Raw genomic sequence first — 252017 nt, forward strand, 5'->3', positions numbered from 1 at the left:
AAGAGGTTGGGGGGGAAAGCATTTTCTTGAAAAACAATGGGACTCTTCCTGAGGAAACAGGTGTTCAGTTAAAAATTAGCCATGGAGTGTTTGACTGGCTAAATTAGGATAAAGCTATGCCAGGAATGTTGAGATTTAGTAATCAATAATGTCAAAACATGTACAATACCAAGTATTTTTAAATAATATTTTATCGTTCCGAGTGAGGTTTTCAGCTTTTTCTCCTAGCCTAGGGAAAAAAGGTGTTGATACACTGGACGTTCCTATGACAGAAGAAATTCAGCCAGCTCTAGGTTTTTAGACAGCGCTACTGGGAACGAATAGAAACAAATAGATCCCGTCCAGCTCATTTTACTTTCTTGATTCATTCTCGTTATCCTGTACTATCCATTGGCCCTCATGATATATTCCCATGCTGTGAGGATCAACCAGTTAAAGATGTTAAGCAGAAACAGTCCCACCACCCATAGCCACACCATGTCACATGCTAGAAGTTATTCAGAGACGTGCTTAAGTACTTAGTTAGAAGAAGCTTCAGAAAATATTTGAAAGCCCGCAAATAGCTCCCTTAAGACCCCGTCAATTCCTCCAATTTATTTAAGAATGGACAGACAGCTTTTTCAAAGATTTTCTCCATATAGCTTTTATTTTTGTTTGCTGTTAGTTTCTTTTACAGTTTTTTTTAAATAATGCTTATCAGTATAGTACGTCTCAAGACAGAAATACTCTATTTAAACCTAGATTGATAAAAAGAATCAAAACAATAACACATTTTGAAGTCTTTGTTACTCTAAATATTCTTAAAACTTTACATAAACTTCTTAGGATTTTCTATTGCTTCAGATATTCAGCCAGAGTCTAATACAGCTGGATAATAAACCTGTACCCATTTGTGTTTGCATGGAAAAAAGAGCTGTTAATCATAAACTGAAAATCCCAAATCAGAAATAAAAATAGTAACTGGATAACCTGTGCATAAGGCATTGTAATATCCCAAGGCACTTAGTTCTGAATCACTTGGTTTGGTTTGAGAACAGGCTCTTCTTGTTAAGAAGGTTTAGAAACATAGAAGAGAAATAATCCAAATTTGTCATTTCCTTTAAATGAGGATGCCCAGTTTCTGATTGAGACACCATTTATCCTCTGTGCTGCCAAGACAACTTGGCTGCTGCACTTCAACGGGCTCCACGCCATAGCGATCTTCTCTTTCAGAAACATCAGGTTTTCCTGAACACGGTGCATGTGCCTCACCCTAGAATAAGCTGTGCTGCCTACTTTGCTGGAAGGACGGCCCGAGACCTTCAGATCTGCAAAGATATTCGGTCTCTTCATAAATATTTATCTTTCACTTGCTTTACAACAGATGGTGAAAGAAAAGATGTATTTTTACTTAGCTTTTTTACTTTTTAATAATTAATTCTGCATGCCAGAAGTTGAGCAGGACTGCAGGTGTGATCCTAAAAGATTATAAAATGTTTCTGATCTTTGGTTAGCAATCACAGTGCTATATTAAAGAATAAAACCATTATAATAGATATGTATCAGCCAAGCACAGAAAACTGCTGTACTACATCTCATCACTTGGATCCCTACCTGAATGAACAGTTACATGGCCAATGCTGTTCTAAAGAACTGGTATCACATTCAACTAAATTACTAATTATAGGATTTGTAACTTGTTTAACAAACATATATACTTGATCCAAGACAGAGGACTTAAGTTTGATGACTGATTTGGTTTCAGGCTGTGGATGTCTGACCTGATTTATGTGTTGGTCATATGCTGCATGGAACAGAAAGCTCAGAGTTACCATACTAGAGGCATAGTCTGTCTTGTCTGGGTGATCTTAGCATGAATCAAGCCTATATAGTGATTTTGGTCTACTCTATACTGCAGCCTCTGCCACCTATTCTACAGAGCAGATATGAATTCAGAATTACTCCAGGCCATGACAAAACATATGGTCATCAAACACCTGCTTGTTGGACTTTTCAAAGGTCTCACTGCAGAGCGGGCACTCCAGAAGATGGCTCTGCACATGGGCCTCAAACTGACTTGTTTCAATATCTTCCGGAAAGACATCATCACACATGGGGCATTTCCTTATAGAAGCCTGAAGTACAAAGCAAATGCAAATAAAGTCAGTTTAAAAATTAGATTCAAAGAGAAGAAACAGGAAAATTTAGTAGTCAGATGTTATCACTTTTGGACAAGTCTTTCTGACTTTTAACACTCTCAAGTTTTCAGATGTCTCCAAGCTTCTCTAAATACCACTTAAAAGACAAGAGCTTCTGAGAGGTACTCTGCCTTTCCATCCTACATTGCACATGTCCATGTCTCCAATATGAAATAAGGTATTTAGCAGCTGCATGCTGCTCATTCTGACATTAAATGCTGCCAAGAGCTGGTCCTCAAAGATTAAGGTCAACAGAGTTTCCTTTCTCTTCCTTAAGACAACTCTCATTAATTCCACACATTAAGCACACGTGGCTCCCTTTTGTTGTCCACTAAACCAGCATGTAGACAATTGGTTACAGAGCTGAACTTGGAGCTCTTTATTTCAAACCAGTAATTCGTGTCCATAAACCACTAATTCACGTCCAGTCGTGTTCACTTTACTTACATCTGCAGCTCCTGCCTCCAGGTTTGCTTCTGCAACTGGAAAAAGAAGTCATCGATTTAGCCACAACAAAATGATTAACAACGTAATGTGCTGATAACTAGTAATTCTTGAAACACGAAGATGTGACTCTGGATCTAAACCTCTATATTTAGGACTATGGAAACTGGACATACGCCACAGAACTAGCTGTCTCACAGCTGAATAAACCAGCTAATAGTTGTCTCTCTTGGCAGAAAACGAACAGACAGCTGATCACTTAAGTCAACTCTTAACACCCGGCAGCATTTTGCAGCTGCCAAGTCATTTGCACACATGCAAAGCTGCACAGAGGTCCTGCTAGTATTGTCTCTTCTACAGGATTCGAGAGGGAGGATAATTTGCCGAGACTCTAACTGCCATGTATTTGCGGTTTCAGACAGAATGCCAAGTAATCTCACCACAATATGGATTTCCAAACAGAAGGCCTCCTACTTTAGGAGCTGGAATCGGAGCATGAGCTTGTGAAGCAACCGAGAAGGAAGAAACCTCTCCAGCCTGCGAGAGATGCCTCAGGAGACCGTCATTCTCTTCCCGTAGTTTCTGCAGAGGGACAGAACGGCAGAATGAATTTCCAGAAGCTCAGGAGACCATTCCAGAGAAAAGTCATACTCTGCACTAACACAGATCCTCTTATATCAGAATGAAAATTACTATGAAGTTCTTTTAGGTTGCTCAGTGTTTGTCCTGCTTGACCTAATGGAAAAGTGAGGTAAGAAAGCACCAGGATCTATTCTGTGGCCTGCCCGGAAAGGCAGACAAGACGATTGGAATAGAGTAATACACTTTAAAAGACAGAAGACTATCCTGAAGTCATGCAGAGTAAGGAACAAAACTGAGCAGTCATTGCTTAGACTGGACAAAAAGGCTATGTCCATTTAAATGAGTAAGTCCACTCAGTTCAGTGGTGTCAGAATTAAGCTAACATTGGGAGTTTTTGGAAATCCCCACGCTACGATGGGTAAACCAGTCTTTTCTGTGGTGGAGGAAAAGGTGCGAGTTTTTGGACCCTTACTCTGTACAGTACAAACATGGCAGCAACATACTGCGAGGGTGCGCACACGGCCATGTGTACGTGCCCGCAGACAGCACGGCAGCCTGGCTTTAGGCGATGGTCCACGTGCAGGCACAATTAGTGATCCGGTTGGTAGAAGGGTTAATGGAACTGAGCACCAGACCGAGAGATTGGCGTTGTATTCAACACAGGAGAAAGGCAAGGGAATTGTGCCAAGTTCTCACCTGATTTTCCTCATCAGCTTCATTCTTTTTTGCCTGCAGAATCTGATACAAGCGCTTCTGCTCCTCAAGTTCTTTCATTAAGTCATGGTTTTGTTGCTATGAAGGAAGAGTGTTATTTGGTAAATCATAGGAAATCGGCAGACAAACGGATGCCAGCTCCAAGCACTGGAGCTGTCATACACTAGCTGCCTCATGCTCCATTTATTGCCAACTAATAACCCTCCACTTTCAATGGGGGTCTTACCATTTCATGGCTTGTCATCTAGGGTATCTGCATGTCACCACTCACGCTCTGTATTTTCATTACAGCATGCGAGATGACACATGACCTCTGAAGGGGACATATGACAGGTCAAACCAAGAGGGAGGCTGAAGAAAAGGAACTCTTACAGCTGAAAAATCCACCCTGGCAGGTGAGAGCTATCCAAGTATGCCAGGTTCCCTGGTACTGTGAGACTTGTGTGCATGGTGGACAGCCAGTGCATCCTTAGGGAATAATCTTTTAGCTGCCTCTTGAATTAAATCAGTAAATTAGTTAAGCTAGAGTACTTGGGGATTCTGCAGTCATTCTCAAAGTATTCCTTTAAGAATCCTGAACATTTGGCATCACAGCGGAGGTAATCACATCATCTATTTTAGGCATCTAATTTTCAATGCCAAAGTCAGAGTAGAGCCTTCAGAAGCTTCCTGAGTAGCACATACGGAGAGAGAAGCACCTTTAGAAGGTCACTCAGGGAAAGAGACTAAAGATGATGTGATGGCCTCGGTCATTGCCAATGATGGTTTCGTCAGTAGAAGGAAATGCCACAGCATGCTGCCCTTTTCTTTTATATCCTTCACATTCCTTCAAGGAGTGATTTCCAGTGCTGAGGTTTGTGGATTACTTCTAAACGGTCTGCAGAAGTTACCTAAGTAAAGCAAGCCTTTTGTCCATAAACTTAAAATTGTCGTACATATAGTCATCTGCAACATCACAGGGAAATTGTGATGGTTCTGCAAATCGGATGAAGGTGGAAAACAGTGCGGTCAGAGAATCCCGGCTCCCCTGCACAGGTGCCAGCAGGTCCCAGACAATACAGCAGAGCTCCGTGCTCAGCGCTTCTGGGACCATCTCCCCAGCTGCACCCCCAGAAACGCTGGGCTCATTCTGCAGACAGTGGGGCAGACAAAGCGATAGTTTGGCCTTTGACCCCTTCATGTATTTCATGCAAGGTTCAAGCTCCTTATTTTGCTCTTTCTGCACAGAAATCCCAGATTTTCACGAGCAGAGTTGCAAAGAGGTGTCAGAGGAGGATGTGGGGAGGATGTAGAGCAGAAACTTTGTATTGTTTATAGCTTGTTTTGGTGCATTCTAACCATACCGCATCTATTTCATTGATTATTAAATGCTAAATCTAACATATTAAAGATGAGAAAGGGACAAAAATATAAACAGAGAGGAGAGAAGACCAGCATGGTTGCTGCCTCACTCCAATTACTAATCAGCTTCCTGTTGGAGGTAAAATTAACAGGATATAGTCTGGGCAGATTTAGGGTAACTTGGTTTGTTTACCCGTAAGTCTCAGTCCTGAAACAATTTTGCTTAGATGCAGCAATTTGCAATCAGCCCAATATCAATCCTGAATTCCCACTGATTTACTTTACCCTTTGAGCTGACTCAGAAGAGATCAAGACAGAGACTGAATTTCCTGCTACAGGAATCAGAATGTCAATGTTTAGTTATAAAGGCATTTCATCCAAAACTAAAACATATGTGTATGCCATAAGAATATATGTATGCTATATGAATCTGTCAGATGGTGTGTTCACAGAACCACCTATGTGGACACTCATGCCACCAGGGATGTTTCTCTTTCTGTCACGGAATCCCCTGGAATCCCGTAAGATTGAGCAATATTTGTACCTGCTCACTGCCTGGGATGCCTCAGCCTCTCCTCCCTGGCTCCCCCAAGCACCATGATACTCAGGGAAGGTTTTACCTGTTGAGTTATAGCCATGTGTAACTGGCGATTCTCTTCCTTTAAACTTTCAATCTGCTCTGTCTTGTCGTGGTCCATATGAGATAGGTTTTCCACTTCTTTCTCATAATTCAACACTTGAGACTGGGCAGAAAGAAGGGTGGGCAGAAATTGAAAATCAAACAGCTCTCAGTGAGAAGCTCAGGCACCTTTTGCTGCAGAAAGCAAAGCTCCAGAACTCGGGGCCACTTTTTTTTTTTTTTTTTTTTCTGCAAACATTTTTCCATGAAAACCTTTGCAGAAACTGAGACCAGTTACATGGGGATATACTGGAGCTGATGTATTTATCAGAACACAGTATTCACTCAGATGTTCTCTGAGGAGCTTTTTAAGTTTCAACATGCTGCTTCTAGTCTGGGGAGTCAGAGAACAAAGAGAAAAACAGAGAGTCTACAGCCAGCCTGTTAGCCCATCCTTCTGGGTCTCCCATGCCCCAGCCCTAACAACCAAGCTATTTCCAGTCTACCTTCTCCCGTCACATACCTCCCAGCCAGAAGTCTTGTTTTCACCCAATAATTGAACATAATTTTAGCATGTTTTTCAAAACAAGTGTTTTCTGCCTGGATCCTTAGCTAGCAGGAGGTAAATAACAGTCTGATTTTGGTCAATGTAATGCAAAGGTCAATGTAATGCTGTATTCTTCCTTCCAGAATACAGCTTTCCTGAGGTTGACATTTTCCTAAAGAACCCACGTAATCAAAAAAAGAAACTCATACACTACATCTCTGCTCAAGATTGCTCAGTTCTCTGTCAGAGGGAAACTGATTTCATCAGAGACAGTTCATAAAAGCAAAGGAAGGCAGCTATATGTTTGCTACCTGCAGCTGGTCCATCTGATCCAGCGCTGTTTTCAGTCTGGTTTCCAGGCATTCCTTGTCAGATGTCACATTCTGAATTTGCTCCTTGAGTCTACTCAGAACAAATCAAACACACCGTACTTTCACCAATGGAAATTTAATCCATTAAGGCGAGGTGCTTACATGAAATCCTGTTCTGAGATATGCTGTAAATACACTTACTGGTGCAGTTCTGCCTCTCTGCAGTCATACAGGTCCTTTAGATGTTTATTTTCCTTTTTCAGGGAACGCAGCTCCAGCTCCAGTTTCTCTGTGTTGCTCCTTAGAGACTCTAAACTATTCTGCAGCTCCTGAAAATCACAGTGAGGTCGACAGGAGGTAAACGGGACCCAAGCAATAGTCCTGCTCTGCACTAGAACTGCAAAAACCATCAAATGCAACGTTTCCAGGCAGCCCCTCTGAAGGAGGGAAGTATCTCCTTTGCATCCTGACTACTCTTTCAGACCCCATTTACTTTATATTAAGCCTTGAGCAAAACTGAAGGAGGAAAAGATAATGATAATGTGATTTTGGGACAGCCTACACAATATTTCTGAACACTCCCCTTCCCATATGTTGCTGACTGCTGTGTCTGCTGAAGTCTCTTGTTCATCATTACTGTTCTTATTGCAGTAGAGGTGGTGTATGATTTGGCAAAGGATTAAACAGATAACATGGGGAGAAACCTCTTTAATTTTCTCCTGGAAGCATACAGTGGAACAAGACCTGACTCAGTCCCTCTTCATCTTTCAGACTTAAAGTTTCTGACTTAATATATTATTTTTTTTTGTTTACCTGTGTCTTGTTGAGCTCTTCCTGCAGATTGATGTTTTGTTTCTGGAGACTTGCACAGCTTGCTTTCAGCTCCTCATTTTCTTTACGCAAATTTTTGTTTTCTAGTTCAATTTCTTCCACTTCTTCCTGGCAAGCAACAAAGTTGTTCGGTCATAACAGAAGCACTGAAAAGCTGCATTCCAAATAGCACAGTGTGAAGAGCAAAGCTCTGCAAAAGGGAGAGTGCAGCGTAGTCATTAACGACAGGGCTGCACACAAGACACTGCGAAGTAAGAGCGCTTGGCTTCACAATTATTGCCCATGTGCATGCTCTTACTCCCATCTAATGAGAGGCTGTTGCCATGAAAATGACATTTTTATTTAAAAATATTCAAAATGCCCTAAACCGCTATGTATTAAGTGTCTCCCCATGACAAAGAGCTCACAATCTAAGCGATAAATGGCAGGTAGAGAAACAAAGGCTGCCCAAATCTGTGTGACTGATCAGTAGCAAAGCCAAGAACAGAACCCAAGTCTGCTGAGTTCTAGCCTGGCATCCGATTTACCGGATCGCTCCATGTTAGCAATGAGCAGATGCCAATAAAAGCAAAGGCAGGAAAAAGCAGAGGAAGAGAGGACACCTACCTGTGTGGAAACCACCAGGATATCATCCTCAGTCTTTGCTCTGAACTGGAAAGGCACGCTGGCTCCCCGGACCGCACCATCCTGGTCGACATAGCAGAACTGGTAGTAGTCATCATTTTTTGGTAGGTAGTAAGCTTGAGACAAACACAACAACCCCGTCATATGCAGCTTCTAATTATTTAACTCTCTTAAGTGTACAGCACAGAAAGCGAGACCCTCTGAAAATTGAGACAGCCTAGTTCAGTATGGTTCCTGCACCGTTAGCAATTCCTTGTGCCAGGGATAAGAAAACAAACAATACCGCTCAGTCTAGGTGACAGAATTTAGCAGATTCAAAATTTTGTGATTTGCTATGGGATTCGAAATGTCTCCCAAAACACGGTCCTACAGATACTCTGTAATTCCGAACGCAGTGCTTATTAGTGGCAGCAAAGTGGGAGTCTGGGGGTGCACGTGCACATACATTTCCTGAGTGACCCCAGCTCCCACCTCACCTTTGAACTGGATCTGTTGCTGCACAGCGCCGTCACTGCAGACGTCAGTGGGCAGAGGAGCCCACATGAAGGTGTAATATTCCCTGGTTGTTTTCCATCCCACCTGCAACAGCAAAATTGTTACATGGCATCACGCAGTTCATGTTTATCCTATGGCAATGGGATTATATTTCCACATAGATCAGTTACTGGGAGGACTTTTGCAGTGATATCCTGACTTCTGAGAGCTGTGGTCTATGCATGAAAAGATAATCAGAGTGTCTGATTAGCTTTGAAGCTGTTCAGGTCACAACAGGTCCAGCACTTTGTCCCTAAGCAGGATTAAGATGTTCCATTATGCAAGTTATTATTGGGAAAAAACCAAACCCAACCCCCCAACCCTGTTCTATGAAAGCCCAAGCTATTTGTTTCTGTTTTCACAGTACTCACTTACCCGGAAGATGCCCACCCAGTCCTTCCCGCGAGGAACGATGTTCTCCGTGAGGGTATAATAACAGGTTATGTCTCCTCCGGGAATGTAAGACTTCTCAACGTTGTTAAAGACGACCTGGGAGAAGTGGCAGTTGTCTAAGAGGACGGCAGAGGTGGGAGGTTCGTCTGAGGTCTCATCCATCGTGGAAGTCTACAAGGGGAAAGAATAAGGGGATTATCTCATCTTCTGATGGACACAGTTGCATCTGTGAAGGGTATGAAGGCTTGTGAATGAGAGCTGTGAGGTCCAAAACCCCTGACGCACACACCGAGGAGTCTCAGCAAGGCACACAAGCTCACTGGTGTCCCTGCCGCCCCCAACACGCACGGCAGCTTGCAGACTCTCTTTAGCAGACGCGTGTGAGACTCTTTGATCTGACTGCTGCTTCCCAGCCACGGTGCTGGTGCTCCGAGGCTGCCAGCGTGGCACAGCAGCCTCTTTCCTGCATGGGACCCCACGAACCCGCTGACTCCTACGGATCTGCTACACGGGAGAGGCGGTGGTGGCTGGCAGCAGGAGGAGCACACGTGCCTGCTGGTGGGATCCCATGCGTGAAGACCCTGCTGGAACGCTGGCCGTCCCCACGTGCAGCCTCACATCATGTTTTTAATGTGATTTGACGTGCCAGGCGCATCCCCACCATAATGTGGGGGCCCAATGTTAATGTGGGGGCGCGTCAGCTCTTCTGAAATCTGGAGACTAGCACATTGCTTGAGAAGAACAGAGGTTTTGCTGCATCAGTGAAATGCTCCAACACAAGACAGAACCAGCAGCTTACAATCTATCATGCTAGGAGCTCCAGGACTCTTGCAGTCCCAGCCCTAATACACTCCACCTTCACCGGCTGACCGTGGCGAGACAAACAAGACACACTCATGCGAACTCCACAGCCTCCTCGCTTTCCACATTCAAATCCAACGCGATGACTTGACCTCCAAATACAGCATCCTTCATCTTCAGCTTCCCGGTGCCAAGGGAAGGGAGGTACCTTGCTAAGCTCAGCTCCCATGGAAGAGCACGAACAGAGCAGATCCTGGCTAGGCAGGTCGTTGTAGCTCTCTCTCGCAAGCCTGTGACAAGAGGCTATTATAGCCTTGGTACTCGTGACTGCTATGCTGAAACTGCGAGGTAATTCTCAGTATCGACATTAATATGTTGCGTGACGGCAGGGTCAACAAATAGCATTAAAGCTTTTGCATGAGTTATCTACACAGAAAACTTTGCAGTGCGTTGTGACACTACAAATCACACAACATAAATCTGTAGTGGGTGCACCGATCAAAACAGTATCCAAACTGCCAGGACCTGGGCAGGACTGGAAACAGAACACTACATCACCCTCTTGGCCACTGCGGCTTGCAGGCAGCCAGGCTTCAGCCCTGGCAATCTGTCAAGGGACAGATCGCTGCTGAGAAGACCCTGCTGCCAATCCCGGACAATTCAATGCCAAGAATCCAAAGCAGAACCTTCTCAGCTGATCCTAGTGACAAGTATTGACCTCATAACGGAGGGAAAGTTCATCATGAAAAACCATCCCACTGGAGCATTTCGGGTCATCTCCAACCCAGAAGTTTCACATGGAAATGAACTCTCTGGGGTGTGTTTTTTTGGTTTTTTTTTGCATCACCCAGGAGATTGTCTGTATTCTGTGCCGTAGAACACCCCGAAAATCAGGCAGGAGTTCAGATGGGGATTGTGGGGCTGTGCTTGGACAGGAAAGGGTATGCACAGCTGGGAAGAGCAGCGACAACTGCGCTGACACAGCCTGCCTCGGGAGGACTGAGAATTCCTCCTGCTGGGAGTGGAAAGCAGGACAGCCGCTAGCAATGGACGTGGTGCAATCCTCCCAGATCTCTGGGGCTGCAGTTTCACTTTTAGCGATCTCAGTAAAGCGCAGAAAACAATGTGCGTTTCATCTAAGCCTCAGTCTTTATCTGGCTGATGCCAATGTTTCCTACCCTGATGTGCCTTTATGATCTACGGTTCCCAAATGGCAGGGATTCCTTGACAGCCACCAGACAGGAAAAAAAAAAAGAAAATAAATCTAAGGGCAGCACCTCAATGATGTTACTGCATCGCTTCTGGACAGGACATGAGCCCTTGCTGCCACAAAGGTTAGAAGTAACTTGTGAAGAAAATGAAGAGTCAGTGTCTGAATGCAGCAAAACAACGCATTCTGCTGCAGAAAAAAAGAAGGATGTAGGTTTTGGTAAAAATAATTGCGATCTTGAAGACAGACAAGGCGTGCAGCATGTGCTGATGGCAGCGTCTGAGTTCACTTCCAGGAAAAGACGACAGGAAGTAGAGCGGGGAGGACACTTGATGAACGTTCAGGTTTTTGTTACCGAACAGTCACCAGCCAAGGCCCCGAGGGGCCGGGGCCAGCCTCACCTCCGGGCCGTTAGTGACTGACGAGGGCAGAATACAAAACGCTTCCTCCTCTCCGGGGACTTTCTGGGGTTTTTCCCTTTTCTTTCGCCGTTGCTGTTTCCTTCTTTCATTACCCTGCAGCGGCCCGAAGATGGAGGAAACGGCGGATTCCCCCCCTCGAGTGAGACCAACCTCCAGCCGCGGTCGGACACCGGGACACCGCGGGCCGGATGCACCGGGCAGCCCCCAGCCGCCGGGTGCCACGGGGGGGGGGGGTGGGGGGTGGGGGGTGCCCCGGCTCCGGTCCCCGGTAGCATCCCCGTGCGTGGGGTTCCCCCCGTCCCCCGGGCCGGGCACCCCCGGCTCCGCCACCAAGAAACGAAAGTGAAAGTGTCGCCGCCGCCGCCGCCGCTTCGCAGCGGGGCAGCCCCGCTCCCCCACCCCCTCCCTCCCGTAACGGCCCCCGGGGGGGGGGGCATCAGACTCCGGGAGGGGTACACGGGACCCCGCCGCCCTCCCCCCGTCTCACTTACCGAGGAGAACGGCTGGAAACTTCCGCGACGAGGAGGCGGAGGAGCAGGAAAAGGCGGAGCCTCCCCCCGTGCCGCCCCGCCCGGGATACCCCCTCCCTGGGCGGCCCCGGCCGCGGTGCTGGGACTTGTAGTTCAGCCCCGGAGCGTGCCGTGTGTCCGGGGCGGGGGGCAGACCGGGGACACCGGTGCCGGTTGTCCTGGGCTCGGGAGGGAGATGGGTAAGAGCTCAGGGAGTTTCAGAGCGGGAGTTTAAAGCCCCGGTAACGAGTTACGGGCCTGGGGAGGTCCCTCCTGCCCCGGGGCACCCCGCTGGGCGGGACACCGGCCGCCCTCCCGACCCACCCCAACGGCGGTGCCCGGTGGTTCAGGCTGCCGGTAACGGGGCACGGAGCCGGGCCTTGCCCCTGCACCACGGCCTGGCGGCGATCCCCCCTCCCCGCGGCCCCGAGCTCCTCCCCGGTGACGACGACACTAAACCTCGGCTCCGGCGACGTTCGGCCACGGTTGAACCGGGCACTTTAATAAACCACGGGAAGAAGTTTAAATGTTCAAACCCGAGCTTTTAGAAGAGACTCAGGAGGGAGGGGCCGGGGCGGGCGCAGCAGCCGCCGGCGAACGGCAGAGGGCGGCCGGGCCGGGCCCACCCCGCCGCCATCACCGCCCGGCCTCTATGGTAACCTCTATGGTGCAAGGAGCAGCCCAGCGCGCCTCACGGTCCTCTGGAAGACCTCCAGGTCACCAGCCAATCAGCAAGCAAGCAGATAAAATAACCAACCAATGACGATACGCGTAACGACATCACCTTTCCCGCCCCTTTTTGAGCTGTCCCGGATGCTGATGAGGAGGTACTCGTTCGTTTTTAACCAATGGGAAGCGCGGATGTTATCCCAGGATGCCGCGCGCCGTGCGCAGCGACAACCAATGAACGCGGAGGACGCGGGGGGGACACGGCAAGGTGAGCGGGGCCGGGGTTCCGCTCTCCCCTCACAACCGCCGCCGCCTCAGCCCCGAGCGGACCCAGCGCAGGTGGGCCCCGCTCCCGGTCACCCCCTCCCCTCTCCGGGTGACTCGGGGCCTCCCCGTGCCGCTTCCAGCGGCACGGGGAGGCCCCGAATCGCCCGGAGCGGGGGGGGGGGGTGGCCGGTGGGAACGGCGCCCAGCCGTGCCCTTCGGTGAGAGGGCTCTGCGTCTGCCCTGGAAAGGGCCCGAACGAGCGTTACCGGAGGGAAGGCGGCGGGGGTGTGTGTGTGTATATATGTGTGTGTGTGTGGGGGCGGTGGGGAAAAGACACGGCTGAAGATAAACGTGTTGTGTGTCAGCCCCGAGAGGGGGGTGTTGGCTGGTGGCGATAGCGCTGGGATTCCCATTTCCTCTTTTTTTTTTTTTTTTTTTTTTTAAATTTGTAATAGGTTAAGCAAAATGCAGGCTCCCGTGGCTCTCCTCGGCTCCCCAGCTCTGGTAAGTTGCTTTTCTTCAGAGGAGTACAGGAATATTTAGTGGGGATAAATGGTTGTGAAGCCTTTCTCTGTGGTGCTTGGTTCAAAACGCTGTCCTGGATGTCCCTCAGCTGGGGTGGGATCGAGGGGGTTGGTTTTATCGTGGATTTAACAAGGAGAGGAAACAAGGTGACCTCTGGTGACCGGAGGGCGATACCTACCATCTTCAGAGACGTGGGTTGAACTGCAGGCCCAAAGATGAGCTGCTTGTCATGGAGATACTTGATCACCCCTTTCTTTCGCGGTATGAATTAGGAAGTAAATGTATGGGACCGTAGTAACGGCCAAACTGCTGCAGCGGGTACGACAGGGTGCTGCTGTGTGTGGCCTGTGGGGCTGCTGCTCGTGGACTTACTCCAACTGGCTGAAATAGAAATATCCTACACTTGCCGATGCCTTTGATTTCTAGTCTTGTTTCATTCTTGAGATGTTTTCAGAAACTTCTAAGACTGTTCTTCATAAAATAACTGCTCTTTTCTGAGGATTACCACAGATGCATCCGATTAGAGGTGTTAATTGTCTGTGTTTCCCTCCAGTTCCGGTGCTGTTCCAGGGCTCTGGCCAGACCAGTTTCGGTGTCTGTTTTCAGCCGGCCTGAGGTGCAGACTGTACAGGTGAGACTCCTTTGTGGTGAATCGGCTCCTATATTTCTGTGCTCGCTGCCTCTCATACTTGATTATTTCTCCTGAGATGGAGGAGTAAGTTTGTGTATCAGGAGGATGGATAGTATGGAGACGTAGCTTCTAGTGCGGATCGGTGATGGTTTAGCAAGCTTGGCTGATCCTGCTTCGCCTTGAGTAGTGGATAAACGGCGATGGTGTTTTATTTAGATATATTTATGATTAAAAGTGTGTCATTAGCATGTTTCTTCTCCTATATTCCACAGTTTGCTGCCGTTTCCCATCCACAGCTGACCCGCCGTGAGTTCCAAACCAGTGCTGTTTCCAGAGATATTGACACTGCTGCGAAGTTCATCGGGGCCGGTGCTGCCACGGTCGGGGTGGCTGGTTCAGGAGCCGGTATTGGAACGGTGTTTGGCAGCTTGATCATTGGCTATGCCAGGTGAGTAAGATGCCAGGCTGGCTTGAATTTATTCCCTTCTTCCAGCACTAAATTTAGTAGATTGGTAGAGCTTTCTCTGGAATATATGTCCAGCTCTACATGTGTTGCGTATGTAAGCAGATATTGCATTTAACCTGGAATATAAAATGGTTGTTATAGTCCATTATTCTATTAAAATGAATAAAAAAAAGTGCCTGGATTGTTTGAGTCCACCCTATACTTCTGAACAGTGCGGCTGCTCTGTGCAGCTCTGCCTGCCTCTGGAAGAAATGAAGCAGTAGTTGTTAGCAGGAACTGTTGTTTGACACCACCAGGGCAGGTGAAATGAGCCTTCAGGGCTCAACATGTCTGCATCACTAAACCCAGAGAAAAATCATGGTTTTCTCATTCCAGCCAGTGGCTGCCCGCTGTAAAACTGCTTTGTGCCCCAAAATCTGTTGCCTATGTGACATAATCTTGGCTTTCTGATGTGGGCTCTGGTTTGGGGTGGTTTGTTTTTTTTGCTCACTGTGGATCTTTTTTTTTTTTTTGTGGGTTTTTTTTTTCCCCACCCTCCCCCTTCTCTCCCTGTTCTCCCCCTTGTACAACATCCAGGAATCCATCTCTCAAGCAGCAGCTTTTCTCCTATGCCATCCTGGGCTTCGCCCTGTCTGAGGCCATGGGTCTCTTCTGTTTGATGGTGGCATTCCTTATCCTCTTTGCTATGTGACAACTTCTGGCCCTGGCTGCGGATTCCATCACTCTGTCCTCTGCGGTTTGAGTCTGCTTCCATCAGAGCGTTCCAGACTGACAATTAAAGAAAAGATTTCTCTAAATAAACTGATGGCTTTATTTTCTTTATTTCTTTTTTCTTATGTTCTGGTGGGGAAGTACTTGGGGGAAATTGGTTTATTGGTTGGAGAGGGTGATGTCCCAGCTATGGGGGCACCCGCTGATAAAGAAGGGGAATGTGAAATGGTGGTGGGAGGGGAGGGAGACTAATGTGGAGCTGGTTAGATAAGAGAGGATGTCCTTGAACAGCTCAAATTATGCAAAAACCCCAATAAGCATTGCCCTTGTAAAGCAAACACTTTTAGATGGGCTGACAAAGTGGGGTTTTTTTCCATGTGCTGTTGTTGAACATGCTGCACTTCTTTTTTTTTTTTTTTTTTTTTAATCTGGAAGACAGTATGTAGAAAAGGTGATGGGTACGGGTGAGCGTGCTTGGAAATGTGTCAGTAGCGTTTGCATAACTAACTTGCCAGTAAGCACGCGATTTTTCTTGCGAATTTTCTTTCACAAAGAAGAGCTGGGTTCAAGGTCACGCTGTTCCTGTGCCTCCCCAAAGCATGGGTTTACACAACGCTCCACCGCTGAGTTACTTTTCTTCCCCTTCCCCCTCCAACAGTTCTGTGCTGCAGCTGGTTTAGAGTCTGGAGGATAGTAGGGAGGAGAAATTGTACAATCTAACCAGGATCTTGGCCTTTGTGGGGAGACAGCTGTGCCTTTAAGGAAGGTGAGCATGGGGGGAGCTTGTCTCATTATCTGCTTTAGGTAATTGAATTAACGCCGCCACTCTGCCCAGAGCCCCTCGGGTCTGGTGGTGGTGAGGGACTGCCGTCCCCTCGTTTGTAACGCCTGGGGAAGGACTTGACTCTCCAAGCTCCCGTCCCTGGGCTTTCTTGGAGAAACGTGGCTCTGAAATAAAAAATAACATCTAAAACCTCCTCGAAGGAGGCCTGCTGGCAGAGCCGGAGAGGGGAGATGCCGGGCTGGGGCCCAGCGTGTCCCCCCGCTGCGGGGGCGCTCGGCCCTTACGCGCGTCTGGGCTGCTTACGGCTATTCTCGCTCGCACCTACGGAGCAGTGCGTGCGTAGCTCCCGTTGCTGTGACCGGGTAAAAGCGCCTTCGGCACCGGGCTCTGCCGCCTCCCAGCCTGGGAACACCCCCGCGCGGCAGGGGGCGCGCTGCTCCCAGCGGTACACTCTAGCCTACGAGGAGGCGTCTCTGTGGAAGGGGCGCTCTGGCGCCGGGCGGCTGCGAAGAGTTTGCGCCGGTAGTGGGAGGGGGGAGCGGGGGAGGCGCCGCTCTGGCCGGCGATCGCTGGTGGAGGCGCGGGGCGGGAGCCGCTCTGGCCGGCGGACTCGTTGGTGCGGAGTCCCGGAAGCGGCGTTCCCCGAGGCCGGGCGCGGAATGGCGGAGAGTCCGGCCGCTGAGGAGGCGGCCCCGGCCGCGGTGCTGGCGGCGGCGGGTAGCGGGGGCGCCTCGGCCGGCCCGGGCGGTGGCGCGGGGAGCCCCGGAGTCTTCATCCCCGCCGAGCTGTGGGCGGCGGCGGGCTTCAGCGCTGCGACGCCGGGCGCCGGCGTCGCCCCGGGGAGCGGCGGGGCCCCCATCGCGGCGGCGGCGGCGGCCGCGGGGGCCGCGCTCCTCACGCATTCGGCCTTCTGGGACCCCACGGTCAGCGGCGACTGGGACAGCGAGCGGCCCAGCCCGGCCTGCCTCCTGCGGATCAAACGGTGAGAGAGCCCCGGGCGCTGAGGGCGCTTGCCCGGGGCCGGCTCCCGTAGCGACCCGGGGGTGGCCCCGGTCCTCGCCGGGCCCCCCCGCCCCCGGGCCTGGCCAGCTGTGAGCCGGGGAACCCCCGTCGCCCTGCCCGGTGTTTTGGGGGGGGGGGGGCCTGCCTGGGCGGGGAGCGGGTTCGCGGCAGAGACGCTTGGCTCGTCCCCGGTACCCTCGGGGCGGTAACCGTCCCCTGGGCCTCACCACCCCCTCACCAGCGGCCCTGGAGACCGGGGCTCGGGCCTGGGGACAGACCCGGTCCCCACCGTGCCCCGAGACTCTCCTTGCCCCGGTGCTTGGGCGAGGATGGAGCCTCGCACCTCGCCTGCCCTGGAGCCGTGGACCCCCGAACCACCACCCGGGGTCTCTTTCTCCGTCTGCAATCCTCCTTCCTGCCGGTGCCCACCCGTTTGGCTGCTCCGACTCTTTAAAGGATCATCTGGTGAAACTCGGCGCGTCGATAGCCTTTGATATAACGAGCAATATGCTCTTGTATTGTTAGACGTGCTGGCGCTGTTTCAACAAGTTCTTCCTCTTCCTTCAGAGCAAGTATCGCTGCCTGCCAGGCTCTTGCTCATCCTTGTTCTAGATCTTGTATAATGTCTTCCAAAGATGGCACCAGATATTTGGGCAGTTTCCAATCCAAATGCCAAAAGCACCAACCTCGTAAGGGTAGGCGGGAAGGCGAGGCTCTCCTGTCGCTCTCGCACTTCTCACCCTGAAACCTCTCAGAGCTCTGGTCACTTCCCAAGCGGGAGCTTGTCCTGGAGCTCAGCGCAGCTCCAAGTATGGGAGGGAGGTTTTTTGGCGATGGAAGGTAACGGGTGCTATTTGGTTTACCTGCAATCTGCACAGAGTTGTAGGTGATTTGTGACTTTGGTTCATTTAGTCCCCATTCCTAAGGAGAGGAGGGTGTTTTGATCAAGTTGTGTGTGTATTTGCATCCTAACAACTCTTGAACCCGCTGTCTGATTAACCCCAAATTTGTCTCTAAGGCAGTTGAGTCACGGTATGTTTGGGGAACTCAAATGACTGGGTATGCGACAGGGTTCCTGTAAATAGTCTGAGCGCGAAGAGGGAAAACACGGGGCAGGAAAGTCATCCTTTAAACAGCAAACTTCACCTAAGAGAACTTCTAAATGCCTACCTTAGGGGAAGTTTGTAGTTGAAGTTTTACCTGCTGGAGGCGATCTGCGGCAGAATACAAGGTGGCAGGTAGTCAAGGTGTGCTTGGGGTGATGCCTCGCGTATGTATTAATTGAATGCTGCTTGTGCTCTTGAAATGCCTCAGCTTTTTTTTGGGTTAGTTGAAAGACCTCAGCCAGAAAAGAGTCAGAGGCAAAAGCAAAATGTCCAGCTCTTTACGAGTTGCAAGTTTCAATCTTAAAAGTCTGTCCCTTTGTGTCCGTGCACAGAGTTGTCGTCTAGAACGTTGCATGGGCTGATGAACGCCAGGGGAGATCTTGACTAATTCCTGTTTCCATTGTTCAGGGATATCATGTCCATTTACAAGGAGCCGCCCCCGGGAATGTTTGTTGTGCCTGATCCCCATGACATGACCAAGGTAAGAGAAGATTTGGAGCTGGTTCAACTTTCTGCTTTTCTGTATGTTGCTGTTGATGGCTGCTTTAAGGGTTTGCCCAAATGGCATATTCCCTTAATGTTTTGAGAGAACTCGTGGTGAGTCTCACAAGAGCGTAATGAGGCTCCAGTTTTCTTGTTGACGTTGAGATGGGCTGCATTTAAAATGGGAGGAGGCTCTCAAGGAAACTGGCTCTGTGGAGAGATACTGTCACAGGGATCTGAAGAACTTCCACAGGTAAAGCCAGCACTGCTTTAGTGGCCCTGTGAACCAGTGGGGTTCTGATTCAGCTCGTTTCATCCTTCCAGTGCTTAAAAACAATCAGTAGAACAGCTCAGAAGAGAGAGCTCCATGGAAAGCTGTTGGTCATGGGGGGCTTCTCAAGGAAGCTGGAAATAAGAAACCTCCATTGCCACAAGCAGTGCTGGAGTGTCTATAATCTGCCTGTGGAAACTGGAGATGTTTAATTGTTGTGAGCTGGCAGCGAGACCCTGTGCCCTGGGGAGCTGCCCGTCTGGTCCTCACAAGTGCCAGGGTCTGACCCATGCAGCAGCTCCAGCAGACCTGCTCCCTCGGGACACAGGCATGGCTACGGCCTCTCCTGACCCGTATCTTCCCCTCCTGCCTTTCGGGGGGGGTGTGTGTGTGGGGGGGTGTTTTCCAGGACTGGGAGTTTCAGATTACGTCAGAGAGGATGCAGTGAGCGGGAGGCAGAGGTTGCTCAAATGGTGTTCTTCATCCAGTGTGTTTCTTGGCTGGTGCTGCCCTTTCTCCAGCCAGTGTCACCTGGTTTGGCTGTGCCAGTTTCTGAGAGGTGTGTGTGTCTGTGGGGTCGCTTTGATTTTTTTTTTCCTCTGCTGCGCACTTCTCCCACCCCTCTGACAAACGTGGCGTTCCCTCAGATTCCCCTAAATTCCCCACGTAAGCGCCTGGCTCAGGGCCCCCTGGGATTTTGGAGGCAGCAGGCAGGGAGTGTCTCCGCAGGCAGCTCCCACCTGGGGCACTTACCCGGCCACCCTCGGCGTTGGAAGCTGAAAGTGCCAAAATGCCCTTGAAGGGAAATGCAAGTTTGTAGAACACCAGCCTTGGGTGAAATCCTAGGGAGGATCATTAAAGGAGATGGCTGGGATCACCTGGGGAGTAAGCTTCCTTGCTAGCCCCAAGGGAGTAGATTTTCTGGTATACAGTTGGGATCTTTGAGGGTAATTAGCATGGAGAGAATAGGGTCTTAATTTTGGATCCTGGCAGAGGAAATTGAGCGATTGGTTTCAATAAGACGAAACAAATCAGCACGAGACCATAAAATGGAGGAATGCTCTAGTTTTGGCAGAAATTCTGAATTTTTTTTCTTTCTAAAATTAGATTTTTTTTCATATTTGATTTTTTTTTTTTTTAAAGCAGCGCTTACCAGCTGAACTGTGATTCAGTCTGGTTTGGGCTGTATAGAGATGTATGAGAGGCAGCTGTTGTGGACTCTGGCCAAACCTCGCGCTGGAAACCTGCTTTGCACATTGAGCGTGGCAGAGGGGAAGAGAAGTGCGCAGCAGTGGCTCTGGCTAACGGGGGAAGGAGGGAGGGTTAAGGATGGCCCGCACATGGCGTGTGCTTGTGGAAGATGCTGCCTCCGTGCTGCTGCCTGGGTGGAGGTTTCTTGCCTTCGGTTGGCTTTGTTGAGGATTTGACGGTGCTGCACAATTTTGAAGTGGTGCGCAAGACGGGCTTTTGTTTTCCAGATTCATGCATTGATCACAGGCCCATTTGACACGCCTTATGAAGGGGGTTTCTTCTTGTTCCTGTTTCGCTGTCCTCCAGATTATCCCATCCACCCACCAAGGGTCAAACTGATGACAACGGGAAATAACACAGTGAGGTTTAACCCCAACTTCTACCGCAATGGGAAAGTCTGCCTGAGTATTCTAGGGTAAGAGGAGACTTTGGCTGTTTTGATGGGAAATCAGGAGGTGGCTGCAGGCTGTATTCTGCCTCGCGCATCCTTCTCGGCGCGTCGTGCCCTGATTTTGCCCCAGACGCGTGCTTGGATGCACCTTTATGCTTCTGTGAAGTCGTGTGCAGAATCAGAGTCATAACGCAGCACAAATTCCTCTACTGGAATAAGAGTCTAACCTGTCTTTAAAAGCACCCGAGAACAGAGCAGGGGAAGCATGAAGTTCTGTGGACGCCGTCGCTTTTCTCCTGCTTCCGCTTGCAAAGCCTCAGCCCGAGCACTGCGTTTCTTCTGCTTTTTTTGCTTTGCAGCCTGATCCTTAATGTTCTTTGAATGTAGGTTTTTGTGGTTTTAATTTCCTCTCTCTGTGTGGGTTTAAAAATAAATAAATAAAATTAAAGGCCGCTAAGAACTTCCTTGAGAGCCATTTGACTGCTCTGGGCTTCCACCTACACGCAGCGTGTGGGGCTGAGCGGTGGGTGTAATGATTTACAAGCGCTGCTCCTGTGCTGCCTGTTCCAACAGGCTGCACTGCTGCAAATTCTTGTTATTCACCTGCTTGATTTTTAAACACGTGAAAGTCCAGGTCGATTGAATGGCTCTGAGGGCTCTGCCAGAGGAACCCTGGCCGTGGTGTGATATTCCCAACCCCAGCTGTGACACTTTCAGTTGCTGGTAAAGAAAGGCTTTTGCTGAGACTCTGGACTGATGCCTGCCGTACCTGGTGCCTTCTGCCACAGAGAGGTAGTAACGGCAGCCAGGTGAGGAAGGGGCAGCGATGGTTTGGATTGCTGTAGGGATTTGATCAACCAGCGAGAGTCTGAGCGCCATTGCGGTTAGAAGACTGCCTTTGCCGGGGTGGTTTCAGCAGTGCCACTTACACCAAAGTTGGTCCGAGTAGCTGATACCCGCCAGCCGATAGATACTGTCCCAAGGCTGGGCGAGAGCTGCACTGTGCTGGGAAGCACCTTCCTCAGCGTAGGAGTCTTCCTTCATCCAGTGAGCTGGATGCTAATGCCTGCAAAACACCGAGATGTGTAGGGCATGGTGGTATCTTGGGGGTCTGAATGCCCAGCAGCTCCCGCGCAAGCTGCCTTGCTGCTCTTGCGATTGTAACCCTGGCATGGAAGCTAAATTATTGAAGAGTGAACAAAGAGCCTCGGCCTTTGCAGAAATGGGAAGCACAGAGGGAGCTGCGAATGAAAGGATTTAGGAAGAGCATATGTGGGTCAGCGCATCCTTGTTCAGCTCACAGGGAGACAGGGCTGTATCTGGAACTAGGATATTAAGGGCAAGCAGCAGAACAGCTTTTTCTGCTTATGCTGTTCTGTGCAAAGGTTTTTTGCTACCCTGTGCGTATGGGTAGAGCAGAGCATCCGGTAGTGCTTTTGATGGCAGTCGTTGACCTGAGTGTCTGCATTACAGACTGCACAATGGTGGTCTTGTTTGAGTCTTGAAAATCAGATTTCAGTTCTTAAAGAGTTGTTGGTTTTGACATATGGTAGTGCTGGTAGCTTGTGTTGCTCCGGGCTGCTGTGCGAGATGATAGCCATAGCTTTAAGGTGCCCTGTAAAATGCTTGGAAATGTTATTTTTCCGCAACTCGTGTGATGCCCTGTGTGTCTTAGCAGTGGAGTGAAGTTTACCAGCCTCTCTTGTCTTGCTCAAGCTAAAGTACTCATTTGGTTGAGAGAATAAACAACTTTGACCCTGAAAACTTTCTCAGCGTCCAGTGCTTTCTGTATCTGTAGCATCTGTTTCTTTTCCTGTCACGTTTCTGTAAGGTGTAGATGTGGTTTCCCAAGCTTTCTGACCTTTGGTAGTTGCAGGGATAGCGCTCACTGGGCCAGTCCTGCGTTGTTAATTGATGCTTTTCTGTTTTAATGCCTCAGCACTTGGACCGGGCCTGCGTGGAGCCCAGCACAGAGTATCTCTTCAGTCCTCATCTCCATCCAGTCTCTGATGACTGAGAACCCGTATCACAACGAACCCGGCTTTGAGCAGGTGAGAGTTTGAGGTGCATTGTCTCTGGTTCTGCAGCTATTTGTCTCTCTTCCTCTACACCTTGCTCCTGGTGGCAAATCCCGTTCTGGAAATGGGAACAAAAGTGGGTTATGTCGCTTGGCTCTTTTCCAGCTTGCTCTGCCTCTAGTCAGAGCTTGAGGGGGAGTTACAAGCCAGCTCTGAACCGGAGGCTGTCTCGCTCACGTACGTGTAAGGTAACAGAAGAACAAGAGGCATTTGAGAAGTTGCCGGGGAGATGGGATGGCTCTTCATTTCTCTGCTACATGACTCCTGAAATGGCTTTCTTGGGACCTGTTGTCATGCAGGAACCAAACTGCTCAGGTTTTCATGGTCTCCAGCATCTCGGAGAGAGGCAGGTTTCTGTGCTGACTTTATCAGTTGACCTGTCTCCACAGCTGTGTGAGTCCAAGGCTCTGGAGACATGTAAAATGTGGCCATCTTTTCGTTTGCAGTATAAATTAGCTCAGCATACACAGAACAGACAAAGCTGTAGTAGGTTCATGCACCAGTGAAATTCATTGGGCCCAGGAGGGAGAGACGAAGAGCCATTCCCGTCGCATGGACTCACTGGCCCAAATTCTGTTTCCAGGAGAGGCACCCCGGGGACAGCAAGAACTATAACGAGTGCATTCGGCATGAGACCATCCGGGTAGCAGTGTGTGACATGCTGGAAGGAAAGTGTCCCTGTCCTGAGCCGCTACGGTATGGAAGGGAGGCATGGGAGGGAGCTTAAGAAAGTGGGTGTGGGGAAGCAGACTCAACTTCTCTGGCTGCCCTTCCTGAAATCCTGAGAGTTGCTTCAGGGAAGAGCAAGACTTTCACTCTCCTTGGTCCAGCAAAGAGTTGTTTTATTTGCCTTGAAGTGGATGGCTGCATCGATGTGGTGCCGAGGAGCTGAGCAGTGACAGAGGCTGTGTTAGTGTGCACAATGGCTGCATCCTCTGACTTGTGTTTGAGAATAAATGTGCCTTGTCTTAGGGGGGGAAAAACCCAAACCTCGGAGGGAGGGGAGCACAGCTGTTGCGGAAGCACGTGCAGAATCTCTTCAGCTGCAGCGACGCTGCAGTTTGTTTCACTCTGTCCTGCCCCGCCGTACCCTGTTAGTTGTCTGGAACACCCTGTATGGGTGCCCACGATGGTGACATGGACTCGAGTTCGGTGGGATGGGGTGACCCTGAATGATGTGACCGTTGTAACGCTGTCATTTTGTGTTGACAAAACGCTCTCTTGTTGCGTTCAGGGGAGTAATGGAGAAATCCTTCATGGAATACTATGACTTCTACGAAGGGGTGTGTAAAGAGAGACTTTATCTCCAAGGACAGACAATGCAGGTGGGTGGCAGACAATTTGCTTGTTGATAACACACTACCTTAGATAAGGGTGTGTGGTTAGTGACAAACAACAATGTGCCACCACCTAGAGGTACGTGGCATGGATCTGGATCTTTTCTATGAAATGTATATTCCAACTTTGAATCAGCCGTGAAACTGAGACCTGAGACGTTCCTGTGGACAAACCACTACCTTCCCCAAGTTCAGAGTGCGCGCACAGTGTTTTCAAGGCCGTTAGACTTCTTGGAGTGCTGGACCTGAGCCACTCTCCAGGCAAGCGGGTACTTCTGTCAGCAGTGGAACCAGAACTGTTTGCTTTCAGGTGGATTTGGGGTTAAGCAGGAAGGGCACATGCAGGTTATCCAATGCTGGTGGCAACTGAACTCCATAGCAGCACTTTCCTGTTGGGGCGCTGGCAGCGTTTCTCTTTTTCTGAGGTTCCCTTGCTCATACAGCAGATAGGAACTTTGCTCTGATGCTCCTTGTTCTGTCAGATGAGGTTGAAAGTGGCTGAGTCAAAAGTTACTGGAGGAGGAAGGGATGGGGGAAGAGCGACAATACACAGACACATCTAGACAGGTTGAATACAGGAGCTTGTTTCTGCAGGAAAGTAGACTTTAAAAGAATAGATTGCTGAGCTATTTGCATGTGAACAGATGTGTCTTCCTCATCAGCCACCTCGTCTGACTCATTGAGAAATACCACTGCTAAGAAAAGATGGAGGTGGTTGATTTAATGATCTTGTGTCTCTGAGCCCTTTTTTCCTGTCAATGCCTTCACTGGCTCTGTAATTCATAAACTGAAAGTGCTCCTAAAGCAGAGGAGTTGATGCTGGGAGTGAGAAATTCCCATAAGGAAGGTCTGTGTCTGCAGACTACTGAACTGAAGGCTGTGTAGTGAAGTTCAGCGACATTAGAGGATTGTCAGGGGTGGCCTGCTCTTGTTTCTTCTCCAAGGAGCCAGGGCTCAGCTGCTGTCCCCACGGGTTTATGGACTGTGGCTTGGGACTCTGTTGTGTTCAGTTCCCAGAGGCAGTGACTGCCGTGGTCTGTTTTCTGCTCACTTGTAAAGAGCAGTGCAGGAAGCATGAACGCAGCATGCACGCAGCATGCTGGAGAGATGGCGCTGTCATCGTCTTCACCTTTTATTTAAAATGAAGTCACTCCAGGCTCAGTATCAGTTGAGTGCTTGCCAGATGTGCTGTCTTGTTAGCTCTGGGGCTTGTACCAAAGATTCCCATCAGACGGGACATATAGCCCTGGCAATCCATCTTTGACCTGGGACGGGGATAAAAGCAGCAAATGCTACGTAATCTCCAAAGACTTTCTGCCTCTGACTTGGCTGCACCTCAGCTGGGGCCTTGATTTAAACTGAGAATAGTGATGCTTTCATTTGGAAAGGGTCTGTAGCTCTAATATAAAGTGTGGTCAAGTCTTTGGCCTCTGGATTTTAGGGGTTTTCATTTGTAATACTTTCCCTGCCTCCTTGGAGCAGGCCTGAGACCAAATCTTTGAAATAGTTTACTTCTTCAAAGCTGCTGGTAGAAATCCAACCCATGTCTGCCCAGCCTTTCATCTGTTTCTGAAGTTTGCTTGGGTTTGTAAGGTTTCCCAAAAGAGACTCCAAACAGAAATTACCATCAGTTTTCACCCTCTGCCGCCACAGGGGAAAGTTTAGGGGCCTCTCTCCGACATAAGATGGGATTTAACCCTTAAGTCTGTGACCATTTGTTGCCCAATTGCTTTTTTCTTTCTGCCTTTTGCCGGAAGGATAACGGTCTGTATTAATAGGCTTATCTATGGTTTTCTTCCAGGATCCTTTTGGTGAAAAACGAGGCCACTTTGACTATCAGTCCCTATTAGTGCGTTTGCAAGGAATTCGGCAGAAGGTGCAAGAGAAACACCAGCAGGAGAGTACAGAAATAGACTCTGAGAGCAGCTCCTCCGAGACAGAGACAGACACTCAAGGTTGCTCTAAAGCTTAGAGCTGTGTTAACAGTGGAGAGGCCAAGCCGTGGGGATGTTCTGTCTTCACACTCTAGAGTACCCCTGACAGACTCGACAACCAAACCAACGCCAGAGCGGAGAAAACTGCAGGATATCTTCTGTCTCCTTTTACTGCTCTGGTGGATAACGCTGAACGAGACGACTTCATGCTAGACAAAGCCAAGCTTGTGACAGGCTACTCTTAAAAGGTACTTACTATGCTAGAAAGCCGGAGCATGTGGCATCAGGTTATTTTTTTTGGAAACACCTACACTGGTTGGGTTTTTTCTTTTTTTTTTTTTTTTCTCCATTTGATTAAAGAATGAGATCTAGACTGCGACTCCTCTTTACAGCTTTTCTGTTCCTAGACAGTGAGCCCTTCCCTGGGGCCATGCTGAACGTGGAGCTGTAGCTGTGGGAGCGTTTTGGGTCCAGGGTATGACAGGGCCCACGGACCGTGTGCCCAGGAGAAACCTTTTTGTGCAGGTTGGGAGAGATGGAGCCTCCCTGCTCTGTGGAAGCCCATCTACCTGATGTCTTTCTTCTAGACACTGTTCTAGACAGACCAAAGATAAAGAGCAGTGGTGGAATCTGGGCTCCTTTCTGAAAGCTTTACTCAAGCCCTGGGTGACTTTGTCCACTGAGACTTCAGGCACAAAGGGGCAGATGAAAAGTGGAAACTGCAAGAATCCAGTGCAGGTGTGTTCATTCTGGCATTTTGGGGAAGGGAAGGTGAGGAAATCATTGCTCAGAGATGGAGGGAGCACTTAAAAATAAGTCCAGTTTGTGTATTATTTTTCAAGGCATTGATTTGAATTTAGCATTTGAGAAATATTTTATTCTGGCTGCTCTGAACGGAGCTGTTTTGTGTCCTTAACTGAAATACTCTTTGCTTTCCACCTCTCTACTCAGTGTAGCATTTTATTTTCCTCCTGCCACCTCACTCCCCGCTGCTACCTTGATCCATCACATTGCAACGCTAGAATAAGGGGCAATTCTAGCTAACGAAGCCACCGTTTCTGGGTGGAGTTCTTCAGAGGTTACTGACAAATTCCTTTGCCAAACTTGGCCGAGCGCAAGCTAGCCGAGTATTGTAGAGTTTAACACTTCAGTGCTTTGAATGTTTTAAACAGCAGCTTTTTACTGTGAGCGAAGGCTGGCCACTCGGAGAGGTGTCCGCTGGCTGCGAGTGCCATTACATCAAAGATGTAACTTGGGTGGAGGTGAAATACCCGGTTTCTCCAGGTAAATGAGCCTGGCCATGATTGATTGGAGCAGTATAATGTTTCGTTGATAAAGAGCTTAATCTACTTGGGTTTTTTTAATTATTTTTCTGGGAGCTTTGATAGAAAGCTAAGCACAAAGTTGCACGTTGTCCTGGGCCCTCTCCCAGTTTCCTTAAACACCTTCCCACCAGCTTGACCCTGCTTCAGACTCCTGACAGTGGTGGGAGAACTTCCACTGCAGTCATCCTTGTTCTCAAAAAAGTGCAGGAAGAGGGGCCAGGAGACCCCTGCCGCGCGCTGGTCAGAAAGGCAATGCCCCATGCGTCAGTGAATTATTTTCAGTCTCTGTGGTTGATATCCACTCTTGCAGAACTCGGAAGCCTGCACACTGCTGCTTAAGCAGCTCTGAAAAGCTGAAAGGTGGAAACATTTCTGAATTGTTAAGGTGCCGTTTAACAACTTGGGACCTTTTTTTTTTTTCTTTTTTCTTCTCTTTAGCAAGCAAACTCCCCTGGGTCTGTCATTAGCTTGATTTAGACTTAAACCCTGTCTTCCCTTGAGGGAAAGCTGAACTTACGTAGGACTCGCTCAACACATACAGCAGCTGAGAGTAAATAAAGTGGTGTTCACCTCAAAATGGGGTCTCGGGGAGGCAGAGGGGTCTCCTGAGAAGTCATGAGCTGTGTGCTGCTTTACTGCCTCTTTAATCCCATTGTAAATGTCACGTTGTTTTTCACCACTCAGTAGCATTGTGGGTAGAGCTGTGACTCTGCTGCCTTCCCAGGGCAGAGCTGGTTCTGAAATCTGTTTGTGATGCATGTGGCGTTACCATCCACCGATACAACGAAACAAGAAAATGCCTTATTGTGGACACTATTCACATAACTAGCATGTGGCTGTAAAAGAGAAGTATTAGTTTTCTAGCTCTAATGTTGTCTGTCCTACCATTTCTGAATGTTTCCATTTCAAAGTGACAATCCTCAAATGACTGCTCTAGGCAGAGATGTTTTAGCAACAGATTTTTAGACCTAATTGAGTTGAAAATATATGCACAAGAGTCACTCTAAGATACCTTGTTTATATACTATTGTACATAAGATTTTTTTTTGTGCAATAAAGTTTGTTTTGGCAGAATCTAGACTGTGGTACTCCTTAGTGGAACAACAACCCATTCACAGAGCAGAGAGGACTACAGAACAGTTTCTCAGTGTCACTCTGAGATTGTTAGCTGGAGTCACGTTTGCATCCTCTGAGACTGCAGTTGCAATAGCAGCTTAGATAGTTTTCCGCTTGCTGTGACAGGGTAATTAGTTGTCTGTAATGGTAAGTGGCATTTCCACCCACAAGAGAGGAGAAAGTTTGGAGGTAAGCAAGTATGAATTTGTCCTATTAAACTTTTCAAGCTAGACACTTTTTACAAAACTTTTATTTCAAGTGCGCTGTCCCTGTGTTTCAGGTGATATGCAAATAACCTCACAAGAAGAATTGTACACAGGCACAGAACACGTAGCGGTCAAGGTATTGCCTCCTTGGCTTCCTCCGGAGTGATTTCCTGAGAGTACAGCTCTGTAAAGAGAGCAGGCAGCCAGTACTGAGGTTCTCCTGCTGCCTGCGTATCCAGCCAGGCCATTCCTTCCTTCAGCAAGTGTTCCTATACAAACAGAATGGAAACTGTGAGTGAAACTTTAACTAAATGGCTGAGAAGCCATTCACAATAGCGGCCTGACCCCACACCTTATTCTAGGGTAAAAGAGAGGGAGTAGAACTTGGCCTACAATAGTTTTTACTCAACTTGACCAGGAGAAATACAGTTCAGACATCCAGCCATGCCTGCCATACACATTTATGTAGGATTCAGTGGGGATTAGTGAAGCCACACGAATATCTGCAGCTTCTGGGATTCTGCTTTCCTCAGTCTGTGCTCTGCCTTTGGTCTACCAGCGAGCTCAGGATCCCCCATTTATGCTGCGATAACACATCCCCAGCGAAGTGTTGGCTCTGGGAGCAGTCACTCCACACTGTCACTGAACTCCACTGTGCACAAGAGACCTTCATACGTACCAGCACTTGCTTTGCACGTTCCGTCTCCCACTTCAGACTGGACCTGATCTCACTGACCGTTACGTAGCCCTTTTTCTGAAATGAGAGGAAAAATACTGCGTGCTTATAGTCAAGTCTGAAGTTTGTAGTTAAGAAGAGTGTGGGAAGTTTTGCCTACAGGCCTGGTCTAATCAGAGTTCCCTGTCATGGAGGCAATAAGGTTCTTTAAAGGTGGTTGTATTTTAAAATCTCCTGGCTCAGTACCTCTGCCAGCTGCAGGATGACCGTGTGATCCATGTTCAGTTCAGCCGGTACCGACTGGATCAGATATGTTCCACCAACAGGGATAATCCCAAAGCCGTTCCCCAAGACCTTCAGTTTCTTGATTGCACGAAGGAGATCATCCCTGAGAAGCAGAGGTCAATGCAAGGCTTTAAAGCGAGAGCCCCTCTCAAACTGCACACTAGGTTCTGTACATGAGGAAGACTTGGCATGCAGAAGCTGTGAGCAATAATAGCTCCTTGGAGCTTGCTGCAGTTTCAGGTACTCAACAGCTGGAAAAAAAAATTATAAAGCAATTTAGAATGTGTTTGCCTATCTGTGCCCCCTTCAGAAGGGCAGATGCGTCACAGAGACACACTTGTAGCACCTGAGCTGTAAGCGCTAAATAAGATTCAGCCCCAATTAGCGATCATGGCGAGTTGTGTCCTAAAATCTGCTTCTGTAATGTCATTAACTGTGGATCACATCTAAGTGAATGTGGATCACATGGCTACAAGTGAAATCTGGAGTCCAGTTAACAGCAGCACCTTCACGTGCTGCTGAGATCAGTCACCCCCTTTTCTTCCCCGAGCTCTACTTGATTCCCCCTTCCTGTAACACAGGCACTCACTGGCTGACGTCCTGAGCGAACTTTCCCCTTCCCTTCAGCACTTGCTGATGAAGTTCTTCCAGCGTTATCAGACCTAGGAGTCACCAAACGGGGACAGGAAAACATTACTGCAAAGCAACAAAACTCCTCCAGCCAGACCAGTCAAGGGTCCTTTGTGCATTTGCCACGGGCTCACCCCTGCCTTCCATTTTACAAGCGGCTGTTCATTGTTCCCAGTATCAAGCCTTGGGTGAGATAAGTAATGAGTCACTTCTGTTCCCAGAGCTAACACGCAGCAGGCAGCTGCTGCCTTCTCCCACAAATGTATTGGGCTCAAATTTCAGCTGGCTTTGCTGTAGCCTGTTCCTGGTCTCAGGTTGCCCTTCTGGAGTGAAGAACATCTACTGCCTTTTCATTAGGCACTTAGCGCTGGCATTCCAACTCTTTGGGATACTGCCGTGATCCTTCAGAGACAATCTTACTGCCAGGCTCAAAGCAGTAACTTTGCAGTTTCATACTCCTTTAAGATTGTCGTTGATCCCTGCTCCTTCCCCACGATGCTGCCAAGTTACTGGTTTGTTACCTAAACAGGGCAGAGTTGGTTGATTTCTGTACAAATCAATAAAGCTGGGTGATTACCAGCGGGGAGTAGCTGTAACATGCTGTAGAAACAAAAGAAGGTTTTGGGGGGCAATGAATGCAAAACTGCCATCTCAGTATTTTGTGAAATCTACTGAAGAACATCACACTGAGCGATGGCGACTCCTTTTCCACAGGGAAAGGGTATCCTCCTATTAGCCTTATTTCCTAGAAGCCAGGGACAGTGGGATCCTCACCTCCATTCCTGTGTTTCAGAGCCAGGCAAACCTCAATGATCTGCACACCCAGTTCGTAGTAAAAGTCTCCAACTCCCAGCATCTCCGACCAGAATCCTTTACCGGCTGTGAAGCGAGAAAGGGGAAAGAGATCGGACCACTGGCAAAAATACCTTTCCGTAACAGTTACTGGTGCCAAGCAGGCTGCTCGCAAACCTTGCTGTGAGGACTCTCTGATCTGTTAGTGGAGAGTTTGTGTTCTGGTTGCTGTTTTCCCCCACCTTTTGAAGTAAGTAACACCCAACAGTACATTACATCAATTCACAAACCCCAAGAATCAAACCAGCATCAGCTCTCCTCAAGGAAGGACAGCTTCACAGCGAGATGAATCTTTAGTCATGAACCCCAGTGCCTGTTCCTCACATGCCAAAGGATCCACTCCGATTGTGGCACACATATCCTGGAACTGGACCCGGAACTCGGGGTTTTTACGGATCTCTTGCTTGTGTTTGCTGGCAAACTCTTCTAAGTTGGTCTTAAACATGTCCAGCTGCTTAGACATCTGAAAGAGAATTACAGAGGAGTGTTTCTGTCTTAACACTTATTTAATGCATTTTTTCCGTGAACACAGCGCCCAGCAGGCACTAAGTGAGCGGAGTCCTCAGGAAACACTCAGGTGTCTGATGTGCTGCCTGTGCAGGCAGCCCCCGTGGTCTTAAAGGAAGGAAACAACATAAAAATTGCTCGATGGAATCAGAACTCTCCACACGTACACTTTTAACACCGAATACAAACCAGTATCAGCCGAGACAAGGCAAAGGGCTGTTCCGAACCAAGAGACAGGCTCAGAAGGGGGGCAGCAGGTATTCTGTGACCTCGTGGCTCTCTGATGGAAAGGCAGCCTAACGGGTGCCATCGTTATCCACGCTGCTTGCGGGTAACGCTCTGGACACCGAAGCAGAGTGGGAAACCAAAACTGGGGTTTGTGGCTGGGCTCACAACTACGGTTATTCCTGCCGCCGGGCTGGGGCGGATCTCCCACCTGGGCCAGCTGGTCTTCGGCCAGGACCGTCCCTCGCTCCTTGTACTTCGCCTGCAGGAGGAAAAGGGGATGATGGAGACAGCACTGAAGGACAGGTGAACCAGAAACCAAAACTGGACGAGGGAGATGCTCCTTACACACGGAGGGACCAGGAGGAGCCGCGGCCCTGGGCAAGCAGGGAGGCTGCCAGGGAGCTCGGGGCACGCTGGGCTCGGAGCGGAGCTGGCGCCGGCTGGGACGGCCGGTGCAAGGACGGGGATGGCCCCGCACCGAGCCCGGCACCCCCCGCCACAGGCCCGAAGGGGCCCGGCCCCCCCTCACACGGTACTGACGGAGCTTGGCAGCTCCCCGGCCCGAGACCGGCGGGGTCTGAGCACCCCTGCGGGGCCTGGCACACACACACACACACCCCCCCGGGCCCAGAGGGACCCGGCACCCCCCGCCCGCCCCCGCCCCATGGGGGTCCCGCCGCCCCTCACCTCCGCGAGCTTCTTCTTGGCGATGGCGCCCGCGCCCACCCCCCGCCGGTGCATCCCGGCCCCGGCCCCGCCGCGCTCCCTCTGACGTCATCTTTCCGCGACCGCCGGCGCTGACGTACGGCAGGGGGCGGGGTGGGGCCCTGTCCCGGGCACCCACGGCTGCCCCCCCCCCCCCCCCCCCGCGTGGCGGGGACCCCTCAGAGCGCGCGGGGGGGCCGTGGGGGTGGGGGTGGGGTGTGTGTGTGTGAGTGTGAGAGTGTGTGGGGGGGTGTGTGTAGTGTGTGTGGTGTGTGTGTGGTGTGTGTATGGGGGGGGTGTGAGTGTGTGTGTAGTGTGTGTGTGTGTGGTGTGTGTGGTGTGTGTGTGTGTATGGGGGGTGTGTGAGTGTGTGTGTGTGTAGTGTGTGTGGTGTGTGGTGTGTGTGGTGTGTGTGTGTGTATGGGGGTGTGTGTGTGTGTGAGTGTGTGTGGGGGGGTGTGTAGTGTGTGTGTGTGTGTGGGGTGGGGTGTGTGTGAGTGTGTGTATGGGGGGTGGGTGCGTGTGTGTGAGTGTGTGTGTGGTGTGTGTGTATGGGGGGGTGTGTGAGTGTGTGTGTGTGGGGGATGTGTGTGAGTGTGTGTGTGGGGTGGGGTGTGTGTGAGTGTGTGTATGGGGGGGTGTGTGTGAGTGTGTGTGAGTGTGTGGGGTGGGGTGTATGTGAGTGTGTGTGTGGGGGGTGGGTGCGTGTGTGTGAGAGTGTGTGTGTGTGGTGTGGGGTGTGTGTGTGAGAGTGTGTGTGTGTGGGGGGGTGTATGGGGGGGGTGTGTGGGGGGGTGGGGTGTGTGTGGTGTGTGTGTGGGGGGGTGGGGGATGTGTGTATGGGGGGTGTGTATGTGTGGTGTGTGTGTATGGGGGGTGTGTGTGTATGTGTGGTGTGTGTGTATGGGGGGTGTGTGTGTATGGGGGGTGTGTGTGTGGGGGGTGTGTGTGTATGGGGGAGTGTATGGGGGGGTGAGGCCCTGCTGGGGGTTGGGCCCAGTTTGGGCGGTTGGGTCCCCTCTGGGGGATGGGTCCCCCCCCCGGGGTGGGGGGGTCTCCCTCACTGGGGGGGGGTGTCAGTCTCTGCTGGGGTGGGGTGACCCCCAGACGGAGGGAAGTCCCCCTGCGTGGGTGTTGTGATGCATGAGCCTTGTTTGGAGGGACGCTTTTTTAGCAGTTTAGTAATATTTTATCGTCCATCCCCAAATCAAGTCTTATCCGAGTCTTCCTTCAGCTTCAGACTAAACTCTTTATTGCTTTAGCAAAATAGACAGTACGGACAGAACAGAGCGAGTGTAAGACATCGTCCTCCTCCTCACGCGTCTTCATAGGATGAAGAGGGAGCTCCTCGGGAAGGTCCTGGGGTTACACAGCCCTAGCAACGCAGAAGGGGGAGAGAAAACCGTAAATTCCTCTGGTATTGCGCTTAACCCGTTTTCACCTGGTTCCTATAGGAAACAAGACCTAAGTTATTGTGTTCTCGACCCTCCAGCTCTCTCTGATAACCTGCAAATCCATTCTGATGGCAAGATGTGTATCAAAATTAGTACCTAATAGTAAGTACCTACAGGATTTGAGAAAAATCAGCAACTGGGTAGAGGAGAGAGATGCAGATAAGTGTTTCTCTGCAGGATGAGCTCAGCAGTGATTTGTTTTCTCTGGCCTGCTGGCCAGCCACTCATTTCACATTGTCTGACCAAGCTGCGTGGAATTGTCTGTAGCACAGAGCTGCCTCTTCTTTCCAACCTACATTTATTCATGGCCAGTTCATCCCTTTTTGTTCTTGTGCCAACTTTTGCCATTAGCATAAACAGCTCTTTTTTTTTTTTTTTTTTGTAGATGGTGACTTTGTTTCTCTCAGCCTTCATTTTACTCAACTGATGGGCTCACTCTTCCCTTGAGCCTCCTCAGGGGCCTCCCCTGCACCTTTGCATCCCAATTTCTTGTATTTTTTTCTGAATGCCTTTCATAGCAGCATATGATGGACAGAAAAAGTATTTCTTATACATGGTTTGATGAACACCTCCTTTTCTTATTAAAAAGAGGGGGAAAGGATTTACTAACCTCCCTTCTCTAGATAGTAATTTTTTGAAATTTGTCTTCCCCCTGTATCTTTGTCGTATCAATGATCTGAAGATACTTCTGCAGAACCAAACTCTGGCCAGAGCTCTTAACTCTCCACTCAAATCCAGCTGAGCTGTGCCCTGTAAGCACTCGATGGGTAAAGAAATCCTAAACTCATTGACTGAGCACTGCAGCGCGTGCCTTTGGGGACAGGGGCTGGGAAAGACTCTGGAGGGATGCTTGGAATGACAGGACTAGGTACAACAACCACTCACATTGGTTTGCAGAGATCAGTCGACATCAGCCATGTCAGAAACTCCTGGTTCAAAACATCCTTCAAACCTTCTGAACCTTCCGGAGAAGTAAAACTGCAAGAAACGTGCCACGCCGTAAAGACAGAGGAGAAGTGACAACCCAGACGCGGTGTGTGACAGCCTCGTGTCCCGCTCCCCCATAGCTCACAGCGATATTTTATTTTCCTTGTCTTCTAATAACTTTAAGTCGGATAAACCCACAAAAAGCTTTAAGCTCGTTTTGTTTGTGTGCTCCTTGCACACAGCAGTGCCTTGATCTTGGGGGACAAGAAGGAGCAGTCTGGTGACCCCCCCCTTGCACCCCACCGCCTCCGAGACCCAGCAGGCATCAAAACGGCGGCAGAGCGTGGGTGAAGCAGCACCTACGCTCCAAACTCACAAAGGAAAGTCTTTGTTTCCAAGGACTTTCCCCTGCAAGTTGCGTTTTTTATTTGCAATTAAGGAGATTAAGGGAGACACTAGAAAACATTTTTTTTTTTTTTTTTTAAATGAAGTTAATCAAGCTGATTAATCTCTAGCATCAAAGGGTTCCCTTCCCCCTCCGCCCCCCGAACAGGTTAGACAAACATCTGTCAGGAACAGTTTAGGGTGCGTTGATCCTGCCTTGGAGCAGAGGTCAGACTAAACGACCTCCCGAGATCCCTCAAAGCCCTCGCTGCTTTGATTTTGTATTTTCCCTGTGACTAGCAATTCTCGGTGTCTGATTTTCTGAGTGCTTGGCCTGAGACACCTCTGTGAACCAGAACTCTGCTCATTTCCCCCACCCCGGGTCATCCCCTGCTCCCTGCTTTCTGAAGCAGTTTTCACGCAAAGGCTGTAAAAGACAACAAATTCCCCCAGATTCTTGTTCTGGGTGACTGTCCCATGACTCCCTGTCGTTAGAAATTCCATTTTTTTTGCCGGAAGACTCTAGGATTGTGCCTGAAGGATGTGGGCTGTGTGCGGTAAGAGCTTTTTTTCCTCCGTGCCACCATTTTAGGACTAAGCAGCAGCAACCTGTTAGGTTTTATAAAATCCCCTTCGTGTTAAAGAAAGGAAATACATCCCTCAGTCATTTGTCGGTGTTATTTTTGTAAATATAGAAAGTGCTTGAGAACAGATTTTTCTTCGGACTCGTGTGTCTAATTTGCTTTTTGAACATTTGTGACATAAGCTGAGACTGGGGGAGGTGAAACAGGCTATTGACAGGCTGTGGATATGCTGACACAGCACAAAGCCGCGCGGCGCCGAGATGCACCAGTGTGTTCTCCGCCAGATGGTTTGGGAAACGAAGGCACGAGCTGCGGCAGCAGAGCCTTCCATATGGACTCGGTTACCTTGCCCAGAGGTACCTGTTCTGAGCGAGCTCGTATTGCCATCGTTTACCCTCATCATGATGATTTTAAGATGATTACGTCTTAAAAAACCCCCATATCTGTCTGTCTGAGTGTCCCTGGTAAAGGGCAGAGATGAGAAACAAATGGAAATTCCTGGGTCAGGCGGGCATCTCCTGCAAGGTTTTACGTTTAGGTGGCTTTCAGGCTTTTCATAATTTGAGGAAAGAACTGTTTTGTTTCTTCTTTTTAAAAAATGAACTGGTCAACATGCTGAGAGTGCGAATGAGTGGGATTTTTCCCCCCCCTTGGGTGGGCTGATTGGATTAAATCAAACCGTTTTGCAGAAATGGGTCAATTTAGTGTCATTTTCGCTGGCGAGCTTTCTTTTGAGAGGGTTTTGATTAGGTCAAAGCACTTCATTTTGACTTCTTCGTTGCGGTGATGTTGGGGTGTTAGAGGAGCGGATGCGCTTCAGCCCTGTCAAAAGTCCGTGCTTTGACCTTATCGAAGCGCTGGGTTTTCATGAGGCTGTGCTGACATTTGCAAAACCAAAAGAAGACCCCAAATTTTTGAAATTTGTGTTTTGTGAGAAATTTCAAAGTTAGAGAGGCTTTTTTTGTCTTTGTTCTTTTCCTGACTTGTGAGTCAGAATTGCAAAATGTGAAATTTCCCTTTGAAATTAAAATCCCCTCGTTTTCCTAGCTGAAGCCGTTACCATAGATTCCTGCCCAAAAATACTCCTTCAAAAATTAAACGCTCGGGGACCTCATCGCTCCCTGCGACCGGACTTTCTATTCCCCAGCTCACCTCTGGTTTTTCTTGGCTTTCAGAAGCCAGGCGAAGAAGTCTTTGGCTTCCTGGGTGTCCAGGTCCGATCTTTGGCCATTGGCAACTGATACTTGGGACTCAGCTTCCCTCTTGTACGGCTCGATGATGTTGCTGGGAAGGGAAAACGGGAAGATATCAGCGCGAGGTGCCACAAGAGGGTGCCAAAATGCTGCTTTTCCACAAAATCCAGCTCCCACCCCATCTACCAGCAGCCGGAGAAGGCGGCGGTCCTGGGACAGGGGGAGGGCTGGTTGTGTTCTGTGCCGACAGACCAGAAACATTTCTAGGATGTAGAAAAAGAAAAGAAGAAAAAAAAAAACGAAAAAAAAAAGAAAAGAAGAAAAAAAAAGAAAAAAAAAGAAAAGAAGAAAAAAAAAAAGAAAACGAACTCCCTAGAGAATCACTGCTGCAGTCCAAGGAAAATATCCTCGGCTCGACGTTCTTCTGTAGCCATCAGTGGGCTGATGACAGCTGTAAGTTTGGATCGTAGCAGCATTGAAAGTCTACACACTTACTCGCTTTTCTTCTCCCGTCTGGCTAGCAACCATTCCACAAAGTTCTTCTTCAGCATGTGATCCATCGCGCGGCTGTAATCGCTCGCCAGGGTGGCCTCGGAGTAGCGTCTTTGCACTGGTCTGGCACTGGGAGTCCTTATACTTACGCTGGGGTAAGAGCACAGAGACAGAGTGAGTCCTGCCCCGACCGGGAGCACACGCTACGTGGAGTTTTGCTTGGGTTGCACGCGGTGGCCCGCGCGGTCCCTACAAGTCGGCGAGGTTTTGGGATCCCTTTTAATCTCCCTTAGTCCATCCCTGCACTGTAACCCCAGGAGATGGCCGGAGAAGGGGCTGCCACCCTCCTCACCCTTTCTGCTGGCTGCTGGGACGGCTGCGGCTCAGGTCGGAGAGCTTGGGAGGAGATGAGCTCCGGATAGTTGCTGGTAGCCTGCAGTCAGTGTGGTTTTCCCAGCCGTAGCCTGATTCACACGGGCTTTGGCTCTGAGCTAAGGCACCAAGTGTGCTCGGGCTCCCTCCTCCAGCGAGCTGCACACCTAGGGCCAAGGAAACCTGGTCCTCTGTCCTCGAGAGGTTCAGGGGTGGATGGCAGGAGACAAGGGCTGACCTCGAGACCAGTGCTGATCTGACAGTGTCGACATAGCCGGTGGCTACCTAAGTTAGCAAAGGATTTCAAGGCTGATCCTTTCTTAGTACTATTGTCTGGGACTGCAGCAGCTCCTGCTGCTCTAATGAGGATTCTTCTGGATCTTCTCGGGTGGTAGTTGGAAATTTTGTAGCAGGATTTGGAGAAAGAGAGGGGAAGTCTTTATTATATACCTGCTTTACGTAACTGCTCATATCTTCAGAAGCTTCCAACTACTGGATGCCCCCTAGCCTCATTCATGTGAGGTGATTACACCTTGTTTCTAGTTCTCAGCCAACCTTCTCTTCCTGGTTGACTTCCAGCTTGTTCCTCCTAACCCAGAGCCATGAAGTTTGTAGGGAAAACTTGGGAGTTCCTGGCTCTGGCTCAAAGGCTCAGGTTTTTAGTTTGCTATCTCCCTTATCATTTGCTCATCTTTGTACGCTTGGCTGTCTCTATTATCTGAGATCTACCGCAGGACTCGTGTTCTCACCTACTTACCAGGATGCCAATGGAAAGAGTCCATTTGCCTCGAGTGGGAGGCTGGAAAAGGCTCAAAGCACACTGCGAGCTTTCCGAAACACTTACCCCGAGACGTTCTCTTCCATCAAAACAAAGCCCAGAGAAGCGAGGAGCAGAGAGAGAACTTTGAAAGACATCATTTTCTTGGCTGGTTTCTCTGTTCAAAAGCAGAGGACAATCCAGATGTCCGGCCCCTGTAACACACGGGACACGTAAGCAACGGGACAGCGAACCCGGAGGGATGTGCGGTGGTTGGGCACGTGCCTGTGCTCGTAAATGTGCTTCTTCAGTCCTGGTGCTCGGAGCAGCCTTCGTCCCACAAAGCCCTCCTCTGCCCTTCCCAGTTAAATTACTTTTTCAATGCCGATGCTCTTTCCCACCGTGGTGTCTTTTAATGTTGGTTCCCTATACTTTTATTGTAACCGTCAAATTCATTGTGGGTTGCGCATTCCGGGAGGCGAGGGCTTTGTCTTCCTCCATGTTTACAAGCTGACCCTGTGGGTACCTCATTGTGCTTTAAGGGTCGATTCAATCTCGAGTATGTGAACGGGAACGTACGTTGGATCAGGCGATTCAGTAGCGATGGCGTCCTGCTTATCCCGCACCGCGGTTCTGCAGGGTTTAGGAGCCTGATCTAATTTCGGGGGGATTTTCTGTTGGGATGGATGATGCCTTACATAGGGACTGGAGCCAGAGTCAGGGAATATCAATTATGAAAAATATCCCACGGACAGTGACAGGATCGGATTCCAAGATTTATTACTTCCAAGCTGTTCCTAGTCCTCACATCCACAGTTCGGCTCGATAGCCCTTGGACATTTGAGCTCTTTTAATTACTATTCCAGCTCTGCAAACTCCGTACAAGAATGGTTTTGATCATGGCTCACAGATATATTTTGTTGTCCCTCACCTCACTCTTTGTTATAGCAGTTTCTGGAAACCTCATTGCAATGGAGAGCTGCTGCTACCAGGAATAATACAGTAACAAAAAGGTCTAGATCAGGACTCAAGTATCCCATCCCTCAAAAATGTATTCATACATTGATTGGACTTTACTCCTCTAAGTAGTTATTTGTACTCTTACAACAGCCCAAGTATTGTTGTGGAGAGTTGTTTGTAGTTGAGGCATTTTTTTGTTTCTGGAAAATTGTGACATCTTTTACAAATGTTTTCAGCCCTTCCTATTAAGTGAGAAAACTACTAAATGTGTTACATCATTATCTCAGATACATCAAGTCCTGAGGAATGCTCTTAAAAGCAAAGGTGTGATACTCTGAACACTGGCAAAATCCCTAAACCACTTTGAGCTAAAGCAATAAAAGACAAATGGATACAGAGTTAAGTTCCATTATAGAAAAAGCTGAGGAATATTTTAAATGAGAACAGGAAAAAGCGATTAAATAACTGAGGTTTTCCTTCTTTTTTGTTTTTCATTTCATATATTGGTGATATAACTGTGGGTACGATGGTGGATCTGAAAATAAGTTGTGCAAGAATATTGTTCAGCTTCAGGTAATTAGTTATGACGCTAGGAGAGGAAGTGCATTGTAGCCTTAATTTTAAGGAAGAGCAGTACTCCTCCTCTGCAGAATTTACCCAAACAGGGAGGAAAAGCAGCCCACATTTTCAGAGACTCTTGCAAAAACCATTTTGGAGTTAATAGAAGCCCCCTTTGCCTGTGCGACACTGAACTGGAGCAGCCAAGCTCTGCCAGCCCTGGCTGGCACGGAGTTTGCTGCGATTCCTGCGCTGGTTTGATCCAACGATTTGACTCCTTCAGAAAAGGAGGAGCAGCTGGTGGGATCTCTGTCTTCCAGTCCCCTGGGCAATACTGTCTGCTTTGGGAGAAGCGTTATTCCCGTTTTATCCATAGCTGGGAGGTCCCAGAAAGCAACTAAGAGCCGATTTCTCCTCCTTTCCCTGTGCAGCACGTGTTCAAAGGCGCAGATCCCAACCTGACACTTGCCGTGTGCGGAACCCTCCTCCGAGATAACGGCCGTCCCCGTTCCCGCCCCACACGTACGCTGCCGCAGGTCTTCCTGCCAAAGCTGCCGAGCAAACGGCCGGTTTGTACCACTTTGGGGAAAACTCAGCCAAAACTAGGGGCTGTTCCTGCTCTGCCACGGCTGCTGCCTGACGCTCGCAATCACCGGTTGCTCCCACTGTTATCGTAGGAAAAAAAAAAGTATATCTATATTTAAAAAAAGGTTAAAAAGAAAGACCAGTAGAGAAATTCTTACCTTCTCTGAAGCTGCCCAGAGGATTTCAGCCCGTTCTGGTGCTCCGAGGAGACCCTGCAGAGCTTTTATAGACGTTAGCTGGGCAGGACCAAACCCACTTCCATGAGGTAAACAGGAAATCACGCACCTAATCAAAGCAATTCAAACCCACTTAGAGCTGCTTCATTAGGTCCATTGACCTGCAGAGCAGGAAAATAACCTTTTAAAATATGTTTACATTAATGGCAATTAAACATTACTGTATCACAAAATGAAGAATGAACGTGGATTACGGACATAATACATATGGCATTGGTCTAAACCTTAATTCCATGTAGTACCTCCTTCCATGGTAAAAATTTCTTTAATTTCCATCTTTTCTTTTACCAAGTGTAAGTGCTATCTTAGAGAGATCCAACCTGCTCCTTCTCTTTCTTACAGGAGGAATAACTTTGCTAAAATCGATAGCTCCCATCATTGTTATTTTTGTCACCATCAAGCCAGGGCATCCCAACTGTGGTCTGCAACCCCCAAATACTGAAAACAGTATCTGTCCCCAAAACTGTGCGCTCTAAGAGGAAAAAAACCCCCGGGATAGAGAGCGGCAGACAGGAAATTAGTGGGAAACGGCGAGGCAGCACTGGCTAACGAGGTGGAGGGTGGTGGCACAGCAGCAGCCTGCGTGGGGTGAGGGAGAGCGGCTGGGTCAGCCTGGAGCTGAGCACCCATTTGGGCTGCTCCTGCCCGGGGGAGTGATGGAGCGTTTCCCTGTGGCTCTGTGGCTGCTGGGGACGTGGGTCAGTGAGGCCACCGCCTCACCCTGCCCCTGCACAGCTGGATCTAGGAGAGCAGATGTTCTGCAGATGTTCATGGTGCCATCAGAATACACGGGGTAAATCTACTTCCCATCGGCTCTGCTGTGACGACGTGCCCGGTAAGATACGCTGCCCGGTGTCTGCCCTGCCCCGCTTCCCCTCTGGGAGAACATTTTAACGTGCAAATCCTCTTTAGGGACCGCTACCAGGTGCGTACCTGCTGCTCTAGGATCCCCGTCACACCCAGCTTCAATCTGGTGAAGGAGCAGAGCAGGGTTATGTTTGCACCAGCCTAACCCGCAAGCTGAGCTCTGCTCGCAGCATTACCGAAGTGGAGCGGCGCCCGTGGCTGCGCTGGCTTGCAGAGCTCGGTTCCTCCGAGCAGCCTGAACTTTTGCAGGAGGTTATCCAAGTTACAACCTTCCCCTCAGGTCTGCCGGCATTGATTTTGTTGTTGTTGTTGTTATTTTCATGGAGTTCAGCAGAGCTGCTCGGAGCAGTTACCCCGCACACCTGGATGTAGGAGGGATGTGTGTGTAAGTGTGCATCCTCCCAGGTTTGTGCTGGCTCAGCCACATCAGGGATTTGTGTGGGAAAGAAGTAGGATTTCTGGTTGGCAGGGCTGAGCAAGAAGCAGCCCTTAGTGGGAGTGCAGTAATAATGGCAAGATTGAATTGTCGGTGGTTTTGGCGTGGGAGAGGGTTTCGCTGCGCTGGTACGGTGCCCGCAGCGTATCTTGTCCCAAGCATGTGCAGAAACGCAGCGTGATGCGGTATGTGTCTCCGTGTAAAAGCTATCCCTTTCGCAGTTCCTTTCTAAAAAGTGCTTTTCCTGCTCTCGTGAGAAGTGCTGCTGGGACAGAGTGTCCGATACAGGCTGGTTTCAACCGCTCTCCGTATTCCTGCACCAGGAGACCGCGGAGCGCAGGATGGATCGCATCCAGCCTGCCCCGGCGCGGGCAGACGCGCACTCTCGCTGCTCTGTAGTTATACAACTCCCCGGCGCAACCAGCCTCTCCAGCAAAAAGCGTTGCCTCTATATTGCGTTAAGATAAAGGCTCAGAAGGACGTTTGTTAGGGTAGATTATGAGTTGGGTGCTTTTAGGGAGTAATTACTACTTTCACAGCAACTACTTATCACGTGGCTCAGTTCTTTAACTAGCAGCGCACAAGCGTGCCAGGGTCTCCAAAAGCTTTTCACCCACGCAGGAGCGTCGTGCCTGCTGTAATCAATGATGCACTATAATAGTTACAAGGAACCAATTTACACTCCTAGCGCAGTTGCTTATCAATAAAATGGAATAGTTTATCCCGGTGTCTTTATTATATGTATTCTGGGTACTTCACTCCCAGCCAACTCCGATATCTTGTTTCTCCAAAGTGTAACCTATTTGTTTTCCTCTCATTAAGTGCCTCTGTAGGATATAAAGTTAATAGAGTGAAATAAATATCCAGCAACATTAAATGTTGACCCAGGGTTCACAGTTACGGTTATTTCAGGGCATCTGCTCGTGGTGCAGTTCAGACAGCACCTCTCTAAAACTTCTCACAGTCTTTCAGCCAAAAAAAAACCCATTTATGGAGAAGTTATTTCCAGGGACAGGTGGGCACTGTCTGCATTTCATTCTGTCTGTGCGATATCCACCGATCCATGCTTAAAACGCTGAACCTCTGCATGCCGGCTCAGGTCTGGGAAGTGCAGAGCGAAGGGCCACGTACCCACATCCGCTTTCTCCAGTGTAACGGAGGGGCTGATCCACGACGCAAACCTCGCTCTTCTTCAGCTTCAGCCCATCGCAGCCAGAGCAGCGCTACCCTTGTAGCGTTATCTGTCCTCTGCTGCCTTCTCTGATAACGCAAGTCATTTCACAAGCTTTGGTTGGGTCCCAGCTTGGGACAAGAGGACGCTTTAGCTTAAGTTTCACCCAGCCGCGACGTTTGTCTCGCTGCAAATTAAATAGGAGAGCTGGGGCTGCCCTGCTTCGTCCTGCCCTGCCAGGCAGCGCTTAGCGAGCGAGCTCTGCTCTTCTCTGCAGCAGACCTGACTCGAGGAGTTGGTGTTTCAGGAATTCGGGAATGTGTTGGGAAGATCACAGCTGCGTTACTGAAACGGTCCTTCTGCTCTGCTTTGAGACACCGAAACATCTCAAGGGCAACTTTGATTACAAAGAGTTTCAAGTATTAGATGTCCCTGTAATCATGGAAAATAGGGCTTGAAGTGACCTTAAGAGGTCATCCATTCCTTCCCCTGCTCCCTGAGAGCCTCAGCTCCGCTTAAATCACTCCGAATGGACAAAATACGTTCCCAAAAGTTTTCAGAAATGAAAATGCTGCAAACTTCCCAAGAAATTTCTTAGTGTTTAGCTCTAGCATCTCACCTTCAATGGCACAGTTCACACCTCCCTCCTGTTCCCAGGGGATGTGGTGAGTAAGATTTTCCCTTTCTCTCAGGAGCAGCGCTCCTCGGTTGCTGTTTTGTTTCTCAGGGCACCTCAGCTCTGCCAGACACAGATTTCAGGTGTTGCACGTCCCAGGTGGAAATAACGCTTTCTGCTCCGTTTGTGTGTGCGATATTATGCTGATCTGAGATTCCTAATTGTATCTGGCTACAATCGATCAGTATTAGCACTTGCTCTGCTCCTCAAATCCCAGGGACAGAGGAAGGAGGGATTTTTAAGTTTTTCATCCCATCCTCTCCCTGAAATCGCAGGCACTGGAGTATCATTCAAACTCCGGTCCTGATTCAGGACCAATTCTGCTCTTAACTCAGCTTTGCTGCTGTCAGAGGCACAGAGGCTCAAAGCTTTTCTTGGGAGCTCGTCTCTCCCTAAAACACCAGCAACGTCTCGCGGAGCAGGTAACTCCTACACGCTTTATTCTCACTCATCCTGGTACACCTTTGCAGAGCACAAGTCCTAAATATGAGCTGCTTTCCCCCAAGCCCTGACCCCACAGCCCGTGGCCGGCTCTCCCCTCCCTTCCCAGGGCTGCCTGGAGTCCCGCTGCCCGCTCACAGCCTCGGCTACGGCATCTCCCGTATCTCCTATGGCATCTCCTCCCGTATCTCCTACGGCATCTCCTGTATCTGGCACAGCATCTCCTGTATCTCCTACGGCATCTCCCGTATCTGGCACAGCATCTCCCGTATCTCCTATGGCATCTCCTCCTGTATCTCCTACGGCATCTCCCGTATCTGGCACAGCATCTCCCGTATCTCCTATGGCATCTCCCGTATCTCCTACGGCATCTCCCGTATCTGGCACAGCATCTCCCGTATCTCCTACGGCATCTCCCGTATCTGGCAGAGCAAAGGCTGGTGCTGTCAGGAGGGGAAGCCGCACACCGATCCCGGGTGCCAGGACTCTGCCAGGAGGCTCAGCCTTACCGAACCACGGAGAGAGCGGCTTTGGCTCCAGCTGACGGCAGCGAGGGTTTGCCCGGCTCCTCACCCCAGCCCTCGTGCTCACGCTGAGCTGCGCTGGGCACACGAGTGACGGGCTGGGTGGATTTCCAGGGCATCTCTGGAGTGAGGAACACCGCTTCGTCCTCTCCTCTGGGTTCAGACCTGTCTCCCCGTCCAGTGCTTGCGGGAATGGAACAGGTTTTTTCACAATGGCAAAATACCAGATATGTTTTTAAATGCCAATACTCCCTTTTAACTGCAAACAAACCCTAGGGCCTTTTAAGGCTCCAGCGGTTGCTCTTGATGAGTTCAGCTCACTGGGGTGGCTGTCTCAGAACCTTCCCGATTGCCAGTTTTTTTTTTTTTTTTGGGAAAAAAACCCACAACACCTAAAAAATGGGAACCACAAAACATGGAGACTATGGACTTCTCCTTGTTGCATGCTCTGCTCATTTCTTTTTTCTTAAATTCTTGTTGTACCCCCCAGGAGCAGGGACCTACAGGACAGTAACTGCCGTAACAAAAAGCCTGCGGCGGCACCTGTACCGTCTGCGCGGGGCAGATTTATTTGGACCACCGAGCTGCATATAAAAATCTCACAACTGCAACTTTTACCTCTGCGCAGTGAGCACTGTCACGGCTTCCGGGGGCTGGCGAGATGATCCGGACTCGCTTTAGCGTTAGAACTACCTGCACTTTACCTTGTTAGCGCTTTACCTTGGGGCAGTGATCGTAATGCGAGAGCCATCCTTTATTCCCCCTCCGAGCAAAGAGAGAGCCAGAACTAACCAGCTGGGGAGATTAGAGTGGTGGAGCTGCAGGAAAGGAGGGGAAATAATCAGTCCCGCTAAATCCCAAGTATGTACCAGCAGGACGAGAAACTAGACAACCCGGTCCACGGCAAGGCGCCTGCCCAAGTGGCCGGTTCAGTAACGTGAAATTATTTCCATCTCGTGCCCTTGCTGCTCTCCTAACATCACCTTTCCGGCAGCCCAGCGGTGCTGGTGCCCCGGCACAGGCGGTGGGGTACGGGTCAAGGTTTCGATTGTGAAATGACCTATATTTTTTAAAGTGACCCGCAACAGAAAGTGTTGCTGCGCAGCTTCCCGCCTCCCGGCTTGCACTTGTTTTGGGTATGAAGAATTGGGTATAAACGCGCCGGTGTTAGTGGCTGAGCCTCTCCTTGCCTCCCGCTTCACGGAGTTTAAAAAGTGGAGGGATGAAAAGCAGCGAGCGCTGGAGAGCCCGCTGTTCTTCGGGGGATTTAAACGGTGACGCGAAATTATAGGGCCCCCAAATTTGTACTCGCGGAGCATAAATCTGATATAAATGCGTTTATCTCTGACTGGAGGAAATCTGATACAAATACCTACGGTTACTGAAAGGAAAACATCTAATCTGTGCTTTATAAGTGCTGCAAATGTTTGGAGGGGGGTTCAAAAGAGCAGCTCCTACTTGAAATAAGGTCAGGGGGAGTTCAGCAACGGCAGGATTCATCCCCCACGATGCTTTCTCAGCTACGTTAGTTTAGTTTATCATTGTACCAAGACCAACACTTCCCCCCACCGCTCCAGCCATCCGTAGGAGAAATGGCTGCTCCGGCTCTCTGTCCAGCTGCTCGCGGTGATTTTTTGAGGAAGAAAAACTAAATCGACAGGTTAGAAAGGTCTGCTAGAAAGAAGTGGTGGCATATTCATTTGGGGGAAAAACTTGGAAGTTAAAGGGACTGTCCGAACAACAACATTTCAGGGCTCGTTCTGATAAGTGTTTTCCTTTCCTCGGATTTAGAGTTTACCACTTACCCAAAGAAAATGACTGGAAACCCCAAAATTAACCATTTCCATTGCAGAGGGGGCAAACAAATCTGCGCGAAGCAGCTTTGGTCAGTTGCAATTTGAACAATTCTCTGTGCGTTTGCGAATCCCAACGGAGAATTCGGGTTTTCTTGCTCCAGAAGAACCTGGGAAGCGCGAGCAGCCCCAGCGCCGAGCGGAGCTGAGCACCCTGCCTTGGTGGGAGCCCAGAAACTGCAAAGCAGCAGATGTAGACGAGAAGCAAATAGTTGTTTGGTTGTGGTTTTCTGTTGGGTTTGTTTTAAAGGGACTCCAGCTTTTTAGTACCAGAACTAAAGGATTTTTCAGGATGTGAGTTGATTTTGAAGGCAGAGTTTATTACAGCATTTGCTTTGTTTTTAACCGAAGCACTACAACGTTCAGGGAACAGCCAGCTCTTTGAGCAAGTTGCAGGTTTACCCATCTGGCCCTTCAGCGCTGCTGCTCCGGCCCCCCCAGCCTGCAGAGGGGCATTTCCCAGCGCTCAGCCCCTTCCTCGGGGCTGGGGATGCTCCTCTGCTCCTCAGCGTGAACAAAACATCAGTTCAATGCCAAGAGGGTGTTTCAAACGCAGAGAGAACCAGGGGGTTCTTCATAATCTGCTCTGAACCTTAATTTGGTTTTAAAGCTAACTATTCATTTCATAGCAAGTTTGATTCTTAACAAATTTATTAACACGAGCTTTAATCAACTGGATCTTCTTAGATATGAGCTGCTTTTTCCAGTCATGAATATTTTCCACATAATAAAAACTGAACAAAAGGTGGTTTAAACTGGGATTCCACTTAAGTAAAAGGAAATATTTCCCAACTGTAACCCTCACTCTTCTTATTCTGTTGAATTCTCACCTATATTTTAAGGACAGGCTTGCTCCATATTCAGATTATTTCTGCTAGTTGAGACTTGATTGAAACAGATTCCATGCAAACAAAATTATTATTTTTTTTTTCTTTGACCTGTATATTTTACTGAAAACTTTCAGCCCATATTTATTAGATAGTTATTAATGCATGTTTTCAAACTTTCAAAAGTGAAGATTTTTTTCAAAGCTTCTGAGGTTTCTAAGTGCATCTTTAATGTTGTCCAAATTAAATACTAGTGATAGCACCAGAGATTAAAAAAAAAAAAATAATCAAAAAACAAATTAAAGAAAGATTCAAATGATAACTGGCAGAAAAATAACAGAATATAATCTGTTCTTGTTTACTGCTAATCTGTCATAAAAAATATTTCTATTTTAAATATTTTCTGCCTCAGATCAACACCACTTGAGCAGACTGCAGTAATTACACCCTTTCGCATCAAACCCCCATTTCAGTGAAATTTTAGCCGCATTATTTAGCACCAAGCTTCAACCTTCTCCCTTAAGAAATTTCCCCAAACTCCTAAGTGGCAACAATTATTATCTGAATATGTAGATAAATTGTAAAAACTCATTAAGACCATTTCTGCCTGACTCAAGGATTTAAATCTGTAAAAAAACCAAACCAAAACAAACCAACCCAACTTTTGCCCAAATCAGGGTTTATGTATGAAATCAGGAGCAGCTTTACGTTGATGGGAGAGTGGGGCAGTAAAATTTGAAAATGTTTGTAAAGCCACATGAAGAAAAAATAAAATCAACTCCTCAGAGTGATTTTTAAAACTAAATCCCAATTTAAGGAACTCCTGGGGGAGGCAAAAGGCCAGAGAGGCTTTGAGCAGTGGCGGTGCCTGGGTGCAGGCTGGGGCTCAGCCCTTCCCTGGCTCCAGGAATCCCCCTGCGCCTCTGGGCTGGGACCGCTTGGATCAGCCGGGGGGGGCTGGTTCCCCGGGGGGGCATTTTGCGGAGCTGGTTTTGCCCTGGCTCAGCCTGGGCAGGGGCAGGCTGGGTTTGGGGGGGCAGCTCCTGCACGGGGGGGGTGCAGCTCTGTTGCCCCCCAGCAGATCAATGATTCAGCCTCTGCTGTTTGCATTCTCTAAATACCTTGCATCTGGAATGCTCCAGCGAGAGGAAGGAGGTTGACTGATAGCCTTTCTTGTTTCAGATCTAAATTGAAGACTTCCCTCTTTGTTTGGATTTTTTCTTTTTTTTTTTTTTTTTTTTTCCCCCCCCCCAGGTCGGTTTCCTTCGTTTCAGCAGAGGATTATGTTATGTGGGGAAGGTACTGGCTAAACCAATAAAAGCAACAACAAAGGTTTTCTGGTTCAGATTAGAAATAGATCCGAAGCAGATAGTGGATCATTTATTTTAGCTGTGTTTGTGTGGGACACGAATCAGTGGAGGAAGGTGTATGCTCCAAGTTTTCAGCCAGGGAAGGCTTGAAGTGCGCTTTCTGAGCTGCAGGAAACTTATTTCCCAATTTCATTGCTCTCTTCTTTTCACCTGTGAATTTTGAGCTTGGATTGCACCCTGGAAACCTCGGAAACACGCACACGGACGCAGCAGTGCTCCTACAAAGACTCCTCCGGCTGATTTGGTTTGGTACTTCCAGGAGAGCCAAGTAATGCAGCTGGAAGGATGGGAACCAAACTTTCCCTGGTGAGCAGCATCTACGTGTTTTTAAGGCAAAGATCCCGCGGTAACAGGATGGATCGGATACAGGAGGGAAAGCTGAAGGCTTTTGGCTTTAAATGACCATTTCCCAGGATTTTTATCATTCATTCTAATGAGTTTCCTAGGAGGCTGCAGCACAGAGCCCATATAAATCTCCTCGGGCATGTGCATCTATTTCTCCAGGTTTACACAACTTGTGATTCCTGTGTGCTATCAGATTTATTTACCAACAAATTCTCCGCGTGGCTCTTCCTCCGCGGGGAGGAAAACAATAATAAAAAAATATTTAGCTGATAACAACAACAACAACAACTCTTTAGGAGCAGCAGCACAGCACATCTGCGCAGCACCGAGGGAACGGCCCCATCTCCCAGCCGTGCTGGGGGGCCCGGGCACCCCCCCCCTCCCCCGGCCCCGCAGCGCGGCCACCCCGAAAGGCGGGGGGGGGGGGGTGCGGATCCGGCTGCGCGTCCGCGCAGGGAGCGCGGAGCTACCCGGGAGAGCCGCGCCCGGAAAGCCTCAGCCGAGCTTTTCCCTCGATGGGCAAAAATCGTCTGTTCGGGAATTTTTTTAATTTTTTTTTTTTTTTAAATTTTTTTCCCGGGGCGGCGGGGGGGGGGCACAGAACGGAGCCCCCGGCGGGCGGGGCAGGCGGGAGCGAGTTTTCCCGGGGAGCGCTACAGTTAATTGCAGGCGCGGAGGGGCCGGACCGTGCCTCTACTTGCAGCACGGCGGGAGGGAGGGGAGGGGACGGGAGAGGAGATGGAGGGGGGGGGGGAAACCCGCGGCCGCCCCCGCCCCTCCCCGCCCGGCAGCATCCCGGGCCGAGCCCCCGGCGCACCGGGGCTCCCCCGCCCGCCCCGTCGGGGAGGCAGGAAGGCGGGGGGGGGGTGGGGGTGGGTGGGTGACTGGGGCCGGGGGGGGGGGGGGGCTCGTTGCTATTTTCAACCCATCTTGAGCCTAAAAATAAAAGTCTCCAGAAAAGGCAGGCGGGGAGGGGAAGGGGGGGGCTGCTCCGCACACGCCGCTGTGCCGACGGGGCGCCCCCCCTGCCCAGCCCAGCCCCGGCCCCGTCGGGGAACGGCCCTCCTCCACCGTGGGGCCCTTTTGTGCCGGGAGGAGCCCACCCCCCCGCCCCGCCACCTTCCCCGAAGGCTTCCGCGGGGCTGCACATGAAGGGCGTAAAACAATGCCGTGGACAATAACCCCCCCGGGGGGCTCCCCCAGCCGCCCCGCCGGGCCGGGCCAGCCCCGGGGGGGCGGGAGGGCTCTTCCCCCCCCCCCCATCCCCAATCCCCTGGCGCCAGGGGACTTCCCGGCCCCTTTGATGCCGAAGTTTTTTACACCCAGAAAAATCCCATTGAGGCACCGGGGGAAAGGGGTGGGGGAGGGGCGCGGTGGGGGGAGGGGCGCGGTGGGGGCGGGGGGCTGCAGCAGATGGGAAAGTGCCTCCGACGGGACGGGGCTGGGCGGAGGGGAGCGGGGGGGGGGGGGGGAAACACGGACACCCACACGGGACAGGGGGTGGATGCGGCCCCCCCCCCCCCCCACCTCCCGGCTCGGAAAGGGGGGGGGGTGGTGTTGCGTGGAGGTAAATAACGTAGTATTTAAATTAAAATAAATAAATAAGTGGCGGCCGCCCCCTCCCCCCCGGCCCCTCCCCCCGGGGGCCGGGCCCTCCCGCATCACCACGTGGCTTCCTCCGGCAAACATTTTCACTCATTTTCCAGGTCGGTTTTATTTAGAGGCGGTGCCCGGCTGCCGAGAGGCGTCCGGTGACACTCCAGTGCCACTCCGCCGACTTGGGGGCCCCCGCAGCCGGCGCCACCGCCCTGCCCGCCGCCGCCACCCGCCGGAGCCGCCCCCTCCCCTAGGAACCCCCCCACCCCACCCCCCCCTTTCTCCTCCAGCAGCCGCCGCCCCCCTCCCCAAAAGGGGAAAAAAAAAAATCCATTAAAAAAAAGGAAAAAAAACCCCAACCCCCAAAAAAAGAGAGGGGGGGAGGTAAAGGAGAAGCCCCCCCCTCTCCCCCCCCCCCAGCCCAGCTCCCGGCCCGGCTGTGAGGCGGCAGAGCGCGGCCGGAGCCCGACGGCGCGGGCGCACGGTGGAGCCCCCCCGGGAGCCGCGCTCCGAGCCCCGGCGTGCCGCCCCCGCTGCCGCCCGCCCGCCGCCCCCCGCCGCCACCATGAACAAGCTGTACATCGGGAACCTAAACGAGAACGTGACTCCGGCCGACTTGGAGAAAGTCTTCAACGACCACAAGATCTCCTTCAGCGGGCAGTTCCTGGTCAAGTCCGGCTATGCCTTTGTGGACTGCCCCGACGAGCAGTGGGCCATGAAAGCCATCGAAACTTTTTCGGGTAAGCGGCGTTATCTCGCCTTCCCTCCCCGCCCGCTTCCTTTTCTCCCCCTCCCCGGAGAGCTTCGGACCCCCCCCGGGGCTCAGCACCCCCCTCGCCCCCCCCTAAAACGTCCCCCCCCCCCCCGGCCGCCTCCCCCGGGGTTCCGTTGCGCCCCGTCGGGGCTTGCATCAGCGGGCGGCGGGGTGGGACCCCGCTTTCCCTCCCCAGCGCTGCCCCCCCCCCCAAAAAAAAAGCAGCGTGAGGGGGGGGAAAAGAGCGGGACACCCCCCCCCCGGCCCACGCAGTCCCCCGCCCCGCGTGGGCCGCCCCCCCTTTCCCCCGCAGGCTGCGGGGCGGCCGCCCCGGCGGGGCTCGGCGCGGGGGTCCCGTCGCGGCACGGGCGGGTGGGCTGGGACTTTGGCCATTTTGATTTGAAACTGGGTTTCCTGGGGCATGTGATGTGTGGAGTAGCGCGAAGGTCGCCATGCTGCTCGCAGGGAGAGAAAAAGCTCCCCGGGAAGCAGATAATTTCTAAAATATTTGAATTTTTATTTTTTTTTTTCTGCCCCCTCTCTCGGTACGGGCTCCCCCCGCCTCCCGCCGGGCTCTTCCCCTCTTCTCCCCCCTCCAAAAAAAAATATAATAATAACCCAGCAGCAAAGAAAACCCACTCCATTTTCAAAGAGAAATCCATTTCTGCCATGGAGTTACAATTTTTGAGCCTTTTAATGGGGGGGGGGGGAAGAAATCTGCCGAAGGACTTCTTGCAGGGATTAAACAAGGCGGAATTAACTAAAGGCGAAGAATTGGTCTCAAAATATTATTCCTCATTTTCTTTTGCTCAAAGCAGGGTGAACTAAGGAATTAAATATTCCTAAGGAACATTGTCCAGACAGCTAACTCGCCACTCCCTCCCACCGCTTCCCATTTGAAGCCAGTCTTATATTTAATAAAATGCACTTGTAAAGGAATTGGAAAATGTATTTGTGCGTAGTTCGTCGTAATTTGAATTAAATTGCGAGGTTTCACGTGATAGTATGTTATCCAAAGCTTTCTGACCACTCCACCCAGATTTTAAAAAACAGACACATTTTGTTTTTAGGGAAAGTGGAGCTTCATGGAAAACAGCTAGAGATTGAACATTCAGTACCTAAAAAGCAAAGGTAATACAGTGTTTTAATTTCTTTTTCTTTTTTAAAATTTTTAAAATTTCTGTTGGGGAAAAAAAAATAATGTAAGATAAAGGAGGCAAAAAAAATTATACTCAAATACGTGCATGTGAAATTAGAGATGTTGGTGATTTGGCTTTAGATACGTCCCTAGCGAGGTGAGAGGCAGTTTTGAGGATCAATGTTTAATTTCTTTTTTTATTTTTTTTTTAAAGAAAACTTCCTCTGCGAGCAAGTTTGGTGTTTGGTTTTTTTTTTTTAAAGAAATGATTAAACAATTATCCAGCAGCTTGCCCAAGGTGATGGGTGGCTGAGGCGTTTCGGGTTGGGATTTTCAAACTTGTGGCACTGGAAGAATTTCCCAGCCTTGCTCGGCTCCTCCACTGCAAAATGGGTGAAATCTTTTGTTTTCCAACAGAACTGTAAAATTAAGAAAAAAATAATATAAAAAATTATTTTTAAAAGTGAAATTTGCTGGCATTTAGTGGTGAAGACTTAAAGAAAAGGGGGGAAAAAAAAACAACAACCGAACATGGGGCCGGTCTCACCGTGCCATGCCAGGGAGGGATTTAAAACCCGGCGAGTGCGGGGCGCTGGCCTAGCTCCTGCCCACCAGCAACTTTTATTTTGGGGCGAGAACTGCGTTTCCTGGTGGTTTCCATCTACCTGCCGAAGGGCTTCGCCCGCCGCCGGCCTTGCCCAGCCCGGCCCTCTCCATCTTCTTGGCCCTTTGTTGTTGCGCGCCGGGCTGGCGTGCAGGACGCCGGAGCAGCCCCGGGCACCGCTCTCCCAGCCCTGCTGGGGGTTATATATGAAATATAAAGAGTATTTTATTTTTTTTTCTTGCAGAGATTTTCCCCCCTCTCCCCCTTACCCCCCCAGCTCAAGGAGAGGCCGCCCGGGCTGAGGGCGAGTTAGTTCCCAACCCCAAATAGTCCACGTTGGATCGCGCAGCCCGAAACCCGCGTCGGCCACGTGACGAGGCGGTTACTTCAACGCCCGGGCGCGGAGGGAGGAGGCGAAGCCAACTCTTCCTCCCCAAACTCTCCCAGTTCCTTCGTCTCTTGAGCGAAACCCCCCTTTGGCTGGGCGGTGGGAGCTTATTTTTGGGGTCCCCGCTTTGGGGGGTGGGGGTGGGGGTGCTGCCGAACATCGCAGCCCTGGCTGCGGCAGAGCGTGCTGATCCCAAAGGCCAAAAAAAAATATTAAAAAATTTAAAAAAAATCTATTTAATTTCCTAGCCAATATTTTATTATTATTTTTATTATTATTATTACATGTATTTATTTTTTAGCCCCTCGTGGCGGGGTGATGGATACTTCTCGTTGCAGCGCGCAGGGGTCTATTGGGAAAAGGCAGTTACCCTCGGAGGGGCAACGTAGTAACACTCCCAAACCCCTCTATTTATGATATTTTAATTTTTTTTTCCTTAGTGCTGCTGGATAATCAATATTGGGGGGGAGCAGATCTCATCCCCCAGCAGTGCGTGGACGCGGGACTGTTCGGTGTCGTGTAAAGAAACGGGGGGGCACCCGCACGCACACTCACACTCACACTCACACTTTACAATAGGTGGAAGGGAGGTCGGTTCGCATTTCTCCCGGATCTCCTTCAACCGTGCTGTGCCTTGCGTTTAGCTGCTAAACCCCTTTTTGGGGGGCTGGGGGGGTTAAAATCAGCCCCCCCCCCCCCCCCCCCCGTGCTGCTGTTAAAGGGGCAGGAGCGGCCGGGGGGGCCCGGGGGGGGCGGGGGGTCCCTCCCAGCGCCCGCGGTTACTTTGTCTCACTTCGGGGAAGTAATTTGTGTTTCTGGGTCGGAAAAAGGCAACTTTTTGGCAGCTGCTTGTAAACTTGGCAGGTTGGTTGCCCCAGACCGAGCTTTTGGGGCAATTTGGTGGATTTTGTGTCCCCCCCCCTCTCCCCGCCCAGGACAAGGGCTGAGATGATGGGGGGGGACACACGACACTGCCTCAAAGGCGACTTTTTTTTTGTTTTCCCCTTCTTCTGTCCTTTCTGCTTGTTTTTAAGACTGGATTTTCCAGTTTAAAGGCACATAGAGCAGGAAACGGTTAATTAAGTGTGAGCAGTGAGGACAAAATCAGATGGGTTTGGTGGGACCAAACCAAACAACCTCCCCCTCCCCCCCAAAGCTGATATTAATTTTTTTTTTCCCCCCCTTTTAGAACTGTGGGAAAACAAGTCATGAGCATTGGTGTGCTTCCCAGCTAATTTCTAAAATAATAACAACAACAACAACAACAAAAGTTGGCTTTTTGGTTGTGGTTTCTTCTGGTTGCAAGTGCAAATAGGAGTGCTCAGGAAAAGTGATTGGGGTGGTTTTAGAGAGGAATGTGTCGGTGAAATTGCATGTTGTAAATAAATCTTTCCCGCTGGTCTGCTTCCTGCTTGAAAATCTCTCCTGTCCCTAAACCCATCATAGAAATGAATTAAAAATTACCGAATGTGCTAATATGGCCCAAGAAGGGTGAGTGGTGTGTGTGGCTGCTGCGCCAAAGTGCCCGAGAAGGACAAACTGATTTAGAGTTGTTTAATTACAGCGATTCCTCAAATAACACTTAAAGCTGCAAATTATGTTAATGATCACGGGGAACCATTTTAATGAAATACTTTCCAAGTATTGGGCTGTGAAGAGAAGTCAGTGCTGATAAATATGTCGTTACATTAAAAACCCCCTGACTTTTAAAATTAGTTTAGATTTGCTTAAAGTATCTCATTGTTGTTTGGGAGTTATTTTTTCTTTAACTTTGCTGATAGAAAAACTTGGAGAAACTTAAGAGGATTCAAAAAAAAAAATCTTAAAAATTATTGCATGCTTTATTCTTCAGAAGGTTCAAAAAGAAAAGATTCTTTAAAGAAGAAGAAAAATAATTCAGTTTTCCTACTTAAGATGAAGGATTGGGTTTTTGGGCGGGGGGGGTGTGTGGAACTGGGAAGCTGAAAAGCCCGAAGTCGATGGGGTCGAAAGAATGAATGAATGAAGAGAGGAGGAGGGGTGAGGGGGAAAAAAGTGAATCCATCAAGCAGACATTCCAAATATGAGGAATGTGGAAGTGAGTCGACCAGAGAGAATGAAACCAAGGAATTGGGGGGGGGAGAGGCAGTTGGGTTGATAACAGCCCGTAGGCTTAAAACTAAAAGGGTGTTTTTAAGTAGAGGTCATTCACAAGCAAGTTGTAGGTTTAGAGGGTCCGTGCGCTCCCGAGCAGAGGTGGGAATTATTAAATGTTGTTAATGACGTGAGGATCTAGTGTAGTGCATGGAAATGGAGGGAGAAAACTTAAAACTGGCTTTAAAAAAAAATAAAAAAAAATCTTTGTTTCAAATTAATGTTTTCACACCAGAGAAACGTTCTCTTTGCGTGTGCGTAATCGTGCAATTAATTGTTCGTAACGAAATATTTTAAAATTTTTGATAATGGCGAGTGTGATTTCTTTGTTTGTCAGTATTAATCAAAAAATGTGCTTTTCTGCCTCCTGATGTTTGGATTCTCTGCAAATTGAACTGATAAAAGTTTGCTAGTTCTTTTCCATTAAAATAAAGACACTGTCTTGAATGCTGAGACAAAATATGCTTTTAATCCAGTCTGAAGAGCATTTTCTTCCTCTTAAAACAGGTCTGGTTTACAAGTTATAGTATCATTAAAAGAATTAGCAACACCCTTGTTTACAGCAGTGCTTGGAAATGGGGAGGCAGGACGAGCGCTCCTTTCTGGGGCTCTTGGGTTGCATGGGATTTGGTTCCTTGCTACTTTTTTTGATTACCAAAAAGGGCAATAAACTGGAGGTTTTTTTCTTTGCTTGATTTTGGTGAGCCCCCAGCTCCGAGCTGAGAGTTCTCCGCTACTGATTTTACACCTCTGAGAACTGTAGTCATTTGGAAATTAATACGTTTTGATGATTTCCAGCTAGAAAAACTTGAAATAGTTTGTCCTTAAATTAGTCGTTAATAATTTGTCAGTAAACTTCATCCACGAGGTTTAAAACTGAGATAACTCAATCAATTTTAACACACCTGGGAGAAAGAATATATTTACCAATATACAGCCTGAAGTGGGAGAAACGCCTTTATTTCCCCCTTTCCACGGAGGAGCCATAACTGGCAGATACATCCAAGAAATTGCAATTTAACCGTAAACTTTGTAGCCCCAAGTTTTGAACCCATAGAAGATGGAGCCTGTCCCGTGTAGCTGCCCTTTGTTAAGAGTTTGATGATTTTTAAATTCCAAAGAAAAGAAGGAATTGAATTCCTTAGAGAACCTCGGTGGCAGTTGCTAGGACGGAACCCGTTTCGCCAGCTGAATTTGTCTCTGTCTTTGCCTTTTGGGTTAAAACCCAAGCAAACAGAGATATGGCTAAAGGGAAGTTGGGGTTAAAGTACTTGCTTTGAAAACTGAGACCTTTCAGAATTTAAAAAAAAAAAAAAAAAAAAGGAGATTTCTCTCCCCCTTCCAGCTCAAGCCCCCAGCGATGTTAATGTTTTCCAGAGTTACCGGAGGGTTTGGGGAGAGTTCAGGCTGCTCGGGATGGCCCGAGGTTGGCGCAGGGGTTTGCAGCTCCAGGTTGGAGCAGGAGGAAACATCTCCAGCCCCTCTGCCCTGCCGGGGTCACCGGCTCCAGCCTCTGCCTTCCCGATCTGCTGGGTTCAGGGCTGGAAGGTGCCTCCGTCGATGGAGGTGGAAGGTGTGGGTTGGGTTGGGTTTTTTTTCTTTTTCTTTGTTTACTGCTTCTTTTAATGGTTTTGTAAAAGTTTTGGTGGGGAGAAGTGGGGAGCCTGCAGCAAACGCATAGGAGAGCCCCCGGGGGATGCTGGTGGCTCCCCCTTCCCAAAAATTAAGGAGGGGAGTAGGAGAAAACTGGGAAATTGGGGAGCCTGAAACCTGAGGGTTGCAGGTTTCTTCTGACAAAAAGCCTGTGAAAGAGATGGCAGAGACCTTCCTGGCGTGGGGTGGTTTGTTGGGGTTTTTTGGCACCAGAGAGGAGCTTTTCAGAAGTTTTAGGTGAAAACTCTCATTTTTACTACGACTGGAGGCGTTTAAAAGCTGAAGGGAGGATGTGCGCCCCTACATCACACACTGCCCAGCGGCACCGCCAGCCGCCTCTCTGGGTTGGGGGTGAGAGGGGTTCCCCGCTGCCAGAGGGACCCCGAGGCACCAGGGCATAGTGGGGGGGACCTGGCAGAAGATGTAACTTGCAGGGTCTCCCCGTCGTCCTCGCCGACCGATGGGGTTGAGCCTTTCTGCACCTTTCCATTCTTACTCTGCCCAGTTGGAAGCGCAGAAATGATCGGGGGTGGTGGTGGTGTGTGTGTGTCTGCACTGAGTACCTGAGGGGTAAAAAAAATTTAAGAAAACAAGTGGCACAGGAGAAAAATGCGTCGGCAGCAGGGCTGATGTCCTACAGCGTCCTGCATCTGCGTGGGATGGCTTTTAGCTGCTGCAGGAGAGGCAGGAGCAGTGTTGCAGAGACAGTTATGGGACAGTCTGCTCACAAGGAGAGTTTTTCTTAGCCTGTATTTTATAAAACGAGGAGCCCAGACCCACAGGGGTGTTTGCCCACTCCAGAGATGTGTTGTGTTTTATCCCAGCTGCCTTCCCAGGTCGTCTGCTCGGTACCAGTGAACGTGTGGACCCTGCGGGGAATTCAGCTCAGAAATCTTTGCTGGGGTTTACCTGAAAATTGCAAGTTTATCCTGGAGGTTGTGGAGCTGGGGGGGGATTGCAGGGGGCTCGGCTGGAGGGTTTTCCTTGTTTCTGCCAGAGGTGCTGGGGGGTGTACGTGTGCCTGTCCGTCTGTCCTCATCCTCGCTTGTCTGCTGGTGACCCCTGAGATGTTCTGCCCAGGCAGCGTTGAGAGCCGTGTCCCTGCAGAGGGGACGGGCTGGCGGAAGGTTGGGGGTGGCCAAGGTGACCTCGGGAGGTCCCTCCTCACCCAAGTCCTGCCCTGAGCTGAGGGCAGATGCCTGGGACCAAAGCAGGCTGGAGGTTTTACACCACTCGTGCGTCGGTAGTGCCCCTGGGAAGCTGTGGGAAGGTTAAACTAAGGTGTTGTTTTAAGCTGGTTTTCTTAAAACCAGTCTGCGTTTTCTGCTTCTGATGGAATAACCCGCTGAAGTTCCCCACCGGTTTGTGTCCAGTGTCCATAGCCTGCTCTTGAAGGTGCTGGCGTGGTCTTTGTGGTTTTAAGTATATAGATTTAAAAGAAAAAAAAAATCACGCTTTAATTGAAACCTGCTCGGTTTTCTCCTCTGGACGGAGTTGGCAATGGAGGGGGCTTTCTGGACGGGGTCCTGCGAGGGTTGGGGTCCCGCAGCCCCTTTCTGGTTCCAGCCCTTCCCGGGGGGATGCTGCCCGACCCTTGTTCCCTTCCCCAGGGTTTGGCTTCGTTTTAGGAGCATCTGGAGCAAAGCCGGCTGCTTTTCGGTATCGCTGCGGCTTTGGGGTGCCGGTGCCTGTTTGGAGGAGAGGCTTTGGGGTACCCGGGTGGTCTGCGTGCGCTGGGAAGTGCTTTTGGGAAATGCTTCATCCTCCCTGTGCCGTTGCCTCGAGTCAAACCCGCTCCGTCTGCCTTTACAGCCCCTGCATGGGAGCTTCCCCAAGGAGGCTAATAAACCCCGAAGAGCGGGGGGGACAGTTTATTGAGATGCTGGCGGAGCTCGACGGGAGGGAGCGGGGACATCGGTGGGGATGGTGCCAGGGATGGGAGCAGCCGGGAAGGCACTGCCAGGGCAGCGGCACAGGGGCAAGAGCATCCCTGCTCTGCTCCCACCTCCTGATGCGAAAGAGCAGGGGAGCATCAGGGGAAAAAAAAAAACAAAACCCAAAAAGAAAACAAACAAACATAAAAAATCTGTCCGTCCGTCTCAGAGGAGCCCTTGCGATCCGTCAGGAAATGGGTCATTTATTTTATTGTAACTGACACTTGGGAGCCCTGACATGGTCAGAGCTGAAATTTCACACTTTGCTGGCTACCGTAATTGTCTGGTCCGTGTGGAGCAAACCCGCGTAAGAAAATAAAACCCTAATCCACGGGCATCCCCGGCAGAACTAGCTCCGTGCTTTATTTTTAAGAGTAATCCACCAGGTCGAGTTTAAGATGCTACGAACACGGTGCGCTTATAATAAAAGCGGCAGCAGCCCCGTACACCAGGAACCGCTCGGAGCTGGCAGGGCTCCACGCGGCGCGCGACGAGATGCAAATCCTGCACGGTCCGGGGGTATTGCGATGTGTAAACAGCACTTGAGATTACAGGGAAATTCATTTGCACAAAAAGGAGAAAGTTTTGACTCCAGTGAGGGTCCTGCTTGTAGTTTCTTTTTTTTTTTTTTTATTTTTTTAATTTTTTAATTTACAAAGTTAAAAGTGGAGATCCTGGGGGAGCAGCCTCCCGGACCCGAGTGTGAAAGAGACAGGAGAATTGTGATCTAGAGCCAAATAAAAGAGAAGAGAATAAAAAAAAAAAAAAAAAAAGACTCTCAGGGCCAGATTTTCACCCACAATTGGAGCCAGATTTTTCCAAGTCGCATTTAAGCGTCTAAATAAAAGCTCCGTTTTCAGAAGTGATTAGCGCCTGATGTGCTGAGCACTCTTGAAAAATCTGACTGTCGAGATTCCGTCTTATTCCTTGAGGTTTGGATCCGCCAGCTGACACCCGCGAGGTTTCAGCAGTTCCTGACACCCCCCCCCCCCCGGGTCCTGCCCCTTCGCCCCCCCCCCGATGCTGCGGAGGTGGATGCTGGGGGTACGAGCCGGCAGGTCCACAGCAGTTACTTGTCCCCCTGTTTTTTTAGCTCTAGGCTACGTGGAGAGCCGTTGGGTTTAGCGCTTGCGGCGAAAGGCTTGTCAAACCGTTCGGGAATTCGGGAGCGCGCACGCGCAGACGAGGGATGGGGAGCTGCGGCTGAGGTGCAGAATGAGGTGCGCAGGGGTGCTGCACGGCGAGGCGGGACGCGGCGATGCCCCAGCTCCTCCCTTCTAGCCCCGCGTTTTCTCCGGCGTTGCGAAGCTGCGGGTCCGATGCTGCTGAGCGCGTGGCGTGCAGGGAGCTACCTGCAGCCGAACGCCGCCTGGATTGAGGTATCGCAAGCGATAGCAGCGAGGTGTCGGGGACACTCTGCGCCCTCAACAGCAACGCTACCGGGGTGGGCTGAGCTCTGCAGGTCTGCCTCATAGCCGGGGTTCTCAACGTTAGCCAAATTATTCCGACGTATGTAGGCACACACACGCGTATACGTGTGAATGGGTGTGTTTTCTTTGCTATGAAGACATTCACGTGTGTTTTGTCATCTCCTGCGGTTCAAGCCTCTGGCATAAAAGTGTTTACAAATCAATTGATTTAAAAAAAAAATAATGAACAAAGTCTAAAGAAAATCGTGATCTTTCTGAGGAAGAAGAGCTCGTGGCTGCCGCAGGCTTTACGGGGCGGTTTGTTGGGGGGTAACTTCATGAGAAGCCAAGAACCTCGTAGAGACGCTGTGCTTTTAGGCTTGGATTCACGAGGCTCCCAGGGACGTGCTTGTACAGAGGGAGGCCGTCCTTTTGAAGTTAATGGGGCTGCTTCGACGGTAGAACAAAGCACGTGCTGAATTTGAGCCCAAATATACAGGTTTATATGAACTTTCTATAGTCATTGTTTAGCATTCAGTTGCAGCTGAACTAACAACCCAACGAATTTCTCTGAGCATCCGTAGGCTCTTCTTGCTTACGGCAGAGACGCAAAGTGGCTGTGACTTTTATACGTGATACGTATTGGGGAGAGAGAATATTTGTGACTTTTTAAAGGCTATGACTCCAATGAGGAGCTTCCCCCGGTGAGCCTTTATCCGCCTCGTGATATTGTTCCTGTGCCTTACTGGCTGCGCACCCCCGCGTGCCTGGCATGAATATTTGCACAGCGCAAATTTTATATTTAGTTTCCCCAAATACTTGTCCGTGCGACTTTGAAAGCTACTTTCTGCCGCTGTTTGTGCCAGTAAAACTTGGCGATGTGAATGTTTACGGAAGGCAGACGGGAGAGAGGGCACGAACGCGTCTGAGGGGAATTTGCTTAGGAGACAATCCAGATCAGATATTCAGACAGCTTTGTGCTGGATTTCCCTAACGGTGCGTTGAATTTATTTGGTGTGTGTTGGTTGGGTTGGCTCGTCGTGTCGCCTGTGCCAAAGTAGCGGTGGGCTTGAAATGGTTTTGCTTCGGCACGGCCGTTTGCTCTGTAAGGAGGAGCAGTGGAGTAGAAAAGCCCCATCTTTGCTGTTTTCCAGCTCCCACCTTGTCCCACCCAAGCCTCAACCTTTTCCTTTTCTTCTCTTATTCGTGATCCCCTTGCTAAAAAACCCCAACCAAATACAGGACGTCTTCCCCCGTCTGGATCTTTACACCTGCTCTGCTGCTGGTCCGGCTCCGGTGGGGTGAAGGAGCCAGCTGGGGGGTCTAACCCTCTCCCAAACCCGAGCAGATGCCTAAGGAGGAGCACGGCCGCGTCCGTGGGTGCCGCTGGCTTCCCCAGTCGGGCTGCCCGAGGTGGGTTCGTTGGCGTCTTTCCTCCTGCCCCCGAAGGGTGAGTTTTATCGGCTCTGTGTGAGAAACCTTAATTTCTCATTTTTCAATGAAAACGTTGGATTGCGTTTTCTTAGAAGAGTTTTGCTTTGCCCTCACCTCCTTTCTGAAGAGGAAATGCGAGAGAAAGCGAGCCTGGCTTCAACCAGATTGGGCGAAGACCTCTGCTCTTCTGTTTAAAATTTATGCTGGAAATGAAGAAGAAGAAGAAGAAGAAAAGAAAGCCTCACTTGTACTTTTTCATCTCAGTTAGTTTCTTCTCTTCACCTTCTCTTAGAAGAATGGAAGCGTTTTGACTTTGCTTGCAGTTTTCAGTGGAAAAAACATCGCAGCTTTGCCCAGCCCCGGCTGCGATACCGATCCTGCCGCGGATCTTTGTGTCGTCCTTGCCCAGACCCGCCAAAGCTGGTACCGGGGCTGGAAGGGGCTTTGGCAGCTCCCGGCTGGGATCTGGCCTGGGATATGTGCCGCACGCGGTGGGGACAAGCGTGCTGCTCACAGCCGGGGCTGCTGGAGGTCTGAACCACCCCCCGCCCGCCCCACCACTTCCCCACCCAAACTGGGAGGACTGGCAGGTCTGAGTACGGCATCACGGGTTTTAACTTGAGTTTTGGTAAAAGGGTCTCCACCCTTGAATTAAGTTTGTAAGATAGTGTAATCCATGTTGTAACTTCTGGATTCTCCCTTCATGAGTCCGCTTTGATCTCGGAGGGCTTGTCTGCGTGCAATCGCTGCACTGGTTCAACCTGATTTGGCTGAAAGCAGACTGGGTGCCACTGGCACAGAGCCCCGCACAGAGACTCTTATATCGATTTTTGATCCGGTCTTATCTGTACCTGCCAGGCACGAGGGTTCATGGCACCGTGCCGCTCTCCGGCACTGCAGCATCGTGGCGGAGCAGCCCTCAAAGCTGCTGGTCCCTGTGCAGCTTCATCCACCGCTTCCTCCTCCTCCTCCTCCTCCTCCTCCCGACACAGACCTCGATCAGAAAAGCCCTCAGCAGTCTCGAGCAGTTTTGTTTCCTCTTCCTTTCTCGTGCTCATCTGAAGTTGTCGGGGCCCTGAATCCTTGCGGTTCCCCTCGGAACTAATCCCCCCTGATTTCCCGGGCTCGAAGTGCTCCGAGCCCGCAGGGTCTGTAAGATCTCCGGTAAGAGGCCAGTACCCCGCTGTCCCAGGGGACTGGAAATGCCGAATAAAAAGATGGCCCTGGCCACTTTCTGTAGGCAAAACTATATGAAACGTGTCTGAGTGACAGCTGTCAATCACCCTGGTAATGATCCTTAACTATTGAGAAATTAGAGTAGCGTAAGATCCTCCCGAGAGTTTGTGCTGATGGGGTTTGGGGTTCCTGCTGACACCGACTGCGTGGGAGCTGCTCGAAGCTGGACTTGGCCGTTTTGCGAAGCCTGAACTCATCTCAAAGCGTCCCCGAGGCCGCAGTGCCATCAGAGCCGCTGGAAACCAGTTAGCACCACATCCCGGGCACGGGAGGAGGGCGGAGGTGCCCTCTCGTGGCGAGGAGAAGTGGGCGAGAGGTTCATGGGTGGCACCCCAGCTCCTTAACGAAGGCAGTAATGAAGGGTGGGAGGTCGGCACGGCCGTGCTGTGGGTTTCACGTCACCTGAGCTTTTATTTTATGCGTTGTTGGATTTGGGGGAGGATGGCGGGAGAGCTGGCGGACCGAGACGTCTCCTGTATCGGTGGCTGATGTTGTCACTCCTGGGGGCAGGTGGCTGAGTGAGAATCCACGCTTAGGACCTTTTCTATTCAAAGTCAGCCCCGGTGGGTTGAGATGCTGCGAAAGGTGCAGAATGCACCGGACTGCAGAGTATGCTTTATCTCGTGTGTGCTCTTACTCAGGTTTTTCTGTTGGCACCGGGGACGGAGGGACGCTGGCGGCCGCGCGGGGTTGGCAGCGCTCCCCTCGATGCTTTGAGGACACGCAGGTGGCACTGGGTGCTCTCTTACCTGGCTCCCTTAGAGTCTGTTACGCTGTGCTGTGCTCTGAAGTGATGCTCTCGGAAGTGCTTCGAGGTCCGCGGGTAAAAGGTGGGGTGAGGAACAAGCGGAGGGGTGGCAGAAGTGGCACGTGTCAGGGTCTGCGAGAAAATTTGCCTTTGAGCAGCACATTTGTTGGCGTGTTCATAGTCCAGCCAGTGCCAGCTCGGGGGTCACGTTTGATGAAGGTCACTCTGAGAACTGAAATTTTAGATTTTTCTTAAGGAAGTGAAATCTCTCCCTGGTTGCTGCGTCGTGGTGGGACCGAGCTGCCCGCGGTGGGAGATGGCTGGGAGGGAACTGGTGCGTTATCTGCCGCCCCTTTGTCAGGGCAACGTGTCCCGCTGAGCTTTGGGGTTGGGCTGCTGATTGTGGGAACCCTCCGGGCTTAGCTGGGCTTGGGTTTGGGGCATGTTCAGAGCCTCAGAAAGAACCTTTCAATACGTGGCAACCCGCCAGCAAATTAGAATGGAAAGATAATGCAAAATGGATGCATTGTGTAAAAACTCATCCATCTTTCCTCTCTATTACTTACTGTTCAACTTGTCCTGTCTGCAGATACTTGATGTATTGACTTTGGCAAGGACTAACTGCAGAAGTCTGGGGGATGATTAGAGTCTTCCTCTGGGCAAGTCGAGGATAAGGGTTTTTAGGATTTCTTTGAGATCTCTTGCATCTTTTGAAGCATCGAAGTATTGACTCCTCTCAGAGGTTGGCACTTAGCTGGGTGGATGTGACGTGTGCTCCGTGCCAGCATCGTCTACCTGGGATCAGCGGGGGAAGATGGGGAGTGGAAAGGTAGCGCAGCGGTTTCGTAGAGGAGGCAAGACGAGACAGAGCATTTTTCCCAGCTCTGGGCATCAACCAGTCCCTTCCTTCTGCACCCGAAATGCAGCAGCTCTTCTAAAAATGGGAATGAGTTCTCTGAGGCTTTCAAAGGGATGCTCATGGACAACTTCTCATTCTTGGCAGCTCCCTGAAAAAATCTCATCAATTATTAGGCGTGATTCTCCATGTACAAAGTGGTTCCAAAAAAGAGCTAACGGGGAGAAACCAATTAGGCAATTTATTAGCCCGAGATCAAATTCTGGTTGCTGAGATGATTGATGGAAAGGATTAATCGTGTCGTGCTTGTGTGCCAGAGATAACTACTAGCCAAGGTGAGTGGGTCTGTGTGAGGCTCTCGCGTGGAGGATGCATCCGCGTTTCTCCAGAACCCCGTGTCTGGTTCACTTCTGCGTCCATCCAACTGCAAGAAGCCAAAAGTCTTTGTTGGCTTGGCCTGATCCCCTCAGGAGGGGCCTCTTGGATCGTTTCTCTTCAAAGAATGAGCCCGGTTTTCTCTCTGCTTTTCTTTCTGCTAGTGCTGCTTTAATCTTGTCATTATACATATTTGCATATTTCTTTCTCAACCTCCTCTTCCTTTTATTCCACCCCCAAATCTCTTTCCCGGCAGCCACCCTGCAGCTCTGGCTTTGCTGTTGCACAGGCGCAGCTGGGACTCTCCTCCCTTCCCCTGGCCGGATCCCCCAGTGAACACCAAGCGTTGTGGCCGCGGGGGCTGTTTGCTGGTGTGTGGTTTATGGAGAAGTTGTTTCTTCAGGAAAATTTAGGATTTGAGGGCAAGCAGGTCACTGGGGTTGGAAGGAAGGAAGATAACATCTCCCAAATAGCACAAGGTGCTTTTAGAAGAAAGGGTGCTGGCGTTTAAGAGTTTGTGGCACTGAGGACATTGAGGTCTGGTGGGAGAAGGTGTTTTGGAGGCAGGCAGATGGTGCTCCGGGAGAGCTTTGCTTTTTCTTTATGGGAGATAGGGGGGGGGTGAAAATCATCGTTTAAATCAGCGTTTCCTGAGCAGGCTGCAAGCTGGGTCCTTTTTCAGGACAAGAAAATGGATGCTCTTCTTTCCCATTCCATCCCGCCTGGATCCCACTCAATTGTATCACATCTGGGGGCTTTTTGATGGGATTCTACCACTCTTTCTTGCTCTGCGGGACCTTACCCGACCTGCCCAGGTCATAGTCCAAAGCCACCTCCTTCAGCGGTGAACCCAGGCTTTGAAGCAAGGGGCCAAGTGGGGGCTCCGGGGGGCCTGGGCAATGCTGCAGTGGGGGGAACCGGTGATGGGGAGCGGCGTGGCCAGGAGAGGGCAGTGCTGACCTTAACCGTGGCAGAAAAATTCAATCAAAGCTATAAAAAATGCCATTAATTAAGGGCTCCCCACCCCCAGCCTTTAGGAAACGCGAGCCCAGAGCTGCGTTTTTTTACTTAGGTGCTCAAACTGAATATTCTTGATGTTTGAGATCTTGGTGTTAATGCTCAATGTGATGTCTCCAAATCTCAGAGCTCTGGTTTGAGGCTCTTTGCAAACTCAGGAGAAGACTTCCCCACAGTTCATCCCCGTTCCCATGTTGAGGTTTTTCTTCCAAACCACAGAAGCTCCAAAAGTTCAACCCGGACCTGCTGTACGTCCGTGAGGAGCTGGTCAGGAGGTCTGGATGCCGAAAAAACCCTTCAAATATCTGTCTCTGCTTAAGTATGACTCAAACCTTAGTAACGCTGCATTTGAGGAGGGAATTAGGATCGCTGGCCTTGCTCGAGCATCATCTGGTGAATTTGGTACGTGGGGGTTTTTCCCTGCCTTGCCAGTGTGTGAGCGCTTCCAGCGAGGACCTCGCCTGCCTGGTCCTGCTGGGAAGTCCACGTGTCGGTGGGTTTAACGGTACAACAGCCAACCGGCACGTGGGGAACCCGAGAGATGTGTTGGCTTGGAGGGTAACGTGAAAGATGGGAAGGCACAGGCGAAGCGGCCAAAGCCTGGAGGCACGTCCCGTCTGAGGGGGTGGTGGCGCTGGGTTGTGGTAGGGACCTGCCGTGGGCTTCCAGCAGGTACCTCCTGGCTTGTGCTTTTGTCCCCTCGTCAATGAAGGGAGTACAGGGATAATATTCCTGTATCGCGGAGATGCCGGCAGATTGAAAGCCTATCAATTTATAAGGGAAAGGCAAGTAATTTCAGCTACAACTTTTCTCTGAGTCCCCCTGGCAACGTTTGTGTCTTAGCAACCACATTTTCCTATTTAAAAATGTTTAAAACATTAAAAAACAACAACAACACATTAAGCACAGGATTAAGTGCTTTCCTGAATCAAAGCCTAACTAGATAAATGAAATGCTGTTAATTGAATCAGGGATGCACTGTGTTTTCAGCCCCCAAATTTGCATAACATTTGCATTTGATTGAAAAGCCATCATTAATGTTGTTCAGTTCTAGTAGGTCTCCCCATGTCTCTGGCTTTGGCCGTCCTCTTCCTGCCCTGAGGAGCCGCATAAATGGTTTCGGTAGGAGATGGCCAGGACGGGGTGGGTGCTTGGGGTCGGGGAGAGCCCAGAGCTTGGCCGTACTCCGCCATCAGCGCCTGGTCCTTCAGCGTCTCGGTGCCGTTGGTCACCTCTGCTTTGAGAAGTACATGGTGGGGGACGGAGAAGGTCCAGGAGGTGTTGGATATCAGAGGGATGCTGTAGCCAACGTCCCACGGAAAGCGTGCCCGGTGTACGTGTGGCTCCGGTGTGACTGCAGAGCCTGACCCGCTGCTGCTGGCACCCTAACGCGGAGAGGTGGGGGGCAGAGGACCAGCAGCTCCTGCCGGGGTGCTCGGGGTTGGCCCTTTCTCTAGCAGACCTTCACTAAATCAGCCCCTTGCTTTGGGGCTAAAGAGAGATCAAGTTGTCAGGACAAAACCTGGACCAGTGGGGGAAGAGGAAGGAAATCCGTGGGGCTGGCTGCGCTGGAAATGGCCACGCCGTGGGGCTGTTTCACTCGGGGGGGTAGCCCCTCTGCGGGGGGGTTGCTGCAGCCCCTAAAGATGAGCCTGGTGGAGCATCGTGCTCTGGTAACGCAGGCAGCCGTGAGTGTCCGCTCCCTGCGGATCACAGGGAATGTTGTTTGGGGCTGAACACTCGGAAGGCGATAGTTGGGGTGACCTGAGCATCCTGCGCCCTCCGTCCTCTTCTCCTCCCTGCACCCACCGCGCCGATCCCTCCAGCTGCCTCCGTGCTGTCGCCGCTGGTGATGCTCGGGGTCAAATCTCGTTGGCAAAATAACCCCAGTCCTTTGGCGAGCCCCCGCCTGTGCCGCGGGGCTCCGTGTGCCGCGGGGAAGGGAAGGAGGCACGTCCGCGAGGTGCCGCGGGGAGATGCGGGTTTTATCCCAAGCTCCGCTGCCGACCCGCCCGGCGGCTGTGGGTGCAGCGATGCTTCTTTCCGAACGTCTCTCCGGCTATTCCGCGCTGGGTGAGAGCAGCTCTTGTCTCAGGCGGGACCTGCGGCCAAAACTTGATCAGGAGGAGGTGGCGGCAGGTCTCGCTGGGGCTCCTCGCCGGAGGCAGGGATGCGCCCGTGCCGACGACGCAGCGAGGAGCGGCTCTGCTGCCTTCAGAGCATCGCCTCGAAAACACCCCGGGGGGCTGGTGCAGCAGGGAGGGGAGCCCTTGAGCAAGGACTTGCTGCGCTGGTGCTGCTTTGCCGTTGCCTCTGGCTCGTGGCGGCCGGCCCCAGCCTCTGGCTGGCCCCCGGCCAGGCTGCCTGCTCCCAACTAGCTAGTGCCCCTTTCTTGGGTCCCTGCCACCGCCACCACCGTGCCAGTCCGCTCCGGGGAATTACCAACAGATTCTTAATTAAGTGGGAGGCTCTGGCCTCCCTCTCGAAGGCGATCTCTGGGGACGCGTCCAGCGGTGAGAGAAGAGGGATCCCGATGGCCGCATCTGCGCTCGGATGTTTCCCAGTGAGATTTAAAAATTAAAAACCAAACCAAAACCCCAAAACCTAATTTGGGATTCTTAATGATGATTCTGCCTCCCTGGGTGATCAGGGTTTTCTGCAAAGGTTGCTGTGGGCATCTGAAGCTGCACGGCTCCGGGGATGCGGCTGCCGATGTGGCACCGGGAGCCGGCGACGCCGTCGGGGCTGGGAGGGCCCTGGGTGCGTTAGGGACGCAGAGCGGTTTCCAGCTGGCTCCGGGGCTGTCGGAGTCCGGCAGCCGGCATTTTCTGAACGAAGAGGCTTTCCTTTGCTGCCGCTTTTCCCCGTTTCACCTCTGTTTCTCCCTTCTGGAGGAGAGGTTCCTCCTGGTGCGCTTTGGGTTTGACCCGTGCGATGAGAGGGCGAGAAATCTCCGCGGAACCTGGATATCGCAGGATCCTCCGCGGCACTTTGCTTTTCCCCCCAGTGAGGTTTAAGCTGTTGGTGTATTGGGCTCTTGAAAGAGCTGGCTGAAGGAAAACCCGAGGAAAGCCTTTGCTGGAGCAGATCTTGGTGCTTCTACTGCTCGGGGTAAGGAGGGACTGACCCAAGATGCTCGTCTGTGCCGTGGCTCCGTGATGTGGGTCCCATCGCAGCCGCCTCTTACAGTCCGGGTGCATCAGGGCGGGTGGGTTTTGCCCCAGTGAGCCCACCCCACGGCTGGGGAGGGTTTACCGAGAGCGTCAGGAGATTTCACAGGTCTCGCTTTCCCTCCCGGTTCTGCAGGAGACCCAGCAGATCTGCACAGGGCCGCCGGGTGCGTTGGCAGGTTTTTGAGGGCTGAAGGACGGATGCAGCGGGATGCTAAAATCCCGTTATCACAAGTAGCACCATTGGTGCAGAGCAGGAGGAGGGTGATGCCAGGATCCGTCCCGGGGACCCGTGGTTCCTCTCCCCTTACAGCCCTGCAGCCGTTCACCCTCCTCTCGCCACCCCCTTTTACCTTTTTAAATGCAAAAGCACCGCCATCCGTGGCAGAAACCATCCAGGTTTGCAAACAGACATTTTTTTACCAGGTCGATCAGTCCACTCCGGCTCGCTCCAAGGATCCGGGAGGCTCCTGCTTTCCGCGTAAGATGAGCAGCATCCGTGCGAGCTGTTGCCTTCTCCCGCAGGCTGGAGATGCCGGGGCTGGTCCGTGGCTCCTGGCCGCCCCGGGGGTACGAGCACCGGTCCTGGGGTCGGACGAGCGGAGGTTGCGAGAGCCCTGCGGCGACGCGGGAGGGAGGAGCTCCTGCCTTTGGCACATCGGGAATAAAAAGCCGGAGAATCGCCGTCTCGCGGAGTTATTTATTTGGAGTAAAGCTCTGCTCGGCACGGAGGTGGGAGAGGGCAGAGCCGGGCTGTCGCGTTCGGTAGTGCAAAGAGTGACGTTTCGCCACAAGGATTTAAATACAGCGGGACCTGCTTCTAGCAAAGCAAATAGTGGGGTTTATTTATTCACGACTTCCTCTGTAATTCTAACCACAGCCGCTGCCGAGCGCTGGGACGGAGCCGGGTTGGAGCGGGGGTTGCTCGTCGGACGGGGAGGTTTCGCCCACCGTGGGGCCGCTCTCTGTCGAGCCAGACCTCACCGAAGGGGTGATGGATGCGGCCCCGGTTCCGCTCTCCCCGAGGCAGGCTGGCCACTGATGGAGCTGGGCCAGGAGTCAAGTGTTGGGAGTGCCGGAGCATCCCGGGGTTTCCTGGCATCCCGCTCTGCTTTGTGCAGCTCGCCCGGCTGGGCTGATGAAACACCCATCTCTGCCGCCGAGCGTGGCCTCGCAGGGATTTAATATCTGTCAGCGATGGAGGCCGTTAGGAGCAGCAAATAATCCGGCTGGTGTGGTCGCGATGGGAGGAATTACTGTTTAATTAACATATTAATGAAAGCGGAGCGGCCCCAGTGAGGCGCAGAGCAGCGCCCTCGCCTCGTCCGGCTGGCACGGATGGGGACGATGCTCTGCCTGGGCAGGCGCTCCGGTAAGCTCGGCAAAGGAGATCCGACTCTTTTTTTTTTTTTTTTTTTTTTTTTTTAAGGGGGAGAAAATTAGATGCCACCAGTAGAATTACGCCGTGAGGACATAAATGGCTCTTTTCTCTCCATAGCACGTTTGATTCTGGTCACGTAGGTGCAGAACACATGCTCTGCCCGTGCAGATGCTTGTAGCTATCTGGAGAAGTTTCCGTGGCAGGGGTGGGCAGTGGGAGACCCACGGGCTTTCCTCTGTCACTTCCAATCCTTTTGACCCTCCCTGGACTCTGACATTCTTTGCATTCTGAATTTCTTAATCTCTCCCCCATTCATTTTGGGATGCGGATTAGCATGTAAACGAGAGGTCTGGTCTTCCCCCCGCCTTCGCTTCCTGCAGCCCCCCGCAACACGTTGCAATTTTAAGGGTTGGGTTCGTTTCTTTTCCCCCCATCCACTCGGTTTGCATCTGTAGTAGTGACAAAATTCGGTGTTTCGGAGCTTTTCCAGTGGCTGAGCTGGCAGGAACACTGAAAATCATGTTGGTTTTGGGTTTTTTTTTGTGCTTCATTCTGACTTTTAGAGGGGAGAGCAGCCCCAAATCTGGCCATCCCATCCTCCGGGCTGAAGGTTTGGGAAATCTTTGGTGTCTTTGGGAAACATCAGTTCTGGTTCTGTTTGAAACCGCCCGGCCCAGCCAGCCCTTTCGGGGATTTTGATGGGGTGGGGGGTTGCACCAGCAGCACGGAGCAGAGGGGATGCTCGAGGCGGCCGCTTTTCCCTCGCAGGATGTAGGGGCTGAGGAGGAATCCTTCCCGGTGTGGCTACATCCTGCCCGTTGCTTTGGGTCTAAGGGTGTCGTTGCCTTTAGGCGGGGGCTCTCGGGGTGTCCAGCGGCACGTTGGGGTGCCAGCACCCGCGGTGATGTGGCTGCACGCCGGTGCCGCTGGATGAGGCCGCGGCTGCTCTCAGCTGTCTGCGGCAGCTGCAGGGTGAGGGGCAGGCGCGGGGAAGAGCACCCCGGGGTAAATTTGGCATTGGAATTAGGAAAAAAAAAAAAAAAAAAAAAGAGTTTCTATTTTGGGAAAAGTGAGGTTAGGAAGAGCCAAAAAAGTGAGTGGAGAAACAGCCTGAGATCATCTCGGGTGGTGGAGCTGGGATGCCCGCGCCTTGATCTCCCCGGGTAGAATTCAGCCGGGTTTTCGGATGCTCCGGCAGCTCCCGCCGGTGGTTGGGGGCATCCTGAGGGTCGTCCCTCGGTGCGGGAGGGAAGGTTACAGGAACGCACGGCTCCCTTTTTGCTTTCTAATCCTTTTACTTCATCTGGCAAAAATCTCTGCCCGTCCAGCCGTGCCCACGTGAGGGCTCCAGCCGGTGCCGAAGGGTCGGGGGGCGGATTTTGGCATCTTGTTCTCGGTGAAGCTCCTGGCGTAAACCCAGCACCGACCGGGCTGGGTGTAATTAGCCAAAAGCCATCAGAAACCCCGGTAGGGTATGGAAATGCAAAGCTTGATTAGATACATCAACGTGCAACAGTTCAACGCAAGACATCCACATTTCGGACATAAAATCTGCTTTTTAATCACTCTTCATTTATTTCAGGAGCCGGAAAATTCAAATCCGAAACATCCCACCCCAGCTGCGATGGGAGGTAAGAGGAGCAAGCCGAGAGGTGGAGATCAGATTTAAGGACTAATTCTGCCCCCAGGTTTCTGTACTTGGGATTAAAGTTGATTTATCCTTTTCTTTGTTATTAATTAGGTCTAATTATACTAGACCCTTGTGTCCATGTAGCTTATTCCTCTTCCGTTACAGGAGTAAATTCAACTGGTAGAAGCGACGTAAGCTACACCAACAAAAACCCCCATTAATAACAAGGTTATATGATTTATCTATTGTATAAAGAACAAAATGGATCCCTTCTTCCCTCCGGCTGCCGGGGCTTCCCCCGACTCGTCCCCCGCTCCCCCAGCTGGCTCCGAGGCCCCTTGGTCCACGGTCCTGGGGCAGGCAGGAGCTTCCTTCATCTAATTGCTTGTCAGATCTTAATGACTAGAAAGCTGCCTCCGTTGATTGATTGTATTTCCCTGGTCTGTCCTGACAGTCCCAGCGTAAAGTGGGTTTTTCCTCCCTCCTCCAGGTTCTGGATGGTTTGCTAGCCCAGTATGGCACTGTAGAAAACTGCGAGCAAGGTAGGACTGAAAAAAGCAGCTGTATTTAAGGTATTTTCTACCCCAGCTATTTTGGGGGGGGGGCAGGAAGGAGGGGGAGGACAGACACGTGGTTTTTCTTTGTCAGCAGAAGCTGCAGCTAAAGATGTCAAGAGGTCTCAGCCTGGTCGCTGGGGCTTTTTTTTTCTTCTTTTTTTTCTTTTTTTTTTTCCTTCTGTTCCCTGTTGCTAAAAGCCGAGTCCCGTACGATGGCTTTGGGCAGCGCACGTGGGTATCCCCGCATCGGATGCCGGGTCGGCATCGTTCCCACCGCACCCGTGGGTACCCACCGGCAGCCGCCTCGGGGGAAGGTGCAGGATGCTCTCCCAAGGCTGGCCGGGGACTATCTGTCTCCGCTCAGCAGATTTTATCTCAGCCTCTAATGGCAATCAGTCGAGGCAGGAGGTTTAATATTGCCCCCGGGATGTTTAATGAGAGCAGAGTTACCATAACCCTCCTGGAAATGGGAAGGAGGGGCTGTGCTGCCCAGGATGAGTCCCCCCGTGGCCTCAGCCCTCGGACGCTTCTCCCTTGCAGGAGAAAAATGTTTCCGAATCCCCGGGGAGCCCCGGCGAGGACTCGCCCGAGCGGGGACCCTTTGCTTTTTTTTTTGGCGGGGGGGGGGGGCCTCTCTAATTTCTGCCCCTTTTGCTCGCAGTGAACACGGACAGCGAGACCGCCGTTGTCAACGTCACCTACGCCAACCGGGAGCAGACCAGGCAGTAAGTGCCCCGCATCCCCCCGAGCTCCGGCTGCCCTCCCGCTGCGGCTCCGTCCCCTTCCCCGCTTGCAGAAAACGGGATTTCCAGTGCTGGGAGTCAGATTACCCCAGAATTCCTAAATTCTGGCTAAAAAGGCAGCAAATCTGTGAGGAAACCCCCTGGAACTCTGATTTCCTTCACCTTCAGATGAAAGCCCTTCAGAGGACATCCATGTTTTTAGGCTTTTCTCTGCAGCTCAGTGAGTAAAAACATAACTTTTTGCTCAAGGAATAGTAGAGATTTTCTTGTACCTACATGATTTCAGGAGTTACGTGTCCAGAAAAAGTAATAATGAGACCAAATATCGTCGGAGCTGGTAGGCGTCAGGCTGCACGTGTCCTCTCTGGCCGATGGCCGTGCCATCGGGGGACTGGCAGCTCCGTTCCCCGTCCTGCCTGGGGAAGATCAGCCTTCGCACTAAACGCAAACGGAAAATTAATTGGGTTTTTCACCGCTGTTGATTGCGCTTTCCTCTGGAAAAGGGACGGGATCAGCGCTTTCCTCGGAGGAGTGTGGGGGTGGGTTGATAGGTTTTTATCCGGGAGGGGGTGGTTTCCATCACCGAGGCGGGCACGTCTCAAATGTGGCCACCCCGGCTGCGCCCGCCGTCCCTGGGGACGTCGCCTGCGGTCGCTCTGCCGAAGCACCGGCTCCCAAACGGCCGCCTGGCTGCTGGTACTTCAGCTGCGGAACCCGTGGCCGCCGTGGGTTTGGGTTTGCTGTGGTCGTGTGCGCGGCCGCAGCAAAACCTTTGTGGGGGAACTGCGGTCTTGTTTTACTTTCTGTAATAACACAGGGCAGGGTCCGGCCGTGGAGCGCGACAAGGGCATCGCTCCCGGTTTGTCCTCCTCTCCCTTTGTCCATCCACACCAGCCCTGCGCTTTGCGCCCCGTAAGGTGAAATATTTTGTGTTTCTCTCACCGGGAAGCACCCAGCAAAAGAGTTTCGTGCAAGTGGTTTTGCTCTCAGATCTGCAGCCCTTCTCCCCTGCTTTTTCTTCTGTTGGGGATGCACGTGTTTCATCGAGCATCTTTCTCTGGTCCCTTTGCATCCTGCAGGGATGGGGCTGCTAGCAGGGAAAGTCTCTGTTCAGCCAGTTTTAGGGGTTTTGAGTGGTTTGTTAGGTTTTTTGGTTTGTTTGTTTTTTTTTTTCCCCCCAAGAGTTGAGTCACTGACCTCTTTCTGGAGAGCTGCAGTTTTGGTTTTCTCTGTAGAAAGCAAGCCAGGGAGGTGTGAAGGAGCTGCGGAGAGCGGTAGCCGAAGCCATCGCTTTGCTCTTGCTACCAGCCCCATCTGTCGGCAGCTTTCAGCTCGGCAGCGCCTGCAGTCCCGCCGGGACGGGGCTTAGAAACACCAGCCAAAAGTCCTAAGGCAGAGGAGACGTGGGACTCGCTCCCTGCTCCATCCTGTCCTGCACCCATCGCTCCCATCCCCTCCCCAGCGTGCCCGGAGGGGTTCCCCTTAAAATACTTTGGCTCATCCAGGCTGGGTGGAAAGTCCTGCCAGGTCCCCGGCTCCTTTCCCCCGTCCTGGTGTTTTCTCGCCAGGCACCGCGCTGCCGCTCGGCGTGAGAGTCTGCCGGGAGGGACCCCCCCAACCCCGGGAGGGACCCCCCCAACCCCGGGAGGGACCCCCCAACCCCCTCTCCCCTTCCAGAGCCATCATGAAGCTGAACGGGCACCAGCTGGAGAACCACGCGCTGAAGGTCTCCTACATCCCTGACGAGCAGTCCATGCAAGGGCCGGAGAACGGACGGCGGGGCGGCTTCGGGGCGCGCGGTGCTCCCAGGCAAGGCTCCCCTGTCACCGCGGGGGCACCGGTCAAGCAGCAGCCGGTGGATATCCCCCTCCGCCTCCTGGTGCCCACCCAGTACGTGGGTGCCATCATCGGCAAGGAAGGGGCCACCATCAGGAACATCACCAAGCAGACGCAGTCCAAGTGAGTCCGTTCTCCCGCGAGCTGGTTTGCACCTTGCTGAGCAGAGTGGCTCGCAGTGATATACAAGGCTGGAGGTTTTTGAGTTGGGGTTTTGGTTTTTTTTTTTTTTTGGAGAATGGGCGATTTGAGGCCCCTCTGGCTCTCCCGCCGTGCAGGGTGGTGTGTCCAAGAGCCACCTTCCCATGCCCTGCCCCAGCCAGGCTTTCTTGGCTGCGTTTCCCCTCACGTCTCGTGTGCCGGGGCTGCCCTGGCTGGGACGGGACCTGAGCAGGCGTATGGGGAGGTCGCTGCTCCGGCCGGTCTCGTTTAGCACGAGTCTGTTGAGCTTCACCCACCTGCTCTTGCGTTTGGCCCCGGAGCTCGTGTTGGCTACGGCTCTTGTCCCCCAGGGAAGGCTTTATCTAAGATGTGAAGTGATGGACAGCCCATCCTGTCCCCCAGGCACATGCTCGTTCCACCACTTAATCATTCCTGTCGCTTAAAATAAATAGATGCGGATGCCTTATTTGGATTTCTGTGATTTGAGCTTCTAGCCGCTGCGTCCATGTCGAGTATCGAGCCCAGAATTAACTCCTGTCTCCTTCCCTGGGTCCGTGTAACCTCACGCTCGGGTGTGAGCTCCGGGTGGTCCACGGGGACGTGAAGGGGAGCGGAGCAGCCAGGAAGCCGCAGAGCTGCTCCCCCACCCCAGCGCCCATCCCGTGCTTGCAGGATCGATGTGCACCGGAAAGAAAACGCGGGAGCTGCAGAAAAAGCCATCAGCGTCCACTCCACCCCCGAGGGCTGCTCCGCTGCCTGCAAGATGATTTTGGAGATCATGCAGAAGGAGGCGAAGGACACCAAGACGTAAGGTTTCCCCTTGCCTTCCTGTGCACGTGTGGCCCACCCGCGGCTCTTCGCTGGGCTCTGGTACCGTCCCAGTGCTCGGGGCTGGGTGATGCTCCCGCGCGTGCAGGAGCTTTGGCTTGGAGGACCAGGGGACTTGAGCTTCCACCGTCCCTCTGAACCAAATCCCTCCTGGCTGCAGTAATCCTCCATGTTGGTTTTTCACCCATTCCTCTCTCAAGAGCTGATGAAGTGCCTCTGAAAATCTTGGCCCATAACAACTTTGTGGGGCGCCTGATCGGCAAAGAAGGGCGAAACTTGAAGAAAGTGGAGCAGGACACAGAGACAAAAATCACCATCTCATCGTAAGGCTCCTCGCTCCCTTTGGGGAAACCAGGGCAGACCTTCGGCGGGTGGGGAGGATGAGGAGGAGACGGGTGACGTGAGGAGAGCGGGCAGAGGTGCCTGCCCGTCCGCTGGGAAGCCAGCCTGCGCTGTGGGTGCTCCCTTGAAAAATCCCGGCTTTATGTTTTCTGTATTCCCCTCCCCGTCCCGTCGGTGTCCCCTCCCCGTCCCTTCAGGGCTGCAGAGCTCAGGACTGGCCGGTTTGATGGCTGGGACTGGGGTTCTACTCTGAAGCTGTGGGTTTGGGTGACGGCAGAGTGGACTTCCCAGTGCAAACCGTGATGCTGGTCCCTGCTCTGACTGGGACCGGGCAGTCCCAGTGCATGGTGGCAGTGGCACCCTGTGTCCCCAGCACCCCAACAGCACCCACGAGAAGGACCGGAGGACCCGGCGTAGCGCTGGTCGGGCAGGGGCTCGGCGCTGACGCTGCCTTTCCCATCAGCTTGCAGGACTTGACTCTGTACAACCCCGAAAGGACCATCACGGTGAAGGGCTCCATCGAGAACTGCTGCAAAGCGGAGCAGGAGATCATGAAGAAAGTGAGGGAAGCCTACGAGAACGACGTGGCCGCCATGAGCGTGAGTGGGGTTCGGTCCTGCCCTGCGTCTCGGCTGACGGGAGCTCTCCGGGAGGATGCCCCAACGAAAGCAATGAGCATTTCTCTCCTCTCGCCCTCAGTTGCAATCTCACCTCATCCCTGGCCTTAACCTGGCTGCGGTTGGCCTCTTCCCTGCCTCCTCCAACGCAGTACCTCCTCCGCCCAGCAGCGTCTCCGGGGCCGCGCCGTACAGCTCCTTCATGGTAGGTGAACGCTCGGGAGCTGAAACCGCTCCTGCTTCCAGCTCGGGGATCTGCCCTGCGTGGAGAAGACCCTCGCGGTGGTCAGGGTCCTGCCGTCGGCATCCCGCGCTGTCAGGTCCAGCATGGGTGCAGGATCTGGTCTTTTAAACTCTCGCCAAGGCGGTGGAGGAGGTGCTCAGACCCCCCGGGGGCTGGTGGTGGCTCAGCCCTGCACCCTCGGAGAGGTGTGGGCATCATTTTGGGGGGAGCTTGGCGCCCCGATCCTCGTGCTTGTGCTGAGCCCTGAGCAGTGGCGCTGAGCGATGACACTACCCCCGCAGCCCCCGGAGCAGGAGACGGTGCACGTCTTCATCCCCGCGCAGGCGGTCGGTGCCATCATCGGCAAGAAGGGCCAGCACATCAAGCAGCTCTCCCGGTTCGCGAGTGCCTCTATCAAGGTAGGGACCCCCCTCTGCCAGCACACACACCCCCCCCCCGAGTTGGGGACCTCGCTGGCCAGGAAACCCACCTGAAAAGCCTGGGCGGTCGGGCTGGGGGCCCGATCCTGCGGCGCAGGGGAGGGAGGGTACGGCCAGCACCCTGCCCGTGGTGCTCCCCGCCGCAGCCGCCGTCTCTCTCCCCCCTCCAGATTGCCCCTCCGGAGACGCCGGACTCCAAAGTGCGCATGGTCGTCATCACGGGCCCTCCGGAAGCTCAGTTCAAGGTTCCCCCTGCGCTGCCGTCACCACGGGGGATTTGGGGTGCCCCTCTCCAGAGCCGGGAAGGGAGGAGCAGGGTGGTGACCCCAATTTCGTGAGCCTGGTCTGCAGCTGGGTAAACTCAGCATCAGCTCTCCCAGGGGCCGAGCTGGTTGGAAACCCCAAGGAACTGGGATTTCATGGGATGCCGTCCCGTCCCGGGGATGGAGACCCACTGTGCCCGTGGGGACGTGTCGGGTAGAACATCTTGGACGACGCCTGACTCCGTGCTCCCTCCCCTCTGCAGGCGCAAGGGAGGATTTACGGGAAGCTGAAGGAGGAGAACTTCTTTGGACCGAAGGAGGAAGTGAAGCTGGAGACGCACATCCGCGTCCCCGCCTCGGCCGCGGGCAGGGTCATCGGCAAAGGGGGCAAAACTGTAAGCAGAAGCGATGCTCGGATGGGGCTGGGAGCACCCTGGGATGGGGGGGGACATCCCTGGGAGGGTGGCTGCTTCATCCCAGTGCCTGGGGACATCCCGGGGACGGATTCCCCGGTGGCCCGGCTGGGATGCCCCGGAGGAACCGGTCCTTCCGGCGCGGCGTGACGGGGTGGTCTCTGCCCCTTCCCCACAGGTCAACGAGCTGCAGAACCTGACGGCAGCGGAGGTGGTGGTGCCGCGGGACCAGACCCCCGACGAGAACGAGCAGGTCATCGTGAAGATCATCGGGCACTTCTACGCCAGCCAGGTACGGCCCTGGCAGCTCCCACAGCGGCACTACTGGTGGATTCTTTGATGGCTCGTATGGGGTTGCGTCCACGCGTATCGTCCTGTGGAAGTTTTCTCCACGCCTGGCTGGCGGTGTTTGCAGAAGGGGGCGACGGACGGTGTGGGACAGCGGGGGAAGGAGGGAGAGCTGTGGGAGTGTGCGCACACACAGAGCGTGACCTCCCAGACCCAGGTTCTGGAGGAAACCACGCTAAACCTGGGGCAGGAAGGGATCTCCGGGAGCAGCTTCACCCAGCCCTGCTAACGCCGTAGCATCTTTCGCGACGTGCAAAACCGTTTCCCTCGCCCCAGGGTCTCGCCGGTCCCGGGGTCCGTCCCCCCCCCAGCTCCCCCCTTTGCTCCTCTCATCCGCAGATGGCTCAGCGCAAGATCCGAGACATCCTGGCGCAGGTGAAGCAGCAGCACCAGAAGGGACAGAGCGGCCAGACGCAAGCGCGGAGGAAATAAGAGCAGCACCGACACCAACGTGAAAAGCGGAACAAGCCAATGCCGGGCTTAAGAGTGGCTGGGAATCAGTTACCGTAGACAGATGCTAATTTTTTCATTAACCGATCGAGATTAAAAGGCAGTTTGATTGGCTTCCAAGGTAGATGGCTAGGGTAAAAAAAAAAAAAAAGAAAAAAAAAAAGAAAATAATAATAATAATTGGATCCGTTTTTAGCTCCACGTGCCAGGACAGCTACTTAAATGAAGCGAGAGGTGCTGCAACGCGCCGGGCCAACCGGCCGCTCTGCCGAAGCCGGCGCAGCGCCGGGTGCCCGGGGACGATGGTGTGGCGAAGCTGCGGCCACCGCGGTGCTGGGTCCCCTCTCGCGGGTGCAGCATTTGCCCCCTCATTTAAGTAGCCTTTGGAGGTCCCGTCCCAGCCGGGGCACCCGGCGGCTGCGTCTCCCCGACCCCTCGCTCCCTCCCTCCCTCCCCGCGGCTGGTGAATATTCCCAGAGCGATGTTAAGCCTTTTGGAGCATTTAATTCTGATTTTTTTTTTTTTTCTATTTGGATATTTTTATTTTTTTTTTAAGAGAAATTCCAGTGGATTTTTACCAACCCCAGTTGGTAACGAGATCCATTGTGGGCAAAAAAAAAAAAAAAAAAAAAAAAGATAAAAAAAAGATATGGCCCCCCCCCCCATCTTAGCACCGAATGGATTTGGGTCCCTTGGGAGCTCTGCACCGCTCCAGTCTCAGAGCCACCGGCGGGCGGGTGGGAGGGCAGGATTCCTCCTGCCTGCGCTGCCTGCAGTGCAGTGCCTTGTAAAGCCTTAGAAGCCAGGAGAGCACCTCTATTTTCCAGGATGATTTTTTTTTTTCTTTCAGTTGTTTGAATGTTTCTTTTCATTTTAGGTTAGTTTAAAGAAAGATTTTTTAAAAAAATTTTTTTTTTTTTTTTTTTTTTTTTAAGCCTATGAATTAATGGCGGAAGCGGGACACGTGACCATTTTTCTCAGTGATCTCCGTTGCGGAGGTGACAACCCGTCCTAGAGACGAGGCAAACTGTCCGGGGAAGGGAAGGGGCGAGGGAAGGGCTTTTGCTTTTCCCTCCTCCCTTCAAGCAACAGCAATAAATCACCACCAAAAAAAAAAAAAAAAAAAAAAGGCAAAGAAACCCCTGCTTGGTAGGAAATATTGAATTAATCTTCATCTCTTTAGTAATCAGATGATGGGAACTACTAAATGCATGCGGAACGGTTTGGGGGGTCGGAAGGGAGCCGGAGGGGTTGAGGGGTGCAGCGGAGCGATGCCCGGCTGCGGGGGACTCGGCTTTGCTGATCTGGAGCCGGTTTTATGCCCGGCTCTTTGCCCCGTCCTCTGCCAGCTGCCCTCTGCCTCAGTTTCCCCACCCGGAGTAGAAGGTTTGTGCCCCCAAATCCCGTCGGAGCCTCCGAGGGCTCAGCTGTGGGGGGAATACAGGGTTTTTTTCAGAAAACACCCAAATATCTGCTAAATATTTTTATTAGCAAACCAGGGAGGTGCCAGCTCACATGAACTCCCCTGGGGCTATTTGGGTCTTATTCCCCCCCCCCCAAATCTCTCCCGGTGGGGAAAAAAATACTCTTGAAATTTGGCACATTTTTATTAGTTTATAAAGATTTTTTTTTTTTTTTCATTATTTAAAAAAAAAAAAAGCAACCAACCACCACCCTCCTTTCTGCGGTAAGAATAACTGTTCTCATGAGACGATACCAAATATATACGTCAAACGAATGTAATATGGTTACTGATTCCCGTCACTCTTATGTGGATTTTATATTTTAGATATATTTTAATGATTTGTTTTTAATATTGAGTATTTGGAAGGGACAGTAACTGCTGCCATCGCCTCTTCCAGGCAGGGGAAGGTCTTGTCTCCACGGCGGGGCTGGGGCAGCCCCCGGCCGAGCCCCCGCGTCGCGTTTTTCTGCTGCAAATCCAGCCGAAATACGGATTTACGGTGATTTCCCCCCCCCTCCCGCCAATCGGAGCAGGAGGGTGAAAAAGCAAAATCGGGATTAATTTTGGGGGAGAGGGACGATGCCGGATCCCGCGCCCACCGGGCGGGAGGAGACCCAGGAGCAGCCGCCTGGGCGAGCCAGTTTGGGGTTAAAAGGAGGGAATTTGGAACAAACCTCGCACTGATGCTTTTACCTGGTTATTTGCCAAAGTGGAGACCAGCCCTCCCGCTCGAGCGGGCGTTTTCCTGGGCGCAGCCTCTAAAGCCAAACCCGGCTCCAAATTCAGCTCGTGCAGCATCAGGAAAGCGAGTGGTTCATGGATAAGGGGACACGGCAGCAGTTATTGTCCTTTAAACCATTGCGACAACAGGGAGATGTGGGGGAAGGCCAGGTATTGCTGTGTGTTTGAGCAACGAGAGAAAAAAAAAAAAAAAAAAAAAAAAACAAAAAAAAAAAAGAAGAGAAAAGGAAAAAAAAAAGCTACCTCAAGGTATGAAGTTACCTCAGCAATTGATTTTTTTTTTTTTTTTTTTTTGGGCTTGCTGATATTTTATATAAAAGCTGATAGTCTTGAATATTTTATTTTTTTAATGAAAAGAGAAGTTAAGTTTCATAATTTCTTATGAGCCAGGAGTTATGTGCAGGTAACCAAGTGTTATGAGCTCTCTATGGAGAACGACAGGAATTTCAGACATAGTGGAAAAGATGGCAGCAGCAGCAGCAGCAGCTTTTTCTTTTTTTTTTTTTTTTTTTTGGCCTTTTCAGGCAGTTAATGAATTTCACCACAACACAAGAGCTGTCAGATGTCACGACTCTTCAAGACCTTGGACAAATTGGAGCCCACCAACTTTTTCAATTGGAAAAACTTCATTTCTTTCCTTTTTTTTTTTTTTTTTTTTTTTTTTGTAATGAAATTTTAAAAAACCCACCACTGGCTGAAAGGCCTTTCTCAATCCAACTCCATCGAGAAATCAACTTATTACAGAGCTTTGGGATCAGAAATCTTCCACTCCCGGGGATGCGAGGACGGACTCCTAGGCAGCGTTGACTATGCAAAGTGGGGTACGCGGGGTTTGCTGGTATCCAAACCACACCAGCTCAGGCGATTTTGTATTTTTTTTAAAATTTTTTTTTTCCAAACACTTGGAAGCCATATATATATAAATATATATATTTTTTATATATGTGTATCTATATATATATATATATCCCAGAACCCAAACGAATCGGCCTCCCGTGTTGCCACGGAGGCAGCGTCGAACCATCTTCTCCACTATGATGCTGTTAAATATTTTACAGAGATTTGCCTCCGTTTTACCGAGGATAAGCAATTTAAAAAAAAAAAAAAAAAAAGTTAGGAGGAGAGAAATTAATGGGAGCCAATTTTTTTTATATAAACGCACATCGAGGAGAGAGAGGATGAATCCAGCCCCGAGGACCGATGGGCCTGAACCTCTCTGCCTGCTCTAAAAGGTTCACGGGGGGGTTTTTTAAGTCCCATCTTGCTATTTTTCACCGTACCTGCAGGAAAAAGACCCTTTTTTTGAATGTTAGTTAAAAAATATGAACAATTCAGTGGTGGTAAAAGGAATTTGGGAGCGGCGGGCGCTGCCCTCCCCATCCCGCTGCCCCGTGCTTCTCTCTCACAAAAAAAAAATTCGGGGCGGGTGAGAAGTGCAGGATCCAGCCCCTCACTGGCGGGAGGGAAGCGCTGACCCATTTTTTTTTTTTTCCCTATAAATTTGGGGTCAAAGGAGCAAAATTAGGGCTGGCAGCGCCTGGCTGGCAGCTCCTGCCCCTCGGTGGGGTGGTGGGAGAGGGGCTTCCGCAGGGTTTTCCTCTTTTTTTTAAATTTTTTTTTTTTTTTTTTTTTTTAAGGAAGACTGGCATTTGTCCTAGGGAAAAACGGTTTCTTATTACTTGAAATCTCTGGCTCTCTACTTTTTTTTTTTTTTTTTTTTTGGTTTTGTTTTCCAGCCTTGCACAGAACAGTGTATTCAGACATCGGTGATTATAATTGTCTTTTCCAACGGCAAGCGTTTTTGATAACTGGTTCAAACTGTATCATTGAGGGATAAAAAAAAACCCCAACAAACAAAAAAACCACCAACAACCTCCCCCCCCAAACCCCCCCCAAGCACCCCCAGTCCTGTTGATCTGGTTGTTGCAGTGAGATCTTGACCTAAAATCTGATGATTCAGGGAAACCTTTGATGTCCCCCCCGCACCGGTCCCGCTGCCATAATGTAGGAGCGATCGGTACTTTTTTTTTTGGGGGGGGGGGGGGGAAATCTCTTTGTTTTCCCAAGGGAAATTATTTATATAAAGTGATTTGCAGTAAGGAAGACGCCTCTGAGCATCTCCTGTACTTCTCCGGAGTCAAGCTTGAGCTAGAAAGAGCGAAAACGGGAAAGCCCGGGACGCCCGGCGTGGCGGCCGGTGAGATGGGTGGCAGGAGACGCGAGCGAGCCCCGGATCTGGCCTGGAACGAATAAACAGGGGGAAAAAAAAGCTCTAGTGAACCCCGAAAGCAGGAAGGATCCCCGGCCCCGCGGTAACTCCTCTAGCTGCTCTTTGCACCAGAATAAAAGGTAATTTAGGGGAAACCTCCGCACGGGGAGGTGAGCGGCGCCGTCGGCTCCTCTCTGCCTTGTTTTTATCCTAGCAGAAATAATTCGGGTTTATTTTTATTTTTTTCATTTTATTTTTTTTATTTCCCCCCCCTTCCACGAGCAAGGAGCCCGGCCGGGGGCGTGCGGCGGGTCGGCTGCTGCGCGGAAACGTCCTTGTGCGTGGGGTGAGGAGGGGTGCGGAGTTTTTAAGCTGGGATGGGGGGGATGACAGATTGGGGAAGGGGGCGAAGTGGGTTTCTGCTCGCTGGGTCGTGCTGGGGAGGAGTTGCAGGCAGGCAGGCAGCCAGCAGGCAGAAAGGAAAGCAAGCAAAGCATTTCTCCGTGCCTCAGTTTCCCCTCCTCCCCGGCGGGACGATGCTGGTCTCCTGCCTCCCAGGGCTGGCGTGAGGATGAAGGGATTCACGCTCCTCGATGCCGGATCCCGTGCAGAGCATCACCGGAACGAGCCGCCGCCGCCGCGCTATGGAGAGACGGGGATTTGGGGGTTCGCCTCATTTTAACGCTATCGGAGTCTTCTTTTGCCATTCAGCTGGAGAAAAAGAGAGAAAAAAGGAAAAAAAAAAAAAAAAAATCCCCAAATCCCAGCTAAGATTTCTTCTCTTCCAAGCTGTGAACGCTTGAATGCTGAGAGCATCCCTGGGCGCCGCAGGGCCGCGCTCCCTCCCTGCAGCCCGACCCGGCTGTGAGCGTGGAAGGGTTTTACGGAGCCAGGCTAGAGGGAAACCCCTTGTAAATACTGAAAAGAAACTGCCTCTGAACTACGTTTTATGTTTCCTGGGCATTAGGTTTGGGGTTTGTTTTTATTTTTTAGCGCATTTAAAAAAAAAAAAGAAAAGAAAAAGAAAAAAGCAGTAAAAATTAGTCAAATAGTTAATCCATGTCAGAAAAAAAAATATCTTTTTTGATTTCTAGCTCCAACTATTTTGAGTGTTTTCTAGACTCAAGATCAGAAACGCAGACTTGCTATAAGACAGTTGCAGACATTTCTTTAATTTAATTTCTTTTTATTGATGTAGGTCTTCCCTTGCTGTCCCCTGCTGGTCCACACAACATAGGCTTTTGATATTTTTGGAACTTTCTTGTTTTTGGAGAATTTAGTAACCGAGGTGGTTTGGGTTTTTTTTTTTTGGTTGATTTTTTTTTTTGGGGGGGGGTGTGGGGTGTGTTCTGAGGGTTTTTTTCGGTCATTTTTAATTTCTTTTTTCCGTTGTAGCTTTTGTTTTGTTTGGATGAAATCGGTGTGATCCTGTGAAACGCGTATTCTCCTGAGAGGGCACGGAAATATTTAAGCATCCTCATAACGCTCCGGCCCCCGGCGGCCGCTCGGGTTGTGCCGTGCCGCGTACGGCCGCGGGCTTTCCTGGCCGGAGGGTGAAGGATTTGGCTGCGGATTTGCTCTGGGAGCCGGGAGCAGCCACGGGGCAGCGGGGACGAGCGGTGCTTGAGCTCGGGAGGCTTCGTCGGCTGGTCGGAGGTGGGTGGCCGCGGGCCGGGTACCCGGCGCTGGGGATGCGGCCTCGGAGCGGGTGCTTGGCGATAACTGTTCAAGGCTAGAATTAATTCGGGATGCCCGACGGCAGCTCCGCTTCGGCAGTGCGTGGGGAGGAGAGAGATGCGTCCCCATTCGGTCGAATCAGCCTTTGTTCTTATTTTTGGTGTTTTTTGGTTTTGGTTTTTTTTTTTTTTTCTTTTTTTTTTTAAAAATTATTTCTTTTTTAACTCGTGATTGTGGATGAGATCCAGAGCAGAGCAAAACCAGCCAGAGGCTCTTAAATCATGAACTTTTTTGGAGACCACGCAGGTGCTGCGAGCTGGAAACGTACACGTGCAAACTACCTCAGAGCTGACAGGGAGCCCCGAGGGACGGACCGGGGTCCCTCACTGCCCCCCCCGATCCAGCCTCTGGCACCCCCGAGCTCCGCAGAGCCCCTCCCGGCTGGTGGGGGGACAGTTTGGGCATCCCGGCTTTCCGCCCCGCAGCTAGGGAGAGCGGTGTGGAGGAAGAGGAGAGCCGATGAGGAAGGCTCCCGAGGATGCCGGAGGGTGGTGGGATGGGATAGTGGCCGAGTCGGCCCCCTGGAAAAGTCGGCCCAGGCTGACTCGGCTGTGCGTTTGTTCCCTGCTGCTTTACTGTACGTTACAGAATTATTTAGGTTTTATTGAAGATGAATACCTCTCTGAGCGGCAGCGGAACGCGGTGGCAGTGGGATGCTCTGCCAGGGCACGGCGGGATGCTCTGCCGGACCACGGCAGGATGCTCTGCCGGACCACGGCAGCAGCCCGTCCCTGCTGGCGCGGCAGAGCGGTGTGATATGAACTGTGGAAAGTATTTGGGTGCTGCGGCTCAGCACGAGCTAACACCGAAAGGGATATTTTTTGCTTGAAGAAAAATTTTAATTAATAATTTAAGCCCTGGGAGTTGGGATGCACGACAGAACTGAAGCCGGTTGGGTTTTTTTTGGACCAGTTTGGGAAACGGTCTCTGCAAAGCAACGCTAAGCGCAGCAGGAAGGAGTTTGCCGATGTTTCGTGGCGGAGAAGGGCTGACCCGGAGCGCGGCACCGGCAGAGCTGCCCGCGGCGGGGACAGGAGGCAGGGAACGGCGCTGGGCTTGCCGGGCGCTCCCGTCGCTGTTGGCGGATCATCCTGGGAAATCAATGGGATTGACCGGAATCGGGGCAGAAAGTAATCCCTAACATGGCCGTAACTGGTGTGAGCGGTCGTTACCCAGCCGTTAATTGTGTCGGTTCGTTCGAAGCGCGTCCGCATTCATCTCGGGATCAAATTCCTTGCCTTCAGGAGGAAATCTGGCCCTAAGCCGCGACACCCCCCCGTGCCACTGCCGCCTCCGTCGCGTCCTGCGGCCGAATTGAAACCCAGCAAATTTTCGGGTGGCTCCAGAGGAGACAAAATTCCCTGTGAAGCCCCAGGTTGTCCCGAGAGCCCCGAGCGGCCGGTGCCCGTAGAGTCCCTCAGCTTCGCCGCACGTCAGACCCGGGGGCACGACCTTATATATAACCAATTCATTTTTGTTTATCTACCTCTTAGCGACAATAGATTGAAAACTAGGTAGTGGCAACTCCACATGCTGTAGTTTAGGGGAAAAAAAAAAAATTACTCTCTTTTTCCAAAGAAAAATGTTCTTTAAAAATAGAATTTATGGGCTTTCTTTTCACTTTAAAGTGGTCATTAGTTGTAAAAGCTCCAGACCTCAGCAGTCCCAAATGTTTGGTTGTGACTTTTTTTTTTTTTTTAATGCTCAATCTTCCATTTCTTTATTATTTTTTTTTCCTTTGGAACTCAGATATTTACTCCTTCCATCAGCAGTACACCTCCATCCTCCTCGCTTCCCCAGCCCGGCGGGGCTGAACCCCGTTTTTTGCTGGGGGAATCACAGTCGATGGGTTCTTTTTTTGTTTTTTTTTTTCCCCCCCCAGCGGCTTTTTTGGGGCAGGACAGCGGCAGCGGGTTGATGGCAGCACGAGGGGGGTGATCGAGCTGAATTTGGGGCGCTGCATCGCTCTGCACTCGACGCCAGGAGCACCCAGCACCTCCTTGTCCACGGGACGGGTGCACCCAAGGGTGCTGCTCCTCCCGGCAGCTGCCTCAATACAATTTCAGGCTGTTCAGAAAAAAAAAATAAAAAAAAATTGTACTTTCCTATGATGACATTGTTTTTACTCTTTTCAGCTGATTTGTTTCTTTTCGCCTTTTCCCTCTCCCTCTCCTCCTTGCCTTTTCTAATCCGTGTTCTTCCCTTGTCCCCTCGTGTGAGGCAGTTTGTTGGCTTGGATGCGGAGTTGGGATTACGGATGGACGTGGGCTCCATTTCTCTTCCAGTGAGGTTGTTTTGTTTTGGTTTGGTTTTAATTTTTTTTTTTTTTTTTTTTTTGCCACAAGCCGCTTTACTCCACTGTTTCGTTTTTAAAAATAAAGAGAAAACAAACAAACAAACAATAAAAAAAATATAGTGTTTGTGTGTATTTATGGAGTTGGGGGGGAGGAAAAAATAGAGAAGGGGGAAATAGAGGAAAAATAGAGGGAGAAAGGGGGAATAGAGGAAAAAATAGAAAGGGGGGAAATAGAGAAATAAAGGGAGGGGGAATAGAGGGGGAAATGGAGAAATAGAGGGGGAATAGAGGGGAAATAGAGAAATAAAGGGAAGGGGAATAGAGGGGGAAATGGAGAAATAGAGGGGGAATAGAGGGGAAATAGAGAAATAAAGGGAGGGGGAATAGAGGGGGAAATGGAGAAATAAAGAGAGGGGGAATAGAGGGGAAATACAGAGAAAGAAAGGGGAAAATAGAGGGAAAAAGAGAAATAAAGGGGGAAATAAGAAGAAAAATATAGAAATAAAGGGGGAAATAGAGGAAAACAGGAGAAAGGGGGAAAATAAGGAGAAAAAAAAAAGAGAACTAAAGGGGGGAAGTGTGTGTTGAGGGTTTGGGGACAAGGAGTAGGTGGCAGCAGCGAAGCTCGGAGCCATCCCGGAGGATGCTACGGGCCTGTCCTCGATGCCGGTAGCACCCAAACGGGGTGGGTACCGTCATTTAATAGGGTTTGGAGGAATAATTAATATAATTTTCTTGCCCGAGGGTGCTGGGAGCGGGGGATGGAGCCGCTCAAAATCACACACACACACACCCCCCCCCCCTTCCCCGGGGATGCAACGGTATCCCGGCTGCTCCCCAACCGCTCAGCAGCCTCCGGATCCTCCCGGGCGGCTCAAGGGCACCGAGAGCGACCGTTCGGTCGCTCTCGGTGCCCTTGAGCCGCCCGGGAGGATCCGGAGGCTGCCCACGGGGGAAGGACACGGGATGGTTCTCCCACGCCCCCCCCCCCCCCACACAGCGGGGATGGAGCTGGATTATCCCCGCCATACACGGACGGGGGGAGTGGGTGGGAAGCAGAATCCCGCTATCAAAAGCGGCGGGGTGTGTGTGTGTGTGGGGGTGTATATCGGTGCGGGGGGGGGGGGGGGGGGGAATGTTCACCCGTGGGCGGCGGTGGGACAGTCTGAGGGCGCAGCGGTGGGGTGTGAACGCAGCGGTCCCATGGTGTAATGGTTAGCACTCTGGACTTTGAATCCAGCGATCCGAGTTCAAATCTCGGTGGGACCTCGTGTTCTTTTTTTTGTGCCCTTCTTTCCCCTACCGTTCCGGTAATACGGTGGGACGCGGTCGGGAACCGGGGGGGGGGGAAAGGCGGGAACAACACCGAGTGCTGTGTCGTGTTTCCACACCCCCCCCCCCCCCCCAGCTCGCAGTCACCGAGCCCCCGCCGGGCTCCATTTTGTGCGGGGGCGTCAGCTCTTTACTGCGCACGCGTGAGGACGGCAGGGAAGAGGACGGCGGGCACTCTAGAAGATGTCAGCGCTGATTGGACGAGTGGGCTGTCATTCTCAGCTCACCGCGCTGCTATTGGCTGAGAGCGCGCTCCGCCCCGCCTCCCACCGCGTTATAGTGTAGCGGCGCTGCCTCATCGCGGCTCGGCGGAGCTGGCGGCTTCGTCGCGGAGGTTCGTGGACGCGAGTGGGCGGTGTGAGAGGCCCCGGCTTAAGCCGCCGTTGGGCCAGAAGCGTCCCGAATCCCTTGAACAGCAGCTTAGCGGGCTCTGACGCAGTTCCCAGCCGTTTAACGTCGATTAACGGGTCAATCCCCTCCGGGCGCATCCGGGTTACCGGATTAGGGGCAGCCCGGGCTCGGTGCTCTGCCGTAGGCCGGGAGCTGGGCCCTGCCGGAGCCGCTCTGCCCAGGCCCCGCGGTGCCGCAGGAAAGACACAGGCCGCGGTCGAGCTGGCGGGTTTATTTAGCGTCTGCGAGGGAGAACAAAACCACCTTTATTTTTGGCTTTTTTTTTTGGCTAAGGAGGTACGCGGAGCGGAGGTGCGGGGTGGCGGGGACCCCCCCGCCTGAGGAAAAGCCTCTGCCGTGTGTCTGGGCTCTGCCGGGTTCCCCCATCCCGGGGTGTCTCTGGGGCTGAGGACCCCGGTGCTGAGCAGGGCCCGCTCGTGGATGAGCCCAAGCGGCGGCCCAGCCGGCAGGAAAACGCTGCTCCAGGTGGGGTCAAGGCCCATTTCCCTACAAGCACAACATTTGAACTGCTCCCAGGCCTGTCTCCACGTGCTCCCGGAGCCCCAGCAGCAGCCACCGGCATCGGGGTACACCCACGCCCTTCCCAAACTCCCTGTCCCACGGGTGGAAGAGGTTTGTTCCTGCCCTGAGTTTGCAGCCGTCGTCTTCGCTGTGTCTAAATCTGCCGCAGGACGTGCACACTCCGAGCAGGGGGTGTCGGAGCCTCGGGGGTGTTTCACTGTCGGCCCGAGGGATGCTGCGATGGTGGCGGTGGGCTGGCACGGAGCAGAAGCGGGATGGGGAGAGGCTGCGGCAGAGACAGGACCTGAGGGACTCGGAGAAATAGGAAGAGCTGCTGCTTCTTTTCGGGGCTGAGCATCTGGGGATGTTTTTGAGAGTTCCCCCTCCCTTACAAAAAAGTAATGGATTTAAAAAACAAACATGAACAAAAAAACCCCTAAACACCCCCCAAAAAACTCCCAAACAACAAACCCCACAAATCTTCCCCAAAGTATGATCCTACTGGACTCAGAAGCTGGCTGTGCCCCAGCTGATGTGATTTCTTCCATCAAGCAGGAGGTGAAGTGGGTCCTAGAAAAAAGCTGCCCGTGGGAGCAGGAGGATCACGGCCTGGCGTCGCTAGCTTAGGGCTTGGTAAGTCCAGTCTTGCTCTAAGGAGCTGCTGCCCCCCAAGCTGCCTGCTTCAAGTCACCCCTGTCACCGATGGGACGTGGTGGGACGAGACTTTGCAGCCCCTCTGCCCGTACGGGGCCTGGCTGCCCTCCCCTGCCTGCAGCAGCAGCAGAAGGGTGCTGACGGTGAGGCGGAGGCAGCGTTCGCAGCCACCACAGTTGCCCCGCTCAGAGCTACCACGGTGGCCGGCAGGACCCGGCAGCCCCAGGCTTGCTTTCCCACGGCTACCAGGGGAGGAAGCGAGACCGAGAGGCAGAGTAAGGGTTTGAACAAGCTGCCCAGGGTCTCGCTGCTTCCCGTGCCCTACCCTGTGGTGGGTGAAGCCCACCCAGCCCCATCTGGCCATCCCCTGGCTCTCGATTCAAGGCGCACGGTGGCTGTGAGCTGTGTAGGTGGGCAGCTGGGAGGATGTGTAGGAATAAAGAGAATAAAGCTTCAGACCCCTGGAAGCCTCAAAGCAGCGGGGTGGATATTGCCCTCCTGTGCCAGATGGGGAAACTGAGGCACTGAGAGGAATTGACTTGAGCAAGGTCTTGCTGGGAGGCTCTTCTGCAGCGAGTGGGGGGCTCAGCTCCAGGGTTGGGCTGCTTGGAGAAGCCTGAGACCAGACACAGCTCCGTGGTTTCATTAAAGCCCAGTTTGCTGCTGGCTGCTAAAAATGCAGAAGTTGGGCTTGCAGGAAACCGAATGTAAATCGGCTGTGAGAGCACAAAAGCACACGCTGCGCTGGCTGCTGAACCTCACCTCCGGTGGCAGTCGGGTAATTTTTTTTCTTCTTTTTTTTTTTTCCCCCCTTTTTTTTTTTGTTTGTTTTTCTTTTGCTGTCCTTTAGATGCGCTACGCTTTGGTTCTGGACTCCCCAGTGCTGAGGTCAGACTACAGGGAAAGCAGATTTCTGACAGTCTTGGCTTGCACACGGGAACATCCCCGTGCCCAGCGGTGACAGCAGCGGGGGGTCAGCTTATTGTACAGCCGCCCTTCTCCTTAAAGGGGTTCTTGTCCTCGGGGACTCCTTTCAGCAGCGGGTCGTCGCCCGCCATGGACTCGATGTACTCCTTGATCTCTTTGCCGGTCTTGGAGACCTGCCAAGGAAGGAGACGCTCGGCGTGGGTTACGGGAATGAACCCTCGCTGCAGAGCTGCGCTCCCGCTCGTCGGCTGCCTACGAACCCGTTCGTGCAGCCGGGAGAGGGGAACCGTGGCCGTGAACATCCCACCCCGCGTGGGGCGTCCCCAGAGCATCCCGGGGGTGCTACGGGCACCTCGCTGCCTGCGGGGCTGCAGCCCCCAGGCTCTGGGACGTGGGGCTAAGCCTGAGGGGCATGTTTGCCTCGAGGGGAGAGGTGTGAATGCACATGCTTCTGCCTCCGTTTGAGGTTTTTATTTCAGGGGTTGTGTTGGGTTTTTTTTTTTCCCCTTTGCAAGACGATCAGATCAGGAAGTTACCCCAGAGAATGGCCCCTTTGTATTTTGGGTTAAAAACTCACCATTTGCCTCTCGTTCTTCACCTCCTTCTTCAGCTGATCCAGCTCCATCTTCAGCAGCTCCTTCTCTGTCATGTCCTGGGCCATTTTGCCCTGTAACCGCAGGGAAACAGCTTGTTATTACCGTATAGCTGGGCTTCTCCTCAGGCACATTGCTTCGGCCCTAAGAGCATTTATTGCAAACACCGCTAACGTCTCAGCTACCCCCATGGGCAGAGATGGGCTGATGCTAAAAAAAAAAAAAAAAAAACCCCTGAGGCAGGAGGCACCTTTCAAAACCCTTCTTGTAACATCTGCTGTAACCAGATTTTGGTTTGCTTGTAAGCGTTAACGTGGATTGAGGCCCCTTGCTCTGAACTCGGCTATTTGCACGCAGAGGCGCTGCTGCGACAGAAGGGTTTTGGGGCCGCGAGGGTTGGAAAAGCCCGGCTCTTTTTTCACAAAAGCCTGTCCCAGAGTTATGTGATTCCCACACAGCTGGCCCGTGCTGCTGAGATCTGTTCCCACGTTTGGGTTTGAAAGCCTGGCCACAACCTTTTAAATAAAAAAAAAGTCAATGTGATTAAGCTGAAACGTGCCTCGGCCCTGCTTTGGAAGGCGTGAAGATTGTGTGCCCTGGACCCTGCTGGTTTTCTGCAGCTGCTCTGATGGCATCTGTGCCCAGCGCTCCTCTCCCCATCGATGCCCTCGACACGTCGCCGGCCCCGGGAGATGCTCACGGCAGAGCACACGGAGCCGAAAGCCACAGCCCAGCCGTGCTACCGACCCACGGAGGAGCTGGCCCCCAAACCCTTCGTACCTGGAGGGAGCAAAGCCACTTACCTCCGGGGACAAGGGGCTGCCCCTCTCAGCAGCGGAGATGTTCAGAGATCCATCCGAGAGGAGATGCCGTCGACTGAGCCCTGGCTTTCTTGCTCCAGGCTTGAAGACTCCTTCAGCTCCCCGGGTGGGTAGCAGGGACCAGATGTCTTTGGTCCTTAAGCTGATAATAGACTCAGGAGAATAAGCTGGTCAGGTGTTGGGCATTAGCCTCAAAGCCCAGGGTAATCGGTGGTGGGGCTGCGGGGAGGGGGAGGATGGGGGAGGAAGGAGAGGGGGTGGCTGGGGCAGCTGGGAAGCGCTTGAGCCCCTGCCATGGGTGTCTGAGCCTGGGGGGTGTCCGGGTCCTGCCCTGGCTGAACCTCGAGATCAGAGCAGCTTTCACCGAGTTTAGGAGGGGACGGAGAGGGGGGAGCTGGGCCGAGGGGATCCCTGGGGCTGGCGCAGCCTCCTCGGGGCCGGGAGCAGCTCTGGGTCCTTCAGGGTGGAGGAGCTGGGCCGGTGCTGGAGGAAACTCATCATTTCCCTCGTCCTTGTGCTGGTGGGGCCGCGGGCTCAGGAAGGGCCAAGCCCTAACGTGGGTTCTGCTCCTGTCCGGCCGGCGCAAAGTTGCTGGGGCTGAGGGCAGAGCTGGAGGAGGAGGAGGAGGAGAGGGTGGAGGGGGATTTCCAAGCACCGGGGAAGTGGGAATTTCCTGCCCTCCACGCAGCCTCACCCGTGGGGATGTGAAACGTTGTCAGCAAAGCGCGGAGAAGCACACGCTGTCCTGGGCGAGGGGAGGATGGGTGCCTCCACGGGGACACTTGTCACATCCCGCTGCGCCCTGAGCTGAGCGAGGTCCAGGGCGATGCCATGTGGGGCGCGCGGGGTGTTTCCAGGGAGGAGGACCTGGCAGTCAACGCGCTGCCCTTGCCTGGCTGCTAAAGGCGAAGGGAAGGGAATCGCCCTCCCTGGAGCCGCCAAGCCAGGCTCAGCCCCACGCACGCTGGGAGGGCGGCAGCGGCTCGTGGAGGGTGGGTGTGGGAGGCAGAGGTGGGGGTCGGGATCTTTTTCAGTCGCTAACCCTGCACCGCCGGTTCCTCCGTGACTCACATCCTTCCCCGCAGCGGCCGCTCTCATCCCCTGCCCCAGTGGGGCGACCACCAGCCTGGCCCCCCAACACGTCCCTCGTGGGGCTGGGGCCACGCCGGCTTCCTCCCCGCTGGCCCCCCACCTTTCCTCGCTGCCCCCGGCTCTCCCGAGGGCCACGACGTGAAAGTGGCCGGGGCGGGCTCCACGCCTGTGGGGCGTCCCTCGAGGGGACGGGGACACCGCGGCGCCCACGGGCCCTGCGTCAGCACCGCCGCGAGCTTCAAAACCCGGCGCTGAGGCGGCCGGGGAGGAAGTGGGAGCCCAGCCCGGCACCATGTCGGAGCTGGAGCAGCTGCAGCAGCGCGACATCCCGGCGGGCCGGCAGGTCCTGCGTGACAACCACTGCAACCTCCACAGGGTCGCCGACTACTGCGAGAGCAACTACCTGCAGGTGAGGGGGACGGGGACGGCTGGGGACGTCGCGGGACGAGCTGTGGCTTTGGGGCTGGGCACGATGCTGGAGAGAGCCGGGAGCCCTGGTCCCCGAGGGGCGGCTGGTGGGTGACGGCGAAGGCTCTGCCCTTGGAGACGGGAGCCTGAGCATCCCTGTGAGCTTCCCACCGAGCATCGCATGCCGCTGTTTGGTTTTGGTTTTGGTTTTTTTTCCCCTCGTGCCTCAGTTTCCCCTCTTGCTCCACAGCAGCTTTTTTGCTCAGCTCTCAGGGTGAGGTTTGGGATGAAGGGAAAGTCCTCCGGGAGTTTGGTGCCTCTGGAGAAGCTCCGGGAAGGGACCAGGGACACCAGCCCCGCCTGGGCTGTGCCGGGCTGTCCCCAGGGCTCCCGAGGGGGCTCCTGGCAGGGCAGAGGCGAGCTGGCTGCCTGCACACACACGGCAAGCGTGAAGCTCTGCTGCTGTCAGCTTCCCTCCTCCTCCTCCTCCCTGCCTGGTTCCCCGAGGGGAATGGGGGGCAGGAGCTTTGGGGATGAAATAGGAGGGAAAAGGCTTGTTCAGGCCCTGTGTGCTGGGGGGGATGTCTTGCCTGGAGCCAGACTCCGATGCTGCTCCCGAGGGGCTGGCGGTGGCCAAGCCGCCGGAGCGGAGCTGGAGGGGAAACGTGCTGAACTGTTCAGAGAACTGAGATGCCGTCCCCGGCACGGCTGGCGGCACGGCTGGCTGCCTGTCCCCACGCGTGGCTGCCTGTCCCCACGCGTGGCTGCCTGTCCCCACGCGTGGCTGCCTGTCCCCATGCGTGGCTGCCTGTCCCCACGCGTGGCTGCCTGTCCCCACGTGCAGCTGGCTGGCGGCACGGCCGGCTGTCCCCAGGGTGGCGGGAGGCTGAGCTGGGCACTCCACTCTGGCACCTCCTGAGACTGCAGCATCCCGGGGAGGCATCCCGGTGAATCCCCCGTGCCGGAAAAGCCGAACACCGCAGCCTGACGGGCGTCCGTGTGTCCCGCCGGTGCAGCCGGAGGAAGTTTGATGCATTTGGAAAGCAGAAGGAAGCATCTTTGCTACCGTGTGACTCCAGCGTGAGGACAGAGCACAGCGGTGGCCGCAGGGGGTGGGCTCGTCCCACCGGCTGGGTTTCCCCCTCCAGGCGAGCGACAAGCGGAAGGCGCTGGAGGAGACGATGGCGCTGAGCACACAGTCCCTGGCCAGCGTGACGTACCAGGTCAGCAGTCTGGCCACCGCTTTCCTCCGGCTGCTGGACCTGCAGGCGGCCGAGCTGCGGAAGGTGGAGGCTGACGTCGACTGCGTGGCCCAGGTGGGACCGTCCCCTGACCGGTGCTGGGGTTTGGGTCCTGGGAAGGGGGGTGGGCTCTGGGAAAGGGGGTTTGGGCACCTCGAAGGGACAGAACACCCTCCTTCCTTCAAGAGCTCCCCCCCAGAGCATCACCTTGCAGTGGAAATACAAGAGCATCATCTCCTTCGGTGGTGGTGGGGGTCACCCAGTGTGTCATGGGGGGACAAGTCCACCTGGGACTGGGACACCGGTCTCCGGGATGTTCTCCCAGTCTGGGCACTTGCAAATCCCAGTGAAGGGGACCACAGGAACTGCCCGGGAAACCGCAGAGGGGCCGAAGCGGAGTGATGGGGCTCGGAGTGTTGGCTTGGCAGCAACGCTCTCCCCTTGCTGGGGCCTGGCCTCGTCCTCCCAGAGCTCAGGGACACCGGTGCAGAGTCCTGTGGCCACCCGCCCTCTTCCTGGTACTCGGAAGCCGCCTGGAGCCTTTCCAGCCATGGGAGGAGACGGGACCCCGTGCTCGCGCTGGAAGCAGCAGGAAAACAGCTCATGGGTGGCCGAGGCTCCCCCTGCCCCGTCCCCCCGCTCCCTGCTTTAGGAAGGGCCAGATCCGCTGTGGTGGCATCAAGGGCATCACTCGCCCTGCTGCGATGGAGCGGAGCAGGACCTGCCCTGTGCCTTCAGCCGGGCCGGGGGCCTCAGGCTCAATCCCGATCCTCCCCTGTGACACACCCCCCCTTCCCTTACAGGGAGGGAGACGGGGCTGGGAAGGGTGGTGGGACTTGGAGGGGGCAGCAGGAGATGGGGAGAACCTGGGCTGGGCTGGTGGGGACAATGTCATCTCCGCAGAGGGTTGACATGCACAAGGAGAAGGTGTCTCGCCGGGAGATCGGCGTGTTGACCGTCAGCAAGAGGTTCCCGTCCCACCAGAAGATCGTGTCCCCTGCCAGCCCGCCCTGCCTGGAGCCCTACTACAGGAAACCCCTCAACTTCAGCGTCCTGGATGACATCGGCCATGGCATAAAGGTCAGCCCCGGGCGAGGGGGGTGTCCCACAGGGGCGAGGGGGTTTGGGTGGGCTTGCTCAGTCCCGATGTCCCCAGCGTTGCACTGCTGGGTGCGCAGGTGGGCTTGAGCCCCTCCTCGATGGAGAAGCAGGGTCTGTCCGTGCCCTGCAGCCCACACCGGGACTCATCCTGCTGGGGCTCCGTGGTCCCAGGCTGGGGACACACACACACACACGTGGCCCAATACAGCAAAGGGAAACTGAGGCACACAACGCTCAGCAAAGGCCGCAGCGCCGCTGGGGCCGGTGATGAGCCACAACGTTCTCACCCCCTCGGCGCCTTTCCCAGCACCAAAACCACCCGCGCAGGAAGGCGCCCACGGGGGGAGGGAGGGGGTTCGGCAGCCTCGCAGGCACCAGCCCCCAGCGAAGCCGCCGCGGGGCCGGAGGGGAAGTGGCGGCGCTGGGGCTGCGATTCCCACGGTGGCGGGTGCCTCTCGGCCGCCTCCGCATCTCAGCGCCGGCGGCTCTTTCCGCTCAGCTGCTCCCATCGAGGGGGGGGCCCAGCAGAGACCTCGGGGTGCTGCTTCCCGCGGGGGGGGGGAGTCACAGCCCTCAGGGGTGCAATGAGTTTGTGGGTCAGCTGGGCTGCCCTCACCCATCGTGTCTCCGTGTCTCCCTGTGCCCGCAGGACCACAGCACCCAGCTGTCCCGCACGGGCACCCTGGCTCGGAAGGGGACCAAGTCGACGGCGCAGGCTGCAGGCACCCTGGGGTGAGGCTGCGGAGGGGGGTGTGGTGTGGGTGCAGCATCGGGGGCTTTGCCTTTGCACTGCGGGGTCACCGGTGCTGCTGCCGTTGGGGTCCCATCCCCATCCCCGTGCTGGGGCGTCAGCGGCCGCTCTGCCCGCAGGAGAAGCACCCGCGTCCCCGAGCCCGTCCAGCCGCCCGTGGTTCCCGAGGGCAAGCTCTCCGCGGCCTCCTCCACCTCCTCGCTGATATCCAGCAGGTACCGGCGCTGCCTGGGGGGCGGGGGGGGGGGGGGGGCCGGGGCAGCCACCGTCACCCCGCTGCACAGTGGGGGTTCTGCTGCAAAGGGGTTTTGATGAAAAATATGGGATTTGGGAGTGGGAGTTTTGCTGGATCTCCTGGCCACGGTGACCACAGCGAGTGGCACCCTGTCCTGCCATCGGGCAAGTGTCTGTATTCAAAGAGTGGGGGCAGAGCCAGCCCCAGAGCCTGGCCCCCCACCCCGACACCGCTGCTCCTCCACCCCCAGCTCCACCGGAGCCCCGGCAGCCCCCGGTGAAGGCATCCCCGCACCGCCCCCGCCGCCCTCCCTGCCAGCACCATCCCCATCACCTGCAGCTGCCGTCCTGCCGCCCCCGCCACTGCCGGGGGACCTGGCCATGCCCCCACCCCCACCAGGGGACCTGGCTGTACCCCCACCCCCGCCGGAGGACCTGGCCGTGCCCCCGCTGGACCTCATGCCTCCAGGTGAGTGCTTGGTGGGCCGGGGATGCTCGTCGTGGGGGGTACCAGGGACATGGGGGGTACCGGGGACGTAGGGAGCTGCGTTGGCCTCTGCTCCCCATGGAGCCCTTCATCCCCATTGATTTTTGTGGGGGTTTTGCAGTCCCCGATGACTTTGAGCCGCCGCCAGCTTTGCCTGACTTTGAGGATATGGCCCCGCCGCCACCACCTGCCACAGAGGACCCCCCCTGGGCCCCGCAGGGCTACCTGGAGAAAGGTACAGTGGATCCCCAGATCCCCCCCCCGATCCCTCTGCCCCTGTGTTGGCCGGGGCTGGGATGGCGAGCGATGCTCTGGTCTGCTCATGTCCCCCCTTCCCGGCGGTGGCCTGTCCCCGGCTCCACGGTCCCTGTCTCCCTCCTCTCACAGTGGTGGCCCTTTACCCCTACACGCAGCAGAAGGACAACGAGCTCTCCTTCCAGCCCGGCGCCCTCCTCTTCGTCACGCGGCGGTACTCGGACGGCTGGTGCGAGGGCGTCATGGGCGAGGAAGCCGGTTTCTTCCCCGGCAATTACGTGGAACCCTTCTGAGCACGGAGGGCGGGCAGCCCCCTGCGTCCCCCGCCCCGGATCACCCACCTGGCTCGGCCGCATCCTGCTCCTGCTCAGACAGGGCTGCGCTTCGCCTTTGAATTTTGGCTTTGCACAGCTGGGGTTTTGCACAGCACAGCCCTTGCGTTGGCAGACAGACTGGGTGCCGCTACCGGCACCGCTGCACCCTGGCAGCACCCAGAGCACCCCCCTGCCCAGCCCCTCTCCCATCTGCCTTTTCCTTGTTTTTAACGACAGCAGCGCTGGCTGCTGCTGGTGCTGGGCAGGTTTAGCACCGGGACACCGCAGCTCTCCCAGCTGATGGAAACGCAGCGGGCGACACGTTGGCCCGATCCTGGCGATGCTCCCGGCCCCGCGGGAGGAGCGAGGGCAGCGCAGGACCGACGCGCAGGTACAGGAGACGGAGCTGAACGCCTGCAGGGACAAGGCGACGAGCAGCACCCGGCCCCGGCCGCCCCAGGGAACCTGGGGGCTGTCCCCAGCAGTGTCAGAGGCAGAGGGGGATGAACCAGAGCCCAATCCTGCACCAAAGGGGTCCCAGAAGGGTCAGCCCCAACCTGCAGAGCATCACTTGGAGCCTGGTCCCGCTCTGCTGCTCCTCCTCCGATGCCGACCCCCCCCTTCACCAGCCCAAGGAAGAGAAACAACACGTACGTGCATCTGAGAGCGCCGTTTCACACCCAGGTTTATGTCCTGGATACAAACAACTTGTGTATCTGCAATATATAGGTATATATCTATATACATATATATGACTTTTTTTTTAATTCCATGGCTTTAAGTTCCACACAGTTGAACAGGGTCCGGAGGAGGAAGAACAAAGAGGGGGGAAATGAAACAGAGGAGGAACAACTCGGGCTGCTTTGGTTATTTCCTTACTGCTCAGGTTTGCCGGCAGGGTTTCTACACTTTGGAGGAGTTACGAGCCACCCTCCGGGGCCGGTAAGGCTGCGGATAAATCCAGGAGAAGCCAACGCCAGAGAGCAGCGAATACTGTAGGTCCCCCCTGCAGAGTGCAATTAACGGGGTAATTAATACTGCAGCGGGGCAAGGGGGCAACTGGGTGGTGGGGGTGTTTGGCCTCCGGGGACCCGATGCCAGAAGTGCTACAGCACCACACCTCCGTGGGGAGGTTCGGCACCTCTCGACCAGGTCAGGAGGGAAAATCATCCCCTGGGTAAGGGGGAGGCGATAGGATCCAGCAAACACAAGGACACGACTGGGGATGGCTGGGGGAGAGGAGGGACCTGTCCGCCCCAGGGACGTGGGGATTGCTTTGCCCTGGAAGCAGCAGCAGAGGCTGGGGGTGGAAGGCAAGGGCAGGTCCTCCTCCCTGCAGAGAGATGCGCTCGCTGTGCCCGTGCCCTGGGCAAGCGGGGTAGGGATGGACACTAAAGGTTTCTTCCAAAGTACCACCTTTCCAAAAGGTTTCCTGTCCTTAACGTCATGTTTTTTCAGAGATAATGGCTCCAGGGACAATTAACTCCATCGCAAGGCTCAGCAGCTGAGCCAAGAGCTGCCCTGCCCAGGCGGGGTGCGGAAGGTGAGCCGGGGAGTCCGGGCAGCACCAAATTCCCAGATTAAACTTCCAGTGGCCTGGAAAAGGGGCAAGGAGCCCTCGAGCATCAGGTTCAAGGCAACAACAGCACACGGCTCCTGGCGTGGCCGGCGGAGGTCGGGCAGGCGAGGGGGATGAAGGCAGGAGGAAGCATGTGCAGGGAGCCAGCTTCTGGTCTTTTAGGAATTGCTCTTGTGAAGTCAAAAGGGAAAGAAAAAAAAACCCCCCCAAAAAAATCACCATTAGTGTTGGCAAACACCCATGCCGGAGTAGATGTCCGAGCTGCATAGAGAAGGCTTCGTCTCAACACGGCAGAGGAAGGAGAAGGGGGGACCTAGAGAAAGTGCTTTAATCACCAGGGAGAAAGGAGCGCCGAGAGGAAAGGCAGGAAAGCAACCCAGGAGGGGGGCTGAGCGAGCAGTGCCAACGAGCGTGGGGTACAGGATGTCAGCCCCCAAGCTTCTCCCTTCCCAGCTGCTTAGAGTAAGCAAGTCTCTTCTGCGCCCATCCTCAACACTTCTTCTTGAGGACCTCCTGGAGATAGCGGGCGACTTCTGCAGCTGACTCCCAGGGGACGACAGCGGCCTGGAAGGCTCCAGGCTGCTTCTTCTCCATCTCTTGGGTCATCCGGTGCATGGGGTAGCCTTTCCGTGGGAAAGCCACATCAGCTGCAGTCAAAGTCATGGAAGGGCAGAAGTCATTGGCACCATCTCCCACGTAGAAGACCCTCTCGAACTCCACCTCCTCCCGGGCTCTCTCAGCCAGGTACTCCGTTAGGATTTTGCGTTTGCACATGTTGGCCGGGCAATCAAGGCACTTGTGGCTATGGTAGGGCCCCAAGGTGAGGTACCCCTTCTTGTCAAAGCCAGATGGGTTGCTGAAGATCTTGCGGAAGAGGGAGTAGAAACCGGCTGCCCTCAGATTGCATTCGATGCCAAACATGTTGGCATCGGAAATGAGGATGATCTCAAAGAGCTCGTGGTTCTTGGAGAGGAACTGGAAGAGGTCCGGCATGCCAGGGGACAGGGGGATGTTCTCATAGACTGTCTTGAAGTCCCCCATCTTGACCCCCTGGTCCCCCATGTACGCCAGGACGCGCTGCATGTACTCGTTGTAGAAGCCCTCACGGAAGGTCTGTCGGATGTGCTCCGGAAGCACCTGCCCTGGCGCTGCCCGGATGATGGAGTCATCGCTGTTCTCATTGATGATGGTCTCGTCGAAATCAAAGACAAGGAGATATTTGGGAGGCCGGGGGCTGGCCATACCAACACCCTGTGAGGTGGAAGGATAATGCCCAGCCGTTAGTTCGAGGCACTTTGCTTCGGCCCTGGCACAGCGATGGTGGCAACCACAGCAGCAAGAGGCTGCCAGCCCCGCAGAGCGATGCTCCTTGGCTACCTCACGCCCAGGCAGCTTGTTAGCCCCGCTGGGCTTGGGGGGGGGCTAATCCCCTGCTGACACACCTCAGCCCCGGCCCTAAGGCATTTATCCTGCCTATAAAGAGATCGTTTTGTCACCGCTAATCCCATTCCCGCAGTCAAGGCGGTCACCGTGCCAAGCAACCGCCGCATACGTCCTCCCGAGGGACAGGGGGACAGCACGCGCCTCGGGGTGTTTCGTGAAAGGAGGGTCCTTGTGGGAGGGTTAGCTCCCCAGCCTGCTCCTGTCCCACCTCTGTGAAGGGGTTTGTGTCCCTGTAGACCCCCTCTTGCTGCCAGGACAGAGGAAAACAGTTTGCCGTTGATTTTCGCTCCATCACCCAGGTGCAGTTTCCCCTTGGGTTGGACTCTGCAGGCACCGCAGGCTCCCAAGAAGCCCAGAATAACTGGGAGCCGCCTCCTGCCCTGCTCTAAACCTAAAGTACCCCCACTTTGCCAACACGGTGCAAACCGGTGAGCCCCAGCCCGGCCTCCTGGTGCCCACCCACTCTCCTCAGCTAAAGCCACAACGGCCCCAGCAGCACCCGCTCACCTCCCGGCTGCTCCCGTGCCCACCTGCGGCCAGAGCTCTGCAGGACGGGGACCCGATTCCTGAGAAGAGAGGGGACAGCCCCGTTCAGGGAGGGTAAGACGGGTGAGAACGGCACTGACCTTAAACAGGCATGGCAGCCCAATGCCCTCGCAGCACCTTTTCATTTTAAGACCATCACTCTGCAGGCAACGCGTTGCTGAAGGCAGTGCTTAGGGCTCGCCGGGCTGCTCTCCTGGCTGCAAACCACAGAGAAGGGGGAGTTTGGTTAATGGCTTGGGTTTTCCCGGTGCCACCTTTGGGCACGGCACCAACCGTCACGGTGCGGCCAGGCTCAGTGTCCTGCAGCGAACTCCCAAGCCTGGGACCTTTCGTACCAGGAACGGAGGAATTAAAGGAGTCTCCGGAGAACGGGGTGAGCGGGCAGAGCCCGGTTAATGCTTCTGATCCCTCTTAATTCCCCCGAGCGCCCGGGCTTTGCCGCACGTGAAAGCAAGCCAGCAGAATGGCTTGGCAATAAACCCTGGCACCACATGCCCTGTTCCAAAATTGCCCTGATTTTCTTCCAGCATAATTAGTTTGGGGTTGGTTTTTTTTTTTTTTTTTAATGGAGTAATTATCCTGGAATGAAACAGAGTGCCCAGGCAGCTCTGGTGAGGATGTGCCAGTCTGCTGCCCCGGAGTGAAGGCAGAACCCAGGTTACATCTCCTGAATTTTGCCGACCTCTTGTGGTCCCCAGCAATCAAAGCAGAACGATGGGAAACCTCAAAAAACTAACCTGGCAGCCAAAGCTGGCTGGAAACTCAGGCAGATGGTTAGCAGGAGGAATAACATACTGGGACACTGGAAATTTTAACTGGGCACCAGTAGCTCAGCTTAGCTGGGGCTAGGAGGATTTCAATGATTTTTTTTTTGTCATCAGCATGACAACAGGAAGAGTCTTTCAGCTGAAGGTGATTTGTGTGGGATTTGCCTGGTTTGAAGCCCAGCATCAAACTATTTTGGGCACAACCGCGATTCATGACTCTGCTAAAATAATAAACCACAACTGCAGCTCAAAGGTGGCACACTGCAAAAGGAAGAGGGCATTCAAAATTAAACCCCGGGTTGAAATTTTGTGAAAGCGACTTTTTGTGAAACCTTCAAACAAAACACTAGTTATTTCTCTGTAGAAGCATCCATCAAAAGATGATGTTTATTTACAGACATCACTTGAAGCCAAATAATGCTACAGCCAGCCTGGGGGTGGCTTCAGCCACTGCGATTTTCAGGTCCAAACCAAGAGAAACAGAAAAAAAAAAGGTTAAAAATGAAAGATTAATTGTAAATTTTATCATTGTATTCTAAAGACCTGCCAGTGGTGAGAAAAATAATTTGGGTCTAAGCCTTAAGGAGACGTTGTGGTACCAACACAGCGGCGCAGGGACAAGCCCCGGCACGGCTGGTTATCCCCGTGGCCACCGTTATGGGTAGCTGTAAGGGACAATGTGGACACGGGGAGGTAACCCGCCCCAAAAAAGCTCTTCTGGGCCCAAGACGTTTTGCATTTTGCAAAACAGGAAAGGCTAACAGCACACATCTCAGATTTTGGGCAGATGAGGTCAAGCACAGACCCAAACAGCAACCTCAAGGCAATCTAGAATCCCTTTAGCGCTTTTCAGCTGAGGTTCCCCAACCACCTTCCATCTAGCCACCTCTCCTGAATTAACGTTTTGTTATGTACAGAAAAAAACAGACCTACAAGCTGGGAAGAAGCCAGTTTGGTCTCTTTTGGCTTATTTTTAGCTCTGCCTCCTTCAAGAGCTGACCAGCACAAGGTTGGATGCAGCATCGACCACCCTGATCTGACGTTCATTTATCCTCAGCGGAGCTCCCTGTGAGCTCTTCCCTCCTGTCCCCACCTCCCAGGCTTGGCTTTGCTCTCCCTGAAGCACCGTGGGCACCAACAGACCCGGCGGGGTTAAATCCAGCCACTCCCAAGAGCTGGAAAACAAAATCAGCCCCGGTGTCCGTGGCACTGCCACCGCTGCCGCACAGAGCCTCCCCCCCGCAGCCGGCAGCTTCCCCTTTGTGGGTCACGGGGGAGGACAGAGGCCACTGGATCTTTTTCTGTGGGATTTCTAAGGAAAATGATAATCCATGAAGTCAGTTGGGACAATTGCTGCTCCCATCTACCGGCAGGAGATCGGAGCATCCCTGCCACGCTTCTGCAAGAGCTGCCTTCTGCTCTCAGCCATCCCCAACACTGCAATTAATTGTATCAAAATGTGCATTGCTTTTATGCAAAGGAGAAATTAAAATCTAAGCCAGCGTTATTTAGTGGATAAAGGTCTGGGATGGGATTTCTCACCGCTGGCCTCTGGGGGCTGTTGGGGAAAATTATATCCTTCCCCCATGCGCTGTTTTCCTTATGATACAGAAAAGGGAGATACTGTTAAGAGTGACTTAATAATCCAGCGCTCATCCTCTCCAGCCTAAGACAAGCAGGCTGAGCTGTAGGGTCTGGCAGCAGCCACCTCAAACCCTGGCTCTGCCCCGCGCAGGAGGGGACCGGAGATGAGAAAAAAATACTTAGCAGATCTCCCAGCCCTAAATTACCCCGTTAAATCCAACCAGGAGCTGGTGGAGTCTGTGGGCACACCGCCAGCAGTGTGGGGAGATGTGAAATCCCTGCAGGACCGTGTCACCGCTCCCAGCAGAGCTATTTCTGCACAGAGATGACTCACCCGGTGCCTGCTTCCCGGGAGCGCGTCCGTCCACCTTCTGCAAAAAAGGGACTCCCTCCAAAATAAAAGAAAAGCAGCCGCGCTTCCTAACATTATGCAAAGCCTGAATGTTGAAACAGAAAATAAAAACAGGTATTTGCTCATTAATCATGCCATACAGAATGGCTTGAACAAACTGAATTCAGGATGAGGGTCAAAACATGCCTGATAATAGCGGTGAGCTGCTGGGCTCCCACAAGAATCATTTCCCAGGGTAGTTTATCCCCCAAATCTCCGCGTTTTCTTCCCCTCTGGCAATCCCTCCAGCCATCCCCAGGATCCCTCTGCCCGGAAAAGGCCCAGGGAGGAAGGGCTGGAGCCCAGCAAGACTCGACGCCCTCGTTATCTCCGCAGATCAGCTCTTGCTGCATGTCCCAGGGAACCTCTGCACCGCCGTGGGCTTCATCCCATCACGGGTTCAGCGCAGGACGAGCTGCACGGAGAGGAGCGGCACCGCGCTCTGCACCCGCCCTCCACCGCAGGATCAGGCCCTAGATGAGTCCCTGGTGCATCCAAGTGAGCCTGGACGGGGATCAGCACCTGATTTTGGAGCCGGGAACTGCTGAGCCTCACCAGCAAGGGGGCATGGGGGCATTTCCCAACCGCACGCGCAGTCCCTGCGCTGGTTTTAATCACCTGGCATACTCTGCCCTTGCTTATTGTTAACATTTTTAACCTTAAAAAAACCCATTTGATGTTTCTGGTGCGTACAACACATTTTTTTTAAAACTCAAAACCCAACCACCGATCTTTGGCAAACACATTTGCCCACCCCTTCAGATGGTATTAAGGGCAAAAATCAGAGGACAGAGCCCTGCTGCCCCAAAAGGAGGGGAAAACCTCCCTCTCCAGCACAGACATCGGCACCATCACACACGTCATTGGGATCATGAGACAATTTCACTGCTCCTGGAATAAAACCCCGACCCGCTCCCATCCCCGGCCAGCTACACACCTCCTGAAGCAGAACCAAATGAGAAAATTGATAAATCACCAGGCAGCAGAGCTCGGAGGGGGTCTCAGCCAGCCCCGACCCTCCACCGAGGTCCCACCTCACCCCTTCTTCCGCCCCACGGCTCCTGGTCACCCTGAATCCCCCAGGGAGGGGGGAACGGGAACACCCTCCCCGCCCGGTCACCTCAGGTTATGGGGATGGTCCTTTTTTATTTAATGGTGTTTATTTTTCCTGCCGCCTGCCAGGAAGCCACGGCGTTACCGCAGCCAAGGGCTCCCGCTGCGGCCGGAGCTCTCTGCTCTTCAACAAAAAAAACCCCTGAAACAGGTGGGTTTGGCCCCAAAACGCTGCGGATGGCAGGTGGTGGGTGCCGGATTGGCGGCTGGGTTGTGGGAGTCCAAAAGCGGATCCCGGATCTCCCCCCGCCCCGTGGTGCCGGACCCGCCGCTGAGCACACGCATCCCGCAGCCCCTCGTCCTCCGGGGCACCGGTGCCGGCCCGGTGTCAGCTCCCTGCGGTCGGTGGTGCCGGGACCGACAGCGGCTGCTGCTCCGGCTCCGGTACCGGCACGCCTCAGCCCGCAGCCCGGGGAGCGGGACCGGTGCCGACTCACGCACGGCCGCTCCTCGGGTCCCCCCCGGTACCGGCGACAGCTGCAACGGGGCTGACTCATGCACGATCGGTGCTTGAAGGTTCCTGCCCGGTCTGCACCTCCCGGTACCGGCACCAGCCGCACCGGTCCTCCAAGACCCCCACCGGGTGGGGACCCTCCGGCACCGGCACCAGCCGCGCCGGTCCCCGCAGCGTCCTACCGGCCAGCGAAGACCCCCACCGGGTGGGCACCTCCCGGTACCGCCGCCAGCACTATCAGATCGGCTTGTCCCGGTGCCGACACCCGGTGCACCGGTCCTCAGAGCCTGCTGCCGGGTTCGGCACCTCTCGGTACCGGCCGCCCCGGTGCAGACTCACGCCTGATCAGCCCCCGGAGCCTCCTTACCGGGTCGGAACCTCCCGGGAGCGCCCCGTTCGCCCCGGTGCCGGTAGGTGTGCAGGCAGCTCGGCGTCTCGGCCGCGAATGGGGCCGGGCACCGGCGGCTCGGGAGCGCGGTGCGTTACGGTGGGACCGGCGCCGCTGCCGGGGCTGCCGCCAGCGCGGCCCCTTTAAAGCGACGCAAACGAAGCCGCGGGGCCGCTCCGCGGAACAACCGCAGTCTCCGCACGTCACCGCCCGCACAGCCAATGGCAGCCGCGCCGGCACGCACCAAAGGGGCGGGCCCTGCCAGAGCCACGCCCTCCCCGCCGCGGGGCGGGGGGAGCCGCTGAAGGCGCCGTGCCCCCCCCCGCCCGGTAACACCGCGTTAGCGCAGCCCGCTCCGCGCCCGAAAAGTTGCAAAATCGGCAACAAGCACCAAAACCTCCTCCTAGAAATAGCCAATTTAGCAATTTTGTAATTGAGCCATTTCGGGGGGGGGTGTGTGTGCCCCAAGGAGCGAGCGCAGCGAACACAAACGTGCCCGAACGCTCCCCAAACCTCAGCCCCGGGCAAGGAGCCCGACCGGGCACCCCCCGGTCCCGGGGCGGGGGGGGGAGCCGAGGCTAATCTTAGGCAGGGGCTCAGCCCCGGGACACAGAATTGCAGGGTGCCCAGCCAGGGCAGCCCCAGCCAGCGTGCCCACACCCCAAAATAGGCTCCTGGGGGGGGGTTAAGTGGTATCTTTGGTTTTCCAGGACGTCTAATTTGTGCTGGAGTCGCCTGTGATAAAAAAAGAAAAAAAAAAAAAAAAAAAAAGAAAAGAGGCCAGCTTGTTCAAAGGCTGGAGGCAGAGGGTGTGGGCAGGGAGGGGAGGCAGCAGCACGGCCTTAAAAACACATAGTTAAGAGACCCACCAGAGGTTGGGTTTTGTCTTGCTTTTTAATTAAAAATGCCTAAGAATGGAAGGACATGAACAAAATTTAAAAGGTCTGGAAAAAGCCACAGTTTTCTGCTCCCCACACGGGCTGGACAAGGGCCGGCTGCCCCTGCGCAGGCTGCTCCGGGGAACGCCACGTTGCCTGGTGCTCAAGCCGTTGCCCCCAAAGCTCTAATGTTTCCCCTGTTTCTGCAAAATTCAGTTCCAGCCGCAGCCAAGAGCGGAGCTCAGAGCATTTCTGCCGCCAACTGTTGCTATTCTGAGACCTTTCCTAACAGCCCTTGCTCCCGACTGCTAAAGGACACCGACCTTTACATACTGATAGCTGCCTGCGGTCACTGGCCTTTCCTGAGAAACAACCCCGGTTATCAAGGAAATATTTTATCATCTATTTAGTCTGAGGCATTCTGGCTTTTTGATGCAGAGCACACCCTGATTCCTCTGCACAGCGTGGGTTTCGCTGCTTCTCCTTTTGCATTCCCCCCCTTTGGGGTTGTGAAGCTAGGAGACCGCGGTTCAAGCCATTTGTCAGAGGGTATAAGGCGAGTGGGAAACTCAAAAGGGCAAATTCTCCGCTGCCTTCTGTTTCCTTCCCACTGCAAGGCGGTGGGGCAAAGATCATTCCAGAAACATCACAGACGGAGGAGTTTGGCAAGGGTGATCCTGTATCCCAGTGATTTTCCACTGTTGAGAACCCCTGAGAGCAAGTGAGGACAGCGCTTTCTGCATTGGGCTGACCTGGCTCCTGGCAGCCCCTGAATAGACAGGCAACCCTCTTATGAACACACGGATTCCCCACAATGGGCGTAACATCCCTGTGCTACAAGAAATACGCCGAGGCAACTTCTCTCCAAGTTTGTCCTCCTGTTTTTTTTTCCCCAACAAGTGGACTGCATCAGCACACGAGCAACCCAAAGCCCACAACGTCCACGCAGCCATCTGTCTGTCCTGTCCCCCCGTTGCTTTATTTCCATCCTGCAGCACACAAAAGCAGCTGGGTTAAGACTAGTTCAGTAGCCCCCACAAAATCAATCTGGCCGCCTGTGTCAGAGCTCCCTACGCTGGCGCCCAGCGGTCTGTAATACACGTTTTGGGGAAGCTCAGAGTAAAACTGAAGCTTTCCTTTACTCGCAACAGGAACAAATCCCTTTAGCTCAGTCTTCAAGGCACACGGATAAGGAAACTTCAATTACAGCTACTCACCTCCTGCCATCTCCTCAACACAGTATTCTCTAACACACAGGATATCTTTTATAGCAATGAATTTTTCGTTGGCTGAATATTTATGTGGTCAATACAAAAAAACCCAAACAAACAACTCCAGAACTAATAAGCAAGATGACAGCAAACTCCATTCATTTCACTTCACCATGGGGGGGTACCTTCCCATGCATCTATTTCTGTGAGTCCCCCTCAGCACTCGGGCCACTTGACCAAGAAAAGTGGCCACCTTTGCTCACTGCAGGCTACACCAGTTCAAGCTGAGGTCTCCCGAAGTTCCTCCTGTTGACACGGGCTTCAGTTTTGTATTTAACGCTAAAAGTCACTAAGGAAGAAACAAGGACTTGCTAGAGGAGCGGTACCCATCAGGAGTCAAAGTATTTTATAGGTTCTGATCTAACACATAAAAGATCAGGAAACACAGGCAACAAGAGTGGGCTTTTATCAGGTAGGATAAGCTTCTGCTGAAGTGGCACGCGAGATGCACAGATAACGCCAACTATCTCTGCACACTGCAGGTCAGCAGTATCGGCTGCTCACACCACCACACTGGTGAGCGGAGCAAGACAATGCTCTCGGTAACTGCAGCCCACTTTGTAAAACACATGGCGCTCTTTCAGCTGGAAATCCTACTCTTTCACATGGAAATAAGTTTAATCTCTATCTGCTCCATCATAAGCCAAGCCTAAAAATCCTCCTACTCCTTGCCAGTCATCCAAGATAACAACTGACTCCAATCATCACAACGATTTCTAAAGAGACTGACAGAGGTGACAAATCTTTCACTGCAGCCTCAAGTTACCGAGCGTATTTAGCAAATCCTTGAGAACAAAACTCTCCGAACTCTGTCTCAGTGCAGTTCATAAAAGAGCTTGGACAATTCTGCAGGTGAGAGGCACAATGAAGAGTCACTGAAACATGGACTTACAGTGTTCAGCGGCTCTAATGAGGGAAATAAACTTAAGCAATGTGAAAATTTGAGGGATCAGAGGACATTAGCCATTAAGTAGAAACAAGGTGCAAATGGGAGATGTTTTCTAATTCAGTAGGTTACTTCACGCACAGATTCCAACATTGATACCGTCAGAGGAGCGAGCTGCCTTCCTTCATCCACTTCGCTTGCTTCTTCAGAAGCAGGCAGCGATCCGCTCCACTGCCATCTCCTGGCTAATCCTCCACAAACTGCTCCTCCTGCAGATCTGTCTCCTCAACAGAAAGGACACAGATTAAATAAATTAAATTTCTCTGTGGGATGGGAAAAGCCAAGAGCTATGACAGCAACATAATGTATCACAACTTACATTAGCTTAAATCAATTTAAACCACTGAATTTATCTGTGACAATCTAAAGTTATTTCTGTAATTTTTTTTTTTTAAACAGTATGCAGAGTGGAGGGATTACTGTAGTCAATGAAAATATATGCCTAAAATGAGCAAATTAAAATCCATGAGACACTGTATAATACAATCCAGTTGTTTTCTGGTAGTAAAACAAGCTTACATTTTCACAGAACATGAGACAACATTTCAGGCCAAGTAGGAATTTTCCCATGAATTAACATTCCTAAATTACTAAATACATGATTTCTAAGAGAAAGGGGCACAAACTTTAACTCTAGATAAGGTAGTATATTCTGACACACTCCCTGGTTTCCTTGGTGATGGCTGATGAATCATTTTCCATTACAAACTTGCAACTAGGATGGGCAGTTAAATAACATGCTTCCTTGACGCTCTCATTTCTCAATGCACTGGTCCTCCTCCGAGCCCCTGGGAACTAGGTCATTGTGCAGCTAATACAAATTCAACCCCTCTGTTGACATACGATGCATTTGCTTTTAGCACCCTCCAGAAACTGTTCTGTGAAAGGGAGGTGCAGGATACCTGCTGAAATCACAGGGGTTACACAAGAATCGGAGTGGAGTTACCAAATCAGTTTGAACAGGACACAGGCATTAATTTTAAGCATCATAAGACCTTTGGACTATTAATGATACCTAAGGCTTAACAGAAAGGCAATACCTTCATGCTTGGGCTGTCTGGGAAGGAATCATTCTTCAGTCTGAACTAATTTTATGTATCATTATTCTGAGACATCTCCACTTGAAACACTGGCTACATTCTGTTCCCTGCTCAAGCGATCAGAAACACATCGTGAGATGAGCAAGATTTCCCAGTTGCTATTTTTTGCATTCATGCTTTTTGCCTGCATGTCGTAGCTTCAATATAACCACAAAGTAAGAGGTGACTGATTCTCATCTCCTTTATTATAATATGCGCTATCCACTGCCTGGAAAAAAAACAACCTTAAAGAGGAAATTATGTAGAAAAATCTAAAAACAACTGAAAAGGGAAATGGTGATCCCATGGTTAGGGCAGTAGTCTCGATCAGAAACAACACAGAGCTCTGACCCCAGCCATCACTCAGACACGTAATGTCAGGCCAATCTCTCAGTTCCACATCTGCAGAACAGGGATATTTACTCATCTGACAGTAATACTCTAAATTTAATCACATGGGCTGCTCAAGTAGACACACAAGTAACCACCACTGGAAACCCTTAAATAGTAAGTTCTCTTTTACAACAGTTCTTTTCTAATAAACATCCTAGTTTTATCAAAGCTTATCGAGAAAGTTGTCTTCCTGGTAAAAGGTATTAAGTAATTCTCATAGGGTGCACGAGGGAGGCTGAGAGCTTTAAGCATGGAGATGAAAGCATGCCAATATTTTATAGTGAAAGTGTGCAAACAACACTTCAATTCATTGCCCTGCATCAAGTTACTCAGGGAAGAAGGAAGGTTGGATTCCTGTTTGAAAAGCAAAACTGGAAACTATTTTGTAATATGCTGTCTCAGTCTTTAATTTTGCAAGCTCTCAGGCGTGCCAATGCATGGTTGCAGAATTATTTTGCAGGTCACAACTCACAGACATGAACACAACATCCCATATTTTTTAACTCACATATCCCCCTCGAACGTGCAGCACATGGTAGCAGCACACGTGAAGGACTGAGAAGGACAAAGTTACGTTCCACTATCAGTTGCCCCTTGATTATTATTCTCAGGCTGCAGGCAAAACAGAGTTGAGGCAATCGGAAGATGAAATTGCAAAATTAAGACTGTAAACAGAAACAGCGCTTAGCCATAACACACTTGCTTATGTTCAGGTCAAATAGGAAGGAAGTCTGGTAGAAGCAACCATTACAGGTCCTTGCGGCTTTTTTCGGGTCAGTGACACTGGTGGCAGGGGGGGTCTCAGCAGTTTGGCTACTTGAGGTCTACACTGCAGCGTTCTCCTGACTTCACTTTGGTGACTCCTTTTACTTCTTGCTAGTATCAGCTCTCATTAGAAATCTAAATGCATTTACTCCAGCAGGGGTTCAGGAGACAGTGGCAAGTCTGAGAATTTTAGCTCCCTACACTCCCATCCTTCCCTTTCTTTTAATATGTTATGCAACTTTTCACGTAGGGAAAAATCATTACTATGCTAAGAAACATGCTAAGTTATGACTTTTTAATGGAGCAACAACTCATTTTCGTAACCTTCCCATGCTACTCAAGAAATTTTACTGATTAGTTATATTGCTGCATTAAAAAACCAAACACCCCCCCCCAAACCACGCACACTCCAAATCTCCAAAATCTTTCCACAGCTGATTTTGAAATTGCAGGTTGAAGAATGAAAGGTGCAACATCACCAAATCCGAGTAGCCTCAGCATTAGCAGTGAGTCAGCCGGAGTGATGCAGCACTCCTTAAAACTTTTATTTTAAGAAATTAAGTTTGTTTTTCAAACTGCAGTTGTGTTAGGAGAAAAAACCCCGAGAGAGCCTGCATTTGTCTGGAAATGTCCAAGTGGCTTTCTGAGCACTTCCTGCCAGCCATTTTTTCCAGCTGGACCATGGTAAACAGCAAGGAGACACAAAATCTTTGCTCTTAGGACAGTTTCATTCCTATACCTTCCACCCTAAACCAGGAAGAAAATGTAATTCTGTTGCAGCTCACTGAAGATCCTCCTGCTTTCCTACAGACAAGAATTCCCATCAAATCTGTTTCTTCTGTCTGTAAGCGATACATGAACGAAAACATCCCCAGAAAGCAGCGGCCTTCTGTATTACTCCATGACATACCATGATTTATTCCTATACTCAAATGAACTTGGTATACCTGTCCAGCAGGATCAATAACTGGCTTCTCTTCAGGGGTAATCATTTTAACAGCATTAACTCTGAACAGACTATGCGCGTGCATATCTCTAAACCGCTCATTAGATTTTCATTTTTGCCCTCAATGCCTCTTCTTATCCTAGGAAAGTGTGTTGGTTCAGCGGCGTATCAGAAAAATTAATCAATCCTACTGTCCCTGAAAGAGTTAGGGATATTTCCCTACCAACCATTAAGCCAAGACTCGGGAACTGGTCAGTTCAGCTTAAAGAGCTTCAATGAGCCTTTAGGAAATCAGACACCTAGTTCAGGAAAAGTTAAGACCTGTAGTTTCTTGGAAAAACATCCTCAACTGATCAGCATCAGTGTTATTACAAATTTCACCTTTGTGCAGAAACAAGATTAAAAATATCTAAGGGAACTATGCTACTGTTGTATAGGTTGATTAAAATAAACAGTAATGACCCCCTGTTCAGGGTTCTCCAAGTGAAAGATAATAATTAATAGATCACTTCAACAAGGGACTTTTTGTCTGCTTCCGCACTCTGCCCAGGAGTTCGGCAGGTTTTTCAGGAAAGGGAATTCAAACACAGAAGGAACAAAAGTTGCATTTCCTTTTTGGTGGAAAATTTTATATAATTTCTCAGTTTCAAATTTGTCTAAACTGTGCATTATAAGGCTCTTATGCTGCAGTACCTGGTGAAGAGCCTTAGACCATGAGAAACAGCTGCACAATTATAAATTCAAGCACATATGACACAAACCCATTTTCAAGCTAAATTAGAGGGATCGGTAAGACATGGGTGAAAAATATTTAGCAATATGATGACTTAAGAGGACAGACTGCAAACATCTAGACCAACTGCTGTTCTCAGGGAGCCTCCTTTGACTACAGTGCTTGTGTACATAAGTTCTCAGTACACAAAGACATGGCCTACATTGCAAAATATATCCACTCTGTACATATATGTAGGCCACGACTCAGTACAAAGGCAGCTATTCCCGATATTCAAAGAAATTTCATCAGAAGATATTTGCTAATTCCAATCTGTAAAAGCAGCAACAGATCAAGAGAGCAGGAGAACTGATTTCAAAAAACAATCCAGGGAAAGGCCAATTTTAAACATGGAGAATAAGAAAAACCCCAAACCACTAAATCCCTCTCAAATCTTTATCCTCATTTAAAAAGGCACAGCTAGTGAGGCAGAAGAATGCGGCATTGTCCAAAAAAAGCACTGATTACTTCTGAGAGCGGAGGGTGCCCTCTGCAATCTACAACAAACTTTTCTTAGACATCAGAATAAATTCGAACGGGTCAACTCAGGCAGAAATTATCCTGGTGGGTCGGAAAGGAGTAATAAAACTAATGTAATTCTCATTTCTTATTCAGAATTATATTAGAGGCTTAAAACCTGCACAATTATCTTGTTGCTGCCAGGATAAAAATCTTTATTAAGGACATCTGTGAACCCAAAGGTAGACTGTTTTTCTAGTGTCTATAGGAAATGCAAATGCTTGCCTTTCTTTTGAACTTCTCTCTCCTTAAGGGTGGATTTTAGTTCTTCTGCCATGTCTCCAATATATTTACAATATATTATGCAATTTATTTTTAGCACAATCAATGTGCTAAGATCAAAATATAAGAATTTATACCTTTCGAGACCAGCAAGACAATACCACTTACTAGTGCTGAATTACTTTCAAAGCTGCCTTCTGTCTGCTAAAATGGTGAAAGTTACTAATTTGAGTTTAATTCTAGTTTGAAACATCCTTAAATCTCCACAAAAAATTACCAAGTTTCATTCACGTGCACACGAGCTCTGGGAATATAAGTGTTCCTTCTCCCCCCGCCCCGTACCCTTTGAAGAGAACTCTGTGAATTGATAGGAAAGAGCATTCTGCAAAATAAATGAAATGGTGAAATAGTACAAAAATGTTTTCAAGAAACAAGATAACTATTATGGTACAAGTCAAAATCATTTGATAGAAGCTGGCAAGTGATGTGTTATGAAAGACTGTTTAAATCTTAATGCCCCTGTCAAAACATGCATAGTGACATTTCTGCTTTCAAATTTAAACTGTGAAAGACTGAAACAAACTTGTAGTCATTAATTTTAGATGTACCTTTCTTCCACTTTTGAAATACTTCAAGATTTACTATACAGTCTAGAGAGGTATGGTATTTATTAGTTCCCATCTGATGAGGTTGTAACTAACGTTAATTTCTGAAAAGTCAAATGGCAATTCCAAATTGTTAAAAGTAATGCATGATAAGGTTATCTAGAATTACTCAGGAGAATACATAGTGCCAGATTCACTGTCTTTAACATAAAAATATCATCCTTCAAAGCTGTGTGGCTATTGTTTCTAACAAGCACACATACCTCCATTCTGTTTTTCTAAGCAGGATGCAGAAGATCACATCCAGGCTTGAACTCTATGTGAGTTTTCTGCTCAGCAGTACATACTATGCCTAATAAAAAATTATACATCCATTAAAAAAAGAGCATAATCAGACTGTAAGGACAGAGATCTGAAGAACTTTTATAGTCACTCCTGAAAAACAGCAGAGCTCAAAGTTCAGAAGCAGATAAGATACAAGAATAAAGTCACGTTTTCCATTAAGAATCACTCATATCTTAATCATAGTGTAGTACATAATAGGCTGGGAAAAAAGGTCATTTTGTCATGAAAACGGACAAGTGTTTATTTAATTAACCTCCATCATTTCTCAGGCAGCCATGTCTCCCAGGTTTAAAGACTAAAACCAACACTAAAACCAGAAACTTGATCCATCTTCTATTTACAAGTGAGATGTTCCTCATTAGTGGGTAAAAAAGTCTTGTTGAGCCACACATTATATTTGTTTTTTAAAAATACTGCTAGTCAATAGAAATATGAAACCATAACATAATAATTTAAACATTTTGCGACCCTGAGGTCAAGTCCCAAGAGTGAAAGAAATCTGACATTATTAGTGTTCTTGAGTACCTCACTGCCAAGTTGCATATTGTTTTATCATTTTCTCAAAGGCACGTTACCTGCAGACTCTGCAAATAATAAACCAAACAAAAAACTGTCAACACAAGACTATCTTTGCATGAACAGAAACAGCCCTGCACAACAGTGTATCTCTGAAACTCCTAAAAAAACCCGTACTCGACTCCACTGACAGTCACACCATTGGTCGTTATAATGCAAAGAAATAGGCAACAAATTAAATATATTACAAAAATACTAATCTTTTCAGCTCAGAGGTAAACTTGCTCTGTCACTGACTTGGCTAAAACTGACTGAAACTGTCAAAGGGAAGCACTAGCTTTAAAGCTGCATACCCTGAGCTATACCTCCTCAACTCTTCAATAAATTGAAAATAGCTGTTACATGCTCAAGAGACAAAAACCATCCCAACAGACTGCCTTGTTGAGATATGAACTAATTTCCCAGTGATAAAAGCCTATATTCAGCTTAAAAGACTCTTTCAGAAGTCCATAATTTAAGATTTGGTTGGGACTACAAGGGGGGTGACAATAACTTTTGATGTGCGCAGCCACCTAAGAAGTATCTGAGCTATGTAAATAGGAGAGTCAATAATTCAGACAGGCATGACAATACAAAAACAAATAATCACCACACCTTTATCCAGAAAGATAAGTTCGTCCGAGATAATACAGTGAACAAACAAGCTCACACAGCTAATGCCTTTAGCAAGGATAAGGCACTGTCTGTAGGACTAGCAGTTTTAACTTCTCCAGAAATGATGCTCATCATAGAATGCTGACCTCCGAACTGTGTGTTCATTCTGTCGAATTTCCGCCCTTCAAAAGGCAATGTTAAAAATTCAGTAAATCTTTGCCTTAGGCTGTAGGAAGTTTGGGGTGGGGGGAAGGAGAATTTAGTCCCATTTTCCAGAAACATTCAAACCTAACCCAAAGCTGGTATAATTTGTCTTTGCTCTTCTTGAAGGAAGCATTTTAGCAACATAAACCAATCCCGTAACATACTGAATACAGCAAAGCTAATAGAAAACATCACTAGTTTGTCAACATAAGCAAAACGTAGCAAACGCATCTGACTACATTCCTTAGTGTTGCCCAAACTCCGTAGAAGGTGTGCATAGCAACGCCAGTTTGTTAAGCAGAAACAAGAAGCCACAGCAAATCTCAACTTTCAATTTCCTGCCTTTTTTAACACCCGTTTTCCTTTTTTTTCTGAAATACGTACTTTATAAGATATCACATTGTGACACTTTTACACCAGTATGTCAGCTTTCAATAGGTTTGTCCCAGAGAATGAGGAGGATCTGTTGACATCATGTCACATTATAACAGACTGTTAAGTGGGTTAGATAGTTTAATCTTCTTCCACAAGAAGGAAGTTCATAAGTCTCAGAAGGAAAAGAAAATACAAGGTGTATCATTGCTATGAACTAATAGAAAAAAACTGTCCCAGATTTTAGAATTCTGAATAGCAGCCTAATACTGTAAATTTATTGAGAAGAAAATCATTTTGCAAAAATGGAATACAATTGATATACCAAGAATTTTTTAGCATTTAAAAATCATTTAATAACAGGCCTGACCATAAAATAGTGGCACAACAGAAACGTAGGTTGCAAATGTGACGTGGAATGCATAGAACCTCCGGGGCGGACCAGCCACAGTAAATACAACAGTCATAATCATGAGTGTAAATTCACTTTTATAACTGGCTTTTTCTTCTAGAAGGTAAAAGGGTGTATATAAATATTATAGATAAAACATTTTAAAAACATTGTTTTATTTTTTCAGAAATGCTGGAAGGGGTTTCAGGTCAGTCAAAAATGAGTAGGTTTGTTGGGCCAAAATTGCCCTTTCTGGTTCCTAAAGCTTCCTATGCTTATTATGAAAAAAACCCATGAATGATTAGGTGGTAGAAAATGGTGAAAACCATCAACTAAGGAGCTAATTCTCAACAAAGGACATGGTGTTTCAAAACACAGTGCTTAACAGCATTAACTTTGAGGAAGTAACGCTAGGAAGAATTTTCACCATCTTGAAAAAAAAATTAATATCCCATTAGCCACAAAACCAGTTCATTACCGAGCAGAATGGTAAGTTAGATATCTGCCTGTGAGGATCTCTGGATATATAGTTTGGTGGGATTAAATTTAAAAAGCAGCACAGAAGAATAGGAATTTTAAGGAAAAGAGGACTTACAGTACATTGCCTTGGGCCTCTGTCTTCATTGAAGGTGGTAACAATTTCCTAGCTTGCATAATGCTGCTATACTTAGTTTTAGTTGAAGAGAAATACAAACCTGAAAAAATAACAGCTACTCACTGGTTAAAACAGATACATTTGGCATTCCAGCCCACCAACCCTGCACTAACTTGTCATTTCCCCCTCATTGCCTCCCAGGATTATGAAACAGTGACATGCCTACAATTCAAAGTTTCCTATCCTACAACTGTAAAACTTAGATTTGCCAAAATATGACTACGACCCCTAGAAATCATCCCATAATTTTATGCACATTACATTTATGGGATAGAGCTTCACATGGTACATACAGTGCTATCAGCATTTTCTTAACAATGCAACTGAAACACCATTGTCTCATTCAAGCTTCTCTTCTCACTCTTACAATCAACCAGTCAGAAACACCACATTTATGATCTCACTTAATTCTCCTCTCCTAACAACTCCAGGAATTCCAAAAAGCAATCTGAAGAGCAGCATTTGATATGATCCCCAACTTAAAATCATACCATGAAAAGCCATTAAAACCGGCTGTCCTACGTAAAGAGAAAAGATGCTTGGCTAACTAGAGATACTTGATTTCCTCTCTCTGCTGTCAGATCTCTCCTTCTCTCGTGACTCTGTTCCCAAACTAGCAGGTCCCTACGTGTCGGGGGCTCCCTTTCGAATCCATCTCATACCTCACTCCAACTGAGCTAAGCAAAACCTGTGGAGCAGGAGTAACGTATCCCAACGTCCTTGTCCAAAAACCTTAAGAGAAACCGTGAAAAGGGAAATGTAAGGTTAAAAAAAAAAAAAAAAAGCCCAACTAAAATAAATTACGTAAAGTTCTGAAATCAACATCACTTTTGAGGCAACCTTTCCAGAGACCTCTTGGGTTCCTTTTTTCTCTGAAGCACCTTTTAAGTTGTATGGTTGTAAGAATAACTTTAACTATAGAAGCTATATGCATCTTTTAAGAATCACATTTTGATGATTATAAAAATTTATCTATTATACAACATAGGTCCAGCTACACTGAAAAAATTACACCGCTTATTGAAATACATTTCATTTTAGAAACAGACTACTAAATAGGTCTATACAAAAAACTCTAAAATAATTTCTGTAGTAAAATAAAGAGTGTGTTAGGAGAGCTACACAAACAAGAAATTTTTTTGTCTTTCTTTATAATGCTCAAATATACTGTGATACGTGGCTGGCTCACTCCATAGCCGGCACCAAAAGCTGAAAAGAATCCATTACGATACACAGTGATACAATTAATGCTCTGTATTAATCTCACAGCCTTTCCGATTAGTACAAAGAAAACCAGGCCTATCTCCTCTTTGAGGAGAAGTCCAGGATATAAAAGCAAGCATACCTCATCAGCTGATATGAAATTATAAAATTCCACAAGTCTCAGTATCTGAAATTTATAAAAGTCACCAGTAAAACACAAGCAAATTGGGTTTAAGTCCTGTTGGTTCCCAGGTTCAAATGAGCACTCCTGATCCAAAACAGGATTTCCTTGTTTCTTAACTGATTCGAGGGAAAAATCAGGACCATCTGCTGGGGCTAAGAGAAAGACAAAGATCCTCACCACCAACTAACCCTCTGTACTTCCATGAGGGCATGTTTCCATGTGCATAAAACGGGAAAATAGCTGGCAGGAAGCGAAGATGTTAGTGGTGCTGTGCTGAACTGTTTTTTTCTGCCAGGTGTCGCAGAAAGTTGTCCTCACTCTGGCCTCTGTGATTTAAAGGCTCGCTCTTAAAAAGAGCTGGAGGAGGGGGTAAATGAGGAACCGGGGGGACTGGGAGATGATGCGGATGGTGAGGATGAGGATGTAGGTGAAGGTGTGAATATGGGTGGTGAAGGGGGCGTGGAGGAAGTGTGCTCACTGGGTTCAGGTTGATAGGTGGAGTTGGGGTGGTGGGTGTGTTCACTACAGCAGGGATTGTGGCAGCAGGAGAAGTCGTGGACAGCGGGATCTGGACAGCAGTTGACACGTTGGCAGGGCTGGTAACACGGAAGCACTTCTCCTTGTGTGCCTTGAGCATGTTGGAGAAGCGAAATCGCTGGCCACACACATCACATGGGTAGGGCTTCTCCCCTGTGTGAGTTCTGCGATGTCTCTTCATGTTTGGGCGGCTGGTGAAGCTTTTCCCACAGATTTCACAGATAAACGGCTTCTCTCCTGCCGAACACAGATACGGCAATCAGGCACAGAACATCTGCTAATACTTACTTCAGCATACTTGTGCAAACAAACTGCATCCTGCAAAAGCTACTGTGGCTGCTACCTTCAGCAAATAAAGAGTCAGCTGTTCCACAGAAGTCCTCAGTCTTTATGAAATCCTCTCTCACCTTTGGATTTTGATGCACGAGACAATCTTTTATAAGGCTTTGGCAAGGGATTCCTTCAGATCAAAATAACAAGGAGTAAGTCTAACCTCTCATTTTCCTACACAGCGAATCACAGGACTACACTTAGTTAGATTTAACAGTAAAGTGATGCATTAAAGTCTCCTTTCTTATTTTCTAGGTTGGATAACAGTTTTGATTCCCAATTCCAAGGAATTGAATACAGCTAGAAGTATAGGAAAGTTTTTATCCTGAAGGTACTTGTGCTTTTCTTTGATAAGTCCTTACCAGTGTGTGTTTTCATGTGCTCATCAAAGTACTGTTTCATGTTGAAGTCTTTGCCACACCACTGGCACATGAACTGTTTGTGCCCGATGTGGATGCTCATGTGGGAACGCAGCTGATATTTGTACTGAAACCTCTCATCACAGTTCTGCAACAGAAGAACGGCAACCCATGATATTCGGACATTACACATCAGGAAGCAAGGCAGTCACGGGACAGCACTCAAATGTACCACGTGAAGGAGTAAGAATACCTCAACTAGTATACACACAGACCCTCACACAAACGCAGAATTTAAATTATTTAGCAAGAGTAGAATTTGGTCTGTACTAAAAGGTCTGCTAGCACAAGAGCCTTGGCAAGGAGCGTGGAACAGTCACAACCTTTAGTTGACACAGCTGTTGGCAAAAGCTCGGCAGAGACACGGTTATGCCAACAGAAAAGTGCTTCTGTCGGCTTAAGGTGTCATCTGGAGGTTTTGCAGCTCTGCCAGCGATCTCTGCTGGACTACAGCATACCTCCACTAGAGGACTCTGCTCACACAGCAAAACCAACAGCAGCTCTACCACGGGCTTGTTTTTCAACAAGCCAGTCTGTTTTCCAGCTATTATTTATTGGTATGAGGTAATTTCTCTCCCTACGAGTCTCATCCCCAAGACTACTCTGGTTGCATTACAACCACTACTATTATGCATCTGGCTGGAGTTGTGCCCCACTTTGTGGACAGGGTGAGCCACTAGACCTGCCCTGGACACAGGAAAGGCTCTGCACCCCCTCTGCCTCCATCATGTGATACCCACAAGCGTCCCCATCAGATGACTGAGACATTATCTGCCCCAGACATATGACCAGGTAAGTCTGTCCCATATGGTCTCCTTCCTGAGGGCAGTCATAAAATTACAATTGCAAATGCACGTGAATGCACTGGCGAAATACTCTTCCCCCATCCCAACACACACACACACAGTCGGTTTAAGAAATGCAAATTCAGAGCACTGTCTTAGATCTCGAGGAGGTAATAGTTTGCAGTGAGGACAATCATTTTTCCCACAAGTGAAAATCAAGCAGTAGTTTGTTTATTTTCACTGTCGCCACTTCAATCTGTTTCAAGTTACTGGGCAGGACAGGGAGGATTAACGTAATTTGCATCAGGCTTTGCTATGAACACCGAGGGATTCAAATCCTGCTGTAGCGTGTACTCATTGAGAAAAACACGAGAGCCTGCAGTAAAGGCAAACCAAATACATCTCTGTTTGAACTGCTGCTTGATGCACTCCTGCTGTGCTCTCCACATGGAAAAGAACTTTCCCCAAATTTTTATGAAACGGCACCTCATTTACAAGTCAGGCAATTCAGTTTCCACCTACATGCCCTACTGACAGTGTTACTAATTTTATGCCTTATGCTACCGTATCTGAATATATTAACAGTTGCTGCCTCACCTCACATCTGAAAGGTTTCTCTCCAGAATGCTGTAGGGAATGGACTTTGAGAGACATACTTCGTTTGAATGATTTTCCACAGGTTTCACATGTAAATGGCATGTCCTTTGTGTGTGCTGCAACACAACAGAACATTAGAGAGGGTCATTCAAACGCAAACAGCTCTCGAACCAATTTTTTTCTCCATTGCTGAGCAGGAAAATGATTAGTACTATACAGCTTGTAAGTATACGTACACACATACACACATATTTTTGCTTGCTGTCGGTACTACAGACTTGAACTTTTTGCTAAGGATAAAGCTCAGACAACTGGATTTGCCTTATTTTCTCCTCGAAACAGCAATTATGAGGTAAGAACCACAAATACACATTATGAGGCAGAACCAACAGAAGCACCGATCAATAACTCACCAACCATATGTTTCCGCACGTGGGCCATGGTGTAGAACTTTTTTTCACAAATCTCACAAGAGAATTTCTTTTCTGCATATCCGTGGACAATCTTGATATGTTCATGGAGGGACCAGAGCTTCTTGAATGATTTATTACAGGAAACACACTGAATGAATGGGATAAATAGAAGGAAGTTGAAATTAGAAAGATTCAGTGATTCAAGCTTGTGGAGTTAAGCCACGCATCTTCCTCTTGCATGACAAAAAGAAGACCAAAACAAGTCAAAATGCTGTACACTGTCTCAGACTGCACTTCAGCTTACATTTACTGTTTCACGCTTGAAACAATTACACTAAGAAAAGCCAGATCAAGCAGGATTAGAGAGGATGTTAACACGCTGCATTTTGGTGCCACCTGAAGAGCACCACAGCCACTGCACTGACTTATAAAGCTGGCTGCAGCCCTCAAGGAGCTAACACACAGAAGACAACTTCACAGGCACTGATGCTGCTGGTGTGGGAAGAAGCCAACAGAGGTGGAGGAGGCCAACACCACCGAAGTTGCCTTAAACCCATCCGCACATCCAGCCCCGTCTGCCACAGGAGCACCATGAGGCCTCAAACTCCAGATCTAACAGCCCGTGAACTAGTCAAAGCTCTCTCATCCCTTTAGCTTTACACGGAAGACAGCTTCCATCTTGCAGCTCTTGACCATGCGGAGCGTCTGATACACAGCTCATACAGCAAAGCTACTTGTCACCTCCGTCTTTCATGTTCTGCTCTTCATTTATACATATCAGTAGCACTGTAGGTCTAAAACGACCATACACAAACAATATTTTAATCTCTTCCCACAACTACCGTGAAACATCCAGAAAGTCAACGATGAGCTGGATCCACAGGCTTTCATGCATGTCTTTTTTTCCCCCCCAACAGAGTTAGTTCTTGCTAAAGACTTGATAAAAAAAAAATCCTTGTACAATTTTGAAAATTCCAGAATAATCTGAGTTGTGAAACTTGATAGTAGACACATACGTGAGGATACCAAGTCGTTTTCATCTTTGAAGTGAAGAGGAAGGAATTGTGGCTTGTTATTCTTTGTTAGTTGTTGGTACATCTCCATTTTTCTGCCCATCAATTACCCTCCTTCCCTCAAAGTGAGAAGGGGTGCATGCTATTCCCTGCAGAACTAGCAAATACTGTGCCTTCTGTCAACCTGAGTTGTTTCTCCTCTGCACAGACAAGTTATGCTGCTTCCACAGTGCTTGAATCTCTGCAGGCCTGGAAATGCTGGTACACTGTTCACCGTGCTGACTCCGAGGAGAGCCTCTGCCTCTAACAGTACCTACTTGGAGGCATGTCAGGAACAAACTGTAGTCTTTGGTGGGGGGGGAAACCCCTAGAGAATAAAGCAAGGCTAAGAAATGATCAAGAATCCTTTGATTTAAGGTTAAGCAAGCCCTTGAAGCAGTCAGTCTACAATTTGATGATCAGCAGCAGGTAATTTAGATCACTAATACTGAGAGCTACTACACACAGAGTCTAAGGTGACAGCACAAATTCTATCAAAGTGCTCATTTTGAAAGGATGAAAACCAGAAATTACCTGGAAAAACAGATATATTCCATCACTTAGATGAAAAATATAGAGGAGCCAGCCATGTTTATCAGTTCAATCACAACTTACATAATGAAACCAATTTTTTTTCCTAGACAAAGCTCCATATTCCTCTTGACATATTAAACTCTACATTAATGTAAAACTTTCATATCCCCTTACTCCTTTTGCCAAGTGTAATAAAAACAAATTAGCAGGCAGCTGTGAAACACATTCCGAATGTCAGGACAGACAAAAATAATTGTTGAATATATGCTTATACTGAGAATTTTAAAGATGACTAGCGATGCTTCTGGCACTAGAGATATCTGGGAAAGTTTCTGGACGTTATTCTTTTGGTACTGGATAAAACCCACAATTTCTACAATTTCTTCTCTTCCTATAATTTTTGGACATAGGAATATAAACCCCCAGAAGCATATGGGTGCATGGATTACAGGTTGCTTCTTCTTTCCATACAACACACAAACTATTCATGAATTCCTGTTTAACGTCAAAAGATTTTATGCTGTGAATGAGCCACCTGGTGATAGGGCATTCCTTAAATTTACATTTAAATGTTCTCTGCTACACTAAACTTTTGAAGTATTTATTTCAAAAACTGCGAGGACATACTGAAATTATGTATTTTACTAACTATGCTCAAGACTCATTATCTTATATTATACTCCTTCCTTCAGTCTTCCTCCTATGAGCTGAAACATAAGGAAAAAATAGCATAGCGTTATATAGAGCTGCATTTGAGTCTTACAGCAAAGAGAAATTGCAATAAATATTTCAACTGTCTCCCACGCAGAGGGAACTGAATACCAATTCAGTTTAGCATTTAAACAAATAAAACTTTCTGGTAAAACTCATCAGACAGACAAAAACCTTGTTGCCCTACAAACTCTCTCAACATTTCAGCTGCACAAAAATCGAACTCAAGCTGCTTCATGCTGGCAGTGGGATTATTTCAGAAGTAGGTGGCAACACTATGCCTAGTTTTAACAAGGCACAAAAATTGTCAGATAAAACAACAGTGCCCCCAGTTACATGAGAACATAGATGCCTATGAGCAAAGTACAAACCACCGATGAATCAAACTCTGAAACTCTTTCCACAACTTAAAGTTTAAAATGGTTCTATTACAACACAGGCTTCCATTGTTGTGTAAAATGAAAAGCTACAAATTTTCTGGTGAGAAAAACCAGAGATCTTTATATTATCAGTGAGATTTATTAAGCTTTGTACACTGGGAAAAGGGCAGGTTCGTCAAGAGGTTTAGTCACTGAATTCATACACTTCCATATGCATACATGAACACTACTGTAAGTTTCCTGTATATAATTATTTCAGTAGGATTAAAAAAAAAAGTTACATTTTAATGCAAGTTCAAATCCTGACTTCACTAGTTTCTTTCTCACCTGCTTGCCTCTCTGGTATTTTACAAATTTCTGATTCCAATACCAGCAACGTGCCGTAATTCCGTTCTCCTTTGAAACCTTACCTGGACATACTATGTGACTGAATTTCGGGACACTGAAACACTTTGAACTTTAAAGCTAGCGACAGCTGCAGGTGCTCAGCACCTGAGGAAGGAAGGTTTATCCTGTCAAAGTACTTCACTGCAAATGCACTTGTTTTCAGGCCAGTTACTCTTGAGTCTGACATTTGGTAAAGTAGCTTTGCGTTTTCCCCAACTCGTAGTTAAATACTAGAGTAACTCTGCTAAAGCAGATGTCAGTTGTACACTGTTCCCTGCAATTTACTTCTTTTGGAAGACACCAAAGTGTTGATACGTAGAGACAAGGTCTCGGTCAGAACCTGGTCTGTGCAAAAGATTTCCCCCTCTGAAGTGTCCACTAGCTGTATCCAGGGCACGACAGAAGGTATGGAAATCTGGCAAGCAGGTGAGCAAACCTACCTGGATATTTTTTTCACAGTCTGTTTGCTGGTGAAGGGACAGCTCACTTTCTAGAACAAATTTCTTCCCACATTTGTCGCAGATCTGCATGCGCCTGTGAGTGATGTTCATGTGCTTCTCCAGGTACCAGCGTGTGTTAAACACCCTGGGGCACTTCTCACAGGTTAAAGTCTCCTTCTCTTCACACTTTGATTTCTGCACAGGTGCCTTGGGCTCCTTTGCAGCTTTCTTCTTACGCTTGGGGGGCTCCACACTCTTTCTACGACCCCTTGTAGTTCTGGGTGATGGGGAAGTTGTGGCTGCTGCAGCAGATGCAGCTCTCCTTGTTCTCCTTTGTGCAACACTAACTTTTTCCACTCTTTTCTCTTTTTTCTTCTGCCTCTCATTTTCCTCATCATCATTACTGTCTTCAGTGGCCTCTTCCCCACTGTCACCCTCCTCTTCCTCACTGCTGGTCTTAAGAACAGCAGTCTCTTTGGACTGGGAGGGGACACCCTTCTCCCCTTTTGATACATTTAATGTTTGGTTGTTAAGGTTTACCTCTACTATAATCTGCTCCCTTTTGTAAGTCACTTCATCTTCCTCCTCTTCTTCCTCCTCAGAGTCGTCAGAGTTTTCTCTATCTTCTTTCACAGCCCGGACCTCTCCTACCGATCTGTTCTCCCTGAAATATGGCTGCTCCTCTCTTTCATGGAGATGTGGTTTACTCATTTTGCTGTCCACCAACACAGAGTAAGGACTTCCTGACTCTCTCTTGTATACTTTGGTGGACAGATCAAGCTCCTGGCTGGCACCATGATAAAACGTGGGTGGCACTTGACCACGGCGACTGTCCTCTTGCGCCATCCCTGCTACATGTGTGGCACAGTTTTCAACCAACTGTTGGCAAGAATTGGCTGTTTGACTCATTTGGGGGGCCCTGATTCATTGAGCACCTTTAATCCCAGAAAACCAAGTAAGCAGCTTTAAATCTGGATGGACTCTCAAGACCGATGCCTGTTCCATCTACACAGAATGAACAGAATATGATTCTCTGCTGGTGTTTAGCACTGATGTGTAGGTCACAGAATCCTGGTATTATGGCAAGAGCAGAGCAGTAGTAATTATTCTTCTGAAGAAAGTTGCCAATGAACCGTTGAACATTTCATCTATAAAAGACAACAGAGAAAAAGTCAATTAAAAAAAAAATCACTAAAATGTCCAGCAAATTCTTTTGTTTCGAGTTGGTACTACTGGGTAAAGCACAGAGTACACTATCCATGAGCTGTATTTCCTGGGGGTGGACTGTTCTATAGCACTGTCTCAAGCAAACTGGCAGTTAGGTATAAATACGTGCAACCTTTTGTGGGGACCAGAACTGGTACTATGACTCCCCAGATATAGAAATCAAGGCATGCTATTAATTTCAAAATGAATATTCTCCACCTGCCAAAGATCACTGCCACCCGCCTCAATGCTGGGCCAAGATGCTGATCCATGTTTCTCCTGCACCCTTGGGAGCACTGATAGCCCCAAGACTCTACTCTCCATCACACAAGGTACACACCTACACAGAAATCCCTCTTCTTCTGCACCTCCCGAAAGGAGCCCATCCTTACCCAGAAAGAGGACATATTACACTGAACAACATTCCAGTGATGTAGATATGCATGAAGAATTTCAATGGAGACATTTTCAACTTGCAGCACTAAATCAGATTAAGAACACCGTGTCCCCTGCCTGTTTCCACCTCAGAGATCCCTCATACGGCCTCTTGATTTAAGGCACTTATTCTTTTGTCTCATTCTCCCTTCCCCCAGCTAGTTACTCCTCCGTGCAATAGGCAAACAATATTACATTTACCCATCTAAATTTCACTTGCAGTTATCCAAGTTGGAATTTGACCAGGACACTTACTTCCTCTAGCAAAAAATGTCACGTGATCCCTAATGAATACAAGTAATCAAGCGCTCACATCTATTTTTCACCAGGACAATTACATTTTGGTAGCACAGTACTGCAACACCAAGCCAAGATTTTTGGCTGTGCAGATCAAGTCAGAAATACATTTGAACTCCTGACCAAACTGCATACTTGGAACTAAACCTGCAACAGAGGGTGCAGAAGAGGAGAATTAAGGATAGAGCCCGAGACACATCGCATGACTAGATGACAGAGAAGGGCCCTAACAGAAAATGGATGGATCGAGCAGCCAAGTATGAAGAAAACCGGATCCCCACTACCAGAGTCTGAAAATTTCCTTACAGCTATAAGCTTGGGCTAAGTCCAGCAGACAGGTATAAACCACTTGGATTTTGCAGAATCATATGGTCATTTTTATTAGTAGCATTATTGGAGCAACAATAAAAAGCAGCCAACCTAAAGCAGTATTACAGACATGAATTTTTATGATAAATTTCCTTCCACCTCGCACTGAGTTAAAATACTCTCCACACCACAAATGCAGTAACTTCCATCTAAACATGTTATAGTTTCGATTTTACTCTTCCACCAGAAATTTTCTGCTTTGAAGTGATTTTAAGTGGAGAGGAGCTGAACCTACCAAACCACCTGGTCTCAGTAGTATGAATAATAATAATAATTAAAAAAAAAAAAAAAAAAAAGACTGAACTGTTTCCTGCAATCTTTGTGAAGTGACACGCTGGGGAAAGTGACAGTCCAATAGCGAGTCATCTGATTACCTGCTTAAAGTTAATTAAACAAATTTTCAAACAGTGCTCCAGTATTTCCAAATGCACTCAAAAGGCACCCTGAAGATGCCTGCTGGAGTGAGTGACCTGCAGACAGACTCACAGCACCGCAACAGCGGGCTCTATTCCAGCGGCTGCGTATTTGCTCCATCCTCAGCAGGGTCTCAGGTCCCAGCTTCCCAGCTCCAGAGGCGAGGCAGGAAGGCGAGCGCCAAGACCCAGCTGGGCCAGGAAATACGTGGAGATGGGCTGTTAACATTGGCTTGTGATCACAAGTAATATTCAGATGGAAAAGCTAGTAAATAATAAAATAAACTGGTTCTGATTGCAAGCCAAAATTAACAACCTGATACCCAGGAAGGCCCTTAGAAAGCAGTGGGCATGATGAAATCCAGTTTAGTTTTTCCTTTAACAAATTTAATGAATTATTCAGAAGCTTAGAAAAAACACTATGTCATATAGAAAATGATACCCGATTATTTCCTCAGCATATTAAGCATCTCTCGCTAGTTGCATAAGTAAATCAGGAAGGCTATCAGAATGCTGCTGCTAGATAGCCAGAAAAAGCACAAAACTTGTCATGAAAAGCAAGCTTTACCTCCACCCCCCACCTACTGAATGTTGAAATATTCTCTTTACGTATCCTGTCATCATTTCACCCCTGCTCATTTAAGGAATATTCTGTATAATAAACCACTTTGTATGAACGCAGTACCACTTCAAATAAAAAAAAACACAACAGGGTTTATTCTGAGTTATCAAAGCTATTTGGTCTTAAAACCACTTCAGTCTGCAGAATCAGTAACCTACTTTCACTTTGAACACACCGCCTGCTACCCTCAAGGGACCCACAACTTTCGAACAACATTATTTAACAGTCAAACAGCTGGTAAAGCAAAGCCCTCCTTATACATTTAATACCATCAACACACTACTAGACTTCTGACAGCCCTGAGAGAGAGTAGTTTAAATACTGTCCCAAATATTTTAATAGATTTTTTTTCCCCTTAAGTTTCTAATCCCAAATGTAAGAAAGCAGCATTTGGGTGTTTTTATCCCCCCTGCCCTCCTGGTGGGGTTTTTTTGTTGTTGTTTTGGGTTTTTTGTTGTTTTTTTTGTTTTGATTTTTTTGTTTTTAAAATAAGTGAATCCACTTTTTTCAAAGCTGCTAAACAGCTTGGGCTCACACAATGAGTTTCAGCCATACCATGAAAGGAAGTAATTTAGGTTCTGATAAAAATGTAAAAAGAATACACAGTTTCAAAGCAATTTTTGAAGAAGCTTATCAAGATATAAACCTGAGGAATAACTGTATTATGAGCATAGAATGAAGCTGTGAGGTACATACAACACTTAGTAATCAAAGAACATACAAGAAAGGTTTGCAAGCCTACAAATATTCAAGGCTCAAACCCAGAAAAAAGTACAAACAACTTGCAGACGAATGTGTAGGTGGAGGAAGCACGTGTATGTGGGAGCAACACTTCATACAATGCTTTCGCTACTTCTAAAGAAAAACCACATTTCTTCACATTATCTGTACTAAAAATAGACCAATTTATAGCAGAGCCCGCTATCACAATTACCTGCCCCAGCTTTGGCTCGCTAGATGCTTTGAAATCAGCACAGACCAAGTGCAATATACTCAGAGGTTAATGACTTTAAATTACATGTCCTTAGTTTGCCCTCAGAGAGGGACCAGCTTGACAGTCTGGCCACCTTATATTTTCATCTAACCTGTGCCAAGGACGTACGATTTGACTTCTGGCAAGCATCCACCAGAAACAGACACCAATGTGAAGAAAAACACTGCTTCTTCCAGCTGTTGTAATAAGCGAAGTGGTTGCAGAGTCATTTCTGGCTATGAAGGCTCCCTGTGAGCTACCGACCCCTGCATGGCCTGCAGCTGTTTGCCTGCTATCACAACCAGGCTGCCAGCTCCACAGATGTACACTTAACTGCTCGCTCTGCCTGCCTGATCCTTCTGGTGGCTCCTATAAAAGGATGCAAGAGGCACTTCGGGGCACTCCACAACCAGCGATGACCCTGCCACTCCTGGTCAATGTGACAGTGACCTAATTTTATTTATTTATAACCAGTTTAATTGCTGCCCATAGAAAAGTTATTGATATTAGCTCTGAAAGTTGACAGATGCTGGTCTAATTCACTTTGCTGTAGGTTGGCAAGTCTAGAAGCATTGCAGGCACAAGGGTGATTTGTCTACAGACACAAAGACAGCATTGTATCGATTTATTACTTAGTTAACATCTGGAAGGTTCCCCTGCTCTTCCCAGATAGCCATAAGGACCAGAAAATTCCTTTAAAAAACCAGCCATACCTCAATTCACAAATCAGCGGCATTTGCCACAGAAGTTTTGCACACACCATAAGGAAAAAGAGGAAGGACGGTAAGAGCTTGGGGCTTTCCTGCAGCTCACCTACTTCTTGTATGCAAAGGAAATGCTATGAAAAATGAGATTGCAGTAGTCGATGCCCAACATTAAAAATGCACTAATTTATTAGTCATCCATTACTTCCTTTGTTATAATATAGCCTTTCAAGATAGGAACAGAGTATTATATTTTTGTTTCTGTTTACTAGAAACATGTACTAGATTTCACTTCCAGCTTGGTACAGTTAAGAAGTGCTCCCAAGACAAAATTATTCCTCCAGAAGTATACAGCACCAAACACGCGGGGAACTTGAGCCACAGCCAACACTGCAGCACTGAAATACCACACACCTTATACGAGCATTACAAATTATTTGCATGGTCCCTTTACCACACGAGACAAGCCCCCAGTTGAGGCAAGTGTCCAAGGCCAGGTTGGATGGGGCTTTGGCCAACCTGGTCTCGTAGAGGGTGTCCCTGCCCATGGCAGGGGGTTGGAACTTGATCTTTAAGGTCCCTTCCAAGCCAAATCGTTCTGTAATTCTGTGACTGGAGGGCATGAATAGGTTTTCCATTTAGGTATATAGACCACTATATAGAAAACCAAGGTAAATGAGAAAGTTTTAGTATATCGAAATTTTCCATAAAACAAAGCTTCTCTCAAACTACAGTTAGAGAAAGTAAAAGTTAAGAAAAAATTATAGCTGTGTTACAATTAATGTCAATACCATTTTGTATATGCATTAACAATCTGAAGTTTTCAAGGATCCTGGACATCTTTTGGTTGGATGCTAATATCCAGCAGCTCCATTAAGTCCTGCGGCAACTGGATTTGCACGTAGTTTACAAGCGGTGAAGCAACCATCTGCATAAATAAATAATTTACATTATTTAAGATAATGCACCAATTTGAAGCTAGTCAAGTAGTTGTTGAAGAAACTACACTCAGGAGTAAGGCAGTGGTTGCAGGTTGGGGGGATTAATTAAATACAGCTCCAACATTATGCCAAACCTGGGACACGTTACAGTCTGGCTACCACCCAAATTTCTAACCAAAACTGGAGCACCAGCTTCCCTGCTTCCTTTCTACTCATCAGGTAGAAATTTCTAGTACAGCTAAAACCTATGTGAATTCAGAACGTGAGTCTAGCTCAACCCTTTCAAAAGGACAGTATCATTTTAAGTTAAATGCTTTCACACTTACTAGTCATATTATTTGGATGCAAAAGAAGTATTAGAACTATGATAAACTGGCACGTGTTTATTCTGAAAAGCTGATAAGCGAATGCATCACTCTGGTACATAAAAATGTAGAGGTAAATAAGAGCGTGACTTTTCACTTAGCTTCTGTTAGTAATAATCAGTGTTACCCATTAATCAATTTCAAGTCAGCAGACAGGACAAAAATACAAGAAAATGCATCAGAAAAATATAATTTTCATTGTACAGATACAACTTTGCTTTGAGTATACTGCCAAGCACAAAGTTCTGCAGTATATTGCCTAAAAATAACAAAACAGTAATGCTTTCTCACTGCAGCTCTGCTCTATGAAATCCTTAGCTCATGTGAATTCCAAATAGCATATTAACAAGAAATGCCTGGAGATAGCAATGTGAAAACGCAAAGTGCTTGACTAAAATGGTCCAGTCACCTACAGGTTCAACACATTAGCAATATTTCAGAGCACACAAAAAAAAAGTTTCAATATACTTGCACAGTTTGAAGAACAGGTGCATGAAACAGAATAGTGCGCAGGCACAGCAATTCCCAGTTAGTGGGAAAACACATCTGGTACAAGTTACATCATGTCAGCGGATAGTAATCAGGACTATCACACAAGAGAGAATTATTTATATCATCGTACAATCACTCCTTTCTTGTGCATCTCAGCTGCTTTATATGCAAAAAAACTGAAAATATGTTAAGTGGTGAGTTTTATCTCAAGAAAGACCCACAGTCAGCACATCCTCACAGTTTTTGCATTTCTATGGGCAAGTACTCAAGCTTGCCTTTGCCCATGTAAATTTAAAATAAAAAGACTGACTGCTGCTAAGAACTATTCTGTCATCTGTTAAGACACGAAGGGACAGCTTGTAACACCCACCTAAGAGAAGGTACTGCGATAGGTTCAGCTTAGTAGAGCTCCAAAGGAAAGGAGGGAAGAGTAATTCTATCTACTGTATCAGAAGGACAATTTTGTGCAGCTGACACAGACTTGGGAATATGGTGTAATATGGCAAGAGGGTATTTGGAAACAGCGTTCACAATTCCTGGGACTGTTCTGTGAAAAACAGAAAAAATCATAACTTTATTTTCACTGCAAGCTCAAAATTCACTTGAAACAGATTTTCCCATCAACTCATATAAAAGATCAGACATGAAATGGTGTGTGGCACTATGGCTTGTATTTTGGTGAAATTAAAGCTATGTCACATATTTGGGCATCTGCCTCAAATGGATTAGTCTTGGTACAACTAAGCAAACCGACACGCACATCATAAAAAACCAACAACGCTGGCAGCAACTGAAAGTATTGCAGGGAGTCTTGGCAGGGAAACAAAAGACTGGAGAGTGAATAAATACTGTCCAATTCTCAAAGTAAAGGTCTGCAGAAGTATGTTTGACAGGGTGGTATATGAAAGCCTGAAGACGCAGCAGAGCATCTAGACTGTCCCATCTTCCAGTTATTTTTTGCGACCATTCCAAAAATACTCTATGATAGGTATCTTGCTAACTCAGCAGGCAACATATTTTCACTGTATGGAGCTGGCTATTTGCCTGTAAGTATTAAACAGTCTAATGGAAAACGAAGCAGACCATATTTCCAATTCCAGAAAAATGCCTTATATAATATCCTGTGGCTAAAACATAAAAACTATGATAAAAAAAAACCTTCAGGCTTTTTCCATTTCTTAAGACAAATTATTTGGCTGTATCTAGACACATGGTTTGAGGACAAAGGCTTTCAAACCAGTGATTTCCAGAACTGTGAATCTGGAATTTTTTCAAGCATTATCTCCACAGAAAATAGTTTAAGAGGTTGCCATTTCAGAAGTCAGCAGCATTATAATCCCTCAGCTTTTGCAATAAGCTGAAGGGTTTCTATTGGCTATGAACTAGTTTTAGATGCGACAGCCATAAACCTCAACATTTTTCTTTTACTCGGCAAAACCATCTTGAAAGAACTTCTAGAACACCACGATATACACTCAAATTAAAAGTCTAAGCCCTTTCTACTATCTTAAATATATAAAAATTAAACACCTGTGACTGAATTAGGAACTTCCTTCTATTCAAACCTATTGTTGTGTCTCATCTATATCTTAAACCAAAACCAGGTAGTTACCACTCAACAGCGGCCATTCACATGTATATATCTTTCACATTTATTATTTTTCTATAATTGCTTGATAACTTGAAGACACATAAATGAAGCCCAAAAGCTTTACATGACCACATTAACAGATTATCTGTCCCTTCGAATTTGTATACTCATCAAAATATGTGCCAGAAGTTCAAAACTACCCACTGCTACAATACTGAGGGGCCATTGTTTCTCCCATTAGCCTACTCTTTGTTCCAAATCACTTTTTATTGCCTAGTATTCCTCTTGTTCAGTGGCAAGATTCCTTTTTGCTTTAAAAACTCTTGCTTTCATCATTATCTGCTCACATATCTTGAAGACTAGTAAAAACTGCACTAAGGTTTTAAACTGTCCATTTATATTCTTAGATGTCAGTGATGACACTTCCTATTAAACATGACTAACATATTCTAACATTGCAAATGATTGCACTAACAATAGAGGCTACACACAAAAAGAAAATCTTCATCCTTCAAAAAGGAAATCTATCATCAAGGTCTCCCAAAGTTAGCATTGTTCTTCACAAAGAGGAGTGGAGAAGGAGGCACTAGATGTGTATCTGTGTCTTTGAGTATGTAGATGGAGATCAGTTGAGGAAGCTCAAGAAAATGTAAATGGTCTGTCCGCAAAGTAATTCTACCCGGACATTTATTCTGGAGGAAAGGTGTTCTTCCTTGCTTTAAGCTGAGAGCACTAACTTGGCAAAAAATAATAAACTTTTATATCCAGAATATCCTTACCTCCTCTCCTAGCAAGCCCTAAAGGAGACTTTTACAACAGTTTTGTATATTTTACAGAAGGGTTCAGTTTAAGAAAACTCAGACAGGTTATTTGCTTACACCTTTCTGCTGATCAGCCTGTACTACGCATCACAGCATGTAATGCGCCCCTATGTCATTTATCTTTTACACTGCAATAATGGAATGTTTAAAATAATCTCATCTGAGGTGAGAGTGTGATGTTATACACACACACACTTTACAGAGTCCCTCAGTCACAGCTTAATGTAGTTTTTTACAAACATTTTGATTCATTTCCAGTCTACCAGTTTATCTTAAAAAAACCTGCTAAATATTTTGGAACTCTGCTGAGTGGTATGTAGTAGGAAAAACGGTTTAAATAGCAAAATCTTCTTTGGCTTCATGGAAGTGTGAATTTGATCTCTCTAAAATAAAGTTTGTTCTTCTCACATCATTGGAATGTGCTTACAGATAGGTTTAAAATCCTCTCCATTTTTCACTTAGAGCTCACACACTAGAAAATTTTGACTTTGAAACCAGCAACAAGTTTGTAAAAACCTCCATAGCAACAAAAAAGCTTGTAGCAGCTGCACAACTGTCCCCTGCACAGCAGCAGATGCACTAGCTGGGAGGAGCATGACTCACCACTCCCGCACTGGCAAATGCTGTGCTGATGGAGCTTTCCCTTCTTTCCCTCTCTTGGGCTTCTCTTCCTTTCAGACTGCCCACAAACACACACCTGCATTCGCCTGCAGAGTTTCAGTTTTATAATTTCTAGCATTTTAACTACTGAATCGCCAGACACTACTCGGATCAAGGCCAGCTAACCTTGTGGCTAATACAAAGATGATATGCGTGTTCATGCAAGCACAAATCACCAGCAGAAGTTTAAGTAATCTGGTGTTGACAAAGTCTAAATGTGCCAATACCAAAACTATACTATTGTAAGTGTTTCTTCTTGCACAATGTCACAACGCTCCCGTAAACCCCAAATAACCATTCTGTATGGTTATCTTCCACTACCAATTACTGTCTTGTTTGGAGCTACTGATTCTTCTGAAACATTACACACAGAGTTTGTTTTAGATGCACTACGTAAACTTTTGGAAAAACAGACCGTCTTGCTTTTATAATATTTACATAATTTAACAAGGCACATTTAACAACACACAAATTTATCAGCTTCCAAGAAATGCTAACCAAGTAACAATACTTCAACAGAACTCCTATTTGCACATATTCTACCTTTGCAAGTAGAAACTACATTCAGGGCTCTCCCTGAAGTTAACAGTTAGACACAAAGCTGTTCAGCAAGTCTACGTGCGATCAAAACAGACACTGTACCATGGCAGCAGTTCATCTCAATCTTCACATGTTTTACGGTTGCAATTCTCAAGCATAAATACTCTTCCCACTGATACAGTGGATTTTATACCCAGTTCCCCTCTAATTCATTATGCAGCTATGGAAATCTTATCTCCATTTTGTATTTAAATTTCCTTCTGGGCGAAGCGAGGACAGTTATCAGTTAAGGCCAAAGTTACTCGTTCATTTTAATCTGATCTAAGTCTGTATGGCTGCCAAAGGAGGCTGTACACTTTCCCTATTTATATGCCAATGCTGGCATTCTTAGGGTTGCAGGGCTAGATGCCTTGGGAAATCAGTCTGCCTGGAAAATAACCATTCCTTGGGATAAATTTTCAGCTGGATCAGTTCTCTGAACCAGCTCACTGTGCAACTTCATGAATACTACTGTCCATTACAAGATTTTGCTTCCTGAAATAATTGATTTGTTCTACAGGTGCAATCTGGCTTTCACCTTCCATTAAATACCAAGGTAACAGAACCAGAAGCACAAAAACAGATCTGTGGGGAAAAAAAAAAAATCTGAGGATGATGTTTAAGAACGGAGGTGGAAAAAATAATGTATTTTCAAGAACCTGTAGCAAACAGCATTTTTTTCTCAAATGACTTCAGCCTTTGCATAGCTCATGCTTTCATTTAAAAATAAGTTCCTAATGATTATAAAAATATTCTTAGATACCAGCGTTCTCTCCTTACTGGCATGTTATAATCTAAACCTACAGATTTATCTTTAAGAACAGTAGGATCACAGTTATAGGCTTCAAGTCAAATCCACATCACGTCAAAGGTCTGAACAGACTATCACAGAAACCACCTCAGGACCTACCCAGTGGTGCACAAATTCCAAATCTCAGCAATGAGATGCTGTCTTTACAGCAGTCAACAAGTTTCAGGGTGAGAGAGAAAACACTCGAAAAAACCCCACAAACCCAAACTTTTCTTTTCCCTCTTGACAAGAAAGAACAGTTACTTGGTCCCCAAGCAAGACAGGGAATAGCGTCTCAGTAAGAATCTCGGTAAGATGGGGGTTATTTGTGCAAAGGAAGGGTGAGAAGGGAAGAAGAGTGTCCACTGACAGTAGGGATAATTCACTTCATCTTATTGTCTGAATTTAAAGTGCTCAGAGTGTAGGATAATAGAAGTTGGTTGTGCACAGGAGAGATTATGTTAAATGATTTTATAGCCTCATAAGTGGGCTAGGTGATTTATCAAAGATAAGTAGAAGGCAGGATCCTTCATCAGGAAACCTGCATGTTAGAGGAAAAGCTATGAAACTCTAAAAGAAGGAAAAGAAAAACTTGTTTCCTAAACCAGTCTTAAGAAAGGCAGCAGAAAACAGCATAATAAAGAAAGAGTAAGGTGAGCGGACACCAAACAGGAAAACACAAGAATTAGAATGAGTTTAGAAAGGTACAAGTGGAAGAAAAAAAGTGCAACAACGTTATATGTTAAAACAAAACTGCCTGACAAAAAGTTGCAATTAAATTCAGGACATAGTTTTTCTCAGACTTTTAAACTGCAGTCAGCATGGCATTTCACTCTGACTAATAGATTTTGTCCTGCAGCTAGTATGTGTGAAATGAATGATTCAAGACATGCACATTACTGTAAAGCAAACTAGAGATACTCAGCAGCCATTTTTACTATTACATGACATAGGTGATGAAGATTTATTAGGATATGTTTCTGTCCCTGCTAAAGACTTCTGAAGTCACATCTATATACCACAGCTTGTATTTTCATCATGTCAAGCCTACTGGTGTCACAGTGCATTAAACAACTATCCCAACACATGTTCCTCAAAGTGACATGCAGTTAAACTACGGGAAATCTAAGCACAGTACATGCCACTTAACAGGGAACTTGGAGAATTTACTACAGTGACAAAGCATGCAAAGTATACTGAGGAATGACAATCCATCTGGTCCCACCATTTATGTGAGAAACACCTCAAATTTGCTAGCCTGAAAAAGAAAAAAAGGGAAAGTTTCTGGAATCAAGGACAGAGCTCCCATCATTGTATGTATACATCATAGTATAGTTTGTTAGAAAGGACAGAACCAGAAAACCTCCAGCAGTACGAGCAGGAAGGAAGCTGCTGCTTTAAAACATACGTAGCAAAAAATATCTGCATCAATCAGAAAACATAAATACTCTTGTTCAGCAAACATCCAAAAATATTACAGTGACACAGCTAGTTGACAGTACCTGCTATGTGTTAGGATACCGGACACTAACAGCAATCGGGCTTTTTGTTAGAAATAATCTGCCTTCTACCATTAAAATCACAGTTGTCACTGCATGTAATTTGCCTTCAGACAGCACTATTAAGACACATTCCATAATTCCCTTTTCATCACATAAGCACTAAAAAGACTTAAATAAGCATGACCTGCAAGCAACTGTGGAGCTCAGAACAGATTTTTACTGTCTCCACAAGACTAGTCAGCCATAGAAAAAGCAAAGTTCTAGTAAGCTTTCTGCACCTGCAAGATTCAGCTATGCTCCAACTCAAATATTTGCAACTTTTTGTGTACAACATTCTCATAAAAGAAGGTATGTGGATCAATGGATGCTTGTCTGTAAATTTTCAACTATAAAACTTTCTGCTTGTGAGGGAAAAAAAAAAAAAAAAAGCACTCTACTACCTTATCCTACCAGGCCATCTGTCTTTACAGTGATACCACAAATATTCCTCCGAAATTCCAGCTGAAAAATTTTCTGTTCACTTGTTTTTAGTACCTGGGACAGAATGAAATTGGCTTAACAGGTTTTGTCTCAAATCTTAATATGGATTCTAATTCCAGTAACCTATCCTCGAGCAGGCCCGCTCTCTATTAGACTTGCCTTTCATATTACCTTCCTAAAATCACTTTTCCACAGAAAGAATCAAGTTTCAAAACTAAAGAATACACAAACAAGAAAGCAACGCAGCATAAAGTGCTGGTAGTTGCTTAGCATAGCTAAATGTTTCTCTTGAGTGAAAACTACTACTCTGAAACCTCCTCAGGGAAGGGTGTCTGAAAGTGTCAAGGAAACTAATGCAAGCTGCTTGTGTTAATGAGTTTAAGCTGCTGGCACCAGAGCTACAGCCAGAGTTTCACTCCCTATGCAGTTGTTTTTCAGGAGGGAGGAGCAAACTAAAAATCACCAATTTAAGATCACTTGAAAAATTAATCATTTGTGAAGGTACTTTGGAAATTAGGTACTAGAAGTTTAGGCTATAACAAATGTTTCAACCGAAGGAGGAAAGTCTGTCTGTTACACTATTACTAGTTATGAGAGCTACATAAATTCTACTTAAGAGTTATAAGCAAACCCCACCCACTTTCCAAAATACTGAAAATGAAGATCCTGCAAAGACCTAAAACGATACATAATTTTACTCACTTATAAGAGTACGTGTTTAAACAGAGTTTGCAATTTCAGGGATAAATTGCTTTTTTATCAAAATGTTCTGAAAGGCATAAGATTTGTCACTTCTAGACAAAACATCCTTTTACGTTAACAAAGGTTATTTACACTTTTGATACAATAAAGAAGTTATGGCAAAGTTTTTAAAATATGTAAGCCTAGTATTTACAGTGGAAACAGCTGGAAGTTAGGCATTTAGATCCTGACGGAACAGGTTAAAAACTACACATTCTTACTGGAAAACACTGTCTGAAATAATTCAACCATACTTCCTCAGCTTGAGGAAGCTCAAGACATTATAGGGTCATGTCAACTGCAGACAGTATCTGCTCATTGACTGCATTAATATTTAAAGTATGCAACTTCATGATAATAAAGTGACCTCCACATAAAAATCCACATTTTTTCTCACTATTGTGAGTGAAAAGACCCAAACTTTGGTATCATAAGATACTGAAAAGACAAACAGCACATATTTAGCAAAATGCAAATTAATACTGTTTTAAAAAACAAAATTATGTTCTTCAAAATTTACTTCATCTTCCATTCAGAAGCAAAGATCTGGATCTTGTAGGGAGAGAGCTGTTTCACAGCAGAATGCATTAAGAGATCAGCTGTTCTGTGCTGTAGGAATTTAACTGAGAGAATCATTATAAAATATTTTAATACAATAACAATCCACTGAATCAGGTTGTTAGATAACATATCAATCTTTTCAATTGGTTGGTACTTCCTTCCAATTATGTCTCCCTTTTGTGGGGTTAGAGAGAAATTTATTCTTTGATAAGGCATATTATAGTGTGCCACAGAGAAATAGGTCACTGATGACATGTAGTTTTGTAATCACCTTAAATATACCTGTGCCTATCTCAAACATGCTATTGGTACACCGCTCTTCCATTAGGCACTGGAACAGCACGTGATATCAAGACTGGAAGATGGGATCTTGTTTACTGAAAATACCCATTTAAGGCAGCTGTACAAACTCAAAGGACTCTTCCCAAGTCGTTCTTATGTGGACATCTCATCTCTAGGTGGTATAACACCAGACAGGGTATGTTTGGTCTATAAGTAGCTTCTTGTACATATAAAGACTTTCATCTTTAGATGAAATTGCACCTCTCAGTCTGAAATTTCCACATTCTATGATTCTGGTAATGAGAATAAAACCAGAACATCCCAATATCTTGCACTTGCAACAGAACCTGACAAACTGCTTTTATAATTTACCTCCTATATATACCTAACCATTCATACAAAACTGCTCAAGAATTTACATCAGTCAAAGGCTTCTTGTATCAGTATTAAAGAAATAATCAATTAAGTCCTTTAAAACAAATTCACAATAGTCTATAATGCCAAAGTTTCTTTTGATCATGTACACATTTGAAAGATTTTTTTACAAATACTACAGATGCTAAGCCACAAAACATTTACTGAAGTGATCTTCCCAAATACAACTGATGTCAATTACTGCAAATAAATGCTGAAGTAGCTATGAGTGCTAGTCACCAAATATTAAAATTATGAATAAAATCTTAAGTGTCTGACATCCCATTACATGCAATTGCTTAGTTAGAAAAATAAAAAGCTTTCATGATTTTGCACTTCTCTCTCAAACAAATACTCTCTGAAAAAGCTTTCAAAATTTCTACCCCTCAACTACACATTTACACTGTGAGTTTACTCTGTATCTCAACTTTGTTATCAACATCTAAATTCAAGTGTTGGCTGCCTGGGGCAGGGATGGGACTCTTCATCCATTCAGCACAACCACCTTATTGCAAGCGCTTTATTATTCTCTATAAAGCAGAAAAAAAGAATGCATCTTATATGCAGGTAGACAAATAAAGGGGTTTCAAATAGGTACTGATGAGAACACTAGAGCCATGTAAAGAATGCAAATTATCTGTTAGCGTAAAATACTAGATCTTTTTAAAATGACATTTTCCTCCTCCACAGCCTTTTAACCACACCAGCATCTATAGTACTGCATCTATAAAACGCATTTTGTCAATACACACCAGATACCTCAAGAGAAAGAGCGTCCAACTTCTACATGCGAACAATCAAGCTGCAGTCAGTCAGCACAGTGGCAAATCAAGGTGCACCAGACCATCCTTCACAAATCAATGCTCACGCATTACATCTCCTTTATTCAGCGCACACACACATACCCCACCATCATTCTCTTGATTCACCGCGCATACACCACTGTCAACAAAGCATGTGCCAGTTGCCATTCCCAGAACAATACAGCTCAGGTCATCCCCTGAAAAGATAAAAATGCACATTCCTCACATCCTTTATGTCTACAGTACTTCCCTCCCTTTGACTTAAATCACTTCTACTGCACAAAATGCCAAAACTCAGTTGTGATTAAAGGTACTTACATAATACTATTAAGACCAAAAGAAAAACATTATCTTGGAGCGTATCTTTTCATTCTAACAATACCTGTACCAAGACATCCACAGGACCAAAAGTTGCACAAAAGGCAGTTAAAAATCAAAACAAACCCCAAAGCCCGAGGACGCACATACCACAACATACGTCCTGAGAGCAAAGAGATGGGGAAGATACCTAAGCCCAAGACTGAGGAAGAGAGAAAACATCTGATTTTTTTTCCTCTTCATGCACCCGGACCCAGAACCAGCTACTGGAGAAGGTAACATTTCATTTCCTCACCTACCCAATGACAACTCCAGTCCCAGAATCAAATGCATTCAAGAGCCCCGTTCCCTCCTAACAATCGCGGATCGTGCACCGTCGTGGCTGCACAATTCGCAAGTGACAAGGAGGAAGGAGAGGGCTGCCAGTGGCCCCCGCACCTCCATGCCACCACTCCGCGGGAGGGGGCTGGAAAGCAGAGGCAGAAAACGAAGAGAGCTGTGGGCAGGCAGTCCAACACAGCCAAATGCAGCAAGATTCCCCCCCCCCACTTGCTTCGTACAACTCACCTTCCCTCCCCTCCCCCCAGGCAGGTGGCACAGCCCCCTCCCAGCGGCCAGGACGGATCCCCCGGTCCTCCGGCAGCATTCCTCCCCCGCCCGCTCCCCTCCTCCCGCGGGGGGCTCCCCTGGCTGCACCCCCTCCACCCGGGGGGTGCCCTGCCCGCACCCTGCTCCCCCCCGGGCACGGCGCCCGCCTCTGCCCCCGCCCCCCCCCCCGCGCTCCGCTCCCTTCCAGGCCGGGAAGCGGCTCTGCCCCGCTCCCTCCGTCACCCACCCCCGGGCTGGGCCTAGCGTTGCTCGGCGGCTGCCGCCAGGCCCGAGGAGAAGGGGGAAGGGGATCCCCAACCGAGCGGGCGGCCCACACTCACCCAGGCCGATCCCCTCAGGGCCGCCCCCGCCGCCTTCCATGCCGGGCGGCGAGGGGAGGGGGGCACAGGCGAGGCGGCGGAGGGCGGGTGGAGGAGGCGAGGCGGGAGGGCGGAGGGCAGGGCGGCCGGGGCCCTCCCTCTCTCCCTCCGCTCGGCCCCCTCAGCCGCCGCCGCGGCGCTCGAGTAGCCGCTGCCTCGGGCTGGGGCTGAGGCCCAGGCCCCGCCGCCGCCGGTGGACGCGGCTCCCGCTCCCCTCAGCCGCCGCCGCAGCGCTACGTGGCCGCCGCAGCCAGTCTCGCGACTCCGCCGCGCGGGCGCGCGCCGAGGAGGTGGTTGCTGCGCGGGGCGGGGGGGGGGTGGGGGTGGGTGGTGGAGTGCGCGTGTGCGCGAGCAAGGGAGCGCGCGCGGGGCGGGAGGCGGGGGGGGGGGACACCCATAGGCTGAGGGGAGCGGGGCCGGCGCGCGGCGCCCAGGGGCGCATGCGCTGTCGGGCGGTTGCCTCGCTCCCCTTCTCCCCCCCCCCCCGCCCGCCGCGCGCTGTTCACCTCGGGCTGCGGTGGGGCCGGAGGGGAGCGCGGAGCGCAGGTGAGGCGCGCGGGAAGGGGGGGGGGGGGAAGTTGCGCATGCGCGGGGGCCGGCGCCCCGCGGGGCTCAGGTGAGGCGGAGCGCGGAGGCCGGTGCGTCGGCGGGAAGGCGAGGGAGGGCGCCGGCTCCCCTCAGCGGGGCCGACCGTTACTCCGCTGAGGTAATTAGAGAGGCCGTCCTAATTGCAGTCAGCTGAGCCGGGCAAGCTGTGGCGAGCGTTCCGCTGCGCTGCGGCTAACCCCGACCCACGCTTTACCTCGCTCCGCCGGCACCTCTGTCCGGTGAAGGCTCCTGGTCGCAGCCCTGCCGCCGGGAATAGTGGCCGTAACGGAAGCCGGATCGGCGCAAAGTCTCGGGCCCCCGCTCCTCACGGGTAAATGGGGATAGCGCTTCACACAGCGGCTGCCGTGAGGGAGCAGCTGCGGCCTCGGGATAGGAGCGCCTTGAAGGGGCCCGTGTGTCGTGTAGGGTGACAGCTGCCCCTCAGGAGCCAGGTAAGACCTTAAAAAAGGCCTCATCAGTGAGGCCCTGTCTGATTTACAGTAGCCAGAGGAGTCGGTCGCTTCTGTTATGTTATGCCAAACCCCAGCTCCCACTTGTTCAACCTTCCTCTCCCCTTAAAATACTAATAACTACTTAACGCTGGCCTGTGGTTTCTTGGTTACACCCACCTGCAGGGCCCAGGCCTGATGTATGAGGGACATGTGACAAGAAGTAAAAAAAAAAAAACAAAAAACTTTTTGCTGGTAGAGCTCCCTGTTGGTGGCAGGTATGGGGCTCAGAAAAGGACGTGGGGAGGGTCAGGGCTGCCACTTCCCAGGCTGGCACAGCACTTCGCAGTGGTACCACCTCTCCCAGGAAGCTGTGAAGCCTACTCCATAGCCCTGAAAACCACTGCTGAGCGCTGTGTAGGAGGGAAGAGCAGTGCTGTGGTTTAGGTTTGGCGGCGGTAAAAGAATTAGCCAGAGTAGCAGAAACAGGAAAAGGGGGAAGGGCACCAGCCCTTTTGGTAGTATAAGCTGCTTCCCAGAGACTTCAGGAATCTCTTGTGCAATGTAGCTTTGGCTCCTCTTGCCCACCCTCAGACTTGTGTTCCTGCTGTAGTCCCCCTGTTTAAACTCTTTAGTCCACAATCCCTTCTCTACCTGTGGTTTATTTCCTCATCTGCTTTGTTTGCTGCAAATGCCCCCCTAACAGTGTAGGGCACTCAATTGAAGATTCTACAAAAAAATCTATACACCGTCACCCCCCTGAAATGTCATGTTACATGCTGGCATATTTGACCTACTCTTGATTATTGAACATACAATCCAGATTTGAGCTCCCTGGGCAGAGCAGGGATTGGGGCTGTCAGAGTTCACGATCAAATAGAAGGGGCAGGGTAGGCTGGGGAAGCCCCATGGTGGGATCAGAACAATGTTGCCAGTTTTCTTCCTTGCCCCAGCAACCCCTGCTGTGGGGGCATGGGAAAGGAGCAGAGCACGGCACACTTTGCTCTGACCAGCCCCATGGGAGCTGTTACTAGCTGGCTCAGTTCAGAGCAGGCTCCAGGCTCTTCTAATCTCAGCTGAGACTGCAAAGTGGGATAGCCAGGGGAGACCCTGGGCTTTGAGAGCACGGGTAATGCTCCATCTCAGCCCAACACCCTTGTGCAGCTTCTTGAGAAAAAAATAGTGTCAGGGGATGTGGTGCTGCTCTTGGTTAACTGTGTGCATGTGAAGGATGCCATGTAGTAGAATTTCCTGCCTTGAAAAGAGCAGGAAGAAAAACGCTGGGGACCTTTTCCTTGGAAGGTGAGTGAACAAGACAGGAATGAATGACAGAGCCCCTCTTCCAAATGTGGGATTTCAGCAGAGGGACAACTGAGGGACATTGGAAAACAGTGGGTGCTCTTGTCCAAAGGAGCACAGATGAGGAGTAAAGCCATCAACTATTTCAACACCCACAAAGGCAAAGCCACTGCTGGTGCCCATCCATGGGACAAGAGTAGGCCAGGGCCTTGATGATCAGTCTCTGCAGCACAAGGAGAGCATTTGGTCTCCCAGGCTGTTTTGCTGTTCCCTGTTCTCCGATATAATCTGTGATTTTCTAACCTGGCTTCCTTACCGTGAGCCTGCAGCATGAGGTCCCCTTGTGTTGAAATGGCTACTGGAAGATTGCAGGGGCCTTTCCTAACAAAGGTGCTCTGTGTCCTCAGCTTCACATGAGGGTTATTTCACTGCCCCCAGATAAGAGCTATGCAGAGATTAAAAGGAAGTGTTAAGTTCCTCTTTCTCACTGGACACCATGATTCTGCAGAGGGGGAGTTTAAAAAAAATAAATAAATTTGGGACCAAGTGCAAATATCCTTGGACTCTGAAGGGCTTCTGTCATGATGAAACCAAAGCACTTCTCCTCATGGCCCTGCTGTGTCCTGTCAGCATCGGTGGCGGCCCAGGGAAGAGACAGTTGCAGAGGGGAGTGGCTCTTCCTATCCTCGCTGCGTGGTTTGGCTCCTGAATGCCCAGGGCACCCTGCAGTTGCACACTTTCTTCCCTGGGTGTTTAGCTAATGGAGGGTGACAGCTCCTCATGCTGCTCCCAGGGACTGATCCAGCTGAGAGGCTGGCTGTGGCACTCAGCCCTGTTCCCACAAGGAAGCCTGTTTCAGCTATTTACATCCCTCTCTTTGATCTAGCTTTTGACATGAAAAGACATGTCAGCCAGGTAAAGGGAAACAAACAAAATGCAGCCCCACATCTCTGCTTGCACATGATCCGCTCCCTAGTGCACACCTGCCTCACAGCCACAGATCCTTATCAGCCCTCCAATTTCCTTGCTGTCATCTCTGCTTTCCCTTCACATTGGTGTATAACTTCTAGGGGCAACTTTCTGCATCTTGTTCCCTGCTCGCTAAGATGCTGTGACTTATTTGCCCCCTCTCTCTGGCATTTCCATTCTCTAGAGTACGACAGGTGTGGGAAATGCCCTCGCGTGTCCTCCTCATTGCATGCTGTGCCAGGGACAGGTGATACAGATCTTCATTTCCTCCCTAAACTGCTGCAGTGTTTCAGCAAGCAGCTGTTTGCAGTTCACTCCAGAAGTAGCAGCAATACAGCAGTAGGTGACATTGTCCCTCCCTCGAAACCAGGTCTTTTTTCTGCTAAGCAGCTTAGGACCTTTCAGAGTGAAAAGTACAATAAAGGTGTGAGAAGTTGCTGGGCCAGGGGCCACAGACACAGCAGAACACAGTGTTACCCACCTCTTTTTTTTTTCCTAGAGGACTAGATGTTCTAGACTTGCTGAGAAAGCAGTTAAGAGTATTGCTGAGATGCAGCTAGCTCCATGGTGGGGATAACCACTAGCACCAGCTGCAGAATAGCGTGGGGGAAAATCAAACAGAGGTGAACTACTTTTATCAGCGGTTTATTTTCCTGTGGTGTGGGCAGGCTTCTTGGGTTTGCAAGGCTGGGTGTTCCTGAGCAATCCCTGAGCTGTCTGCTCTGGTTATCTTATATGGCTTTCAGGCAGTAAACCAAGGCTGGAATCCTCCTGTCTGCTCAGTCTGGGGCCTGCAGACCCCTGTGAGCTGTGCTGCTGTGAGATGGGGCCCAGTGTACAAGAGTTTACCCAGGCAGCGATGGCTCTCTGCTTTATCTGGACTCCTGCTGCAATGATTTCTTGGGAAACATGACAGCCAGTGAACCAGCCCTTCTAGCCCTCTTTCTTCCTATAGCCAACAGGGAGATGGGCTGCCTTCCTGCTGTCCTACCTGCCTCCTCCTGTGGTGAGAGGTGACTCTTGGTGGCTTGTTGGTGCTGGTGACAGGGCTGGCACTAAGCAGGGCCAAGTGGAATAGCACTAGCCCTTCTCCACATCCTTGGTGTTTTGCTGAGGCCTCCACATCACAACAGTTCTTTTCTGGGAACAGCCTGAACTGGGCATGACTTGACACTTGTGAGAGAACGGTTGCAACGGGGGCTTTTCTCCTTCCCCAAGGAGAAAGGCCCTTGGAGCTAGGTGCTGCTCAAGGACCCTGCAAAGAACAGGCCCTGCCCCACCAGGAAAACAAGCCAAGGGTGAGAAGAGAAACTGAGGCATGGACAGGGCGCTGACACCTTGCTGCCCCAGTCTGCAACCCAACCAGTTGACACTCAGATTAATGCTTTATCTTTTAGATATCCTTCTATGTCCTGTGGGATCCAGGATCCTCTCAAGCAATGGGAAAGGAAGCAAAAGGAAAACAAAGGGTTTTTCCTGCTAGCTCTTGTCACAGGAAGCCCTGTACTGTCTGAGGGAACCACCACCACTGAATGCAGAGTTGCTGGGCTTTGAGACTATACAGAGCAAAGTAGAAGTTCAAGCAGAGGAAATTCCTGTTCCCATTCTCCCTTCTCCTTTACTAGTTCAGTGTAAGGCCACAATTAAAGATTAACTGCCTCTAAATAATATTGCAGAGTTAACACCCACCAGCATCTCCTTATGCCCAAGATTAGACCTTTGAAGCAGCAGTGTACAGACGGTTGACATGCAATAAACACCTGAGAAGCAGAAATCCAGACTGATATACCCACTGGTGGTACCAGTAGCTTTAATTCTGCCCTTCTGAGAAGACACACTCAGCCCTCCCTGACAAGTGTTTTAATGCTGCAGGCACCTGGGTGCTGAGGGGCAGCTCTTCAGGGACCGGCACAGCCAGCTGTTTCAGCATGGCTTTACAGGGCCTTGTGCATGAAGGGCTTGAACGCAGCCTGGGCAAGGCAGCAGTAACAGCCTTGTAGAATACAGAACAGCCTGCAGATCCAGGGGTGGGTTATTAACTTTCTTTAGGGTACTGAGGGCAGAGTAACATGACTGGATTTATCAGAGTCATTAGCCTCTGCATAAAAATCATGCCACAAAAAAAAAAAAGTTCTTTGGGGAGCCTTGGTTTTGCGTTTATTTAAAAAAAAAAGTAAAATACAGATTCTAAGATACAGCAGTTGGGCAAGAGCAGGATGGGAGTGAAGGAAACTCACAGAATTGGGCTTTCACTCTTTGCTGTTTAATCCACTTTGGTGTTACGCTGTAATCTCAGGTGGTTTCCCCAGCAGACTGCCTACATAAGGGAAGTTCTAGTTTGTCCTGGGGTAATTGTTAACTGGAAACATCACCAAAGGCTGAGAGGGACATTTCTGTTCCTGCATTAAGAGCACCTCTGCTCAGGTCAGCATCAACCCCTACCAGAGCAGTGCAAGTAGGGTCCCTGTACATTGGCTGGTGAGGAACAAACTGATTTAACTAGAGTCCTTTCCATTCACACCCAATCTTCCAGCCTAGCTTTTTGTGTAGAAACTTCCATCTGGGTTTGAAAAGCACCCAGGAAAAGCTGTGTTTGGGAGGAAGATACTGTAAGCGACAAACAGAGCTGTATTTACCAGCTTTGCAGAAGGTCAATGCAAGACTTACCCCGTGAAAGTGATGTTTGAATTAATGTCTCTGGGATAGACTCACCTTGTTCAGGCTTAACCCCTGCTTCCTTCCTGTTCTTGCCTCTGTTGAATATTTTTAACCTACCCCTTCAGAGGCATCCTGCACGCACTCTTTCCTAGCCTCCTCCTGCTCTTCCTGCCTTGCTGCCCCTACCAGCACGGGGGACACGAACACGTCTTGCAACTGGCACCTTCCACTGACTCCACCTTCTGCACTGCCGACTTGTAGCTCAGTTTGGGGCACAATTTCCCATGCTCAGGCACAGGTTTGGCTTGTCAGAGTTCAGGGATAACTCACTGCAGGTTTCCAACACAGTCCAGATGAGCATCGTGTGCAGATCCAGTGTGGGGAACCCCAAATGCTGTTTTTACAGCAGCAGGTTTTTTATTGCTTTCTATGGGTGGGGAAAGTGAACCCAGCATGGCTGTGGATGAGCATGTGGTTAAAAGAAGTATCTACCATATTTTTCTAAGACATCAGATGCTTCACTTTCTCTGGAAGTTTGTTTTGCATCCCCTAGCTAGAGTTTACTTTATATCCTCTGTCACTTACCCTGATACTTCTCCTGCTTCACCAAGTAGAAAACCAAAGCAGAAAAAAGTCGAGTCATCCCTAAGTAAACCTGACCTAACCTCTGAGAGTTACACTAGTGTAAGTCAGGACTTGCTGGACTGAAGTCAGCTCAGTTCTGCTGATGGAAAGCAGGCATACGAGGAACGTCTCAGCCCCTAGTGCTGCCTAGTGGCAGGCAAGGAATAATTAAACCAAATTTGACCCTAAGAATTGCTCCCCATCTCCCAGCCGAGCTGAGCTCCAGCCTGGCTTAGGACATTATATCCTACCCACTTCCAGAAGTGCTTTCTCCCCCCGCACACCCCGCCACATCCTCTGTGTTTCAGGACAGAGGCATTTTCTGCTAGATCCACTTGGATATAAACAGCACAAAGGAAGCAATAAGGAAACTCCTCCCTATCCCTTGCTCTAACCACTTCAGACATGCTGCCAGCTTGCTGCAGGGTACAAATTATTACGAACATGGGGAGCTTCCTTACCTGGGGAGGCTTCGGCTCTGGTGCATCTGTGACTGTCAGGGAGCAGATGCCCATTTCAATGCAACAGCCGTGCTGCAAATTACAACTGCTCCAGAGTGCCTGTCCATGTGGTTGCTTTCGGTCTCCTCTTCACAAGTCAGGTAGGCTGGTTATCTATTAAATAGGGAGAGAACACGTGTGAGAGAGAGGGTGAACACTCAGAGGAAATCAGACAGTTTCCTGTTTGTTTATCATGAACAAAAGCTTGTTTGGCTGGTCTGAATGTTGCTAGCAGGCTGGCCCAGCTGCTGCGGGTGGTGCAGAGCTGAGCTTTGTCACTAGCATGAAAGGAAGGAGAAGTAAAGCAAAGTCTCCCAGGAAGGAAAAAAACCAGCAAACCCCAACAAAAACCCCAAACATCTCTGGAGGTTTGCAGCCAAAGCAGAGCAGTGGGCAGGGAGATTTCACCTTGGCTTATAGGGGTCTGATGCGTGAAGGTGGCAGCCAACTGCTGCTCTTTGGTGTCGAGTGGGAGATGCATTCTGGCAGCAAAGTGGGCTGCAGTCCCCCTCATACAGGGCCCTTCAGTGGCCCCAGCAGGTCTTATATAGCCCATTACCAGCAGACTTTGCCCCAAACCTGATCCAAGTAGCTTAATTTTTGGGCTGTATTCAGATAAATACAAGTTAGGAGTCTATGCTGCCATTACTCTAATTGCTCTGGGGCCACAAAACTACAGGGCTTCAGATTAAAAAAACCTGCCAAGCTTTTACCAACACTGGGCCCTCCAGTATGAATTCATCATATTAACGTTCTGGACACGAAGACTGAATGCTGTTTTCTAATGTCAGGCTAAAACAACTTGGACCTCTGAAGTCATGCCTAGACATTTGTCGTTCCTGTCCACCCTGAATTAGTAATAAACTAGAGATGGTCTGTGGTGGGCAGGAAAGGAGGAATGCTCAAAGGGCGGCAGGGAGACACGCTGCAAAGCCAACCCACCCTGGGACCAGTGTTAGAAAGGGAGACGGGCGTTTGCACCTTTCAGTGTGCTACCTTAGGCTAGAGGAGTTAAAACCTGAAGTGAAATGGGCATCAGACTGAACCCTTGTCCCTGCCTGCCCAAGTTGTTCTGCCCGTCAGACAGCTCTCGTGCCAGCTTGTGCCTTTTCTTCTTTGCCCAGAGACCGCGCTATTGTGTTTGCCCTTGTCCACGTCCACTCCTTGCGTCCTCTGCCCAGGGCAGGGTGACCTCCCTGCTCACCTGTCCCCACGGGAGGCTGAGGGACACCCTTTTGTCCCCACTACCCTTCCCATGCAGAGAGCAGAATTGCTGCTGCCATCTGGTGGGAGAGCAGCCTGGCTGCCGGCCTCTGCTGCTCTTCAGGTTGCGTTCAGCTTCCCTTCTGGAAAAGGTCCTTCCTGGCTACTGTGGTCTGTCACGGTCAGGAGCAAAGATGTAACCCCTCCATCGCTCGCCTGCAAAACACCCCCGGCCCCAAGACTTTGGTGCTAAGTGTAATAATTTGTTGTAAAATGGAAAGATCCAGGAGTACCTGGTGCGAGTCAGCTCTGGGGAGGGAGAGCCTGACAGAAGGGCATTTATTTCTGACTAGCGAACACTCGGGCAGAGGTCTGGGGCAGAGCCTTTCTCTGAGTAAATTTTCAGGCCATTTTAATTAAGTTGCTTAAGGAAGCGTGTGCTTTCTCCAGCCCAGTAACACTCCAGCCTTGCTGGGGAAGCACTGGCTTTATGCAATCATGTTGTCTTTCCTCCAGAGAAAACCAATTTCAAACTAATTTGATGGGGGATTAAAAGTTGTCAAATATACTAAATTCAAAGTGGTTTCTGCAAATAGGTGGCAAAAATGAAGAGAAACCGACCACAGAAAACATCCCCCTCCCCACAGCAAGACTTTTAGCGTGGCTGTAATCCCTAACAAGCAGCAGAAAGCCTGCACAACAGAGAACTGGTGTAACTGCCCAATGCAGGAAATTCTTTGGTGAGACTTGTACCATTGTTTCAGACAGCGGGAGTCCAGGCACGACAGCCAGACCACAGGCCCACTGGCTTCTCTGTTCACAGAAACGAACCTGAGGTTTCTTCACCTCCCTTTCAGTGGCATCATCCAGCTGCCTCCCACCCGTGATCACAGCTTACCTTGGGCTGAGGTGTCTCACCCAGAAGACGTGGCACGTGGTGGTCATGGAGTACTCTGCCACAGCCAGCGGTTGCTCCTTCAGGCATGGTCACAAGACAGGCCCTCTCTGAGGATGAGGTGAAGTGGGGAGATCTGCTGTTTCTGGAGCATCTCCAGCACCTTCACAGACATGAGAGTTGCAAAGAGCAGGCAGCCCTTGCGATAGCTCTGCCCTGCAGCTGGGAGCCAGCCCCTCTTAGGCCAGCAGAAGGCGGTGACAGTCGCAGGATGCCAGGCTGATCGAATGGTTACGCAGGCTCTCAGGGAAGGCAGAGCAGGACCTGCACAACAAAACTGCTCTCTCTGCCCTCAGTACAAAGCCATATGTCTTGACCGTTTCTCTTGTTTCTCCATCCCAGGTTGCGCTCCACTTTGACGAGCAAGTTTTTGTTACTGGATTATTAAGAGCAACAAGGTTAGAAACGCCAGAGAGGGTGGGGACGCCTTGTTTGTTTGAGCAGTGAGGGCGGCCTGCCTTCATGTTACCCAAGCCCGAAGCTCTTTCTATTGCCCTGACAAGTAGAGCCCTGAGAGCGAGTGCTCACACCCTGCTAACACCTCCGGAACCCTGCGAGGGAAGGGCCAGCATCCTGGGAAGAGGAGTCCAGCCTTGGCCAGGAATGCCAGGCAGAACAGTCCTTGACTAGAGAGTCTCAACTTTTTGTTTTTACATCAAGGAGTCTGCCAACACCTGAAAAGTTTGGTGGAGGATGCCTGGCAGTGCTCGCTCACTGCTGCGCAGCTCTCAGAGCAACACCCCAGCAAGCAGAAGGCTGTTTCCTCACCCAGTATCCCTGTGCGGCCCACACAAAACCACATCCTGATTTTAGGGTCACTGTTCCCATCTGGAGCCAGGTAGCTCGATGATCCACATGGTCTACAAGGCTGAAGAGCAGCTATAAACACAATTTAAACAAGGGGTTCAGCTAGCACCCACCGAGACAGCTACAGGTTCAAGAGCAGCTTTGAAGTCTGGCAAGTTCATGGCAGCTTTAGGCATTAAGTGAGGCAGAGCGAGGGTAAAGGAGCAGTTAACAGCCAGGGAACATTTGTAAAAAGAATTACACCCAAAAGCAAAGGAAATGGTGATTAATCAGACCCAGGGGCCACTGTTAGAGCCTCAGACACCTCCTGCAGAGGCCAACAGAAAAAGCAGCAGGAAACACTCCACACTCCACTGAAAATGCAGAGCTGGAGGGAGAGAGGGAATGCAGAGCCACAGAAGCTGAGAAGGGATTTCAGACACACTGTTTTGAGCTCAACACCTGGTGCATGAAACTCAGAGAGAGAAACACAGGAAACGCTAAGGGGGCTTTAAAAGGAGCCTTGGGAGAGAAGTGGAAGCTTCCTTACAAGTGTCTGAAGCGGTAAACCAGAAGAATAAAGAACAAGAGCACTGGAGGGGGGAGAAGTCTGGAAGTTATTTGGGAGTTATGGACCTGACTGCTCAGCTGCTTAAAATATTTTGCAAGCTCAGGCACCTCATCACTGCAAGAGCATACCCTGCCCAGCACAAAAAGCAGGCAAGTCTTTCCATTTTGCCAGAGGCGAGGGCAACAACCCAAAGTGGCTGTGTGATGACGAAACGAGCCCACCACTCAGCAGCTTTCCGGAGGACTCAACATCCTCAGGGTAGCGATGACACCCACCTAAGACTGCGTTGCTCAGGGATAACAGACATCGTATGAGCACCCTCTTTGCAGGGTGGGGTTGTGCCAGGCCAGAGCCGTGCCTTCCGACAGCTGCTGACAGGTTTGAAGTTCACTGTAGGCTGTACCTGGTACAATACACCCCCATTTTGTTTCCAACAGCAGTGTTGAATCAAAAGAGCACTCTGGAAAATGTATGTACATGCAGTAAATGACAGCCTGAACTGTGCACGAAAAGCAATTAAAAACCCTCACAGTAACCTCAAGATACTTTCAGCCTTACCTCCTTGTTTCAGGAATTCAGCCTAAGAATCATATTTCAAGATTTTGTCAAGACCTATCTGGATAAAAGTCGCTTAGCACAGGCAAATAGCACCAGCATGAGGGGTCTTGCTTCACTGACCCAACCTTCATTCTTCTGAGATACATTTTCAACAAAACAAACAACGCCACGCTACTACACTTGGGACCGTGACATTTATTGAAGGCTGGTTATACAATCTCACCCATCACATCCTCCTCACAATTCAGTTTCCCTAAATAAAAAGAGCATTGATGTAACAGAGAATTCTGCCCACCTCCAACTGCCTGAGCCACAGAGCACCGAGTCATCCCTCTGTCCCAGGTGCTGTCTGGAATAGGTCAGCTGCCACTTTCACTGACCTTGGTGAAGAACCAACGCTGCACAACAGGGCAAGCGGCAGCAAAACAGATCAGCATGTGGCGGCGGGGGGAGAAGTGGAGACGTCCCGTTTCCAGCATGCACATGAGAAGCATTTCCTGCAGAGGAAGTATCTTCTCCATGCCTGAAATCCATCTACTACGTAAAGTGAATCTCTGCTATTCTCACCCCCAGCCACAATCCCCTCGATCTGTGCCTCCAGCTATCAGTGCTATGGTTCACACAGGCACAACAGAGCCACCATCCTAACAGCTGAGATCTCCTTTGTCTCAGCTGACACCTGAAAAAAGACCAGCTTGACTGAAGAGTGTCCCTGTTCCATAGTCCAGGACCTGCAAGTCTCTATCGACCCTGGCTCAGCCAGCCTAAAGGCACTGAAGCATCGCTGTGAGACCGGATTGATACAGCGCTCTTGTTGTCAGGGAGTCACCTGGGCTACCTGTTTGTCCCAGGAGCGAACAGATGAAAACTCTGCTCCTGTTGCTCAAACTGCCGGGAAAGGGGCAATTCTCAAACCTAGCTTAATGGTCAGTGGAGCTGCTGCTCTGACCGTACATGGGAGGAATGCAGGTTTGTTGTCTAGAGTGTTCAGTTTTATTTGATTAAGAATTAAAAATGGGTTGAATTTTAATTTCCTCTGCTTTTACCAGTGAGGAAATTGCAAAGATTCTTTTGGAAAGGGCTGATCTGGTGGGTAGAGGTGACCAGGCTAGCTATGGCTGCAGAGCCAGGTTCACTGCGGCAGCTGGAGGAGCACAGACTGTCCAGAGGGCAGATAGGTGATGTTGCGGGACCGTGAGAGCTGGTACGCGATGTCTTCGGCTGCCTCCAGCTTTCGCAGCTCAATCAAGCCATCGCCTGCAGTGGCCAGCGAGTTGGCAATCAGCTCAGCTGCTTTTGAGTCTCCCTCAGCAGAGATGACAGCCGCTTTCTTCTGCTGTTCAGCCTGAAAGTAAACAGATAAGAAGGGGAATAAGCAACAGAGAAAACAAGAGCAAAGGAGAAGGAAGATGCTATTGTCATGTTTAGAATAGACATTCCCACTTCACCACCCTACTGTTCTTTTCCCCAGTAGGAGAGCTAAGATAGAAGGTGATTTTGTTTTACAGCTGTAGTCTGTCAGACTGTTTTTCTGCCTACTGTGGAAAAAAGGTTGAAAAATCATCTTGGAAATTGCCTTATCAGTCTTAACCTCATGAAACATTAACCCACCTAAGAGCACTCCTGGTGGAAAATTGTCTATGAAAGATTTGGGAACTTCAGTGGAGTTAAAACCAGGTCAGATAAACACTTGTTTACTGTTTAATCATCCTGGCTGATTGCACACATCTTACTGCGTCCACTGGATTAATTTTGGGTGTAGTTGCAGGTTCTTGCAATCTTGACAGGCATATGTTCTCAGCTGTACTGGGGTACTTTAACACGACATTGATTCTGTGGATGCTCACCGAGATCCACAGTTGATCTGAGATTATGTGGTCTTACACGCAGTCGGTAACACTCCTATGACACAGGCCCCCATGCCCATGATGTCAAACACCATGCAAAACTCACAAACCTCTCAACATTCACAAACAGCAGGATCACTTGGGTCGCAAATCTCAACCCTGAACCCCATTTCTAACTAACACCTCCTCCTGAGCGTTGTTTCCTCCTTCCTCCTCCGTGCAGACATTTCTGTTCAGCACTCCAGTCAGACTGTGACACAGTATTAAAAGAAAAAAAGACCCACAAAGCCAGCCTTAGGCTTTATCTGTCCAACAGTCATATGCCAGAGCTGAGAACCGTGTCAGTGTTATGACCCTAAGTGACAATCATTCAAACAGGTGAGATGTTCAATGCAAGCTAGAGTGGGAGGAGATACCAGCAACCATTTCCAGGTTTCTCAGAAGGACAAGGTACCTTTTCCACGATGAATCTGGCTCTCTCCGCTTCTTGCTGGGCCACTTGCTTCATTTCCACCGCCTCCGTGAACTCCTTGCCAAAGGTCAGATGGGTCTGCAGGGCAGAAATCAAGTAAAGTCCACAACGCTGACAGTTTACAGCAGCAGTGCTGTGACCCATGCAGCTCTGGGGGGAGGCAGCCTGCCTGCCTCAGTGCAATGCCAGCATCCCTAACAGAACAGAAACTGGGACAAGCGGGCCTCCCCACCTAGTTTTGAAGTCTCAAGGGAGACACCACAGTGCAGCTCCAGTCTAGCAGACCAGTAACACCAGTACCTTCAGAGACACGCTACACTCTCCTGCCACCACCGCTTGCTCGAGCACCAGGCAGAGGCAGCCCGCTCGCCCAGCACTCCCCTCCCGAGGAGGGGAGCACCTTTCGTGCTCTGCTGTGCTCAGCCCGGGCTGTTGGGACAGCTGCAGGCTCCGGGGACGGGACAGGGGGAAAGGTGAATTTCCCTCTGTAGTGTGTTCAATGGAAAGCACCAGAAACAAAGACTCAAAGCTCACGTTTTGCAGAAACAAAGTCACCTTCCTGCAAAGGCTTCCTATAAGTTCAAAGCCAAATGAAAGAGCTCGTTTCCCTTTCCTCTACACAGGCTTTCGAGGGAAGTCCCAGAAGAGAGAAGGAGAGGTGCACATACAAGCCCGATTACAACAGATTTAATTTACAAAGCTTACAGGGAGATAGGAGGAGGAGGGGAGAGCTCCCTCCTTGAATAGTCTTAAGATGATGACACAGCCAGAAGAAAACCTAATATTTTGTAGAAAAAAGAATGCTATCAGAAGCAGGTATTTACACTACCTCCTCATGCCTAGCACTTTCTTTGTGTTTCAGGGTGCCTGTGGAACAGCCACCTTCTCTAAAGCAAAGAGCAGCCTGATCCTTCCCCACAGAAGCATTTGCTCTTCATTTTAACTCTAAGAGCCCAGCAACAGTGAAGTCTGTCACTAAGCCAGAGCAGCGGAGCCTTCAAGGGCTTGCTCAAGGTCACCCAAGGCCAGCAGCAACACCAGAGGTACCGACTTGAGCTGTAGTTGCTACATCGCACGCGACTGCAGGCAGACAGACATAGTCCACATGTCCAAGCTTCAGCCATCCACTGATTCTCTTCTCCACTGCTCTTATTTGGGCACACACCAAAGAAAAAAAAACGAAAAGAGAGAACTCTTACCAAGGACACATCATCCAGAATGAGCCCGAAGGTCGCTGCTCTCTCTGTGAGGTCTTCACTCACTTGCCTCGAGACCAGCTCTCTCTGAGTAATCAATTCTCCAGCATCAAAGCGAGCCTGAAATTGAGATGGAGAACAGTGAGAAGAAAGCTCCAAGAAGCGACAGATTCTCCACACCCTGCCTGTCTTTGCACCCATGAGCCCCAGAGTTAATCCAATTCTCCCAAAGCTAGCAAGCACCGAGCTGCCCAGGCGTCTGAAGTAAGAGAAAGACTGAACGACTGGGAATTCAAGCGTAAGCTGGAGGGGAGGTTGTCCAGTTGAGAACTTAACCTACAAGCTGGACTGAAGCTGGTTAGTGATTCTTTGGCAGTCAGCTAGGGATGCTTCCAAAACCAGAGGTCTGCAGTGGGCTGAAATCTAAGATTACAGGAGGAGTGACGATCCCAGTCTCCTGACTCCCAGCCTGAAGAGCAGAGCTAACAGCTGAGAGCAGGTAACGAAGAAACATCCTTCCATCCAGAGATCATCCAACGTGAATCGAGTCAGTATGACTGAGACACAAACAATTAGCGTAGCTATAATTGGCTTTTCTGGGTGGCCGGAAAGAGAAGCCTTATTCATATTCCACAGTCCAGCAGGTCCCTCACTGCTGAAAAGAGGGGGGAAAAAGCCCAGCAGCTCTCCCGCTGTCCTTACCACAACAGACTTGAGGATTTCGGTTGTGATTGAGGGCAGGACACGCTCATCGTAGTCCTCTCCAATACTGGTGAAAATCCGCGGTAACTGGGCAGTCACTGGTCTAAACAGGATACGCAACGTGATGTTCACGTTCTGTAGATCTGGAGGAAGAGAGTCACCGGTTTAGTGGCAAATTGCAGGGACAGGAGACATCCCCAAGTTTTCCTCTCCAGGGTAACTAAGGGAGAAATGATAAACATTCAGACTTCTTTTTGCCAAAGACAAATTATTTTTACTACCCCTTTCACCATGGGATCCAAATCCTCCTTACAGATAAGATTTAAGCTTCATTTTGTTTGTGATGCAGGGAATTACTCGCCCTACTGTAAAGGCAGGGACGTTATATTTAAGGGACGGCTTACAGGACTGAAGGAAGGGTCCCTTGATCTGCTCTGTAATTAAGAGACACATCAAACCGTTCCTGACCCCGTGCCAAGCTGGACTTGGCACACATGGGTTCTCCATAGCCAAAGAGGAAACTCCCACCCAAATACTCAATTTTGTGACAGTTCAAGATCACAAAAGTCTCGACTGTGGTAAAACCTTTTCTGCTGTCTGCCCAGCCGCTACCTGAGCGGTGGCGGGACAAGCCACAGCGCATCGTCACCTGGTTCACTTGCTGAGTCCAAACACTCACCTTTGCTGCCGGTGATCACAGGAATGTTACGGGGCCGAGAGCGGCAGTCAAAAATGATGGGTTTCTGTACCCAGGGGATGAGGAAGTGGGTACCTTCTCCTACCACTGTGTCCTGGACCCCACGGAATCGGTCAAAGATAACAGCTCTGTGGCCCGCATCAACTAGAGGAGAAAACAGTGCGTCACGCGTGGTATCGCTATCTGCATCCGCTGTACCTGCGCACCGCCCAAACCTCCTCCGTGGAAACGGCCCACCGGGGATAGTTAAAGCCTTTCGCTACAGGAGACCGGTGAAATGAGATCGTTCAGAGCAACCAGGCAGAGAGAAGATACAGCCGTGACTCCCAGCCCTCAGTCTGCTCACCACAGCACCATCTAACTGACAGCTTTCCAGGGAAGAGACCCTGCAAATTCTCTTGCTTGTGCAATGCACGAGGTATAAAACAGCCCAGCAAGGCTTCAGGTCTATTTTCCCCCAATACCATTAGCAAGAAAAGCAGAAAGCAGTGAAGATACTGATAAAAAAAAAATAAATATTAAAGTCAACCATAAGCACTCAGCATCTCCCACTCACCATTGTAGAGAGCAGAATTGACAACTCCACCTGCAACGGCCAACCCCAGGCCCAGCTTCCCAAGGCTTTCAAACACCTTCGCAGCCATTTCACACGTCCAGCTCCAGCCCCGTCACAACGTCCCTCCTGCAGAAACCCGCAGCTTGCCAGAACCGCGTTACGCAGGCAGGGGTGCACAGCCCCGCCTAGGGAGCGAGGGTTAATCCCCTCCAGAAAACCCACCCCGCAGCAGCAGCGTTCCCCTCAGCAACTCCTTCTCCCCCTCAACAGCCCCCTCCACCCGCGGGCCCCCCGCGTCTCCTCCCCGGGCTCAGAGCCCGAGGCCTCGCAGACGTCCCGCGTGTGTGGGCAGCGCCCCTTCCCCCCACCCACCCGCGGATCGCGCCCCTCTGCGCTACCCCGGCTCCCCGCTCCAGGCCCCTCCGTACCCCGGACCCGCCCCAGCCGCCTCCCGCAGCCCGATTCCCCCCCGCCAGGCCTGCCTCCCCCCGCCCCCTCCTAGGCCTCTCGCCCCCGGGACAGGCGCCCCGTGGGCCAAGGCCCCGCTCCCTCCCGCACGGCCAGGCCCAGGCCCAGGCCCAGGCCCAGGCCCCGGCCCCGGCCCCGGCCCCGGCCCCGGCCCCGGCCCCGGGACCTACCGCGCCCTCCCACCCCGCTCCCCTCCTGCAGCGCCCCTGACCTCCACATGAATGCGCGGCCACCCCCTCCAGCGCGCCTGCGCGTCGCTCCAAGACGCCCGCTTCTCATTGGCCCCGCGCCTCTCCGCGGCATTCTGGGACGTGTAGTTCTACTTGTCCCTTCCAGCCGCCGGGCGGCTTAAACGACTCCCGACGAGCTCCGCGGTGGCCCGCTCGCTGAGCAAGGCCGCTTTCCATTGGTCGCGGCTTCCCGCTGCCCGCAGGGCCTCTTGGGAGCTGTAGTCCCGGCGGAGGGAAGCCACGTGGGGCGCGGGGCCGCGGCAGAGGCTTGCGAGGGGCCGCCGTGTGCCCGCTGCGCCCCCGCCACGGGAGAAACCAGCCCTGGAACCGGCCTTTCCCGGTACTGCCTGGGCAGAGGGGCGGCGGGTCCTGGCGGGGCGGGGGGGCAGCGGCGGGTAAACGGGTTTGGAGAAGCGGCGGCAGCGCCAAGGAGGGACCCCAGGCGTCCGGCCGCATCCCCCGCCCGCTGCCCCCGGTGCAGGCAGGGCACCGCCAGGCGCTTCGTCCCCTTCGGCGTGAGAATGCAGAGAGCCCCCGGCCCGGCCCCCGGCCCGCTGCCGGGCTGCGGTGCTGGCAGAGGACAAAGGGCCCTTGTTCCCCCGCCGGGAGCCGTCCCCTCCCGCCCCGCCGCCCCCCGGACGGGAGCGCCGGTGCCGCTAGAGGGAAGCAGCGCTCTCCCGTCAGCTCCAGGAATCCTGGTCAAATAGGGGAGGAAAAAAAAAAAAGGGGGGGGAAAAAAAATCAGCTCGCTGCTCAGGGAGACCCCAGAGGAGCCGCCCCCCCCCCCCCCGGCAGCGCCGTCCGGTCCCCCCCGTGCCCCCTCCCCTCCCCGGCGGGTTCCCCCGGTGTGACACCGCTGGGCACGGGGCACTTCATCACCCCCCGGCCACGGTCTCCCCGACAGCATCTCGGGGGGGAAAACGGTGCTGAGCCCCCTCCTTCAGGGCCCAGCAGATCCCAGGAGCAAGCGGGGAGCATCACGTTCCCCTCCGCAAGCTCGGAGGGTTCCCCCCGCTCCAGATGGGGAAACTGAGGCACGGAGCTGCTCAGCCACCCGGCGATGGAAGCTCCTGTGCCGCAGCCTCCTGGCTGCCTGCGCTGCCCTTTCAGTGGGGTGATGCACGGGGGCCCTAAAAGTGAGGGCAGGTCACAGCCGGTGTCCCCGAGCCCCAGCTCTCCCCTGTGTGCACCTCCAACCCCACGTGTGCAGCCTGGGGCGGCCGTGCCGGAGCAGCTCCTGCCTGGGAAGGTCACCCCCCTCCCGGGTCCTCTGGGGCATCCCGGGGTCCCCCAGGTCCCCGGCACAGCTGTGCAGACAGATGTGCTGTGGAAGCCCCATCCTGTGTCTGGCAACGCTCGTCCCAAGGCCACAAAAGCTCTTTTGTGCCTCGGCAGCGCTGGGAAGCGGATGCCGAAGAGGACCAGGACGAGGTGAAGGTGTTCGGTGGTGGCCAGAGCTGCCAGGGACCCCCTTGAAACCCAGCTGAAATGGGGGTGCCCCAGGGAGCCACAGCCAAGCCCTAAAAGATACCCCGAGCAGGACCTGGCACTCTGTGATCCCCGTTCCCAAAACCCTGAGGCTCTGCAAACTGATTTGGGGGCCAGATCCTGGCAACCCCCAGCAGCAGCAAACGGGAAGCGTAAAGCTGAATTTTGGGTGCTCCTGTGCCCACCCTCAGCCACGTGCATCTCTCCAGGGATAAACCCCGGGAGAATCCGCCCCCAGCCTGGCCGGCAGGATCAGTCCCCACGGCCCAACGCCGTCCCGGTGCATCCCCCACCAGCCGCTGGGCTTTCCCCCAAGGATGACGCTGCCCCGGGAGGCTTCTCTCTACTTGCATCTAATCCAATAACACCACCCTAATTGGTGACAAAGCCACGGCTATAAACACCGAGGGATTTATTCCCTTTTGACATGAGATACATGCAGGGCACAATTCAATCATTAAATTTGGGATTTATGGAGCTGGGGGCCGGGGTTTTGCATCCCCCTGCCCGGGGTTGCCCCGCACTTTGCATTTCGTTGCAGCCGCTGTGGGCACGTTTGCTGCTGGGTTTGTTCAGCCCCCTTCCCTTTCCCTTGCTGGGTAAAATGAGTGTTTGCCATTCATGCAAAAAAGGGAAAAAGGCTCGTGGCAATGGGGATTTTTGGTCCAGGGCCCAGGTTTTAGGGTGGGAGCTCCAGGAGTCGCCGGGTCGGAGCCGGTGACACCCGCACGGCAAAACTGGAGGGAAAATGGGTTCTTTGTGCAGGGAATATCTGGCGGGTGATTCAGCCGGGGCTGACGCCGGTGGTACGGGCTGACACGCTGCTCGGTGGTGCGGGGGCACCCCACGTGTCTCCCCGCTGCCCGCTGAGACCCTCCCTGGCTTCGTGGGCTGGGGGCCGCGGCACAAAGCCTCGGTGACTCGCCGGGTTCGGGATGGAGGCGAGGGGCTGAGCAGCCCCACAGCAGCCAGGAGCATCCTGCGCCCCAGGGAACGAGGCAAAGGTGGCTGTGGAGGTGCGCCCCAAAACAGCGCCGGGCTGACACCCCGCCGTTGGGCGATGGCAACGCGCTGCGCCCCTCGATTGAGTCTTTTAACGAGGCTGCCACTGTCCACCATGTTTCGGGGGGACATTCCTTCACGGGGCAAAGAAACGGCGGCTTCAAGAAGCGGCTCATTGTCCTCGGGCGGCGCGGCCAGGGCCAGACAGCCTGGCCCAGCTCCGGCCACCACGGCACGGGAACAAAAAGCCTCCTCTTCTCCAGCCCTCCGCAACCGGGCGTCCCCGGCCGGCGCTGCCCCCGAAAAATTTATGGCATGAAGTTTGCAAACTGCGGAGAATCCGAGCGCTCGGCGGCCGGTGACCCCGGGGACGCGGGGCCGTGAAGGCAGGCGTTGATCTGCAGGGATGGGGCAGCAGAGCCACCCGAGAGGAGGACGGCTTTTGGCAGAAATGAGGTTTTCCAACTCAAACCACGGGTTTGGTTCGCACACGGCGGGACGGGGCTGATGCTGCCGCCCTTTTCCCACCCACCCGGCCCCGCACGGGGGTCCCAGCCTGAGCCCCGGCGGCTCCAGCCCCGCGCCCGGCACGTAACCCAGTTAGTCTCAATAAGCGTTTAAATCAAATTAGTTAAACTACATTAAACCCCTGCGAGGACACGGTTCAGAGTGGAAACAGCCTTAATGTGATTTCAGCTGACTTCCCTGCCACGATTTGCAAGTCAGAGAAATCGAATTAAGGCTGTTTTCATTCTGAACTCTGTCCACACAGACCTGTAATGCAGTTTAATTAATCTGCTTTAAAATTGAGCCTGTCTTTCATTTGGGCAACTTCACCTGACTCACCCCCGAGAAGCAAAAACTCCCCGGGCGGGCGGTGGGTCCGGGCTGGGACCCCCGGGCAGACACGGGGCTCGGCGATGGGTTTGGGGATGGAAAGTCCGGGAAGGTTTAGCGAAAGCCGGGATTATCCCTAATCCCATCAAGGAATAATCTGGGGTCGAGCTCCGCGCAGCAGCCGCCTGCGCCGGGCTCCCCAACGCCCGGTGAGCCGGAGCATCCCGTCTCCCTGCCGCCCGGGGTCCCAGCAGCGCCGTGGGCACTGGGACCAGGGTTTCTCGGCTCTCCTCGATGGTTATCGCCGCTTAATAAAGTTTCCTCCTCGGTGGAAGTGAGCAGCCAGCTGAAACCGGCTGCATTAAGCCCCGCGCCGCTCCTGGCAAGGCTGTAATGGCTGGTAATTGCCGGCCAGCAGCTCCGAGGAAGCTGGGGCTGGGCCAGGCAGGACCTCGGCCCCCCCAAAACCCCCAGCCCCTTCATCTTCCCCATTATCCTCCAGCTGCTCCCCATCCCCTTCCTCTGGCTTCCACCAAATTTGCGAAGTAAAAGGGCTGCTCCAAAACACAAACGCGACCCCGGGGGGATCCGGAGGCGACCCCGGCGTGCGGGGGCACCTCGCGTGCTGCGAGGGGGGGTCTCTCCCATCTTCCCTTCGCTCCCAACTCCCATTTTCTCAGCAAAGGTAAAATGGCAACTCCATAAAGGAGCTCCAATTAAAAGGGAGTTAATGACTTAATGAATCATAACAAAAGCTGCTTGCATTAGCACGTGAACCGCTGACCCTCTCTGGTTGTGGCTACCAGCTCTTTAATTGCATACCTTTTTATTTCCTTCCCAGCAAATTGGCTGCTCGTTAGGTGTGTTGGGGGGGGAGCGAGCGGGGCTCTGGAGGGCGGGGGGCAGGTAAAGCCCAACCTGGGGGGGGGGGACACAGACCCCCCTGCACCCCATCCCGCACCAGCACCGACCTGAAGCCTGAGCCCCGGCCGCGCTGTTGGCCCCTGCTCCTTTCCCCTGATGACGAGGATTTGCAGTGCTGCAGAAAATGAAGACTTACATGAAATTAAGAATCAAAGTCAGATTTTTGGGGTGCTAGGAGCTGTACAACCCCCCAAATGAAGTCTATGTGCTGCTGCCCCCCCACCCCCCACCCACCTTATAGCCCCCCCAGAGCAGCCGGGAGGGCTAATGGGGCCGGACTCCTCATTAATTGCTCATTAATTCCCCATCACACGGTGGGGAGCAGCTCCAGGATGGGCTTTCCTCTCCCCGCAGTTGTGCCCACCCGGGGATGCGCACGGCTGCTCCTATCCCCAGCCACGAGAGCATCCTCCAACGAGCACCTTCTCACCCCCCGGCTTTGGGGGGGCGACACGGGAAGGGGGGGTCCCCGCAGACACCAGAACAACACCCAGCCCACCCCGGGCTCTGTCTGACATTCCCCCCCTCCCCTGTCTGCCATGGGCATCATTTCCCTCGCTCGTTCACTGCCCGCCCGGCACCAACCCGCTGCACCCACCCCACGGGCAGCTCCGGCCGTGGGTGCTCCGTGGGGCGGCTGAGCCCACCCGCGTGGGGCCGGGCGATCGATGATGTTGGGTTTACGGCTGGCTGGGCCCAGCCCTGCTCCCCTCCCCTGGAAGCATTTTCATCCCGAGCTGGCGCGTTGCAGGAAGCGCTGGAAGGAGCGCGGGATGGCGAGGCCGTGGCATGGCCCCCAGACGGGGGGGTTCACCCTGGGCTGGCGGAGTTTGGGGAGCCCTGGGACCCCCCGTGAGGCCGGGGGGAAGCTGCTTTGCCAGGGGGACGCAGCGTGCCCGTCTGCTGGAAGGGCGGGAACAGTCCCTGGCTCATTCACAGGGGGGAAAAAAAAAAAAGAGCAAAAATTGACAGTTTTGGGGGTGACGGGGCTGGGATTTGGCGGGGGTCTCTGCTGCCGGGGTGCCCACAGGGAGGAAAACCCTCCTGGTGGTTTGTGCACGGCTCAGAGCAGGGCGGGGGTCGGGTCTGGGGGGGACGCGGTTGGTGCATCCCGGTGGTCCCGGACCCAGACTGCCGTGTCCCGCCAGCCCCATCGCTCTCCCCGACTCGGGGCTCCCCAGCCCTGAGCCCAAACCCTCCCAGAGGGACAGGACAGGCTGGGCTCGGTGTGCGCCGCATCCCGCACGGGGACAAATCCTGCCCTCCCTGCTGCAGCCCATCCGCCTCCGGGACAACAGCGCTTCAGTCCCGCGTGCCCCGCACCCCGATGTCCCCCATCCCGCTGGGAACAGCCGGGCCGAGCACCCCGGACCTGCCGGCCAGGCAGTTGTTTCCAGGGGAACTACGAGGGGGTCAGGAGGAGGTCTGGGATGTTTTAGTCTTCCTGTAATGTCCTTAATTACTCATTTATTTAATGCAATTAGCCCCAGGTGCTTGCTCTTGTCTGCGTGACCCCAGCGGATGCCTCCCCAGCGTGGCCCGGCTATTCCGAGCCACCAGATCCATCGGCCCCGGCGAAGGTTCCCGCGTCCCCTCGCGCCGCTGAGCCAGGCTGCCGCGCTGCCCGCGCACGTGCGTGACCTTGTCCTTGGCATGGTCCCCCCCCCCGCCAAGGTCAACTCGTCCCCAGCATCCCCCTGTGCAGGAGGGATGGGGGGGGGGATGCTGCACGGCACCCCCCAAGATGTGTCCCCGGTGAGTGTGACCCCTCGGAGAAGCAGTACCGGCCAGAGCATCCTCACCCCGGCCAAAGCGGGCTGAGCACGCCAGGCTGTGCCGTGCCGGGCTGTGCCAACGCAGCGAGCCAGCAGCCAGACGGGCAGTGCCGGGTGCGGGGGCATCTCTGGAGCGGCTCCCTGGAAAAAAAGCCTCCCCCCGCTCCCCCCCCCACCATCTCAGAGCAGGCAGCAACGCTGCCGGCTGCCGGGGGGGAACAATCCGGCGCTTTGTGGAAGCTGCCGTCAAAAGAAACCACCCCGAACCGCCGGCGAGGTCAGGCAGCCCCGGGCTGCAGGCAGAGCGCTGGGGGGGACAAACCGCAGGGCCCCTCCGCTGGGACTCGGGGCAGGAACCGCCAGTGCTGGCAGCAAGAGCCGAGCGGGGGGATGTGGGCATGGGGGGGGGGTTGAGGGCATGGGGGGGGTTACAGGCACTGGGGGGGGGGTTACAGGCACTGGGGGGGGGTTACAGGCACTGGGGGGGGGGGTTACGGGCACTGGGGGGGGGTTGCGGGCACTGGGGGGGGTTGCAGGCACTGGGGGGGGTTGCAGGCACTGGGGGGGGGTTGCGGGCACTGGGGGGGGTTGCAGGCATCGGGGGGTCACCCAGCCCCTGCTCCTTGCCCGCCGGCACCACCTGCCCCACCGCTGGCTTCAGCAGCCCGGCCGGGGGGCCCGTGGGGGGTCTGGCAGCCCCCGGCCAAGCGCCCCATCGCCCCCAGCCCTTCCCTTTAACTCCTCCGGCTTCTAAAAAGCTGGGGGCTTTCTCTGCCAAATGCATCTCCATCGCTCCCCAGGTATTACTTCCCCCATGGCTCTCTCCCAGCGTTTTCATTCCCTGGCACCGGGAGCTCTTCGAGATTAAACCTTTTTGCTGCCTATTTCTCCATACACCCAAATTTCAATGCACTTTAATTGTCTGCCAATTGATTCCCTAAATTCCCCGCTGACACACATAATGTTTAATTCGCGGATACTGGGAAAGAGGCAGCTCGGGGGCCGTACGAATCCATCCTTAACTCAGCTGTGCTCAGACAGATCACAGAGCATCGGGGAAGAGATGCTGCGAAAGGCAGTTCTTTGTGGGCTGAGCGGTGGGGGCCGGCTGGGTGCAGGGGGGGTACGCTGGGCACGCAGCCCCGGGGGGGCTCAGCCCCACAGCCGGGCTCCCAACCCTGCAGCAAAGTTCACATCGACTGAAAGCGGCTACTGAAACATCCCCAAAGCCGGGCGGGCAAAGAATCTGCTGAACTGGGATGGAGCTGGGGGGGCTCTGGGGAATGCATCCCCCCCCCCACCCCGGTTCCCAGCTCCCCCCAGTGCTCTCAGCCATGGGATAACTCCCGGCTGTCCCCAAACCCAGCCGTGCACGGCGAGGCCGTATCCTGCCCCGTCCCCCCGCTTTGCTTTGCGACGGGCAGAGCTGCGAAGCTGCCCCAGGCGAGGCGGGGGGCTGCCCCCAGCCCCCCCCGGCACCCCTGCCCCCCGCGATCTGGGGAAGCCTTGGCAGCGACAAGCAGGGATAATGAATCCGACCACGGAACGGAGATGAAAAAACACTTCAGCTAATGGCTGCCCACGGAGGAGACTTTGAAGTTTATTGGAGCCAGACCTTCGGGGGTGCGCGGGTCCCGGGGACGGAGCGGGGGGGCTCAGCCCCAGGGAAGGCCTGGATTCATCTGCTCCTCCGGAGACACCGCCCGGGCACCGCGTCCCTGCTGGGGTCAGCCCTCGCCACCGCGGCACGGGGACGTTGTGGCAGCGGGGACACGCTGGGGACACGCTGCACCGCTGAGGGATGGGAGCCGCGTCCCCCAGGCTGGGGAGCTCAGCCCGGTGCTGGGGAAAGGCCCCCCCAGGACAGACACCACGGGCTCTGACCCAGCCGCGTCCTGGAGGAGACCTGTCCCGCCAGAGAGCTGACACACGGCCCCCCCGCCCCATGGCTGCTGAGGGGGGGTCCCCACAGCACCGGGACAGGGTGGGGGGGGACCCCAGCTTGGGGCGCAGCTGTGCAACCTCCAGCAGAGGCATTTTGGGGGGGGGGGGCAGCTCCCCCAGGCCCCTGCGGGGGGGGTTGTGTGTGGGGGGGTCACACCGACACAGCCACGAAGGAGAGCAGGAGCTGGGGTGCTGGTCCCAGCTGGGGGGCTCATTGCTGGGCTCTGCTCCAGCTCTGCACGAGGGATGCAGCTCGGTGTTCAAACTGCTGCTAATTGCGCCGTGGCCAGGTGGGCGGCAGAGCTAACGAGAGGGGCTGGGGGCAGCGCGGGGGGGCACCCAGCCCTCACCTTGCAAAGCCAAATCTGTGGGCCCAGGCAGCTGCTCCCAGCACCGGCCATTGCTGCGCAGGGGAGGAAGCAAAAGCGAAAGTCTCTTTTTCCTGCTGGGATGAAGGATGAGTGGTCCGTGAAGGTGCTGCAGTGCGGGGGGGGAGCAGAAACCCCCGTCCCAGGGAGCTTGCACGAAGCCGGGACACGGATGCAGCCACCAGCTCCTCCTCACCTCCCCTGCAGCGAAGGGGAAATCCTTAAATCATTTAATTCAATTAAGCCTTGTGGTCGCTGCCAGTTAAATAGATGGATCGCACGGACCTCTGCTCTCCCCTCTCCCAAAGCTGATCCCTCACTTAGAGCATTTTCCCGGGTCTGGCAGGAGGGAGGCTGAGGCTGCCGGAGGGGGGCTGGGGGGGCTGTTGAACACCCAGAAAGGTGGGTCCTGGGGGGCCGGATCCTGCCGGGGGGTCGGGGGTTTATGAGTGTCCCAGCATCACTCAGGACCCATAGCATGATGGACCTGACCCAGGCGCAAGCAGCACCCAGGGGAGACCCCCACCCCCCTGCTCTTTCCCATCCCATCGCTCGCCGGGACGTGGCTCGGGAGCAGCCAGGTTTCACGAACGCTACCGGGTCCGGGACCTGCACCCTCCTCGCATGGGGCTTTGGGTGAGGAGAGACGGGGGCTGAGCCCACCCCGCTCAAACCGCCCTCACGCCTCTGGGAGCAGCCGCTCGGGGAGCTGATCCGCCCGGGGACGCCGACGGCCATCAAAGCAGAGCGATGCTCCCAGCCTCTTTATACACACAGTAAAAAGGTTTAAACAAAAGCTGCTAAGTAAATAATAAAAGCCAAAAAAAAAGACCGGAGGGAATTTTTGCCCTGATAGGAACTGCCCCCCCTTCCTCCCATCCCACCCCCCCCCAGCTTCGCCCAAACCTCCCCGCCGGGCGGTTATTTCCCCGGGTGCTGTCTCGGAAGTCTGCACTGCACCAGATTTGCTCCCCGGGGCCTTTGAATGGAGGTTTTATGAGGGCTAATAAATATCGAGAGCGTGGCTGTTCAAAACGCCACTTGCAGCGCGTCGCGGGGGGAGCGGGGCTGCGGGGGGAGGTTTGGGGGTTCTCAGCGCGAGGGCTTGGGGCAGCGTCTCCCCCACGTGCGGTGCACGCCGTGGGTCTGGCCCGGCCGCGGGGCGTTACGGAGGTTTATGCCTCGGTAGATACACGTCACCCCTCCAGACGTGACCCTCCCCGCTGCCTCCGGCTCTGCCTTCGCCCGGGAGTCGGGGTGGCATCACCTTCCTCCCTCCTGCACCCCCCCACCCCATCCTTCCCGCTGCCACGATGGTGACCCCAGAGCACGGTGACACCAACGCGGCCACCGGCAGCTCCACTCCCCCCCAGACGGATGGGGGAGCCCCCCGGGCTGGCTGGGATGAGGCAGCGCTCCCCGAGCCCGGCGATGCTCAGCTGCCCGCGCGAGGCTGGGCTGTGGGGAACGTGTTCCACCCGAGCCGCCACCTCCGCCTGGCCGTGGAGGGCACCCCGCACCCCCCTTTTTATGGCTCTTCCCGGGCAAGGCAGCCCTGCCGCGGGGAGATGCTCTTTCCAGAGGAGCCGGGAGCAAAGCTGCTGCTTTTCCCCGCATCCCCCTCCGGGCTTTAAAACCTTTGGGAACTCGCAGCGGATCGCCCAAGCCCCCCCTGCCCTGCCCAGCCCCCCGGGTTAGCTGCCCGCCATGGGGAGGCCGCTCCCCGGTACGTGCACGGCCGAGCCCACTGGGCTTCCTCCGCTTCCAGCCCCGGACACGTTCACCGGAGATTTCCCCAAGGTTTCCTGTTTTACTGTGACCCCCCCCGGCCGCCTCCCCCGGGCCGTGACGGCGCAGAGAAAGCAGGACCGTGTCAGTCTGCGAGGGGGCGAAGGTGGGCGTCCCCCCCACGGCATTGCCGGATTCAAGGGGCCATCGCATCCTCGGAGGAGCCCGGGCCAGGACGGAGGAGATGCCGGGGGGAAGGTTTCCCTCGAGAGGAACGTGCCTGAGCTGCTTTCTGCCCAACAGACGCGGTTAGAGCCAGGGAGAGCAACTCGCTGCTCAAAGCGCTTTGGGCTCCGGGGTTTCCGTGCAGAGCGAGCAAAGCCTTCACCAAAGCTCCGTACAGACGGAAGTATTGCCCAGATTCCTTTTTTCATTTTTTTAATTAAATGCAATCGTGCGGGTAAAAAGCACGCAGGATGGTTTGTTTTAATTTTAATATCCTTTGGAGGTGCTGGAAACGCAGTTTGCAGGAGGGCGTTAGCAGGGCTGGGTGCAGCCCCCCATCCCAAGCGGGAGCAGGTCCCTGCTCACGGGGCTTCGCGGCTCCTTTGCGGCCGTCACCGGGGGGGCAGAACCGCACGGGCACCACGGCGGGGGGGGGAGACCTGCGGTGCTGAACCCCAAAGATGAAGCAGCACGGGAGCAGACGGACTAACAGCCATGCTGCCAGCTCCCCCGCCCGCGCCCCGCAGCCTCAGCACCATTTCCCTACCCTGGATGTCCCGCACAAACCTCCCGTGAGCCGAAGACGCAGGAGAGCAGCCCACGGCCCAGCAGCTGCCTTCGACCCGGGGCAACCCGCAGAAAGCATCACGACAAACTTTCCGAGCTGCCTGGCTGAACAGCAGCAGCAGACAGAAAAACCCACCGAGAGGGATGTCAGAAAACCGGAGCAGGGAACAGCCGCCACGTTTGGGGCAAGCTGCTGATGTGGAATAATCCAGCCAAGCGCTCGAGCTGCAGACACGGGATCTGCCGCAGTGGATCACGTCCCCATCCTCAGCAAAGCCTTCTAGCCAAAAGCAACCGAAAGCTCTGAATTTGTGGGCTTGGGTAGAGGGCAATGGGTTGTTTTGTTTTCAAATACTTCTCTTAGAAAGAGAAAGGATGTTGTGGGAAAAAGCAGTTTTCCAGTGGAGTTCCCCATCATCCCACCTGTGCAGCCTCAGGGACCCAGCTTGGCTGAGGGATGCCCCGAGCCCAGAAGTGCCCAGCCCCACGCCAGGATGGGGCCAGGGTCTGCTTCTGCCCGCCGGGCCCCAGCCACCCCAACGGCACCCCGCACCCCATCGCTCGGGTTACGGTGGGGCCGGTGCCGAAGGTCCCTCTGCCACATCTCCTGCTCCCCAAGAGCCTTCGGAGCTGCAACGCAAGGCTGCACTGGAGCGGGTGGGAGGAAGGGAGCGGGGTGCTCTGTAATCAGATCCCTGGGATGCCGGTGTTTCAAATGCACTCTCTGTTTATTTTTTATTCTGCACATTGCGAACAAAGCAGGCAGCACCCTGCTCGCGTGTTCCCGGGAGGACTCGTCTGAAGAAGCCCATTAGTGCTCAGTGGTTTCTTTTCAAACTCAGTGACAGCAGCCAGGGACCTCCAGAGCAAAACCACCTCCGGAGCCCGAGCTGCGGAGCTGATCCCCCTGGGACCACCACAGCCTGCAGCCTCCAAGGGCCGGGAACGCCCCGCATCGGCACCGGGGATGCTCTGGCAGGACGCCCAGGCACCTTCTGGTGAAAACAAGTGTGGAAAAAGCTGCTTTTTTGCTCCGGGGAAGCCACTTGTGGAGAAGTTTAGGTCCAGGGCTAAAGCACCCCGAGACGGTCAGTGGCTTTTCCAAGGGCTTTCCTGTTGGCTGTATGGCAACGGGCAGGTTTTTGGCATTTGCACGCCCTGGAATATCCTGGCTCAGGGCCGTAAGTGACGTTGGGTGCGTGCACAAAGACAAATCCTCCTCCTGAGCTGCCACGGTGCTGCTCTGAGCAGTTGGCTGCATTAAGATCCCTCAGCAAGGGATGGAGATGCCTCTTTCTTCCCGGGCAATGATTCAGCCCATCTAAGACATAAATTGTCCCCGGAAGGTTCCTGTCCCTCTCCGTTGACTGGAAGGAGATCAGAGCAGCTGCATTATTCATAGAAGCATCTCGGTCTGATGCCCAGGGTAGAGCTGCAGCTTCCAGAGCACGCGCTGAGCACCCATCAGCCTCTCTGCTGGTTCAAGCCTTGACAGATCGGTCAGAGAGACCAAATCCAGGTTCACGTTCCCCCTCCCGGAGCCCTCCCTGCATCCCCAGCACCTCTGCTGCTGCCAGGGATCCAATCGCCCAACAAGCACCCCTGAGACCGCAAGCGGGGGAAGCAGGATACGGCCCGAGGAGCTTATCACCTATCTATGGATTCAACAGCACAAAAGCTCCAGCATCCAGGCTACTGGGAGGGAAGCTCCAGCCCAGATTTCCTGAAAGGCTACGGCTTTCTTCCAAGCATCCCTTCGCAGGAAACCTGAAATGGATGAATGAGCAAACGGGTGAATGAGGCTCCCTGCGAGGAAAGCTGCTCCGCTTCTCTGTTTCTGGGTCATCTGCTCAAGGCGAGGTCTGAGAGCTGGTTGAATAACTCCAGTGCATCTTCCACCACGGGGAAAGATAACAGCGATCCCGCTCTGCTTCTCCGCTTGCTCTGGAGCGGGTTGCATATGGGGAGAGAAGGTAGACAGCCAGCGCTGCTCGAGGCCATAAATTAACCTCAGGGTTTCCTAATGGGACCCTGATTTATCTCCTGCCTCTGTCTGAACTAATTGAGTTCATTCCACTCGGTGATTCATGCCATGGAAATGGGTTCCAGAGAAAATGGGACCTCAAGCGGCTTCAGCAAATCCCTCGCTTTATTAGCCAGGGAGCCGTAATGCTTTTAAAACAAGGAGATTTTCAAAAGCAGCAGCCAGCCCCCAGCCGATCCGTCACTGCCAGTGGCCGCAGCTCAGGTTTCAGCCGGGGCTGCCACATCCATCCCTTCCTCAGCCGGGGCCGCCAGCAGCACCCACGGGGCAAAACAAGGGGCTCCGCGGCCCCCAGCCCTGCTGGGAGTGGGCAGGAGGTGACCTGGGGGCTCAGCCGGCCACCAGCACCCCCAGAGCCATGGCAAATGGGTCCCCTGCCCCTTCCCGTCCCCGGGGACGGGAGGTGGGTGAGGAAAAGCCACCCTGAGGTGCTCTTACCACCTTCAGCTCAGCACCGGAGCTGAAATAGGGGCTTGGTTTAATTCCCTGCATCTACACGCCGGGATGCTCGTCCCCAGCTATGACCTACATCTCAGCCAAAACCCGGCCCCCGAGCTCACCCCCTGCCCCGCACATTGAGCATCACACCCTCCTCCTCCTCCTCCTCTCCATCCTGCTGGCTTTGAGAGCGTTTCCCCAAATCTCCCAGCTTTCCTGCGCTCGGCTTAGCCGATTCAGCAGAAATTCAGCCCAAACCCCAAACCCGGGCAGTCTTGGGGACAGCGGCTCCCCCAGCCCTCACCTCCCGCCCCGCACACGTGTGCTCGTTTGTTGTGCTGTTTGTGCGCGGCTGAGCGGACGCAGGGGAAGGCTTTTGGCGACAGGAACGGCAGATAATGGTTTGTTTGCTTTCAGCATGTCTCGCGTGTCCCCGGGGAGTCTGAAGGCTCAGCCTCGCAGCCCGGGCGTCCCACCCCTGCTCCTCCGAAGCGGCGAGCACGGGGCTGTGCAGGTCTGGGAGACCTTGGAGCAAACCACCCGCAGTTTATAGAGATGTGAAAGCCTCCTGCCCTCGCATTTCCCCGTCCCACGGGGCCGGCAGAGCCCCTGCCAGCCCAGCACAGGACCTCCCCAGGTCACTAAACCGGGGTGCAGACCCCAGGGGTTGGAGGGATCCACCTCCACGTGCATCCCGAGCTGCGGTCCCATTTAAAGCATCCCGGGGCTGGTTGCCTTGGCCGTGCCACATCCACCAAGCACGCCCAGGAGATGCTCACCCCAGAACAGGCATTGGTTCTCCCGGCTGGATTTTCTGCTCTCTCACTTGCCCAGCCCACCGTTGCAAGTGCCAGCCGCGTTTCCATATCGCTGTCATGTTATGGACCTCATTAAAACCCTTCTAGAAGCCAGAATAAAATTACCTTTACCAATTTCCTCCTTGTCCTCGGTGTTGTTTACTTACTTGGAGAATTCCAGCAGGTCTGAAAGGCCCGCTTCCCTGCGGAGACAGCGCTGCTCATCCCAATCAGATTACCCTGATCCAATTGATCTTCATTTATCTGACCTTTATAGAGCTCTCACCTGATTTCCAGAGCACAAGATGTTTGCAATGTACGATTTCCTTCCTTTCCCTCCTCGGCACTGCTCTATACGTGCAGCCGACTCCCCGGCAAACAGCCACTAAACCTGCCACAACCCCCGGGGAAACAGTTCACTTCGGAAAACCAAACACCGTAACTGAGTGGACTGAGCTGAGGGGCAGGAGCTGGGCAGGGAGCGGAGCTGTGGGCACCACGCACACGGGGCACGTATGGATGCTATGCGTGCAGCTGTGCTGGGTCAGCAGAAGTCGGTGCGTGAAGCCCAGCAGCTCCCACCCGAAAGGGGAGAGCTGGGCAGCTCCCGGCCCCGCTTTCAGCCCGCTCCTGCAGATGCTCTGGGCTTTGTTGCGAGGGCCAGCGGCTGGCTGATTTGCATAGGGAATGAAGGCAGCAATTAGTTTACCTCATCATCTCAGCAGACTGGGAAATTAGCTCCCTTCTGATTCAATCAGAGTTGCTGGGAAGAGGCTCCAGGGACACACGGGGAGGGGGGAAGCAGCCGCCGCACCGAGCACCCGCTCCAGAGCCGCGCTGGGCTCAGCCTAACGGGGACGAGAGCCGCCGTCCCAGGCTCACACCAGCACACGGTGCTCACCCGCTGCAGCTCAGCCTTCATCACGTGCCCTCCTCATCCCTGGGCTCATTTCTACCAGATCCCGTATGGATGAGCTGCAGGAAGCCTCAAGCATCTGCTTTGCTGGTGGAAGAAGTCAGACCTGGCCCCAGCTTGGCATTTCCCCAGGGATGACAGCTCCTGCTTCACCCCCTGCCCCAGCGTGGGGGGATTCCAGATCCGTCACCCCCAGCCTGCTCCTTCCCCAGCACAGGGCAGTAATTCTCCTTGAAGGTTTATTCCCCGCAGGAATATTAACGAGCCTGGAAGGCGCAGAGAAGCCCCTCTCCCCATCGCACTCCCACCCTTCACCTTGATGAGCACTTCGCTGCCAGGCGCTGATCAGATGGGGAGATGGATGGAAATGCATTTCTCCCAACCACGTCGCTGCTGGTTAATGCATCCAGCCGAGCCCCAGGAAGGGCCCACCACAGCTCTGAGGCTCCAACCTTCAACACTTTCCAAAGGGCAGAGTGAGAAACCTGTGAGCTTTCTGGAACAACATCCCAATAACAGTGAGAAAAGTTTTGCTTTTATGGCAGGTGCAAAGCCTTTGCCCTCCCAGCATCACCTCCTGTCTCCCACCTGCCTTAAGCACCCCGAATTCGGTCCAGCTGGGCTCAGACCCCGCAGGGCTTCTCATCTCCGGGGGATCTGACTGCTGCTGGGGTCATCAGCTCAGGCTGTGTAGGGCCCCAGCATCCTCCAAAATGGGAGATTTTGGAGAAATGGGAAATTTGGGGAAAAGTAAGGGGAGGGGGCTCTATTGGGTGATGTAAAGGCTTAAACCCCAGGTTGTCCCCAAAGCAGCATCCTGGGGCTGGCAGAGGAGAGGTGCAGGGAAGTGTTTGGGGTCTGGTCACCCAGTGTCTCCTGGAAGAGCACGTGGGGCTGCAGCGGGGGGGGGTGATGGCTCTGCTGGCCCCCAAACTGGCTCTGCCCCACAGCTCTCCGGGCAGAAACCCCCCGATTTCCCACCTCTCCTCGCAGCCCCCAGCCCCACGCCAGCCCCCTCCACCCTCCCCAGGAGGTTTCCTGCCCCGCTTTTGTGCACAGATGGGCAGAGGAGGAGATGAAAAGGAGAGGATGCTGCAGCCGGGCGCTGGAAGCAGTTGCCATGGGGACAGTATCTCTGAGTGGCAGCTCGCGCTGCATTTGCAATCCTGGCCCCGGCCTCCTCTCCTTCCCCGTTCTCCCTTTCCGTAGCTCTGCGAGGAGCCCGGTTCGGCAGCTCTGCCAGGGCCAAATCCCCTGGCAGCCGGGGAGCGCTGGGTGGGTGCGGGAGGAAAGCGCTGGATGCTGGTGAGCATCGCGCCCGCCGTGCCGGGTGGATGGACGGACGGACAGACGGCATCTGCCAGGGCGAGCGTGGACTGGAGTGCGGAGAAGGCAGCGAAGGGAAATGCGGCCAGACGGCTCCCAGAAAGCTGTATCCCTTGATGAAAGCGAAGGTTTGGGCTGTACCGACCCCACGGGTGGAAGAGCATCCTCCGACCCGGCCCAGGCAGCGAAAGCCCAAAGTCCCCCCAAATCCCGGGGGGAGGAGCAGGCAGCACCTTTTGCCCTCGCTAAAGGCGATGGGATAGGGCCATCCATCAGGGAGACGGGGCTGGAGGAACCACATGGCGATCTGAGGAACGGGGCCACCGGGGGTCACTCGAGACCCCCCCGTTAGCTGACATCATCGACGACATCATTATCCTAGGAAAATGAAGGCAGCAATCTGGATCTCTTTGTTTCCCCCTAAGTGCTCCAAAATGTTTTGCATTTTAATGAAAGGCAGAGGAGACAGGAGCCCTCTGACACCGCAGTACCCCGCTTTCTCCTTCCACTCTCGCGGGCTGTGTGATTTGGGTGTATAAAAGGAGAAAATGGGATTATAATTGAGTTGCCTCTGCTCAGGTTTGCCCCACATCCATGAGGGCAGGGCACCATCCGGCACCGAAGGGCTTTAGGTGCTGTGATGGACAGTCACTGCGAGGAGAGGTCTGAGTTCGTTAGGAAGCTGTAATCTGGTGGAGTTTATTACCTGGCTTTGAGGAAATCTTGGGAAAAAAGGCTCCGGGAGGAGGGATTCATCATTTCCCTTTCCCGAGCAGGGAAGAGGTGCTGGGCTGGGCTGGATGGTGTCAGGGGGCACCGGGGTCTCCGTGGGGATGGAGGAAGGCGTGGGAAGGGCATTTCATTCCCTCCAGCCCTGCTCAGCGGACGATGAAGATTTCACCAGCAACTTCAGCGAGAGCGAAACCAAACAGGGGACTCGGGGGACCCCCAGGGAGAAGGAAAATAAATGGGGCTGGAGCGTTGCAGCTGTTGTGCCCAGCCCCGGCAGATGACAACCATCAGGCTGGCTCACCCCTCGCCCCGGCGCTGCCGGAGCTGCGCTTCCCTGGACCAACCTCGTGGAAACCTCGTCACGCTCCAGGAAGGGGCTCGGACCCCCCTCCCCAGCCCCTGCCCCTTTCTTCCTGCCCCAAACCAGCCACCCCCCCTTTGCTCTCTGCCAGGAAGGGGGAGACGGAGGTGATTTAAACCCCGTGACCTTTCGGGCCGGTGCCCCGGGGAGGCAGGATGAGTGATGAGCGGCGGGGCGGTCGCAGCGATGGATCTTGCTGTCGGAAGAGGGCCGGGATGGGGCCGAGCCGCGGGAAGCGGCCGGTGCGAAGGTGCAGGTGGCTGCGGTGGGACGGCGGCCGACGTGTTCGTGACTCTGGTAGCAAAGGTTTTGGGGAGCAAAGAGGGGAATCTCGGCCCCAAATAGGAGCTTCGGCGGTTTCCTGGCAGCCAGGAGCAGGCAGGAGTGGGGGCAAAGCTTTCCTGCCCGGATGCCCTCTGGGTTTTCTGACGTTTGGCTGGGGAGAAGTGCGGACGGCTGCCCAGCCCCGGCAAAGCTGAGCGACCTCCCGGGGCTGCGGTACCTGGCCGGGATGGCCGGATGTCCCCGTCCTCATGGCACCCTGCCCATGCGCCTGTACGGAGCCTGGAAACAGCCCTGGGACCGGCAGAGCAGAAATCACCCTGATCTGCAAACTGACATTTCCAGTTTCACCAATTAATAAACAGAGCCCCAGTATCTCTGGGCACTTGGCAAATAAACAGCTGAACTTTCCAGATATCGGTGAGAGAGGCAGGGATCAGCTTCCCTGCTTTACACATGGGGAAACTGAGGCACGGCAGAGTTAGCAGGTGATATTTGTAGCACAACCACTAGTATCATCCCTGCTTGGTGTGGGACAGATGCTGGAGGAAGGGAAGAGGGAGGCAAAGAACCCCACTGGATCTTGTCTGGGCTACGCACACTCTGAAAACCAGTTGGAAAAGCATCCCACACTTGGACTAGATCATTGTACTGATCTAGTCCCTTTCAACTGAAATTCTATTCTATTCTATTCTATTCTATTCTATTCTATTCTATTCTATTCTATTCTATTCTATTCTATTCTATTCTATTCTATTCTATTCTATTCTGTTCTGTTCTGTTCTGTTCTGTTCTATCCTATTCTATTCTATCCTATTCTATTCTATTCTAAACTGGCTCAGCATTAGAGCAATTAAAACAAATGTCCACTCCCAAAATAAAAAAATATAATCAGAAAAAAACCCAGCTATGAGTCAAGGAAAAAAATACCCCCCCCCAATCCTGCTTCAGCCCACACCGTCTGCCTTGCTCCGTCCTTATCGATGCCACGACAGATTTGACATTCATTTCCTCCTAACAGCAGAATTCTTGATCCATCAGCAACAAAACTGAATCAATCAGTTCCCAAAAGCCAGGCTGGTGAGAAGAAAGCCAGCCCTGCCCCTGGCATGTGGAATCAATCAATACCTTAAGCAGAAAAATATTGATAATGTTGCTGCCGCTGACATATTTACGTCCTTTATTATATGTGCCACAAGGAGCGATTTTCTCCCCCCTGTCTGGCCCTGCCAGTGTTATTTTAAATCGTACAAAATCTTGCTGCTTTCTCAGGGAGGGAAACCACGGTCTATTTTTATTGTCTCGCGATTTTGCCATGGCTCCGTCCCGAGGAGGGATCGAGTTTCCCGGACATCGTGGTCTCCGCTCGCCGGAGATTCCTTCGGTCGGTCCTTATAAGGAACCAGAGATTCATCTCAGCCGCTACCATGAATCCCCCCTGCTGCCGTCAGGGTGATGGATCACGCTGGAAAGACGGTTAAAGAAAGGAAAAAGGGAGGGAGGGAGGCTGGGAGCCGTCAGGCTGGGGATTAGCAAGTGAAAAAGGGAGGGGGAGGATGGAGAGAGGCATTAGGAGAAATTACAGGCATGGAAATCAAGGAGTGTAATCGAAACCAGATCGGGACACTTTGATAGCAATGGAAATCAGGGGTTTGTGAGCTTGGGGAGTGCCGGATCCCTCCTACCCCCGAGCTGTGCTTCTGGCGCGCTTTGAGTCTTCCCCCAGGTAGGTGCCCAGCAGCAATTTCGGGCCCCGTCGGTGCCCTGAGGGTGTCTGGGGGCCAAAACCCAAGTGAAATCTCGGCTCCCAGACAGCCCCAGATCCACGTAGCGCTCGGCCACGTGCCCCGCGTGTCCCCGAGCCCTTCAGTCTGCCCCGCTGCCCTGCATGGCCCCGCGCTGATTCACCCTTCCCTGATCCCCCTGCACCAGTGTCAGCCGTGACACCGGCGGGCTGCGTCCGTCCCGGCACCTACAAAGGGCCGGGGCTGCGGTTTGGTCGTGGCTCAGCCAGCGCTGGGACGGTGTCAGCTCCCACCCCGGGCTGGGAGGGCGACATCTCAACCGCCTGCTTTGGATGCTGTGGTCCAGCCGAGCCGCGTCCCCACCGGGATAGCTGATCTCCATCCCCCCAGGAATAACTGATCCCCACGGGGATAACTGATCCCCATCCCCATCCCCACGGGAATAACTGATCCCCATCCCCACCGGGCTAACTGATCCCCATCCTCACCAGGATAACTGATCCCCACTGGGATAACTGATCCCCATCCCCACGGGGATAACTGATCCCCAGCCCCCCGGGGATATCTCCCCGCAGAGCACGGATGCCGATGTTACAGAGCACTCCCCGCGCTTCACGGGCTGCGTGCACCCAAAGCACGGCGCAGATAGGAGCGCACGGCTCGAGTAAGGGAAAAGGGGGAGGTATTAACGGCGGTCCCTCCCCGGCTGTCTAAATCAAGAGAGCAGTTTTCCCCTGAATGGTAAAACTCTGCCGTGGGCGTTTGAGCCCGGAGCTGCCCGACGTTTACTACGCTTCAGCCGGGGAAGATACTCGGCAGTTTTTAAATTGTGGTTCGAGATGGAGTTGATCTTCCCATCCCTCCGTCACGGAGGACAAATGGGTGGTTTCAGAGCTGGCAGAGGTGCCGAGCAGAGGATGGGAGCGAAGAGCACGCGTGTGCGCCTGCTGCACGAGAGCCGACCTTGGCCTCCGTCCCTAAAAGCTTTTAAGTGCCCAAATCCCATCGATCGCCGGGAGAGCCAGAGGCCCAAGGACCGCGGGAGCCCTCGGCTTCCTGCTCCCTAGACGTGGGCTTGGCTCCTGCCAAGTGGCCCAGGGTGCAAAGCGCTCAGCAAAGCTGCGTCCAGAGTTCGGGCAAAACAAGTTTTTCTCCCCTTTTTCCATCGTAAAAAAAAAAAAAAAAAAAAATTCTAAAAGGTGCCTTATTGCCACAAACCCCTCCCCACCCCACGGAAACCCCCGATGGCTCCTGGTGAAGCGAAGCCCCTCGCCGAAGTCAGCAGCCATAACCCCAAAGCCTGATTTCCCCCCCAAATTTCCTCCCTTTCCCCCTCAGAGGGGACATTTCCCAGCACAGCGTGGGCAGCGCAGGGTCCCCCTCGCCTTCCCCCAGCGCAGCCGGGCTCTGCCACGCACCAGCACCCATCCCCTGCTCCGAAAACGGTCCCAGCCCGCGGTGGCCCTTTTGCTCCCCCCGGGCTTTTCCTTGCAGCCCTTTCTTTATGCTCTCAGCCCTGGCTGTGAACAGCCGGGATGATATTTTCCCAATGTGTATCATTTATTCATCGTTATTTATAACTTACCATTACTGCGTTACTGTCTTTGTCGGGAAAGTAATTACCTATGCTTTTTAGTAAAATCAATAAAAAGTTTGAAGGCAGGAGCTCGCGCCGAGTGTTTAACTTGTGCCGTTTCTGGGGGCTCTGACGAGCCCTCGCGGGCGGTAGGAGAGGGGGGGAACAGCATCGCCCGGGTTCGCTCGGACACCTCTGGCCTTCGGCAGCAGTTGGGGGAAGACCTGGACAAAGGTGAAAAATGATAACGAGGGAGACAGACGGTCGCTCCAAGGATGCTGCGTGCTCTGTCCTTGAGAGGGACTTCATGCAATATTTCACCAAGCTGTAATTGGGCTTTTGCTAATTAAACCTTCCCTTTTCGGGAGCGAGGAGGCACGCCGGCGCACGGCTGTGTCTCTCCCAGGCCGCCGTGCCGCCCGGGGGCTGGCAGCCAAGCAGCTGGGAGCCCCACGCTGCCCCTCCGGCGGGGAACCCCCCCCCACGCATGACACCTCCCCCCAGCCTGAAGGGAAGTCGGGAGCCAACAAACCCCCCCCAAAGCTCTTTTTCTCATTACAAACCGGCAGCTTGCAGCCGAACCGCTCCCCAGCCTGCTCTCAGCAAGGCAAACCCAGCTCCGCCGGCAGCCAGCGCCACGCCAGCCCCCGCAGCATCGTCCCGCCGCGGCAGAGCAGGACCGACAGCGTTGCTGAGACCCAACTTTGGGCCCCCCCCCGACGGCCATGAGCCACCCCAGGAGCGTGACCGGCCACACTCCGGCACACGGAGCTGATTGCGAGGGGACGTAGCTTTTGGTTTACCTTAGGGGTTGCAATTCGGCGGAGCGTGCCGTCTCCCACCGGCAGCCTGAAGGATGCTCCCCCAGCACATAAACCCCTGGGGCCTTTGGCTTTAATTCGAGAGGCGACGGCAGACTTTTAAGAGGTTCTTTGTCATCTCATGGAGCCAGCAAAGGGCCGCAACCTTTTTGGGACAGAAAAAAATAAAATGTCTGTGCGGGGGATTTAATGAAAAGTGCTAGAGAGTCCCTTCACCGGAGGAGCCGCGGAGGGTTAGGATGGGAGCAGAAGTTTTCCCTTCCCTCCGCTGGCCCAGCCTGGTGCAGACGCAGCCCAGCTGAGCGGCTCGGCTTTACATCACCGCTGCTGGGTTTTTCCCGAGGTGACTCCCGCAGTGGCATCAGGCCGTTGTGCGGCACCCGGGGTGGCGGCGGGGGGGGGAGGCTCAGGGACCGCTTGCCCCAGCCCCCCATATCCCCGGCAAGTGCATTCTGCGGCGGGAGGCCACAGCCCAAAACCCTGCGGGGTGGAGGGATTTACCAAGGGGGCCAAGGAAAGGTTTGCCGCTTGCCGTGGCGGAACGGCAAAAGCAAATTAATTGCGGGAGACCCGGGCTGCCCCCCCCCCCCGCTGTGCCCAGCCCCGCCATATGTCTGCAGGCAGCTCTGCCCCGTTTCCATTCATCAGCGCGTTAAAAAGCGAGCGGGATGCGGGGCTTATCGCTTCCCTCCCTGCCCATCCGATCTGCGGGCGGGCATCCCGCGCCCCACGGCCCCGCGCGCATCCTGCCCCGTCCCCACCTGGCCCTGGCACGGCTTTCTGGCCGGCACACCCATCGCCATGTGGTGCGCACATGTGTTCCCGCGTCTCCGTGCCGGAGAACAAATGGCAGCTTTGGCTTCAGTTGAATCTCATTGAAAGGCAAGGCTACAAACGAGGGACTTTCCTTAAAGCCCTTCCCGGCCACCCATCGGAGCAGCGCGAGCCAGCCGGGATCAGCCGACCTCGTGCGCCTCGGGAAGTTGATAATTCCCTTTTTGAGAGGAAATCCAGCTGAGCTGCGCTCAGCCCTGGGCGCTTTGCTGCCCGGAGGGGAAAATGTGACCCGAAGGAGGAGCCCACAGGGGCTGCGGGGAGCTGGGGGGGGCTCGACTGACCCTGGTGGTGGGAAAGGCTGGACCGAGCATCGCTACCGGGAACCCCAAAGGCACCCGCAGAGCCTGGAGGGGCGAGGAAACGCCGGGCGTTGGTGAGACACGAGGGACAGCGCAGTGCCCAGCGTCAGAGAGGGACGGCGTCTCTCCTCTGTCCTGGCCGCGGGGGCTGCCCCGGGGGCTGGTGCGAGCGTGTCTGGGCCGTTCCCAGCTACCCCCCCCTTACCAAAACCCACCTCCTTTTTCCAGTCAGCCCACAAAGAGCGTTTCTGGTGCTGACACGCCGAGGCAGGGATCTCGCTGGGCTGAGGGACAGGCTGCGGCATTTCCAGCGTCCATCACCGTGGGGTCTGGGCGGGACACCAGGCACAGTTGTCCCGCAAGAAGCTGGAAGCTCCATGGCAGAGGGGAGCGGCACGTGGGGAGCAGGGAGCTTTTTAGGAACCAAAGGACATGACTAGGGGTTTTTTGACTGTCAAGGGTTGATTTACAAAGAGCAGCTTCAGACACCGCAGCATCACCGGCACGTTCCCCGCTGGGGGCTTCTCCCTGTCACCCGGACGGCTGTGACAGACCTTGGGGTCTGCGTCCTGGCGGGGTCACCGATCCAGACACCCGTGGGGTGCTGTCCCTTGTCCCACGCAGCCAGAGGAGGTCTGGTCACCCCTCCCCAGCCACGGCCGCTGCCCAGCTCGGAGCCCGGGCTGCAGTGTCAGGGGTGTGGGTGCGCGTTTGGGGGGACGGACGGACGGCAGAGGAGGGTGCGTGGGGATTGGTGGGTGGGTGTGAATAATTGAGGGGCTGGGGCGAGCTGGCTGGCGACCAAGCACACCCCAAAAGCATTTCGTGGGAGGGCGGGGGGTCCGGGGGGGGGGGCCCGGAGGGGTCTGGGCTTTGTGTGCCGGCGGAGGAGGGTGCTGGCTCGGCCGCTCGCCGTGATGCTCCGGGGGCGGAGAGGAGGAGGAGGAGGAGGAGGAGGGACTTGCAGCCCTTTTCTGGCTGCCGCCGAGGCGACGGGCGGCAGAGGGAGGGCAGCCCGGCCGCGCACCGGCTCTCGGGGGGGTGACCGGCCCCGCCGCCCCCGCACCATGGCCGGGCTCCTGCCGCTGCTGCTGCTCCTGCTGCCGGCGGTGAGTGCGGGGGGAGCGGGGGTGCAGCATCCCGGGGGGAGCGGGCGGGCCGGGGGTCCCCGAGGCACCGGGCGGGGGTGGGATGGAGGGTCCCGGGGTACCGAGAAGGGCGGTACCGGGGTGGAGAGTCCCGGGCGCACCGCGCAGGGGTAGCGGAGGGTCCCGGGGGTACCAGGCTGGCAGGCACGGAGGCTCCCACGTGTACCGGGATGGAGAGCCCGGAGGGTGCGGAGCGGGGGGTCCCGGGGGTACCAGGCAGGCAGATGCGGGGCTGGAGGGTTCCCGGGGGCAGCGGGGGGGGGAGCCGGGCGGGGGGCCCGGGGGTGCCAGGCAGAGCACTTCTGGGTGCGGAGGGGGCCGGGGGGGGGTGATGGGGGACCCACAGGGATGGCTCATGCAGCCCCCTGATCCCACTGCACCGCGCTCTGTCATCCCTTTTACCCAGGAAAAAGGATGACAGAGCCCTCGGTCACTGGGGGCGGGGGGGAGGAAGCTGCCCCCACCCCAGCGCCTCATGTCCTGCCATCCCACATCCCCAAAATCTCCCTTAGAGCTTCCCAGCTCCAAACTCGCTGCCCAGAACAAAGGGCAAGACCCTGTTCCCTGGCGTGACCCCCCGGGATGGGCACAGCCTCGGCGTGTGCCGGAGACAAAACTTCAGGGCACGGAGAGGGGGAAATGCCCGGAGCAGGGCGGCCGGGTGGGCACCCGGGGATGGACCCCCCACCTGGGGCAGAAACAGGGCTGAGGTTGGGTGGAGGGTTTGATGGGGGTCCAGAGGTTTCGTCAGGCAGCGGGAGCCCTTTCGGGCAGGGTACTAAAGCCGGTGCTTCAGCGGTTTCATGCAAAGACCGAGGAGGAGAGCAGCGTTTGCGGCTCTGTGCCGGAGGGTCCCTTTCCCCCGTACACCCATGGTACGGGGCATGGGACTGGGCTGGCCAGGCTGCTTGGGGATGCTTGTGGGAGCAGGCGGGTGGCAGGAAAGGCAAGAGCTGTCCCAGCCGCATGGATTCAAATGATTTCTCCCCAGGGAATTACCCACCTTGGGCGGCTGCGGCAGGGCTGGGTTTTGGTGTCCCCCAAATCTCTGCAGCCACCTCCCCGGGTCGGGGCTGAGCCCAGCCATCACCAGCCAGGGCACCCGCTGCCTCGGGGCTGGATCTGTCCCCCGGGATTACACCTGCCGAGCGGGGAGGGTGGGGGGCATGCACAGGGGCTGCTCCGCTGAGCCCTCGCTCGGGCAGGTCCAGATGTGCACCCACAGCTGTGGCCACAGCCCCACGGCCACCCCAAACCCCGGGTACCCCGTATTTGTTGCTCTTTACCTGTGCCGCTTGGCCGGTAGCTCCACGCGGGAAGAGGCAGAGCCCTCCCAGTCCTGCCGTGCCGAGGCTTGGCCAGACCCGCAGACCTCAGACGTGGCTTTCTGTGCTGCCCGAAGTTTGGGGATTGCTCGGAGCCAGGGGTTTGGCCTTTCCTAGACAGGGTGCTTCGCCAGGAAAGGCAGAGCCCGTCTGCCAGGCTCACGGGTGGTTCGGATCCAGGCTTGCCGCTGGGCCCATCTCCAGCTGTAGCATCCCCTCCCTTCCCCGCTTTGGTGTGAAGTGATCTTCTGTGCCAGGGATCCGGAGCTAACGGTGCTGTGCCGAGCTCCTGCTTCTCCTGGTTCCCTCTGAGGCCATCTCCTTAACCGGTGACATCTGCTAGGACACAAACCCCCTGTGACACAACTCCAAAAGCAATTAGAAGCTTACAGAGGTGTTGCTCGCACCCTCCGTCCATGCCCCCCTCCTTGGTCCAGCTGTCAAAATGCTTTATGGTGTTAATACCTGTGGCTTTGTCAACAGGAGTTGTGTTAATAACATGCACATTTCAGCGGGCTAATGCAGACCATGTGCCCCTCTTATAACTGTGTTAATCTTTATGGGGGTTTCAGTGCTCAAGACAGAGAACTGTAAGGGAAACGCCAGCAGAGCTGGGGGGGAGGTGTGCAGCACCTGGGACTGGAAGTTGCATTTTCTACAGGATTTAGGAGTGCAGAGGGGGCGACATCAGCTGCTCCTGGCAGCCCTACAAGGAGGGGACATGTGGCTGGGGGGGTGTGTGTGTGTGGTGTGTCTCTGGGGTCAGCTGCCGGGGGTCTGGGTGTCGCACGGAGGAAGCGGTGTGGCCAGGTCCCATCCCCACGGGCATACGGAGCCGCTCGCAGCTGCCGGCAGCGTGGGAGAGCTGGCCGCTGCCGGCCCCAGCTGCGCTGCCCCAGCCTTCCCAGCACTATTTATAGCCAGGCACATTCGGCTGCTCCCCCGGCCCCGCTCACGGCTGCTGCTGCCGCCACAACCGTGGGGAGGTGGGCAAACCCCTGCCCGAGCAGGGGAGACGCGCTGCAAGTCAGGGCTGCAGGGGATGGAGCAGCGGGGTGAGCTCCAACCAGGTTTGCTGCAAAGCCCCACCGGCCGGATCTGTCCCCCAGGAGAGGCATGCAGCCAGCCCGCTGCAAAGCGAGCCCCTTCCTCACCCCCAAACCCATTCCCTGGCTGTCATCTGGGGGTGCTGGGAAGCTCCCCCCTCCCCAAACCCTCCTGCTTACCCAGCTGGAGCCCAGCGCCAGAGCAGGGTGCCAGCCTGGGCTGGCGAAGCAGCGCCAGGGAGGAGAGCACATGCTTTCAAGCGCAGGGTAATTGGAGCACTTTGTCATTCAGATGCCTATAATTGGCGCTCCATTGTCTCAGCCGGGCCGGATGCTGCCGGATGATGCACAGCGAGTTCATAACGCCGCATTGTGCAAGGAGACAGCCAACTGGCTGACGAGGCATCCAGATGCACGGGGAGGGTGAGCTTCTCCAAGCATTAGCTGAGTTTCTTCCCCCAAAAATCAGGCTTAAGTTGGATGGCAAAGGGATGGTCCAGTCCTGGAGCACACCTGCCCGCGAGCAGAGAGAGCACAAGGAACCCTGGCAGAGCTCGGATCACCGCGGGCATCTCAGCAGCCCCGCGCCCAGGCGGAGATGCTTCCTGCACCTCAGGGGCCTGGCCAAGAGGTGTTTTGGGGAGCACCCGTCCTGCAAACACACCCCAGGCTGCAAAGTACATGTGCAGGGTGGGTCAGACCGCTTGTGGCACATTTATTGCTTCCATACGTGACGACAGGTTCTATAAGCAGATATGCTTACTTCCATTAGGCAGTAATGTTGCTGAAGCTCTCAGTGCTCCCTTCAAGTTCTCCCCTTCCATCGTGGGGTCTGACTTCTGATCCCCATGTGCAGCGGCAGCGCTGCGCAGAGCTGCCAGCCCAGCTCTCCAAACCCTCCGTCGCAGCAGGCAGGTCTCCCTGCTGCCAGCCCGTAGGCAGCGCCCTGCCTTCCCCCAGGCTGGGAAGGGCTGAACCCTTCAGGATGGCAAAGCATCCTTAGAGGGGACAGCCCAGATGACAGACCAGGGCAAACAATGCCATAACCCTGCAGAAAAGCCCACATTCCCCCCTGCCCCCAAAATACCAGCCCAGACCGTGGGCTTTCCCGACCTTCCTCCAGCAGCAGCACTTGGCAGGGGCTTTCTTGACGAGCGAGTTTTACCCAGGGAAGGTGCTTCTCTCAGGACCTAGATTTCATGGGTGAGCCCTGACATGGGATGTCCACCCCAGGGCGGGACCCCGCCTGGATGCAACACGCTTCTCCGCCTGCCCTTGCGGGGAGGGTCCCGTAACAAGGGTCACCTCCCAGCTCTGTTTTCTCTCCCAGGGACCCACCTGGGGCTCCAGGGAGAAGTGCCCCACCAAGATGTACACCACGAGCGGGGAGTGCTGCAAAGCCTGCAACCTGGGAGAAGGGGTGGTGCAGCCCTGCGGGGTCAACCAGACCGTCTGCGAGCCCTGCCTGGACAGTGAGTACCCGCTCCCCTTCGTGAAGCACCACAAAGGGGCTGGCACGGGGGGGCTTTGGGGACCATGAGCATTAGCAGGCACTTGGGTCTCCCCGCACGCATCCTCTTTCCTTCCTGGAAGCGTTGCCTGGGCACAGTTTGTGCTGTCTGCTCCTGCCTTTCCGTGTACAGCCCAGCGGTCCCAGGCACGGCCCTTGCACAGGTCGGCTCCCCCCCCGCACCCACAGCCTCCCCAGGCATCCCTGGGCGTTACGCCCAGCGCTTCCCCAAAGCATCTGCCCTGCAGATCCCAGCCACAGATGCAGCAGCTCCCCCCATTTTGGGGCCCATTGGTGCCAGGCACCTTCACAGATCCCCTTCCAGCACTGTCTCCCTCCCAATGGCTCCTTGGCTACTGGCTCGTGGCCAGCGTTTGCCTCTGAAACATTCCCCTCCCCACGCTGACTGTGCCTTGTCAGATCCAGCCACAGGGATGTCTCCCAGTGAGCCACCTGTATTTTTTCAAAAAAAAAATAAAAATAAAAGCTTTGTAAAGACTGCAAAATAAAAGCAAGTTTGAGAGGGGAGAAGCAAATCACATAGGGTCCCCAAGAGAGGGGAACAGTTTTCTCCTGGCCAGGTCCAGGCACATTGCCTATGTCAAATGCTTCATAAATGTCGGTCGGAGATGCGTGCTGGAGACCTGCTTAAATGCTTACAGATGAAGTGGTCCAACTATTACTGTTTAAACAATGCCATGATAGGCATAAGCAATCTGCCCTTCAAATTTACTGCTGCAAACCCTTTGAAGGCCTAAGGACAAGCATTTGTAGGAAAAGCTGTGCCGGCCAAGCCAAGATTGCTCCGGGGATGCGATTTGAGAGGGGGAAGGGACAGAGCACGGCTGTGGGGGAGCGCAGAGGAGGCAAAGTCTGGGGCGGGGGGAGAAGCAGCATAAGCAGAGCAGCACCAGCACAGAGCAGGGGACGAGCAGTGTCAGGACAGTGCTAAAAATACCTCTGCTTTCCTGCAGAATCGATGAACAGCGCTTACCCTCCCAGCGCCTGGCTGCAGGGACTGGGGAGGCTGAATCCCCCCCCCACGGCTGCAGCCTCGGGGTTGCTGTGCAGGATAACCCTGCCGGGCTCAGACCCATCTTACGGCGAGGTGCCGGGCATCCACCGCACCCCTCCAGCCCCAAGAGCCCTTCCTGCAGGGAGCCTGGCCAGGGGCGTCCGGCTCCAGGTCGCCCATGAGCAGGGCTGTAAATCCAGAGGGATGCTTTGCCTTCCTGGGGGTGCTCAGATGAGCCGGTTTCCCGTTAACACCCTGCGCTTCCAGGCTGGCAGATGGCTTGTCTCCCCAGTTTTTTTTCTGGGAACCAATGGATAAAGGGAGTTTCTGCCCTCCCTGGAGGGGGTGGGATGTAGAGGTTATGGAGAGACCAGGATTATGAACTGGGTGCAGCACTGAGGTCAGTGCACCAGCTGGGTTGAAGCACCGCTGCTCTGGTTTGCATCCCAGCTCCTCCTGCCCAGCCCTGTGTTGCCCCAGGCCAGGAATTTACATTTTTGCAGGGGGATTAACATCAGGCAGCAGCTCTGTTGGGTCAGGGAGCTGAGCTGGAAAGTACCAGGACAAAAGGGTCTGGCTCCTTCCTCCACCCCTGCGGGGATGAGGGCAGCCAGGAGCAAACACTGCAGCCCTGAGGCCTCCCAGCATCACACCCAGGCTGAGAGCAAAGCCCCAGGGCATGCTTGGTGCCTTGCTTGGCATTGCCACTGATGGGCCAGCATGGCTGAGTGCTCCTGGCCCACCGGCAGCTGCTCTGGGACTGGCAATCCCCCTTTCTGTGCCTCAGTTTCCCCCTTCACCTGCCTCCCAGTCCAGCAGCTCACAGCCCCATTCCCCCCCAGCTCAGGAATATCCACGATGTGAGACGCCACTTACCTGCCCAGGGCAGATCAGCGTAGTGCCCACCCCAGGGCAGGACCAGGCAGCTATCACAAGGAGGAGCAGCACCAAGGCAGGGGCAACCTCCCCACCTCCAAGAGAAGACCCACAGACCAACCAGAGAACCACAGGCAGGACAAAGGCCCTGCAAACCCTCCTGCTTTATACCCCCAGCCCTGCCCCAGCTGCAGTCTTTCATTCATTCATTCATGAACGGCAGCACGGACTAATCCCCAGAAGCTCATCAGCTGGGAGCTGCTGGGTGGGGGTGACCGTGGGGTGACTCATGGGTGCAGGTGCTGCAAGGGGGCAAACGCTCCCCCAGCTCTTCTCTGAGCCCAGAGCGGGATTTTGGGGTGGGAAGAGGAGGAGACCTGCAAAGCCCACCGCCAGCCCTTGCTGGGATGGGGACAGGGTCCTTTTGGACCTGGGCTCGCGCCGGATCCCGCAGGCGCTGGGCAGGTGCAGGCAGCCCCGGTCCCGGCAAAGCGCCCTGCCTGCCAAGCGTGAGCCGGCGGGGAGGAATGCGGGCACGGCCCTGGGCCGCCCAGGTCCCCACCTCCACCCCGGGCTGCCTCCGAGCTCTCGCCTTGGATGTCTTCCCAATTCACCAGCCAAATTGTTTTGCAAAAATTTGCTACAACCAAAGCACCACCCTTGCCAAAGCCCACGGGGGCTGGGGGGCCAGAGGAGACGGTCCCTGCATTAGCCCAAATGACCACTTGCTTTTTTTTTAATTTTAATTTTCCTTCTCCCCTGGCTTGCCAGCCCCCCCCGATTGCTGCCTCATGATTTATTTATCCCCCTCGCCAGCCTCCATTGCTGCGGGCGGGCAGAGGCGGGGGGGGGCCCTGTTTGAATCTCAGCTGTAATTGCTCAGCTCAGATACCTTGCTGCCACTGAAAATGTGCCCACTCAGCCGTATGCCTTTCCTGGCCACTTCCCCGCTCTAATGGTGCCTATCAATAATTCAGAATAACGCAAAGGATGAGCCCAGGTTAATGGGAGCTGTGCACGCCGGCGGCCGACCCGGTGCTGCTCCGGCTCTGCTCGCTTGGCCGGGTGGCGGGGCAGGGGCTGCTCGCCCCCCCCCGGGGCAGAGCCGAGGCGGCAGCAGTGGAGCAGGTTCATCCCTGGGGTCCTGCAGTTCCAGGGAGGGCAGGGGGCCGGCCCCGAGAGAGGAGCAGGATGCCCAGACACAGACACGGGGCGGGGGGAGATGTTGGGGGTGGAAATGTCACGGCTGTCGCTGCTCAGGGCTCGTGGTGAGAGCTGCCGAGGCTGGGATGGCACCTCCATCCCTCTAACCCTGCCCATCACCAAGGTCTCGGGGCTCTTCATTCCCCTCTATCTTGAAAGCAGCCAAAAATGAAGCACCAGAACAGCCCTGCCCTGAGCCTGGCCGTGGCTCGACCTCTCCTCGGCCGCCCGGGGAAGCTGGAGGCCACCGAGGGTGGGAATTGCCGTCTCCCACAGTCATCCTCGGGAGACAGGCAGGTAATTAAAGATGAGCGCGTGGCTGGATTGCCTTCCTGAGGAGCAGGGCTGGCGGAGGGATTGCCCTTGATCTCCCCGACACCTTCTTCATCACGGAGGCTGGACTGTGCCCCGGCGTTTCGGACAAGGGAAGGCAGGGTGTTGCGGCAGCGTGGGCTGCGGGGGGATCGACGGGAGGCAGCTGGCACGGACGGCAGCTGTGCCTTCAGGACAGGAGCTGACCCGTCTTCCCAGGCTAAAAATATCTTCAAACACCTTTGGGAGCGGGCAGGGGGAGCAAGGGGGCGCGGGGGTGGCTTGCCGGGCTGCGGCAGGAGGATTGATTTCCCCGGCAGAGTCAGTCCTGCAGGATGAAACCGGAGAGCAAGAAGCCCCGGGGTCAGAGGAGAGACAGCAATTAGTGTTGTAACCTCCTGTTCGCATCACACCCCGCATCTCCCGGCCTCCCCGAGCCTGGCGGGGACACGTGGCAGAGGAGGGGGGCGCAGGGCGGCGATGCCCCGAGGGATCCCCCGGGCAGGATGCAGAAGGGAAAGTGTTTGGGGAGCAGCGATGGGCTGCAGGATGCCCACGGGGACCATACGGAGGTCAAAAATGGGGACGATGCTCGCTCCGGCTGGGGATGAGGATGCTCGCCCAGGGACATGGGCACCCAGCTCTGGGACGGGCACGTTGAGGGCAGCACCCAGACCTGCCCAGGCTGCAGGAGCTCACCGGCTGGATCCCTGCTGAGCCGGGGAATTGCTGCAGGAAGGGTGTAGCTGGTAATGGGACGTGGAGCCTGTGGGCTGGGGGTGCTCGGTGGTGTTGGGGGGCTGCCGGGGAGGACACCTCTCCCTCTGGCCCAGAGGAGGGGAAAAATGGGGAAAGGGGAGATGGTGCCATCCAGCAGCCGCTGCACAAGCGCATTCCCCAGCCCGGCACTACTGGGTGATGGGACGAAGCCAGTGGCCACGGGGATGGGGCTGCCATGCCGGGACCCGGCTCACCTCACCCTCTGTCCCCTGCCAGGTGTCACCTACTCGGACACGGTGAGCGCCACGGAGCCGTGCAAGCCCTGCACACAGTGCGTGGGGCTGCAGAGCATGTCCGCACCCTGCGTGGAGTCGGACGACGCCGTGTGCCGCTGTGCCTATGGCTACTACCAGGATGAGCCCAACGGGACCTGCAAGGAGTGCCGGGTGTGCGAGGTGGGCTTCGGCCTCATGTTCCCCTGCCAGGACTCGCAGGACACGGTCTGCGAGGAATGTCCCGAGGGCACCTTCTCCAGTGAAGCCAACTTCGTGGACCCCTGCCTGCCCTGCACCACCTGCGAGGAGAACGAGGTGATGGTGAAGGAGTGCACGGCCATCTCGGATGCTGAGTGCAGAGGTAATGCCGCCTTTTCTGGGGACAGCCGTTGCAGAGCGGAGAGCTGGGTTCACCTCATGTTCCCCTGCCTCAGTTTCCCCTTGTACCACAGCAATGGGGAGGCAGCGGCACGTCCCTGGGCTTGGAGGAGAGGAGAGGACCCCCGTGTTCAGCTGAGACCCCCAGCCCTCGGGCTCTTGCCATGAGCCCTCATCTCCCCGGCACATGCCTGGCCCCAGGCTGTGCCCAGCCCTTGCCACGGGCTTCCTTGGCCGAGCTCCTGGCAGGACGCTGCCGCGGGTGCGGGCGCTCTGCCGGGTGGCTTTTGGTGCCCAGGAACAGCGAGCGGAGCCGAGAGGGTCACCAGTCCCTGACGCCATGCTCGCCACTGCCCAAGCCTTCATCAGGAGGGAACTTGGCAGCCGATGGATTTCTGATGGGAATTAACTGCCCTTAAGAGCCGGGGAACAGCCGACCCCGCAGCCCGGGAGGGTTCAGTGCCAGGGGAAGGGGGAGAGCATCATTGACCGGCAGCAGCCCCCCGCCGTGCCAGCCCGCACCCCACTGCCGTGCGGAGCCCCCCAAGGAGTGTCAGGGCCGCGCCGGCTGGGGACACCCCGGTTGCTCCTTGGCAGCAGCAGCGTGATTCCCTGCCCCGAGCCCGGACAGGGAGAAAAGAGCTTTGTCCTGGCTGCCGCTGATTCACAGCGCGGGGGCAGCCAGCGCAGCTCCCTTGAAAGGGTCGAGTAAATGGAGCCATAAGTCAAGGAGCACAGGGCCAGCTTTGTTAGCCGCCAGCGGGGCCCCGCCGGAAACGGCCGCGATGGCCACCGAAGCACCGCTCCGAAAGGGCAGCAGGGTTCGGCGGGGGGTGGGGGCGAGATGCCAGCTCCCCGCTGCGGCACCCGCTCCGTCCTCCCGGGCCAGCAGACGTGGCACAGCCCCGCGGGGCTCGCTGCCAGCGGGTGGGGGACAAGCCCCTGGAGAGGGGTGGGGGGGGAGTTTGGGAGGGAGCCGGTACCCAGGGGAGGGGATGGGGCAGCTGCAGGTGAGAGCGTTTTCCCGGGGCAAGACGAGACGTGCCCACTCGCTCCGTGGGACACGCCTGGGTGCGGCAGGAACGGGGTCACTCCCGAAGGGGCCGGGGCTGGTGGGGGCACGTGGCTGCAGGCAGGGGCCGGGAAAGGGGCAAATCCAGGCTGCGGCGCTGCCGGCAGCAGATGGGCTTCGTGCGGGCGGTGGCTGGGTTGTCCCGGTGCTGATGTGCGGTGGGTGGGAGGCAGCTGGGCTGCGTCCCTGGGCTTCGGTACCGGCGCTGGGAGCCCAGGGCTCCGTCTGCAGCTTGCGTGTCAGGGGAAGAGCTGCAGGAATCGAGTAAACCCAGTGCTGGGGAAGAAGAGCTTACAAAGCTGTGTCTGTGTCCAGCCGTGACCAGGCACCGTCAGCCATTCGGGGCAGGGGACGGCTTCAGCTTGTCCTGGGGACCGGGGAGGCTGATGCTGTCTGGGGCCAGGCGACAAGGTGGTTTGCAAGGACACGCCTGGGGACACGGGGATGGGGCAGAGCTGGCACCTCCACAAACCCCACAGCCTTTGGGAGAAGATCCCTGCAGAGCTTGTTGTCCCTTCACCAATTCACTTGCCGCAGCCCATTACAAGGCATGTGAATTGTAATTTCACATTACAATTTCTTTTCCTCTCCTGCCTGGCAGACCTCCACCCTCGCTGGACGACACACACGCCGTCTCTGGTGGGCTCCGACAGCCCCGAGCCCATCACCAGGGACCCCTTCAACACTGAAGTGATGCCCAGCACCCTGGCAGACACCGTCACCACCGTCATGGGCAGCTCGCAGCCCGTCGTGAGCCGTGGCACCGCCGACAACCTCATCCCTGTCTACTGCTCCATCCTGGCGGCCGTGGTGGTGGGGCTGGTGGCCTACATCGCTTTCAAAAGGTGGGGGACCAAGGCAGCGTCGTGGCAGAGGGTTTGGGTAGTGGGAAACAGGCTGTCACCCCCCTCAGAGGTCCCGCAGCCAGAGATGTCACCAAGAAGGGAGGGAGGGGGCCAGGCTGGGTGGGTAGGAGCCAGATTTCAAAAAATGCACGAGAAATCAGCTTGAGGGGTGAAAGAGGGAAATGGCAGTGTATGCCACGCACCCCCCACAAGCCCTTATCGCAACACCCCCCCCCACCCCGCTCGGCCCCTGCTCGTTCTGGCACGCCGCGGGCGGCCGTCGCGGCCGATCACGCTCAGCGGCTCATCCCCGGCGCGCTGGGTTTGCACCTGCCCCGTGCAGGCCAGGGCCGGCTCGGCGGCTCCCCGGGCACCCGGGGCTGGAGGCACCCCGAGGGTGAGGGGGCACCCACCGGCAGCCCCGGGACCCGTGCAAGCTCCGGCAGCGCAGCTGGATTTTTGCAGCAGGTCCCTGCGGAAGGGAGCCCTGCCCCGGTCCCATGCAGAGCTGGGCATCCGCTTGGCAGCTAGAAATGCCGATTTAAATCGATCTGGCTGCTGTGCTGGAGAGGTTGAGCCAGAAGCCGTGGGAGAAACACTTCTCCCTGGGAAAAGTGGTCCCAGGAAAGGAGGACGAAGCAACAAACTTGCTCCCAGCCAGGGGATGTCACCGCTGGCTCTCACCTCCCCGCTCCTCTCCCCGCAGGTGGAACAACTGCAAACAGAACAAGCAAGGGGCCAACAACCGCCCGGTGAACCAGACGCCTTCGCCGGAGGGGGAGAAGCTGCACAGCGACAGCGGCATCTCGGTGGACAGCCAGAGCCTGCACGACCAGCAGCCGCCCGGCCAGAGCACCCAGGGGCCAGGTAGGGCGAAGCGGGTGCCGCAGGGTGGGCAAGGGCACCCCGGGGATGGGCTTAACGCCACTTTGTCCTTCCCAGCCCCCAAGGGAGACGGGAACCTCTACGCCAACCTGCCGCCCAGCAAGCAGGAGGAGGTGGAGAAGCTGCTGAGCAGCTCCGCGGAGGAGACGTGGAGGCAGCTGGCCGGGGAGCTTGGCTACAAAGAGGACTTCATAGACTCCTTCACCCGGGAGGAATCGCCCGCCCGGGCTCTCCTGGCCGACTGGTCCTCCAAGGAGACGGCCACCCTCGACGCCCTGCTCGCAGCCCTGCGCAAGATCCAGCGCGGGGACATCGCCGAGAGCTTGTACAGCGAGTCCACCGCCACCTCTCCCGTCTGAAGGGTGGCCCGGGGCGGCCCCGCGGGGTCCCCTTCCCCCTTCGCCCCCTCGCCTCTCCCCTCCCCGGCACTGACAGCCCCGGAGGGGAGGGTGGGAAGGAAGCGGGGGCTCCCCGGGCCTCCCCAATTTACAGTCCTGTATGCACTGAGCTCCTGTTTTCGGTATCGCCCCCTCCCAACGCCCCCTCCCCCCGGCAGCCCGTGAGTGGGTTGGGTGCGGGGCTCAGTCCCGCTCAAAGCCCAAAGCCCATCTGCCGCCGGAGCATCCTCTGCAGCCCCGGGAGGCTGGATGGACGGACGGACACACGCAGGAATGAGCCCTGCGCTATCAGCCCTCTTCTCTCCCCTTCTATCTCCTCCTTCCTCCCTGGGGCTCCAGTTCTCCTCTTCCTCCTGCCCTTCCTCCTTGACCCACCCTGCTGCTGCCTCCTGGTCCCCTCCTGTGCCCTGAAATCCAGCTGCTTTCCCCAAACCGCAGGCGAAGGGCAGGGCTGGGATGGGCACGGGGGGAACTGGAGCTGCCGTACTGGGATTTTGGGAGGGGAGCGGTCCTACGGCCAGGCTGTGCCATGGGGGGGTGGGCTGGGGAGAAGGACTTGGCTTCCAGCAGCCCAACCTACACTGTGAAATTTGGGGGGCGCAGCCCCCATGGACGCTCCACAGGGCTGCCAGTGTTTGGTTTCGGTGAGGAGCGGCCGGGACCACCCAAACATTGAGGACCAGACACCTGGGTGCCACCTCCTCCCCGGCACTGGAGCTCCATGGGGGGACACGAGGTCTAAAGGGCTGAAAAAGTGCCTGCCCGCCGCAGGGACACGACCAAAGGGCTCAGCACATCCTTCCCCTGCCACCAACCCCAGCGTCCCCACGCTGCACCGACCCGGGAGCGAAGCCACCCTGCCGCGATTGCACTGTCCCTCCTCGCCCGCAGACCCAGCCGGGGCTGGTGGTCCTGACCCTGCTTGTAAGGGCTCCTCCTCCTCCTCCTCCTCCTCCTCCTCCTCCTCCTCCTCCTCCTCCTCCTCCAGCACTGTGACGGTGGCTCAGAAATGCCCCTGCCCGCTCCCCTGCGGGCCCTTCACCTCTGCCCACCCTGGGTGCACCGACTGCCTCCCCGGGGCACCCTTGGGTGCCCCCAGCTCCTCCCTCTGCCGGGATCCCCCGGGGAGGGGACATCACCCACCTCTTCCATGCCTCCAGAGCTATAAGTGCATTTTCTTGGCATATCAGCTGCCCACCCAGCACCCAGCTCACCCATGGGTGATGCTGGAGAGCAGCCGCCGGGTGGGCGAGCACCCCGTTCCCCCCCACCATCTGCCACCCAGCGCGGCCCTGGGGACGTCCCCAACACAGCTACGGCTTTTACATCTCTCTTGCCTGGAGCATCATGAGCTTTTTGCAGATGAAGCACTGCAAGGCGAGCTGGTGCATGGCACCAGAGCACGTCTGTGCCTATGGACTCCCCCTTCGCCTCCGGATTCGGCCAGAAACTCTTTCCTGAAGGCAGAAGGTGATTTTCCTCCCCTCCTTAAGGAGATAAGCAAGACTTGTAAATAATATCATGTCATTTTACTGACTGCTCGATGTTTCTACGTGTGACATGGGGTGATGGCGCTCGCCCCGGCCCCTCTGCTCTTCCTCACAGCCTTTCCTCCTGCAAGGCAAGCTTTCCTTTTGAAGTCCAAGCCTTCGGTCCCACCTTGTTTCTGGCCTTAAAGACTCAACGGGGAGGCAGGGAAACACACACACCCCAAAAATTGCCGCAGCAGGTCCATGAGAAACTTGGGAACACGGATGGATTTGGCTGTTCCCAGCGGGATGGAGAGCTTGGTGCTTTCTGAGGGATTGGAGAATAAGCTCCAAACATCCGGGTCCTTCAAAAGCTTTTGGGAATTTTGTCCCCTGTGCTTTGGATGATAAAGCAGCACAGGCTGAATCCGGATCTCCAGGATGGGCTATTTGATGCCTCCTGCCTTCATGCAATGACAGAGCAAAGATCCCTTTGGAGGAACAACTTTGGCCACTGGCTGCCCATGCCAAGCCCGTTGGTTAGAAACGCTTGGCCTCGATGGGGCTGCGAGTCCCATGTCTGAGTCCCAACCCTCTCCCATCACTAAAATCCAAGGAAACCACCCCAAACGTGCAACCCCACTTGCAGTGGGCAACTCCGGCTTACAAGCCTCCAGCTGGGTCGCCGGCTCCTTGCAGACCAAGCCATCCGCAGGGATGCTTTTGGATGAATTTAAATGTTGGTTATCATCAGATTGTTTCCATTGATCCCTTTTTTTTTTGGTGAAGCAACTCAACTACGAACTAAGGGCGACGTGGAATAAAGTGCCCAGATCAAAAGCAAAAAACTGCCCGATTCAGTCTGACAAGCCAACGTGACCGTACCTTGCCAGCTGGAAATTGCTTTTCTTCAGGACAATATTGCCATGGTCTCAGGTTTCAATTGCCATAGTAAAGGGATTTCCTCAGGGCTGAGGAAAGGGAGACAAACTCAGCATCCAAAGAGAAGCCAGGGGATGCCTCAAATCCCTGGCTGCAGGAAATAAATAAAAATAATTTAAAAAAAAAAACAAACTAAGGAGGGAAAACCAAGCCAAAGTTAGTGCTCGTCGGTATGTTTTGTGTCCTTTTCTAATGTTTCTGTTGTACAAAGAAGGTGTGTTTCTCCACTCACCCCCCCTGTAATACCAATGCCGATTTACTAGGAAGTTTTACGGTGAAGAAATAGCCGTCGTAGAAGGAGTCTGGGGGGTTTGCGGGTGGGGTGTGAGCAGCATGAGGTGGGGGGGGGGGCGATGCACGGGGGGTGGCGGGCCGCCGCGCCGGCCGGGTGGGTAGCTGTCCTTGTGTATCCGTCAGATGCCAATAAAGAGCATCACCGCGTTGGCGTGCTGCTTGGTTTTTCCCCCCATCCCCAGGAACTGAGACTTGCGAATCCGTGATAGGAAAGATGGCCTCGAAGCCTTCAAGGTGGTTTTTATTTTTTCTGCGTTCTTCCCCATCCTCCTATTTTAACCTTATAAATAGCAGGAATGTAAAGTCTGATCTTATCTGGTGGAGAAGGATTTCTTGGGAGCGCATGGAGGAGACTCCGACCTCAGCCAGGAACACGGCGTCGGGAGCTTCGCACGGCTTTGCACAACGGCTTGCTGCGGTGCCGGGCAGCGTCCCAAGCACCCAGCGCTGCCCACCGTGTCCCCGGGAGGGTACAGGCGGTGCGCTACAGGAGAGACATTCAATGTTGGGACAAACCCCAGAAAAAGAGGATGGCTTCCTCCTCCTGCCCCTCTGAGTTACTTCAGCTGCTGTAAAAGAGCGTTAAAAGGCTCAAGTCCACTTCTCTTGAAGCATTTGCTGCTTTGGGCACAAGGTGCCTATTTCTGCACCCCGGTGCCGTTAGCAGCGCTGCCCTCAGCGCCCCAAAGTGCAGGATCAGCCTCCCGAGATCCGACACAAAACCCCCAGACCCAGGGAGACTTATTTAGGTGGGGGCAAGTTTTTGCAAAGGGTCCGGGAAGGGCTTGGAGGGCTCAGCGCCAGGTAGGCAAAGGGGTACGGGGTGCATTTCTGATGCTGAATACTCACACGGCCCTCGGGCAGCCAAATTAGGGGGAAAACCCCCAGGCACAGTGACAGGTAAAACTTGCCCCCAAACACAAAGTTGGCTCTTGCCCCAAAGAGTTTCCGATGGCTCCTAGGAGGGTGCGGGTCCCCGGTGAACGTGGGACACGTGGGCGAGGGGAGCCGGGACCTCGCAGGGCTGGTGGGGGAGTTGCTTCGCACAGGATTGCGTGTGGGTTTGCGCACAGAAGTATTTACACATCGCAGTTTATAAGAGCTTGAAATAGGATGCTCAAATGTAGCTGGTTTTATTTTTGGCTGGCCTGGGTCGCTCTCTAGCAGGAACGTAATGAGGACCAGGACTGCACACACACAAGGAGCGTTCCCTTTCCTTTTTTCAGGCTCCCATACGGTACTGCAAATAAACAAGGGAAAATAATTGCAATCAATCCATTAGGTTTAATCTGCTTCCTCTTAATCCCCATCCTCCCCTGGGAAAGGGGCTGGAACAGAGAAAAGGAGCAGAGTCGGGCTGCGAGCGTGAGCTGAAGGGTTTCTGCCCGCAGCCCCCAGGAAGGGAGCCTGGACCCGGGTGGGGGGACGAGCATCCTCTCCCCCTGCCACTCTCCCTGCATCCCAGGCTGAAGCCGTGTTGGGGGGAGAGGGAGGGAGGGAGGGAGCTTCGCGAGGTGGTCTTCATGTGCGGGATCCGCCGCGTTAGATGGTCCTCAGGGAGAGCAACCTGATTTATGGTTAGTGCGGGGGGAGGAAGAACAATGAGATCTGGAAAGGAGCCTGATGTTTGCATCGGCTGGTGAGCAGGGCTGGGGAAAGGGCGCTGGAAAACTTCCTTCCCCTTCTTTATGGGTGCCTGGGGAGGGAGAGAGCGGCCCCCTGCTTAATCTTGCATCTGCTGTGAGGAGCTCTGGAAGGGCTCCGGCAGGCTGGGGGCTGGTCCGGGGGGGTGGGAGGTGCAGGGGGACACTCAGCAGCGTGGGAGCACAGGGACAGACCCGTGCTGCACCCACATGCCCCCTCCAGCCACCATCACCCCCAAAGAACCACGGCTTCGCTAAACCACTCACCATCCCCAGCACGAGTCCCTGAGAAAAAAGGACAAAGAAAAACCACATTAAAACCCCAGGACGGAGGGAGATGCTTTTAATTCGCCTTCTGGGTCCTACGGGGAGCTGGGGCCTTCCCTTCGTGGAGGCACAAAGATGGGAAAAGAAAGCTGAGCTTCCAGAATAGCAGCAGGGCTTTGCAAGTGAAACAACAGCTCACAGCACCCAGCTGCAGCTGACAAACGCTAATCTCACCTATATTTCTTCCCCATCCATCTGTCTGCCTCCAGAAGCGAGCTGAGCAAGTGTTCTTGCAGGTTCCTCCAGCAATTTAGCCTGGATTTAGGGGTGCAGCCGGCCACAGGGAGGGGGGGATTTGGAGATGCTTCATTTCCAGACCCCAGAGACAACCCCGACCCGCAAACAGCCCCGTGGTACCTGCCCCGAGCGGGGCACGAGGGTCAGCGCTGGCATCAGCATCCGCAGCTCCCCCCCTCCGCACCCCTGGGCAAAATCTGCCTCCCATATGCCGGTGAAAGCCACATTCCCAAATAATGGGAAGCAGGTTGGCGGCAAAGCCGGGAGTGCCGGGGTGATGGCCAAGCGCCAGCGCCGGGCACAGCCCATCCCCGAGGCTGCGTGGCAGCTTTTCTCTTTTTTAACCTGCTCTTAGCTCCTCACCCCGCAGCCCTGGCGGGGAGAGACAGGGCTGAGCCGGGCTCACAAGGTACAGGCGTAACCCATCATCACACCTCTGCCGATCAGGCTCGGGGAAACGCGTGCACGGGAAAAACCTCGAGTAATTACGGCTGCTGGTGCAGTATCCAGAAGCTCCGGTAGAAACCAGGGCTGCGCCTGGAGCAGGATAAACCCGACTCAGGATAAATCTGGCCCGAAAGGCAAAGGGAGAAGCCAGCAGGTGAGGAAGGGGCAAAAGCCACGTGCCCAGGTGCCTGGCAAGGCAGGGCAGAGCGGGGGAAAGTCCTGCAGCTCAGGACGTCCCCACAACCTCACGTGGGATAGGGGACACAGAGGAGTGGGACACGGGCGTCCTGGCACGGGCTACCATGGGACAAGGATGTCTGAGCAGCGGCAGAGCCCAGACCAGCCCCTGCAGCCACCTGACTTGAAACCACCCTGAATTCAATGCATCTAAGAGATAATTGCGTCTCACTCACCAGGAAAGGAGGGACAGCACTGCCACCACCCGCAGGGATGGGATGGGATGGGATGGGATGGGATGGGATGGGATGGGATGGGATGGGATGGGATGGGAAAGCCCTGCTCTTCTTCTTCCCCACATTTCCCCCAGGTGATTCTGCTTTGCTGCAGCTGGGTGCAGACCAAGAGAGGCGGTGATGGGGCTTTGCTTTAATGGATGTGGCCTTCCTGGAGGGAGCAGGGAGAGGTTAAACAGCCCCAGATGGGGATGCAGAAATGGATGCATTTGGGGTGAGTTAGCAAGGGAGACAATGTGAGAGGGGATACAGCAGCCAGGGCAAGGCAGTGGTTCCCCCCAAACGCATGTAATTCCTGTTGCTGCGGCTGAATCATCTCAGCAAGACCCAGCACAGAGGGTCTGTCAAAGGTGGTGCAAGATGTTGCCCAAAATATGCTGAGAAACCCCATCTCCAGCCCAGCAACGCAAGAGTGGGGGTACAATGGAGCCGCCCAGGGAACCCCAAAGTAACCCCCCAGCCAGGGGAGCTGGGGGCTAAGTGGGGAAAACACTCTGGTTTCCCTCAAAGCATCACTGAGATGCAGATTGCCGCTGACTGGTAACTGCCCTGACATCGCAGGCTCCCCTGCAAAGGCTGGCTTCATCTGAAAACGGGGCTGAAACGGAGCTGGAAACGGGGAAGGGAGCAGAGAGCCCCAGAAGTGGCCAGATCCCTCCCATGGGGACGTCACAGCAGGTCCCTGAAAGCCTACCCTGCTCCCGCGAAGGGCTTCAAGCTCTGCACAGCAACGTAGCGCCGAGCAAATTTTGTAGGAAACTTGCCAGCAGCTCATTTTCCTGATCTTTTAATTATTTCCTTTATTTGAGTATGAAAGGGGAAGGGGTGGGGGACTGATTTTCAGAGACTGGGAGAAAGTGGTCGGGTTGGTTTCCTTCCAAATGTGGCTGGAGACAAAATCACTGAGAGCAGGAAAAAGCCTCTGAGGGGGTCTGGAAGACTTGACTTTCTCCTGTTTCCAGGGGAGGATGGGGCAGATGAAGGAGATTTTAATTCCCAGGCAAACTGAAGATGAGCTTCAGCCAGGACATCGCTGCTTCGGAAGAGGCTTCCAGGGTCCCTGGCTCCCAGGGTGAAGATGCAAGTCCTGTTCTGGGAAAATTGCACCACTTGGGTGCAAAACCAGGCTGAGACCCAGACTAGAAGGATGGCAAAGAGGTTTTAATGCCCTCAAAAGGTGAAACCTCCCATGCAATTCATTCCAGTTCATCAGCTCCCCTTGGCCATTAGCTGGTGACTCATTTTCCCCATTTGAAAAACAGAATGAATGTAAATCCTCCTCAGATACACACTCCCAGGTTAGTTTATTACTCATTTTAAAATAAATATTTTATTCTTCTTTTTTTTTTTTTTTGTTTTGTTTGTTATCTCTGGCTGCTAGCTGTTGGAAATGTCTCTTTGTTTTAGAAACAAAACAAAAAAAAATCAAAATAAAACTTTCATTAGATGCAAAATGAAACTCTTCCAAACAAAGCGAATGGACCGCTGCCTCCGCTCCCGGCTGACGGTCACCAGAGTTTTGCTTTGCAAAACTCTGGTGACCGTCAGCCGGGAGCGGAGGCAGCACTCTGCTTTGCAAAACTGCCAGATTAAGTACTTAGAAATACAGATTTCTGGTTTTCCAACTAGGGAGGCCGGGCTGGGTGCCAGGCGAGCCGTGGGAAGGCAGCAAACAGCGGCCAATTCCAGCGTACCGGTCCTGACCCTCGTGCACGATCTCCCTTCCCATCCCTGGGCACATCTTCGTCTTCCCCTTGCCGGACGGATGCTGGGCATTGACCCGTTCTTGCAGCCTGTCCTCCAAAAGCCAAGCAAAATCTGAGTGCAGCCACATCTTCCCAGCTCCCTGCATCGCTTCATGTCCCTGTGCTGCCAGGGATGGGTCACCACCATGACAGCATCATGACAAAACCCAATTCTCACTAACATTCATCAAGCTTGAAGAGTGAGAAGACATAAGTGATGTGAAGCCAGTGAGGATTTTGCTCGGCTCCTGAGCGGGGAGGAAAGTCTCCCTCCCTGCAGGTCCAGACTGTCTTTAAGCTCAAATCCATCCCACACAAATTCTCCCCCCTGTTTCCCTTGCGCGGCTCAGTAGCTGGAAGGGTTTTGTTCCATCTCTAATTGCTTCAGACCTGCTTTTCAGCCTGGAATAATCAGGGCTTTCTGGAGAGATGCTTCGGCTCAACCCTGGAAAATACCCAAGGCAATGCACACACAACTGCAAGGTCGAAAAACCAGAGGCATAAAACAGTTGCAGATCTGCGGGCGGATAACCACCACCACCAGCCCCAGCCGAAGCCCAAGCCAGGGGTTTCCAAAATAGCCCGAGGACAGCAGCATCCCACCCACATGCCTGGACCATGTGGGGCATGTGCATCCTCGCTGCCCCTCGCCCGCTTCGGTGCCGTGAGGCCAGAGGCACGGAAATGGCGTTCTTGGGCTAAAACCTGGTGCAAACCTGAAGTGCCCACGTGCCTGGGCCAGGTGCTGGGTGCAGGGGGACGTGGGTCCCCGGTGCGGGGCAGCCTGGGCTGAGGGGGCGTTTAAGCAGGATTAGTGGAAGGAGGTTGTGGGAAGATTAATGAGGAGGGGAACGAAGTCACTGAGCCCTGGTGATGCCTTTCTGAGCCGGACACGGGACCCCGGCACCCGCAGCCCCCTCCGAGAGAGGGGCCACCCCCTTGCCACCCCCAGCCAGGCTCTGGGCTCAGGATCCTTCCAGACCTTGCCTTCCCTTCCTCCCCCCGGTCTGCTGCTCCGGGGCACCCAGCGCTGCTGGAAGGGGAATGCAAAGCGAGGTGAGGTCGGTGGGTACCACGGGCCCGTACCATGCCCAGGAGTGTGGCTGGGGAGGGGGGTGGTGATGTGCTGCTACCCCCAGCCTTGCTTTCCTAAGGGAGCCCAGGTTAAGGGCACCCAGGGGGATGCGGGCTGGGCAAGCAGCACGGTCCTGCTCTCCAGGGCCGGGTGAGAAACGTATTTGGCCCCTGCAGACGCTGCCCGGGGGGGGTCGATCACAGCCACACGCCTCCAGGACCACCCCCCCACCCTGGGCAGGGCTGCCTGCACAGCCCCAGGAAAGAACCACCAACCAACCCATTTCCTTCCAAAGAGCCTCAATTTTACACTCGAAGTGAAAGGGTTGAAACATTTATGATTGAGCCCAGGCTAAAAGTTCCTGGGAATTGCCCATGCAACCATATGGATTTGTTCCCTGGCTTAAAAAACACAAACACAAAACCCCAAAGACCCCCAGCCCCAGCCTCCCACCCCCTTCCTTCCTCCCCTCTGCTCAGAAAAAGCGGCTGACTCTCCAGCCACGGCCGCTGGTTTCAATTATCTCCGTGATTAACTTTCTTCGTTTTACGGGTGGTTTCTGCCAGGTGCCCCATTTCCACCCTGCTGCGGTGGGGGGGGGGGGGGCAGAGCCTCAGGGCACCCCAGGGTGCTGGTGTGGGGGTACGGTGACGCCCCGGGGCTTCAGCCCCTGCTCGGTGATGGGGAGGGCAAGCCTCTGGGCAGGATGCTGAGCTGAGAGGTTGCAGGCAGGAAAAACTAAAGGGAGGGGGAGAGGGAGGAGGAAGAGGATGAAGACTGAGAGGAGTGATGGATGGGGTCAGGAAAGGTTTGGAATGGGGGATTCAGGGAGGGAGGGAGCAGGGAAGAGGGGGAACCTGGCACTGTGCTTGCACGGCAGCCTGCATGGTGAGAGGGAAGGTGTCAGAGAAGAGACGAGAAGGGAGCAGCAGGTGATGTGGTTTATCTTGTTGCTCCTTCCATGCTCAGCCCCTGGGATTCAGCTCTGAGCACCCACCAGCTGCACCCATGGGTGCTGCCCCGGGGCAGCCCCACCTCCCCTACAACAGCCATACTCAGTGCAATGGGAACACGGCTCCCGCAGGGCGCGGGGGGCTGCGAACGGGGGTATCCAGCACCGGTCAGAGCTGATGACCTTCATCCCTTCTGTAGCATCTCCTGCCCCTTCCACCAGCTCCAGGCACCGCTGAGGATATTTTGGTCCTTGTGATCGCAGGGAGCCCATCGGTCCCCAGAGCAGGGGGGTCACCTCCAGCCCGGGCCCTTCCTCAAGCTCCCCCCCCCCCCCTCAGAGGAGCGAGGAGGGACCACGACCCCCTTCATCACCCTTCAGGACCCTCAGGAGAAGCCGTGGGATGCTCCGACCCACTTTGCCCCCAGCCATAAATCCTGCCCCGATTTCCAGCAGGCGCTAGAACCTGATTTGATTCTAATTTCCTTCTCTTGACTCAAGATTGAGCCTTTAATCCCCTCCAGCAAGCAGTTCCCGACCGTACCGCCTCCTCCCTCCCTCCTTTTCCTTCCCGTCCCCCCACCGGCAAGCAGGGCCAGCTGGGCTCCATCGCCAGCCCGAGGGTGCCCCCCCACCAGCCCCCCGGTTTTATGACCCTTCCCCTGCTGCTCAGCCAGGGGGGGAGGCGATTCCAGCTCCGATTGCTGCAAAACCTGAGATGGGTCCTGGGTCCCCCCTGTGCTGGAGAAGGGCAGGATGGAGAAACCAGGGGGCAAACATCTCTACCTTGGAGGGGGGACAGAAGGTCTCAGGGCTGTTTAACCCAGGAGAGAGCGGTCTATGGAGCCGGGGAGTACCCTGCGGCATGGAAATCTGCTGCGGGACCGTCCCATCCCCTCCATGGACACACTGGGAGAAAGCGGCTGCTGCGTGACCGTTGCCGAGACTCTGCTGAGACCGGCCTGGCTGCTGGGGAGGGCGATGGGGCAGATGCCCGAGATGTCCCCGTGCAGGGTTTGCGTTGCTCGGCAGCCCCCTTCTCCCCGGTGAACACGGGGTGAGGATGCTGCGAGCCCCCCCGCTGTTCCCACGCTCATCTGTGTGTCCGGGCTGAGTGAGGCACAAACTGGAAGCCGGCGCTCAGCCGGGGCTGCAGGCTGACAATTAGCAGATTGGAGCATCGTTAAGGGTGCCAGAAACCCTTCACAAGGGTTTGTGGGCTTCTGCCAAAATTTCCTACCCCTCCCCATCTCTCCCCCAAGCCCCCCATTCCCTGACAGCCCATCACCCCCAGGCTGCTGTGCTCAGCCTCAAGCCCTAGCGCCGGGTGGAGAGGGAAGATGCTGATGTGGGAGAAGAATGGATGTCAGGAAAATACAGGGTGTTTGGCTCTGAAATCCAGGGATAGAGACCAAACTCTGGAGGTGGGGGAGCAGTGATGGCTCAATCCAGGGAGTTTTGGCTTGGAGGAGCTGGCTGGTCGAAGCTGCAGAGCATCAGCACAAAACCAGGGGAGTCCGTGCTGCATTCACCCCCCGCCACACGCAGGGTTACAGATGTTGCCGGGCTCTGCGGGGGGAGCAGAGGCATTTTGGACCCAAGGGGAAGGGGAGGCGAGGTGGGTCACCGACCTTTCTGCACCTCCCGCTGTAATCCCAGCCCGCGCGGCTGTAATCACCCCCTTTGTGCGGACGAAGAGCGGGGAGGTTGGGTTACCAAATTACACCCATCTCGCCCTCTCCTTCCCGCTTGGTCCCTCGCCGGCTGCCCCCACCACCGGCTACGGTTACCCTGCGGACAAAGGTGCTGGCGGCAGGGGGTCCCCAAACGGGGACACAGCCTGGCCCACGGGGCTTTCATCTCCTCCGCAGCGGTGTGGGGAGCAGAGATAAGCCCTCCCCAGCAGACTGCCTGGCGAGATAAGATCAGAGCCAGCAGGTAGACAAAGCTCGGCCCTTCGGCACCCGAAACCAGAAGGTTTCTCCGGTGCCTTCTGCCTCTTTGCAACTGAACCCGCTCCCTCCCATCGCTGTACGGGGTAGCACGGCCCCAGGGGCTCCGCTCCAGCAAAACCGCAGCCGTTCCCCTCCGCCTGGTCCTTGCACAGCTTGTCTCCCCCTTCCCCAAGCCTTGCTGCCCCTTTGGGTGCGGGGGACTAAAAGGGAACTCCTTCGGCATGTCCCATCCCGCAATGGGCTCAGCGGCTCTGCCAAGCAGCTCAAACCCGGGCGATCCCGGCAATGGGAGCACCCCGGGAAACCAGGCTGCACCCCAGAGAGCCTGCTGCAGCGGTTAAACACAGGTTAGTTGCTCCGCTGCCGTCTCCCCACCGCCCGGCACCCTCGAGCCCCGAGCCCAGCCTGCCCCTCGTGCCTGGGAAGCACCTCCGGAACGCAAGAAACGAGCCCAAAAGTCTCTTGCACAATCGGCCCAGGGCCGGTGCTCTGCCAGGGCAGGATGAGAAGCATCCCCCAGCCACAACAGCATTTCTTGGCTTTCAGGAAAGGTTATTTCTTAACACAGTTGGAGGCTCAGAACAGGGGCTGAGGAGGGGAAAAAAAAAAAAAAAAAAAGCATCGATCCAACCAAGCGCTGCTCAGTCTGACATCCCAAGCCTCGGCCAAACTCGGCTCCAGTAACGCTGCCTTTTCCTCAGAAGGAGAAGGAATATTTGTCTGGGACGAGGGAGCTGGAAAGCCAGGCGTTTCCGTGCTTTCCCCACCGGCCCCTTCCATGGCAGAGGGTTGGGACACGCGGCAGATCCCTGCGTGGCTGCGGGTATCTCCATCGTTCCGGGCAAGGTGGGTTTCGGCGCTCCCGGTCTCAGCCCGGTTGGGGATGGGCTCCCGCAGCGTGGGATTAGTGCGCAGAAAGAATCTTCCCCTGGGGACACGTGCTTTGAATGAACGCAGGGGTACGGGGACAGAGCAGAGGTCCAGCACCCAGCAGCGAGCGTTAGACGGTGCTTTTCATCAGAGATCTGACAACGCACTGAAGCGATGACTTTGTTCCCAAGAGAAACCTGCCCCTTCTTTGAAGTTAGTGGAAGTCCCCTAAAATAAGGAGGCTTTTATGGCAAGGATAATTGCTCTTCGTTACACCGAGAAGCAGCGGGGAGAGGGAATCAAAGGCGAACGGCCTCCAGAGCATCTCTCCTGCGGGTAGGAGAAATATTGGATCTGGCTGCCCCCGCCGCTCCTGCCCGCCCTGCTGATGCTTCGGTCACCTCTTGGGTTTCATGCATGAGGTTCCCAAAATAACTTTTCCTTTCTCATCAGGACAGGAAGCCATAAGAAACAAATCAAAGTCCAAGCCTGCTCCAAACGCTGATTCTTCTGCTGTACCAGGCCAGCTGAGGCTGCGAGCGTTTGGATAAGCGAGAACAGGAGAAAGCGCTTTTTAATTTCCTTGAAGCGCAGCGAGTCGCCTGAATTTTGGCATCGATGCTTGCTCTGCGCTGCGTTCACACGCTGCCTGCAGCTCCCAGCAGTTTCAATGTCGGTGAATTTGACCTCTCATTTGAAGTTTCGCATCGCAGGGACAGCTTCAGCAGCCACCACCCAAGGTGCTGCCGCGACTCCCAGACCTCCCTCGCTCCCAGCTGCGTCCCCAAAACTTGAACACCTGCATTTGCATCACCCCAACATGTGGTACCGGCTCCTGCCAGGGGGAGATTTACATAAGTTTGGGCAGAAAAACCTCTGGCAGAGCAAGAACTCAGGGTAGAGCTTCCACATCCCTTCCCAGCCCCTGGCCACTGGCTTCTCCATCCTGGCAAAGCTGCTGACCCGGGAACCGCAGACAAACCATCAGGTCCTGGCTCTGAAGCGCTGGCTGGGAAGACGATGCGGCCGAGGACCCAGCGTCCCCGAGGAACCCTGCCAACCACCCCGGGGCTCAGCCGTCCCCGCTCACATCCGCTCACATCTGCCAGGGCTCTCCCTCTATCGTGGCGACCGCCGGGACGGCAGCCGGGGCTGAGCAGGCCGGCTGCCGCGGGCTGGCACGGCTGCTGCTGCAGGGATGGCTGGGAGATGCTCAGCCTGCTCCCGCGCTCCGTCCCGGGGCCAAGGAGGATTTTGGCCGGGCTATAGCTGTAGTCTTGGGGGCTGATCGCAGCTGTAGGTGCATCCTTAACGCCAAGGCGTGGGGTGAACCCTCGTCCTCAGCCCCTGCCTGGCTCCAGGGCGCTGGCAACTGCGGAAACAACAACAAAAAAAGGGCAAAATGAGCCGTTGGTGCTGCCGGGAGCTGGCACCGGGCTCGGACCGCTCCTCCCCGCAGAAGAGAAGGGACCACGCAGAGTGGTGCCTTTTCATCAGAGACCTGACAACCCACCGAGAGGATGACTTTGTTCCCCAGAGATCCTTGGGACGTTCCCAAGAGATGCTCCGGCAAAGCCCCGGAGCCGGGGAGGAAGATCAGAGCGGCAGCTTCGTGCGGCACATCTGGATCTGGATGAGCACATCTGCCCACAGCCCGCCGGCTGCAAAACATCGAGCGTGCACTGAGGGAACCACAAACTCCCCCGTTCGTGGGACAGCGTCTGATCCAGTGCAGAATTAAAAACAAATATTTTCGCAAGATTCCCAAGAAGCACAAGCCAGGGGCGGGGGGGGGGGGGAAGGGGATCCCCACGGCCACCGACATGTCGGAAACGTTCACTTTTCCCCTTCCCTTTTCCATCTCTTTTATATGCTCGTTAGTCAGTGGTTTTAATACACTTCTGACCCACTCTGTCATATTATAAGACTTAATACTTGGCACTGCGGGAGTTGTTTAGTGCATTTAGTCAGGCCAGGGCACGGGGAGACACTGAACCCCATCTGCGTGTGCGGAAAAGCACCGTTGCTGTAAAAACACATGGGAGCGTTTTGTTCCTTCATTGGATGACAAAAATGCATTAACGGATTATTATTATTAAGCCGGAGAATGACAAATAATCCACCTCTGAAGAATGCCCTAGTGAGAAACAGCTGTGTAACATTCAGTTATAGCAAATATTTCCGTGAGGACCAGCAGCTGGCCAGGATGGACCGGTCTGGGGAGCCTCGGGGAGCAAAACAAGGGGAAAAAACTGTCTTATCAAGAAAATATTTCATCCATCAGGTGACTCAGTTTGCTCTTTGGCTAAATGAAAGGCACCAAAAATAGAAGGCATTCAACGAGTGCAGTGAATAAATAGAAAAGGGAAAAAATCGGGTCTAATTCTGGTTTCCAGGCTGCAGGGAGGGCAGCGAGCGCAGCAACAGCCTTTGCTGAAATCTGGTCCGAGTTTCGTGCTCATAACAAAGCTGAAACCTCAACGAGTTTCACGTGGTTTTGTGTTTCTCCCGCAGCATTTTCCACAGCCACAAAAGCAAGGACTTGAAAAACAACCTCAGAATTCTTATCTGAATTGAGACCTCTCTCCCTGGCCCCTCTGACTCATCCCATCTATGGACGGCCGGAGCAGAAAGCAGGAGCGAGGCGCACACGTGCGCGCCGAACGCGTGTGACACAACCTGCCGCCGGATGATAAATCCTTCCGGACGGGGCCAGAGCTTTGCTCTGATTTCCCCGTGCCCGCTGCCACGCCACTCCTCCCTTAGGGAACGGCTCAACGACACAACCGCCCGTCCCCAGCCCCTCTGCGACCACCCGCGGGGCCCCGGCAGCGTGACGCTGCTGGGAAGAGCCGCAGGATGCGATGGGGACCACGGGGACCGCGACCCAGACCTGCTCATGTATTTCCAGGGGCGGTGGGGAAGCGATGGTTTGCTCCCAGCGCTGCCTCTTCCACTGAGCGCCGAGAGGCAATTCCGTGATTTTTGTTGCATGCCGGTTAATTAAAACATCTCCGGCTGCTTGATGTACATGGGGATGTGATGGCACCGTGTCCCCGTGGGGTCTCGCTGTCACATGCAAAAAAAAGGGGCGACGCTGGGACTGGGAAAGCGTTGGCACTGCCCGAGCTGTGAGATGAAGCGTCTTGAAGGAGCTTCACGCCGGCTGCCTCCGGGACCTGCCGGCATTCGTAGCTCTGGCTGTCGCTTCAGCTCCGAGTCCCCAAACGGCCGGTGCCTCGGAGGAGCTGGCGGGGCACACGCTGCCTGCAGCATCCTCCTGTTTGCGGAGGGATCAGCCCCCCGTTTGCGAGGAGGGGAAGCAGATGGGAACGATTTAGCCCCAGACTTGGGGCTGCTCTGGAGCGTGGAGCAGCTGGGAAGTGAATCGTGATGCTCCGGGGCTGCAGCAAAGCGCCGGCCGGCAGTTTGTTCATCCCCGACAGGCTTTCGGCGCTGATCAAGCACCACGGCACCCCACATGCTTTACCTGCTGGGCTGGCTTTGCAGCTGAGCAAAAGTGTCCCCCTGCCCGACACCTTCACGGCACCCCCAAAACACACCGCTCCCCCCCAGTTCCCTTCGCTTTCCAGGCAGAGCTGCTGCCTGCGGATCCCAAGGGGACAAGCCTTGGCGTCCCCATCCTTCCCCAAAACAGCATCTCCAGGTGCCTCAGCAGCTTAAATGGAAAAATGCGTCCCCATCCCCCAAAAAATCCAACAGTCGGACCTCGTCCCAAAGACATCGCTGCACTTCCCGAGATGGTGGAAGATTTTGCACAGGTTTGGGGTTTTTTGGCGTTCTGTCCCCTCTCTGCTAGCAGAGGCACCACGGGACGTGACTAACCCGCACCCTGTTGCTTTGCACCGTACCCGCCTGCATCTGCAGGAGTTTCCCCAGGTCCCGCTCTCGCTGCTCCTGCCGCACGGACGCGAGGTCTCTCTGGCTGTTTGGGATGGGAGAAGCCTCACCCGGGCAAGCAGCAGGTCAAACCCATTGCTGCCTCAATGCCACACTTCACGAGGACCGAGAGGAAAGGAAAACAGCTTTATTACCCCTAAGTGAAGTGAACCCGCAGACCTCTCCCTCCCCCCTCAGATGCAGCGAGAGCTTCCCGAAGAAACCAAGGTCTTTTTTCTCAGAAAAAAATTCCCTTCACCTTCCAGCCTCCCCCCACACCTCCCACATTAATTTAAAACAAATTAAACTCGGGCTACACCTGGCTCCCTCCTGGCAGCCCCAGCTGGATGGAGGGATGCAGGCAGCCCCGGCGGGATGCAGGTGAGCAGGGATGGATGCGGATCCGTTAACCATCACAGGGGTGTTGCAAGGAGGGTACCAGACCACCCCGTCCCCGGCGCGGGATCCCCAGGGACCTGCGGACAGGCAGTGGGTTTTGGCAATGCAACCTTGGCTGGGTCTGTGCTGGATGTCGGACCGTGGGAATCGAGGTTCGGGACGGTATTTTGCAGGGAAGACGAGGCTCTAAGTAGCTGGGAGGGCTTTTCTGCTCGACTGGGATTTTTACCGGAAGGAAGATAACGTCTATGAGCTTTTCCGGGGGGAAAAAATATCCAAGCGGTGATGAAGACAAGACCGTTCAGTTTTACTGCTCCATAAATCAGCGCTCAGGCCCCCGGCCCGGGGATCACCCCGGGTAAATCATCACCTCCTCTCAAACAAAGTCCAGCACCGGCACAAGCGGGAACCGGAGGAAACATTATCCTGTTTTCCACCCCTGCTCTCCCTGCTTCCCCTTGGGAGGAGGTTTTAGGTTTTCAGTGAAAGTCACTGCATATACTTATAATTCCAGTTTTTAGCAGCTGACACTTCCCCTGCTTTCCGTCAGCTGCAAACTCTCCGGTTCCCCACAAAAGGAAGAAACAAATAAATAAAACTGCTGTAAGAACAGCCACACTCTGCGAAGATTTGGGGTGAAATGGAAACCCAGCTTCCTGCTTACCAAAAATTAAATGAGAGGAGGACGTTTTCGATGACCTTGAAGCCAGCCCGTCCTCCAACCCTGCCTTTGCACCGACGACCTCAGGGTTTAGCTTTCCACCTCCTCTGCTTCCCTGGAGGGAGAAAATCTGGATCAAGGCAGGAAAAACCGAGCTGGGGAGAAGCGGTGCTGCCCGTTTGGGGCTCGGTGCAGGCAATCCTGGCGGAGCTTTGGGCTCGCTTCGCAGATGCTTTCCTGCACGGATGCTCTTCGGAGGAGGTCGTGGTCCCCCCCAGCCCTCTCCCTCCGCTCCTGGGGACCCCTCACCGCAGGCTGAGGGCTGCAGGGATGGGGCAGGGCTGCCGTGACCCCATCCGCACCCCAGCCCCCCCCTAAACAGCCTCATAGACACCCGCGGGGCGGCCGCCTGTCCTGCCTCCGCTGGAGCATCACTTCACTTCCCCGGCACCGCTGAGCGCTGCTGGGTTTCTGCATCTGATTTATTTTAGGAGGATTATCATACAGTTTTTGGACCCGCAGCCCGCTCGCTCTCTGCGTTCCCCGCCAGCTCCCTGCAGCACGGCGGGCTCGATCGGCGCTGAGGCCGTGGGAGCCTCGGACAGGGCTGAGGCAGCTCCGAGAAGGAGCCGGGAGGTTTCTCCGGCCCCGGTGAGCTGCGGGAAGGGCTGCGGGGGCTGCAGCCCCGCTGTGCCGTCTGGGCAGACACGGAGAGGCAAAAATCTGCTGGAAAGAGCCTGTCCCGGTCCCCTCCAGCTGCCCCGCGGACAGCGAGGAACCCAGACGTGAAATCACTCCCGTGACCCGACAGAAAAGCCTTTTCCCCGTGACACTAGCAAGGCAACAGCTGGGATATCTCCGCTTTTACCTCTTACCTCCTGTTGCTCCCAATTTCAGGTCCAAGATCAGCACGGCCCGTTCCGCTGTGGTTTACGGTCGCACGTGTTTCTTGCTCGGCAGCAATAGGAGCGCGTGCACCGGTGCCTCGCTGGATGTGTTGCCTTCCCCACACATCAGCATTTCTGCCCCAAAATCACCTATAATCTGCCCAGGGAATAAAGAAAACCACCCCAGGAGCTCCTCGAGGCACAGTGACACATTGGCCCTAGGCTCAGGAAAACCTTGGAGAAACCAGCTCCGTGGGTGCGTTTCCTCAAGCGTTTGTGCCCGGGGGATGCCGGGATGGTGCAGCACCCCGTGAGCAAAGGGTTCTGCGCGATGCAGCTGGACTAATACAGCATCCCAAAGGACGTGCTTGCACCAGGTGCCAGCTCCGGTCTGCAACAGGATCGGAAGTTATTCTGTGGATAAATGCCCCTGCCATGCCCTGCCAGACACCGCAGAGCCACGGTGGAAGCCAAGCACCCAGCTCCTCTCCCAAATTTCTGCCGCCAGCACCATCCCCAACAGCAACACTGCCATTATCTGTATTTTCAGGTTTGTGGACCCATTTTCTAGCATGGTCGGGGTGTAGGGACTGGTCGTCTTCTCCACGCTGAGCCCTGCCGTGGGCTCGTCCCCGTTCCCCAGCTCGGGGTGGCTGCAGCTCCCCGTCCCCCTCACAGGGATCTATATCGGATCAATACACATCTAGTCAAGAGGTGAAAGGTGAATACATTAAAATACACTTAGTAAACACCATCCACAGAGCTGGTGAAAGGGTGAAGGCAAGAAATCATTGTAAAATAGCCCCTGGAAGACTCATAACAGGAGAGCACCATGTCCAAGAGCCGATAAATCTCCAGGTCTGAGCTCTGGAGGGAGCAGCTTCGGATCAAGCGGGGCAAGGTCTGAAAGCAGCAAATGTAAAGGGATTCATTTGCTTTCCAGGAGGGATATTCCCCCCCCCCGAGATCTTCTCCCTGACCCAGTTAATTCGGAAAAGGCTTGTGTTTCACCGCAGTCGGGCACTGGAATGGAGCAGAGGGGATGCGCTTGGAAGCCCCGGGAGATTTTTTGCACCCAAAAGCATCTCTGGTTTCTAAGTGATTTAAACCAGAGCCTTGGAGGTGGTAGGAAACATCGCTGGGAAACCTCAGCACCAGTTTGTAGCCCTTCAGACCCTGGTACCGCAGTCGGGGGGGGGGGGGGGGGCAAATTCCCCAAACCTGCCTGTGGGACTGCGCAGAAAAGCAGAAAGCGAAGCCAAAAGGGGAGGGGATCTTGGGGGCAGGTCTGGGAGGTGTTTGGGAGTGCGTGATAGGACATGTGGAAATGCCTCAAAGGTACCCAAAAAATGCTTCATTGCGCTCAGCGCTGGATCTGGGCTCAACAGATGCTTTGCATAAAGGAGATTTTGCTGGATTTTACCTTCAGTTGGGGAGGCAGGACGGACAAGGTCCTGGTGCCACCCTGGTGTCTGCCCAAACCCCAGCCCCTTTTTGGCCACCAGCCACTGGGTGATGGGGACAGAGAGGCGACGGCAGTGCCTGCACCCGCCGGGCACCCAAATCTGGCTTTAGTTCCACTCTTCAGATCATGGGGATCCATGGCCAGAGCATCAGCACCCCAGGAAAAATGAGGATCCTTGCTCAAGCCAGGATTAATTGGGACAAGTGGGAGGCATTGCAGATTCAATAAAAAGCCGCCTCCGAGCCCTGCTTAGGGCAGCAGGATTTCCAGCCACTGCTAGTGGCATCCATTGATCCGGGAAATTTATTCCCTAGAGACTTACAGGAAATGGTTCGAATCAATTTAGACCCAATTATCACACCAGCCACCTATGAGCAGGGTAAAGAGAAAGCTTTCCTCCCTCCGCCGCAGCAGAAGGAGAAACCCGGTAAAAATGAGTGTATTACCCCAGGCAAGACTTGTGGGGATCGTTAAAGATGCCTCGATATTTCCATCAAAGAGCTTGAGTCTTCAAAACCAATAAAACACCATCACTGGGGAGCAGCCCAGGGTTTCATCTGGAAATTTTGGCTCGGTTAGGAGGCAGAAGAGCTTCCCAAACCCACGGAAACACCTTTGTGCCTGCATTAAGAAGAGGCATCAAATATAACCCGCCTAACCAAGAGCTTCCCGGAGGAGATGCCGACTCGGTGTTTGGTCCTAGCAGCTACATCAGCTTCTGGAGAGAAAACCGGAGCTGATCTGCTTGATCCATCTGCACTCTCGTAGCAGGGACCGTGGCTTGCTAACACGAATATCGCCTTTCCTCTTGGCAGAAGTCCCAGCCTGGGGGGGCGGCAGGTAAATACGGGCACAGGATGGATGGGACAACAATGTGGGAAAGTCTGATATGTAAAGCACAACATATGCGTGCTGTACATCCTCGGAGGAGGAGCACATCTCTCCTGTCCAGCGAGGCAGATATCCCACCAGCACTGCAATATGGCAAAGCACTCAGCGCCGTCACCCGCTCCCCTCCGAGCTCAGCCCAGAGGCGTTTGCCCGGGCTGAAGCTCCGCAGACCCGGCTTGGGGCCAGCCAGGCCGTTCCCGATGGCCGAGGGAAGAGTTAACACAGATGTTAGGAGGCAAAACCAGAATACAGGGTCAGCAATAAATCTGCCTGCCCCCGGCAGGGAGCAGAGCAATAAGAAAGATTAAAGGAAGCAACCCAGACCTCTGCTTCCATCGATAAACAGGAAAACAACAGCAAAACAGCTCCGGGATGAACCCGGCAAAAGGAAAGCGGCTCGCGCGGCTGCCGGGGGTGTGAGGCCACCGAGCCACGCTTGCACACGTGTTTGGGACGTGCCCTTTCGCTTCAGCCTTCTGGAGCGATGCAACAACCAGAAGCAACCGTGGATCCCACGCAGCGATGGCAACCCCCAGAAAAACGAGAGTCCCTTCGGGATCGTTTGCTACCGCCGACCAGCCGAAGATCGCTGGAAGATGCGAGAAAGAAATCTATATTGTCCCAGCACAGCCTCCTCCCCAGCCCTTCCCTCCTTTCCCTCTGGGCTTTGGTTTCCTCCATTATTTTGTTTGTTTGTTTTGCAGCGTCTGACAAGGGCCCCTGTGCGGGGAAGGCTGGGGGGTGGGAACCCAACCTCGCCGCACATCCAGCGTCTGCTCCCGCTCCGGCACCTGGGACACACGAGGTTTATTCTAGTAGGGGATAAAAGGGGATAAAAAAAGACTGAGAATAGTTGAATGAGTGATAAGTTAATAACAACAACAAAAAAAGACAACCACGACCTGTGTCAGGGTGGGATCTTTCCCATCGTATCCTGGAAAACTGTGATGATGGTACAGGGGTTTTGGCACCTGGATCCCAAAAGCTTGCACGGAGCAAAGTGCCTTTCTGAAAGCGCTTTAGGAAGCGTTAAACAAGCCAGTGCTTGCACCCCAGCAGGGTCGTGTTTATACTTGGATTACAAGCACTTAACACCTTTTGGTTGTCTTTGCCAGGCAAGCCAAACAGCAGAGCTCTGCTCCGGACCCCCGCTCTGCACCCCACGAAACAAAGGGTAACCTGCGGGGAGAAAGCAGCTCGCGGGGGGCTGTTTTCCCCCTGTTTGCCCCTTGGTTTAATTCCCTGGGGGAAAGCAGCCCTGGGCCAGAGCTTGCCACGGAGAGGAGATGCCGCTCTCCCGGAGCCGCCGGCCTCGCACCGAGGAAGCGTTGAGCCGAATCGATTCTGTCCCCGTATCATGTTTGCAGCTCCCCCTGCCCCGTCATCGGGACAGCTGGGGGGGCTTTGACAGCCGACGAGGTCCGGTGGGCTCCTCTGCCCGCGAGCTGCTCCCACCTGCCCGCGTGGCATCGCAATTAGCTGCAGCGGTGACGGCTGTGATGTCAGAGCGGGAGGATTATGACTTCAAAAGGAAGAATAAGCAGGACGAACAAGTGACATCCTTCTCCCAACGCGAGGGATGACCAAATGTGCGGGTAATGCTGCTAACTGAGGAACAGAGAAGGCGCTGGCAGCGCTCGCGGCCACCGACGCTGCAGTCTGCTGGGGGCTGAGGTCACCCCACCGACAAGGCAAGGACCACCCAGTGCCGGGACCCCCAGGCATCCCCCGGGATGTGGGCATGACTTCATGCTGGATCCAACCACCGGCAGCTCTCGCAGGGTGTCTGGGAGCAGAGGGCACCCGGAGACACCCAATTAACAGGGCAAAGTCATCAGCCGAGCAGCCCCACAGCCCGTCTCGTCCCTGTCAGCAGCCAGCCCCACGTGTGTCGGAGGGAAACACGGCAGCCCCGCAGCCAAGGGCAGTGCCAGGCCTCCCAAATGACAGCGACTCTTAATTAAAACTCGAGCTCAGCCTCAGCCTCTCCTCCAGGACCCTTTCTGCGAGTGCGAAGCACAGCCAAGCCTTCAAGCGCTCATGTAAACACTCGGTTCCTCCAGGAAAAGCCAGTAACTCGTGACCCACACTATTTATTTTTGTAAGACCATTTCTCCTACCCTGGCACTGCAGATCCAGTGTTTGACACCAACTTTCTCCTGGAGCCCAAAAGGCACCAACCCTCGGTGTTTAACCTCGCCGTGCCCTGAGTCCCTGGCGGGGGACGGTCTGCCTGTGCGGGCGAGATGCTGAACACGTAGGGATGGGAATTCTATAAATACCCTTGGTTATTCCCTACCCCCTTGCTGCATCTTTCCAGCAGCCCTGCCTCCTGCGTGCCTTCCCCAGCCCCGGTATTTGCTTCTCCCTCCCGGTCCCGACCTCCCGAAGGCGTTGGGGCTCCCATCCTCCCACAGCCCATCACGAGCCAGGAGATTTGGGGGCTTCAGAGGAGACCCGGGTGTTTCACCGCCGACACATATTATTCTTGGCCCCCTCGGCGAAGGCGGGAGGGGAATCTGCCGCCCGCGGAGAGCGAGGCTTGGGGGCCAGGCTGATGGCAGGAGCAGATGCTGGGAACTGAATGGCCTGAAATTCCAGAACATCTGGCCAGGAGCAGCCGCAGCCACCCGGGCACGGTGGCCAAAGGCCAGCCCAGCTCACCGGAGCGCTCCCGCAACACGTGCTGCTTCAGCGGGGCCGGAGCAGGACCCCACTCCTCCCTCCGCTCCCAAACTGAAATCCCTCCTACCTCTCCCATCTCGCTGGGTTTTATCCCCAGGACCCCACGGAGCAGCTCAGCACCGGCCCCGGGGCGCAGGCATGGCGCTCACCTTCGCTCTCTCCCGTCCCAGCCAGGCGGCCGGGAACAAGCTGGGCTCCGTCAGCAGAGCCGGGGGACGAGCGTGCTCCCCATCCACCCTCTTCCTGGCAAACGCTCGGCTCCCATCAGGAATCATTCAGCAAAAAGGCAGGGCTCTCCCTGGACACTTTTCTTGTAAAATCCTATCAGGAGGAACCTCACGCCCGTTATTCCCAGGCGGCGTCATATTTGACCCTGTAAACACCAAGAGATCCCACTTTGAAAACCCTCCTTCCCCTAAGCCCCCCCCGTCTCCTGGGGGGGTCCGTGAAGCCGCAACGGCAGAAGCCGGGGGGGAGGGATCCGTCCCCACGTGGTCGGCATCACCCGGCTGCACCCACGCGGGCGACGTGGGGGCACTCGTGATGGGGGGGATTTCCAGACCCACCTATTCCCAAACGCTCTGGGGAGAGGAAGAGTGGAAAGCACCTCTCCCTCTCTCTCTCCCCCCCTCATTCCCAGAAAGGCTTTTTTGGCTGGGAAGGAAACGGTTGCATGTGCTCAGCCACAGCGGGAGCCAAACCCTGATATTTGGCTCGGCAAGAAGGTCACGAGAGGCGACCCGCTCGCCTTCCTCCAGCCAAGGGAGGCTGAAAACCCCGGCTCCAGCCAGATGCACGCAGGGGACGAGCCACACAGGACCCCCACGGCCGAGGCAAGATGCCCACCGAGCCCCACACCGCGCACGGGGGCACATGGGGGGGTCCGGGGGAGCTGCCAGCGGTGGGCACGATCCTGAGCAACGAGGGGTGGCAGTCCTTGGCCAGCCAAAACACCGGGCATCTGGCTTCACTTCCCGCTGAGGAGCTCCAGACTGAGCAAAGACAGAAAATAAAGGATAAAGCCATCAATTGAGACGGACAGCTCGCCCCGGCCCTCGCCCCTCGGCGCAGGGGCGCAGCCAGCCCTTGGCTCACATCTCCGAACCCTTCAAAGGGCTCTTTGTCTCCCACCAGCACCAGCCCGCTTGCCCAGGAGGGGAGCAGAGGCGTTAGCCCACCCGTGGGGATGCTGCAATCCCCAGGGACGGCGGGGAAGGAGCCACGTGCCCCCAGCGATGCTCTGCTCTTCCCCCTGCAGCGTCTCCGACGGGGTGATGGAGCCCCCGGGCAGCTCTGCTCGCCCGCACCAGGCTTAAACCCCTTGGAAGGGGGCTTGGGCCGGGGGCCCGTTGCCCTTGCACGCGAAACGCACGCGCTCCCTGGCTTCACGCTAACACCGAAGCCTGTCACCCCCCGCCACGTTTGGGGCACCGGCTGGGCAGCCCTGACCCCCCCCCCCCGAGCCCGCTCGCTCCGGCCGTGGACTTGGGAGCCGATTCCTCCAAAGGAACCTGCCGCTCTCACAGTCCCAGCTTGTGATTTATTTAATCGATCTTTGGATAAAGTCCTACATATATTTCCAGTTTCCCTGGGCAGTTTGGATTTCTCCCCCCCGCTTTTGGCATCAGCTGTGCTCTCCCTGCAGGGACAGAGAGGAGGGGGAGCGGGGAAAGCAGCCGGAATCAGATTGCAACCTTCACACGTTTCCAGGCTTTTGGAGCTGTGTTTCCCACCAAGAAAGCTGGAAACCTCAATCTGTCAGGCCACCTAAACAGAAACACATGCTCGCAGCTCAGCTTGCCAGCCCCCAACGCGAAGCGAGGGAGAAACGAGAGGAGTGACCCACGGGAGCGGTTCGGGCAGCACCGGTGCCGGGCAGCCGCCCGGGGACACGGGCGATTCGGTGGCTCTCGCAAAGAAGAGGAGATGAAAGATGTTCAGAGCTGGAAAAGAGGAAAGGAATTTGAAATGTCAGGGTAGAGAGGATGGGGATGCCGGACAAACCTGGGGAGCCTTGCGCGAGGGGGTGGGGAGGAGCACGGCTGAGTTACACCCCCTGCAACCCGGCGGGGGGGGAAGATCGTCGAAATTTCTGTCAAAACGGGAGCTCCTACTCGCATGTGGGCTGTGCAGCGAAACACGCCATTCCAGGGAAAAATATCCCACAGAAGCACTTAAAATATTTGCATTAAATACCCAACAAGCCTATCAGGATTAATAGCATTACAGTAAATTCCAGACAAATTAATAACCATTAGGCCGTCACGTAAAAGCACTCCTGGAGCTGGCTAGCCTAAGCCTCAGCGTAAATCACTTTGCTATCAGTAGCCAATCCTCTGTTCATAAACCAAGAGCTCCTTTTGCCAGCAGTGCCTCATGATACAGATAAAACCATCCAGACGGCATCGTGTGCTGGCACCCCAGGTCCCCGCAGCCTGGCGACGAGGTGCGTCTTCACGTTCTCACAAAAAAAAAAGCCACCAAGACTCTCCCCCCAAAAAAATCGCACATCCCTTTTTCTGACTTATAGTATTTTTTGCAATCCAAAAGCACCAGGATAAAAGGTGTTTGGGAGCTCAGCTCTTACCTATTTGCTGTTACGTATAGGGCAAAGCTTCCGGAGAGGTGCCCAGGGAGGAAGGGGGATGCTTGGGGGTTAATGGAGCACTGGGGAGGACGCATCTGATTTCCAGCTGCCGTAAATTCGCTGCATGATCTTACCCAATTAATCCACCACCCTGGCTCGGTTCCCTCCCCTTTCCCACCCAGCAAAGCAATTTTGCATCCAGGGATTTGCAGGCGGGTCATTCCATCGGCTGCGCGCAGCTGGCCCCGTATCCCGTCTCACGCGCCCGCCCCAGCTCCGTCGGGCACGGAAGGGGAGAGGGAGGGTTTGTCCGTACTGCTGCCATCGCCAGTGCAAACCCCTTCAGCCTCAGCTCCCGGAAAGTAGAAAAGATGAGAAAAAAGCTTTCCAACCCCATAAAAGATGAGCAGAAGTGGGTGCGGGGGATCAGATGGGGAGAATTAACATCTCCAAAGCAATTACATCATGTCTCCCAACCAGCTTTGAAAACCTTGACCTCCGCCACATCCAGTCCCTGAGATTAATTACCCAGGTTAATCGCAGCTGTAATAGCTGGCTTAGTCAGCATTATGACACTCTCCCATCCTGCGGGTCTGCTTCTTACCTGGAACAACGATCCCTGGCATTTCCCTGCCCGTTCAACAGGACCGGGGTGGAGGAAGCTCCTGCCTTCCTGGAAGGGTTTTTTTTTCAGCCAGGATTTACCTACTTTTTTCATGCAATTGTAGTTTTTACCGTGCCCTCCTGCTGCCGTTGGGTGCAAGGAGACTCCCGTGGGTAACTCACCACCCGTGAAACCTGCCGCTATCCTCCCCAAAGGACCCAGCAGGGTCACCACTATTTCTTTTGGCATAGCTGGTGTTTCGCCCTGGCCGTGTAGAGCAAAGAAATCACCAAGCCCCAATTTCCCACCTAAGGGCTGGCCGACATTCAGACAGATGTTTTCCATAAATAACAAAATAGGGAGCACACAAGCTGCAGAAATAGGGAAAGCAAATCCAATTAGGTTGGAAAAATTCTTTGCCGGGCTTGCAAAAGGTCTGTGGATAATCATCTCGCAGGGTGCATCTCTCTTAAAATAATGGAGATTTGGGGTCCCAGTTCAGCCTCTGCTTCAGGGTAAAACCTGGCCATGGCCACGCAGGGAAATGCATCCCCATCCCTATCGCTTTGTCCACTTTAGAAACAAGAATGTGAAAATCTGAGCCAAAAAAAAAAAAAAAAAAGGGGGCTTTGCCAAAGGAAGAAGGGGGAAAAAAAGAGCTTTGGAGGTTGCTTGATTTCCTATAATAATGATTGATTTTTCTCCTGCTGCGCTCTCAGATTTTGGCTCGGGATCTGGGGCTCCCCTGGGAACCGGACTGCAGTGTAGGTTTCACTTAAATGGACAATTTGTTGCTTTAACTTGCTAAAACCTCAAAAGCCACAACAGGGCTCGGTTATACAAGCTGGTTCTTTCCTGTCTCAGGTCAAGCGACAGCCGGCAGCACGGACCCTGCCAGCTTAGCCGGGAAGCCACGGTGCTGGCGGTGGTTTACGCTTTCAAAGAGCTGCCCGTGATTTTCGGTGTTTGAGGTGGGCCAGCTCAAGACCTCTTGCAAGCAGCCCCAATTCCTCCTGCGCAAAAGCTTTTAATCTGGCAGCAAAAGCCTAGCTGAGACGCAGCGGTGGGATGCTGAAGTGAAGCGAATTCAGCCTCCAGATACCGTTTCTGTTCCTAAATCAGAGCAAAAATTAACTAACGACTGGTTGGAATGAAATAAAATAAATAAATAAAAACAGACAGAGAAATCTTCTCATGAAGTCATTCAACTGGCTGGAAATTGTCCTAAAGGGTCGGCTCCGCCGATGAGGACGGCAAAGCCAAGCCGTGGGTTTCTGTCCCTGCTCCAAGGGCTCCTTATGCATTTTGCATTAGGCAGTAATTGGATAAAATGCATAAACAGGCGCTGGCAGAGGAAGGAAACCCAGGGCTCCTTCTCCCCGGGGTGCACGGCTCCGTTGGCCGGAGAGGCACGGTGTCCGACCGCAGCTTTCGGTAAGAGGTGGTCACCGGTGGGGAGCTGTGCCCTGACCCCCCCTGCCGCTCACCCACGGATGAAGGACACGTGTGAATCCTCCACCAGCAGGAAAGAGGACCGAGATGTGGTGTCCCCCAAGCCGGAGAAGGACCACAAGCCACCCCACAGAGGCACCAATAGTCTCCGCGACCTTTATACGCTCCAGCTTTGGGTGCTTCTCCCAAGGCTCTTGCTAGTCTGGGTTGTCACCCTTCAGCAAGCACCCCCCAACACCCACTGAGGCTCGTCTTTGACTTCAGTTAGCTGGGAGGAAACAAACAATCTTGCATTCACTGGGAGACTTTCTGATCTAATAAATCCTCCTTCCTCCCTAGCTCCCATGAATCGCTTCCTTTGCTGCTGCTAGAGCTCGAGGCGATCGGACAGAGGCTTCGTCCCGTGAATTAGAGCATCAGCGGACCCAGAGCCTCGGCTGCTTCAAACTGGCCCTGAGCCATGACCTGCTCTACGCTGTCTGGGATCCGGCCATTGGAGTAATTAAGAAAGTTGCATCGTTATCTGAAGCACGGTTTTCCAAGAGCAAATCCATCTGGGTTATTCCCTGGGGAGTCTGAGCTTGTCAACACGAGCTCGCACAACACGCCGCAAGCTGCCTCCTCCCGCGACGGCAAGCACCGGGCTCGGCTGTGGGAAAGATGTTTGGAGAGAGCAAATGGGTCGGTTTGGGGGTAAAAGGGACGATATCGCACCCAAAAAGCAACGCTGAGAACAGCGGTACAGCCTCTCTGCCCATCAAAAGCCGCTTCTCCCCCCCACTGGCCTTCCAGCCTTCGAAAGCAGAGCAGGAAGGCTTAAAACCCACTGAACTGAAAAGCGGAGCTTGAAGAAAGGCAGAAATTCCCCCAAAGCCCTTGAACAAGCAAAGCTGTGATGCCGTGGAGCCGGAGGGCAGGGAAGTCGCTCATCAATCACGGCCCGTCCAGCCCCACGCACCCCCGGGAGCCGGGACCTGCTGCCCGCCTGGCCCCGTCCCCTCCTGGCTGGGCTGGAAGTGCAGGTGTCGAGGGGGAGATTTGCAGCTTTTTGGCTGGATTTGCTGCTTTTCGGCGAGGATAAGGCAGCTGGAGGGTCAGGGGGTGAACAGAGCCTGGGGGCGGTGGGGCACACGCGATTGCTGCAGTGTTGTCACTCGGGGTTCCAGACGGTGCCTTGTTTTGGGGGAGAAGCCAAGCACAACCCTGGGCCACGGTTCAGCACGTGGGTCTGGGTCGAACACGCACATCCAAACCCAGCTGGCCGCTCTCAGCCTGCATCTCTCATGAGGACAAGCCTGCAGGACCCCGCGTTTGAACCGAAAGCACTTTGTGCTCCGGGCTGAGCCCCCCAGGACCCCCCCCAATGCCAGGTCACAGCGGAGGGCTCAGCGACGGCAAAGGGGACGGGGCTCAGGTCAGCCTTTCCATCCCCGCTGAGATGGATTTGGGGTGAAGATCAGTGCCACGATGGAAAGAAGGGGCTGAGAAGACAAAGTCCCCTGGGAAAGCGCACGTCACCCCCCGGGGAGCCCCCAAACACAGAGGTGGGGGCAGGACGGGGGCTGATCCTGCCCTGGCCCCATAGCACACAGAGATGTCGCTTAAAAACCGCACGTGCAATGCAATGTGTGGCCACCTCGGGTTTTTTTAAAGCACTGAGCACCTGCCCCATTCGCTCCTCTCCTCCTGCACATCCCCCCCAGCCCACGTGCTGCTCGGCCCAACAGCCAAATCCCTCCCCCACCAACCCAAGCCCAAGACACCCGGCCCAGGCGTCCTTCTGCGGGCAACCTGATCCCCAGGACGGAAAGCACCTCCGCTCCGAGCCCACCGGGACAGGAGGGCTGCGCTCGGCCAGCACCGGCCGCCCCCGGCTTGGACCCAACCCAGGCTGCTGATGGAGTGCGAGCGCTGGAAACCCACCACTGAACACCTGCCCTCCGCCTTCGCCCCGCTCCCCTCTGCACGGGCTGCTAAAAAAAATACATTTTTAATTATTACAAGGAAATTTTGAGGTGGGGGGTGGCCAGCCAGCCACCCTCCAGGACCGTCAGCTTCTACTGCACGTCACAAAAACGCGTTTCCGTGTAATCAGGTTAGCAAAGTCATCTGAAGTCTCGCCAAGTGCCCAGGCAGAGCGCGATCGATGCCGAACAGCAGCGGGGAGCCCCGAGAGGGAGCGGGGTGGGTGACCCCACTACGTGCAGCGCCATGCACCCCGCCGATGCTGGCAGAGCATCTAGCCCCGGGTGGGATACCCCCCGGGTGGGATACCCCCCGCGGGAGCGATGGGCAAGGCAGGATTTAGAGGCAGGTATTTCTTCTTAGATGAGCCGATGCAGCTGAAAAAAATAATCAGATCAGGTTTAGGGCATGAAAGCCCTTTGGAGGGGCTGCTTCTGCCGGTCTCCTAGAAGAAATTACCTCTCCCAAGAAACCCCGCCGTGCTCGGAGTGCTGGGGCAGATGTAAAACATTAGCAGAAGGGCCCCTCACCTTGATTTTTTTCCTGCTCTGACAGCAAGTGAAGCCGCAGCCCCGGAGCCAGCGGGTGGGCTGGGAGCCCTGCGGCATCCGCGTCTCCCCGTCCTGCCCCAGCCCGGCAGGCTCGACCCCCCACGAGCGTGGAGAGTCTCAGCATGGGGGGGGACAAAAAGTCTTTTGAGGTGAAGCTGGAAAAGTCCTGGCAGGGGTTACGGCCCAGCCTGCAGGTGAGAAGCTCTGGGAAAAATGGTAATGGGGTAGCATGGAAAACGGGGCCAGGGCTAGAGCCCAGTTGTCTGCTGTACTGCTCAGAGAGAGCAGCGTAAATATTTCCGGGGGGGGGAGAAGCAGTTTTCCCCCTTTCCCCAATTTTTCAGGAAAAAAAGAATTACCCTTTCCCCCCTCTTTTCACCAGTTCTCATCCCAACGCACTTCCTTATCCCTTTTTTTTATGACAATAAGGTAAAATTTTCCGTGGGGATAAGAAACCCCACCCAGTTGTCCAGCCCACTCTAGCATTAAGAAATATTAATCATTAGTATTATTGCACGGCTCCCAGACAGGGCTTATCTCCCCTCCGCAGCCAGCCCAGGGACGCACAGAGGCACGGACGCCCGACACAGGCACGAGCACGGGGAGATGCCGAGGGGGACGGGGCCGCGGGACGAAGGTTTGTCTAAAACAGCTTTTATCTAGCGATGAGCTGGGGGAGAAACTGAGTTTTTGGAGATGACAGAAATGAGAATCCCTGCCTGCACACGCTCGGGAAGAGGCATCTGCAAAGCTCAACCATCTTCCTCCAAAATGTGTCTGAGAAATTAAGATTTTTCTAGCAAAGCTGCCTTAATTCGAGGGGCCTGGCAGGGGCATCACCTTCCTCAGCTGTTAGAAATGTGCCCGTTGTCTGTCCAAACCTCTCTTTGCAAACGTCAGGTGTTTACAGCACATTTAAAGCACGAGGTGAGATCCCGGCATAAATCCCTTGACTCCAGCAGCCGACGCGCGAGGTGGGGGAAAGGCAGACAGCGGCTCTTCAGGGGCCAAAGCAGAGCTGTGAGCCTCCCAGATTCGCTGCCGAGAGGTTTTTTTCCTCTCCTTGCAGCTCAAGCAGCAAACTGTAAAGATTTCAACCTCTTCTCTGTCCAGACTAAAATAGCACGGAGGGCATTTTGCACGCAGAGATCTTTTTTTTTTCCCCCATCCTTTGAAAGGCATGCAAACAGCTCGGTCCCAGCCAGAGGCATTGCAGCATTTTTACTGATCGTTTTAGTTTCATCCAGCGCTGCCCCACACCGAGAGCTGGGGCAAGAAACCCTGACGGCTGCAAAGCATGCAGTTTTTGTGCCAGTAGATCGTATCGTGTTTATATTGCCTTTTCACAATGATAGGATCGGGATGTAAATATGGGACATGACCCGGTAAAATGTTACTGGGATGTGAACCCTTTTCATCTCCAATTTATCATTTCGCATCTGCCCTGGAAACCCAGTGGCATTGCTGTTTGCTGAGCCCTGCAGAAACGAGCTGTTAATCTTTGTCCTGCTCCAAAGGGAGGAGATGCTGCGTGAGATGCGAACCATCACCTCCATCAGCGATTCATCCGGCAGAACGCCCTGCAGCGCCCGAATGGGCAGGATAAATGACTTTTTTTTTTCCCTGAGGTTTGTGGGTTTGAGGCATTGGGGTTGTAGCGGCTGCCTGCACATGCTCTGCTGTCCTATGGGAGGATTTGCAGGTAAAATTAAAGCCTTGCTTTCAGAAAAATCCTGCGCTCTACACCCAAAACACAGGGAAGGGCTGCTCATGGCTCCAAATCCCATCACTGCACAAACATTCCTTTGGCACAGCTTCGTTTTCCTTGGGATTATTTCTTTTCCCAGAGAGACTCCAGTTGCCTCTTTGGATATTTTTATGAAAGGATATTCAGCCTCGGAGGGTGGGAAGGGAAATCGGAGCCATCCGTCCCCGACGGGGGGCGGGGGCCGCTGGGCCCCTCATGCTGGAGTCGAGCACCCTCGGGTCAGCCGGCCGCAACGCCCCTCTCCCAGCACCCCGGGCCAGCGGGGACCCCCCTTTCCAAACCCCCCAGAGCAGAAGCAAGAGATTTCTTTACTCCCCCATCTGGCCTGAGAAAACCAAATGAGCCAACACAGAGAAACACAAAGGAGATGGGGGATGCAAAAATCATCAAAACCCTCCACAGCCCAGCGAAACAGGACCCACTCGTCCTTGCCGGGTCCCCAACTTTCCCAGGATGAACACGATTTTTCACCTGCAGAACGGCGTTTTAAAAGTTTCCTACGTTATTCAACTTTCCCGCGTGCTCAGGGCCACAGATAACACCACGATGTGGAAGGTGGTTTTGTTCGGCCCCCGCCGCTCCCAGGCCGGCAGGTTTTGGGGATCGCAGCCCCGGCAGCGCTGGGTGCACCCAGACAGCAGGCGATGCCCAGAGCGGCTCCCTGCTTCCCCCTGCAGTCACAAGGCAGAAGGGCTCGCTCGGCTCGAAGCCTCCTCTGCCTCCTGCCTGGCCTCTGGCAAGGGCAGGATTTACCCCCGGTCCTTCCCCAGCCCATCCTCCTGCTCCCCGCCGGGGGGTACCCCACATCGCATCACCCCCAGACGCGGCGGTGCATCCCCATCGCGAGATACTGGGCTCCAGCTTCGCCTAACCCCCCAGGTTTGGTCTATTTTTAGGCAGTGCCTTGCCAAACCGTCTCCCCCAGCTCTTTAGCAAAGCCCTGTTGCCTGCAGGTGTCCGCAAGAGAAAAAGGAAATGGGGAGGAACCTTTTAATTTGTTTTCCCACTTAAAAATCCAAACAGGCTCACGCAGCCTTAGCCAAGAGGTCTCAGCACTTGGCGAATGTGCTGCGATGAGGTGTCACCTTTTGGAAATGATTATTCTTCATTACTGGAAAAGGGAGGGGAAAGACCCACGTGCCCGGCTGGGAACAGGGCGGAGAGCTGGGGCAGTGCAAGAAGCAGCGTTTAGAGATAGTTTTCCCAGGAGCAACACTATTTTATATTTTAGCATCCAACAAAGTAGCCTAATGCGTTCCAAAGGCAAACCCAAACCGCTCTTTGGCGATACCCAGTTTACGAGTCCCAGCAAGATGGATCCTACCTGGCTGGGAGGGTTTGGCTGGATCCGGGGAAGGGCTGAGCGCAGCGAGACGGGGCCGTCGGCTCCAAACCACCCGCCTGGCAGCTCAGGTCAGACGGGGCTTTCAGGCAAACTTTCCCCAGGACAGCGCTGGAGTCCAGAGCACAAACAGCCCTTTCATATACATTTACTGAAAGAAACGGGCCTGCATTATGTACATGAAGACAGTAGATGCACGCACACGTCCAGCGATACTTTGCAGGGGGGATCTGTTTGTCTTGCATAGGCAGCAGAGGATGCAGCAAAACGCAGCTGACTGCGCCCGGGAACCTGCCTTCTCCCCCCAGCTTTGCTCCCAGGCCCCTACACTCAAATCAATCTGGAATAACTATATTTACCAGCCTGGAGAAATCTTTTTATACCTGCTAATGAAAGGCTCTGTGAGAGCAAAGCATGAATTAACCACGTTTCATATATGTCTGGGCGCCAACAGCATCCCCCTGCTCCCTCTGCGCTGGGAGCACGTCCCTCCGCATCAGCCCGGGCGAGGAAGGCAGAGCACATCCAGCAGCTCCTGGAGAGGAGGCAGGAGACAGAGCGCTGAACCGTGGCTCGGTGGAGCTGAAATCTCACCGCTGTGCCCAGATAACCTTGGGGTGCTGGGCTGCAAAATAAAAAGAAGGATGGCAGCCTCTTTCCCTGAGTAACTGGAAGGGGAAAGGGCTGCATCAGAGGATACGCAGCATCTCAGGCTGTATATCCCTCTTAATCAACACCTGAATTAATTATCCTCCTCCCCTTACAGCTGTCAGGCGTTTGAAGGCTTGGGTTCCCACTCTCGCTATGCTCCTTTGCTTCTTTTAAGTCTCTGCATAAGCCAGTCTCCCTGACCTCCCGATCCTTGCTGTCTCTCCCAGAGCATCTTCGCTCTCAGGGTTGGGATTTTTTCGCTCTTTGGCTCTCACGTTCTTGACAGCGCTGCTTTACATGCAGCTGCTCCAGCTTTAGCTCCGTGGGTTTACGGGGGCATCGCACCCGCCGGGCAGCTCTGTCGTGCCACATCTCTCCTTCTCCACAGCACGAGAGAACCGAGCCCTTTCCCTTCGGCCATGAGCGTTCGAGACACCTACCTGGCATCCTGCAAAAGCCACCGGGCCCCCACGGCACATGTCTCCCGTGTTGCTGAGCTGTCTCTGCGTACGTGGACGTTTGAGGCAGACGCCCAGCAGCACCGTGCCACAGATAACTGCAAACCCCTCTTCCTCGCTCCTACTGCTAGTGATGCTGCCCATGGCCAGCTTCTCCCCCACCATCGCACACCCCGGGTCCTGCTTAAAATATATTCCCCCTTCCCAGCTTTTTTGACTTTCTAATCTCCTTCTTGTCTTAATTCTGCTGAGGTTGATAACGCCTTGTAATTAAAAAAAAAAAAGAAAGCTTCCAAAAATAAGATCCGTTAATAAAAAGCGGCTTTGGTAAATGGGAGGTGCTTGCCAGAGCCTCCCCCCGCCCGCCTCGCTCCCTCCTGGTGCTCCGCATCCTGTGATTTCTGGGCAGAGCCGAGCCCCCCAGCCCCTCTCCCCAGCCCAGGGTCCCACTAGAGGGCAACAGAACCCCAGGAAAGGAACGGCGGGGCTGGGCTGAGCAGCACGGGGGAGAGAGAGGGCCTGGCAGCACCGCCAAGGCTTCCTCCAATGCAGCTTTCAGACAAATCACCCCGAACAAAATAAATCTCAGCTGCTCCCCTATAGCCCGGGCTGGGTCCCCCAGGCGGGATGTGCATCGGCATCGGGCGAGAGGCTGCGTCCCCCTCCCCAAAACCAGCCCCTGCGCGCTACGGTGGCAAGAGCAGCCCTCCCAGAGAGCCGGCTCCCCTGGACCTGGGAAAAAAAGAGGTTTCCCAAAGCACCAGAAACACGTAGGTGATGGTTGATTTCGAGATATGCACAAACTGAGTATATTTTTGCAGCAGCCCCTGGAGCCCCGGCTGGGGCGGCCGGACTGTCACGCTAGGTGCTGCCCGGAGAAATGCAGCTGGAAGAGCCCTGTGTGTCCCCCCCTGTAATCGCACCCCAGGGGAGCATCTTGCCCACTGGGAGCAGCTCACGCGGGACAATGAAGAAGGAACAATTTTGGTCACCGGATCTTCCGTTATTGGCAAACCCCAGCAGAATAAACTTGCAAAGCCCACCTTGGCACCCGCCGGCCGGAGCTGCGGCTTTGGAGCAGCCAAGCCGAGCAAAGCCAGAGCCCAAACCTCGGCACCGACTCACCCCATCCTCATCAGCCACCCGGCAAGAGGCCGGGACGCCCCGTCCAACCCCCCCGCATCCCGGCCTGGGACCCTCCTGGGGAAAGAGCAGCAGGGACAGGAGTTTTCTTTACCTGCACTGAAAGCATCACCCAGCCTTTCCTTTACCTCCTCCCACCCCAATCCCACCCAATTTTACAGCACTGGGAACCTATTTGCCTGTGTTTAAAAGGAAACCCTGTCCCTAAATGCTGGCCCAGGACTTGCCTGGATGGTTTTATTTCTACTGTCGAGGCCCCATTTCTGTACAGGAGGTACAGAGTCCACTTTTATTGAATGGGCCCCTCAGATGGGCCACACGGGCTGGGACACGTCCTTGGGCTGGTCTGGGGGAGACATCCCCACCACCGCCCCGGGAAGGTGGAAGCGCCAGCCCCATCCTCACCACGCACGGGCTATTTAAGTAGCTCCGGAGGGAGCCATTGCAGCACAAGACGAGCTAGAGCAGCTCCTAAATCAGTCCTTCTTTATGCCACTCCAGTCCCCAGCTCCCTCCAAACACCAGGAAACCCAGAAAGTCACATTAAATCATTTTTATCCCTTGTTCTTCCTCCTCATCCCGAGCTGCACTGACCTCAGCTCAGCCTCACTGAGTTGCGAGGAGCCAAATTGGAACCACAAAGCTGCTCCCCAAAAGCATCTCACCACCCAGAACCAGCATGGGAATAGGTGGGATGCATCCAGCGTGGCACGAGGGGATCCTGAGCCCACACGGCACAGACAGCTCCAGGAAGGCTGTGCAGGAGATGTGGTGCTTGGAGTGATAGAAAAGCAGGCGATGGCACAGGCATTTGGAAGTTTTATGAAGATCTTTTATCGAAATCACAGTAGTTAGAGACGTGCAGCCTATTAAAGGTATCCAGCACGCCACTGGGGCCAGGACAGCATTAGTGCCACCATATATCCTCCACCACTGTGTTCCTTCTGGTTTTAGGAGGCCCCAGGGTCCTTCCAGCACCACTCGCGGATGAATATTCTGGAGCTTAATAGCCTTGGCTACCAGGAAGCTTTTTTTGAGGGATTCTTCCCTCCTTTGCACCCTTCAGTGCAGGTCAGCTGGGGGACCCGGGCTCGCCGGGCTCCTTGCCCTCCGTTGGCATTAAGGAGGTGTCTTGTCTTCCTCTGCCCCAAAATGCCACCGCTCCATGGGAGCAAGTGTCACCAACACCGAGCAGGTCGCTCAATAGCGACCCAAAAGTGATTCACCCCCCACGTCATCCCCGTGGCATCTGTCCGAGATGGTATTTCCAACCTGATTTAGATTTCCAACAAACCCAGGAGGCACCAGGCAGCGCTGCAGGCAGGCACCTTAGATGCAGGCAGTGGGCAGCAGCCACCGCACAGATTTGTCACCCACCTTCCTCCCCTCCCCAAAACTGCAAGAGAAACCTCCCTGTCCAGACCCCAGCACCGCAATCGCAGCCAAAAGCTGGACCAGTTTGCTGTGCAGATGGGAGAGCTAGCAGGGCATTCGGCGAGAGCATCTTGCATCTCACAACGTGCTCTTTCCCCCGTAGTTTGTTCATCTTTAGCATCGCTGCAAGATCTGGCTTTCCAAAGCAGCTCAGGAATACGGGGGATACAAAAAGGATACAGACAGGAAGGTAAAGTGATGTAAAAAAGGGGAATCATTGCCTAGGGGTTGAGAAAATACCAGGTTTAATTCTAGCCCTGTTCCTAGCAAGTTACTTCTCGGTGCTGCAACTTCTGCTGAAAGACAGGAAAAGGACGACTGCTGCCTTCAGTGGGACAAAACCCACCACGAGAAAAATCTGTCTTTCTGTAGCAGCAAACCAGTGGCTTCTGTTTCCTTTTTAAGTGCAATGCCGCCTGCCATCCCTTTACTTCTGGGATGAACTAGAAATCAAACCACCTGGCTTAGGGGAACGGGATCTGCATTTCCTTCTTCCTCTTACGATTTCCCAAGCCGAAGAGGAGCAGTGCCCTGGCATGGCTACGATTCGCCTCCTCCCGCTCTTGCCATGCAGAGGGAAGGGGAGAACGTTGTTGCCCAGACTTACACACGCATGTCCATAGAAACAAAATCACAAATAAATTCAAAATAAACTTCCTACCCTGCCTGTGCCTCTTGCAAAGGAGATGCCGGATCCTCCAGGGAGGAGGAAAATGCTCCGCGTACATTTTGAGCAGGTAGAAGGGGCCACACACAGACCCCAAAATCAAAGGACCCTGGAAATATTACAGTTCTCTCTGGTTTTAATGATTTTAGGGGTGGGGAGGGAAAGAAGACTGCACAGCCACACGGCCACGCGATGGGGGAGGAAGCATCGCCGCAGCAGCCAGTATTAGAGGAACAAAAACTAAACCTCCCCAATAGATCCAGGCCCAGCCAGCCTCCCCTCGCCCCATCCATCACCTCCCAAAGGACACAGCCGCTCTGCCCCGTACCGCGCGTCCCTTCGCCGTACCCACAGCCAAGTCCTGCAGCCCCCCGGGGGTCTGGGGGCAGAAGGAGCCGTTTGCCTTTTCCCCATGGCCAGACTGGAGGGAAGAGGACGGGGAAGAGCTGAGCCCCGAGCAGAGGGCAATCCCCAATCCTGCCTGTTCCCCTGGTACGAGATAAAGCAGTTTATCAGGGCCCCGGTGGGTCCCCCCAACTGTCCCCCCACCCCGCTTCGCTCCCTTCCTGCCAGTTCTCCCCCCGTCCAGCCTGGGATGCTCCTCTTTGGGGACCGATGGGGACTCCTTTGCACGACGGCTCCCCAGCCCTCCCCTTCGGTGCACCCGCACACCCTGCCAGAGCCCGCGGAGCCCCCCGGGCCCCCCATCAGCCCCTGGGGACCCCCTTCCCCCCCCCCCGGGCTGGCTTGTCTGGGTTGCAGGCAGCAAAGGGTTACACGCTCGGGGGGGCCGCTCTGCTCCCCGCACCTGGCAGGGGAGGGAGCGAGGAGGGGATGGAGCGGAGTTTCACTGAGTCTCCAAGAAGGCAGCGAGGAGCAGGCAGAGGAGCGGGCAGAGGAGCAGGCAGAGGAGCGGGCAGAGGAGCGGGCAGAGGAGCGGGAGCGGCGGCGGCAGCAGGTGAAGCCGCCTCCCGGTCCGGCACAGCGGGGTGGGAGCTGCCGGAGCCACCATGGGCCGGGGGGGGCCCTAGGAACCGGCTTATAAAGGGGGACACCCCCTTCCCCTCGCTGACATCCCTCGCGTAAAAAGAAGAGAGGGAAAGAAACAAAAATAATCCCCCCCCAAACCCTCTCTAAATTTGAGATACGGCGAAGACGGGCGGCAGCGGCTGGAAAATGCGTCTCCCTCGGAGCTGCATCGTCCTCCTCATCCAGGGGAGCATCTCTCTGCTGGTGAGTGCCGGGGAAGGGGGGGCTGCAGGGGACGGGGGGTCGGGCTGCCGAAGGGACGGGGGGGTGACAGCCAGGAACATTTCCCGAATCAATTTGGTCACCGCCACCCCCCCCGCCACCCCCCGAAAAAACAAGCGTCCCAAAACTTGTGTTATTTTGCAGCAGGTAGCGGGTGGGCAGCAGGCAGGGCTGGTGATAAAGGGACCTCCCCATCACCCTAAACATCTGCAGCCCCCCGCCCCCCGGCAGAGCAGTCGTGGTGGAGCTGCTGGGGGGCAGCCCCCCTGCCCCCCCGGCCCCGGGCAGAGCTCTGGCACAGGGCGGCAGGCCCACCCCCACCGCGGCTTCCCCGCTGCCTTCTCGGCCAGGTGAGACCTCCGCACCCCGGGGATCACGGCGGGCGCTCGCCCAGCACCGAGGGCGACGGGGCCGCAGCACCCGCCTCCCGCCCGGGCACCCTCCCAGCCCGCTGGGTACCCGCTGGCAGGGCAGCCCCCACCCCGGCAGCTCCTCAGCCCCGACTGGGCTTATTTTGGGGTCCCCGGCTGGTGGCAGGCAGAGCCCCCGTGCCGGCAGGAGGAGAGTTTGCGGAGGAGCCCGTGCGTGGCTGGTGGAGGTGCCGGGCATCTCCCCGGGGCGAGAACTCACCTCCGCACTTTGCTGTCCCTCCCGCTGCCCCGCTGCTCCCAGCTCCGTCTCTCCACCGGACCGTGGCACAGCCCGGAGGTCAGAAGAGGGGTCCCATGGGACGTGCTGTCAGCAGCGAGACCGGTGCGAAGGCCGCAAGGCGGGCACCCTCATCGCAGGTGTGCGTCCTGCCCCGTAACACCCTCTCCCCGGCATCCGCAGAGATCCCCCGGGTGCGAGTGCTCTGCCCTGAGAAAGGTGCCGCCGCCGGGCTGCACCATCAACGAGCGAAATGCACCCGTCCCGGCTCCTTTCACCCACTCCCCGAGCAACCATGAGAGGAGGATGGGAGCAGGGGAAAATTGCTACCAGAAGGGAAATACGGACTACAGAGAGAAGCAGAGAGGAAAGGCAAAAGAAAAGGCAAATAAGAAAAGTAAGGATGGGAAAGAGGTCATGTCTGGAGAAGTGGGGTGACTCTAGAGAGCAAGACTGGGCAAGGGGGGCAGGCACCCATCACCCATCTCTCACTCTCCACCATCGCTACGTTCAGGTGATCTGTGGCCAAGAAGAACCAGGGAAAGGTGCAGAGCAACGTCAACCCGAGACCCGGGAGAGAGCTCAAGTGCAGAAGAGGAGAGGGCTGCTCTCTCCAAAGTCCCTGTTAACTCCAACCTTACTGCAGAACATGACCCTCCTGGAGCTGGTGAGCAGCTCATGGGAGTTATGGGATATCCTGGATAACCTGTCTGAGCGGGACCATGCTCCACACCCCAGAGGACGGAGGGACTTGGGGCCAGCATCAGGCAAGCTTAAAAAAATATTTGGCTGGGGAGATTTCTATTCCAATATCAAGACAGTGAAGTTGAACCTCTTGATCACTGGAAAAGTGGTTGATCACGGCAACGGCACAGTCAATGTCTTCTTCCGACACAACTCTACCGGGCAAGGAAACATCTCCGTCAGCCTCGTGCCCCCCACCAAGGCAGTGGAGTTCGACCTGGAGCAACAGATCTTCATTGAGGCCAAAGAATCCAAAATCTTCAACTGCCGCGTGGAATACGAGAAAGTGGATCGTGCCAAGAAGACCACGCTCTGCACTTACGACCCATCTAAGACCTGCTACCACGAGCACACCCAAAGTCACGTCTCCTGGGTCTGCTCGAAGCCCTTCAAAGTCATCTGCATCTACATCACCTTCTACAGCATAGACTACAGGCTGGTGCAGAAAGTGTGTCCCGACTACAACTATCACAGCGACGTACCTTACTACCCCTCGGGATGACGCGCTCTGCCCATCTCAGGATGCCCCGGTGACGAGCGGGTGCTGGGGGGGTGGGGGGGAGGGATGGGGACGGTTTTGTAAGCGGGGGTGGGAGTGCAGCGGTCCCTAGAAACGAGAAGCAAGGAAGAAAGAGGAGGATTTTCCATTTTCCCCAGAAGCTCCAATGTCAAGAGGAGGAATTTTAGGCTATGGGGTACCGGCATCGCTAAACCTGGCCTGGATCCGTGGTCTTTAGAGACTGGGATGTGAAGGCAGGGTCTGAATCTGGGATAAGGAAAATAGGACATAAAGCCACAATCAGGACTTGTGCTTCTCAGTGCAATAATGGATTTGCCTGGATCTAGGCTCTGTGGTCCTAAAAGGTTGGTGACCAGGCAAGGAGGGCTCCAGAAGCAGGCTTACACAACCTGGAGCCAGGGGAAGACCTCAGGGGGCAGAAAGGCACCTGATGCCCTCCATGGCTGAGACACGTCCATGGGCAGCCACATCATCTCCCCCACATCCGAGTTCTGCAGCGGCGGGAGCTGGAGCTGGGTTTTCCCCAGTCGGGACGCAAAGGGCTGCCAGGATGGAAACGGGGAGCCGGGATGGGTGGGAGGGCAGGGAGGGACCTTCCCCGGGTGCCACCCCACCACAGCACGGGGCACCACAGCGCGGGGGGTTCCAGGGACTCGAAACAGTGGATCCACAGATAGAGAAATCCTGGTGGAATCTGTCAAATCTGCTGACACAATGTATGATTCATGTGTTTCCCCTGACGCGCTGTGATTCATGCGTTTCCCCTTCATCTCATCCGTGCTTCGTACCACTGCCGGCTCCCCAGCGCCCGCTCCCACCCTCGCCCAGCCACATTCAGCTCCAAGCGCTGCCGTTCCTCGGTGCAAAGGTGCGCGCCCGCGTGCGTACGTGTGTGTGAAGTGGAGCTCTGACCGAAGCATTTAATTTCCTTTGAAGGGAAAAAAAAAACAAACCAACCCACCAACAAACCAACAATGCTGTGCTTGAGAGAGAGAATAAAGTTTTCACGGTGGCACAGAGGCAGGTCAAGTGTTTTTACTGAGAGCAATCTCAGCCTCCTGGGGGAGAAGGAAAAGCAACGGGTGGGGTTGTGAGCGAGGCACAGGGCAGCACCTCGCCCTGTGCCCAAATTCAGCTCCGTTCAGACGCATCTGAACTCGCCCCGTCCAGTAACCGGGCGTCGGGTCCAGCTTTGGGGTCTGCCGGGACTCGGATGTTCACCCGGACGCTTGGTTGCTATTGCTTGTGCGTGGGCTCATTCTGCACCACTGCTGGGGATTCCCAACCTCCTCCCCTTCCCCATACATCCACACTTCAGGCTCCCATTTATGCGGACACATTCCCTCCTGCAGAGGAGGCCAACAAGCCCCCCACCCAGCCCTTCGTTTTGCCCCAAAACTCCCCCTTATCCAGAGCACCAAGGCAGCTCCAAAAAATCCCCTTACGCCAACAAAACCCCGGCAGAATCACGAGGCAGGTATTGCCACCAGGGCAGGTTTTATGCTTCAGCCTTCACAAGTCAAATTCCTTCTCTGCAGCTTGGAGAGAGGTTTGCTGGCTGCAGGCGAAGTTTCATTATGTGCACTTTCACATCTAGACAGAGGCCAGTTCCAAAACACATCGAGCAAAGAAAGCCTTTTAGTGCAATAATCAATGAGAAGACTTTTACTCCGAGAACAGAAAGTTTAAAATGCTTTGAGAGCACGGTTTCAGAAAATAACAGGAGCAATATTTGGTACTGGGGAGGGGGTGGACCGGACACCCTACCAGGAGCTCTCTCACAAAAGTGTGTTCCCCAAGGGTTCACCCTTGCTTTAAGGAAGGGACACAAAAAGACACGTTAAACCCCTTTCTGCCAGCACAGACAAAACAAACAAAACCACCACACACAAAAGTTGCTCATTTGGAGAAATTTCAGACAATTGCCATTTGAAGAAACAGAGCAGACTGCGGGAGCAGGGAACCAGGCTACAAAGGATGCACCATTGTCAAAGTGATGTGGCAGCCGCAGTTACTAGGAGACCAGGACGGGCCATTATTCGGGCTTGGGAGAAGAGGATTCCTGCTAGTGGAGTCACACCCCGTGCTCAGAAAAGAAGGATTTCGCTGAGCTGGAGGGCAAACAATCCAAGAGAACAAAAAAAAATATGCCCCCCCCCCCCCCCAAATCCGCCTGCTCTTAACCCCCCGCTCACCCCCTGCTACAATGAGATGCAAGGGAGAGCCTTTGCACCAACTCATGGGGTAAGATTTCCCTCATTAGAGACTAAGTCAAGGTGTACTTGAATGCATTCGCTCACAGCGTATGATTATTTGCTTTGCGGGGTGTTGCTCAGCAGAGGTTGGCCGTGGAGTTGTTTCTGCTTCTCGAGCGGAGGAGTTAAATCCCTGCCGCTGCCTCTGCTGCAATATCCCGCACGGAACCAGGCTTGAATTTCCTTCCCCATTAGTAAATGGACATAGAATAGATTTGGGGGTGGGAGGAACTAAAATTTATCCAAATGAAGTTCCATAAGTTACAAACTTCATTACAAATGAAGCAGCGTGTAATGACTGCGGAAAGCAGACTTCAAAAATCGTCCGTGACACCAGGGTTCAGCGAAGCGCCACAGAAGTATTCGCAGGCATTTTTGCAATTAGAGCCTATCTCCATTTATAAAATGCAGCCCCTTATCATCTTCCATAACTCAGTGGACAGCCAATCTCTGTCTCCAAAGCAGGAAAAGCCCTGATGGGAACTACTTACCGCTGTCATCTACAACTACACAGTGAATGTTCTCCATCTCCAGTAATTAGCTCTCTTTAGTTTGTTAATACTTTTTCCTCTTCCCCACAAAATCCTCCTAATTTAAATTTCATGAGTCTCCCAGCCGAGCTAACCTGTACTTCTGCACATTTAGAAACTGGCTTCCCAGAACAGCCTGCTCCACCCTCCCACCAAAGACAATCAGCAGCCCCCCGGCCATTAATTGCACTCATTAGAACTGGTGGGGACCAGATCCGGGCTCCCCAGAACTGGGATTAGATGAGTCAGAAAAAAGTCAGGAGCTGATGGAGGAATACAACCACCCCAACATCCCCCCGGTCCCAACACCGCTCTCCATCCCAGGGTGGTGGCTCCCGTCGCTTCTACCTCCTCCGGTTTTAGGGACCAAAGCGATGAGACATCTGGTTTAGCAGTGGACTTGGCAGTGTTAGGTTTATGGTTGGACTCCATGATCTTAAAGGTCTTTTCCAACCTAAATGATTCTATGATTCCTTAAAATCCTGTTTAATGTTTGAGTCTCCCATTAAGATCATTTTCTCAACTCTGCACAGTCCAAGTGCTCCTTTACTAATTTTGCCCTATATTGTAAAAAATAATTAGGACTAATCAACCTAAATCCATCTCTCTGTAGGTTACTAGGACCTTTTCTCCCTTTGTAATCTTCCAGTCAATCAGACTTTGTCATTCTACTGTTTCCTATTTACCTTACCCAAAAAAACCCCCAGCAGTGGCCTCAGATTCAAATGAGACTCTCATGGCCAGCTATCACCTCCCAAATGTGCTAATGCACTACTCCAGGATTTCAGAAAGGACAAATCTCACAGCAAGGAACAATTTCATGCAAGGATAGCACAACCGGATCCTTCTCACCGCCACGACAGCTTCAAGGCATCAATTTTCCTCAGCTCGGGGTCAGGCAGGTTTTTTTCCAAACCTGAACATTTTTAGCAGGTTCCAGCCAGACGTCAAGATCTCAAAAAAGAAGGAAGTTTGTTCACAAAAAGCCTCTGGACAAACTAATGAGCAACAAAAGGTTATTGTTACAAGGGTTCTACTTGACGTGAAAAGGTCTTTAAAGGCATGAACATTGCAGGCTTGCCAAGCTTTGAGGTTTTCACCAGAATTTGGCAATAACTGGAGGAGTTCCCAGAGCAGTGGCTATCAGAGTCACTTGGTTACTCAAGAACTTCAGCTTCCAGAAAAACAAACAATGGGCTTAATCACAAAAAACCTCAAAAAAAGGGGGGGGATTTCTAGAGGTTTAGATGTCACAACACTAATATAAACCTCAATTTGTGTTAGATTTCACCATTTTTGCATCAAGCTCGCTTGACGGTCTGTCTCAGCTTTTATCAAGATTTTCGGCTGGCGATACTGAAGTTGCTGCAGCTGGGTGAGCGTATAACATGTTGCTTGGAGGGCACTGGAAGCTCAAAGCATTGACATTTCTGTTGCTCCTGGTTTTTGCGTGTCCCCCCCAAGTCTCCAGCACAGCTCCCCGGGTCGCCAGTGACATCGCAGCTCCCGTAACGTCCCTTGCCGGGACAAGCCTGGCCCTTTTGTTCCTAAACCAAACTGCCGAGGCTGAGCCTCGCGGAGGGAACCCCGACCTAAGTGCTTTCACAACAAACACACACATTTTACAGTTTCACGCCCAAACTATCAAACGGCTAATAGAGCCTTCGCTGGGCTTTAGCTCAGACGGGCTAGGGCCGCGTACGTGCAACGGCGCATCTTATTAGAGATTATTAGAGTTTAATGAGGTCTAGTGAGTCAGCCAAGCCTTTCTGCTCGTAACCCCCCATTTCCATAGCCACAGGTAGCTCCTGGGTGCATTAACGCTGCTGGTTCTCCTGCTCTTCTGGGTGCATAAAAGCAACTTTGGATCCAATTTTGTTGTTACGGCTGGTGCCAGGCCAGTGTCACGCTGAACGCAGAGCGACGGCGCTTGCCTGAGATCTCAGGACGGGTCCAGCGGCAGAGCCGGGGCAGCGGGGGTGTCCGGGGTCCCGCTCCAGCCCACAGCCCCCGGGGAGCCGATGCGCCTTTCAAATCCTCTTGAAGTCTCTTCGCTGCCGCTCCGTGTCATCTTTCCTTTGCGAAGGGAAGCGTTTCTCCTCTTCGCGGAGCATGTTTCGCAGTGCCAACGCAAGCTGTGCTAAGGACAGACATCTCGTTCTCCAAGCGGTTTGAGAATCTTAATTCCTGGGCATAAATCCTGATTGTGCTATTGGCTTTTTCTGATAAACTTAACCAAGTTATTCCAGGCCTTTGTCTAGTCTGCCTTATCTCTCTTTATAAAGATAATATTCATTTGCCTTCTGGGGATGGAGCGAGACTGCACGATCATGAAGCACTCTGGAAATCCTCCACTGAAAGGGGAGGCAAGCAGAAATGATTATTCATGAAATCCCCAGTGTTATGACTTGTTATTACACGCAGTAGACTAAAAATGCAAGTGGGCTGAATGCATCATGTATTTGATCTAAGAATTATTACAGTTTTGCCAATTAGACCCAGAACCCAAATACAACCGCTTCCCTCCTCCTCCTCCCGCTCCCCTGCCAGAGCTTAGCACCAGCTGCCGTTTCATAAACACCAACATTTCCCCATCTTCCTGTGCTTTCAACAAACTCCAAAAGCAGCAGGTCTCTGATTGTTTTCCCTCCAATTAATGGCAGAGTGCACTGCTCTCCCAGAAACGAGCTGCAACGTGCAATGTCACATCACGACAATAACTGCTCGCCCCATCAGCGGCTTTTTCCTGCCCGAGAAGGAGCTGCCGAGCGGGGGCGGGGGGTGAGAACAGCACCCCTTGGCAACCCCCCCTCAAACCCTCACCTACCTGAGAGCATCAAACACCGCTTCGCTGGAGGGACGGGGTGCGAGGGTTAAGCAACCGGGCTGCTTTGCTGTTGAGTGCACCGGTGGCAGGACGGCACGCAGCCAAGCGCCGGAGGAATAGGGCAATCTGCTCCCTTAGGGGAGCTCAGCTCGTACACGCTGTTCTGCAGAATAAGGCCTGAACCTCCTGGTGGGAAGGAAGGATTTACTTTTGCCTGAGAGGTTTCCAGACCTACCAGAGCACCCATCTGCTACCCAAATGTCTCGTTTCCTAAAGGCTTGTGCCCAAAGACTAGGAGGGAGATGTGATGCAGTAACCCCTTCTCCTCCAGTCCCCTAAGGTCACCGCTCATGGCGTGGTTTGCTGTATGCCGTGCTGGAGCGTATCTGTTACCATCCGGATCACGGTGAGGGTTTCCTGTCGTGTCTTGTTAGATTGCAAACAAAGAGGCAAGAAGAGCTGAGTACAAGAATAGTGATTTTTTTAAAAATAGAAATATACCCATTTAAGTACCATAAGGACAATTCAGACTTACTCGGGTTGCATAAAATTATCCAAGAGCGTCGGGGTGCGAGGGTGGCTGCAGTCACAGCTCTCGGCTCCGTGCGCGCACAGGAGCAGCGTTGAATCAGCGTTTTGTTGCCCAAGGAGCCCTTCCCTGCGCCCTGGGGACCCGCAGAGCCGGGCCGGTTGGTGCCACAGCCCTGGGCTTGTGCACGCAGGAGCCCTCCCTGCGAGGGGAGTCGGGCATTGACCAGCACCAAAGGCTGGAGGAAAAAAAATCTGGGTGAGATGGAGTTGAGCAGATTGTGGAGGAGAACAGTGTCTGATGCTCACACACACACACAGACGGTCCCAAATGCCTCAACAAAATGGATGGGGGGAGAAGGAGATTTTAGGGGAACGTTGCTCCAAATCCCCTCGGACATGGTTCGCAGTGAAGCTGCCCGAGCCACCTCTGCATGTCCGTCCCCGTCCTCTCAGGACAAAGGGCACGTTGCTTCAGCGCTTGCACAGCTTTGCAAACCACCCCTCGCTCTCTAAAAAACATAAACAAACTGAAAAAACCTGAGTAAACGCACCAAAACCCACAGAGGCACAAAGCAAACCCCCGCAGCCCCTAACAAAACCACCTCCAACGCCAGCCCTCGCCTCCTGCCAAGCCTTTCGGCGAGCCTCGGCGGCTCCGTTTCCAGCTGAAATAGCATCTGGTTGCTCGCGACGGTCTGAACTGCGCTGTCAGTGTCTGCAGGAGATTGCCAAGTCCCCCGGGACGAGGGGCCACATCGCCTCGTACGCCGGTACGCGGCGTCAAGCACGCTGTCAGCGCTCAATAGATTGTTAGAGCAGCATCCGCAGGCGCTTCAGCAGGTGAAGCGGCGAAATGAAGGGAGAGGGGGAAGTTAAGGGGGATGAAAAACACAAGAAAGAGAATGAGAATTCAGACCTAAAAAAAAAAAAAAAAAAAAGGAAATGCTGTCAAGAGGCAGCAAGAGGAGGACAGGAATGGAAATCTTGTCCAGCTCTTTCAAATCCCACCAGACCCTAACTCCTCTGCAGAGAATTCCCAACTCAAACCGCTTCAAACCCCACACCTGCTTGCACTAAAAAATATGCTAAATAATTCAGTTTCCACTCGTGTGCTCTCGAGCTGCAGAATCCTCCCGGCTCCTGTAGCTTTGTGCGGTATTTTTGGGGGAAGGTACAAACCGGCTGGGGCTGAGGGAGGGGAGGTCGCGTGCCTCCCCACCACCGCGCTCGGGGACAGCGGAGCTCCGGTTTCTGGTGCTGCTGCTCTTCGCCGAGCGGTGCGGAGCCCGTGTCAGCGTGGTGGCTACGACACATGGGGAATAGAGATGTGCCACGCACAGGATAAAGGCAGGGAGAAGGGAGGGCTGGTGTGTTTTCCACCTGCCAGGCTTTTCTGATCTGTGGCAGATGTCTCTCCGCTTTCAAACTGCATCAAGAAGCGTCCGCTTTCATCTAGCCTCCTCATTGGGAAATTTTCCCATAAGGGGGAAAAAATTATCTTCTGCCGTCTACTCAAAGCATCACGCCGTCAAGGACGCACGCCTGCATCTTGGGCACACGTCTGTAAGACTTCATCCTGGACTGGCGGCTCTCCTACTCCCCACACTTCTGCTAATCCCTCTGGAAGACTGACGGCCTCACGCCTGCCCTTGTTCCCCCCGGCGCACTGGGAAGGTCATCCCCAACGGCGTATACTTCTCCTGAAAGCTCCTCACGCACTCAACAGGGACATGTACTACCTCCTACGCTACCTCCCAATCCCTCCATCAAGGAAAACTCCTTTATGAGCAGCCAAAAATACAATTTTCTTGCTCCAAAACTGGGGGAAAAAGGACAAACGTGCAGGAGCAAGTCGCCGCGGGTGGGATGCAGCTGGCTCCATCACCCTCCACAGTCGCCTACCTCCTGTCCCTGCCTCCGTGCCACGTCTCAATCCGAACTACAGGCGTCGGGTGCCTGTTTTCATGCACTGCTGACACAGACTCGCCCCCCGACTGCAAAGAGGCACCTATGTTCACGTGCACATTTTTCCTCCAGAATTTTAAAGCATCCTAGCACAGTTTCATGAGACTGAAGCTACTGGAAGAAATGTAGAAAGACAATTATAAACTAAATGAGAATTTCAGCAGGTTCCTTGGCTGAAACCATCTCCTGGGAAGTGTTCTGTTCAGAGACCGGTGCTATGGGCACAGCAGCCCCAACTAGAGGGAGATCCTTAGTCACAGGGGCTCTTAAATTTTGTCTTGTTCAGAAAACTACAATGCCAACAACAAAACCAGTGAAGATACGGCATCTGGAAGGAGATTCCTCAACGGACTCTATGTGTGCATGTGGGACTGATGGTTAAATAAAGAAGCGAATACAGCCCACGGTGGAGCAGCCCAGGAGCCTACTGTGTCTGCAAATCAGTTTGAGGATACGCTGGTGCTTTATAAACCTTTTGAAATCGCAGCCTGAAGACACTGATTTTCACTACTATGTTCTCTCTTCTTGCCTCCAATATAAGACATCGCCCCACTGAGACAGTGATCAGATGCTGAGATACCCAATACAGAGTCTTGTAGTTACTATTGCCGCCGTCCACCTCCGAGTGCTTAAAAATGTTTGCACCCAGCTCAAATTAGCACTTTTCTCAGCTATCAGAGGAAGCATAACTATTCTTGTGTTTATTGTTATCCCATGAGCAAGTGCCACCTACCTTGCAGATTTTATTTCTATCTCCTCAGCCCACTGGATGCTCTGGCACTTTGTCACGGGAAGACAGATATTTGCTTATACCGTCGGTGGCCAGCTCTGTGTTTGCAGCCTCTGTTATAGCAAACATGATATCTTAATTAAGGGACTTGTTGGCTTGCTGAACTCAGACAGATGGGATCTTAATTCAATTAGTATACTTTAATTACCTATTATAGTAGGACTTTTAAAAAAATGGACACAAGTGAAAGGGTTTCTGGGCAGCTATCAATCGTACATATACTTATCAATGATAAGCAGTAAATGCCGTTCAGTGGTTTCTTTCTATCGCTCCTCTTCCTCACCCCTAAAACCAGCTGAATTTTATCTGCAGTTTTGGAAATTTTGCCTGAAGTGGCAACACACATAAGTAAATGAGTTGGAAAACAGGACGCCTGTATGTTAACCCACATCCTCCCAACATCTCAAGCTACAGCAAGTAACCTGAAGAAGATCCACATATTTTTGCTTTACAGATCATAACCTGCCAGTTAATGCCAGTAAAGAGGTCTGAACCCAATGTAAAAATAAACTTGTCTTGGGACACAAGGATGTGCCAGATTATTTCTTCTGGTCTCTTTTAAAATTATTCTCTAAGAAAAGCCCTACATAAATAAATCATAGTTGGGGTCTGTAATATGGAGTCTCTACGGCTGATCTGAGACAACAAGGACAAACTGGTGGTTAACAGCTGCTGATGGGAGAAATCTCCCCACAGCTCCTATTTTGTGAAAACTCCTCATTTTGAGGTCTGTTTCTATTACACAGGGTTGTTTGTGTCTGGAGATGGAACCGAATTTTGGAAAAACATCTCTCTTCATCTGCTTGGAAGAGGGCTATTTCATCCCCAAAGCACCAGAAGAGCATAAGCAGGTCTCAGAAGACACAACTTCCCATTTACATTTTTATGAGCAAAAGGGTGGGCTTGGCATTCTCGTGATTTTTTTATTTCTATTTTGGGAATGAAGCTCGGAAAACAGGTGGAAGCTGAGCTTAAAATTGCTTCAAACTCTTTGACCACAAGATGTGACATTACAGCATGCTTGCAACATCCAATAAACCTTTGAAAACAAGGTACTGGCCCAATTTTTTTCTTGGCAGCTCTCTAGCCATGCATCCATTGCCAAGAACAGCATGAGCAGAGGGAGTGGCAATGCAAGCGTCCCCGTGCTAACAAATGAGGAATAACAACGAAGACCCAGTCTCGGCACGGCTTTCTGCTGAGACTGCCGATGGTGGGACCTGTGAGCGTCAAAACCGGTTCTGTTTTGAGACCCCTGTCTTTAATAGAGCTCTTGTCTATTAAAGAACAACTTTTCTGGTAAGATACTGAGAGTCAAATGACAGAAAAGGTTTGAAATTTTGGGCTGGTTTGTTGTTATTTTTTAAAAACAACTAAAAGCTCTGAAAAATAAAGTATTATTCTATGCATTATCTATACTTAAACACAGCCTACCTATTTTCCAATGCATCAAGCTCTCCTCCCACCGTTTCTAGAGCCTATTCTCTCCTCCTTACATTGCCATTTTACAGAAGCATACACCTACACGCTTTCTGTATAGTACCAATCCATAGCTGGAGGCTTAAAATACTAGGGGAAAGTAATAACACATATTTTAAATATCTAGTGGCTGTTCACCAACAGGGAAAGCCTGCTTACATCAAAACCTGGAGAAGTTCCTCTCCACGTGCTGCAGGCAAAGAGCATGGTGCCGAGTGGCACGTGGTGCCGGTGCTGGGGGCAGGAGGGGAAACAGAAACGGAGCCACCAGTCAAAACAGCTGCGGCTCTTAAATCCACAGCGTTTCATCTCCACGATGCTGCCGCTGCTGAATCGACGCTGCAAGTATCTGCCCGTACCTATCAAACCCTCTGCATCATCACAGCCAGCAGAGACATGCTGAAGAAGAGCGGCACTGGTTCACAGGCGTTAGGTAAAAGGCATTTGTTAGACTTAATTTTGGAGAACCACGCCGACAAAGAATATATAGACAAGATTTAAAAAGCAAACCACTCATCAATATAACAAAAACACCACTTACGTCCTACAGCCCAGCTCCACGCCACGCTAAAGCACCCACAATAATTATAACCTCACAGAATTACGCGTTTTAGAAGTCCCAGCAGCCCTGGAATGGGATGGAGTTATTGCTGTGGTGCTGAAAGGAAGGAAAAGGCTTATTTAAACATTTACCGTATGTGAAATGCCTCTCTTTTTCCCTTGCCTTTTGAGGCTTCAGCACCTAGAAATAAATCTAGCTCATTAAAGAATATTTCGTAGTTCAGTTTTGTTTACAGGCCCCAGCTAAGTAATACCTGCTACCTAATTCAGGTTTTACCATCTGGCACATCACATTAGAAATCAAATCTGCAAGGTGGTTTATTTTTTACTATTTCTTTTATTTTTATTTTTTTTTAATTCAGGAGAATCCGAGTTAGGCAGTGACATCACACTGGGCAGAGGAGAATAAAGAAAAGGCATTTTAATTTCACATCCTCTAGAGAGAGAAATTATTACAACCCATCAGAACATCTCCTGCTCATTTAGGTCTAAATGTTTTACAGTCGCAAGCAGGGACTGCAAGTGATGGAGTTACAGCCTGCCCCTCAGCAGAGACATCGTGAAGGGCACGTACAGCACGTGAACCCATCTCCCGGCAGCCCACATAGGTAGAAGCAAGCACGCCACGAAATACTCCTATCTTACCTGCACAGAGATACAGGCAGTTGGACCAGAAGATCGTTGTAGGTCCCTTCCAACTGAAAAGATACTCTATCCTATCCTAAGACAAACTTTGAGCCTGCTGTGGGGTGAACCCCGTTATTTCAATTAAGCACATCGGGACAGCGAGGCACGGTAATTATCTCGCCTGAGTTTGCTGTCTCCCCGCTGTACAGCGCACAGCATAGAAGCCAATCTCCCCAAATCCGCAAACACAGGCTACAGAAAAATGCCGGTGTGCCAGCTCTCTCGTCACTGGCCGCAAAAAGCACCAGCCAGTTGTCCTTGCAAGAGGGGTGAAACCCCTGACGAGCCTCCAACAACCGCTGGAGCTGGCTGCGAGCTGTAACCTGGCCGCAGACTAAAAACTCAACATCCTGTTTAGCTATTTTTGTCGAGTGTTTTGTTGTTTGGCAAAAATTCAATAATAAGCAGTAATTTTGCCAACGCCACCTGCCTAGAGGAGTGAAAAAAGTTAGTGGGAAAGAAAGGAAGAGTGGATAAACTGCAATGCAGCAACAACCAGAATCGACAGTGGGAAACTCTCCTCCTAACACAAAATAAAAAAGCAACCAAAACCTTGTAGTCCTACGGTAACAGTGAAATAAGTAGGTGTGAACAGGATAAAAGGACCCACCCCAGCTATGAGATGCAATAATCTTAGGAGTTAACACTTATACTGCTTCATCTTACCACGCCAAGATGAAAAAGAAGTGGACAAAAAACACTCCAGCTATAGCAGAAGATGCAGCAGTGGGGAGCAGGTTTGCAGACGTCCACGCAAGGACGTCACGCTGTTAAGTATGGAGGACCAGCACACCCACCTCCCCGCGCTGGAACCAGATCCCTGCTTGGCGAAGTGCTTTCTCTAGTAGGTTTTCAATGACTCGAAACGCTCAGGGATAACCTCTGTGTCTGGCAGGAGCCTTCCAGAAGCAGCAGAATGACAGTTTGAAAATGGTTTTCATTTGTTCGTTTTCATCCCATTGCTCCTAGACGTGCAACCTCTGGCTATTTCAAGGCTCAGAAAGCTTCATTAGCAGCTCGGTACAAACATCTGAAGAGTTCTCGTCCTCAACACTGCTCCCCAGTGGCAA

General features: G+C 53.0%; 13 protein-coding genes, 2 long non-coding RNA genes and 1 other non-coding gene across 20 annotated transcripts; 8 read left to right on the forward strand and 8 right to left on the reverse strand.

The window, feature by feature from the left end:
- Positions 1-616: 616 nt before the first annotated feature.
- CALCOCO2 (calcium binding and coiled-coil domain 2) lies at positions 617-12324 on the reverse strand. Its single transcript, XM_075774856.1, has 12 exons — positions 12042-12324; positions 9100-9288; positions 8667-8769; positions 8173-8306; positions 7549-7674; positions 6937-7064; positions 6736-6826; positions 5879-6001; positions 3900-3995; positions 3062-3203; positions 2625-2659; positions 617-2114 (listed from the first exon to the last, which is right to left on the reverse strand). The coding sequence occupies exons 2-12, from the start codon at positions 9277-9279 to the stop codon at positions 1938-1940; spliced, it is 1335 nt and encodes a 444-aa protein (XP_075630971.1). The 5' UTR covers positions 9280-9288; positions 12042-12324; the 3' UTR covers positions 617-1937.
- A 596-nt stretch (positions 12325-12920) lies between these two features.
- Positions 12921-15418, forward strand: ATP5MC1 (ATP synthase membrane subunit c locus 1). Its single transcript, XM_075775172.1, is given in 6 exon segments — positions 12921-12980; positions 12982-13067; positions 13451-13499; positions 14074-14151; positions 14424-14599; positions 15194-15418. Coding segments are annotated over 6 exon segments (564 nt in total). The 3' UTR covers positions 15309-15418.
- A 1256-nt stretch (positions 15419-16674) lies between these two features.
- UBE2Z (ubiquitin conjugating enzyme E2 Z) lies at positions 16675-28361 on the forward strand. Its single transcript, XM_075774941.1, has 7 exons — positions 16675-17094; positions 18629-18701; positions 20453-20640; positions 22556-22667; positions 23278-23390; positions 23929-24019; positions 25833-28361. Exons 1-7 carry the CDS (start codon positions 16772-16774, stop codon positions 26001-26003), a joined length of 1071 nt encoding a protein of 356 aa, XP_075631056.1. The 5' UTR covers positions 16675-16771; the 3' UTR covers positions 26004-28361.
- Positions 28362-28638: 277 nt separating this feature from the next.
- SNF8 (SNF8 subunit of ESCRT-II) lies at positions 28639-32579 on the reverse strand. Its single transcript, XM_075774942.1, has 8 exons — positions 32478-32579; positions 31999-32049; positions 31380-31518; positions 30978-31082; positions 30163-30235; positions 29535-29676; positions 29292-29366; positions 28639-28881 (listed from the first exon to the last, which is right to left on the reverse strand). Exons 1-8 carry the CDS (start codon positions 32529-32531, stop codon positions 28744-28746), a joined length of 777 nt encoding a protein of 258 aa, XP_075631057.1. The 5' UTR covers positions 32532-32579; the 3' UTR covers positions 28639-28743.
- A 1169-nt stretch (positions 32580-33748) lies between these two features.
- GIP (gastric inhibitory polypeptide) lies at positions 33749-38910 on the reverse strand. Its single transcript, XM_010305260.2, has 5 exons — positions 38746-38910; positions 37533-37679; positions 36997-37128; positions 34835-34927; positions 33749-33870 (listed from the first exon to the last, which is right to left on the reverse strand). Exons 1-5 carry the CDS (start codon positions 38817-38819, stop codon positions 33861-33863), a joined length of 456 nt encoding a protein of 151 aa, XP_010303562.2. The 5' UTR covers positions 38820-38910; the 3' UTR covers positions 33749-33860.
- Positions 38911-51441: 12531 nt separating this feature from the next.
- On the forward strand, positions 51442-81324 carry IGF2BP1 (insulin like growth factor 2 mRNA binding protein 1). The gene is made up of 15 exons (XM_075775104.1): positions 51442-51843; positions 52928-52988; positions 72916-72964; positions 73454-73505; positions 74182-74245; positions 75941-76222; positions 76934-77068; positions 77290-77412; positions 77895-78030; positions 78131-78253; positions 78574-78690; positions 78882-78956; positions 79238-79369; positions 79566-79679; positions 80075-81324. The coding sequence occupies exons 1-15, from the start codon at positions 51669-51671 to the stop codon at positions 80165-80167; spliced, it is 1731 nt and encodes a 576-aa protein (XP_075631219.1). The 5' UTR covers positions 51442-51668; the 3' UTR covers positions 80168-81324.
- Positions 81325-89830: 8506 nt separating this feature from the next.
- On the forward strand, positions 89831-89902 carry TRNAQ-UUG (transfer RNA glutamine (anticodon UUG)). The gene has a single exon. It is a non-coding gene; the product is annotated as a tRNA-Gln (tRNA).
- Positions 89903-92499: 2597 nt separating this feature from the next.
- Positions 92500-93172, reverse strand: GNGT2 (G protein subunit gamma transducin 2). The gene is made up of 2 exons (XM_010298484.2): positions 93036-93172; positions 92500-92631 (listed from the first exon to the last, which is right to left on the reverse strand). The coding sequence occupies exons 1-2, from the start codon at positions 93117-93119 to the stop codon at positions 92506-92508; spliced, it is 210 nt and encodes a 69-aa protein (XP_010296786.1). The 5' UTR covers positions 93120-93172; the 3' UTR covers positions 92500-92505.
- Positions 93173-94594: 1422 nt separating this feature from the next.
- Positions 94595-100500, forward strand: ABI3 (ABI family member 3). The gene is made up of 8 exons (XM_075775189.1): positions 94595-95373; positions 96521-96688; positions 97517-97693; positions 98364-98446; positions 98585-98680; positions 98951-99168; positions 99308-99421; positions 99574-100500. Exons 1-8 carry the CDS (start codon positions 95257-95259, stop codon positions 99732-99734), a joined length of 1134 nt encoding a protein of 377 aa, XP_075631304.1. The 5' UTR covers positions 94595-95256; the 3' UTR covers positions 99735-100500.
- PHOSPHO1 (phosphoethanolamine/phosphocholine phosphatase 1) lies at positions 100411-111239 on the reverse strand. Of its 3 annotated transcripts, XM_075775193.1 has the most exons (4): positions 108000-108217; positions 106009-106111; positions 103404-103508; positions 100411-102585 (listed from the first exon to the last, which is right to left on the reverse strand). In XM_075775193.1, exons 3-4 carry the CDS (start codon positions 103446-103448, stop codon positions 101824-101826), a joined length of 807 nt encoding a protein of 268 aa, XP_075631308.1. In that variant the 5' UTR covers positions 103449-103508; positions 106009-106111; positions 108000-108217; the 3' UTR covers positions 100411-101823. The 3 variants fall into 3 exon arrangements, with proteins under 3 accessions (XP_075631308.1, XP_075631309.1, XP_075631307.1); XM_075775194.1 differs by lacking the exons at positions 106009-106111; positions 108000-108217 and adding an exon at positions 111215-111239; XM_075775192.1 differs by lacking the exon at positions 106009-106111.
- Positions 111240-116976: 5737 nt separating this feature from the next.
- On the reverse strand, positions 116977-144953 carry ZNF652 (zinc finger protein 652). Its single transcript, XM_075775187.1, has 6 exons — positions 144814-144953; positions 127526-128673; positions 124022-124169; positions 123609-123724; positions 122170-122314; positions 116977-121714 (listed from the first exon to the last, which is right to left on the reverse strand). The coding sequence occupies exons 2-6, from the start codon at positions 128432-128434 to the stop codon at positions 121200-121202; spliced, it is 1833 nt and encodes a 610-aa protein (XP_075631302.1). The 5' UTR covers positions 128435-128673; positions 144814-144953; the 3' UTR covers positions 116977-121199.
- A 50-nt stretch (positions 144954-145003) lies between these two features.
- On the forward strand, positions 145004-157722 carry LOC142605076 (uncharacterized). Its single transcript, XR_012838832.1, has 2 exons — positions 145004-145142; positions 154440-157722. It is a non-coding gene; the product is annotated as an uncharacterized LOC142605076 (long non-coding RNA).
- On the reverse strand, positions 156188-162218 carry PHB1 (prohibitin 1). Of its 3 annotated transcripts, none has more exons than XM_075775190.1 (7): positions 162162-162218; positions 161483-161608; positions 160909-161070; positions 160230-160372; positions 159531-159647; positions 158314-158409; positions 156188-157357 (listed from the first exon to the last, which is right to left on the reverse strand). In XM_075775190.1, exons 2-7 carry the CDS (start codon positions 161568-161570, stop codon positions 157145-157147), a joined length of 819 nt encoding a protein of 272 aa, XP_075631305.1. In that variant the 5' UTR covers positions 161571-161608; positions 162162-162218; the 3' UTR covers positions 156188-157144. The 3 variants fall into 3 exon arrangements, with proteins under 3 accessions (XP_075631305.1, XP_075631306.1, XP_010295959.2); XM_075775191.1 differs by having other exon boundaries at positions 162121-162169; XM_010297657.2 differs by lacking the exon at positions 162162-162218 and having other exon boundaries at positions 161483-161648.
- Positions 162219-186196: 23978 nt separating this feature from the next.
- Positions 186197-201073, forward strand: NGFR (nerve growth factor receptor). The gene is made up of 6 exons (XM_075775208.1): positions 186197-186321; positions 190062-190203; positions 194644-195003; positions 196694-196937; positions 197644-197804; positions 197880-201073. Exons 1-6 carry the CDS (start codon positions 186280-186282, stop codon positions 198179-198181), a joined length of 1251 nt encoding a protein of 416 aa, XP_075631323.1. The 5' UTR covers positions 186197-186279; the 3' UTR covers positions 198182-201073.
- Positions 201074-237199: 36126 nt separating this feature from the next.
- On the forward strand, positions 237200-239304 carry NXPH3 (neurexophilin 3). Its single transcript, XM_075775137.1, has 2 exons — positions 237200-237392; positions 238573-239304. The coding sequence occupies exons 1-2, from the start codon at positions 237336-237338 to the stop codon at positions 239302-239304; spliced, it is 789 nt and encodes a 262-aa protein (XP_075631252.1). The 5' UTR covers positions 237200-237335.
- Positions 239305-243062: 3758 nt separating this feature from the next.
- Positions 243063-245986, reverse strand: LOC142605135 (uncharacterized). The gene is made up of 2 exons (XR_012838887.1): positions 244935-245986; positions 243063-244461 (listed from the first exon to the last, which is right to left on the reverse strand). It is a non-coding gene; the product is annotated as an uncharacterized LOC142605135 (long non-coding RNA).
- Between the last annotated feature and the right edge of the window lie 6031 nt (positions 245987-252017).

Source organism: Balearica regulorum, chromosome 24, assembly GCF_011004875.1.
Source record: "Balearica regulorum gibbericeps isolate bBalReg1 chromosome 24, bBalReg1.pri, whole genome shotgun sequence".
Classification (NCBI taxonomy): Eukaryota; Metazoa; Chordata; class Aves; order Gruiformes; family Gruidae; genus Balearica; species Balearica regulorum.

Coding starts and splice junctions, on each gene's coding strand:
- CALCOCO2 (XM_075774856.1), bottom strand. CDS start 9,279: ATGGATGAGACCTCAGACGAACCTCCCACCTCTGCCGTCCTCTTAGAC. Junction 7,675..8,172: donor TCCTGGTGGTTTCCACACAG/GTAGGTGTCCTC, acceptor GTTGCTTGCCAG/GAAGAAGTGGAAGAAATTGA. Junction 2,660..3,061: donor GTTTGGAAATCCATATTGTG/GTGAGATTACTT, acceptor TTCTTTTTCCAG/TTGCAGAAGCAAACCTGGAG.
- UBE2Z (XM_075774941.1), top strand. CDS start 16,772: ATGGCGGAGAGTCCGGCCGCTGAGGAGGCGGCCCCGGCCGCGGTGCTG. Junction 18,702..20,452: donor ATCCCCATGACATGACCAAG/GTAAGAGAAGAT, acceptor TTTGTTTTCCAG/ATTCATGCATTGATCACAGG. Junction 23,391..23,928: donor CCCTGTCCTGAGCCGCTACG/GTATGGAAGGGA, acceptor TGTTGCGTTCAG/GGGAGTAATGGAGAAATCCT.
- SNF8 (XM_075774942.1), bottom strand. CDS start 32,531: ATGCACCGGCGGGGGGTGGGCGCGGGCGCCATCGCCAAGAAGAAGCTC. Junction 29,677..30,162: donor TTCGCTCAGGACGTCAGCCA/GTGAGTGCCTGT, acceptor TCTGCTTCTCAG/GGATGATCTCCTTCGTGCAA. Junction 29,367..29,534: donor TCATCCTGCAGCTGGCAGAG/GTACTGAGCCAG, acceptor CTCTCATTTCAG/AAAAAGGGCTACGTAACGGT.
- GIP (XM_010305260.2), bottom strand. CDS start 38,819: ATGATGTCTTTCAAAGTTCTCTCTCTGCTCCTCGCTTCTCTGGGCTTT. Junction 37,680..38,745: donor ATGGAAGAGAACGTCTCGGG/GTAAGTGTTTCG, acceptor CTCTTACCCCAG/CGTAAGTATAAGGACTCCCA. Junction 34,928..36,996: donor AAAGCCAAGAAAAACCAGAG/GTGAGCTGGGGA, acceptor CGTTTCTTGCAG/TTTTACTTCTCCGGAAGGTT.
- IGF2BP1 (XM_075775104.1), top strand. CDS start 51,669: ATGAACAAGCTGTACATCGGGAACCTAAACGAGAACGTGACTCCGGCC. Junction 77,413..77,894: donor ACAAAAATCACCATCTCATC/GTAAGGCTCCTC, acceptor CTTTCCCATCAG/CTTGCAGGACTTGACTCTGT. Junction 79,370..79,565: donor TCGGCAAAGGGGGCAAAACT/GTAAGCAGAAGC, acceptor CCTTCCCCACAG/GTCAACGAGCTGCAGAACCT.
- GNGT2 (XM_010298484.2), bottom strand. CDS start 93,119: ATGGCCCAGGACATGACAGAGAAGGAGCTGCTGAAGATGGAGCTGGAT. Junction 92,632..93,035: donor TGAAGAACGAGAGGCAAATG/GTGAGTTTTTAA, acceptor CTTCCTTGGCAG/GTCTCCAAGACCGGCAAAGA.
- ABI3 (XM_075775189.1), top strand. CDS start 95,257: ATGTCGGAGCTGGAGCAGCTGCAGCAGCGCGACATCCCGGCGGGCCGG. Junction 95,374..96,520: donor GCGAGAGCAACTACCTGCAG/GTGAGGGGGACG, acceptor TTCCCCCTCCAG/GCGAGCGACAAGCGGAAGGC. Junction 96,689..97,516: donor ACGTCGACTGCGTGGCCCAG/GTGGGACCGTCC, acceptor TCATCTCCGCAG/AGGGTTGACATGCACAAGGA.
- PHOSPHO1 (XM_075775194.1), bottom strand. CDS start 103,448: ATGAAAAGGTGCTGCGAGGGCATTGGGCTGCCATGCCTGTTTAAG. Junction 102,586..103,403: donor GGCTGCCATGCCTGTTTAAG/GTCAGTGCCGTT, acceptor TCCACCTCACAG/GGTGTTGGTATGGCCAGCCC.
- ZNF652 (XM_075775187.1), bottom strand. CDS start 128,434: ATGAGTCAAACAGCCAATTCTTGCCAACAGTTGGTTGAAAACTGTGCC. Junction 124,170..127,525: donor ACTGTGAAAAAAATATCCAG/GTAGGTTTGCTC, acceptor CCATTCATTCAG/TGTGTTTCCTGTAATAAATC. Junction 121,715..122,169: donor GCACATGAAAACACACACTG/GTAAGGACTTAT, acceptor TGTGTTCGGCAG/GAGAGAAGCCGTTTATCTGT.
- PHB1 (XM_075775190.1), bottom strand. CDS start 161,570: ATGGCTGCGAAGGTGTTTGAAAGCCTTGGGAAGCTGGGCCTGGGGTTG. Junction 160,373..160,908: donor TGTGATCACCGGCAGCAAAG/GTGAGTGTTTGG, acceptor CTCTTCCTCCAG/ATCTACAGAACGTGAACATC. Junction 158,410..159,530: donor TTCTGGATGATGTGTCCTTG/GTAAGAGTTCTC, acceptor TCTGCCCTGCAG/ACCCATCTGACCTTTGGCAA.
- NGFR (XM_075775208.1), top strand. CDS start 186,280: ATGGCCGGGCTCCTGCCGCTGCTGCTGCTCCTGCTGCCGGCG. Junction 195,004..196,693: donor CTCGGATGCTGAGTGCAGAG/GTAATGCCGCCT, acceptor CCTGCCTGGCAG/ACCTCCACCCTCGCTGGACG. Junction 197,805..197,879: donor CCAGAGCACCCAGGGGCCAG/GTAGGGCGAAGC, acceptor TGTCCTTCCCAG/CCCCCAAGGGAGACGGGAAC.
- NXPH3 (XM_075775137.1), top strand. CDS start 237,336: ATGCGTCTCCCTCGGAGCTGCATCGTCCTCCTCATCCAGGGGAGCATC. Junction 237,393..238,572: donor AGGGGAGCATCTCTCTGCTG/GTGAGTGCCGGG, acceptor CGCTACGTTCAG/GTGATCTGTGGCCAAGAAGA.